The sequence below is a fragment of the Synchytrium microbalum genome (genome assembly GCF_006535985.1).
Source record: "Synchytrium microbalum strain JEL517 chromosome Unknown SmJEL517_scf0027, whole genome shotgun sequence".
NCBI lineage: Eukaryota > Fungi > Chytridiomycota > Chytridiomycetes > Synchytriales > Synchytriaceae > Synchytrium > Synchytrium microbalum.
In genome coordinates, this window is record NW_022158376.1 from 3,326 (window position 1) to 277,036 (window position 273,711).

Consider the following 273,711-nt stretch of genomic DNA (forward strand, 5'->3'; position numbering starts at 1 on the left):
GATCTTTTAGAGCGGTGGTGACGGTCTGGGAGGTCGAAGTCCCTTTGAGAAACAATGCATTCTTGACTCCTTCATGAATTTGAGGTTGTTTAGCGTCATAGATTCGCCTTCCTTTGGCTGTGCGAGGCTTCCTATCATGATATCAATGAGTTAGTATCGATATTATTACAGCTTTGAATGGCTTTACTTACGGTTGTTTGATCATCTTGTCTTTCAGCTGTTTTGGCACGATTCCAAAAAAAAAAAAAGTTGATGGAAAAGGGCGAAGGGAGCTTTCAACGGCAAAACGCCAGGTCAAGGACAGTGATTTTGATTCGGTATTATTCAGTTCCCTACAGTATGAGAGACGTTCTTTGATGCGTCTGTTAGCAAGCATCCGTCCCTGCCAAAAAGCTCTCTTATCACAATATGATATCAATATTGCTTGTAATTGTATAGTCTAATTGACGCGTAAATGAAACGTTTTGTAGCCGATACACGAGAAAGAACCCCATGAAGACTTGTTGCTCAATAATTGCAATTTCGTCTCGATTTCCAGCAACATCATCAAGCCACTGTAGAAAGAGCCAAGCATCGCTATGCTCTCCTGAATATTTATACTCTGCTTTGCTCGTAAGCCTCCTTCGTGTTGAGCTTTCGTCTCAGAGCTTCAAACCTTGTCACCGTACATCTGAAATTGGAGCAAGCTATGAAGAGTGGAGAGTTTACAAGTAAGTGTTCGTAATTATTGAGCAGTCTTCATTATTTTATTTGGTGAATACTTTATTTTCGAGTTTGGTTATACGGTGCATCACCCTCTGTTGTCAACATCAACATCCATAGTCCTTAGAGTGTTGGTCTCTTTTTGCTCGTTACTGATACCAACCCAAAATTCACATTCTCTAGATATTCTCGACATTCCTAAGAATCTGTCGAATAACTTCATATGGGATGTTTTCGATCAATTCAGGTGAAAGCTCGAGTTGGGGTTGTCTCGTGAGAATTGAGCAATGAAGGAACTCGTAAACAAACATATGTGAATGGAGGAACTCGTGATTGTGATCATTTGAACGGCCTCATAGTTGTCAATGTCAACGAACGATCAAGAACCTGACTTGTGATCGTGACCGTTCGTGAAATCAAAGTATTTATTGAAGCTGACCATTGCCCCTTATTAGTCAAATTCAAAAAGATACAAAGTCGACAATCAGGACTAACAAGAAGAAACGACAAATTATCATCTCTTCAACCAAGGAAACTGGACTCCGATGTGCGTAAGTTCGTACAAATAATATCCCCGATTGTTTTTGCTGCCGCTAACTTGCTAGCACTGACAAATTTGACTTGTTGTCGCCTAGACTCGCAGCATGCAAAAGGTGCTTGCTTATGAACGATGATGACGAGCCTATGCCCGAAGGCACTACAGTATTCCAATCGGATCATTGTACAGACTCATACCGTGTTGTTATTGACACAAGCGAATATGTTGGCAACAACAACACTATTAGTACTAGTAATGGCCATCATCACTATCATCCTCCACAGACCACTCCCACCACTAGTGGCAGCCATCATCATATTCAACCCAATCCTCGAGTATATTTCGACACATACGATACTACTGTTCAAGGCTCTGAAAAGAAGAATAATGTTGTTGTTGACAAGAAGTATTGGAGATTCAAGTCAAGTCCTAAACAATTGGCTTCCAATAAACATAGTAATACCCCGAGTACGAGCAAATCAACAGTCGGAACAGCAGCAGCAATGAATATGCCAACACCACCCAATACTCCCGAACCATCGAGTACGCCCGTACCTTCATCATCAAATACACCCGTATCCTCAAATAAGACTGATTCATCACCATCTCGACCTTCAACACCATCAACAGCAACACCGTCATCACAAGCAGATGATGACGATTGTATCGTTGTAAGTGTGAAGGAGGCATCAGCTCGTCCTACCGGCAATAATACATCACAACAAAGACGACCTTCGCCACCATTGTCTGTACGAATGGCTATTGCACGACGAATTGCTGCTGCTTCAGCATCGTCTGTTGAGCCAGTCTCAGTATCGGTTGAGGCACCAGTATTGATGGAATCAGCAGAAGCATCTGTATCGAAGGAATCAGCACCAGCAGTATCGTCGAAGGAATCAGTAGCAGCATTCAATGAAGCCTTGAATATCGGCACGTCATGTACTCGCGTGATATAAACTCGATCTCTACCAGAATGGCAAGATTGCGTATTGAGGAGAAAGGCAAGGAACCAGTTCGTTGCCCTTTGGAGGTGCCTTCTTCTAGTACTACTACTGCTGCTGATCGAGAAGTTACTTCCTCTGCTGATCGAGACATGCATGATGAATCATCAGATATCCTAAGGAAGTGAAGAAGTCTACATATCATGAAGAGGTGACTCCTTTCAAGGAAGTGCCTCAATGTGAGTCTCCAGTTGAATGTTTGATGCCTCAATCCTCTTCATCACAATCATCATCAGCAACATCGTCTCCATTTACGAATATGACGACTACAACAACAGCAGATTCCAAGACTGGTGTAGTCAAACGACCATACTTCTTGCGCAAGTGTGTTGTCAAGGACTTACCGTATGAGGTTGAATGTCATATTACTCGTGCTGTCAAGAAGTTGGGTGAGACTTGGGGTGATCATGTTGAGTTGGTTTTCAATCGATCCAAGAATGTGAGTTCACTAGATCGATTGGGAGGGGGGGGGGGCCTTTTTTTTGGTTTGGAGGTGAGCTGTGTGTGCTAACAAGTATCAAATATAGGGTGTTTTGGTGAAGGGTGACAAGGAAAATGTGGCAAAGTTGTTTGAGAAGCTGGCTTTGTATGAATATCAAGTTGTAATGCATGTGAGTCTTGGATTAAGAATTCCGGTGGAAATCGTTTTGCTGAGGAAGGAACTGACGACACTCTTTAAACATAGATGAAGAACGTGTAAAAAAAACAAAAAAATAATAATAATGGTAATTTGTAAGTAGGGTGCTGAAAAGTGACCGGTTTGCATTGTAAATATGTAATCGGAAGCTATAGCAATAAAAGATACGTGATCTCAGATGCATATCGAGCATCGACGTGATTTGACGCGATACGAATCAAATGGTATAGATCAAAAACGACTCTTTTAATGGTTGTGTTTGGAACTAACTCTAACGCTTTCAACGCTTCACCCTTCTTGAGACTAATCGTTTGTTAGTTAGAGACTTGTCTTGTAAACTGGAAGAGAACTTGGAGCGATATACATACACCAAGAGCTTTGGAGTGTGCCTCTTGTCATAAAGCTCTGGACAAAGTCTTTAATTTGCACAATCAACTTTTCTTGAGCCTTTCTGATTTGTGAGGAACTTGGTGAAGGAGAATGAGACTGAAGAGTCGTATTGATACTTGATTGATACTTGAAGAAGAAGTAATCTCCGTTCTGATCTGTGTTTGCTGTCAAACCTCAAACCCAAAGGTTGACATCACACAATCGAACATTTCTAGAGATAATAAGAGGCTTGGAAGCTAAATTCACCTAGGTAATTCTTTCGCTCTGATCCGTCGTATGCCCCTTGCGTACTGACATCACCCAGTCGCGCAGATGGAGTCTCCAACAAGCGACTATCTCTCTCCAGCACAACCTGACTGGCTCCCTTCTCCTACACAAAGCTTCGACTTATTCACCACAGTCATAGCCACGTTTACGGCCACTGCTTCACCTTCACCGACTCCAACGCCAGGCATGTCTTAACTAGGGGAATCTTGCACGTATTTCCCGTCAATTGCTAATGTAATATTGAATTTTTAGTACAAGAAGAGATCTCTTTGGCATGGGCGCTCTTGATTCTCATATCTCTACTGGTGGTGACGCTCCTGACTTCTTATTATCTGCAGATCAATCGTATTAGGATTATTCATGAGAGTGTTGTGTCGATCTTCCTTGGTACATTCCCAGTTCTGGGGTTACTCCTTTTTTCCCTTGCTTTGGCCAAGTGCTAAACCGAATGCCTTCTTTGCAGGAATTTTCGTCGGCCTCATCATTCGTTTTGGATCGCGTATGTTGACGTGAATTCTTCTCGTTGACGTTGACTTTTTGCTGACAGAAAGCCATCTTTCTTCTCGAATAGCTGCTATACAAGGCTTCGTGGCTTTTGATCATCGGTACTTTTTCAATTTGTTGCTACCTCCTATAATTTTGAATTCGGGGTATGACATGAAGAAGGTATGATTTCACAGCATAGCAGTGGCTGATTTTGTGGTAGACATTTCAAACAGTTTTCAATTTCTGATCCTTTGTTGTCTATCAGAAAAGCTTCTTTCGTTACATCGGATCGATCATGACATTTGCGTTATTGGGTACATTCATAAGCACTGTCATCATTGGGTGCGTCTCTTGCCTTCGGGATGCCATGACAACGTTCTGGGCTTGTTCTTTTCTCTCGCTCTGTTTCTCATGCATTTTCATTCATAGTACGCTGGTCTACTTCCTAGTTTTGGCTGGAATGCATCGATTAAAAATGACGATGATGGATTGCCTTGTATTTGGAGCTATCTTGTCGTCTACTGATCCTGTTGCTGTGTTGTCGCTCTTTCAACAGATGAAGGTATTGAAAAGTTCCTTTCCTCGTTTTTGTTGCCTATCTTGACCGCAAATTGTCTGTGTTAGGTTGATCCGAAGCTTTATGCCATTATCTTCGGAGAATCGATTTTGAATGATTCTGTTGCGATTGTCTTGTTTAGGTAACAAAAAAACTCACACCTCGTCAAGCATTCTTATCGCGCAAGGCTTTTCCGTACTCACACCTTATTTGTATAGCACACTGGGACAATTCACGGGCAAAGAATTCTCACTTGGAAATGTGGTTGCTGGAATAGTCACCTTCTTTGGTGTCTTTCTTGGATCGATATTGTGTGGAACTGTAGTATCACTCATTATTGCATTGATGTTGAAACACAGTCAGCTTTATGAGTTTCCTTCATTGGAATCTTGTCTTGTTATCATCATGGCGTATTCTTCGTATCTCTTGTCGAATGGGTTACAGTTTAGTGGGATTGTGTCATTGTTGTTTTGTGGGATTATTCTTAAACATTGTAAGAATTGTTCTGGTTTTGCTCGAGGTTTTTTTGGTCCGATTGTTTGGAGAATCATCTTCGACAAGTGGCACTTCTCAAACAACTGTGACTGATTTTGTCTCTTTCCATATACAGATGCTTATGATAACATGTCTGTTCGATCACGTCGAACTACGAAATACATGTTTCGAGTCTTGTCTCAGCTCTCTGAGAACTTTGTCTTTATCTACCGTAAGTATTGAATCCAGAGCCAATGTAATTTGATGCTATGATGCGTTACAGAGTTGTCGTCGACATTGGTGAAAATAGCCTCTTCTTTTTCTTTTTTAATTACCGATTCTATCTCCATTCTCAACTAGTCGGTGTAACACTGTTTACGAGTGACGACACACTATATTTACCAGGCCTAATAGTCTTCACTCTGGTCTTTATGGTCTTTGCTCGCTACGTCTCTGTAATCCCACTTGCAAACCTAATCAACATTATGAATCGTCGAATGTATCCAAACAAACCGGATCCCATCCCGAGAAACCATCAACTCATGTTATGGTGGGCAGGCTTGAGAGGTGCTATTGCCTTCGCTTTGTCATTCGATGTCTCGGGCCCCGCAGCACAAGCTATACGAACCACGACTCTAGTAGTATGTGTTATATCGGTCATTGTGTTGGGAGGTACTACGCCGAGAGTGATAGTAGAGTTGGGGATTCGGACTGGTGTTGATCGTAAGAAACGGTCTGAAAGGTCCTCTTCGTCGAATGGTGTATTATTAGGAGGTGACAGCGGCAACAACAATAGCAATATGGATGATTTCGATGACGAAGATGATACAGACTCGTCTGATGGAGATGATGCTCTAGATTGGACTGATGCTGATATAGCACCTGTCGGAGGTCGAAGGCATCCACAAGAAGCAGAATATGTGGATTTGAGTGATCATGTATTACCTGATGATGATATTGTATCTCCGAGATCCGATGATTTGCTTAATGGTGATGCTAGTGGTGGTGGTCGGAAAGGTCAACAGAATATGAATGGTAACGGACAACAGCAACGGCCGTTGCCTAGGTCAGGACAGTCGTCATCAAGCAACATTCTGCCATCAGCAGATGGTCGAATGAGTATCGGAAGCAGTATACATGCATTATTAGGACATCCATGGCTTGCACGAGATGAGGATTTCTCGCATTGGTTTATATCGTTTGATAATCAATGGTTAAAACCCATATTTACAAGAACCAGATGGAAGTGGGGACGAAGGTCTACTGCCTTGTCACCGCATTCTCCGAATCGTCACCATCATAGAGCTAGTAGGTTGGATGATCAGTTTGATAGTGCGACGTTTAGAGCGGATAATTCGACTGGCAGTTTTGGAGGTGGAGGCAATGGAAGGGTAAGAAATCTCGTCCTTTCGTCATTTCTCACTTTTGCGAACTGTATTCCCCCCTCTGTTTGACTACTCACATTTTCTGTACTCAGTCACCACCACCTTCAGCAGAACCATCTGCATCTGGAGCACCAACAAGAAAACAATCTAGATTCTCTCGCACAACAAACGACGGTAGAAGCAGCAGTAGCAGCAGGAATGAACATACGAAAGAAGAATCAGCACCCATCATTAGCTTTTTGACCCCTACTACTTCAGCACCACATACACCAATAGCAGATCAATCACTACAGCAAATGATACCTTTAACGCAAATGTCGAATGATGAATTGTCTCCAGCTATCATGCAAGGGTTTGAAACTTTTGGGGATGTACAGTCGTTTGATGATATACTGTTTGATAGTGGTCAAGACCTTTGAGGAATGGATGTTGAGTGAGACATCTTTTACTTAATGTATATAATTATCATATATTGACACGAGATATCGCCGCCATGTCATCATCATAAACATCTTTTTTGCTTTCCTCATATCACCAATATTACCACACTTTTGTATAGAAAAGAATACAATGTTATTACATTTGGCATCTACGAGAAGTGTGAGAACACGAAGCGCATTGATTGAGTAGCGTTGGCAAACGCGTGCATTGCGTATGGTTGACACTGCGCTACTTTTTTTCACTTGTCCACTGAGCCTTTGATCGCGGCAAACCACAGTTTGTGTCATTTGTAATTGATATATTTGGAGTTGAACTTTCTTTGTCATTCATTCTCTCGGGATCCTCGTACTACTTATTCTTGTTTGTTTGTTCTATAATGGTGTATAGCTTATAGTTTCCTAGCAGCCATCCAATTATCATCATGCTCCTCTGGATTTCCACCCAATTCGACTCTTAGACCATCATGTGGGTAGTCTCGATCCGTCTAAATAGTATAGGGAGGTGAGGAGAGAGTGTGTGTGTTAGGGAACAAACCATTATCACTCTTAAACCACTTGTGGCAACAGATCAAGATATACCAGCACTTACAAAGAGCATATGAGCCGAAGGATCATACCACGCGACACCAAAGGCCACCAACCCAATAAACCCAAATGCCTTCATCATACCCATAAACGGTACCCACCAATGGACTTCAGGTCCAATACCCAAGAAATCTGTATAATTATCGTGATCATACATGATTTCACCATACTCTCTCCGTCCCTGCTGATCCCAATACTTGTATGGATCTCTCAACTGGGTCCACTGCATGGGCACATCTCGTGGATAATCACCTATAGGATCCATTTCGCGATTCCCGAATTCGCTATACCACCATCGTGGAGGAGATGGCAGGTTTGATTGCTGTGCAGATAGCACGGATTGGTCGTATACGGGCCATTTGAGAGGAGGGATTATGGTGCCTAGACCTGTTTTTGGTTGGGCTAGGGGGATGTAGAGTGGGTGTTGGAAGAAGGGGAAGTCGGGAGATGATGTTGGGTGTGGAGGGAGAGTGGATTGTGATGCAGCGGGTGTGGCAGCCAAGTCTTTTTCAGTTGGCCATAAGTCAGAGGCAGGTTGTTTCAGTGGGTCTGGTAGGAATGGGTCTGCAGTTGGTAGAGGCCTACAGATAGGGTGATTAGATTTGAGCGATGATGAGTATTAATATGTAGTGGTGCTTCTTCCGCTCTGTCTTGTTAAACACCCTTTTTACCCCAAACGTGGTTGATGCCAGCGATGCACACAAAGCTCTTAATGAAATACAAGTAGAGCAATAATAGCAATGAAATGTACACATTAAAGACTCTATTCAACATTGCTCATGGCAGCCTTACCCGTATTGGTCCAGTTGAGCATCTCTCTTTGCATTTGATGATGCAAATCGGAGTGCGGAGAACTGAGCTGATGATGCACTCTTCTGCGAGAGTATTGGTCGCAGTAATCTCCACGTCGTAGCCATATCAATCGTGTATACGCTGTAGCCAGTACAGTCTCTCGCTATACGCAACAAAGTACAGAAACGATACTTCGGATTCTAGACAACAAAGTTTTCCTAAAAACCTATGTAAGCTACAAAAGCTTTGTATTGCTTACATATGCTTCACCCATTATCTCCATACATAGTTTGGAAGATATGGAAAAGCTTCAAAATCCTCAGATCAAATCGATGTGCGCCCATGACGTGACAAACACATGGGAAACCGTCGCAGAACACGTAACTATTGCATTTTACACATAATCTCATTGGTATTTGGGTCTTTTTGGAACAGAATTGTATTTTTCTGTGTGTCAGTTGGTGACAATTGTTATCTTATTAAACTGAAAAGAAGCACAGGTGACACGTCCTGTTGGTAGTGGAGAGTTGAGTCCCAGACAATTTGATTGATTTCCTGACTTCCTTGATTTTCCGAGACCATATTCCGAACTGTCAAGGTCAGTCGACGCGTAAGCAACCCTTCATTTTGTCAAAACACCTGAGGATCGAGCAGCATAAAACAAGGAGACAAGAGACTCGAGAAGAGAGACAGATACGGCAATGAGGATATCACTCACCAATGAATTCGGTGACTTGCACAATCTGGAAGTGGACTCTACTATTAGCGTATGTGGCTTTCTATAGCTGTTTAATGTTTTGTTAGATTTTAAATCACGCATTCATCATGTACCAAAATTCAACCCATATTCTATACATTAGATCCAGAATCTCAAAGCACTAGCCGAAGCAGAACTACGCATCCCAGCCAACGCACAAACCATTCTTCACAATGGGGTCGAATTGCTTGATGTATCGAAAACGCTGCAGGAATTGGGCGTTGCTCAGGATGACATCCTGTTTGTAAAGAGAGCTGGTACTGCTGCGGGTGGTGTCGGTGCTGCTGGAGGAAGGCCTGTTGGGTGTGTTGAATGCTGAGCACCTCCCTTGATCTCGAGAACCGTGACTAAATTACACCCCCCGCTCCTTATATACAGAGATCCTGCAGAGGCATTACGGCAACAGCTGCTATCGGATCCACGTGCGATGACACAATTGGCATCAGTTGGGTGTCGTTTGGTTGTATGATTGAATTGTTTTTGGCATCGTATTCACACCCAACACACACTGTAGAGAAATCCACAACTCGCAGCTGCAGCACTCGAAGATCCTGAACAATTCAGGAGAATGATCATGGATATTGAAAGGCAACGACGTGAATATGAGGAACGAGCTGCTGCTGAAATGGTATGCCAAAAAAAATTACACAGATCGCACTCCACCGTTGGAATCACTCCCCAATCGCAACTCATAATACCCTCCATATACTAGGCCGCACTAGACGACGACCCATTCAACCCAGAAGCGCAACGCCGAATAGAAGAAGCAATTCGTCAAAAGAATGTCGACGAGAACATGGAAGCTGCTATGGAATACAATCCTGAATCATTCGGTCGTGTCATCATGCTGTATATAAATACCGAAGTCAACTCGATACCTGTCAAAGCATTCGTGGATTCAGGTGCTCAGGCTACTATTATGAGTCCAGAGTGTGCGGAGAAGTGTAAAATATTGCATCTGTTGGATAAGAGGTTTGCTGGTAAGAGAGTTGATTTGGATATTCTAGCGGTTGGACTTGTGGTTGAGCTTGCGAGCTGTTTCGCATTCAATGTCCTTTTTTTAACATCATATTTTGACTTTTGTTTAGGTGTGGCTATTGGTGTTGGGCAAGCAAAGATCTTGGGTCGTGTACATGCAGCTCCATTCAAGATTGGAGGTCAGGTGTTGATGTGCTCCTTCACCATCATGGAGGTATATATGGCGATTTTTTGGTAGAGTGGGTCATCTTGACCGTGGTCATTCACTCAGCTTGTTCCAAATGATTCCTTTCTAATATCTCCTCTGTCTCAGGGAAAGGGTGTTGACTTACTCTTTGGTCTCGACATGCTGAAACGCCATCAAGCGTGTATAGACCTCAAGAAGAATGTCCTCGTCATCAACGAAGAAGACATTCCATTCCTATCCGAACACGAACTACCCGATAAAGCCAAATGGGAAACCTCAGGTTCTCCTATGGCAACATCACCAACACAACCATCCGGTCAGCCTCTCGGTGGACCTTCGTCATCATCATCCTCAGTACCACCATCGTCTCGACCACCTGCTCAAGCTGCTGGGAACGCTGCAGCAGCACGAGCTGCTGGTGTAGGAGGTGCCAATAATAGTAATAATCCAGCTGCAGCCAAATATCCCGAAGCTTCTATACAGTCGTTAGTTGATTTGGGCGCGACAAGGGCTGAAGCTATAGCTGCACTAGATGCTTCAGGAGGTAATCCGGATGTCGCTGCTAACATGTTTTTCGGATGAGCAGGTTGTCTTTGAAACAAGTTGGGTCGACATCCGGCTGCTGTTTGTTTGTAAAACTGTTAAATAAAAACATTACATCATCTTCATAAAACCAATGACTATCAACTTTGCCTCGAAAATACCCAAGATCTATTTTCTTTCCACCTTACATTCTAATAACGAAACAACTCTGTATGTTCATATACTACTTCCACCCTTACCACCACAAAAACAGTCCTCAAAACTAGACGTATGACATTATTGCTTGAGGAAATGACGAGCAGCTGCAGCACCACCAATAACCGCGATTGCAGTCAAGGTTAGTGCATTGTCACTTCCGTATCGACGGAGTGACGTGAATAGTGACGGAGGGTCTTGCTTAAAGTTGTTCCACTTGACGCGACGGGTGTCTAGCCAGTATTTTGTGATGCTACAAGTGCGAAATAGATAGATTGAGCGAGCGAATCATTCTGTGCGCACAAGATGAAGCTTTTGTGAAGTGTTTTCAGGATTTGACGGGTTGCAAGACGACAAAAAAATAGATCGAAAACCACATCGATAATCGCATACAGATTGCTTACAATGATGACCAATTGTTGGTGATCAGACCATCCTTTGTCTTGTACCAACTGTTACAGGATGATGAAGCCCATGCTGTTGTCTGGATGGACAAGGGAGAACGATGTCAGATGAGAAGTGTAGAAGAAGCAATTGTAAAACGGGTTGAAATAATGTCTTGAAAACCTCGTTTTTTCGCTTTTAATGCTCTCGCGGCAGTTTGGCAAAGAATGTTCAAATGATCACATACCTTCAAAGATTGCTGAAGTTTAGAGTAGAATTCGGTTTCTACTTCAGGTTTAACGTCAAAGTAGGTTGTTTCTTTCAGAGCGAGGGATTGAACCATTTGCATTATATCTAAGATACGCGCTTCTGGTTATATCGTCCGTCTCAAGCATTTACAAACAAGATGGGAAGACACGTACGGTTGACTTGACATTCAATCATGTAGATGATACTCGAATGACCTATCCAGAATTGAGCTTTGTCAGTCTCAAACCATCGACAATAAAAAAGGTTTCAGAGATTGTGGTCCATACCCAAATTAGTATTCGGTCCATAGCACATAAACATATTCGGGAAACCGCTCGTCGTAATGCCATAGTAACTCGAAGGCGCATTCTTCCACTTGTCGTCCAAGGAAACACCACCTGCACCAGTAATTTTTACTGGAAACAACAATCGCGTGGTTTCGAAGCCGGTAGCGAGGATGATTGCGTCTACTTTACGTGTGTTTCCTGATTCGGTAACTACAGAGTCGGACGTTACGGATGTGATCTTGTCGGTGATGAGAGAAACTTGTGGGAGTTGTAGTGATGGGTAGTAGTCGTCGGTGATGAGTACTCGTTTGCATCTGTTGACGGGAAATGCTTGTCAGCCCATGCGCGCAGAGGCACCAAAATCATGACGCAAGATCTAAATGTACCCAATAGGATAATCTGGAGTCAAAGTCTCTCGGAGCTTTGGATCCTTGACTTGATTCTTCAAGTGCGAAGTTGCCAATGCAGTCATAGCCTTGCTTATTGCACCTCCTGGTGTTGAGAAATTGAACCAGAATAGCTCGGTCTGCAGTGAATGGAAAGGAACGTCAATTAGCTGAGCGTATAGGTTGTGTGTTCCAAGTAGAGATCCATACGTTGTAATAAATGACGAATCGCCCTACAATCATGAACGCAAATAAGTCAATTGAGGAAGAATTCGAACAAGTGAAAGGAATTGCTTACACCACCATCGAAGCAACGGCACATATGAAAACAAGAATTTGGCGACCGCCGAGTAGGCAAAATCGTTACGTGGGATACACCAATTGGGAGTTCGTTGATAAACGTCGAGACTCTTGGTTTTGGGAGCGATTTGTGGTATGAACTGTACTGCCGACGCGCCGTTCCCGATTACGGCAATTGCTTTGCCAGAAACATCATACGATTCGTCCCACTGCGCACTGTGGAATATCTTGCCCTTCCATTCCGAGAGGCCTTTGATTTGTGCAAATGGATAGTATGGTCTAACGATTGAGAGGGTGAATTCAACTACTGCCAGGTCGATCACGTATCTATCCTACGCACCTGTTGAGTTGCCCAACACCCATAATGAGCACATTGAATTCAGCTTTTGTAACAACATCAGTTCCATTCTTCCTAATCCCTACAGTCCATAGCTTTGACACGTCATTCCAATGTGCTTCAACGACCTCAGTGTTAAATTGAATCTTGGGCGTTACGCCATACGTTTTGGCGACTTTGGCGAAGTATGCTTCGATTTCTGGTTGTGGAGAGAAGACTCGAGTCCAGTTTGGGTTTGGAATGAAACTGTATGAGTCTGTATGATAAAGTTGAATTCAGACAAATTGGTTTTCGTTGTCAGAATTGGAATTGTGGAGCAGAAACTCCACCTACATAGATGCGAGGGCACATCGCAAGCAGCTCCAGCTAGAAATGGTAGTAGGGTTTAGCTCACAAAGGCTCAAGAAAAGGCTTGTGACAAAACGAGTGCCATCACAGGCCCCCAGGTCAGAAGACGCCGATTTAAAGAGAGTATCTAATTTCATACGATATCTATTGTGGTTCCAAGTTCCACCGGCACCATTTCCGTAATCGTAAATCTGGTAGTCGACATTAGAGATATTTTGCAGTTTCAAAGCAGCGCAGAGACCAGAGCATCTAAAGGATGAATTAAGCGATCAGCTACTAGTTTTGGTCTCCAAATGATCAATTGTGGCTATTAACGATCAGATCGTTGCCTTAAAACACCAGCAAGAGCTCGAAAAAGATACAAACAACAATATTTCCAGACTGTCTGGCTTCTAACTCACCCAGCACCAACGATACAGACGGTTAGACCCATTCTGTTCTATGTATTAGTAGTATTTCTATGTGGAGATGTGTTGATTCTAATTGCCCACTCCTCGTGTTGATTTCTGGATAGCGGACTTTGTTTGCTTGGCTTGTTTCAATGACGAGACGAAAAAAAGGGAGATGCCATTAACCGCAAGCCAACGAATCGCTTCAAAGTACAAAATAAAATCACGTGTAATAGATGTTCATGTCAGATCGTGTATAGTGTACAGCATGTTGGCAATTTACATCTTTTTGTCGCGAACAAACTCGAGGACGAATTCGACGTGTTTAGTATGCGGAAACAAGTCAAACGGTTGAGTTCTTTCGATTCTGAATGGTTTTCCACGAATACGTCCACCAGTAGGTCGGCATAAACTAGTAAGATTGTGTAAATATGGTTGAGCAAAAAAAAACCTCGATTATCGTCGAATGTCTCGAATGGGACTTACTCAATCCAGTTTGGCATACTCTTTTCGGCATCACAAGCAACAAATACCACTCGATCAATCAATGCACATTCTCGTACAGCTGTGACGACTTTGGCGTGGACACCTGGTCGAGGTGGATCTGAACAAATAAACAAACAGTCAGAACAGATATGTTCATTCTTCAATTCACCAAAATTCACAATCACACACACGTACCCATAACAGCAATAACAGTAGATCCAGGAGGACAGTGCTGCTTGATAGTATTCTGAATAGCAGCCTCGACTCGATCAGCAACAAACACAGCGTTCGTAATTCCATTTGCTGCTGCATTCTTTTCAGCATCTTGGACTGCTGATGCTATAATCTCGATTCCTACAACACGAGTTACTTGGCTGGCCATCGTGATTCCAATTGTTCCAGTTCCACAACACAAGTCGAGGAGCGTGGTTGATGAATTTTCGGTTTGTATTGCATTGTCTAGTCGACACCATTCTCGGACTGTCGTGTAAAGGAGTTCGGCGGCTGGTGTATTTACTTGGAAGAAGGAGAATGGTGATATGCGAAACCTATGTTTGGATGAAATTTGGTGTCAAAAGAAAGGATGCCAAGAGTACCAAACAATTGATTTTACCTCAGATTGAGCATCTCTTCATGAATTTCGCCAGGCCCGATAACCACTTCAACTGGATTGTCATCTTTTATACCATTGAAAACACCATCAGTATCCTAATTGTGGCCAGAGCTATCAGAAAGCAAGCGCAAAACAAAACAAAACCGTGCAAAGTTCGGTGTACCTGAAAGATCAGCGTAGTAAGAGGAAACTCTCCTGCTTTGACACACTCTTCAAAGAAGGCTTTCATCTTGATCTTTTCCTTGTCGACTAGAACCGAGTCGGAGCCTTGAGAGTTGATTTGGACGAAAACCATGACTAACAAAACAGCCAGATATGAGCAAACGTGAATCGAGTCGAAGGGCGTGAAGAAGCAAACTCACCATCTCCAGAACGAGGTGTTCTGACTAGCAGCAGCCTCCAAAAGCCCTTTTTGGTTATACGGTCATACACAGCAAACTCAGATTGACGTATAAACCTCTATTCTCGGATTGAGTGTTAACCGCTCACTGTCTGAAAACTGTACTGACTCGCGTACCTGTGCGGCTGCAGCAATAGCTTTGGCGGTTGGTGGTATATGTTTGAGTTCACCGGGTTCCTATAAGACAAGGATGGAAGTTGAGCGACCAATAACGGCACTGAAGTAATGATCGCAGTCAGTTACCAGAACTTGAACCAATCCCTCCTTGTATAGCCCGACAAGGAACCCGACAACATCTTCACCTATTTTCATAGACATAAATTAAAGGACTTCTTGACCAACTTGATATGCTCTTGTACCTTCAAAGTTCGATCCCATTGAGAATTCGCACTTATTACGGTACCCGTTAATAACAGGTGACGGGACAATCGGTTCGACAGGACACGGCAGACCAGTAGGATCTCTACAAGAATAACATATGTAAATTGATTGCTCGTCATCAATCTATACAAGGCGTGTCTTTTTTGGGTGTCGTACGTTGCATTCTGTATCCAAGCAATCTCCTTTTTAGCAGCTGCAGATCCTTCAGCCAGTTTCATCAGCTCTTGCTTGAACTTCAGCAAAATGGCCTTCATGTCCTCTTCCTTTTCTTTGAGCTGATCTTCATATGATATTCTAGTTGAGCAAGTGTTAGGAGCGATCGTTGAGGAGTAAAAAACTGCGCACAGCTCGATCATACCTCCATAATGGCGTGGTTTGATCCGCGAGACGTTCTGCAGGTGTTCTAGTGTCTTCTTCTTGTTCGACATTCTTGACTGGTGCTTTTCCTTTGGCTTTAGGAGTTTTGACAGGCTGTACAAAAGGAGCGTCAAGTCAATATTGAGGCAGGGCATGATGTTGTCTTGTGCACTCACAGGTATCGAGGCAGCCAGTTTCTTGTTCTTGTACATGTGGCCGTTCAACTTTTGTATTGCCTTGTCACGTTCTTCAAAGGACTAAGCGATTATGGTGATCGTCAGCGTATGGAGAGCTGTGTGCAATAAAACAATCATGGACGGATCGCGTACATTGAAATCCAGATAAGCAGAATCCCAAGTTGGCTGCTTCTTGAATCTCGTAAATTTGACATCGACACCCTCAAACAGTTTGCGTAAATCAACACCTTTAATCAAAAAAAATCCAGATAAGCAGAAGTCGACTGTCGACACTCTCAAACGGTTTGCGTAAAATCCACACCATTCCAAGCCCTCAACAGATTCTCGAGTTTGATTTGTGGTCGTCGTCCAGACTGCGCAGTTGATACGGCATTTCCAGCTTCTTCGGATACATCCTGATCCATTGAAACTACTTCTGCATCTTCTTCCGATGCATCCATTTTCAGCTTCTTGTTGACTATTGATGGTGTTTGCTCGGTTGCTCTTTTCAATGGATTCATCACGCTAAAGAGAGCTCCTTGATGATAGATAAGTGATTTCGACGCCCTTGCTACAGTGTATGCTGGCCTAGATATCGCTAAACGGCCCAAAGGTCTAAAGCTCTGTTTTATGACAAACATGCAAAAAAAGAGGTTTTGGGAGTTTAGTCGACGTGATCAGAGGGCAATCGCTACAAAACGGCGCCAGATCACAGCTTTGTTACATCTCTACTACGTGAAGGTTCACGTAAAACACGTCCAAAAGGGCGATCGCATAGTGAGAAAACAAGGATCTTTGTTAGATACCTGATCCATTCTTCAAACGCAAAGCTGCTTTACGTTTCCCTTCATGTTCCGTTTTAAATTTTAAATTTTTATGATAATTGTACAAAAGCTTTGATATAATCCTTGTGGGATGGGTATTTTTCACTCAGCCGTCGTTCACTTGCGTCCATGGACCCAGAAGGTGTTCATTACACCTTTGCCCTTGACGTTCATGACATCAGGAGCAGAGATGTCAAGAGTCTAATAAAGCGTGATAAATGTTATTATCATATTTCAATTCATAGTACACACCTAGAGGCTCGACGAATCATGATACTTACAGGATCATGTTTAACCAAGTTGTAAGTAGATTCCGAAATGTGTACACACAACGGCTTGGATGTGGACTCCATACGAGAAGCAGTATTGACAGTATCACCGACCAAACACCAATGAGGATTCAAGTCACCCAAAACACCAGCAGTAACAGATCCAGAGTTGAGACCAATGCGGATTTGAACTCCTTCATCCAAGTTTCCGGCTTTGAAGGCCTTGGCCATGGCAATCAAATCAATGGCAAAGTTAACACCTTGTACGGCGTGACCTTATAAAAGAAGAGAATAGGGTGTTGAGGATACCTGATACTTTGAAGTCAAGTACAGCAAAGAGCATAGGAATTACCGTCACAACGTTTGGGACAACCAGTAACACCGAGGTAAGCATCTCCAATGGTTTCGACCTTGTAGACGTTCCATTTCTTAGCGACCACATCGTATTCACGCCAGAGAGCGTTGAGAATGTTAATCATTTCCTTAGCCTATAGTTTGTTGATGAGCGTGTGAGTGCATTTGAATATTTTATTGAGTATTACAAGTTCGGAACTTACAGAGGCCTTGTTTGACAATGAACCAAAGTTGGCAATATCCTAATGAGACGAAAGTGGGGTTGAGTGGGCTTTCATAAGATGATCACACCAAAAAAAATCCGAATTAAGCAGTATCTTACAGAGAAGAAGACAGTGACGCTTTGGAATTCCTCGGCTTCAGTTCCTTGACCATTCTTGATTTGTTCCAAAACGTTGGCGGGCATCATCTTCTCCAAGAGAGCATCAGAGTTATCCATTTGAGTTTCGAGTTCAGCAGCAGCGGCAGAGAGCTTGCCGACCCGTTCAGCGGCGGATGATTCTTGAGAGCTAGGTAAGAGCAAGAACCAAAAATTGATTAGTTGCTTTGATTACAGTAACAAAAGCAGACAAATTTCTTACGCATTGATGAGAATGAGGGAGAAGACAACCTTAGCAATCATGTCACAGCAGACGTACAAAAATTCACCAGTGGCAAAGTCGACGATGACATCTTTTTGCAAGTAGTAGACAACAGTGACTGCAATAAATGTTGTATGAGATTCGATCGGGTTTCGTAGGTGACGAAGCTTTCACTTTTTACTTACATCCCCACCATGCAGCCCAAACAGCGGTTTTAGCCCAGTACAAGGATTGCTTGTCCAATCGACAGTCAGTCTTTTCCTCAATAGCACGTTGGAACATGTCCATGATGTGGTCAATGACAGGGAGGTAGACCAAACAAGAAACGGTGTTCCAGAAGGCACCATATGGCTCAGGAGCAACAGCACCAATCCAACCAGTGACAACCATAGCGATATCCAGAGCAATACTGTTGGCCATTGGGTCGTATGCACAAGTGATTTGACGGTAAACCCACATCAAACAAGGAGTACAGAACATCCATTCTAAACTACGAGAAGTCAAGTATGGCACACCGTTTGGCATCATGACAGCAGGAGTCAACTTGTGGAATTGCAAAAAGTATGACATAAAGGCAATAAACTTGATTCCGACAAGTGAAATTGCCAACGATTTACGCTCAGGGTTGCGGGTACCGAGGTAGGTCAAGAAGGAGAAGCATATACCGAAAGCGTAGCCACCACAACAGTACTTGTGTAGTATAGTGGAAATGTGGTCATTTTCAAATATAGCTTGAGCTTTGGTTTTGTGTGCGCCAGAGAGCATGTATAGAGTAATGCAGCCAGTAATGGATCCCCAAACGAGGATGGAGTAAAATACCCAGGTAGCGACAAATGCATATCGATTGTTGTCGGCTCCTGCAAGAGCTTGACCTACTAGCGACACCTTTTCACCTTTTGCATTTTTACCAGTGCCGTCTAGTGCAAGGTACAACAAATTAGTCAGGGAGAACGCGTTCAAATAAGCCTCTTCATAAATTACGCGAAATGATTAAACCAATTTACCTCCAGTATTTCCATCAGCTGCAACGTGTCTCCCAACAGGACATTGGCATTCCTCACAGGTGTTTGAACCATCAGTCTTAACCGCGTATTCAGGGCAGCCCGTGCATGCACCGCACGTTCCACGCATGATGCCTTCCACGTCCTTCATTTTTGAGCTTTCCACAAAAGAGAGCAACTAGGTCAAAAAATGAAGATAATGCAAGAGTTTTCCTTCTTGCAACAGCAACAAACAATCAAACACGTAGAAAGCGAAATCCCTTGAATCCCCCCTCATGTTGCTGCTACCGTTGATTCAAGGCAGGACGAAGGTGATTTCCAGTGTCACTGTGCGGGTTTTTGTGGGTGAATCCAAGTAGACAAAGTTAGGGATGTTCGAGACTCATTTCAGGGTATACAGTGAATCGTCCGAAAAGGTTTTGAGCACTCTTGAATGACCCTCTTGTCAAGCCTCGTTCTGACTCATTGAGTTGTGTTTGATAGTACTGTTGGATACAACAGCTTGAGTTGATTTGCTGATTTTGTATTTGAAGAACGCAATTTTGACCAGCCAAATTTACAATATACGCGTAATTTGTATGTCAGCGTTGCAAACACGGGCAATCACGTCTTTATACCTTCATTTTCTTCACTTGCGTTAGTAATTAAAAAGTTGTTCAGCGAGTGAGGTTTACTTTATTCGGGTATCAAATTGGACTTCTCTTTTCATTTGCTTTTGATATTTGTTACATATTTAGGCAGCTTCTTGAGTAGCTGTCAAGACGACGAAAGTGAAGACGACCTTTGCAATCATGTCACAACAGACGTAAAGAGCTTCACCAGTAGCAAAGTCAACGAACTTGTCCTTTTGCAGGTAGTAGATGAGTGTGACTAGGTTGAAATAAGAACGAGTCAGTGATGAGCAAAGGACAAGACCGTGTGACGATGAATGGATACATACATCCCCACCAAGCAGCCCAAACAGCGTTTTGTGCAATTTTCAAGGATCTCTTGTCCATCTTGCATTCAGTCTTGCGTTCAATAGCACGTTGGAACATGTCCATGAGGTGATCAATAACTGGGAGGTAGACAAAGCAAGAAGTGGTATCCATCCAAGTACAAAAAGGCTCCTTCATGACGGCTCCCAACCATCCAGTGACAACCATAGCAACATCAAGGAAGAGACTGTTGTGCATGGGATCATAAGCACAGGTGACTTGTCTGTATACCCACATCAAACAGGGAGTACAGAACATCCATTCCATACTACGAGAAGTCAACCATGGTACACCAGTTGGCATCATAACAGCAGGAGTCAACTTGTTGTATTGTAAAACGTATGAGGAGAAGGCGATAAACTTGATTCCAAAGAGAGAGATGGACAAGGATTTTCGTTCGGGGTTGCTGCTGCCAATGTATGAAAAGAAGGAGAATATCATTCCAAGCGAGTATCCCATGCAGCAGATTTTGTGGATAATGGTCGAGTCAGTGTCGTTGACGAATTGCATGTGTGCCTTGGTCTTGTGTGCTCCCGACATGGTATACATGGTGATGACGGCAGTGATGGATGCCCATGCGAGGATGGAGTAGAAGACCCACCAAGCGACGAAAGCAAACTTGTTGTGGCCTTTTCCTAATAGAGCTTGGTCGACTACCGACAAATGTGCGAATGGAGGAGGTACTATTATAATTTGATGGTCAAGTTAGTTCATTGTTTTGTATCAAATATGATACAAAAGGAACAAAAACGTGAAAAGAAATTGAACAATCATCTCATGCACCGCAAATAACACGAAATTGCCACTTACATTCACCCTTTATAGTCTCATGTCGCGTCACAGAGCAACCACAATCATCGCATTGATTACCCTCGCTTTTGCGTGCGAATTCCATACATCCCTTGCATTGCAGACATGTGCCACGGGCGACACCTTGTGCGTCTTTCATAATTAAACTGCTTGTTACGTTTGAAACGTTCCAAAAAAGAAATGAGAAAGGATGGGGACCGTTCAGCAAAAAAAATCAATTGTCTGAAAGTAAGGAAATCCCCTTTGAATCCCCCCTCATGTTGGTCCAACGGTTGATTCGAGGAGGTGCGGATTCTATCAGGGCAATTTTGGGGGTGGTGTTAGTCAAGAGTATCAGTCCGATGGAAACGCTGGAATTACAGAGAACGAACTTTAAAGGTCTTTTATGTGTGCATTCACGTATCAGAAGGTGTGTTTTATTAATGACCCAGCATTCTATCTATTACTCGAGCTGAGATTCTTGATTCTTGTGGTGTTTCTCGCTGGAATAACGAGTGATGTGACATCCAAGGAAACAGATAAAAGAACTTTGAATTTGATAAATTTTCAGAGTTCTGGGATTCAGCGCTAGCTTACGCCTTGAGTTTGCTTCAATTTCTATTCAATATTCCTAGTTGCGTACTTTTGTTGACAACACATTTCACTCGTTCTGCGTTCAGTTAAGAGTCGATGCAAGCATGCGGTCCGCAAGATCACTTTGGGAGATACTCGATAATAAATTCTCGTCGCTAGCACGTTGTCTTTGATTCATATTCAAACAGCATCGTTGCAAAATTTATGCTTCTTTTACATTGCTTCAAGTTGTGTTTATTGGGGTATCATTTTTGTCTGATATTTGAGTGTTGATTTGTTTGTTTTACAGTTGATGTCAAGACACTTCGGGTATATTTTTTAAACACGTTCAGTGGTGGCCATCAAGACAGTGAAGGTAAACATAACCTTGGCGATCATGTCACAACAGAAGTATAAGGCTTCACCGGTAGCAAAGTCAACGAACTTGTCACGTTGCAAATAGTAGACGACAGTCACTATAAAAAAATCAATTGTTGAGTTAGAAGATGGGCAACAACCTTGGAGCGAACAACCACAACTTTGAGAAGTTCTACTTACTTCCCCACCAGGCGGTCCAGACAATCCACTTAGCCATATACAAGGATTGCTTGTCCAATCGGCAGTCAGTCTTGCGTTCAATAGCACGTTGGAACATGTCCATAAGGTGGTCAATAACTGGAAGGTAGACCAAACAAGAGACGGTGTTCATCCAAGTAGCGAAAGGTTCCTTCATGATGGCACCCAACCAACCAGTGACAACCATGATAATGTCGAGGGCAAGAGAGTTGTGCATAGGATCATAAGCACATGTAACTTGACGGTAGACCCACATCAAGGCAGGGGTACAGAACATCCATTCCATACTACGGGAAGTCAACCATGGGACACCGGATGGCATCATGACTGCGGGAGTCAATTTCTTCCATTGGAGGTAGTAGGTGGAGCAAGCGATGAACTTGATTCCAAAGAGAGCCAGAGACAAGGATCGTCGTTCAGCGTTGGCAGAGCCAATGTAGGAGAAGAAGGAGAAGGCCATTCCGAAGGTGTATCTGCAACAGAAGAAAGCTCGTGTTAGATGATAGGTTACTTCAAAAGGGTGTGGCGAGGGTGCAATGGCAAGGACACATACCCAATGAAAGTAAACTTGTTGAACATAGTCGAGCCCTCGTCGCGGTTGAAAAAGGTTTGAGCCTTTCCACGGTTGGCACCAGACAGTGTGTACATCGTGAGGAGAGCAGTGATGGCACCCCACAGGCAGACACTGTAGAAAACCCACCAAGCGACGAACTCGAATCGGTTTTCTCCTCTCCCTTGAAGAGCTTGGTCGACCATAGAGAGGTTTCCAGTTCGTCCACGAACTAAATAACAGCAATGAAACAAGGGTCAGTTAAGAGTTTTCTCGACTTGTCCATAGTTCTCATATGTTTCAAACAACCACCATAACGAAATAAACTAGACGTGAAATATATAGGCTTGCCTGATTCATCAATAGTCTTGTGACGCGTGACAGAGCATCCACATTCATCACATGAATTGGACTTCTCCTTCAGAGCGTACTCTGTGCACCCATTGCAGCTAAGGCAAGTGCCTCGTAAAACTCCTTCAACGTCCTTCATGGTTTGTGTTTGATATTAAGAGGTCCTAAGAAGAATGGTGTTTTTGAAATGTACGAAATTATTAAACGCGACACTCTTCGTTGCCATTGAAGTCCCCCCTCAAGTTTTCTGCAATCTTTGATTCGAGGATGTGCGGATACCTCCTCATGTCCTCACTGGTTTTCGTGATTGATGGTGGTCGGCACTCGAGGATTTTCGTTACTGACACAGGGCCGTCTCACAGCTGCACGGGAAATTCACGGATTCCTTACTGAATTTAGACGTTGGAGCATTCGAGACAAAGACGGCTCTGGGCATTCCTCGGAACGCGATCCTTGAAACATTGTTCCAGACTTGGTCCAGCAGTCGGCAGTCCTCAGTGGAATTACAGGGATCCACAATGACGTGCCTGAAAGTATCTAGACTTCATTGTCAAAATCCCTTTGGGTGTGACGCGCCGACTCTTGCTCTAGGTTTGGTTTTTGACTCATTCGAACAACGTGTGGGGTCTCGGTTGGAACAATAAGATATTGGATGCAGCAAGGATCAGGATATTTATGCACGCGACACGCGGGAGAGTCGAGGTATAAATACATCGAGCTACATTCCACCAAACTTTTGGTTTGTCAATTTGCGTCCATTCAACAATAAACTATGGAATGAGATTGAGCTTGTACGGTCACTTGGTGCCAGACAACCATGTACAAATATAAGAGATCTATACTGCTATTTTGACGTGAATTGGTACTTCAGGACCACATACATTATATTAGATCTAGACTCTCGCTTGAAGCGACGTCGAATGAGCTCCACAAACACAGAGCACCCTACTAGCATACACTGCTCATCGATGTCAAATAGTGGAAAATGGTGTGGATTGGCACGAAGGGTTTCAGTTGGGGCTGCACCAACAACGAAGAAATTCCCATGTTTGTGATGCAAGGAGAAGCTAAAATCTCCATACCATTACTACCTCCTTTGGATCCAAATATTATAGAAAGCTTCCAGTTAATACTATAAGAACCTTGTTGCCAAGCCCCACAGCAAGTCGCCAATACTAACAAGGTGTATTCTCTTCTCACCTACTGCTGCAGCCGCCTCCAGAACTAGCTTATGCTGATCTTTGCCAACGTTAACAGTGGGAGGAAAGGCGACCTTGTAGTCAACAGTAGATTTACAACAGTATGCTAGCGAGATCCCCATTTCAAAAAACACCTTTTGAGAAACCACGAAGCATGAGTCTGACAGCACAATCTCACCCTCTGTAATTTGTTCAATGCGAGTTTAAATCGTTTTTTGAATCTCAGAATCAGTGTAGCGTACAGTTCCAGCCGATTCGGCTGTGTCCTCACATTCTTTGCAGCATGTTTCGTCTGATCTTCTTGGACTGGTAAGCGGTCCATATCGGCGCGGAGCAATTGCAAAGATGATCAATCTTGCCACGTACAATGGTACCCACTCCAGTCTAAAGCAGATCGTTGAGAAAACTGCTGTCCCACGATGTCCTCTAGAAAACACATCTACCTTGACAAAACCCTCATGTGTTTCTAGGCCCTTCATCGCCTGAACTTGTTCAAAATCGAGGCAGCAGTCTCCGTCTCGCCATAACAGATCTCTGGGCGAGCTAAAACGTGCTAGGTGAGCCCACACGTTTTGCAACCCGAACAGATTATCATACCATGGCGAGGTCGGGCCAGTACTGACCATGTCAGGATAGTCAGGATAGTCCTACCCGAACCTCGGGGAGGACATTAGCTACCAGTTCAGCTCCTACAGCCATCGGTGCGTTTCAGTATTGAGAATTCTGGAGTGTGACAACGAATTGAGAGAGATGCATCCAGGGCACATCAACGAATTTACACGTAATAAGTTGATATTTACCTGTCACAGATTAGTACCGTGGTCTTTAATCTGCTGATCTTATCCTGGTTGCAGCCAATTATAGCAGACGTAGAAGGCAATCAAGAAAACACCATTTAACGCGTGTGGGAGAGAAGATCCTGGTAACTGGATTCCATGCATCGATATTTTACTTCGGCCGAACCAGTTCGTACTAAGCGAACAAGGGCGATCGGTCTAGTATGAACTTGCCGAGCGAGCGTGGGGTTGGTGGAGAAGTTGCGAAGGAAGGTGCTGAAAGCAGATGCCAATTAGAGCAAGGAACACTTCAAATCAATTTCCGACGTGTTTTGAAACCAGTTTCGTTGAGATTGTTCCACTCGAACGATGGGCGGCAGTCAACGCGACGTGAGGCGGCCCTACATAAGTTTGGGGTTTCTTCTTTCCGTTACACTTGTAAGGTACGAAAGGAAGACGCATAGAAAATGAACACTTTAATATTCTTGCTACGTCATCACTAACCGGTGCATCCATCTAACATAGGCAGGGCTTCTCTGTGAGAGCTTGCTGACAGTATTTTCTGTTTCCTTACAGTTATGAATCGTCAAGCCATCCTCTTGGTTATTGGAATATCTGTATTGGACTTTTTGACATTTTTCGACTTGACAATCATCTATGTTAGTCTGCCGCAGATTGCCACGGCATTCAATCGAGTCGACAAACTGTAAGTTGAAAAAGGCAACATCGCGCTTGTCAAAAGAGTTTGAATACTAACCGCAAGCGCATTTAGGTATTGGATTGGATGTAAATCAATGAAATTGAATGTCGAATTTCTGTTCTGGGATGATTCACTTTTTCTTTTGTCACAGCTGTGTACAATCTCGGTCTGGCCTGTAGTCTTCCAGTATATGTCGTCTCAGCCTTGCTCTTCATCAAAATTCACTTATAAATTTCTTTTTCAATAGATCTGCTCGGCACTGGCAACTCGAGTCAACTTACGAACAATGTTTACCATCGCGTGCTGTTCCTTTATAGCGTCAACTACGCTTGCTGGATTTGCTCAAAACCTCGCATGGCTGATTGCTGCTCGTGCATGGCAAGGCGAGCAATATCGTCGCAGAGGCTTCAGGGAATGAGGTTGTAACATTGTCATCAAAATAGGTCTTGCTGGTGGTTGGATTTTGGGCCTGGGATACATCGCACTGGGTGAAATGGTTCCCGCGCGTGAGCGGGGCAGTTATTTGGCTGGCAACATGGTCGCTGTTCTCGCAGGGACTTTAAGTATGTGTCGTGCGTTCATGTGTGTTGTCGTTTGCCCAAAACGAAAATCCTGACGACAATGACTTCGTTTCAGTTGGACCTATTGTCGGTGGCCTACTCAGTGATAATCTAACATGGAGGCTCTGTTTCTTTCTTACATTGATACCTGCCGTCGTGGCCTTTGTAGCCATCACGCTGGTGAAATTCCCTAAAAAGGAGGTTGTAAAACACGGAAGAGTTGATTTCATTGGACTGTTCTTTTTTGTCACAAGCTCTGTTCTCTTCTTGGTTGCGCTTGGAGTCAGTGCTGATACTGGAGAATGGAATGATCCACTTGTGATTGGAAGTCTGAGTGCAAGTGTCGTCGCTTTAATCATTTTTATACTAGTGGAGGTCTATCCGTAAGTTTTCGCCTATCGCCAAAAAGTATGATGTCATGTGAACTTAGGCGAGTATTTTGCTAGACCGATCAAAGGCACCGACTTGGTAGTGCCCATCGCCCTCTTTTCGTATCCCAACTTTACAGCTCTCTCTATTTCGACATTCTGTTGGGGCTTCGGGTAAGCTCTAGGTTTTGCACGGTGATTGTGATCTTTGATTTGACTGAATTTTTCCCAGATATTATGCAGCCCCAAATTTCATACCAGTATTTTTCACCATTGTGAATCACACTTCTTCGACAACCGCAGCTCTTCGCATGTTGGCAGTGATACTTCCTTGTGCGTATGCCAAATCCAAAATTTCCGCATTTTGCAACACTGTCTTCACGCTGACTGTCCCACTATGCCTTCGTTAGTGGACGTATCAGTCATAATAACCTCAATACTAATGTCCGTGACTGGTCGATTCACAGCCATGATCAAATTCATTGGAATTTTGATTCCTATCGGGACGTACCTCCTGAGTACCTGGGATGCTGCCACCCCGCTTAGTGAATTGATTGGATATCAAGTGGTTGCTGGACTGGGGATTGGTGCAGTGTACGTTCTTCTGGACCGCATTTGTTGTTTGGACTAGAGGTAGCTTACCCAACACATTTGAACACAGGATTGTGCCGTATACTATAGTTGCTCAAGCGACAGCACCACATTCTCAGATGATTGAGGCAACCAGTTTCGTTAACTTTTGTAGGACCTTTGGTGGAGCTATAGGTAGGTTGCTGGAGCGCTTGTCACGGTTTTATCTGATTGTTGACTGTTATTCATAGGTGTCGCGACGATGGGATCTGTGATAACCCAAACATGGAAGTCTGAAATCGCTAGAACACTTGGGGTAAGAGGCCCTCAAATAGTCCCAAAACAGCAACCCCTTTTTTGTTGTTCTCACACACGACTCACAATAGGCAGGCGTAGCCGACCGAATCAACCTCTACAATCTCGCAGTTATTGACAATCTAGATCCTCAAACTCTGGAACTTGTTATTGCCTCATTTGTAGAAGGTTGGAGACGAGGCTCATGGTTGGCGTTTGCTGTTGTAACATTTGGATGGTTGGTGTCCTTGACCGTCAAGCACATTAAACTAAGTGACGAACAGGAGGAGGAAGTTCTTCTTTATGACGAGAAGCACGTGTCCATTGAGCAGACGGAGAGGGAGAATCATATGGTACAGCCGTCTTCAAGACACCAGCTGTTGGCAGTTGTTGAGGACGATGTACCACAGTAAGAGACTCAGGTGGTGCGATGAAGCCTATAGAATATACCAAACTTCTTGATTGTATAGAATCTTGTACTGATACCTTAAATTGGATAAAGCACACCTAATTGACATTGAAGAGACGAGACTGAGGTATGAGACGGGTATTCTATTTAATTTTATAATGTTATATGTGCGGAGGCCCCATTTCGTGCTTCATATACATTTCAAAATCACTATTTAAACAGGATTATTACATCCGTGTAGTTTTTACTTACAGCAATATCTAATGGCGTCATGCCTTCCCCATTCACGACATTGGTAGCAGCGTTTCTCTCTATCAACAGTTTAGTAATCCCAATTACTTGCTGCTTGACAGCTTCATGAAGAGGAGTATCTCCATTTCCATTTACGATATTTGGATCAGCACCCAACTCCAACAACGTACTCACAGTTTGCGATGCCTTAATGGTAATAGCTAAGTGCAATGGCGTATTCCCACCCAAATCTACATCATTCAGTCCTACGCCATGAAACTTCAGCATTCGTACTATATCAGACTTGATGCGATCTCCTACTACTGGACTCCATGCTGCTAAATGCATGGCCGTCCTTTGAGTGGCATTAGTTATCTTGATGCTGACTTTTGATAAGAGCAGCATTCTAGCCACGTCTCGGACACCAAAGAAGCAGGCATCTAGGAGAGGCGTACCACCAATCTGACTTGGTAAATGATGGGGAGATACTTCCTCACTGTCACAGCCGTTTTCGAGTAGGTATTGGACTACTGGTGGATGTTTATGTATGGTGGCTACTGCAAGTAGGCTCCATTGGATTTTCAGCCATCGACCACCATACCACGTCAAATACGATGATTTCGATTCCTTATTCGCCCCGTTCGAGACAAGTCTCGACACAATCTCTAAATATCCATTACGACACGCCACATACAACGGAGATAAATCTGGGCTACCTATAGCGTCGGGCAGCTCTAGCCCGGGAGCAAACCATCCAAGCTCCATATCAGCTCCTAACTCTAAAAGGTAATACACTACATTTCTACTACCAAAGAAGGCAGCTGCAAACAAGGCTGTTCCGAAATTCGTGCTTTGATAATCTACTCGAGCTCCTCGTGCTATCAAGAGTCGAGCGACGTCAACACTATCACCGATAGCTGCATGGAGTAGAGGATGAGCCTGGTCCTTTCCCATTGGTTCAGGCAACAGTTTGCCTTCATCGAGAAGCCAAGTAACTATCTCGAGATGACCGTGTCTACATGCTACATCTAATGGTCGTACTGTAGCCTTGTATAAAAAGTTTATCGGTGCGTCCTCCGCTTCTATATCCAGAATGGCTCCTGCAGATACTAGTGACTTTACAATGCCAAATGATCCATTCTGACAGGCATAGTGCAGTGGCGTCCATCCAAGATGATCTTTGGCGTTGGGGTTGGCCTTGGCAGCCAAAAGCAAAGCTACGACTTGGTCAGCGCCATATTGACTAGCTATATGTAGTAAGCTTTTGCCAGAGTCTTTTGAGGTATTGGTATCGAGATCCAACGTGCTACTGTTCAGCATATCCTTGACATGGTTAGCATCATTTTTCCGTGTGGCAGTCATGATTTCATCCTAGCCAGTAAGAAACGATGGTAAATAACCAAAAGGGATACAACATAGGAGCGGATTGTTATACCATAAGCTTTTCTTCGGCTATGATGCGACGACGTGCTTGTTCAGCAGATAATACTTGTAAGGCAGCACCAGTAGCCACCTGCTCTGCCTTAGTACCAGTGGTAGCCTTGGCATCCATATCAGCTCCATATCTTAGAAACACTTTCAGCAAGTCCAACGAGTCTTGCTGAAACCCACATATGTATAATGGGGTTGTTCTAAGGTAGTCGTTGCTTCGACAGTCAATATCAGCTTCTCCGTATTCTAAGAGTGCCTCGCAGACTTGAGGCATGACTGCTACTGTAGCTTCAAACAGCATCGGCGATAAGAAATATCCAACTGCTTCAGCCTGTTTGAGGAGACGACCTCTACCACCGACTTGTAATATATATTTTACGGCATTGGGGAGACCTTTGACTACTGCTACTATAAGCATCGGTCGACCAAAGTTAGCAACTGTATCAGCAAGAGCTTGCTTCAAGTCATCTTTCATATCTTTTACTGCATTTAAATGATCAGCCCAATATTTATAAGCATAGCGTACGTAAGATGGAGTAAGTTGAAGAGCAGATCCCTTGAGGCGTTCGATCTGAGACTGTACAATTTCGAATTCTAGACTAGTTGGGAAGGCCGTCATACATTGTTTGGCCATCAAAGACTCGGCCTTGTCAAGATCTATATAGAAGGCAGCAGCGTCTCCAGTACATCGAGTCGGCGAGGTCAAAAAGTCAGCGACGGATTTATGCATTAATTGTACCGATGATTTCGATATCTGCAGGAGGGACTCGATTCGTGACAAGGTGATTATGACACGATCGATGGACATATCCAATAGAAAAGCGAGATCGTCTCGAGACAGCTGCTCCCTCAAGACAATCACAGACCCTATTAGCTGATTCTGCGTTTCGAGCGCTGAATTAGGACCTGTTAATTGATTTTGGTTGTCAAGCGATGATTCAGGGAAACGTTTTCTGGCTCCCACTAGAGCTCTAGTATAAATGCCATCCATCTTCTCATCTGAATCTCCTAAAACACGTCGTTCCAGCTCATACAAGGTCTGTATAGGATCATCACTATTCTCGACTTCTTCACAAGCCAAATATAGCCATATGAATAGCCCGTTAGCCATATCTGCAAGCCTATCTGCCAGAGTTATGACCTTTTCTGCATCCAGATATGGTTCCAGTTTTGACATTCGGGCAAGGGCATACAGTTTAATATCGTTGAGATTGTCTTCACTACCCAAAACAAGTGTGTGAGGTTTGTGTTTTATCAATTCTTTACGAATGTCTGGAAGTGGCCTGCTGGTGAGGAAGAATAGGATGTTTGAGGGCATGTTGGCCAACTGTCGAGCGATAGTTTTTAAGAACTCCTCTCGGACTGCAGATCCTTCAGTGGCGCATTCATCAAGAGCATCTAGTATAATAACGGCCTTTTCGCCACGATAGTGAGATAGTGGGTTTACTAACAAATATGAGATTATCAGCATTAGAAGCGTTCCCGCATCTAGAACGCAGACAGTGATATAAAAGTACAAATTCCACCGAGAAAAAGCAACAACATACCTATGAGCTGCTCGAATTGAAGCCCAATCGATGGTGTGTTTTGCAAAAAGTTTGGTTCAGCAGTAAGCAAATCCTTCAAAGCCTTTCTAACGTCCAAATCAAAGGTCGCTAAATGATATGCCCACGTAGCAATAAGGCGAAGAGGATCATTTCGGGCCATTTCATCGTGTTTACAAAAGAAATAGGCAGCCAGCTGATGATTTTGACGAAGTTCATCTGCAAAACAACCTGCTATGACAGACTTCCCTACTCCAGCTACTCCAGATAGCCAGTATACTTGGGAAGAAGAAGGATTTGCTACCCATTCACGAAGTGCCTTCAGTAACCAGCCTCGAGTTGATTCTAGACGTTTCTCCTTGAGTCTAAATATTGTTAATCTAAAATCAGGTGGTTGAAGCCATTGGTAAAGTTCAGCCAGACCATCAAGATTCTCTGCTGGCGAAGAAGGCGAGGCAGCGGGGATGTTACGAAGTGATGGTGAATGCTTCTGTGTTCCGGTTTGGCCTGGACCCATATACTGTAACAGATTCATTGGTACGACTCCCGCCATCCCTCTTTCGAAAGAATAACCTCGTCCCCACCCTAATGTGTAGAGAAGGTTTAAATCACACCACCATTACATTGAGGTATGCCACATAATAGAAGTGGCGATGTTTGCACAAGAATGTGACTCCTCACACCGACTACACGCACCATCGCCAAATGTACCAGTCACCAAAATAATATCTCCTATGTTCAAAATCAGCTCATCTGGCTCTCGTGGCACATAGGGTTCCTTGACCCGGTATTGCCCAAGGCTATTCCCGTGGGGTTTCTCGTATATATCTCGTTGATCATGTGCATCATACGATGGCTATGAGTTTATAAAAGAAGATTAGCAATGATCCCAAGCAGTTTTGAGAAAGAAGGGTAAAAGCGGCTCGAAACGGGTGCTCTTACAGGTGTGGCTGCCGACGGTGAAGGTCCATTAGTGGATGATGCAGTAGAGATAGTTGACTTGGGACTCGCAGCTATTGGTGTCGTCGAAGAGTTTGAAGATGAAGTTGAAGAGCTCACAATATTGCTGTGTTGTGATTCTAATGAGCTCACAACATGCGGATTATCGCCGCCGACAAAGAAGCTCGTTGCCATAAGAGCCTACAAAATGACGAATTCATAATAGATCAGCAAAGTGTGCGAAAGCATCCAGGCTGTGCAAAGCTTACAGAAACTGGCCGATCATTTTGGGTTGGTCCTGACACTCTCCTCGGAGATGGCCTGATAAAGGCACGAAGCAACCTCCTCTTTGGAGTATTACTCGTCATCCTCCGCTATACAATGCGATGACTGCCGTCGCAATCTTATTTGAGCCCCCCGTCCAAATCAAAGCTTTCGGTTCTTGGTTTTTGACAAGTGAGGAAATTAACAACCCCCACAAGAACAGTTCTGGATAGACTCGCTCCAAGTTAAAATTGATTCCCTTCTAGTTTCAAATAAAAAAATATGGCTCACTTTACGCCTCCATCGTCCTCTTTTGAAGTCCGACCACACGTGTGATTACACGCAACTTCATCATATCTAGGCCAACAAGTTAGTCTCTTGATCCGTCGCAACAATAACATCTGTGTGAATTAGCGCTTGGGGACTTCTTTAACGATTCATCTGTAGAGCTTTTAGAACAGTGCCAAGCAAACAAACGGAGATACACGACCAAACGGTTATTATATGGGGCTATGAAGACTTGACGCCGTGTATTGGATTACTTCGAACGGATCTAGACGCTCGCGGTGAGCAGAGATTGTCTCTCGGTCGTAGTGAAAGCATGGACTTGCAAGTTTTAGCAAGTGGCAACAACCGATGGTCTCCGTGATTGCACTTCTTACTCGCAACTATACGCATGGAGATGTACGATGTACGACGCTAGGATGAGCTTGTCACCCTTCCTTAAACGCAAGGGGTGGACTGAGTGTTGCAGTGCGGCCGAATTACGACGACTTGGGTTCGCTGGTACGGATGGTGATAGAAGATCAGAGAAGATGTACTTTTCCTTGGAGAGATTGAGGAGAGATAGATATAGGCAAACTTGCTGGTGACAACAGATAATTTGGTTGGAAATCCATCAGCAGTTCGAGTGTGTGATCTCTGCACCAAAACCATCGTTTTTGTTCTTGTTGGGCAATAAATTCATTCCGTGACTTCCAAGTATACGATAAATGATCCTACTCTGACGATTTTATAGTCAGTTCTGGGCTCCCGGCATGCGACGGCGTTTCTGCCAATCAACGGAAGTAAACCACATCAGGGTTTTGATCGTTGCTCGTGATGAAGGCCGGCGTTGCATCAAAAAAAGCGATGACACGTTCTTGCAGTCTAGCTTGTGGTTCTTGTTCTGCCGGAAAAACATTCCATAGGACCGACTGAAAGAGTCTCACCTATGTTTAGTTCAATCACAATAAGGTAACAGCAGAGAATCCAATCGAACAAACAGAGGGAAGGACGCCATCCCACGTACAGGCAAGTACACGATTCTTCTCATGATCTCTCTCTTGCGAAAGACGAGAAATGAGATAATGAGATTGGCTGCATTATGTTTGATGGGGAAATGAATTGTAATTGAGCGAGGAGGGAACATATCCAAACGCATGATTCAACAGTTCAGGTCCCTGTGAAAAATTCTACTTTTTCTCTCTTACATTCATTTATGATTAGCACCCCGAGTTCCGATGGGAACCATGTCGCTGCATCGAGCCAAACCATATTTTTTGCTTCTGTCAATTCTACTTTTGCTATCCAAACCCGTAGAAATGGTCAAACGAGAAGACTTCAAGGCCTGCGATCAGTCTGGATTCTGTCGTCGTCAACAGGCATACGCTTCTATAGCTGACACGTCAACATCACCATCCTTCACGTCCCCATATGAATTGATCCCATCCTCCGTACAAGTAGATCACGGTGCTGGAACCTTGAAAGCAGATGTAGTCGATACTGAACGAAATGTTCCATACGTCTTGCATGTCTCGCTCCTCAAAGACGCCACAGCGCGTGTAAAATTTGGAGAAGCCAATCCATTGTACCCTCGATTCGACATGCTCGATGCATTGACTCGAACTGGAATACAGGATGTACCGATATCTATTGCTAATTATACTAAATCCACGTCTGCTACGTCGCCTTTACGTATTCAACTGGGCGGTACTCCAAATAATCTGGAAGTGTTGCTTGTCATTCAACCGAAACCATTCAAGTTTGAATTCTTGATTGATGGTGATCCTGTCATGGCATTCAATGGTAGAGGCTATCTATACTATGAGCACTCTAGAAAGAAGGAGGATGATGCAAATCCACCTGCTGTCGTCGATCAAACTGGTGGAGAAACTGCTGCTACTCCCTCAGACTTGGACAAACTCAAGGAGGAATTAAAGAGGGATCTGTGGGAGGAGACGTACAAAACATTTGTGGACTCCAAACCTCACGGTATGCGTTTGCGAACTGGTTGTTCTGTTCAAACTTAATAGCAAAGGCTGAAAACTAAATTTCACATACTAGGACCACAATCAATTGGATTCGACGTCTCATTTCCTGGTTCTTCCCATGTATATGGTCTTTCAGAACATGGTTCTTCTTTCAATCTCAAGAGCACGAGGTATTTGCTCTTAATCTGGCCGCCGTTTTTTGTCATTTCAGTATCAAATTCTCACTCTTATCGAACTCCAAACAATTTCAGGGGTGAAGGAGCATCGTACTCTGAACCATACCGTCTATACAATTTGGATGTATTCGAGTATGAACTGGATGATCCCATGTCCTTGTATGGTGCTGTTCCCTTGATGATTGCTCACAAAAAGGGTCGCTCTGTTGGTATGTATTGGCAAAATTCTGCGGAAATGTGGATCGATATAGAGAGATCTGGCAAAGGAGTCTTGGTATGATATTAATGGGTTTATGAACTTTTTTTTGGCAGCGACATACCAAACAAAAAAATTCCTTAAATAGAGCAACCTGGCTTCATACATCCCATTCTCATCAACGTCATCCAACGTGCAAACAACCACCACTCACTGGATGGCAGAAAGTGGACAATTAGATGTCTTTTTCTTTTTGGGCCCAGACACCAAATCAGTATTACGTCAATATGCCACCATCACTGGATTTGCTCCCATGCCACAATCATTCGCTATTGGATACCACCAATGTCGATGGAATTATAATGATCAACGAGATGTGCTTGAAGTCGACGCCAACTTTGACAAATACGATATTCCTTATGATGTGATTTGGTTGGATATTGAACATACCGATGGTAAAAAGTACTTCACGTGGGATAAGGCAAAGTTTCCAACTCCTCTTGAGATGCAAAAGAGTTTGGCTGTTACTTCTCGAAAGGTAAACATGAAGTGACTTACCGTTGCGCTTTTTCTCTCTCGCTGCTCTCTGGATGCTAACAGTAAATTTAGTTGGTGACGATCGTAGATCCTCACTTGAAGAAGGATGATTCCTATCACATCTTGAAGGAAGCTCAAGATCGGGATATACTAGTCAAGAGCAAGGACAATGTCAACTATGAAGGGTGGTGCTGGCCAGGTATGTTTACATGTTTGTCCAATCCATACATCCTTCTTTTCTCACGGTCTTCAACACTCTTAGGAAACTCCGCTTGGATTGATTATGTCAATCCAGCAGGTAGAGCTTATTGGGCTAGTAAATTCGCTTTTGATCAATATGAAGGTACTTCAGAGACTTTGTATACATGGAATGATATGAATGAGGTACCCTCTCGTCCTCTTAAGTTCTCAACTCCCAAGTCTAGTATTTTTCTCACTGGGTTGTTCAATCGTAGCCATCTGTATTTAATGGACCTGAAGTTACCATGCACAAGGATGTCCTGCATTATAATGGATGGGAGCATCGTGATATTCACAATGCGTATGGTATGCTCATGGTGAGTATCCGGTTCTTTGATGATCTTGTTTTATCTCGATATCTGTTTAAATCCAATCAAAAATGCATGCTGAGCATCATCACTCTACAATTCAGGTCGGAGCAACATTCGAGGGACAAATGAAACGTACCAATGGTCGACTACGTGCCTTCGTCTTGTCTCGAGCCTTCTTCGGAGGGTCTCAAAAGTACGGAGCTATATGGACTGGTGATAATGATGCATCATGGGAACATCTTGCTGCATCAGTACCCATGTTGCTCAGTGCTGGTATTTCTGGAATGGCATTTGCTGGAGGTTTGTGATTTTTAAGGGCGAGAAAAAGAAAACTCGGTCGCTTTATGCATAGTTGTAAAACCTCTCGTCCATCACTGGTACTATCTCAATAACATATTCCTTTTATAGCTGACGTTGGAGGATTCTTCCGCAATCCAGAAGTCGATTTGTTGGAACGCTGGTATCAAATAGGAGCCTTCCAACCCTTCTTCCGAGCACACGCCCATATTGATACCAAGAGACGAGAACCATGGCTCTTTGGTGATGTAGTAACGGGTCGTATACGAGAAGTAATCCGCTCCCGATATCGATTATTGCCATTCTGGTATACTTTGTTCCAAGAATGGACGATCACCAACTTGCCTCCTATGAGACCTATGATGTTGGGATATCCAGATGATGAAGCCAGTTTTGGAATTGATGATCAATTTATGCTTGGAGATTCACTTGTCGTCAAGGGTATCTACACCAAGGATGCTAAGAGTGTTGATGTGTATCTTCCCAAACAGGATGTAAGAAGCAAAAACATGTATTCCAACGGATGATGAAGGTGACTTTTTCGTTTTACACAAAGCTCACGATTATCGACCTATAGGTATGGTATGATTACTTTACTTTTACCAAAGTAACTCCAACATCCCAATCACGATATGTGGCACCTACTGTACTGGAACATATTCCTGTGTTTATACGTGGTGGATCTATTATTCCTCGTCGTGATCGTGTCCGTCGTTCATCATCATTGATGAAGCGAGATCCGTTTACTTTGGTGATTGCTCTGGATGAGAAGGCAAGTGCTGACTTCGTTCGTTTAGGGGTTCCAACTTTTATTTGAACAAGAGTCCTTGAACGACACATATTTGCTAACAGCCTCCTTGTTATTACAATATCGCAGGGTGAAGCTACAGGCTCGTTGTATCTAGATGATGGCGAGACATTTGCCTTCCAAAAGGGCGAATTCATCCACACGACCTTCACATTTGGACACAACACATTGACTGCCGTAGTATCTCCCAAATCCGCCGCAGCACTACGATCTAGCAGTAACGCTGGTGCCTCAGGAGTATTTGAAGCACGGGTTGAACGATTGATTCTTGTTGGGGTTGGCAAGGACAAGATGAAGAGTGCACGTATCAATGGTAAAGAGTTGGGAGTTACTGTTGAAAAGCATGTATATGCATCGTCGTGGAAGATTGTAGTTAAAGATCCGGGAGCGGAGGGAGCTGTTATTGGCAAGTCTTGGAGTGTGGAGTTCTCGTAAAGACGGGAGTTTGGTGGTTTAGATTGTGTAGAATGTGAACGTGTTTAGAAGGGTGTAAATAGTTAAATATCTTGAATTCCATATCACAGTTGAAAGTGTGTTTCTAAGACGAGATTTTGTAGTGCGAAATTTCTGGCTTTGTCGCTTGTTACTTTTGTCCCATTAGTTGAAGTCTTTTGTTAAAACAAGGAGAGAAGGAGGCAACAGTTAGGGTGCTAGGTGCTAGTAGCCCATCGTTTCTACGTTTCAATTCGAGCATCGGTTCCAGTGTTCAGTTGGTGGCTCAGAAAAGCTTTGCGTCTTGGACTCAGTAGGACCACTGCATGGTAACTCTTTATAACCTTTTGTTTCCAAGTTCCAAGTCTTCATAATAGTACAAGCCGATGTAAGGCCTCAGTTTTTGTCTCAATCGCAAGGCTGAAACCTCAAACATGCAAATTTCAAGCATTTTGCTGTGGAAATAGGAAAGGCAAGTCCCCTCATGGACTCCGCGAGAGCAGATGAACCAGTTTTGGTGAGTCCAAGTCTCGCAGGTCTATATGTTGGATCAGTTGTAACAGAGATCGTATCATCAGAGAAGCTCGGAAAGCTCAGACACCATTACTCCTTTGCTGGCGGATCGCATCAAGAATTCATTAGAACAGGTATTGAAAGCGTTCTCTGCTTTCGAAAGTTAAAAGCTCAGTTCCTAACCGTTGTTGAGCACAGGTGAAACAATCCATCACGCTTGATCCACTTGAACTGCACACTGTGGGCCTTCTACTGTCAGTAAATGGTAGTCCCAGTATCGAAAAATTGCGCAAGGAGCACGCTTCAAACCGCAAGCTTCAAATCGTGAAGGAGAAATATGAAGACGCAGTCGACCTCCTACGGAATCCAATAACCAGATCAGAGAGAGGTGATCTGGAGACCCAAATGATTGACGTACTGGTCAACTATCCATGTATTCTTGACATCCAAATATCGGATACTGAATCTATCGATCAAACAATTCTGTTGTTGGTAACAATTTCCGTCGTTTACATTCGTGAGAAGGGAGAGCCTGAATTCTCCTTTCAATGAATAGGCCAGCGCGCTCACTAGTTTGGACTCACAGAAGATGCTTCTTAGAGTTCTGCTGGTTGCGGCTATTGAAATGGAAAAGTTCCCAGCACTCAACACCTTCTGTCGGGGCGAAAGGCACTTAGGACTCACTGTTGCACATGTTGTTACTCTATATCAGTCTGACGAAGACGCAAGAGAGCTGTTAAACCTTTTGGTAAAAGAATTGTTGGATTTAGGACGTTTCTGAAAGACTTAATGTCCTCTTGTATAGCATGACGCAACACCAGGGAACGCTGGGCGACAGCTAGTGTACTTGGGAGCAACTCGAGCTGAACCTCGTTCTTTACCATATCGAAATGAGTGGATTGAAGAAAGGCAGGCTCGAGGTTTGAATTTCAGAAAGGACGGTGCTCTGTATTACGGGTGAGGAATTTTGCGCTTAAAAGTTACGTGGGATTGCAAGTTTTTATTTCGGTTATTGAATGCAGGAATTCAGTGCTATCTTTTGCCGCCTGTCTAAGCAAAACTCAAGTCGTTGAGTACTTGACACAAGAGAGGGACGGTCCTATGCTGAATATCAATTGTCCAGACTCTTACGGTATGTCTCTGGATCACCGCAGCCGATGTGAGTTTACTTGTAAAGTCTCGTAGGAAACACAATCATGCATTTGCTTGCATTACGAGGTGACTGGAGTACATTTGAGCGGATCTTGCAACTCACCACACCAAACATGTTTTCAATGAGTGGGTACTGACTCTACCGAGTTGCCTGTTTTGAGTCCTTTTTAACGTGTCACTCATTGAATAGAGCCCGTTTCGAATCCTGTTGATTTGAGGCTGCTTAATGGAAGAATTGGAGACGAGTATCGCTTGACTCCGTTTCTATGTGCTGTCAACGCGAAGCAACATCAGTTTGTGCAAAGGCATGCTCAACGCTTCTCGTCGACCCCTCCACTGCAGGGGGTTGAGGCCACGTATTCTAGATTTTCCCCTTTACAGAGGATTACGTACGACATTGAGGTACGCATCTGGATGTATGTTTGCTTTGTGAAGACTTTCTTATGAACTGTTTAGGAGTTTGATCTTTGGCCAACACCACCGCAACCAGATGCATCTCGTCCAACCCATTCTGCAATTGAATTGGCCTTGCTAAATAGAGACAAAGAACTGGCAAGTATTTTTCATCATCGTTGCTTTGTTGAGACTCACAACTATGCCATTTTCTTGTCGCAGTTATCATTTCATTTATTCGAAGCGGTGTTGAGAGTAAAAGAGGACGCCTACCTTTGGCGTCGATTCAGGGTTTCGTTCTCCATGTCCAGTATTGTCGTCGTCATGATGACCACCGCAGTGTCTCTTTTACCAGGAAACCTGTCTAGTAGAATGAATTGGCTATCTTCATCGATTGGAATAGGGCGTCTAGTGATCGAATCGCTCGTGTGTCTCGCAGCGCTTGCAAAATTGTGCATGCAGACGACGGAGCTCCTATTCTTTTGCAAAGGCCACAACCTCATTCAGAAATTCAAGTCGTTCTTTTTCGGAATTGGCTTTATTCGTAGTAGGTGTATTAGAAAATGATATTAAACGTGTAATTGCAGATCGTTTGAAAATATCACGAAAACTTTTTGAAATTGCTTTGTTATCTTTAGATTGGATATCTTGTATATGGTGTCTTTTGATACTATTTTGTTTGCCTTGTCGCTTTATTGGCCCTCAGGGAGTCGAAGATACGTTAATAATTTGTGCTGTCAACTTTGGATGGCTGTATATCTTCACATACGCTCCTGGCGTTCGGAAGCAGTTCGGGTTGCTCTTTGCCGTCTTGGGGGTCTTTGCCAGTGAATATCTGGCGTCCTTTTTCACTCTCTGTGGGTAGCAGACTGGAAGATTTGGGATTCAACAGTAGAGGCTGACAGTCATTTTCGATTCTGTCTAGTTGTCGTCATGTATATGGGAGCTGGACTTTCTTTACACGTCGCTACTCTGGATCCAACGAATTCGCTTCCAGATATCAGCAACTTTTTCGACTCGCTTTTTTACGCGTTTCGTATAGTTTTGCAAATCGGGGATTATCAAACAGAAACCAGTAGTGCTACGCTTGGAAGACAGGCTGTAATCGTCTACATTGTATGGATTATGCTCTCTGTTATCCTGCTTCTTAACATTTTGATGTAAGAAATTTCAGTTCGTTTCGAATTGAACTTGTTCCCCAATGTCGTCTTTTTTTCCCTTTTAGAGCAATGCTTAATGCAGCGTAAGAACTCAGAAACCATGACAAAAGGCACTCTCAGCTGACTACCCAAACTTTGCTAGATATAATACCATCATGGGCGACGATCGAGAACAGGAAATCATTTTCAACTGGGCCGGCCTTCTCATACATCTCGACCAAGGATTTTTCAAACTAAAAAGTAATAGGCTTCTTTGGGGTCAATTGATGGACGCCCCAAAGAGAGCTGAATCGGACGAAAGATCTACCAAAATGAGCACCAACTCAGACGGAATCGAGGTTACAACACGATATGAATTCGAACGGTATTTCTCCCAGTGGCCCCTTACTGCTGTAGGCCCAGACGATATTGGTAGGCTTGCTGTCAGATGTTGCTCAACCAAAGTCAGTGCTTAAGCCATCTATTTGCAACAGGACATCTTGACAAACCCTGGAGAAACGAAGCGCGGCACCTTACGTACGAGGAACTTCCAAGTAATTCCTTCTCAGGAAACAGTCGTTCGTGGAACATCAACTATTACGGCATTGGATGGACAGGATCTGTGTCTGTGCCAATGTCGTTTGAAAATGAGAGGGGCCCACCACCACAGGAGAAATAGGGGGGTTTATAATATCAGATATCGGTACACTACTTATTTTTGTAACTAACTTGTCTTCAAAGTTTTCGTGTTTTGTGTTGGTTCGTTGAAGAAATGAGTTCCCAGACGAACGTGAATATTCTATTATTTTTTCATGAAGCAATGAATCAATGAAGATTGAAGTTCTGGGACGCGTTGGACGAGTTTGTGATCATTTGAGTCCCGATTTCTTGATTTACTTTTTTGAATGTATCGAGCAAGCAAGGGATTCCCATATTTACAAGTATCATCCATATTGAAAAGAAACATGGTAACGCTTTATCATATCTATTTTTTCATCTAGTCACTCTAGATACAACAGATATGCCCCAGAGCTAGCTCCATGCCCACTTTCTAACAAACTTTGTTCGAAATAGGGCGTAACAAAAGAGACCATTAAAGCTGGTGACGGAACTCACTTCCCTAAAAAGGCAAATATTTCCTTTTTTATTGGAGTTGTTGGTTACGTCGTGGTTGTCGATTTCACATTTTGCTGAACATTTTGAGTTTTCTTTACAGGGCGACCGAGTTTCCATTCATTGTTGAGTATCATCTACTGCCTTTCTCAAGCATCTCTGATGACCATTTATGTCTGCTTATATTTACTCCTCTTCCTACTTCATCTTTTCAATTAGACACTGGCACGGTAGGTTGTTTCTTATTGTCAACCGAAACGCTTGACTAATCCATCAACAACTAGCTCGACAACGGCAGCAAGTTTGATTCTTCTCGTGATCGAGGCTCGCCATTTACTTGCAAGATTGGTGTTGGTGAAGTCATTAAAGGTAAGGTTTTACTGCGACATGTTTCGGTTCGTCGGTATTCCATCTCACGTTGTTCAGTGTCTTCGCCTTTGTGATCTCTTAACCATTGTCATTCCCGTCTAATGTATGTTTCTCTGAATAGGTTGGGATGAAGGTACAAAATTGTGACATCAACAAGTGTCTCGTCATTATGTGATGTTTCTGAGCAGGATTGGATTCTATGCAACGAGCCAAACAATATTCACGTTTGCTACCTTGCGTTTCGCAACTGTCGGAAGTCTTACATTACAACAAAACCATTTAGGAGTTCCCCAACTTTCTCTTGGAGAACGGGCCAAATTGACCATCTCTTATGACTATGCTTATGGTGAACGTGGAATGCCTCCAATCGTAAGCTTTTATATGCCTTCGTTTTCGAGAGAGTCAATTCACTACGTTTGTGTGCTTTGCCTCCCGAAAAGTACTTGTTGGAACTAACACTTTGTTCCACGAACTATTGGTAGATCCCACCCAAGTCAAACTTGATGTAAGTCCGGATGGCAGTTGGTGCATGCTGATATGTTGATTGTATTCTCATACGTTTACTTGTGTTTAGATTCGATGTCGAATTGCTCAAGATTAACTGAGGATCACAAATTACAGATGCTTTTGAACGTTGAAAGTAACCTAAATAGTGTCGCTTTTCAGTAAAACCAAGAAATGTGTAAGACTTTGCAATGTTGTGATTGCCGTTATTTTCCCCCCGATGTGAATGCATTCGGCGTTGTTTCAAACTGCGGTCTATGATCTGCACATAAATACGCGTAAAATAATTGATACGCTCTCTTTGCGCTTTGGTCCAGGCTTTGGTTAAGTTTGGTTGTTCCTTGTCCTCACTTGTTCAAAATCGACGCGTCACTTGTGAGATTCCAAGCATCGGTGCAGAGAGATAAATCTAGGTTGATAGTAAAACAATATCAGGTGCTACTAGCTGTCTACCATCATATATAGTTGGCCTCTTGACACGATGACAATGGTTAGCAAAGTGCAGCCTTTGGGGATAAATTCCTACTACAAACAGCAAATTGAGGCGAGTGGTTGATGAAGCAGAGATTACTGTATCAATATGTATTCATTTTGATGGATTTTACTGTCTGTCTTTACCACAGTGTCATATGAACCACACTTGCATTATCGTCGACATTTAAACATTTCCGCTTAACATTCAGGAATTGGAATTGACAGTCAACCAAAAGACTCAAAACTTGCGACGATTAGAAGCACAACGTAATCAGCTGAATGCCAAAGTGAGATTATTACGTGAAGAATTACAGCTATTGCAAGAATCTGGCTCGTATGTCGGTGAAGTCGTCAAACTGATGGGCAAGAAGAAGGTCCTAGTCAAAGTACATCCAGAGGGAAAATATGTAGTGGATATTCATCAGGATATTGATATTGCGTTGCTGACTCCTACTGTACGGGTATCGCTCAAACATGATAATTATGAGTTATACAAGATACTGCCAAACAAGGTATGTGATGTGGTGTCATTGAGGAGTTGCTTTTTGATGAGCTGAATGACTATGGTTGATGAGTTGGTGATGTTTTGATGATCACCCTTGCATCATCAGTCACGAACACACATTGGTGCAATCAGGCCATACTCAATGCTCACCACCAAAAACATACCAGGTCGATCCATTGGTATCCTTGATGATGGTAGAAAAAGTGCCAGACTCGACCTACGAAATGGTGGGCGGTCTAGAACGTCAAATCAAAGAAATCAAAGAAGTCATTGAACTCCCCGTAAAACATCCTGAACTCTTTGAAGCACTGGGTATCGATCAACCCAAAGGTGTATTGCTATATGGTCCTCCAGGAACGGGTAAAACCTTGCTAGCACGCGCAGTAGCCCACCACACAGACTGTCGCTTTATACGAGTATCAGGATCCGAACTTGTCCAGAAATATATCGGTGAAGGATCACGTATGGTTCGCGAATTATTTGTCATGGCTCGTGAAGCTGCTCCATCAATCATCTTTATGGATGAAATCGACTCTATCGGATCTAGCCGTAGTGAATCTGGCGGTGGTGGTGATAGTGAAGTACAACGAACCATGCTTGAATTGTTAAACCAATTGGATGGATTTGAACCTACGCAGAATATTAAAGTGATCATGGCCACTAATCGTATTGATATATTGGACTCGGCATTACTACGACCGGGACGTATTGATCGTAAAATCGAGTTTCCACCACCAAATGAAATTGCTAGACTGGATATTTTAAAGATTCATTCTAGGAAGATGAACCTCACTCGTGGAATTGATTTGAGGAAGATTGCTGAGCAAATGACTGGTGCTAGTGGTGCTGAGGTTAAAGGCGTATGCACAGAAGCTGGAATGTATGCTCTGAGAGAACGTCGTGTTCATGTTACTCAAGAGGACTTTGAAATGGCTGTTGCCAAGGTAAACTTAAGCTGCTTGATGTGGAGATGACGATATTTGCATTTGGTGATTTCGAAAGCATGACGATGACGAGACGAGACAATAATAGTAAAGAAAAGAGGAGGCTGTGATGATTGATCATGCAATCCACAACGACCTGCTATCGCCTGTCACTGATATCTAACCATCTACGTCAATTTAGGTCATGAAGAAGGATTCTGACCAGAATATGTCCATTAAAAAACTGTGGGTTCTTACGCATTGGATTTTGTGCCATCAAACTCTAACAAAATCATCTTCATCTAGGTTCAAGTGATTGCTACAATGAAGAGTGGTTTTTATTGGTCTGGTTGGCAAGATTTTTCGATTAGAAGGTGTAGGACTATGAAAACACCTTGTAAAAATTGCACAAAAATAAAGGAATGGAGAGGTGATATGCAACGTAAGATGGTTTTTTGGCTGAAACGACTGTTCCAACAAGAAACAAAATCAAAGAATACTGTGGATTGAATTGGAAAGTTATGTACTATATTGCTTGATTTTGTGACCTCCTACACTATATATCAATACTCCTCGTATGTGCATCCCTATACTATACATTTTTTCTGATTTCTACTACTATGTTTGCCCTTGATTTCCTAACATTCAGTACCCTTTACGTAGAACACCCATCGATCAGACTCCATAGCAACTGCATCAAAGAATTTGGTGACAGCTCGGATATGAGACTTCGATCCACTCATATGCACAATATCAAATGCCTTGTCACTTGACTTTCCAACTGTAGTGATGGAGCATGGGTAGAGAAGAGTCTCGAGATCTGGAATCCAGACACCCTTGATTCTCTCAAACACATTTGCCTTCACCTGAATATTGTAGCAGCCGATTTTGATGCCAACCATTGGAGAAAAGTACATGTTGGCGAAAGTAATTCCTATGTGGAACTACCAAAACGATGAGATTCAGATTTCAAGTGTAATGCTTCAAGAATTGGCAAGAGATGAAAGTGACTAGAATGAGAGTTCTTTGTGGTAACTTACCATCTGGGTGGTACTATCGGGAACAGGTAATACGTCGAGAACTGCAGTTGGATTGCGAACACGAGCCTGCAAGAAGAATGGGTATGGACACATTGTTTTAGTCGAATCTGGGTGGTTGACAGCAAGAAATAAGACATGGCACGCTTACTTGTCCACGAACAGGTGTTGTCGCAGCAGATGATGAAGGTGTCGTAGATGTGGTTGTAGTAGTGCTGCTATCCGTAGTTGTAGACGTATCTGTGGCTGATGTATCAGATGTCGTTGCTGATGTCTAGATTTGGTTTCAGGCAACGTAACGATCGTCAGTCACGATCCAGAGTATGAAAGGAGTTGGCCGCGATTTTGCGTATTGATGCACAAAGGATGCTTACAGTTGATTTTGCTGGAGACACCTCTGGATTGGCGAGACCGAGAAGAAGGGCTTCAGTACCATCATCGAGCTTGACCAGGACGTTCTCATCGAAGCCAATGTTGGGTGTAATCAAGTCACAGCCCTCGAGCACTTTGATCAATACACGATCAGGACGTACTCGTTCTTGTAACATGACCAAGAGAAGTTTGAATAGTGCTTCATCTTTCACCATAACAGCCAAAGAGAAGTAGGCTGGATCTGGTGATTCTTCTGCAAATGGAATCATAAGAGGTCCGTTAGATACGAGCCTACAAAAGAACTATTTCTTTGACTGAATAAAAGAATGAGAACACACCATTCAAGAAAACGTATGATTCTGGGTTGGAGTGTCGGAATTTTGTCAACACGGCTCCGTATGCTTCAATGTAGTTGACGGTGCCAGCCTTGTTGAAACGAGGTATTTGTGCACCATATCTATATTCGACAATCATCAATCGATCAGTTGATGAATGAAAACACCCAAGAGATCGATCATTAAATAAACAATCATTTTGCTCTTACGCATCAAAGGAGGCAGCCCCCGATGACTTGGCTTTCTGATCTTCCTTGTCGATAGCTGCATGCTTTATAGCTAAGGCCATGTACGAAAGCTAAAGAGGGAATGTTGGTGAGCGACGATGAAATGGGTAGCTTCAAATGTTGATTACCAGCGTCATTTGGCGCGTACGGTATAAGCAAAACAATGCAGATGCCTTCATAGCACACTAAATACAGTGACTGACACCTCCAAAGCTCCGTGTATGTATAAATTCATGGAACATGTTGCACTTACGGCTTGTTCTTTATCGTTGTTGGGCAAAGGAATAATGGGAAGAGACGCCATGATTCCGATTCAAAGAGTTGATCTTCTTTTGAAGATTATTCTTCGTACAGCTGCTTTTGCTGCGAGGGTATTGTGTTTTGGACGAACGTTGGTGTTTTTGCAAACGATCGAGAAACTAAGCTCGTCTGTCTTACACACAAGTGAAGAGCAGGTTTTCCAGCGCGTCTTTCAACGTATAGATGATATCTAGAGTGAGATTTAAGGCTGCATACCAAAGGAATCCGCAACATCATACCTCTCCTCCACACACCACCGCAACTCTTCGATTCGATAGTGACTTTATCTGCAAATAGAATCTACCAAGTTCTGGCTATTAGAGCACGTAATTCACTGATATCACGTTTCCTATCGTTCATTTGTGTTTTTTCCACTGAAAAAAAAATCTAATGTTTCGGTATAGATTCGAGCCTGTGCGCTGACCAAGCCATAACAAAAAGAATAATGGCAAAACGATTCGGAAGCCAATTCTTTTTTCAGATGAGGCAAAATCACAAGTTGATAGTGGAATATTTTGTCAAGGGGGGGTCCCTCCGCTGAAAACATCTTACGCAACATGTCGAATTTTGTATTGGGTGTCTTGGCAGCCACTTTAGGGAACGTATGCATTGGAAGTGGACAAGTACTCCAAAAGTAAGCATTGATCGTGATCTATCTTGTTCATCCAAACATAAATCTTCAAAACATTTTGGATTGTTGATTTCTGTTCAATCCAATTCAATTGTTAGATATGCACTGAATAAGCTAGATGCTGAAACATCAAATCTACCAACTTCAATCAAGAGACCTCGTCGTAAACAGTCGTCGCCATCGACATCATCAACAAGTGATGAAGGTGTGGTGAAGAGAACGAGGTTTGGATCTCCATTGTGGTGGGCTGGAATGGCACTGTGCTGTACGTGTTGATTTGGATTGAAATATCTCTTTCTGTGGTTGGCCGACTGGGCTGCAAGATGCGTCCGATGTCGAATGAGGAATAGTCAACTTTTGGCTCGTAGACCAAATAACCCATGCCATTTTTCGCTGATTAGATTTTGGTGAAGCTGCTGGAAATATGACTGCCTTGTCATTAATCAGTGCTTCTATTGTCACTCCAGTGAGTAATATAATATCCTCGACTTTCTTTCCCTCCTCAAACACATGCATCTTACAATCGCTTCCAAAATAGCTCGGATGCATCGCAGTAATCGTAAATGCCCTACTCGGCAAATACGTTCTCGGCGAACAAATCACAAGTCGTCAACGCTCTGGATACATACTCGTCATCCTCGGTGTCTTTTTTATCCTCATAGCGTCTCCTAAAACCTCAAAGTCCTTGGGTGAAACGATACCTGAGGTGCTTGCTCAAGTGAACTCTCTGAGATTTACTATCGCTTTCGGAGCGTTGTGTCTGGTATCTGCGACCGTAATTTATGGTATTCTGGTGGTTAAGAAGGAGACGCTTGGAGGGTTTGTTGCTGTTTCAAGTATGTTTGGATGTTGTGTCGTTAATACGAGCAAGATATTGAGTACTCTTATTCGTAAGTGTCGTGCTGGTAACGCTGTTTATTTTCATGGGTACTAAATTCTGTGTTTTTTTGTTGCCTGGCAGGAGTTAGCGCCAATAGTGATGCCAAAGCTATTGAAGATGCAACCGTATCTGTCATTTCACTGGTACTGATATTGGTGGGAAGCATAGTCGTTCAGGTACTTCGCGTATGACCCATTGAACTGTTGCTCAGTTGGGTTTTAATTTTATCAACTCGATTATTAGGAGGTATTCAAACAACAGGCCATGACCAAATTCAATGTCAGTGTCTTCTTTCCGAATTTCTTCTCGGCATTCAACGCTCTCGTCGGTTTTACAAGTATAATACTGTTTCGAGAAGCCGAGACCACCGCCGCAGCAGCACGATTCCTCTTCATCTTTTCATGCGCTCTTGGGATTGTTTATATTGGGTCTGATCGTCTTCAAGTCACTGAAGATCCTAGAGGGAAATTGGAGGAGCGTGTTGATTGAGGTTGCTTCCAAGGTACTCGTCCAATAACAAATACGCCAATGTGTTTCTCATTGGTTGACGAAACGTCCTGGTTCCTAATAGGTTCTTGACTCCCCCAAACCTTTCTTATTGGAGTCTGATTGGTAAGAAACATTGAATTTTTCGGAGATTTTTGGATTGCTTGATTCACCACAAAACCCAAAAACGACCACTTGATTTACTATCTACATATCTAGGACGATACCAAACCTTTTCCCTCTTCCCCCTCTCTAAAAAACAAACCATGGCAGACGAAACCAATAAAGATACCCGATCGACCTCATCTAGGCGTAAACCCGATTTTTCAAAATCTGCCACAACACGACGTGCAGGAGGAGCATCCGCAACAGCAACAAACACCAAGAATGGTAAAAATCATCGTAAACAAGCAGCAGATTCGTCATCTGATTCCAAGAATAATGGAACAGCAATTGTTGATACTGAAATCAGTGGCTCGGCTGCCACATCCAGACCTACTACCAGCCATGACAAGAGAGATTCTATGAAGGATGAAGTTGTTGATGATGGCTGGGATACTGATTTAGAAGAATCTTCAAGCGAAGGTATTGGCTCACTGTCGTAGTGTTTTTTTGGCGGTTTCTGAAACTCGCAACCAACTTTTATAGATCTTCGAAAGGCCGGAAACAAATCAGATCCTTATATGGCAGCGTGTAAATCATTGGGTATTGTCCCATCCTCATATTTTGCAAACAAGTATAACTCGGGTAGTACCGAAATCCTGATGAGATACCATGGTATTGGACCTAAAGGAGCACAAGCTATTGCTGAAGTGCTGAAATTGACGAATTCTGTAATTATTAAATTGGATCTTGCTGTGAGTTTGTGTCATATGTGTTGGTTATGCAAGTTGCCATAGGCTAGTCTTACAGGTCCTTTTTGCTCTTCAATTTTTTCAAACAGGATAATCGATTAGGAGTAGGAGCAGCTCATTTAGGTCTAGCTCTCCAAATCAATCGAACATTATCGTATCTGGATGTTGCTGGCAACAATCTTGGTACCGAGGGATGTAGAGAGCTGGCTGACATGTTGCAGTATAATGTGACCATCAAGACTATGAATGTTGGAGGTATGATTACTGACTCCGTGTGGCTGTTTTTGGCATATGTGGGGTTCTCAAACCTTTTGTAACTAGGGAACCATATTGGCGATAAGGGAGCTCAGCTGTTTGCTTTGGGACTACGATCAAACAGTAGCTTGACTGCCCTTGATCTCAGTCGGAATGATATTGGAGATATAGGAGTTTTAGCGTGAGTGTTCTTTGTCTGTTATTACACCGAATCCCGCCTCTCAAATCCTGATATCTTAATTTTTTTGCCCCTCTATCACAGCATTGGACAAAGTCTATCAGCAAATGATGGATTGAAGGAGCTTAATATCTGTAAGTCCATCTTATTGATACACTTCGAAGTTCACAATGCTGACATACTCTCATCTCCAGCTTGGAACAATATCAGAATACCTGGGTTCAGCAGTTTCTTCAGCTCCATAAGGGTATACAAATATTGTATTGGGACATGTTTTTTGCCATTTCTCAAGTTCTTTTTTTGGTATTCGTTTAGGACAATGTCACATTAAGCCATCTACGCATTCATGTACGTTGTCGTACTAGCACGGTTCAATCTCATTGACTTTTCTTGGTTGCCTTAACTTGAAGCTCATAATTAATCAAAATCAACCTCTCCCACCTCGTAGCACAATGGCATAGGAGACTCAGTAGCACCATTAGCACTCTTCATGACCAAGTCACCAGCATTACAATTACTGGACTTGACCTTCACGCGACTATCTGACGCAGCCATATCATCGCTCGCACGTGCATTAGAAACATCTCAGGCATTAAAAGAGGTCGAGTTTTCAAATAATCCATTGACGGAACAAAGTGCACAAACAATCTTGAAGGCTCTGACGAACTCGAATAGCTTGAAGAAGATTGGTATCAAGGTACGTTAACAATGATTTACATTGCAAGTAGCGTAGCATTGGTTAATGTCCTTTTTTTTGACCTTGTCAGGAAATTCAAATGGTCGATGAAACAAGACACAAATTCGCCAGTTTACGTTCAGAAAAGTCCGTAGTAGTTGACATGTAGAAAACGTTAAGAATGATTGTATATTTATCTATTTAAACTTGCCATTCTCATATGTACACGTGATGTTTCAGAGGTTTCTGGTGCCTGGTTTCAAAGGAGCCTCCCAAATGGTATCCGCATTCATATACGCGTACACTCGTGCAGTATAGAGAGTGTCATTAAACAGAGGCAGCAGCAAATCATCAATGTCACCAGTTTGAGACAATTTGACCTTACTTGGTGTGTATCCGCTACAGGAGTGAAGGCGCCTTGTGCATCACGTTGGAACATGCAACTCGCCCAGACCGCTGTGGTACCCTCTGTGGTGGCCATTGTGCTTTACTACATGATTCAAGAGGTTGAGTTCGCAGGTGGTCTAGCAGGTGTTTGAAGGTTGCGATACATCGCGATATATCGATTGTGTCATACATATATCATAAATCATATAACGAATATCGATATATTGCCTGACAAGATTCATGTGCTTTGAACTTATTAGGCACGACCACTGCCAACACTTGTGGACGTGTTCATTATTCATTGCAGCTCAGTGTTGGTGTCTCAAAACTCGGTAAAACACCAGGCGCACAAGTTTGAGAGTTTACGCAAAGAAAGGTTCCTAGTATTTGACATTAGAACAAATTATATATTTGTCTATATAAACCAGCCATTCTTATATGTACAAGTCATGTTTGTTTCAACCAAGTAGACCATCCCACGCACGGAACATCTCCTTACTTGTACACATATTCACCCGACTCTTCAACAGGAATGTTATTGACTTGATATGATACTTTGAAGCGCATTCGTAATGAATCCTAACAATGCATACGAAATTTGTTAGAGAAAACGAAACGAGACACTTTTATCAAGTGTTGCCGTTCATATGTTCTGTTTTTCTGGTGCTCACCTTGGCGGAATTTACAACATTGATACTCTGAAACACTGCTCCAGTTCCCAATGGTGGAATTGTTGTTGATGAGACATTGTCCATTGTCAAGCTCATTGTCTGTTAGTTGAATTGGAAGGACGTCATCAGCAGAGGCAAAAAACTGGATTGTCGAACATTCGTCATTACCTTGGGAACAGCCAAAGCAAAAACCAACTGTGTGAATGGTACAGGTGTAGTATTCGTAAAACCAGCTTGTATCTGGTACCCACTGTCACTTGGCATTAGTCGTAATACGACTCGAAGACCGTTTTTGGCTAGTAAGACCACTGTTTGACAAGATGAAAACAAGAACGGATGAGCATGAGCTGTGGATGACAACAAACTTATCGACAAATCATGAACACAGCTAGCGTACCATCTTGAGAATCAAATGATTTTGATGATGATGTTGGTGGTGGTACAGGTGCTGCGGACTGAAACTCCAAAAATTCGTTGGAAGCTCTAGGTGGTTGGTTTGGTTGCTGCTGTGGTGTGATTGAATTTGTGTTCGCAGGAATAACAGGCATGGATGATGTTGATGGCTTAGATAATCCCAATCCTACAAGAAAACATGTGAGTGTTAGCCAAAGACAAACAAAAACTCGTGGACGAAAAACAGAGCTTGAAAAATCAGACGTGGAAGATCAAAATTTACCTAATGCATCAAACGGATCTTGTGTTGACGTGGATAAACCACCACCACTACTAGTACTCGTTATAGATAGATTTGCATTCGGTACAGTGGTTTGCCACAACGTTGCAGTAAACGGTTTGGTGGCACCAGCACTACCAGACATTATTGATGATGGCTGTTGTTGTTGCAATGACATGATTCCAGTCAAGTCACCCAATAATGATGCTCCAGCAGGTGCTTGCTGCTGTTGCCGTATACTTGAATTCATTACTGGCGTAGAAGCACCGCTGTGATTCGACTTTCCAAAATTGGCGAGGATGGCAGCATTGCTTTGTTGTGTATGTGGGAGTGATGATGGTGTGGTTAACGGTAATGATGAAGGTTGTTGATTTGGATTGTCCTGAAAGATAACGAGAAGGAAGAGTGAGTGCTGAAGCAAGGACAAAAAAATGACAAAGGTGATTCAATGCATTCAATGCTTACAGAAAAGCTCAACCCACTCAAATCGTCCAATAAGTTAGTGGGAGTTTTCGATGGTGAAACAGATTTCGACGGTGAGATAGAGCCACTACTACTAGCATACGTTGGTGGATTCGACAAGGATGACGAGCCTGTAGGTGTTTGTGTAGCAGGTGGCCCATCAAAGTCAATCAGACTGATGGGACCTGTTCGTGGTGATTCATTTGCTTGTGGATCCAGAAAGGCGCTGGTGGCAGCATGAGTTAGTCGATCTGTTTTCAACGCATGACCCAAGGCCCCCCGTCAGAAACTTTGATCACTTACAAACCAGGCAGATCTCTTGTAATAGGTTTTCCAGCCTTGTAGTCAGCATACTTGGTAATCACAGTATTAATTAAATCGTTCAATTCCAGTAGACGACCTAGTGCGTGAAAGGTATTGATGAATACATGGAGTGACTACTGTACGCTTTTTTTCGTGGGGTTTCTTACCAATTCTGCTGTCATCGTCTCCATCAGAAACCAATTTTTGGATTCTTGTTTGAGCTGTTTTGGCAGTTGCGTGTAATTCCTATACATAGTGGTTGAGATCACAGCGAAAAACGCCGAATTAAGAACATATCATTTACCTCTAAATTCGGGTCGTGAGTCTTTCTATCTTTCGGAGATTTCGAATTCAACACATCGTTCAAGACCATGGCACGATGTTCAATTCTATCCAGTTCTTCATTGACTTGTTTCTTGTAATCCGGACGCTTCTCCATATCCTACAAAGTTTTTGGAAAGTGAGTTGACGAGAAGTTCACGATACACCTCGAAACACAATTTACATACATATCCAGCCATGATTTTCATAAGATCATTCGCTTGCTCTAAAGCCGCAGGAGTTCCTAATCTCAACAATTCTTGCAATTTAGCACCTTGAGCAACTTTATCTTCTTCTTCCAGCTCTTCTTCAGTCTTGAGTTCTTCTTTCGGCGCCATAACATTAGCACTATCTTGCTGGAGCTGTGGAAACCTGTAGCCCTTGTACATGAGCAAGTTGTACATGTCATTAATGTTTTTAAAGTCTTCTTTATATCTCGAATGCCGGCAAAGAGTTGCATTCCACTGCTGTATGAGTTCTAGGATCCTGTATTGGACTGGCCCCACTCCTTGCAAAGGTCTTTCCGGAAATCGACGAACGAGCTCATTCAAAAAGTCCTTTGTCCCAACGATGAGGTGGAATGGGTAGCCACAGTTCTTGACGCATTGATCCAGCAGCTAGAAAATGCAGCAAACAGCGTCAGAAACTGCGAAAAGATGATCAATGACTACGAACTGTGCGAGACAGTGCAAAAGGATGATCAATGACCATGAACTGTGCGAGATAGACATTTACATTCAGAGCCAGAGAAGCACTGTTTGGATTCCGATCGTTGACCAGCTTGACGATGGCGAGGGCAGCTTGCCGTGGACTGTTCAGTAAAAGGTATTAGTTCAACGTGGATGTATTGACACGTCCACATAGACACATGGCCTATTTGGATACATTGGCAGCAATACAGCAATAAATGAGCATGAATAGACAAGCAAACACGTACAATCCTTTGGTAGCCCGTTGGTTTATTTGGTCGACGATTTCCATATTCAAAGCGAGATTTGGCTCATAGAACTCGGGATTACATGCGGACTCTGCATTGAAGCAATATTGAAGAAAGAGGTAGTCAGTTCATCATCAGAAGATGCAGTAAACAAGACTAAACAAAGTGATCAAATAGGTCATTCACAAGCACGTACGGATCATCATTTCCAGCTGGTTTGGCTGCTGTTGCTGAAACATGGCTGCCTGGTATTGGATTTGACGAGTCCAATGTGAGTATATACGTGCCTAGTCTATCTATTTGCGTAGTTTTTGATTCTTGATTTGACGGTGTGTCTTGACAACAACACAGTATACCAACATTGTAATTTTACAACCAAGGAGGAAAACGTAGATAATAACGCGTTATATAATTCTCTTCATTTAGGTATATCTGCTACCTGAACATCATGTCTTCTATCTCAGTCAAGCTGGACAATGAGGCCGCCATTGTTGGTGCCATCAAGAACGTAAGCGGGCAGCTGTTGGACGTGATGCTATCCATGCGCGAAGGTCGAAACGAAAGTGATCATGTCATACGAGTACTTGAATTGAGGTCCCGTGATATATATGCCCGGAATCACCTTCAGATCAGCTACACAACTGCAACATTTGCAACAGCTCTGATTCTAACTGAACTTTCCGTGTCTACAGGTCCGAGATGATGCCAACCCAGCACAATGGTGCATCATAGGCCACTTGAATGATGATGTAAACACAGTCACATTACAAGCTACCGGGAACGAAGGAGTCGACGAACTCAAGTCCAAGTTTGCTTCAAATCAAGTCCAATATGCTCTTATTAGAGTAACAACAACAGTGGATCTGTCAAAGGTAGTCAGATTTGTCTATATATACAATCTCGGTGCCGATGTGTCCTTCGTCAAACGGGGACGCATGGGAATAGTTAAAGGATCCGTGTCAAAGCTTTTCGAGCCATATCACGTCGACTTTGAAATCAACGAAGCTAGAGAAATATCCGAAAACATAGTCATTGAGAAAGTCAACCAGGCTGCAGGTGTCGCCAATAACGTGCGAGAAAAGAACTTTGTGGTTGGCAAGCAAGAACGTGGATTTACTGGAAGATCTGCTCACGTATCTCCCACCAAACCAACGGCGGAAGGTGCCTCTCTTTCCCCTGGAAATGATCAACAACAACGAACAAGCACGTCCGTATCTCCTACTGCTAGAACAAGCACCATATCCAAGTCAGCCAACAGCAGCAGTGCAACATCACCTACAAAACCACAGGCCGCTACTCAATCAGCCACTCTACAGATCGCTCCTGAACTCGTTGACGCCATTCGAGCAGTCCGTGATGATAAAGTTGAATGTAGATGGGTCGTGGCTTCGTACAAGGATGGAGATATTGCTAAACCAGTATCGCTTACTGCCAAGGCTGCTCAAGGTGAAGGTGTTGACGTCTTGAAAACACATTTCAAGCCTGATGCTATATCTTATGCTTACGTCAAAGTGGTAAGTTGAAGAATTCGCGTGTGGGTGAAGCAAACACAGACGACAACGCGACTAACTTAACATTGTTTAGATCGATGTCATTGAAGGAATCGCCACAATCAAGTTTGCTTTCATTACTTGGATTGGACCTGAAGTGTCTGGTAAGTTTCCTTCTCGTGTGCCTTGTTGCACGTTGGGAAATTAATGTCCTATGTTGGACGTTTTCGGTTGGACTCTTTTGTACTCTGCTAACTGAATATCCTAACTCAACTCTAGTTATGAAGAAAGCTAGAATTGGCGTTCACCAAGGTGCCATCAAGGAATACTTCAATCCATTCCATGTTGAGATCGTTTCGTCGGAATTAAGAGAGATCTCTGACAACAGCATCAACAACAAGGTCTCATCATTCTCTGGATCCAAGTCATTTGTACGTTAGTACGTTAGCTAGAGAAAGAAACAAGAATGTTTGGGAGTGAAATTCGTATGTAAAAATGCATCATCAAATATGAATATGTATGTAAATTGGTGAAAGGGAAAACAATGGAATGTTATAATTAAGTGAGATTCACGTGAATAACGCGTGGGCTGCGCTTGTTCTGCCTAGTCGAGTCGCAGTGTCGCTTGAGTTCCAAACATTGCATCAGAGCAACCGGAACCGACAGCGTAGTATTCAGGATATCAAAACATAGTAGTGATAATACTCTTCTCTGGGAAATCAGCAAGGCACTATGGAGGAACATTTATTATCTTTGAAAGTGATGCGACTGTCACGACCATCATTTGTGGCATCAAATCCATTATATTTTGAACCAGCAACCGATCCATTAACTGTAGCATTGGAAGCTGCAGCCTTGAATGACTTGACTCTGCTATCCTCCGACTCAGCATCATCATCGCCATCAACAACATCAACAACAGATCCATCAACGGTGAGGATTCGAGATGTCGCATCATCAGATCTATTAGCACTACCAGCCGCATTTGGAAATATACATCTAGGAGAAACATTTATATCTTACTTATGTGTCAACAATGAATCCCCAACTGCTGTACAAGATGTCGGGATCAAGGCCGAGCTTCAAACTGCATCCCAACGATTTACATTGGCAGATACAGTAGCTATAGCTGTTACTCAACCAAATGCTGCTATACAACCTGTAACGTCACCTGGTAGTACCATGTTTCCAACTAGGACGGGAGGTGCCTCACCGCCATCGTCACCTGGAGGAAACAACACATCCCCATCTAGAGTCTCGTTACTACCTACTCAGTCCGCCGAGTTTATTATACAGCACGAAATCAAGGAATTAGGTGTACATATCTTGGTCTGCTCGGTACATTACACTGCTGGCACTGAACGACGGTATTTTAGGAAATTTTATAAATTCCAGGTCTTGAATCCACTAGCTGTCAAAACGAAAGTCAATACGCTTCAAGATGGACGAGTGTTTTTGGAAGCTCAGGTACAGAATGTGTCGGCTGGTGTCATGTGTCTGGAGAGGATGAAGTTTGATCCGTCAGAGCTGTTTGAGTTTAAGGACTTGAATGGTGTTATACTAGCAGATAAGAGTAAAGGGGCTACGACGTCGAGTAATAGTAATAAAAATAGCACCACAAACACCACAAACACCGAACGAAAACGAGAACCAACGGCCACACCAGTAAACGAATCCCCAATGGTATTTCAGGATGCCCCATACTTGAACCCTCAAGACACCCGTCAATACCTATACATGCTAACCCCAAAAACCACAAACGACCCATTGGCCAGAACAACATCAACACTAGGCAAACTAGACATTATGTGGCGGACTCAAATGGGTCAAATAGGTCGCCTCCAAACATCCCAACTATCACGCAAAGTACCTCCCGTCGAACCATACGATATATCCGTAATCACTCTCCCAAACATGGTAAAATCCGAACAACCATTCACACTACATTGTCGAGTACGTAATAATCTTGCTGGTGAAACACTCAAACTGAGTGTCGCTGCTGTAAAGAGCAAGATGGGATCTGTGTTGTTGTGTGGGATTGCTGAAAAGATGGTTGGTGATGTGCCGCCGTTGGATTCAGTTGATTTTGAATTGTCGTTTTTTCCATTGTTGGCTGGTTTGCACAAGATAACGGGGTTGAGGATTAATGAGGCGAATTCTGGGACTGGAAGGGATGTTGATAGTTTGGCTGATATACTCGTGATATGAGGTACACCGATGAAAACGGTATGAGTCATGGGTGTATGGAAGAGAGTAATTTATATATAATGTAGAAAGCCGTCAACAATACAGATGTAAAATCCCTCAGACTGCTACAGCCTCCATTCACGTTTTGAGTGTGCAGACCAACAGACAAAGATCCTGAAAGATATCGACACAGGGCCGTCAGTAGGATTCCTTAGCAATTTAAGTATCGGGCAACGCGTACTCGTCTCATTCGTATTGCACTCCTCGTCCTCGCAAGTGTCAGTGTTGTTTCATATCAAACTAGCTCCAAACAGCTGCAGAAAACATACGATAGCTAGAAGTTATGTCGGAAGGTTTTAGCGTACGTATATGTCATCAATGATTTTCTCTTTGAGGGTTCATAATAACCCATTATTCACTTTCAAACAGCATGGAATATCAAAAAGTAGCATCCAAGCTGTGTCAGAAGAGGCCGAGAAGGCCCATCTAGCCAAAGAAGCTGCTAAAATCAAGGAATTCCTGACAATTGTCGATGATATGAATACTAGAGTTGGTCTCTTTTTGACACGTTGGATCAACATTTCATAAGCTCATCCCACGCTGCCGTCTTTATAATAGAGAGCTGCTCAAATATATGATCAAGGCTCTTTGGAATTAACGACACATGCCATTATCATGAATTCAGACTATTACACCGCATGGAACTATCGTCGTGAAATCCTAGTGTCGTGGTTTACAAGTCTGTAAGCTTGATGATCTTTATATGTTAAACCGAACAGCTGCCAATATGGTTGATTTAGAACGGACGATGAAAAGCAAACCAAATGTACTGCAGAGCTGCTTTTGACTCAAGAACTTGTACGTCATCAACCAAAATCGTATTGGTTGTGGAATCATCGACGATGGACTTTGAGCGTCATGCCTCGCCCAAACTGGGGTCGTGAATGTGATCTATTAGATGCCATGCTTAATCTGGATTCCAGAAACTGTAAGTGGTCGACGGTAAAACGTCAGCCCTGGAACGACATCGAACTCAAAATATGATCCTGTAGTTCACGGTTGGGATTATCGTCGATACGTAATGCAAGCTTCGGGAGGCATTCGCTCACCTCAAGAGGAATTCAAATACACGTCGAAAAAGATTGAGCAAAACTTTTCAAATTATTCAGCATGGCACTATCGCAGTAAACTCTTTCCGAATGCTTTTCCTGATGAAGCCGATAGAAACAAAGAGATTTCGAAAGGCAGGTTCATTAATAGTCACTCGGGGCCATATCACTAACGAAGCTTTGCAAATGCTAGATTTTGAAACTGTTCGAAGTGCTATATGGACAGAACCATCAGATCAAAGTGCATGGTTATATCAGCGATGGCTTCTCGGAAAAGGCAAGGACGAATGCTCTATCTGGTATGAGTTACGGTTGCTCACATTTGACTTTTAGCTCCCGAACCCGTCGAAATGAGTGGAATGTATTTCTTACGGACTCCCAAAGATCCTTCTATCGAATTATATGCCGTACTCGTATTTAATCAACCAGTCAAGGTATGGAGCAATTTTTGCGATCTCGGTCGGCCCTTTTTTGAGTAAGCTCATACCAAACCGATCTCCAGGTTCTGTCATCATCGGCTTTCAAACTGGTGATTGACGACGAAGAGATACCGATACCACCTAAGATGCCATACGAGTGTGTGCAACTCATCAAGCTCACACCGTCTGCTATTCAACACAAAGTGGGCCAACGGTCTGTTGATCTCTACGTACAAGCTGGATCTTTAGAGGGTAAACTTGGTATTAGGCTGGAACGAAACATTCATAGAACGGCTAAATTCAGTGGTATGTATTGCTTAACCCAAAGTTTGCATCTTCTACAACAACGGATATGTTCAATCATTTACTTACGGTATCTCTAGCCACAATACATTCTCGAGCTATCTCTGAAGTAGATAGCAATCTCAATGTGATGGAATTTGACGAAGTCATTGACGAAGATGGGGCTGTAACTGCCACAACTCAACTAGCAGACTCGAGTTTACCTCAGCCGCGAGAAGTATGGGAACGAGAGTATGCAAATCTGAAGGAGCTTTCTGAAATTGAGCCAACAAGCGACTGTAAGTTCATATGCTTTGTCGATCTCAACGATTTTTCTAGTTCTCACTTTCGTGGTTTTTAGGGTGTAAGTTGACAATCGTCTATATACTGGACGAGCTAGGTGATCGTGCTGATGACGCCATATCACTTTTGAATGAATTGATTCTATTGGATCCCCTGAGGCAGCACTACTTTGAAGACCTTCGTAAGAAAATAAAGCCTTCATCCAGTTTGTTCACGTATCTCTCCAACCATTCCGCATTCAGCGAGATAGCTCAGTTGGTTAGAGTGGTGGGCTCATAACCCACAGGTCGAAGGTTCGAAACCTTCTCTCGCTACTCTTGACCTTTTTTTCCCCTCGATTGACAATTTGGATGAAAACTGGAAAATGGTTGACTCATTTGAAACTCCAAAATTTAGGTTCCAAATTCATCTGGAGAAAGTTGACAGCCAACATCTCGAAACGAGTGAACAATGTTACATTGGCTGATTACTCGAGAGCTATACATGCTGCACACGTATCATACCCAAATCAGAAACTGACCACTATACCGCAACCGTACCTGTTGACACTCCAATCCACAATCAACCTTTCTCAAAACTCGTTAAGGTCGATGGCCTCTGCAAGAGCTTTTGCCTTTGTCAAGATTCTAGGTCTTGATGATAATGGTATTGAGCGTATAGAAGGACTCTCAGGTATGCCACTGTTGGATACCTTGTCTCTAAAACGAAACAAGATAAATAGGAGAGATGGGTTGTTGGGTCTCCGGGATGCTGTGAGATTGGACGAGCTGTATCTAGAAGGTAATGAGGTGGTATCTGAAGGGTTGCTCACGTACGTTAGGACTTTGGCAAAATGTATCCGAGTACTTGATAAAGAAGAAGTAAGGCCACAATAAATTTTCGAGTGTTTAAATAGAAGAATAAAACATTAGGATATCGCTTGGTTCGTCCGACTGCGAAATCCAAAGATCGGCCGTCACGCACTTGACCGCGTTTTCAAACAAGTCCAGCGGTTTGTAACATAGTTTGAACAAGTCTACAATACGGTCGACCGATAATATGTCGACACTATTTGGCAAGAAAAAGCCGTCTCTTAAACCGGGAGCGCCAATAGTAGTTGGCACGCCATCTGAAGTGGTGTCTTCCACAAAAATCTCAAATGGTGGCCTCAATGAGATCATGCCCTCTGAAGGAGAAGTTAATGCAGCCTTTGAAGGGTTCCTGGTACGTGGTACTGGTTTTGATCGCTATTTCAAGTTTAAATGATACTATGGTCGTGGACAGTTGGGTCAACATCAAACAAGTTGTTGAGAAAATGTGAATGGAAATTAAACGGCTGAACTGGCCGACGATGAAGCTAAAAGTGGTCAGATCAAGTAGAATAATCGAATTCATATGGATTTACAACGTTGAACGATCCGCTGCTGTGATGGGTCAGGCTAGAACTGACGAGAAAGAGGACTTTTTTTTTGATCGATCACCACGGTTAGATTGACCTGACCTCTCTTTATAGGCTGAAATGGCGCTACCAGAAGACAAACTCAGCGCCATGCGCTCAATGCCTCTTGACCGCAAATGGGTGCTCTTGCTTCAAGAAAAGAGTAAAAAGGCAAGCTTCTAAGTTCACTCTCTGGACACTCTGTAGACTCGAATCTGATATATGACGATTAAACTAGGGTACTGTCGATGGTGAAAAGTCAACGCCTAAGAAGTACGTAGAGGTCCTAAAGGGTAGTCTTCAAGCTAAAGAGTTGGCTCGAGAACTGCAATCCCTTGAAGTGGATTTGAGAGGAGAACCTATATCTTGGGTCAAAGAATTTGTAGCTGAACAAGGACTGCCACTATTATTGGATTTACAGAAAAAGTTGTTTACAAAGTCCAAGTAGGTTAGATCGTCACAAATTGATGCTGATCATAGCTGGTTTTGGCTCACGCACGTTTCCAGTCCATCAGCAGATGAAAAGGAAGCACAAAATCATTGTGTCCGTTCTCTCAAAGCTATGATGAATAACACGTACGGGTTGATCACGACGATGCAATACCCGGACGGTATCAATAATATCGCCCTCGCGCTGGCATCACCATCTCTAAAGGTCCAGACATTAGTACTTGAAGTTCTTGCAGCTGTTTGTTTTGTGACAAATGGACATGGCTTGATCCTCAAAAGCATGCATTACTACGCAGAGGTGATGAAACACAAGTATAGATTTCAGAAGTTGTTGCTCAATTTGGACGAAGACAGTACTGAAGTCAGTGACGAGAGTTATGCTTATCTTGAATGTCAGGTATATATGGCTTATTCGTCAGGTCGCCCGTTACGTCGCAAAAAAATTAACACTCATTTTTGAAAAGATTGGATGTCTTGCGCTCATCAACGCTATAGTGAATTCTCCTGAAGAATTAGATCAGCGGGTCATATTACGAAACGAGTTCATGGATCTAGGAATTCTTGATAAGCTACCTGTTAAGCATTTTTTCTAAATCCACCAATGTGTCAATCACCTAACATTTAACATCTGATGATCATGTAGGCTTTACGTTTGATTGACAATTCCAACGTCAGGACTCAGTTGCAGATCTTTGAAGATGAAGCTTCCGCTGATAATGAAGCGATCGCTGAAGCTCTGGATCTCCAAGAGGTCGACATGCAAGATCCTGAAGCTTTGTTTGATTCAATTAAAGCTCACATCAGCGATCCGGAAACCCATAAATGGTTTCTGAGAGTTTTACAACATCTCTTTGTCATGCCGTTGGATAAATATCGCGGGTGAGAAACAAACAAGATTTCCTTTCGAAGTCGATCACAAATAGCAACCTCAAACGCGTCGCTTTGATTAGACCCAAACACTGGCAACTGATTCAAATGGTGCTTACTCAAATCATGTTTCAACGACATGGTCTGGTTCCAGATATCCTTCGACTGAATCTCAATATGGAAAGTGTAGTCAATCAACTTGTCCGTCAAGATGAATATGATCGTGCCATTAAGAGTGTCAAGGAATCAGCATCACGAATCAATGAATGGGAAGCCAGAGTCACTCAATTGGAAGGCAAAGATGTTAAGAAGCTAAAGGTTGACGTGGCACCAGATTCTCAGAATAATGATGCACCTGCTTCTCCAGTCAAGACATCAGGAGCCAATTTAACTGTAGCCATCACAACCGAGGTACGATTTCGTCATTGCAGACTCGGATCAAAGGATATACGTTCAACTGTTTTTGTCAATTTCCAGGTTGCCAACGCACTTGGTCAAGCAACCATTGATCTGAGTGCAGCTCCACTTCCATCAGGTGTAAATATATCTCCAGAAGCTCGACAAGCTTTACAACAATATGTTGATCAAATTGTCAAGAAGGCCAAAGAGGTTCGTTTAGCTTGTTTGAATTTTTTTTGTTCATTCAAGGAACTGAAGCGAACCCTCCAAATATAGAGCTCACCATCTAGGGCTGCTCCTCCTATACCACCCAAGAGCGCAAAAGCACATGGTACTGCAGCATCAGTAAAGTCTTCAGACGACACACTTGCTACTCACGCTGAAATCGATGCTTCTGCTCCACCACCACCTCCCCCGCCAATGATGGATGGTGCACCGCCTCCTCCGCCTCCACCACCTGGAATTGGAGGTCCACCACCGCCTCCACCACCACCGGGAATGGGAGGTCCACCACCACCACCGCCGCCGCCTGGAATGGGAGGTCCACCACCACCCCCTGGTGCTACAGGTATATGTCCTTCATTCTAATGCTGCTTTCGTAATGCTAATCTCAACCATATCATCTAGCTGAAGCATCGCTTTTCCCACCAAAACCGAAACTACAACCACACACGAAAATGCGTCAACTGCAATGGTCCAAACTACCACCATCTCAAATCCAAAATACTTTCTGGCGTACTCTTGCTGAGAAACCGCAATCTGAAGACAGACTTCGTCGAGAAAAAATCGATCTAGACGAACTGGAAAAGATGTTTGCAGCAGCTGCTCCTGCAGCGTCTTCTTCTCTGGGCTCTGATGGTGCATTAAATTCTGCCAAGAGTGGTTCAAAGGAAGGTCTTGCTGGTAAAGAAAAGAAGGTGGTTACTTTATTGGATTCCAAGAGGTCAAATAATATCTGTGAGTAAACTTTTTCGTCTTTAAGTGTCTCATTCATCTAACTCTTTTGTCACGTAGCAATCATGCTTGGTCGTGTCAAGATGCCGTTTAAGGAAATCAGAGAATCACTCATCCACATGGAAGGTGAAAAGATTTCTGAGAACTTGATCAAGATGTTTTTGGCCTCTGTGCCTACTGCTGAAGAATCAGACATGATACGAGACTATGTTGGGCATGATGAGAGCAAACTCATTGAGTTGGGTAAAGCTGAACAATTCTTCTGGGAGGTACTGTAAAGCTCGGGTCAGGTTTTTTGTTGTACTTGTAACTAATGTCACACTTTCCTCAATAATCTCTAGATGCTCAAGGTTCCAAGATATGAAGAGCGTCTGAAGGCTCTCGTATTCAAGTTCAGATTTGGAGAAAGAACTTCTGAAGTCAAACCTCAAATCAACTGTATTCTGCAAGCTTCCAAGCAGATCAAGGAAAGCAAGAAATTTGCTAAAATATTGGAGGTATATGCATAGAGGATTTATGTGGGCTATAGAGTCGGCTTGCTGACGATATGGGATTTAGATTATTCTGGCTGTTGGAAATTGGATGAATGCTGATAGTTTCCGTGGTGCTGCCTTTGGGTTCTCTATCGACACTTTGCAGAAGGTAGAAGAACAGTGTTCAGGAATCTTACGTGCTGGAGGCTTGCTCTGACTTCTACTATCAATATATAGTTGGGAGACACTAAAGGTGCAAATGGCAAGAGCTTTCTGCACTACTTGACTCGCATCGTCGACAAGAAATTCCCAGAAGCCAAGGATCTTGCATCAGAACTCACTGGAATAGATCAAGCTTCAAAAAGTGCGTACCCACTTTTTTTGTTGGAAACCGGACAACATATGTTGGCTAACCGTAAACTCATAGCCTCCTTACAAGGTATCAATCAAGAAATCGGCGAGTTGCTCAAGGGCTTTGAAGATTTAGAACGACTAGCCAACAGCCAGGACAGTCTACCCAAAGAAGACAAGTTGAAAGAAGTCATCAAGGTCTCTATTTATCTGCTAAGTCCAAACATTTTTTTGGGTTTTCAAATTCTCACACCTATCGTGGCATCACAGAACTTTGTCACAGCAAACAAGCAGAGTATTGATGAGCTCAAAAAGCTGAAGACTGATATGGAAACTACATTCAAATCTGCACTGGAATTCTATGGAGAAGAGGCCAAGACTACACCAGAAGTATTTTTCGGCATGCTATCAACTTTTGTTCATAACCTTCAGGTATGTGGTGGGATGTTTTGGTAAGAAGTAAGAAGAGGCTAAGATACTCATCATTTTGACTACATCTATCAGAAAGCACAAAAGGAAAACGATGCTGCTGATGAGGCCTTGCGAAAAGGGGCACAGCGAGCGCCTGCATTTGGAGTAAGTGTAGTTTCTAAATTTGAAATAGCAATGTTGTTCTTTGAGACACTGACTGCTACTATTCTCCAGACTCACGAGAAGCAGTCTTCTCATGTTGACTTAACGACTCAGATTGAGCGTAAAGGGTAAGATTAACTTCCTTCAGTGGTTTAATTTAATGTGTCATTCCTAATGCCATTTCTTGTCAATCACAGAGTCATGGATGACTTGATAACGTCTCTTAAATCAGGAGATGCCTTCAGAAGAAATGAAAAGAGTCGGGCAGTCACACCTGGAAAGGAAGTGAAGGCAGCTACTGGGCTTGCTGTTCCTGGATATGCTCCTCCGGTCCCTCCTAGAATGGATGCAAAGGAATTATTACAGAAAGTGAAGAGAGATCCTGCATACTAAACAGAGACTATGTTATTTGAGCACAGATTAATACTACTTTAATTTAAGAGTTATGTTTGCTGGTTATTCAACGACTCTAGAATGAATTGATGCAATTCCTTCCCTTGAAAAAGAAGTCTAAAAAATGATAGAGGTTAAAATGACGAGTGACTTCGTGAGCAACAGAGGAATGGTGACCCCCGTGGGCTTACCACCTATGCCTTACAATACTGTCGTGTTTGCTATGCCCCTGCGCTCTGGCTCGTCCTTGCAAATTACTAATTTTTATTCCTTAAACACAGCACTCGAATGCCCATTCAGGAAATCCTCAGGAAGTACCGAATTGGGTAATGAAACTTCAGCCGTGCACTCCTCAACTCGTGCAGGTCCTTTTCAAGTGGTGAAACATCAACAACTTTCCAACGAATCGCTCAGGTGGGTTTCAGAGAAGAATGATTCAATTCATCATTCTCATTAGCCACTCGCTTCCGAGGCCTTCCAAGTAGATGCTCTGTGCTTGAAACATGTACCGTCTCGTGAATTGCAGCTAAGCTTTTGAGTTTGAGTGCGAGGAATCATCACTACATAGTTCTTCGTTGATGACATGATGCTCAACACCAACATACGCTTGTTATAAGCCTTGAAGAGTGGTAGCTTTGACAAACAAGCAATAAGCTGATTCCAATTGTGTGATGCTGATGTTGGTTCCAGTGGTGATTTCAATCCATCTATGGAGTGGAGACCCTCCAAAAACATGTCAGATGATTTAGGATATGGACGTATATAGCAGATGAAATGAAAATATTCTGCCTCGAGATGGTCCGCTTGAATGAGTTTCTCCTGACTCGATGCTCACAGCATGAACTCTGCCGTAGAGACCTGGAAGATACGGAGTCATCCTGGTATTAGTGATTCTGCTCTACACGAGGCTGCTAGGCTCTACACGTGTTGTTGTTCCTCTTTGGATCCAAGTCAGTTCAGCTCTTCGAACGAGGCAAAACGACGTGCTCTTTTTTGACCAAGAGAGAGTAGAACTTGACAGACGTGAGTCTCGCGTCAAGCAACGTTTTCCACTCTTTGCACGTTCCGAACAAAGCTGTGTCAACAGTCTAGAACTTTTTACACTCACACTCACATCTGATACATTTGCTGCATCCATAGCGCTTCTTGTTCTTTGCTTGTTACAACGGATACCAGTTCAACGAATACAATGTCCTAGCCCCACTTTGTTCCTGCTTGCAGAGCGTCAACATATAGACCCGTTCTAGTATTGACAACAATGTTCAATGTCCCATCAAGTGTCCAATGTGTAAGGTCATCTGGCTGAAGGGCAACAGGTAAGCAAATAGTCGCAATCACAGGGGGCGGAGCAATTAAGTCACCAATATCAACAATACACTCCAATTTTGATTAAATACAGAGGGCTTTGGTGGCATCAACTCAGTGCTAACGTTCATTTGGACGCAGAGGGAGATTCAGCAAAAGGAAGGCACCAAGATGACATTGTACTACCTCGTGGTAGCCGAGAAATTTGACCACTGTACATTGGTGGGATTGAACGCTGTCTGTTGGGCTTGGAAAAATGTCCTGTCTCCGAGTTAAGATTCTTGGAATTATCCACAGAAAGGGAGATACATTCATTTGCAGAAATAAATGGGCAGAATGTAGATAACTTTGAAGTGGCCATAGCAGGATTTTTCACGCTTTCCAAAGAAAATTCATTTTCCAAATTTCAAAAAGACGAGTGACTTTGTGAGCAACAGGGGTGTGGTGAAGCCCGAAGACTTACCACCCTAGCCTTACAATAATGTCGTGTTTGCTATGCCCCTGCGCTCTGGCTCGTCGTTGCAAATTACAAGGTTTTACCCCTTATGAAGCTCACTATGGGTGACTGAGCAAAATCTGACGAATGACAATAGGCCTGCTTCCATGGGAGAAGCGCTGGATCGAATCTTGAAAGCGACGAAATGAACAGTCGAGGTTTCTCTCGCTTGAGAATAAGAGATCGTGTAGATGCTTTCTTGGGCTGAAAATCATGTGTGTACTGCAAGAAACCACATCAAAGAAGTTGGCGTTTGTTGATGCGACCTCTGCTGATGAACAACGCCATGCGTCGGACTCATTGTCATAGGAAGGCCTGACTTTGAAAGGGTCTTTTTGCAATTCTGAACGTTTGTGTTGTAGTGATAATCATACCAGCAATCTTATTGCACCTTGACAGACCTTATTACAAGCAAATATGCAACAAGCAATACATTGACAGTGTACGAAAGCAAACTATATTTCTACTATGTTCTATATGATAACTGTCCAAAACCTGATTTATCCAAACACCACAACTATTCATTCGGATTCCATTCCGGCTCTTCAACATTCGTGACCAGCGATGCTCCATTCGCGCCTTGTTGTTGAGCATTATCATCGTCATCTTCATCTTGTGCCATCCTCATTCTATCTAAAGCAGTCAACAATCCACTCATAGCATCCGTAGGGTCAGCTAACTGTGGATCGTATCCGACTATAGCCTTATTGTCACGACAATAGTCGATGAGAGCCTTCCAATGCTTGTCACTCGACAAGACAACTGGGTTGCTGTGGACAAAACAAAGGATTAGAACGGATTCGAATAGTTCAAAACATCAGTCGTACTCTTTCCAGATCTTAAAAACTTACCCAATCACAACCAAAAGTGCTTTGGCACGAGTGATAGCGACATTAAATCGCTTTGGATTTCTCAAAAATCCAAGATTGTGCACCGAGTCATGCTCAAAGTATTTGGCTGAGGATCGTACTGTGCTAATGATGATGATACGCCGTTCTTGTCCTTGAAACTCTTCTACAGATGCCACTTTGATGGCGTCACCATGAGATGGCTGCAGTCTGTTACGAAGGCGTTGTACTTGGCGACGATATCTAATTGAGTTGATAATTACGATCAGCCAGAGGTACTTGCCAGACCATTTACACTCCAAGATACTTACGGTGTAATAACACCAATTTGGTCCGAGCTAATGCCATACGACCTCGGAGCACTTCTCAACTTGTCAACCCACTGATTAACCATGCTCACTTCATCAGGATTGTACCACGACGGAGAAGCAGCTTCCTGCATATCTACATTGATTGGATTAGAGGTGCAAATGACAGCAAAAACCCCCCACCAGATACACACCTTTGCCATTCACACCGACAAATACCAGCGGGAACTGGTTGCGATTAGGCAAAAATGGAAGAGTCGATAAACTTTCTCGCATCGCTACATCAGCAGCAGGTATCAAATCACTGTTATAAAACAGCTGGTTTGGCAACGTCAGTAAGGCCGGATGAGATCTATAGTTACGAACGAGCTTCGTGACCAGATGTGGGTTCTCGTATTGTGCATGAGAACCGTCTTGAGATTGCTTCGGTTTGTACACTGGAAGCTCGGTTAGACGTTCAAGGTACGAGCGGTGAAGACCAAACTGTTTTACGATATCACTTCTCAGGACTGGTCCCAATTGCATTGGATCTCCAGCAAGGACAATCTGCGAGCGTCCTGGAGTCGTATCCATCAGACCAGCAATACCAATCCAGAACTCTATAGTGTGAGATGATTCTGCGTAAATAACTACATACAACATTTGTAGATCAGCACAGACGACATACCTGGTTCAATACAATGTCCTGCCTCGTCAATGAAGAAATGAGTAAAATGACCCCGAGGAAGGCCCATCGAGTACAGCAACCCGCCAGAAACGGCTCTACACACGCGAATTTCAGCGATATGTTCTGAAAAATTCTCGCAAATAACAATGCTTTTACACACGTCACAACTACCACGGTGTACGCCATCATTTCTTGCTTGGTTGGGGTGTCAAAAATACCAGTGGACTCTGAGTACCGCGAGTACTCCATAACTTTTGCGGAGAGTTCGGCACGTTCTCGACGATACGCGTTCAGTCGGAACATCTACAGCGACAGAGAATTGTGAGATAGTGTCGTTATCAAAAAACCAGCTGAAGCGTACCATAGAGCGACTAAACATTCCAGAGATCCGTTCACAGATTTGATCCGCGGCAGAGTTACTAGATAAAGCAGCATAGTGAGTCAGCACTTTCACATTGACTGTTTCGAAGCAATAGTACCTTGGAGCAAAAGCGAGAATGTGCACTGAATCGCTCTTCCTGTTTTGATACGTTTGCATGATACTGACAAAAGTTGTGTGAGTCGACATATACAGGGCCAGAGGAATTCGTGACTTACCACTCTGTGAGAGTCCTAGTTTTGCCAGTTCCAGGAGGGCCGAAGATAACGTACTATTCAAGGATGTCGAAGGTGGGACTCCAAACCTTGCAGCGAAATGTCATCGCACTTACTGGCAAGTACGAGCATGAATTTTCCACCACATTTCGTACGGCGGCGGTTTGCTCTTCATTCAAACCACGCAGGCCACTTAAATCAGCCGGTTTTGCTGATGTTGCTCGAGGTGGTGCAATAGAAGGAAACAGCACTTCTCTCGGAAGGGTCTTCGTCAAATCAAGAGCTTGATGCTGACGTTTGATTGGAGTTCGATTGAACTGAAACATGATGTTAAATCTAAGGCAAAACGTAAGTTAGATTTTAACAATTTTCAAGCTCAACCGGCACGTAGCACTTACTTCCGTCCTCTGACGAACACCCGTTGACGGAATCTGTCGTGAAACGAGAGTAACACTTGCTCCTGCTCTACGCGATGTGTATAGCCTTCATAACGAGTTTCTGTGGGATCATCCGATGCCATTACAGTAACTTTGTCTCCATACATCACGGATGGTCTCTTTTCTGCCAATCCAGGTACTTTTTTTAAAAAAACGGTTGAGATTTAGTTCAGCTTCTTCTGACTTCAGGATGTTGCATTTCTATCTTACCCTTTAATTGATAAAGAGGCCCAGCTTCAATCAATTCAACACCATGCATATCATATTTGCGAATATCAACTTCCATTTGAAGTTCCTCCAACCAACACAGTGTGGCGAATGTGGCAGAATACTTGTCATATGATAGACTAAAGGTCATATTGTCGAGTTCTTTATATTCTCCCAGGTCAAACCTCCTTCTCATTTCTTTCGGAACATGATACTGAAGAAGCGGATTTTCAAAGGCTTGGAAGTTAGGTCTCGGCGGAGGTCGCCCGCGCAATGGTGGATTGTTGCTATCTGCGACGGGTCTGACAGCACGGAGTTTCCTTCTATTAGAAGAAATAGCAGCGGTAATAGGAGTTGTGGTGACTGATTCAGATGCTCGAGGTTCGTCTGCTGGAGTAATATAAGCACCGTCCTGTACATGCACATTTACATAACGGCAGATTACAAAAGTTCCGAACTCGAAACAGATGACCCCCAATAAGTAGCCTACATTACGAGGCTTTAAGGTCAACTCCAAAAAGGTCATCCTACGTGAGGATACGACTAGAGGATCAGACTGATCATCTCTTGACTTAACCGTTATAGTCAAATCATCACCCATTGGATTCAGGAAGTATGGGTGTTTCGTAAGAGTGACGTCGGGCCTTCCCCTATCCACTCGTATGGTAAATGTGATTTTGATGACTTCGTCAGACTGTTTTATAGTAAGCGCATCGTCTTCTAATCCAATAAAGCGTGGATCGTTCTCACTGAGCACTGACAACGCCTCCTGCGGTTGACCAATCTTTACACCATTCTTATCAGCTTCAAGTTCAGCCCTGGAGCTATTCAATATGACCAGATCTGTCCTTCGAATGCGTTGTCCTGGACGATGAAGAGTGCCGTTACGACTAGGACTGGAAGCTCCAGTTTCGTCTCCAGCTTGTGGGCCATATTGCTCCAAGTTGGTAAATACAAGCTTGTGTCTTGAGGTATGTTTGAATACTTTGAGCTGGTTCATGTGATGCACTGCGGAGCCAGGAGTTATCCCAATGGATTTACTAATATATGTTCTAAAGTATCGGAACTTCTCTTTGATTTCATCACCACTCTTTGGTCTGGCATCATGAGGTAGACGGGCGATATATGAAATGAAGCTACGTATCTAAGACCGAGAAATTTAAGAAGAACAAAAAAGACAGCGAAACCATGGTTTACGTACATATTGATCAGCTTCAGCCACGTATCTCGGCATACCGTTCGGATAGACACCATTTATACAGTGTGTATAGTCCTTGACACCTTCTGGGACGGCACTGCCGCTCAAGACATCACAAGGATTTACCGCTGGTGGTTCATTTGATGGTGCAGCTAATCCGTCCGTTGCCGTGGCCGCGGATTGTCTGTCTACAAAGGAGAAGGAGTTTGCTACTGGTGCTGATGCGGGAGGTGGTGTTGCCGTCGTATTGTATCGAGTCTGGCTTCGAGTTACACGATTAACAGGTGTCGAGCTTCGAGTTATAGGTATCGAGCTTTCAGAAGATGGTCTACTAGGCAATGAGAAGTTTATTGATGCTGCTGATGCAAATCCTCCTGGACTACTGCTGGTAATAGGAGGTGTGAAAGAAGCTGTACATCTAAACTCGTTCATGATTACGAGACCTTGCTGGACCAGCATGACAGCGTGCTGTGTGTTTGAAAAGCGAACTCTGGCATAAGAGCGTTCATGGGGCTATGGAGAAAGAAGAAGCGTATTGGGCCTCTAGCGTGATGGTGAAGTTACAAAACAAGGTCTCGGCAGTGCTTACGTTTTGAGCTCGAAGCACTAAACAGGACATTGGCTTCAGTCCAATCGCGTTAACAGCAGCCCAGACATGACTTCGCTGGATGTCGTATGGGATGTTTGTGATGTCTACAAACACATTGTCTTCTCGCTCTGGAGTTGATGCTGAGTTCATCACGGGAGTTCTCGACTGGATATCAGTTCTACGTATGAAAAATATTAGCTTTGAGATTAAAAAAAGCTGCGTTCGATAGACTTTCCAACTGCATCGTCAACCGCACAACTTGAAATGAGTTGCAAGATGTCTGACAAAACAACAAATCAAAGGAAAAGTAAGAAAATGGATTTGTTGCCACACACCAGGCAGCTTACGATGTGCCCTCGTAGTGAAAGCCTCCCGTCGTCTGTTTATTGGAAGTTGGTTTTGGTTCGTGTTCTTGAGTTGTTCGCTGGAATGAGAAGGGACGCGCAAATTTCTCGAGACGGCGAAAATACGTGTTAAATCACGCATTTAACTGGATTATGTTCCGGCTTGCAATTTCGACTTGCTGTGCTGCTTGCGAAACTTTCCCACAACATACTAGGTACATCGTTAAAGATGACGGGAGGTACAAGTCTCAGTAAGCGCAAGTATCCCGAGGATGTGACCAGTCAAAGATCGGGTCTACCAAAGAAACAGTTCTTCAGACAGAGGTATGTGCGTGCTCATTGTCCCCATTCAAAAAAAATGTTTGATCGACGCTGACTGGCAAAACTCACTTATTAGAGCCCATGTGAATCCATTCTCGGATTATGAACTGAGCTAGTAAGATCTCCAAATCTCTCCCAACTCTTTGTCAACGACTAGTCCAACAACATTGACACCGTTTTGTTAGTCCTAGCGCTCCTGAACAGTATGACTGGCATAGTTTCTATCCAGCCCACTTCCCAAAGAAGGAAGAAGAGTCTCAATCTGCTGGAGAAGCCAGCTCGAATCATGTCACTGGTCAGAAAGTAGTGGAATTCGCAGATATTGGTATTTGACATGCACTGCATTCTTTCTCGCCAAACCGCGCTCGAACTAACCCTTTATTCGCCAAATCAGGTTGTGGATATGGAGGCTTAATGATGTCCTTGTCGCCTCTCTTCCCAGATACTCTCATTCTCGGCATGGAGATCCGCGACAAGGTCGCAGAATACGTTGATCGGCGTGTACAGGCTCTACGAGAACAGAATATGGACAAGCAACGAGATGAGACTGGCTCATATCAGAATGTTGCAGTGCATCGTATGAATGCTATGAGGTTTCTGTCAAACTTTTTCAAGAAGGGACAGGTATGCAATGTCCGTCTGTCACTTGATAGAGAAATATGACTCACGCTTCCATTTGATTTTATAGTTGACAAAGATGTTCTTCCTCTTCCCTGATCCACACTTCAAGGCCAAAAAGCACAAACACCGCATCATCACTCCCCAACTACTCGCCGAATACGCATACACTCTCCGCATCGGCGGTCTCCTATACACATGCACAGACGTACGCGCACTACACGAATGGATGGTAAAACACATTGACGCACACCCACTTTTTGAACGAATCCCAAACAAGGATCTAGAAGGTGACCCATGCATTCCTTGTGTCATGAACGATACCGAAGAAGGTAAAAAAGTAGCTAGGAATAACGGAGACAAATTTTTGGCTGTGTATCGACGTATCGATGATGCTCAAGATCCAAATTGGAAGGGGTTTGCACCATTGTTTGATAAAGGTGACAAGAATGATAAGGAGGGAGGAAATGAGGAGGATAGTAATGATGATAATGATGGGGAAGGTGCTGAAGATAATGGTGGAGAGGCTGAGGAGGGAGGAGATAAAATGGTAGTAGACCGCAATGCAGAATAGAATCAAACAGTAAAGTCAAATAGATTATTGAGTATGTTTGAATCTTTGTCGGTATCGGTGCTGTGGTATCATCATGCTAATGCTGAAAGATTGGAAAACTCGTCGAATTTTACAAAAAAACGAGTGACTTTTCGAGCAACAGGGGGGTGGTGACCCCCTTGGGCTTGCCACCTATGCCTTCAATACTGTCGTGTTTGCTATGCCCCTGCGCCCTGGCTCGTCCTTACAAAATACCGGGGTTTACTCCTTAAAAGCTTCACCTTTCGTGACTGAACAAGATCTGACGAATGACAATAGAGCGGCTGTGACGGGAGAAGCGTGGGATCGAATCTTCAATGCTCCAAAATGAATATACGGGTCTCTTCTTGTCGTGAAGAGAGCGATCGTGTAGATATATTCCTGGGTCGAATGTCTCGTGTTATGCTGTCACAAACCTGTTGGATGTTTTCTGTATATTTCGCTTCCGCTATATATTCACGTGCTTGCCACTAAATATAACCGTAATACATGAGGTACAAGTTGATTGCTCACAAAAATCTAATGCTACTCGCGAAAAGTCTCGGTCGTTGAACTGGTATCTTTTGCTTTACATCCGTCGGCGGTACATCTACCATCTACCGACTTATACGTCTATACGAATTAATTACAAAGATAGCATTGAAAGCCATATTTACTACTGAGCATGAACAGAGACGAAACAGGCTCAAAGATACTAGGTTCTTTGCCTGTCACAACCGATACCAGTACAACGGGTAAAGCGTGGTGGCCTCAAGATAACCTGCTTGTGATCCATATGATTCATTTGTGGTAGTATCACGATCGGATACTGGCTCATCATTCGTCACCAGATCTAAAAAAGTCACAATGTAAGCCGATGATCGAATTCCCTATATGCGGAGCAAAATCAACCCACCTGGCGTCAAAACATGCCCACTATCCTTCAGTGGACTTGGAGAGGTATTCGCCCCAAGCATTTCTTTTACAGAACGATGTGAGATCGTCGACGTTTCTCCAACTTGGAGTTTTTGATCGATGTGGTTCATGTCAGCTAACGAGTACAGCAATAATATCAGTACCAGTTTCTAGACCTTATGAATGTTCAACATTTTTTCCAAGTTTCTTTACAGCAATCGGTCCTTGGCATTAACTTTTCAGCAACGCACATTTGGACGCAGAGGGAGATACAGAGAGATTGAAGACAACTACACTATCATACAGCTCGGGGTCTTGAGGCATTTCAGATAATCGAAAATACCTATAAGTTTGCCTATACCAGTTTCTGAATGGAATTTCGCTCATGTTGGAACTCGTGATAGTCAAAGCCTCATATATGTAAACAAGCAAAGCATTCCAAGCAGCACTGCCTCGTCGTACTCGGGAAGCATTGCGACCTTGTATCGGTGCGATGAAGTTGCACATTCAACAACTTTTAATGTTCATGGTACGTAAGTCTGGATCCTTTGTATATGCACAAAAAGGGATATGTACAGATTCATTTGTAAACAACAATTATAAACAAATTAATAATAAACAAACAGGATAGATGACCTCAAGTCTTTCTGCTCGTTGTGGTCCTACTTCCAGTACTTCTCGAATGCCTAATATGAGCAGCATTACCACTACTGCTGCTGCTACCATAACCAAGTCCAATATCTTTAAATCGATCATCAAAATCAAGTCCCGACTTGAAATTCTTGTCATGCTGGGATGACGGAGTCGACGAATAGTGATGACTTTCGGATCGATACTTTACATCATTACCGTTGAGTCTCAAATCATCGTGATCTAGATTACGGGGACGAGAGCTACTGGATGTTGTCGCGGGTGCTACTATGTTTGTAGACCTAGATGCTTGCCTATTCGATGAGGAAATTCTTGAAGGGGAAGAAGATCGAGCACCACGTGGGCGAAGTTCTTGTTCATACTGCTTTTTCAAGTCGTCCAACCTATTTGTTGTTCGCAAGAAGTATTAGCCAACTAAAGGCCTGCAAAAAAAAAGAATTTTATTGATTTGCAAACCTTGCTTGCCAGTCTTGCTCCATCCTCTCCTTCCTCTTCCTCCATTCATCTTCTAATCGATCAACACCACGTTGTTTACTGGCAGCGACATCATCTCTCATAGTTCGTAATGTTGAGACATATTGCTGCCTTGTCTGATTAAGAGCTTCACGATGCTCAGCTTCTAATCTAGCTTGGATCTCTGATACTGCTCGTTGGTGAGCTTGATTCAATTCGGAAGTCATGTTCTAATCGTCAAAAGTTGTGTGAGATGAAAAAACGTAACAGAGGCGCCTTCGTAGGAAGTAACTCACTTCAAGCTCAATAATCTTCTGCCGTAGACGAGTAACATCACCTTCAACATCCCTTCTAGCCTCTTCTCGGGCTTGCCTTCTACCCTCTTCACGGCCCTCGTGCCTACAAGCATCACGTTCCTGCTTGAAATCACCTCCCACTTTGTCGCGTAGTTGAGCTTCTACTTTGACATACTCTTCCTTCAGTCTCGTGACGGCTGTCTCGTAAGCTTTAGCACACCGTTCACGTATCTTCGTGGTAGTGCGCTCGGCTTCTTCTGATGCTAATTGTTTGGCTTCAGCTACATCTCGAAGCCGTCGATTCTCAGCCGAAGCTAGTAGTGCATCGGTCTCAGACTCGTGCTGCTTCGTCAAGCTGGACTTGAGACGACTGATCAAACTCGGGAAGGCGGTTTCCAATTCGTCAATGGTGGTTGGCTTTGGACTAGAGCTAGCAGCGGCCTGTTGGTTACTGGTAAGACTATGAAGCTGGAAACGTGCATCATCAGCCTTCTTCCTTAGCTCGGCAACAAGGGCTTCATATCTAGCCTTGATACTCTCAGCTTCCGCATTATGAGCATTCGTGACATCCTGTATAGATTTACGATGCCTTTCTTCGAGTTTAGCAGTAAGCTCACGGGCAGCTTCAGTCTGATCTCGTCGATCCTTATTCAGTGCATGAGCTAAATCACCCCGTGTCTGTAAGATGGCCTGTTCTGTTGATTCGACATATGCACGGCATCGATCAATAAGACGACGAGTTCGGTTTGTAACTAGAGTATCATTAAATCCCGTCGAAGATCTGATGGAAGCAGCGTTATCGGCACCAAAAAGGGTATCCAATTCACGATTTAAGAATGCTAAATCATTACTAGTGATGTCGGGCTGACTATCCACCTGTGTGGCTACTTCCAGAGAGACAGGACGTCTCATTACTGCATGTTCACGTTCAATCAAACGTTGTTCCATACTTCTAATCTCTTCTTCCTTTTGTTCTACCAGTCGTTTCGTACGTGCCAAGTCTGATTCGAGCCGCCTTCTTTCAGCTGCTCGTTCGTCCTTTTCATGTTCAATATCTTCTCTCAGACGTTGTTGCATTTCCTCTTTGTCTCGTTGCATTTCACGTCGAATCTCCTGCAATTGACGTTCTTTTTGAGACATGACCTCCTTTTTGACTTCTAGGATGTCCAATTCTTTTTCTCGTTCCATTGTTGCACGGATTGATGCTAGTTGAGAAGCACTAGCTTTGGAATGATGTAGATCCTGTTGCAGTTGCTCAATACGTTTCTGTAGAAGAGATCTGCGATCCTCCTCTGACCGCTATGAGCAAATGTTATGTCAATTTGTTTTGCAAGGAGTTTGAAGCTCCACAAGTAGACATACCTGCAAGGCTTGCAACATGCCTTCAAACTCTTTCCGAGTCTGTTGGGATGATGCCTCATGTTCCAGCGTTGATTTGGCTATAAAATTGTTAAACTTAGACATGAAAGTTTCACACCAAAAAATATAGAGTCTCATTCTTTAATGAGCAGCTTACTTTGGCTAGTTCTCAACTCCTCGTTGGCATTGAGCAATCTCTCATTCAAAGCCTTGAGACTCCTACACTCATTTCTCATCTCTTCCACCATCTGATCGAATTGTCCAGGTGTATCATGAGCGAACGACGATGACGCCGTTGTTGGTGCGTAATCAGATCTAGGAGTACTGGAATAGATATCTGCCGATTCGGTTTGAGTAGCTCCTGCTGCTGATATTATCGGTTGATGTTGATGTGCGAGAGCTCTTCTAGCTAGCATATACGGAGCTGGAGTAGGTGTATTTACGAGCTTGCCGTATAGCTGAGTCTGAAGCAGCGGATGCACATCCTCATAGTCATGGTTTATAGGTTGATGGTCGTTGATACCGTTGATTCCATTCGTTCCGTTTATATCATCGATACCATTCATACCACCTACGAGTCCACCTGGCGAGTCTTCGCTCATAACAGGAGAATCTCCGTGGTTCTGCTGGTCTTGTTCGTCCTGTTGTTGTAGTGGTGAATCGTATTCATCATCTTGGTATTGAGCCCATTCGAATGGGTTTGGGTGTGATGTTGGTAAATACGAGTTTGTAGCAGCATTATCATGATTGGCATCTATGCGGCCTGCGTCATCTATTTCTTGGTCACTAGCTATAGAGTCGTGATCGTTGGGATGTTTGCCGACAGTTCCATACTCTGTAAGTTCTAGATCTGTGAGACCTTCTAATCTAGAAAAGTTTCCCAAATGAGTATCATCGTCGTCTTCACCGTTTAGATCTTGTTCGTGATCCAAGACCCTGCTAGTGTTGTTGTCAATAGCCATATTTTGAATATTCTGGATTGCCCGTTCCACGTCACTAGCTCCATCATTAGGATCATTGTTTTTGTCGATATTAGGATTAGGACCTTCTGCATCATCCAATAGATCTAGTTCGTCCTGTCCAAAGACTAGATTTGACTTGTTTGATGTTGATTGATTCAGAGCAGTTCTAGAGTCAATATTTCTCCAATCCGACTGCAAAGCAGCGCCCACAGCAGTAAACTCCTCAGCATCTAGCTGATCTACCAAGTCCTGGAAGTCTCCATCCAGTAGTTCATCGCCAGTTGCATTGGTTGAAAATGAGGAATTGCGATGGTGTAAAAAGCTGGTGCTGCGCTTGCTACTACTATAGGGCGTCCTTAGACCTGTCAACATTGTCTGCTATCTTAGATTCAATTGAAGCCTGTGGAGAAGCTCTCTTGGTCACTTCACGAATCTTGTCACGAAGTTCGACAATTCGACCAGGTGAAATATAGAGAGATGGAGCCGAGACCTCGATCAACATCACCTACAAGGCAAAGAACGCCATTGCAACTACCCCCTTCACGCCCTTCTTCGTTGATTTTATCATCGCCATCTCCAACATCAGCTAAACATCAAGAGTCGCCAAGTGCCATTCTCGCAAAGGAGCTCACTACCATGTTTTCTAAAGATGAAAATATGGATCAAATCATCAAAGTCCAACAAGACACGTAAGTCTTATCGTTTGGGAGCTGTGACATTAAAGCAGGCCAAGCACGACTTTGGAACATCATCTTGCGCGACCGTTAACGTGTATTTCTTTTCTCACGTTTACATAGATTGGAGAGATTAAGAACTACCAATGATGCTCTTGATACATTCAACGAGTTTTCCGCAGCACGGTATCTTGTCGAGGCTAAAAGTGTAGAAGGATACACCAAGTTGCTACGTGAAATCAAGACTGACTTGGACTCTATATTCAGACGTGTTCGGTAACTGAACATGTCACATTATCGCAGTCTAAAGCTTCAAACGTTACTCACACTGTTCTTCCGCAGAGTTCTGAAAGCGACAGTGTCTGCAAGACATCCGAAAGAGTTTGCAAGAGCTGGTGGAACATTAATAGATGCAGGTGATGACGATGATTGATGTTGATTATACTATGAAAGTGTATATATTGTGTAGGATATGTGTGTTTGTTACGGTCTCAGCTCTAGTATAATACAATTGTCCAACAGCTCATGATACGGATATCCTTTATTACTGGCTTTAGACTGTGAATTTCTATGCAGACTTGTTCCTAAAGGCGTCTATGATACCCGGATCTATACTCGACGTGTTTATCGTATTGACAGTCGGCTGTACAGGAGCCGTTGCAGGTGCCGCTTCTGGTGATGACGACAAGGCAAACACTTTCTGTAATGATTGCTGAGACATTCGACGTGAATGCGACGATACCATAAACGTGTTCGTCTTATGTGATTGTTGCTCATCTTCCGGTGAATCGTGAATATGTGATGACTTTGATACGAGTTTAGTCTTGATTCCTTTTGTATGCATCGTGGTGTGTCTCAGCGGAAGCGACACTGCAACGTTCACCACGTGCAAAACGGTTGAATATGTAAATGTTGCTATTGCAATCATCAATAGTATCGGTAGTCCTATCGTCAGCATCACGGCAGATACAGCCCATGACTAGTTTTGAATGTATGTGTTAGTCTCGCAACAAGAAACATCAGTCAATTCCAATGCATCATCGACAAATCTCAAGTAGTTTATAGATTAGATAAGATCAGACTGCGAACTCACCACAAGAAGCAACGGTGTGAAGGACATACAGACGATCAAGAGCAGGACCGGCATCCAACCGTCCTTGGCTGCATGTGAGTGGGCCATCAATTCAAATTGTGAGAATTGGAGTTGCAAACGTTGGGGGTGAACTTTGCTGCAAAAATGCCTTTGCAAGTCATCTTTAGGACTCACAAGTACTTTATTTACAAGAAATTAACGTCTACTGCTACAATGACAAGTCTAAAAGGTCTAAAAATCATTCTCGGTGCAATGCCATTTGGCGAAGGAACTGGAGGTCGCATCACGTCTCCTACAGAGGTGGAACGAATAATCAACCTACTGTTCCAGCACGGTCATAACGAAATTGATACGGCCCGAATGTATACTGGAGGGAATAGCGAGAAATTGCTGGGCTCTTTGAATCTGTCACGGACGAAGTACAAAATAGCCACGAAAGCCTTTCCGTTTGAACCTGGGATGCATTCTAGGACTCAAATCCGAACTCAATTTGAGGCTAGTCTTACAGCTTTGAATATGACGCATGTCGATTCCTTCTATTTGCATGCGCCGGATCATGCAACACCTTTTGAGGATACCTTGGCCGAAGTGCAAGCATTCTACAACGAGGTACGTGTTTTATTGATAGAGAAACTGGTTTCGACCTCGTGTTTGCGATCTTTCTTGTAAACATCTCTGCAACCTTACACGGTGGATTCTGTTTCCATTCAGAACAAATTCACAGAGCTCGGAGTCTCAAATTATGCTGCTTGGGAGCTCACGCATCTTTGGCATATCGCCAAGCAGAACAATTACGTCTTACCAACGATTTGTCAGGTAAGTCCAAACAATTTCAACACATAGCTGTGACCTACTTGAATCGACCATTCTTAGGCAATGTACAATCCATTAACCAGATCCATCGAAGACGAACTGATACCAGCATGTCGAGCACTAAACATATCACTATACGCTTACAACCCGTTATGTGGAGGTCTCCTTACAGGAAAATACTCATACACATCTCCACCGTCTGAGGGGCGTTTTGGAGAACACGGACAAGGCGACATGTACAGATCTCGTTTCTGGAAACGAGAATACTTCGCAGCTATAGATATCGCCAAAGCAGCTTGTGACAAGGAGGGAATATCACTAGTGAACGCATCTCATCGGTGGCTGATGCATCATTCTCAGTTACGTGCTGGTGTCGATGGTATCGTCACTGCTGTATCGTCGTATGAGCAGGCAGTTAGTAATCTCAAGGATTATGAGGACGGGCCCCTGCCGTCGACGATTTGTGATGCTTTTGACGAGGGATGGCAACTCATCAAGGGTGTGTGTCCCACGTATTGGCGTAAACATACAGGGATGGAGGCTAAAGCTGGTGGTATTAAACTGTAACAGTAATGTCAGCAATCTGATGTGTCCACTTCGGATAGTTAAACAATGGTAACTTTTCATGAGGATTATTATGGTGTTTTTTGGCAAATCTGTTGTTGCAAAATTGGCGTACTATATCAGACTACAAGTGTCCTCCAGTGGTTTGTAAAGATCCAGGATTGGCATCAGGATCCGTATCTTTGCAACATCAGCATAACCACTACAGGACCTTCAATACCACTCACCACAGGACCTTCAATACCACTCATTGTCGCCAAAGAGCATATTAGTAATACACTAGTCTGTTCGGAAACACGAAGGACGTAGTCATCAGCGTGGTGATAGTGTGAACTACCACCACAGGACCTTCAATAACAACTCAGTGTCGCCAAAGAGCGCATTGGGAATACACCTGGCTGTTCATGAGAAACAAAATGGACGTATGTATCGGCGTAGTGATATTAAAGTAAACCACCACCACAGGACCGTCAATACCACTCCGTGTCGACAAGGAGTGTACTGGAACATCTCGCCATTCAATACAGAACAAAGCGACTTGGTGTATTGATGATCTCAGAGAGTTGGCATTCAACCATTCACATGAGACAGAAATTTATGCTAGCATTGGTCGTAGGGTCCTCGATGCACTATCGATATCACGCGTTTCCTTCGTGTCTTCGATGTTGATGAGGTCAAGAAGCTCGTGTTTAAGTGGAGGACGCCTGGTGAGTACATTCTGGTGGTTAATGCTATAAGCCAAGGAACATGTGCGGTCATGTTGAAAATGTTTGCATTTAGCCTCTTCTCATTTCATATGCCCACGTTAAGTTGAACGAGCTCTGATCATTCGAAATGCAGATCGTTTGGGTATAATATGGTCAGAGCATTTTTCATTGGTGATGGGTTTAAACACGAGAACTTGTAGGTATGCTGACAAAGGACTCAAGTTTGTTTGCGACTGCATTTGATGTCAAGAAACTGGGAGGTGTAAGTGCTGATTCGCTTTCAACAATATGTCAGAACCTAACGCCAAGCAATTTTTAGAACAATCCACCACAACCAGCCATACCAGAACATGAAGATGAAGACCAAGCTGCCCCAGCCGAAGAATTAGGTAGTGATGCTGCAGAAGAAATCTGTGATGGAAAAGAGTTTGGTATAGGTGCGGGTCATGTTTTGGGAGAGGGGGTTGAGTTTCATACTTTTGAGGATGATCCGGCTCCATTTGAAGAAATAGTCGCTCAGGCTCAGGACGGAGCTGGTGTCGTTGATGAAGCTGAACTTGAACCTTAAGATGGTGATCTGGAGGAGGACCCAGATCCTCTTGGTCTGTACTTCAACGTCAGTGATAATGACTAGGAAGTCAAAGTATCGTGTGTGGATATGTGGGTGTTGTGCGTTGGGTCGGCATTGTACGTATTTTGCTGCAAAATATAGTTATAAGAAGGCCTCTACCAAAATCATCCAATCTCAGGTTGTTCGCGATAATGTATCATCTGCATTTGTTTTTCGCCGGATTGGGTTCGCTATCATGAAGGGTGTGGGGCTGCAGCTGACAGCTCGCATGAGGAAGGGGGACGTGTTTTGAGGGTTGTAGTAGTACTTTAGATGTGCTTTCTTCTTTTCAGTTTAATAAATAATCTCTAGTTTCGTTAAAAAAATCATCTGATGTTTTGACTTGTACGGTTTCTTGAGAGCTGTTGATCTTAACAAACGCAAATCAATCTTGCTTGACACGTTTGGCTTCTTGCTTTGGACAAGACGGCGAATCCTGAGTCATTGAAAGTGCTGATTATTATTCCAGTCAGCTTGCACTATTCGCACGAGGCATGGCAACAGGTTGGACAAAATCTCACTTTGTCGTAAAACATCTTGTCTTCGGTTTCTTGTCTATTAAGATCAGGTATAACATTCTTAATGCTGGATTTTATAGATGCTACAGCTTCTCCTTTACTGCACAAGTTTACTGAAATCCTGAAAAGTCAAACATTTGGACTTGATGATTTCGATCGCATCTCTGGATTGGAGCTCACGGTCGAATGGATTAAACGAACTGGTTTCAGAAGGTACTTTCTTTTCACTGGACTCATCTTTCGATACCTTCCTTGAGGCTGATTTCGCGTCCACACTTAGCCCGATCGTCATTGACTCTCCAGAGGGCCTCGATATGATGATGCCAGAAACTAGTCTCAATGCTTCCCAAATCGCCGATCTGGTTGGCCGAGACGTCGTGGTTGAAGCTATGGAAGTCTCTTCTCAAAGCGAGATTCTGATGAATCTTGGTCAATGGGCCGTTTACTTTGACGCTCCAGTGAACAGAACTCGGATACTCAACGTAAGGCAGAGTTGCCGAGGCATTCGACCTATGCATCTCGCTAAATCGCAACCCCAATATAGCTCATCTCACTGGAAGTTTCAAAAACACGACTCGGAAATATGATCAAATTGCCTCGAATAGTTCGAGAAATCGATTGGATGGAGACGGTTTGGCCGTCTCATAAAAGGGAGACTAATTATCCAAAAGTTCAAAGATACTGCCTCATGAGTGTCAAGCACTCGTACACGGAGTAAGCCTAATCGCAAACATTTGCTCTATTTTCGAGAACACGGAAACTTGACACCAAAACAAACCAGCTTTCATATCGATTTTGGAGGCTCTTCTGTATATTATCATATATTGAGGGGTGAAAAGATATTCTTCTTTGTCGAGCCAACTCCAGCAAACCTGGAAGTCTATGAAAAGTGGTCTGTCAGTCCAAATCAGGCCGATACTTTCTTTCCTGATTTGGTAGACAAGTGTGTGAAGGTCCGTATCAAGGCTGGAAGCACGTAAGTTGTAGCAGTACTAGTTGACATCGCTTCTCCATCTGACTGGTGAAATCCATAGATTGATGATTCCAACAGGATGGATTCATGCTGTGTATACACCCGTCGATTCCATAGTTATTGGCGGAAACTTTCTACACGGCTTCAATATCGGTGGTCAGATTGAAGTCCGGAAAATAGAGCTCAGAACGGCCGTGCCAGTCAAATTCACCTTTCCATTCTTTGACAAGATGATGTGGTATGCGTCGCAAAAGTATGCCCCTATTCTTGAAGGTACGACGGCCTTTTTTGGTAAATCATTGCGTTTAGCATTCATGGTACTGACTTCATCAAATGTTCTGTAGGTGATGCACAAAAGTTATGTATATTTGAGCTGGACGGATTATGTCACTTAGCTGATTATCTAGAGCATCTTCTGGCCGTCATTGAATCGGACGAACCGTCGCATGTCAATGAACGGAAACGGTTGACTGCTGAGATTCCAGTCGCCATTCAATTGCGGAAGCCGTTTGTATATGTACAGGATATTCGTCGTATGGCCAGAGATGAATTGTCTCGACGAGCTGCAAGGACGTCGAGTTTGGGACATGATAATGTCGTTGAAATTGAGACGTCAAGTGTCTCGAATACAACGGCAACAGCGTCACCATCACGTAGTACTGGTACAGCGGTACCCGCATCAGCACTACAGATACCTAAATCGATAAAACTTCGTCTTTCTGCAATGAATCAACCATCTCCCCAAATCCAATCTAAGTCGGAGCCAGTCAAAGAGGACAAACCAAAGCTTCTACTTCGACTTCCGCCGCCTGGTGAAGCCGTCTCATACGAAGATCCAAACGACGTGGAGGACAATGATGCCGACGAGGACTTTACCGTCGACGTAAAAGACAAAGATTATTCTACTAGTGATGAGGAAGCTCTTCTTGAGGAGGTTAAGAGTAAGAGTGTTGCCAGCAAGTCTCACGGCAAGAAACGAAGGAGGAGCTCGGAGGCTAGTAGTGACAGTGACGACGATAGTGATGATCAGAAAAGGAAGACTGGGTCGAAAAAGTCTGTCGCTTCCAACAAGAACAGCAAAAGTACTAGTAGTAAAACTGAAGCAGTCAAGAAAGCCAAGAAACCTCATGTAATAAATAGTTTGAGCAAGAAGCTTGCAGCTCTGTCTAGGAAACGTAACTAATCTACAAATTATATAAGATACTTGTAAACACGGCATGATTTCGCATAAAGACATAGCATCCATGATACTAGTATTGTTATTATTTAAGTAAAAGTCACTGGACTTGGAAAACTACACTTTACATTTTACTACTACTGGACGTACTAGGCGTGGAGCTGCTGCTGCTTGGAGTTCCAATCTTCAATGTCAAAGTATCGACGAGCTTCGTCTCTGGACGCTCCATGTATCCTATTCCGTCGCCATTCCAGTTCTCATAAGATTTGGCCGTATCTACGACCCGTCTCGCAGCTTTGATGTATATATTCTGAATTCCGTTATCGTCTGATCCGTAGAGCTTTTCCTGGAAGGCAAAGACGCTTACGACTAGCGAAGAAAACGTACGTGGTTACTTACAAATAACGACTTATGTTGAAACCGCGCTGGTACTACCTTTTGCGACATGATCATCCTCAGTAGCTATAGCCAAATCGAATATACTCTTCCACTCATCACCCCTGCTAATCTTCATCTTGGGGCTCAGCTCCACATTGCTGACCCTAGATACATCAATTATAGGCCTCCCTTGAGTAACATAAAGGGCGATGACGATCTGGAAGTAGTTTTTCAAGAGCGCGATCTGGGATGATAAAACTAGGTGTGGAAGAATACACCTGACAGCATGTAGACCTGTCTGATAGTACAAAGCGTTAGGCTTCTCGTGGTGCAGAATGAGTTGGATATTTGACATACCACTCCATGAAGAAAGAAGAAATCCAGAAGATTCGGGTAGGGCGAGGAGCACACAAAAGCGTGCAAGACTAGCAGGGTCAGCTCGTGCAGCCTTGTAGCGATTATAGAGGGATGTATACTGCCGTTTACTGATGTAAAAGTCCATTTCTGGGCGTACAGAGAAAGCGCATATCCACGCTCTTGACCTAATATGCGAAACCGTTGCTGTATTGGTATTCTCATGACTGGGTGCCTTCCAAATATCTACGAGAAAGACAGCAGTTGAGTACACGTTTGCCGATTGTCAAAGTGGTTCGTCCGTATACTCACTCCAACGAAATCACCATCATCTCTCACTTGCATCAAGATCTGGTTTAGACTCAAGTGATTTTCGGCCTTTTCTCTGAGCGGATCCGGCAGATCTGAGAGCTTCGTATAGGATATGGCCAGATACGCTAGTCCTTCTGCCATCAGACTATCATTTAGGAATTCACAGGCAAATCCAAGATGTATCATTGGATGTAGGGCTGACCCAACTATACCGGGTATGAGTGCTGGGAAGTACTCTTCCAGTGTTGTCAACATGCCCTTGTCTGCGATTTCAGCTTGGAAGAATGCGAGATAGTCGGGATAATATGTTTTTTGGCCGAGTTTTAACATCCAGTTCTCTAAACTAATCCTTCGAGACCTCTTTAAAGCTGGTTCCATGTATCGAGCATGGTAATCGAATGCTGTTTTGAGTCGTTCTGGAGTTGCTCCAATCTTGTACAGGGCGTATATGTGATGACTTAGATGGTTGCTCATGGTTGATTTGTGCTACATCGTAGAAACAAATGTAATCGTTAGATGCTATAGTTGATTTGTGCAGCAGCTGCTAAAACAGTTTAACAGGTGGCCCAATTCGATGAGTTCAAAGACGGATTTCGAGCCAAAAAGTACTTTACACAATGATTACATTGGCCCTTACCTCTACATTGAACCGTTCGCAGTTCTGCTGAACCAGTGATTTTGCCATCTCCCATGATTCGACTTCTAACGGATGATTTGACTCGTATTGAGGAAACAAGCGTCGTTCATACAAGTCTGCAGCCATACTGGAGCCTGGGTTTCTTGGACTCTGCGACAATTGAAGCGTGTGTGGTGTTTTGAGCTTGCTAAAAGTTGCAGCTGCAGGAGAGAAACACGCCGTTGTGCTAGCAGTCGCTGAAAGCAAATGGGGCAATCTCGATGCGAAACTTAGTGAATTAGGCGATCGGCTGAATCGAATTCGACGGGAACTACTGTGTTGGACGCGACTTTCAACACTTTAGACTGCATCAGGTTTCCGTGACGTTGTCCACATCAGAGTTGGATCTATTGGGTTTCAACAGCAGCTAACTAGCGTTTTGGGACCACACCTTGACATGTCAGTGCTTGTGGTTCCTGATGTAGTCCTGCTTGATGTGTGATGTTCCACAACATACATTCAACACTCACTGGAGCCAGCAGCCGATTCAACTCGGAAATCCCACCATGTAAATCTTCAAATGAATTAATATTTCAATATACTTCCAATGCGTAGTGCGTTTAAGAGGTGGTTGTTTTACAATTTAGCTTTGTTGGGGTTAACAAACACCTCAGCTCTAGGTCCACTGTTGATGAACTGCCTAAAGGTCAGGCCTGATACCAGCCATTTCCCGTCATGCTTTTCAAATGCAAAGAGATATTTGCCTCGAATAATGTATTCTTGCGAGGCACCTTTCCTAAAGACAGGCCGTGGAACGTGAGTGTTTACAGCCTCAATTCAGTGGCAAACCACGAAACCACAAAGATCTCACCTCATGTGCGCAGCTACAAAGTACACGTCTGCACTTGCAGCTACGCGTTCTTCTTCTTCCGGGAACCAGATCATTACATTGCCATAAAGATGTTGGGTTGTCACGTTGCTATCTCCCAAGGATCGTGGATGAGACACTATTCTCGCATAGCCTTTAGGGTCCGTAGTCTGTATTGGCACGTTGAGCTCTGTGTAGTCTACCAAAATTCGTGGAGCAATGAGTGTTTGAAGCTTTTCCCAGTCCTTTGAGTCGTAGCTTCGTGAGAAATGTCCCAGTAGAATGTTAATTTCGGACATATCATCGTGTTTGCAGGCCATGACTGAGCAGTCAAATGCAGTTCCCTATATACAGCGAATGGTGTCCAATGTTTTGATCGCAAAGTGCTGATTTCGCAAGGTTTGGAAAACGCAGCAACAGGTTGACAAAGTTGGACGATATTTATAGCAATTGCACGTGTTTTCACACGAATTTCAACACGCCTTTGTCCTTTTAAAGCACTTCAAACACCCCACTCCCCGCTTACCTCTTGTTGCTCCTCCCACTGTCACTGACTCTCCTCTCGCCTTCACATACAAACAGCCTCGAACGACGGAATTGACGAGGCGTCCTCTTCATTGTAGCTCTCAACTGAAGGGCATCGAAGCTTTTGGCCAAGACTCTGCCTCAAGGTAGTGTACAGAGAGCTGCAACAACAACAACTTATACCTATTGATTTGATGACCCTGACTTTTTATTGTATTGAAATAGCGTAGCAAAGATTATACCCTGGAAAGATGGACGATCTACAAGCACTCTTCCCTCATCATGAGGAGGACCTCCTTCGCAGAGCATTGGCAGAACATCAAAATGATGCTGATCGAGCTTCAAATGCCATATTCGACGGAGATTATGATGATTACGGATATGCTGCTGGTGATGACGACAATCATAATGCTGACGGTGAAGATGAATTTGAAGATCCTAGATTCTTTGATCATGTCATCAAGAAAACAGCTCCAACACCACCCACAATAGCAGCACCAGCACCAACTTTTCCTCGACAAACTGTAAATGGCCGTGATATCATACTTCTAGACTCGCTTGTAATACCTGATAGACCCATTCTTGCTGCTCGAGGCCAACATACGATCATCACACCAGCAGGTGGTGCTGTGAGTGGAAATAATGCTCGCAACAACAGTACGCAATCAACTTCAGCTCGCAACAACAGTACAATATCTTCAACCGTAGATGATGATGGTGATGAAGTCATTCTAGAAGCAGAATCAGTCACTCCAGCAGACAAGGAACAGAACGCAAACGTTCAGGCCCTCAAGGAAATGTTTCAAGACGCTGATGAAGAGTGGCTTGAATCAACCTTGAAAGATTGTGATGGAAACGTATCTCAGGCTTTAGATGTTATCACAAAAGAAAATGGGAAATATCCGAAAAGGTCCGCTCAAGTCAAGAGGAAGAGAGACGAGGAAGAAGCTGCTGAGAATCAAGAGAAACGACGCCGAAAGAATTATGCCGATGTTGATCTCTCGTTCACCCCATCGACGGCCTATCTACAATCATGGTAATGCGAGTAGAGGTACTGCTAACTTAACCGAACGCTCATAATTTTTCCATTATCTAGTCGACTTCAATTGCAGACAGACTTCCCTAATGAGCTGGTACGTACCTTTTGCAGTTTCGGCTCTTCAAATGCACTATAGTTTGAGTCTAACGCATTTGCTTATCAGCACAAGGACATAGATGTTGCTCTTGGAAGGCACAATCATCAATATGCACCAACCTATCAAAATATTCAAGACCATGGCGCTGCAGCTAGAAGAGCCCCGCCCTCGAAACGAGATAAGAAGCAAAAGCGTCGCAGATATGATGAAGAGTTTGAAGAAGAGTTGGCTTGGGTTCTCACTCAAAAGACAAGTGGGCTTTCAATCTCTCTATCGCAAGGCAAGTTTAAGAGTCGATGTCCTTATAATTTACGCTCGTTTTATTGAACGTCAGTGACATGAATTACAAAATCCGTCTTTAACTAGCAACCACAGCTGATAACGAGCCTGAAGAAGACGAATCAGCAGACATTGAATGTGGATGTTGCTATGGAGATTTTTCAATGTCAAAGGTGAGAAATTGACGCTTAAAAAGGAATTCCGGCCTCTAATTCTTACCATGAACAATTCTGATTTAGATGACTCAATGCGAAGAAGCGCATCTGTTTTGTATGGATTGTGCTCGCACTTCATCTGAGAATAGGATTGGATTGAGTATGTGTCAGACTCTTTTCACGAGTAGAGAACCACTTTACACATTGCTCATATCCATTTCTGATTGTTAGGGCAATGTGAGATGAAGTGTCTTGACACGTCTGGCTGCACAGCCAAATTCCCCGAGTCTGAATTGAAGAGATTCCTGTCGCCCGCTGTCTATGAAGGCTATGAGAAGATGATTGCGGAGAAAGTTCTTCAAGACGTAAGACGAGTTTCTTCCCTTTGGTCGAATGTTGCAGCGATGTATTTGAGACCTTCGTTGATCTTCGAACTCAATAGGCGGATATTGAAGGTCTCGTCAAATGCCCCTTTTGTGATTATGCTATCGTTATGGAGCAGACTCCTGAAGAAGACAGCTTGTTCAGATGTCAAAATCTGACTGGGAAGAATGCATGTGGAGTCATCAGCTGTCGAAAGTGTCAAAAGCCCAATCACCTCCCCAAAACATGCAAAGAAGCCAAGTCTGATGATGTATTGGATGTCAAGCATGTTATTGAAGAGAAAATGACTGAAGCCTTGTTGCGAGTATGTCCCAGTTGCAAACGTGCTTGCTACAAGGTATTATGCAGCGTTGAGCTTTATAAAGAGGCCGTGTTTTCTTCGTTCTTTGTTTTCTGAAATACTCCAATCGTGTTCAGGAAGAAGGTTGCAACAAAATGACGTGAGTTTCACAAGCGTAATATCAGTATCGGGGAATACAAAGTTTGGCAAAAGTCACTACAGTCCTAACGACAAACTTTTTTAGTTGTCCATGTGGAAAGGCTTTCTGCTACGTGTGTGGGAAGGGGCCAATCGGTTATGAACATTTCGACCAAAGACACATTCAAGAAGGCCAGTCCAGCAGTACGTAAACCTGGGCTCTATCGTTATTTCCGTCGAAAGTATTGTAACGTTACGTCAGCTAAAGATACAAATATTGTTTGCTAGGTTCCAAAAAGTGTCCTCTACATGATGATTCAATGAAACGAAATGCAGAGAATGTCAAGAAGGCAGCGGAAGAAGCTCTAAAGGAGGTTGCAGAGGTAGGCGAACAAAATTGTGACCAAAAATGTGACGCGAATCGTGCCAGGCTCACAGACCTCTCGTGTTTGTAATGCTCTAGGAAAATCCGGAGATGGCGCCAGAAATCAAGGTCGATATCCCTGACATCCCAGAAGAAAGGAACGGGATACCTCAATGGCCATTCTATGGAGCAGCTCAGGGCGGTCTCGTACGACCAGCTGCTGGAGTGTTGGGTGGATTGGCAGCGTTGCCGGGTCAAATCATGATAGGAATGGGTTTCCAAGGTGCAGGAGTACCAGGTGTGTTACCAGGTGGTGGCGTTTATCCGCCCCCAATATTCTTTAATGATATCGCTCCCATACCTCCTCATCATCGTCGCCGACATCGTACCCTTACTGCCCGACTTGCTGAAGTGCCACCTCAGCCAATGCCAGCTCCACTCATATTTGGCGGTCCACCTCCTGCTGCTCAAATGCAAGCCCGGATTCAAGCAGCTCAACAACAACTTCAGATTCAACAACAACACCAGCTACAAGCTCAACAAATGATTCAACAACGAGCTGAACACCAATTACAACTAGCTCAACAACGAGCAGCCCAGCTACATCTACAAGCACAACAGAGACTCCAACACCAGCAACAACAGAGGTTGCAACAAGAACAACAGTGGCAAGTCGACGCTGCTCGACTCCAACGTCAGAATGTAAGCAGTGTCGTCTCTGTTGCATGAGCAATTCGTATGACTTGCTGCTAACACCCAAATTTTTATTCATTCCGTTCAAACAGGAGGAATTTGCCCGTATGCAACGAGAACATGGCGTCCAGATGGAGGTAAGTTAGTTTTGATCGTTGATCTTGAAATAATTACCTATGATTTCAGCAACTAGAACTTCATCACTTATACAGGAACAACGAGCTCTTCATGCTGAACGCCAGCGATCCGCCACAGCAAGAGCTGCTGTCGCCAAACTGGTAAAACGGGAGATGTAACTCGCAACATAATTATAAAAAGTATCCCTCATTGTACAAAGGATGAAGATGTATTAATAGCAGAAGAAAATAAAGACTACATTAGGTTGTAAACCAGCTCGTCTTGTTGGCCGTATTGTTGGTTGGACATCACGTTGCGAAACACAACTCACGTTCTAAATCAACATGTCTTTTAAGATCAGGATCAGAAAATATGCAGCGAGATTGTCTTTTCGCTTTCCAGCTCAGCAAGTCGTTCGCAACTTCCAAACTTTCCAAGACACTGAACATAGCAATGGCGTGGCAGAGACAGTTGGACACATGGGAAACAGGTGGTCGCAAGTCACTGTAAGTCATCGTCGACTGTTCTTATTCCTTTTTTGATTAAGCTTGTGCAGCTCTACCAAAAAGTACTCGAAGAAGCTGGTCAAGCCTCTTAAATTCAAGATTAACTAACAAGATCTCTGATTGACATAATTATTTATAGGCTTGAGACTGCTATAGAATACAGCGCATACGAACCATCTCCCGAAGTCGCTCGAGAAAATCATCTCGGAATTCTATCCATCATTCGTGACATATTTCGCGCTGTAGTAGAACGACGACTAGCTCCTACATCCGCAGCGTTCTTCCTCTCTGAATGGAATAAACAAGTCTCTCATGGCCAGGACAATGATAATAGTGGTGCTGGCTCTAGTACAGCTGCTAACCCTACAAGTACGAGTCTCGCAACATCGGGCAAAGGATTTGAGCTTGGAGAAGGATTGAGTATTGGATCTCTTGTTGTGGATGCGCTGGATACATTCCATGCTACCACGGACAAGTCTATGGCCCAGATGTACGGATTAATGGCCGAAAATAATGATGGTGACGAACGGCTGAGTGATGCTCCTAGAGTGAGGCTTGAAGAGTTTGCGAGGGCTATATTGGTAGGTTATTTGTAATGCGACCGGTCTTGCTTTTTCGGACTAGTCAGGTTCACTTGGCCGTAGTGTTCTGTCTTGCGGAATCTAACATCACGTCCTTTTTGTAGAAGGAGAACTTTGTCCCAATCGAAAAGTTCCTCTCAGTCCTGGAAGGAGACTTTATAGAGGCGCTCGCTGCGGACTTTGGTGTTCGAGTACCACCAAACCCTCCAGGATATTATGGCCTCTTTAGCAGACGCGCCGTCAAATACTCTACAATGACTTCTTATAAACAAACCAAATTCAATCTATTACGAGAAGAATCAGAAGGGTATGCCAAACTGATTACCGAATTGACGACAGATCTACCACCTCCAGTCGACTCATGGACTGCTGCATATATTGCACCCGGTGAATCATCGCCACGTGAACGTCGCATCAAAACACGAGTAGCCTCCATGCTAAAAAATATAAAGGCTATTATCGGATACTTTTATCTAGATCCAAATCGAGTACTGGATATCATACTCGATGTATTTGCTATGGATGTCAAGGACCAATGGGATTTCTTTCTGGAATTACTTCTGGCTAGTCCTTGGAAGAGGAGGACGCCGGTACCTGAACCGCCTAAGCAGCTGGAACCTCAAAAGACTGAAGAATCGGAGAAAAAGGATCCTGCTAAACCAGATAAAGGAAAAAACGATGCAAAGCAGCCTGAACGTGATCGTATTGCTCAAATTCTCGGGTTCAAGTTTCTGCATTACTCTGTAAGTCGATGGATGGACTTGGATGTACATACAATTACGTAGAATTTGTTGTTGGGTATTAGAGGAGCGGATACGTGGCAAGACCTGCAAGATGATAGTTATGATGGTGTATGGGCCGATGGTTGTATCAAGTTTGATGACGGGGCAATTTGATGTCACAAACACTCACATTTCTAATTTTTATATAGCACCCAGATACAGTGCAACAGACCATACGATCGCTATATCAAGTTGCTGCCTTGTTGATTAAATACAGGGTCATGGATTTCGCAGAGTTGTATCCGTATCTATCACCGGCTGATACAGACTTTCAACAAGAGCGACTCGCTTACCGTAAGGATTTGGAGAGTCGTCGAAATTCAAGATTCGAAAATGCTCAGGTATGAGAGAGAATCATCCTACGATTTCAAGCCCTGTATCTTTGTTCTCAACCCTTAATCATTTAAGGACAACGTACTGGCGCTGGCAGGTGGATTAGACGAGCGAACTAGTATAGTAGATACTGGAGCAGGTGGTGTCATTGTAACGGCAGAGAGAGTGACTGAAGAGGTAAGCGTCGACATGATGTGCAGAATTGCAGTCCAAACATGCTAAACTGATATACATTGTCTCGTACTATTTCTAGAGAGCCAGAGCTTTGAGACGAAATCAAAAGGCAAACTTAACAGAAATATTGCTGGGAATAGGAGCCCTCCAAGATGCAACCCGCGTGATGCATCGACTTCCAGATATGGCGGCCATCTTTCCTGATGTTGCTCAAAACTTTCTACGATGTCTACACGAGTATATCGAACCTTATTACCGACCTATATGTCCTATATTACTATCACAGACAAAGGTTCGATTCGTGCCAACGAAGGAATCTGTTGCCCTATTGCAGGCTCAGTTTCCAGCTGCAACAACAGAGACAAGGACATCACCTTTGGCAACCAATGTATTTGATACTCTCACACAGGGCAAGAAGCTGGTCGCACCCAAGTAAGTTGACTGTGAAGGCAGTTGATAGTCGCGTATTTTGTCACTGTGCTGGGTTTGACACTGTTCATCTTCATCAGGTGGCGATTCTTCTTTCCACATTGGAGGGACGAGATAAAGCCACATCCAGAAACTCCTAAATTTATTAAAGATCTTCGAGCCATGTTGACTTATATTGGACCGGGTTTGAACAAGGATTTGATGTTGGCTGTGAAGATTGCTAGGATGGGAATACACTACACCAAGGTCAGACTTACATAGCAATTGGTCGAAGGTCGAACTTATTCCAAACAGTTTACTGACATTTTTGGTTCCAAAGGATGATGCTCCACTAGAAATGAAGCAACAATGGTTGTATATACTCTCGCAACATCTTTTACCTGCATTGTCATTGAGCGATTCAAATCCAGCCTTCTCGTCTGAAATATGGAAATTGATGGCTAATTATCCGTATCAGGTATTTATCGAGTTGTCCTGCGTTGTTTATAGCATGGTTAATTGACACTCCTCTGAAATTAGATTCGTTGGAACTTGTATCAAGATTGGGATGAGAGAAGCCAGGATAATATTGTCTGTCCAGAATTATACAATGCAAGAACCATCTGTCTGAATGACATTCGATTCATCATGAAGTAAGGACACATTTCTCACCGGATACATCGCTTTACGTATCATCTTACTCATTATCTTGTTAAACTTAGGCGTTTGTCAGCTGAGAACATCAAAGTGTATGGCCGTGGTATTGGTAAAATCGTTCACTCTAATCCAACCACAGCCTTGAACTATCTCATACAACAAATATCTGGTGATAATATGGATAATTTCATCAATCTCGTATCCGATGCTTCACGATACTTGTCTGAACTGGACTTTGATGTATTGGCCTACACTCTCGTTCGACAATTGGGTGATAAAAGCTTGAAGAAAACCATTGAAGACGGTTTGACACCCACCACAAACTTTGCAGCCATTGCCAAGTTTGTGGGTACTGTGTATCGTAAACATCAGCAAACCGAATTAGCTGGTTTGCTGGCATATCTCAAGAATCGATTCGAGGAACCTGAATTATATGATATGCTCGTCTTGTCTGAAGTTGTAGGACAAATGAGTACATTACGATACATCGAGAATCCAACAGATAAAGGTCTGGAGGGTTTGGCTGGTGGTGAGGCCTTGAAACGAGAGTCATCTCAGCTCGAAAGACAATTCAAGAAGCATTCTGTACGATTGGCGTCAGCATTGAATGAATCGAAGCTGGCTGATCAGTTTGCAATCTTGCTTGCACAGCAATTACGGGATTTGCCTTTCATTGGAAGTGCATCGTCAACTGATTTGAAGACTGTTGCTGTCAAAGTCGATCAGGTGGGTTTGAGTACCAAGAAGTTTTTTTGTCTTTTGAAGCTCACTCATCATCTCTTTTCTTGCATAGATCAAGAAAGTCTTTTTGCAATATACAGAATTCTTCGCTACAAGTGCAGATGTTGAAGCCTATGCTAGAACATTTCCCTCACTGGAAGAACTGGTTGATAAATATGGGTTGGAAATGGATTATGCCTTCCATCTGATGAGACCGACACTTGCTCAACTTGTCAAGGTGATTCATAGAGCTCTCGGTGTTTTTCGACATGCTGCTTTAACAAGGTTGTTTTCTACATTTTAGAAAAATCCACATCCTGACGAAGTTGCCAGAGCTGCCGAAGTAATGGATGTAGATCAAGACACAGATCCAAACATACCGCCATGGCAGCCTGCCTTACTACCAACCATAGAAGCAGTCACTAGACTACTTCCAAAATCATTCACCGATGCACTCCCAGTACCATTTTTCGTCACCTTCTGGCAACTCTCCTTGTACGATATACATGTGCCAACCGAACGCTATGAAGACGAAATGAGAACACAACTCGGCAATTCCAAGAAATTGATGGCCGAAGCTTCTAGGCCTGATGTTGATAGTAAAGACCGCTCAAAAAAGACATCAGAAGCAAACAGAGCTTCTTCTGCTGCTGATGCGTTGAGGAAGGAACTCAAGATACATACTGAACATAACGCTGTTGTCAAGCAGAGGTTGGAACGTGAGAGGAAATACTGGCTTCCTGACTGTAAGTACTGGCTTGTTTGGCGCCCTTCTCTTTGTTCAAATGCTTATTTTGCCGGTGTCTTTCAAATCTAGATGAACGAATTAGAGCCACAGAACTCTTTTGCGAGCAATGCCTGCTTCCAAGAGCCATGATGTCTTATGCCGATGCAGAATATTGTGCCAAGTTTATATTCCTCTTGCACACTCTTCCAACTCGTAACTTTCCCACTGTTTTCGTTTTGGAAAGGGTAAGCCTTTAGATTCGTATGTGAGGTGAACAACTGTATGGATTTTGATGCTGTTTCTCCTTAGATGTTCAACGCTGGGGCACTTCGAGCGCTGCTTGCGTCAAGTACCGAGTTGGAAATACGATGTCTGGGTAAGCATCCTGCAGTGTTTAATCAAGCATATATTTGTCGGGGTTCAGTTTTTTGGTCGTCAGGCTCTTGATTTAACTATCTGATTATCTTAGCGGTCTTCTACAAACGGCTGTTACAAGTCTGTATGGGATGGATGCAAGACGCCACGTCGTATACCATTAAAGCATTAGGAGACGTCGGAAAAGGAGAAGGTAGACCTGGTTTTGTCCGCAAATGGACTGGAGAGGTTCTCCATAATCATGATGCGGTACCAAAGGAAAAGCTGGTTCCTTTAGAACAATATCGTCTAGCTGTGGGTAAATGGCATGTACGAATCTCCTTGGTAAGCCATTGCTCTGTGAATACTTTGTGTGCATGAAGTTCACAGAGCTAAGTCATCTCACCTTACTCTTCTCAATCAAACAGTCCATTACTGCAAGTTTGCAAACAGGCATATATGTACAGCAAAGAAATGCCTTGCTATTCGCCAATGGGCTAGTTGGCCTATTCCCAGCGTTCAATCAACAAGGAATCCCGTTGCTGGATGTTTTGAAAGAGTATGTAGCAGAAGAAGAAACTCCTGATCTCAAGCAGCTGGCCATAAGTTATCGAGGCAATATCTATAAAGAGAAGCACACTTGGAGAGGTAAAATTCCGATAGTGCCAGTGAAGCCACCAGCTGTAGTTGCTTTAAATAATGCAGTACCGATAATTGTTGAATCTATTCCAGATGGAATCTTGGAAGCAACGATGAACTCTGAACTACTAACAAGACGATCTACTTCAAGGACCAACAACGGCGTGGCTGATGTAGAGATTGTCTCAACCAAGCCAGGTCCGACACCCACGCTATCTTTAGTATTCCCAGGTTCATCAGCAGTCATACCAAATGAAACGGACGTGGACTCGATGGCACCACCAACTGTACCAGCAACCAACACCGTCCGTGGTAGACTAGAAGGTAGTAGCACCGCATTAGGGGCGACAGGAACGGCTAGCCCTAGACAAGAACCCCCAATGCTTCCTCCTGGAACTTCCAGTTTTGCTCGACCGGAAGGTACTCCAAGTGCCGCTACTCCGTCAGCGATGCCTAGGCCAGAAGTGAGACGTACTCCAGCATCCGATCTCCCACCTCGACCATCAAACTCTGCCTTGTCTTCACGGTACACTCGACCTCCTATTCAAGCCGAAGATAGTCCTATGAACAACGGTGACGGTAAACGACCATCTATGGAAGACAGCAGTAGTGGTGGGTCTACGCATCGTCGTGAATCGGATCATCCTGATGAGAAGTCTAGTACTGGTAGAACAGATTCACGAGATGCAACAGGCAAAGCAGATACAAGAGACCACAGACAAGAATCTTCCCGAGATCCTACTGGACGTGATGAACGCAATGCTGAACGAGAATCCGTGCATCATCGAGAACCGCCATCGTTCAATAACAATAATCGGGATCGTAATTATGACCGTGATGCGATGTCTCATCGTAGTGATACTCGAGGTGACCGTGAGCGAAGTATACGTTCACCTTCACCTGGTGGTAGTAAAAGTAGCACCATCAACAAACGAGATACTCGAGATACTCGACCACATGGCATCAATATTGAAGATGATCGAGATGGTACACGCCACAAAAGGTCTACTTCGCCAAAGCATCATCGTAATAGATCACCGTCTCCACGTCGAATAAATACTAGCACAACGAAAGACAAAGATGCCGCTCCCCCATCATCAACCAAACGGGATGTTTCAGATCGTCGTGAAAAGACATCACGATTCAGCACTGTAGATGATCGTGAAAAGACTCCCATATATTCACCTGGTGATTTCGACGTATCTAGTCCAACACGACGAGATGCTCGAGACACGAAGGACACTCAGTCTACAACAGGAGGTGAACGTAAAATGAATATCTCTGATAGGCTAGGTCCTCAGCCGAGGCCAGTCGAATCCGAGTCTATAACAACACCAACAGTACCGATAGCAGCAACACCACCAACAGCAACCGACAGTGCTAGTCGACGACGTGACGCTGAGCGAAAAGACAAAGATGCCTCATCAACATCTGATCGTAAGGAGGATCGCAAAGAGGATCGTAAAGATGATCGAAGGGATAAAGATGTCACGTTTGAACGTAAAGACGAACGACGGGATAAAGACTTGGATAGAAAAGACAAGGATGATGGCAGCAAGAGTCGCAAACGAGATGGAGACTCAGATCGTGGTCGTAAAGATCGAGAAAAGGATGAACGACGAGATCGTGGTGAATCCAAGGAAAGAGAACGTCGTAAGGAACGTGAAAAGGAACGTGAACGAGATCGTGGTACCAGTAGTACCGGTAAAGAACGTAAACGAGATCGGGATGGTAAGGATGACCGAGACACTGGTGTCAAGCGGAGCAGGAATGGTGATGGTGAGTGACGAATGGCTGCATTGTACACTTTTCACGTCCATTTTTTTGTCGGTGTGTCTGGACACAGATACGATCTGTATCAACCCTTCTGACCTCTGTTCTGTTTCAGATGGACCAGCTGATTCACCAGAGCCTTTTGCAGCTGCATCAGAGAGTATTCCAACTCCCAGCATTCCAGTTGCCGATGTACAACGTCAAAGCTTCTCGATCCTTGGATCTGGTACTCGAAACTCGTTGAAAAGAGCTGCAGAGGGTAAGGAAGTGCTGAAAAGCAAATTAAAAACTCAAGTTTGGTTGTTGATCAAGATGCGTTCTGTTTTATTTCACATAGAAGCCGCCTCTTCAACACGATTCTCACCCAATCCAATACAAACATCAGTCAATCCTGGCATTCCTGCGGGTGGAGCAACGTCTGCTACCACACCCACATTGCCGCCGCCACCACCAAATTCAGCTAAACGAGCACGTACAGAGATTCCTGATGCTGGAGAACGATGGGGAAACAGGAATAATGATTCAGACCGTCGTGGTGACCGTGATCGACGTGATGGTGATCGTAGACGACGTTATTGATGGGTGGTGAACATAAAAAAACATTCGAATAGGTTCCAAATAGCAACCAATTTATAGCAAAATCGCGTAAATCATTGTAAGCATAGACATGAATGGATGATTGCATATCCAAGTATGTTTTGCTCCTTGCTTTGACGAGCTTGGCGTGTTCCTGAATCAGAACGCCTGTAAACTAGATTCGTTCAACCAACATACATTTACGGCCGTCAGTATGAACAAGTTCAATGCGAACAAGAGCAAGGTGAATTTGAAGTTGGCGTCAGGCCGACTAAAGCTTCTCCGTCAAAAGAAGACTACGCTAAATGAGCAAATGAAGCGAGAGATTGCTGACTTGTTGGGCAAGAAGAAGGAAGAGAGTGCTCGTATCAAGGTAAGCTGTGTTTTAGATCACATCGGATCGTAGCAAATACTCTATATTCTCCTTCTCGGTCTATCTTACCGCGAAACCCCTCATCAAAACAAGAACTAAGACATTTCTTATTTGTAGGTTGAACATGTAATAAGGGAGGATTTCAACATGGAAGCTATGGAGATCTTGGAATTATATTGTGAATTGCTGCTTGCCCGTTTCGGATTGTTGGAAACGATGCAGTACGTTCAACGTGTTGATTAAGGATGTGGCGTCTTAAAACGAGTTTCTAACTTATTACCTTTGAACTGTCTAGACATTGTGATCCTGCTATTGCTGAAGCTGTAAATACAATCATATACGCTGCACCACGATCAGAAGTCAAGGAGTTGTATGAGGTGGGTAAAAATTCCCAATAAGTTTCGAATGCTGCTTTTTTAGGTCAACTAGAATTTTGAGTACTTTTCTCAATATTTCGCTCCATTCCTTTGTCTAGTTGAGAGACCAATTCGTCAAAAAGTATGGCAAGGACTTTGCTATGGCTGCACAAGAGAACAGGAATGATGTGGTCAACAACAGGGTATGAATACACGGGTCAGATCGGGTTTTTTTTGCTGATCGACTCAGTAACACATTCAAAACACTACTCAGATAATAGCCAAACTCAAAGTTCAAACGCCAGATCCTTTACTAGTCAACCAGTATTTGAAAGCTATAGCTGAGAGTTATCATGTTGAATGGGATGGAGATACAAGTAACTCGGATGCTCTCGTTGGGGTACGTTCTGACCGCAGGTTTTCGCTTCTCTTTTGTCCGCTTTCAAACAATTTCTTCCCACAGATTGATTCAGCATTACTGAATCCAGAATTGGGCAATGCTGAATCTGCATTCCAACATCCATATACCTTCCCACAACAATTCCCTCAACAGCAATTGAGACCTGGTGTCCAGTACGGTGGTCAACAACCACCACAGCAATTCCAGCAACAGCCGCAACAACAGCAACAGCAATATTTCATGCCTCCACCACCAGGAAACTACGGACCACCTGGGTTTCAACAACCAAGGGTTCCATCGCCCTTTGGGAATGATGGGTATTCGCAAGCTGGTATACCTGGACAACAACAGCAACCACAATATGTGGATCCTAGAATGCAGCCTGGGTCGTCCAATGTGAGTACCTGATTCTTCATGAAATCGATGTGTCTCCATTGTTTGTGGCTCATTCGTATCTCATGGTCTTCATTCTCCAGGCACCACCACGACCAGAGAGTCCCAGTGCAGGATTACCAAACTTCCCCAACATACCTACAAGTAAAGTTGGTGGAGATGGAAATGCAGGAGATGATTCTGGTGATTTGCCAGACTTTGATGAACTCACACGAAGTAATCATTATCATGCGTTAAGTGATACATGGTGTGTGTAACTGACGATTTTCTACTTTTATAGGATTTGAAGCTCTGAAGCGGAAAAAGTGATTGTATGTAAAACGAGTTCTGAAGTTGATGCAAATACAATGATATAATTAAAGAATCCAATGACTTCTAAGGCTATTGCAATTGAGTTTCTAAAGCCTGCCCAGTTTGGTTTGACAATAGCTAGAACAGCCCATGCAGTTTCGACCAAAAACCACCAGCTCGTGCGTATGCAAACCGATCTTCGTCTTCAAATATGACGGGATCTATGACCCCGACTTCGGAAAAGACGATTTTGACTGGAACTTCAGCCTCGTTGTCGTTGCCTGAAGTACTTCTCACCCAATACGGATTTGTTCGTTGACGGCGTTTGAGGCCTTTAACTTGCTCATACAAGAGCTTTCTCCTCGTGTGAGGTTCATCCGAATCCAAGATACCTTAAGGAAGTGTTTGAGACTCTCTGCCAACAAAAAACTTCAACTAAGACTAGAGCATACCAATATCGTCCAGCGTCATATCATAAATATTCTTCTTGCCCCTATTCATCCATCCGAAGAGAGTGTCCCATGCATGCATTCCCGATTCCAAGTCAAGTAACAGTAAACTCCAACCTGGACGAGAAAATTAAGGTAAGGTATTCTCAATGATATCTTTGAAGTCGGAAGTACTTACGCAAGTACCATCCCTGACTACCATCTTCTAGCACTCGAGAGTACGCAGAATTCAACAACGCAATCAACATGTTGATCAACAAAATTGATGACATGGCGGCCCAGTACAAGTACTACAGACGCATGTATGTTAGTTAATTTGAAGACTTGCGGTTGATAAAACTGCAAAATTACGATTAGTTGAGCCTATGGACGTAAGCATTGTTAGTTAACTTGAAGCAATTGTGATGAAGTACAAAATACACAATCACCATCCAAGGCAAGACCGCATCGCTCATTTCAGAGAAATCACCAAGTTGAAGAGTAATCCTGGTTGTGAGGGAGAAGGATGAGAAACGAAAGAAAAAAGTCGACAACAGAAATACATCAGATCATATAAACAGTTATAGTCCTCACCGAATGGCATAAACAAACTGAGCAGCTGCACGATCGAATCCACCGCCCGCCCCTGGATTAGAGTTCAGCCTGACGACGTGAAGTGATAGGGCAGACCCAATATAAAATACTGCGTACAAGAGGAGCCAGAAGACAAAGTTCTTAGCGACGACGTCTTGTAAGGTAACAACGAGTGGTCCAAATCGACGGTGCACTGCTGCGAATCCGAACAGCAAGTATAACCATCCAATAACAACACAAAATATCAGCAGAACATCTTCTCCTCGGGCCTTTGCAGAGATTCTGAATGGAATACATAGCAGGATGGCACTGCACCAAAACAATTGGATTGTGTCTATTCAGCAAAATAGTGTCAGCAGGGTCCAAATAGCAGTTCATACATTTCTCTCCGATGAGAAAACCAGGATTCACGTACTTCTTGCACCACTCCACCCTCTGAAATACTGCCATGTTTTGCTTGCCGCTGCCATAAGACCATGTTTATGTGTTGGCTTTGTTACAAGCTCAACGAATTCCGTCACCATCTGGATACTAGCACAAATCACTACAATCAGTTCAAGGGCGAACCGGAAACCTCCTCTGACTGTCGTAAACCACTCGACGCTACGTGCGGCTCCGTCTACTGGCAAAAGTACTAATGAAAATGAGAAGAGTATCATGACCATGAGGGTCAGCAGTAGTCGTGTTCTGAATATCTTCCAGAGATAGACTTCCCACTTGACTAGAAGCAGCATTTGGAACAAGTGGTGCGATAGCTTTTTGATAGTTTTTGTAAGTATTTTGAGTTGCCAATTGCGAACAACACAAACATACCATTTCCTTGTCCGAGTTCTCAGCAGCAAGGTCTATGGCCGAATGTGTCGGCTTTTGATACGCAAAGTGATGATGCTTCCTACTTCTCTTATTCTTAACTTCATAAAACCCATCCTTCTTGTCCACATTTGGAAAATTGGCATTGGCTCGCTTCATCTCAATCTCTTTTTTCAGCTGATCAAGATATAGATTCCCGTCCATGACTTCCGATATCACACTCTTGTTGTCTATCTCATTGTCTTTTAGTTTATCTGACAGCTTCTCTCGTAAGGCGTCTACCTCGGCCTCCAGCCGATCAATTGAGTCTCGTTCTTCTAATTCCGACCTGACACGATTTATAATATCTTTGGTTGGGTCGTCGTCGAACAATCCACTATCGGCACGTCGTTGCACATCGTGCTGCAGCTTCAGTAGTCTCTCTTGTATGTGTCTAGAATTGGATTTCTTTGGTCCACCGTGATCTTTCGGTGCTGGGTTGGTTGGCCAGAGTGCAAAGTCCTGAATGTGGAAACGGTTTAGACGCAATTCGGTCCACTTAAACTGCAAGACTGGACGCACCTGAATGTCATAGATATAGGCACTAACGTGCCCAAACGTCCAAAAGTGCTCACGATGATGCTCGATATACTTGTATACAAAATCATGATTGCCCCGCTCGACAGCAACCAGAAACGGATTCAGTCGACGCGATGAGCCCACCCAGCCGTTGAGCATACAATCGTTCGGGTAATGGAACTCGTCACCGTGGTCGCCTATATGAAGCACCTTTCTGTACATGTCAAACATGTTCCAATACGCCAACATGTGCAAGGTGGTGTTGCCGTAGGAATCTTGGGCGTCTAAGTCAAGATTTGGATATCCTGGTTTCTAAACGGAGGTGAAAATGTTGGTAGCGTTCCTTCAAATAACTTTTTTATTGAGCACGTACTTGACAACACAGGTATTTCACTAACTCAAATTTTCCAGCCAGAGCAGCAAAACACAAGACCGAATCACTGAAAGATTGAGGTCAGCTATGAACTGTAGGAATTGTGTCAAGCATACGCACCCCATATACGCATTCCCGGTATCTTGTCTGAAAAACGTTCCTTGCGCAAGTCGTCGCATTTGGTAATATAGGTCTTGCTTTGAGTATTCTTCAGGCTTTCGAGTCCAGCCTAACACGGCACCCTTTTCGTACTACAACAGAATTGGTCAATAGGAGGTCTCTTCTCAGCACATACATCCTTCACCTACCAATAATGCTAAAAGTTCAATGGCGTCCTTCTCAGGCGCATTACTGGCGATCAGGTGGGCCGCGGTTTCACCAAGATACCTATACTCTACGACTGGTCCTTCACCATAAAATCGGTCGATGAACGCCTTGCAAGCTTTTGAAAACAAGGGCGCGTTAGTTCTTTTTGCCTGTATTCAATTTTGGTTCACTTACAAAAGCCTGGCAGAATGCCCGCCCGTTCGACAGCTGTGGCCTTGTTTATCAGATACCTAGCACACAACAGATGCTGTGGCGTTGCTTGTAAGCATGCCGTATGAAGCAAGCTCTCGTGCTGTGTCCCTGACTCGTTCAGTAAAGAGGGATAGCGCTCAACCATGGCCCTGTTTAGCATCTGGTTTGAGAATCACTTCCTGCCAAATCAACTTAAAGAGAGCATTCTTACATCAATTTGAATACGTCCCCGTCGTTGACTGCCTTCCAAATCAACGATATTTGGTACTCCTTGTACTGCAAAGGGGCAGGCACCTCGTCTAGCTGAATATTGTTCATGTATTGAAGCTCTGCCAGTATTGTCCTGATCTTGACATCTTTCTCGTAGGGATTCTTCCTTGTAGGTGTGAATGGTCTAGTGTTGCGGAAGAGTCAAAGGACATGTTAGAAAAATTATTTTGAAGATCAAATTTTTGGTTCAAACCTGAAGATTGGTGCTTGATATAGTCGTTCTTTGTGTTTTCTTTGTCTGAGGACTGATCGAAAGTCGTCAATGGACGGGTCATCGTTCTATAGCAATGTAATAGAGTTAGATCACAGTGACCACACTTAAACGGGGTATATGGTTAGAGATATGAAACCATTCATATAACGTATATGATTAGATCAGAATGAAAACGTTCGGCAAAATCAGCCCCTGGGTGTTGTAATGTGCTGTGCAAAGGGGTGACATTTACCTCCACTGGAGGGGGTGGTTTGGCAAAACGTTGAAAGACAAGAGATGAAGCTCTCGTTCTTGGAGATCCAGGAGTCGAAGATTGTGCAGATTGTGCCCGACTGGCCGTTGGAGTTCGTTGTGGGGTATTTCCAGCCACAAAGGTGGTTGTGGTAGTGGTAAACTCTTGCATCTCTTGAGTTTCAGTGACTCGCAAGAGGCGATCGGTGGAAGTTCGGTTAGCCATGCCGAAGGAGGTGAGGCTTTCACCGCTTTGGTGTGTGATGCGCTGTGGGTGCTGCTGGTCAAATAAAGTTGCGAGTTTTGACAAAATGACAGCTAGAAAGAGGCATTCTTTCAACAATCGGTCGCTTAGATTAAGGATTATATAATGACTTCAACGCTTGATTTAAAGCCATTTCTGACTGTACTTTTCACCATAAACCGCTAGATCATTACATTTGGGTATACCGTTACTGCACGCATTTTAAACCTTTTGGGTCATTGTCCCCCTTTCACCAGCAACCAGCCGAACTTTAGCCTGCCAAAACCTCTGTGATAAACAGACAAATCAGTATCGTCGCATATTTACAACAACAAAACTTCTCCAAACTCACCGTTGCTATACGCTTAGCCTGTCGAACATCTGTGGTAGCCTTCTCCACCGCCTTGACCTTGGACCCACGAGTACCAACTCGTTGCAATTCTGCATTGACCTGGTCCATTTCTTCTTTGATCTCTTTTTCCATAGTGGATGCATTCATGTCTTCAAACCACGAGCTGTTGGCACTTGCATAGTGGCAGGATATGGCTTTACGGAAGCCGGTTGTCTATGATGGGATTGAAATCAGTACAAGCAGCAGTTGGGTATCGAGATGATACAACAAGACCTTGTTAGCTCCAGAACCGTGAATCAACACGGGGTGGAAGAAGATCGTGTCTCCAGGTTCCATTTCAGCATACACCTGCAGAAACACATCAGCTTTTGTGTACCGTTGTGACTTTGGCAACAGATATTTCCAAACTACTCACTCGTGTGACTTCTTCAGGCTTTATTCCTTTCACTCCCAAGTACTGATGATTCACTCCTCCTTCCGCACTCCAATCTGGATAATCGTGGTCTAATAGGCTGCCTTTGTGGCTGCCAGGTATAACCACAAGACACCCGTTTTCACGGGTTATTTTTTCCATTGCTGTCCACTACGATGATTGCCCGTTTTGTTGAGTATTGTGGTAGAATACTCTGGTTGTAACTGAACTTACAGAACAGACGGTTCGATCAGCAGGGCCCCTGTGGTGGTTGCAAATCTCGTCAGTGGGTTTTATTGTTCAGAGTTGCATACAGACAGAGCCGTAACAAGAGGGGTAAACGAAAATTCAATGCCATACCAAGGAAAGTACCACAGGTCTTGATGTAGAGGGTGTCTTCCAGTTGCCCCAACACCCGGTGCTAAAGTAAATCAATACAATCAGCAACACGGCCAAATCTTCTTTCACAACAAGACAACTTTCACCCACGTTTATTCACTAGCATCGTATGAACAGCCTAATACGAATCGTTAGAACCTCTTTGATCGATGCGTTCGTAACCACACCCAAAGACACAACACAAACCCCAAGCACACTAACCATAATATTCGGCCCACTAAAAGCCTCCACATATCTCAGCACCTCCGGTGTCTTGCAGTACCCAAACAGCACCGGCTCGTCCTGAAACCCCTGCATTTTCGTTATAGCGTGTTCACCCCACGAGTTCTTACCACCAGGCTGCCTCACAAGCGAGATATCCCTCATCATTAACAAATTCTTGGGAGCGTCCACTTTTCGATCACATAGCTCCACGAATCGCTATGTTTATTCGGGCGGAACGAATGTTAGTAGAGATGTAGATTCCCACGATGTGCTTGATCATCACGTACAGTCTTGTATGCTTGCAGGTCAGACTCTGGAACGAGTTTTTTGATGATTATGTAGCCGTTTTCTTCATAGAATTCTCGCTGTGCGAGTGTGAGGACCTTGTCAGCGTACTTGTCGACTGTGTAAAGGAATCGTTGGGATGAGGTTGGAGCTAAATGTTCGATTGTTTGGGCGATTCTGACTTGTGCTGTGCCAGACATTGTTGATTAAGCGTCTCGAGATCGAGAACTAGGTGGACTATGGTGTTGTTGATCCAAAACGTGACAAGAATCCAAAACGTGACAAGATGCTGAAACTTGTTAGCAAGTCACACATGCATCTGTCAAGGGTGTTTTGGAGGGGACAAGCGTCAGATCCAGCTAATCTTGTATGCCGATGAGACGGTCTATGCGCGTAAGCAGCGACCGCATAAGATTGACATGGTGTTTTTTTCAGAGAACGGTTATATTTAAAAGAACTGAATTTCGAAACAAATTGATCTGCTGCCGAATGCAGTCGTTCTGATTTTCTGTCCTCGATAGCAACTAATGGACTCATCAAAGCCCGAGCGAATGAAATTACTTTGACAAGACTTGAGCCTCGCACGATGACAACCTCAACGCTCAAAGCATTCAAAATTCAGTAGGATTTCAAGCACCTTCTAGCTTGACTAGAAATGCTTCGCCTTTGTTATACAGTTGATGAGGATAGACGCAGACGAAGCAAATCGGCAGCATCTGAAAAGGTCAAAGTAACGGCGCCCAAACAACTCCTCGCTAAGGTAACTACTACCACTCATGGACCCAGCAAGGATCAAAAGTAGATTAACGTTTGGAGCATACACGTATTGCCAACTTTCGAAGTTATGGAATGTTGGTGATACTATCTAATTAATTATTCAACTTCTACACGTTTTCTTAGCCAGAGCCTATGAATGTACCAGCTTCTATATTGCCATCCTTGAAAGATCATATGAAGCTTGCTAATTACAATCACGAAGGAGTCGAAATCAGTCCGTTCGATGGCACTCACAATTATTGAACTGTGTCTCCACACATGGGATACAGTACGAACGCTGAGCACAAAAGTGAACGATTCAAGATTAGGCGTGCTAATTGGCAGTGAAGAAAAGCTGGAAGCTTTCCTGGCCCTTATTCAGAAATTTGGAAACCTGTGGATTGACATTTTTTGCATTCACCAGCACAGTGATGTTGATAAGGAAGCACAAGTTAGCATCATGAATAAAATATATGAAGGTGCCTCCAAATGCTATATGGTCTTGGAGCCTGCCACTATTGAAACCCTGCATAAACTGATGGAACTGGTCCAAGAAATTAGTGAATACCTGGCTACAGTGGTGGATCTTCGTATAGACACACCGATAGTTTAAGCTGAATTAGTCGAGGGCACATGCATGGAATATCAAAAGACGTTGCACAACCTGGTTGATCAGATCAAGTCTACCGTGTATTTTGGTCGCGTGTGGACCTTCCAAGAGGCCTTTCTCTCTCTCGAAACGTGGTATATATTGCCGTTGGAACCGACACGACATTGGAAAGACGACACATAAACCGCGTCATTGATGAATTGCAAGTTAAGGTGTCATCCTTGGAGGAAGAATCTGTCGCCAATATAAAGCCTATTGCAACCCCAATTTCAATGGAGCAGGTACTCAATACGGGGCCTATGATAGACCCTTACTTAATGGAACAGATAGTCGTGGCTGTTCAAATAGACTTTAGAAGGCTGTTAGCGGGGATGCATGAGGATTTAGATGTGGTTATGGCTCTCATTGGAAACGACTACTTATCGGACGATATTTCGATTAGGACTGTTGACGTGACAGATGCCTCCAAAATGAGTAAGGAGTGTTCCTTGAAGCAGGATTTAATATTTGGAGCAATCAAGCTGGTATTTCCCCACATAAACCTCCCATATATTTCCTCCAAGCGTCTTGATAACGGTGAACCGGACCCAAACGATCTGAAGCCCTTCGAAGTAGCTGTGGAGCTTATGATGCGTAAACTTATAGAAGGAGGCCACTTGATAATCAACTACCAGTCTTCGCCTTCCACAGGAAGATCCTGGTTTGACTCTAGTCTCCAAACCAAGCAGCCAAAGTGGTCGGAACTTTATCACTATCTACACCTTCGCCAAACTAAAACAGAAGACTTTGTCAAGTATGAGACTGTGTCTACCGAGTACCCTAGAAAGCATATGATGTCTGTGATCTTGAGAGGTCAGACTTTTGATCAATATGGAGGTGATTTTAGTGAATATGGGTATACGGCTATTTGGCATCAGAAGAGAAACAATGGTAGTGAGCCTTCGACAATATTCACGAGTGATGTGTCTATCTGGCCAGACAATCTGGATATCTACCGTGCCAATTCACATGCATTTATAGCTATTGAGACGACAGGAGCCTCAAACGACGCTGTGCTATTGCATACAAACGCAGGACTCTTAGTAGTGCACAAACCAAATGAAGACAATGTGACTCGTATTTTCCAAGAGCCTGTCAATCTGTATCTTATATGCTATTTCGATGAACAGGAGCTTAGCGACGAGCCAGTTGATTACAGGTACTACATCAGTCCCAACACAACATTGCAGGGAGTTGTAGAGATCGTATGAGGACTCTTGGCGCTTTTGCTCAATTGGTAAATATACAGCTCGAAGATTCACTTTGGATCGAACCCACAAATGACTTTTCCTTTTCTTTGCGAGGTCAAAGTGCTCTGGGAGTTGTTGGGTGTAGCCAGTGATATAGCACTAGCCAATGTTTGGAATCATCGCTAATATATTTTAGAAACATTATGTGCTTAATCTTACATCTTTAAACTTGACTTCGCCGTATCAAATATATCATAAAATAGATCCCCAACGTTTGTTTTTATTACAGAAAGACTTGTATGAAAATGTTCACATCTAATAAGGACATTATTTACAGAGGATCCACATATCTAATCCAAAATCAGAGTTAGAAACAAATTTGGATTGTGCCAAATACTAAGAAGCTACCCACGTTTGTGGAAAGACACCACGTTTAGTACCATCCAACGACTCTCCGTAACTCCAACCATTACCATACTCCCAAGCAACAACACGTATCGTTTCACCCGCTACAAGAGCCATCTGTCCCTCACCAGTAGCATCATAATCAGCTAAAGCGACAGCCATGTCTTGTCCATCACTGGGAGGTTGAAGTTCATATTCCTGTTCTTCAGCAGCTGGTTCAGCATCTTGTACGGGAGATGGGTTGGCAGCATAATCATCAAGCAGATTAGACGGTGATTCGATTTGCTCGTACTGCTGCTGCTGTCGTTGCGATACACTAAGTCGAGGTTGCTCTTGTTGCTGACTGAAACTAGATTGTCGTTCTACTGCTTGTTGAGCAATACTAATTCGTCCAGTGATAGATGGACCAACACTGGTTCGTTGACCGACAAGAGATGTTCGTTGATTGACAATGCTGTTTCGAGTTGGTGAAGTATCGGCCATGTCTGACGAGTTGCCCAACGTAGACATGTCATCACTATGGACACTAGCAGCGTCACCTGACTTTGTTGGTGATGGAGTTGCTGATGATTTAGCCTTGATTTTAATAGTTCCCCCACCAGTTATCTTCTTTGATGGACTGCCTGGAGCAGAAGTTGGAGATGGTTCCTCAACAGGTTCGTTCGGGGACAATCCTGAGGGTTTACGAGACGCAGGTTGACTATTGGAGCTGGATACTGGTCTGAGCATGGCGGAGCGTTGTGAAGAAGGTTGATCTAGAAGGTATATAGAGTATGTGTGAGAAATGCGAACCAAACGTTGAATTGTCCTCGGTCAATACCTCTAGGTGGGCTAGTGTCTGTAGCGGACTCAGAGCCTTCAGTCGCTACAACATCAGCAGATGGAACACGATTCGCCAGTTTTCCTTTGAGTTGGGACTGCCATTCAGGTACACCCGAACGAGTTGGCGAAGTATCCTTGGATGGAATATTGACTTGAAATGATCAATGTTAATTCACTATTCTGTAACTATGGTCATACATATTTGAAAATCGTACCTGGCTTGGAATCACCACGAGATTGCAAACGCATCTTGAGTTGGTCTTGGAAGTTGCCACCACCTGTAATAGTTGCTCCTGCAGATCCAGGTGAATTCGACTTGTCTGGTGATACGGCTAAAACCACGAATATGATTAGATTGACTGTTTCCTAGGACAAAACAATCGTCCAGCAAACATTTCGAATACCATTGTCGCTTCGTTTCTTGAGTTTGACACCACCAGAGAGAAGACCTTTTAATTCATCTTGAATGGATACAGCACTTCCAGACTGAGGTGTTGAAGGACTGTTGCTGGCCGAGGGTATTTCCAAGCTTGCACCATCTTCTCACAAGGAGTTAGAATCTGAATCAGAAATATCACAACTTCAACTACATACCTGAAGGCTTGTTCGCACGTTTCTTGAGTGCATTCCGTAACGCGTCTTGTAATTCATTACCACTTCCAGCGTCTATTGACATACGTGAATAATGATGCACCTGCACCAACGTATTTAATCACTCATACCATCAGAAGCACCTTCAGAATAAGATGCAGCCTTTATCGGACCTCCGAACGATGGAGGAGGAGGTGGAGGTGGACCACCCATTCCTGGAGGTGGCGGCGGAGGTGGAGCGAATGGAGCAGAATCTCTGTCAGGTTCCTGCGGCGGCGGTGGTGGTGGCGGAGGAGGAGCTCCAAAGACATTGTTTCCACTCATTTCAGCTTGTGATCCATGTCGAGACAAGGATGATGTAACTGTGGGAATAGGAGGAGGTACAGGAGCGCCGGTTGTTCTGGCCTGTTTATTTCTCAGTGCATTTCCTAATGCTCGAGACAGAGAGGACGAACTACCGAAATCGTCAACTGATGGTTGCTGTCGAGACGAAGCCATACCTATTTTGGAGATCAAGGTTTGTCGTCTTAGAATGAAGTCTGTTTTGTTGCGAACATGATTTGAAAATGTACCACTTTGGATGCTTGGAGCAGGAGGAGGAGGAACGACATCTCCAGCTTCCTCTTGTTCAACTAACAGAAACGAGCGGTGAGTGTCGCGGACTTCAACAACTTATATTCTATTGTTGGACATACCTGCAGCTATGGATCTGGACGACACACTTAATGGCATAGTTGACGACATACTCTTCGGCAAAGTTGCCTGTGGTTGAGTAGGAGGAGGTGGTGGCATAGGTCCACCGCCTTGAGTTCCTAGCAATTGCTTAGCTCTAATGGTACCAGCTAGATGTGCTAAACTTCCAGTGCTTCCAACAGGAGCAATGCCTTCCTCTGCGAAGAAAAGATCACAGAGAAAAAGAAATTTAGAAAACGAATGGCGAGATGTCCAGCAACAAGAAAATTCTCACCTTTGGCTGCAGGTCGTCCCCGAACCGTGCCCGTGGCCAAGAACGTCGACAGATTATCTGGAGGAGGTGGTGGAGGCAAAGCAATAGCTGATTTTTTCAGAATTTATGTGAGAATTTTGTCAGAGACAGCAACAAACGAGATATCCCACCAGCATTGCCCTTTGCACGAACAGATGCAGTCGCTTCCAAAACTGGTGGTGGTGGAATAGCACCTCGAATGGTTCCCATACCCATAGGAGAAGGTCTACCGGGCGATGTGTTTGATCCTGTAGGAGATACATCGGAAAGGGAGGATGGGCGTTCGAGTGTTGGTGGTGCCATTGCGGGTATTCGTTGGAATCCACGGGTGGTTGCTGATGCTGGTGAGCTGGAGTTTGGTGTGCCGGGAGATAAGGAAGGATTTGAAGTGGCAGCCAATACAGTATCTTTGGCTAATGTTGTTCCACTGTTCATTCGTTGTAAACCACCAAATCCGAATGGCTGCAGTTGTGTTCCGATTGAATCGAGTGCATGGAGGTTTATTACTGGTGTTGCTTGCCGAGGTACGTAAGCTGCAGCTAGATGTACAAGTAGGGTTAGTCGAACGAAAGATGATCATACACACGATAGAGACAGTACCTTCAACTTTGGCAGTTTTGGCCTTGCGAGTAGTAGTAGTCGTTTGATAATTGTATTGTCCCAATGCCTTTCTTCCAATAGCTTCTTGAGCCATATCAAATCTCTATGAAGACATGGAGAATCAGTAAGGGGTAGCTTTGCCATGATGAACGACAATAGCAAACAACACATCCCAACCCCAATAGAGTAGATCTTGATAGATCCAAGTGTACCTGAGTAGATTCTTCCATTTCTACGACAGATCTGCCCAGTTCCGCATTCATAGAGTCCATGCATTCTTGCAATGTCGCGCCCGCCACTGACAATTGGTATGCCAGAGCCGACAATCCCTTGAGAGCATACTGCGAGGTGCTACTGAGTGCTTCATCGTAAGCACGTCTGTCTTGATTGAGAACGGTGGATTCGTCGTGAGAGTACTGCTCACAATGGAGGGCAATATCGCCCAAATTCTTGTATGATTTTGCGAGTGGAGCAACTGCTGCTGGCAGGATGTTGTCAAAGTACTCTTGTAACCTGACTGGTGGTGCTGGAGTCTGCATCGCCATACTATCGATCGACCGTCGTAAGTTCTCCTTGTCCTCCGCTTATTCCTCGTGTTGTCAAATTATGAGCGTTTGAACGATGATTTGAATTGTTTGCAGATTACTAGAAAATAGGTCGCAGAGGATGATTAAATTGAATTATATCATGTACCAATGTCGTTTGAACGTTTGAAAACGCGTAATCGTGACTAACTGATTTCTGATGATTCTACATTTGAACTTTTGGCGTTTGGCGCTTCGAGATACGCTTTCAAGGCACCGTGACGCGACATTGCGTATTGCTGTATCTTCCATTCGTTATATGAGCATCTGAGCCCATACATCTGACCTGTCTTGTGATGCTGATTGATCATTGACATTTTCTGCAAGGAGCGAGCACATGTCAGATTAAAACCAGTTTTTTGTAATAATAGGAGCCGTTGAATCAACAATGGAGAAGCCTATAATACCTCATATTCGCACGGAATCTCTTCCCTCTACTGATCATCACAATCCGCTACAACTCAACGACGAGCAAAACTCTCCCCCGCCGATCAGTCCCATCTCTCCCTCTGCATCCATACTATTTAGACGACCATTTAGAAGCAGGATACTCTTCAAAGCTGGCCACAGGCTCTTTAAGAGAACAAAGTCTCATGAGCACTTGGCATCACATTCACATGCACACACCAAGAGGACATATTTGTCCAAGGGAATCAGAAGATTCCTGATCTGGACTGGAATACTCAGCTTTGTTAACTGGCGGTACTGGACAGGTGCCGTTAATCAGCCCTTGGTCTGCAACATTGTTGGAATGCGTTGGTAAGCGTCATGTATTTGGTAATCCTGGAATGCTACATACAGGATTTAGAAGCTGCCGTTGTTGCTTGTTCAGCTGTTACCATTTTTGCTGTTTCTGCTGCTATTGACAATTTGATCTACTGTCATCGCATGTCATCCTACAATTGCTAATTTCAATATAATCTTAGTCCTACTTGGCCTATTGGAGGTGTTATCAAGGAAGGATTCGAGAGTGTTGGTGAAGCATTTTGGCAGAACTTTCAGGATGGTTATGAAGTGGGTGCCAGTTTTGTCGCTTATGGTATGTGGTTTTGACCGCTAGTCGGCTATCTTTCTTCGTTGAACCAAGTTTTTGACAGACTTCCTCTCAATTCCTAGTTGGAGAAGAACCTGTGGTTGACTTGTTTGGAGGTTACCACTCGCGTCTCTTCAAGAGAAAATATACCAACGAATCTCTTCAGATCGTATTCTCATCGTCCAAAGCCGTAGAAGGAATTGCTATAGCTTATCTAGTAGATCGAGGAAAGCTAGATTATAATGAACGCATCGCTGCATATTGGCCTGAATTCGCCCAAGGGAACAAGGAAAACGTCACTTTAGCTCATCTTTTAGGTCATAGAGCAGGTGTCACTTACCTTGACAACGACAACCAGCCTACTCTCCAGGAAATATCTGATCTAGATCAAATGGCCGAACTACTAGCTCGTCAACCTCATAATTTCAACGGAAGTGTGGTGCAAGGCTACCAAGCTGTCACCAGAGGTTGGTATCTCAATGAAATTGCCAGACGAGTAGATGGTAGAACGTTAGGTCAGATCATTAGGCAAGATATAATGCCAGGACTCGATGTCGAATTCTATCTTGGTCTGCCACAAGACAAAGAAAATCGAGTATCGCCCATCATGGGTTATCCAGCTCTACGAACTATGGCCAAACTCTTGCTGCCGTCTCGATTCCAAACCGAACCACTGCCACCAACAGTTCGTCGAGCTCTCTTTGACTCGAGCAGTATCAGTTATAAAGCTACCCGTGGCAGCTCACCTAAACAGATTCGACCATGGCCGCATTCTCATAACCGTAGAGAAGTGTGGGCTTCGGAAGGTCCGTCATATGGCGGAATCACGAACGCGAAAAGTCTGGCCCGTCTGGCTGCGGTTATGGCTAATGGAGGTAGTTTTGATGGGTTTACACTGATTAAAAACCACTCCACAATGAGGTCTACCGAGATACCATTGCCTCGACTGCCTGATGTTGTATTGCACCGTAACTTGACTTTTGCTACTGGAGGTTGGGCTCTTGATGTGCGTTTTCCTGAAGCTGAAGACATTGGATGGGTAAGCTTTTCGTTTTGAAGTTTTTCACAGTGCCTTGTCGACGAGTACTCACTCTTATTTCTTCATTCTGTTTCATCTCATTCGGACAATAGTCAGGGTAAGAAGCTTGTCTTGTTTCCATGTCATACGTATACATTTGCCATCTGTTCTTCCGTCGTCCAGTACTCACTCCATTTCACTCTTTAGATGGGCAGGTGCGGGTGGAAGTATGATTTGGTGGAATCAAGAACGTCGTATTGCCTTTAGCTATGTCATGAACTCTGCCGAGTTTGGAACTACTGGCGACAAACGCTCTCATCGTCTAATTTCCGAGCTAGTCAAATGTCTCAAAAACATATCTGATGGTAGAAAGGCTGGTGGACAACTGAAAGATTGGGATGAATTCGAATTTGGAAAGCGGCCTGTCAAGGTTGCGCCCGTGGTGCCGCTTGAAGATGCTTCCCTTGACAAGATGCCTGTGGACGTGCTCAAGGAACTCTGATACATAAATATATAGAACAACTACAAAGATATCCTCATACTATGAAATCACTGCAACAAACAAACTGTAATTTTCTTGTCAATGAACAAATAGAAATACCGATTACTTAACCTCGACGTGTCTATATCCAGTTTGGGACGCGTTTCACGTAAGGGGTCTGCATTCTGTAGCCTGTCGCCTATGTCTTCAGCCATTAAACATTTGATTTGCAACTCCCCACTCGCACTTCTTCGCAAGCTTGAAGACTTTCAAGACGCGTGCTTGAACAGAAAAAACAAGGATGAATAATCAGACGTCCAACTTCCTATCAGTGGACTTTAAGAAAACAGAAAGTGTCCCCGTCTCGTCGTCTTTAAGGAACTACATTGCCCAGGCAAGTAGAGACGGCAACGATATTGACAGTTTGATCATCGACGACAATGCTCTATTCACTTTGACAAGTAGTAAAGAAGTACTTTTAAGATGAAGCCCTCCTCTATCTTGCTTCCCTGAATACTTTGCAATGCTACAAATCAGCCCTCATTAATTCGACTTTTGCAATCTAACAGGCATACAGTGAAGATCCTGAAGTTTATCTCGACGATTTTCGCTCCCTGGATAATTTAAGAAATGAGATTATAACACTAGAGTCTCACTCGGCCTCCTTGGCTAGACTACAAAAGTGTGTTTGCTCGTATTTCTGTTTTTGAGGACAAGCTTACGTACGCAGCCTTGTTACTATAGATATTATGGTCAAATCATCTATTTGGGCGCAAAGTTTCCCATCAACGAGAACTCGGTGAGTTGTTTCTTAGCACTCTTTGTCATAGCGAAAATATCTAACAATTCATATCTGTCTCATTGATCAGATTCGAATATGCTTTCCGTGGTATTGTGTCTTTGGGAAGGAACGCAGATCAAGTATGTGTGCTTTCTCGCGTCTCAGACTCTATGGCCGTATGAATGTTTTTAAGCCTCTTTACTTTCATAGTCTCGTCATTCAGTTTATCATACGAACGAGCTTGCATTCTCTTCAATATGGGATCCCTGTATTCTCAATTGGGATTGGCAGAGTCAAGGCAAACGTCAGAAGGGCTGAAGAGGAGTGGTAAGGTTGCAGCTGCTATGTGCAAAATGTGTGACCATCGTTGAACGTTGTTTTGTGCTCACAGCTTTTCTTTATTCATAGCATTATATTACCAAAGTGCAGCTGGCGTATTCAAAGCCATTCAAGATCAAATCGCAAATGGAGAGCTCAAAGTTCCATTTTGCCCTGATTTCCAAAACACTACTCTTACTGCTTTGATGAACTTGATGCTCGCTCAAGCACAAGAGTCGTTTTGGCAGAAGGCTGTTGGAGGTAAACTAAACTTAAGGTTTGCTGTGCAGATGCAGTAATTGACGCAACTTCATACCTCTTTTCTTGCCTATAACAGACAAAAAAACAGATGCCACAATAGCCAAATTAGCAGCCAAAGTCTCTGATTTCTATGACGCAGCTCACTTCTCTGCAGTCGCATCAGCCGTGTTCTCACAACAGTGGATTATACATGTGCAAGTCAAATCACTGCACTTTAATGCCGCAGCTCAATTCAGAAGAGGATGTGAAGCATTAGCTGCTGGTAAATATGGAGAAGAGATTGCGAGGTTACAAATTGCTGAAGGACATGTCAAGAAGGCCATGGAATATCAGAAGCAAATGGCTCCTGCAGTGTTGAATGATCTCAAGGTATTTCTTTAGGAGCACATGTCTTTCGCGTAGAATCTTTTGCTGACGAATACACATACTTAGGGCCTTGCTGCTGTACTGCAAAGCAATCTACAAAGAGCCGAAAAGGATAACAATATTATATACCTCGATATCATACCCAAAACTGATGCTCTAGCTGCAATAGCACGTGCCGAAATGGTAGCTCCAACGTCTCCTCCGGATTTGGGTAGTATGAGTGAAGTTGTTGGGCAGCCATTCTTTGCCAAGGTTTGTAATATTTGAACTCGATACAAGATTCGGCCAATTTTCTTGATTCCCCTGTCTGACGTACTTGTTGATGTAGCTCGTGCCATTCGCAGTGCACCAAGCGGTATCATTATATTCAAGCCAAAAGGAGAATCTTGTCAATGGTGAAGCAGATAGAGCAAAGGAAGCAACTGCTACATGCCACAGGTATTAACGCCCTGTACGATCTGGGTTCTTTTTCCCTCATATACTCAACCGTATGCGAACATAGCACATTGCAATCACTCAATCTGCCTGGCGCTATTGAGGCTTTGGAACAGCCAATAGGTATACCACCTGCTGTTTTGCAACGCTCAGAAGAGGTTCGAAAAAGCGGTGGTGTATCAGGGTTACAGTCAACTTATGAGACAGTGCTAGCACTATCTGTCGCAGATGTCGCGTTGCTAGACGAGGTATGTTAATTGAAAATATGTTTGTTGAAGTTATCTTCGTTGATTTGCCTGGTCAGATCCACTTTTTGCATCTCAAAATCCCATTTACACGTCTCACTCTACTCTTTTGTTTTCTTCAGGCTATGAAAGCGCTCGATAATGAAGCCAAAGAAGACGATGAAGCTCGTCACCAATTTGGAAAAGATCGCTGGACACGAACACCTTCCAGAGATTTGACAGGCAATCTCCGAGACACAGCTCGCTTATACCGTGAAAAGCTCGACATGGCTCGCAAATCAGACATGGTTGTCAGAACCAAGATTGACAACAATTTTGCAGTCATGACCTCCTTGTCATCATCGCGAGATGAGCTAGAAGCTGCCATACCTTCTAGCAAAGTATCGACGACGGTAGCTTTAACAGATCCAACAGTCAAGGAAGTTAAAGCTCTCTTGGCTCAATTGAATGATATTATAAAGAGGAGGGCTGTGTTGGTTGAGGATATCAAGAAACTTTCCAAGGATGATGATGTTGGTGAGTAAAAGAATATTGTGATTGAGAAAAGTTGGAAATCAAGTAGATGTCTAATGCCAAAATTGTATTGTAGCTCCCAAACTCATGGAAGCTACTAGCAAACAAGAGCAAGTAGACAATGAAGCATTGTTCGCTCAACAGCTGAAAAAGTATGACCCACTAGTGTCACAGATAAAACAGTCTATACTAGAGCAAACCAAGCTATTGGAAGATGTCAGAGTAAGTTCAAAGCATGTAGAAAAAAATCACTTGGATCAGATGATCACTAACACACAAATGTTAGGTTGCTCACAAACGATTCATGGATTCCAGACAAACAAATGACATGATAAAGCAACGTGAAAGTGCCTTGAATAATTTAGAGGCTGCTTATCGAACATTCAAAGAGATTTCTGGCAATTTGCAAGAAGGAATCAAGGTATGATGAAAAAACAGACGTTTGTGAGTTTCCAAAACATGACTTCGCTGAAATCTTTTTATTTCTAGTTCTATACAGATATACAACTAGCATTGACAAGATTCAAGGACAACTGCACAGACTTCGTTTATGCTAGGAGCCTTGATCGCAGAGATAACCTGACCGCCATACAAAATGCTATAGCTGGTTTATCAGTATCATCCACATCAGACCAGCATCCTCTACCTCTACCACCGCGACCAGGAACGAGTAGTAGTAGTGGTAGCAGTGGAAATAGAACCCCGCCAGGTGGTCATCAACCTGGCGTTTGGCAACCAGGTACAGCATTGAATTATGGTACTTCGTCTCCTGCACCTCAGCCAGGAGTCTGGCAGCCTGGTTCAGCATTGAATTACGGCCCGCCTAGTGCACCACCATATCAGCCACAACAAAACCTGCCTGGTGGGTTCTCATACTCGAATAATCCACCACGACCTGGTCAATACTCGCCTTATAACCCATAGAAATTCTCACACACTTTGTTATTTGCTGCTTCTTTGAAGATAAATTCATATACAGGTCTTGTAACTTTAAAGGTGTGTCAATGCGAAGATGTTTAGTGCAATGTGTTACAGGTAGTATTATATTAAGTTCAGTCCATCTTCATATCCACGTAGCACCGAAGTAACATTCACACCAATATGTTCAATATTATAACCCCCTTCCATCACAAACAGACATTTTTTTACATTGCTTGCTGCCAAACACTGTCCAATCTTAAAGTACCCTTCTGTAGTCAAAAAGAAGCCTCCTATCGGATCTTCTTTAAACGTATCAACACCCAAGGAGACAACAATCACATCCGGATTGTCTAACCGTGACAGCACTGTTTTAAGTGCTTCTACATACTCTGGATCTTGAGATCCTAACGGCAGTGGATGGTTTATGTTGTATCCTTCGCCGTCACCTTCTCCTGTCTCTGATGATGCGCCCCAGTAATATGGATAGTCGGGAAGGCCATGGATGGAGATGTAGAGTGGATTCTTCCTGGTGTAGAAGATGTCTTGCGTGCCGTTCCCGTGGTGGTAGTCAATGTCTATTATTGCGACCTAGTGATGGTGTACCATTAGAGAAGTGGTTCAAGTTCCAAGCAAAGCAAGGAAATCATTTACTTTCTGCTTGTACTGTGTAATTAGGTATTCGACAACAACTGCCACATTGTTGAAAAAGCAGTATCCCGCACAAATGTCTGGATGAGCGTGATGACCTGAAACAATAAAAAAATTCTAGTTAGCAAGCAGTATTCAATATTAGCTATAGCATTATCACCTGGAGGCCTCGTCAAAGCGAAAACAGCTGAATCACCCTCCGTCATAAGTATATCAGCAGCTGTTAATGCAACCTGACATGCCTGATATGCTGCCACTGGCGTCCCTTCAACGATGACTGTCTGCAGGTCAGCACAAAAATAGCCAAACTGGCCAAGCGTTCCTCCGTATACAGTCGGATTAACAGCACTTATAGAACTGATGGTTTTCTGCCGCCGCAGATTCCCAAATTCTCTGACAGCGCTTCCATCTGGGAATACACCGTCTGGATTGCCTTTGAGCTTTAGCCACTAACGTTGGAAGATGTGTCAGTATGAATGTCTGTAGGCTCTGCAAACCATTTCAACCCAAAGCACCAACGTCATGATAAGCTCTCTTGATATACTCGATATATTCCGCCTTGTGGACTTGCTCTATAGGAGTCCAGCCGTGGTCTAAAGGTGAGAACACCTTCCACTGAAGCTGCTTGACATGTTTCAGGATGGCTTCGATTCGTGCTGGAGTCTCCTGGTATGGAAGGAAATGTCCAAAAGAAAACTCATGTTTCGGGCTATGCAGACTGTGAGATTCCGTATAAACGGTCTTCATTTGACCAGTTGGGACGATGAGAATCGTCAAGTGTGATGTTTGGATTGGTTATGACGATCCAGTAAGCCTATACGAGCAGATTTCGTTAGAGATGGCGATGTAATCATAATTGAAATGTGTATGCCATCTGCAATTGCTGGTTCTGATTATGCTCGAGACACGGATTTCTACTTAATGACCAACCTGATTGGCATTAGTAGCGTGGATGCTGTGATGCTGTATAGGATAAATAATCAGCACGTCCAATGTTTCGATATTCTCTGTCCAGTCCAAAGGAAACAAGTAAAAAGTGTCTAGTAATGTTGAATTGCGTTTATTGAAGTTAACGAGAAGAAAGTCAAGAGACGTGCAGACATCAAACAATTATCAGAAGAGGTTCTAAAGATATCATATTTTTGCAAGCTGTTGAATGTTGTGCTATCTACACATTCTACATTTGAGTGATGGTCCTCTCTTACTATAGCTAGTCAATCGAGTTGTGTGCTTATGTCCGAGCCTATGTCCTCAAAAACACTGATGGCACTACCAACAACAATCACACCTAGTCCCAACACAGTTATCAACAAGCAGGAGGAGGCATACCTCATACGACATGGATGCATACATGGCCAACATATTCCAGTCATTGCCAGTCAGATCCATCTGCTGGTCGGGCTTGTTTCAAGCATATTCTTCGAAACAAGCGCCAAGTGAAAGTTGGCCTTTGCTGAAAAACGGTATGTATTCTTGTGACTGTAGCTTGAAATGGACTCTAACCGATACTAATATCATGCATCCACTACATAGGCTTCTCCTCCTCTCCATCAAGAACCTGTCATGGCCTGGATCTCCCAACATCAACCTGACGCCTTCAAGTTTCAACTTCGACCACGAACAATCCAAGAGACAAAGGTATCGAGTCTAGTATCGAATTACAATCATTTGCTGTGTTATGAATCTGCATTCGCCCTGTTTAGCATGCTCCTTTCAATATTTTCTTTCACATCGAATGCTAACATTCCTCAAATCGTCTGCTAGATTACCTCCTGCCATCACCACTCCCATGTTGTTTTGATGAGCCTTCTGGAAGAAACTGGTTTTGCTAGATGCTACTGGCTCTCTCACTGGGCTCCTTGGCAACCTGGAGCAAAGGTCCTTTGTCTTGACATCTCTCGTGATCAAAGACACTGAGATCATCAATACACCGAGTCATATTGTTCTATACGGAATGATGAGGTGTTCCAATACACTCTCTGGTCACTCACTGAGTCGTATTGACGGTCCCGTGGTGGTAGTTTACTATCTTCGCGCTGACATAGTATGCCCGGTACGTTCTTGAACGGAACGGCATGCTTTCAACACATTCTTTCCTACTATCAAGCTCTTCAACCCAAGTGGTACATCGAAGTGGTACATTGACGTGAGTTATTTTAGTATACTCTTGATCCACCAAGGGAAGTTACTGATTGAGCTGCGATATCTTTGGACCTTGATGTAGATATTGCCAATCTCCAGCTGGATCTTCATCAAACACGCAGAGACTTAAAATGGACAGTTGTCGTAGTCTGATATGTACCCAACTTTACAATGATAGAAACGCAAATAAAAACACATAGCAATTTACCTCGAGAGGTGTCTTTATTTCGAACATCCAAACCTGAAATGATGTCTTTAGGCACACATCAAATCGTGATCATTACTAAAGCAGTTTAATACCACTGACTTCAACCTCCATCTCGGTTTGTGTTCTCTACTTTGTAGGATAACCGCCACTGAGGAGTTGCCATCCCGCTTCAAAGACATCGCAAACCGTAGACAGCAATGGCCCATCTCAAAACCTTTCATATTCCCAACCTCTTGTTCATACGACGATACATCAGTGAACTGATGTATCAGCCACCGATCAGAAGCATTAACCAGTAATATTTCTTCCTGTCACAAAGCAGCTTTGGAGACATATGCAGCCACAAAGTATTCTCGATTCCACAAACGAGATCTGTACATATCTCCTTGTCCATGCTCTCCAAGCCAGCCCTCGGATGGTGGAGATGTGTGTGAGTGTCTTCGTTGCAACGAAATGAAATGAATCCAAAGGACTCGTATTTACAGCTAACAGACCAGCTTTGATCGCATATTTCTTTCCCGGTTCAAATGGAAAGGCCTTTGTAGCAACTTCGTACTTGCGCAGTGAAAGATCCAATGAGCCCAACTGTTTCTCGCTATTTCCGCCAGCACAGCCAGCACACATTCGGAGAGCATCGATTTCGTTACGGCAGTGTTGAAATAGTAAGTTGAGTATTAGATCAACGTCGGTATTAGACGTGATGCCACTCCAACTGATCAACGTCGGTATGAGACGTGACCTCCAACTCCTTTTCGCAACACTTTGGTTGGAAATGTCGACATAACAGTAGGTGGCAGATTTTATACATGTACGCTATCTGAATTTGTTGCTTGCCCAACTGTCAACGTTTGTTTGCGTCCGTCAATGATTTCTTAGGAAACTTTGAAATTAATATGTCGGTCGCCATAGTTTCAGGAGCATCTAAGGGAATAGGAGCTAGCTTGGCAAGACAGTTATTGGCAAGGACGAATTTTCACGTCGTGGCTACTTGCAGGGATGTTGGTGTTGCTCAACAGAATCTTGGAAATGAAAATTCAAACAGGTTGACCATTTTACCTTGTGATGTTACTCGGGAAGAAGATATCGCCAGTGTCGCCAGTACGGTCGGCAAAACATTCGGTCCTGGATCTGTTCGTTTGGTGGTCAATTCAGCTGGGTTTGTCTTGCATCAGAAACGCGATATTTTGTAAGATACTGTCATTCACGTGGTTTATTCCACTCTACTAGGTATCTGAATCCAGAAAAGAGTTATAAAGCTCTTGAAGAACAGAATATCATGAAGCACTTCATGATCAACACTTTCAGTGTCATGTACATGGCCAAGCATATTACTCCACTTCTTGCTTCCGTGTCAAAAGAATCGGCTACATGGTCAAGGTCAATTTTTGGGTCGATCAGCGCTCGAACTGGAAGTATAGCTGATAATAAGCTCGGGGGATGGTATTCTTGTAAGCTCAGATCGTGATTTTACAGTTTTGACGAGAGTGTTTTATAACACGATGGAATTTTAGATCGAGCAAGCAAAGCAGCTCAAAATCAAATTACAAAAACTTTGGCCGCTGAACTGGGTAGACGTGGAGTCATAACTGTTGCTTTACATCCTGGTACGGTCGACACTGATTTGAGCAGGCCGTTTGTGAAGGGTACCCACATGTCCCCTGATCAAGCTGCTGAGCTCATGTTCAATACCATTGAATCTCTCAGGGTATGAGCTGCATAATGTCGTCAACATGTTATGAACGCTGCGCTGATCAGTGCTAATACACGCCATGTATAGGAGGCGGATAATGGGACCTTCTTGGATCAAGATCGTAAGGTCATTCCCTGGTAATATAATTTTAGTTGAATGTAGTTGCACCGCAAATACACATAGCATTTCATATCTGCGTCGCTTTGTCTTCTACTGCAAAACCAACAGATCATGAAGTCGCTGAAAGCTCTCTTTGGCGATAAGAAGCACCTCGCAGAAAAGGCAGATCGGAGTGCTAAAACTGGCAAGTCAGCTCTTTATTTGCTCGTTCTTCGCTTCGAAGTGTCAAACTTGCTCAAATCTTGACATTTTTAAGGAGTTCTTGCTCTATCAGGGCTCAAACTGAAAGAATGGCCTTCGGTCATATCAAATCTTGATCCAAAACTCCTGAAATCAATCCTCGACCTGTCCAGCAATCTACTAGAAACGTTGTAAGTTTCAATGACATCTGAGGTGGTGTTTTGGGATGCCTTGGATCACACTTACAATGATGATGGACGGCCCGTCCAAGAACCGAAATCATGACTATTAATGAATTTGCAATTGCTCTGGGAGGAGGTTTCTAACCAATTCCCTCAAAGGCCTCCTGACATTGGCAGGTTTAACTCGCTTAAGACTTTAACGTTGGCAAACAATCTACTATCGACGCTTCCCGACGAAATATGGTCTTTGACAGCACTACAGACTCTGGATCTTCATAGTAATCGTTTGAGAGCCCTCTCTCCCTTAATCGTACAGCTATCAAATCTCAAGACGCTGGACGTCTCAAAGAATCAGCTAGCTTCGATACCACTAGAACTGGCAGGGAACAAAAAACTCGTCACCCTCGATGCTTCCTACAACAAGCTCAAAGAGCTTCCAATTACACTGGGAGGTTTGCCTGATTTGGAAGAGATTAATGTATCAAATAATCAGATTGCTGAGCTTCCTCGAGAGTTGGGCCTGGCCTCTAAGCTCAAAGCATTACGTATTGCAAACAACTCTCTGGTGGTGTTTCCCGATATCTTGCAAAACACTTCGCTGACATGGATTGAGGTCGAGGGGAATCCTTGCTTCACCAAGTTTTCTGAATTGGCTGGCTATGAACAGGTAATTACTTTCATTGGAGGTTGCTGTTTTGGTGTCACTAACGACCAACTATCTTAACAGTATGTGGCTCGTCGTAAAGGACGAATCGACCAATTCATAAAGACGTGAACGCCGTGATACTTGACTATTTTTGCCATAAACTGACCTCCTCCATAACACTGAATGTGTTTCTCTAAGATATTGCGCCTGTAATAAATCATCATTCTGACGCTGAACCGTTCAAGAATATGTGGTACCCACATGTCCCCTGATCAAGCTGCTGAGCTCATGTTCAATACCATTGAATCTCTCAAGGTATGAGCTGCATAAGGTCGTCAACATGTTATGAACGTTGCGCTGATCAGGGCTAATACACACCACATATAAGAGGCGGAAAATGGGACTTTCTTGGATCAAGATCGTAAGGTCATTCCCTGGTAATACAATTGTAGTTGAATATTGTTGCACCACAAATACACAAAGCATTTCATAGCTGCGTCGCTTTGTCTTCTACTGCAAAACCAACAGATCATGAAGTGGCTGAAAGCTCTCTTTGGCGATAAGAAGCACCTCGCAGAAAAGGCAGAAAAGGCAGATCGGAGTGCTGAAACTGGCAAGTCAGCTCTTTATTTGCTCGTTCTTCGCTTCGAAGTGTTATGTCAAACTTGCTCAAATCTTGACCTCTTTAGGAGTTGTTGCTCTATCAGGGCTCAAATTGAAAGAATGGCCTTTGGTCATATCAAACCTTGATCCAAACATCCTGAAAATCCTCGACCTGTCCAGCAATCTACTAGAAACATTGTAAGTTTTAATGACATCTGAGGCTGTGTTTTGGGAAGCTTTGGATCACACTGACAATTATGATGAACGGCCCTTCCAAGTCCCGAAATCATGACTATTAATGAATGTCCAATTGCTCTGGGAGGAGGTTTCTAACCTATTCCCTCAAAGGCCTCCTGACATTGGCAGGTTTAACTCGCTTAAGACTTTAACGTTGGCAAACAATCTACTATCGACGCTTCCCGACGAAATATGGTCTTTGACAGCACTACAGACTCTGGATCTTCATAATAATCGTTTGCAAGCCCTCTCTTTCTTCATCGTACAGCTATGGTATCTCAAGACACTGGACGTCTCAAATAATCAGCTAGCTTCGATACCACTAGAGCTGGGATGGAACAGAAAACTCGTCACCCTCGATGCTTCCTACAACAAGCTCAAAGAGCTTCCATTTACACTGGGAAATTTGCCTGATTTGGAAGAGATTAATGTATCAAATAATCAGGTTGCTGAGTTTCCTCGAGTGCTGGGCCTGCCACCTAGGCTCAAAATATTACGTATTGCAAACAACTCTCTGGTGGTGTTTCCCGATATCTTGCAAAACTCTTCGCTGACATGGATTGAGGTCGAGGGGAATCCTTGCTTCACCAAATTTTCTGCAATGGCTGGCTATGAACAGGTAATTTGTTTCATTGGAGGTTGATGTTTTGGTGTCACTAACGACCAACTATCTTAACAGTATGTGGCTCGTCGTAAAGGACGAATCGACCAATTTATAAAGACGTGAACGCCGTGATACTTGACTATTTTTGCCATAAACTGACCTCCTCCATAACACTGAATGTGTTTCTCTAAGATATCGCGACTGTAATAAACCATCATTCTGACGCTGAACCGTTCAAGAATATGTGTCAGATCGAACCTACAATCGCTCAGATATCACACTCCGCGTCACACGTTGGAATCGTCTTGCGAGGAAAAACTGGAAATGCACTGAACATCTTCATGAAATACGTGAATGACTGAAAAAGGCAAGCCCATTCTATATTTGCACTGTTTCAACTGACTAGTACTATGACTGGTACTATAACTGGTAACTAAACTACTATTAATGATCAACTGAAATACTGTTTCCATGAGGCGGTTGCGTGTGCAGCGAGATGAATTATTGAGTATATGAGGTCTTTGTTGTAGCCCGATACTTGCACATCCGTTCTCATATTTGGTTCAATATCAACCTCATGGCATTGGAGAACTTGAGGCCACTGACACCGGCCAAGCTGACACTAGACGAAGAATCCTCTCCAGCGTCCCACCTAGGATATAAGGTACGTTAGTCCTTACAAATCGGTCTGGAGTTTGGACGAAATCTTGCTTTGCTGCTCTCGCAAGCACACGTACATTCCAACCCCAGCAAATGAGGAGCTGAGCGCCTTGGAGTAGGCCAATAGTGGTTTGAGGACATCGGGCGAGGCATAATTAGCAGCCGATGCGGTGGTAGCAGGGACCAAAACTATTAGTTTGACGGGCCAGCTCACGCTCGCAACATAACTGTCAACCCATAAAGCGAAATTGTACGAATTTCCAATAACTTTGTTTGTCACGGATGGCCAGTACGAAACACCACAATAGCTAAACAAAAAATTGAAATCAATATCGTCAATCGAACGCGCAGTGAGTGAAGGACGTACTTATTGTAGAACTGAATTCCAACAATGTCGATCTTGACGGTTGGATCGGACAGCAGGGTTCCGGTTCCAGGACCCACCCAGGCGTCAGGGTAAACGCATTGAGGAGCTGCAGAGATGTAATACTTTTTGCTGGTATCGAAGTTCATATAGGTTCGTAGTGTGGATCCAACCAGAGCAAAGCCGGAAGCTGTGTTTTTCAATGAGCTCTTAGCTAAGGTACAAACAAGAAATGAAAATAGGCCTTACATGAACCTTGCTCAATATCAAAGTCGATTCCATCAAGCACAACACCTGTTCCAAAAGGTCGGTAATTGCTATATGGTGCAGATGTACCACCCAGATACAGATTCCACACGGCTGTTGCCAAAGCTACAGCTGACCCACTGGCAAAGTCGAAAGTCCCGGTGGCTCCTCCAAGAGACAAGAATACTTTTTTGCCAAGTCTCTGGCACGTTTGGATTTCAGTGCCTAAACTGGGACAGTTTAGATATTTTGTGGATCCATAGGTAGAGCCGCAATGACCAGCTAAATCAAGAAGCGGCATTTGACTCGCAGTTCCTGGCTATTTATAATAGAATGGTCAGCAAAACTATCGAAAGTTTAGCGGAATGTGCAAGCTTACCAGGACTCCGCTGGGCCAAATGTACGCAAAGGATATTATGAGAATATCAGCCTGTGTGTTTGGATTTCCAAGCGAGGGATCACAGTAATAAACCAAGCTTTTTTCTTTAGTGAGGGTGTTTTGACCTATATTGAATCATGAGCATCTGATGGAACAACTTGCGATTTCTGCCAAGACCTGATAAACTTACCCCAGTACAGACTTATGACCTTTCCTTGAGACAGTTTTTGGTCAAACGTCTATAGATGTCAATGTGAGTGAAATCATTTCTGATCTTTCGAAATAATATACATGTACCAAAGTGCTAGAAGAACTAGGAGCGGGGCTAGGAGCTGCACTTGGAGCTGCACTACGAGCTACACTAGCAGCTGCACTGGGAGCGACACTACGAGCGATGCTTGCAACTGGACTTGGAGCACCACTGGCTCCCACGACCGGAGCTTTCGTTGCTGATGGCAAACTTGAAGGGACTACATTTGGCGATGTGGCACCATTGCAAATACCGTATCCTGTGAGACAGTTTGTCGCCGCGCAATAGGCATCCGAAGTTCCACAATATCCGTACTACGTTAGATAATTTGTTCAGGATTGTAAAACGTCACTTCAAAGCAATGCGAAAAAGAGCTTACTATACTGCAGCAGTAACCGACAGGGCATTGTGTTCCTGCGCTGGGACCACAAGAGTAATTAATTGAAATCGGTAAACTTGGAGTAGGTGATTGCGCTGGAGCTGGTGTTGTAGGACTTCGGGCTACAGTGGTAGAGATTTTTGGAGAAGCAGAAACAGCTTTGGAGGTGGCCGAGGCTTGTACAGAGGTCTATTATTCATGGGGTTTTTAGTTTCATAAATCGACAGGAGATGAATGGAGAAATACCGTACCAATACAGCTACTTTGGTTGTAGATGATGCAACTGGGGTATTGGTAGTTGTAGACGGCGATGACAACACTACTTGGGATGTGACCGAGGCTTGTACAGAGGTCTATTTTTCAAGGTTTTCTTAGTCTGATATAGTCGAAATCGAGCGAAGGCAAACCGTACCGCTACAGCTACTGTGGTCATAGAGGATACAACCTGGGTATTGGTAGTTGTCGACGTCGATGATGCTGTAGAAGGCGATGATGTAACTACTTTGGTTGTCGACGTGACGATTGGGGTATTGGTGGATGTCGATTTGGTGGTGAACGATGGTATAGCTGATTTTGTGGTAGTGAAGGAAGCCGCAGAGGTCGCTGTACTGCTTGTGCCCGCCACAGCCGGCTGGAAAAATATTTCATGTTTAGTATGGAATTAAACCATAAAATATGCAGTTCCGCTGAATGTACTTACCGAAGCAACACCGCAAATACCATACAATGGTTGGCAGCTTGATACAGCACAATAAGCACTCGATTTCCCACACCATCCGGCCTAATGCAAACGCGTCAGCATCGAAAAGGAAATTGTGTTGTGAGATCGATTGCTTACGGTACTACAACAGTAATCAGTTGGACATCGGGTGCCCGCAGTTAAACCACAAGCATAATCGACAGAGACGGGCAGCGAAGTATCCATGGGCGGAAGCACAGATTTGCTCGAGGTCGGCGAGGTAGCTGATTGAACACTACTACAATTTCCAAATTGTGGTTGGCATCCTGTCGAACAGTACTATAAAATAATTCTCGTTAGATCCAAAAATCGTAAGGAACATCTTTATACTCACAGCAGTGGTTGTCCCACACCAATTCGCCGAGCTGCAACAGTATCCTGCGGCACATTGGAGTCCCACTGCAGTCCCACATTTTCCAGTTGTACTAACAGGGAGTCTCTTTGACAGTTTAGGCTGCTCTCGCACAAAGGGCTCGGGACACGTTGACAAGAATGAATTTCTAAGGTAGTACGGGTGAGATAGAGCATGACGACAAAACAAGTGGACAACAAACTTACTGGATATACGTGTCAGCAGAATCAGGGCAGTTCAATAACGTTATCTAAAATTTGAGACAAAATTTGATTTTACGATCAATTTTATCACCAATACGTTTGGAAAAAATTGCTAACCTGCTTGATGTATCCTGATTGTAGCAGACTCAGTGGTATCTCGTAATCTAAGGATCAATATAAGATTTAGAAGCGGCCTTTGAACGCCACAAATTTCGGTAAAGACTTGCCAAAGGAAGAATCTGTGCCCTCCACTGCTCGTGCGAAATGTTTTGTCCCTAGGTACAACCCTGGTTAAGAAAATGTCCAGATAGCTTGATTCCGATAGTAAAGGCCTACCATGTACGATTTCCTGAGATGGCTCATTACAATCAGCTATCCCTCCTGTCACTGCCAAGTCAAAGTCCACTGCCACACGGTGATTTAATCGAAACGTGAGTGCGATTGGAGTGGAGGTGTTTGAAGGGAGGCATTCGTCAAATTTCACGGTCCAAACTATGAAAAATTAGGTTTAAAATTGGATTTCAGCTTTAAAATGGAGCGACCGCATGGTAACAAACCTTTAGAACTGTTTGTTCAATTCAACAAGAAAAAAGGTTATTGAGTTCAACGTAACGGTTCGATCGGCTGTAAAAACTGCGCTGAGGACTTACCTAGAACTCTGTGAATCATCTAGAAAGTAATGACCAGCAAAACGTTAGCGACAAGAAGGATAACGATTAAATCGATCTGCACTAACCAGTCGTTGCGACCAAGAGCTGCAAAGGCTTGTACGGTTCACATGTCTGAGCAATGACGGCAGATACCACTGATGCCAGAATCCAGCTCTTTATCAGCAGTGCCATGGCCTTGATTTATGAATTGCTCTTCACTTGCAAGACTAGCCAAGAAAATTAAATAGGCACACCCGTCCGATCTGTCGGATTATGGACTATGAAGGTTGGGAGACAAATTTGCGGGGTTTCCTTTTTGGTGATGGTGGTTCTTCTCTTCTTCCTAACAATAGCCCAACACAACAAACGACACTAGGTTTTCTGAACTAAACCGTCGCGTAAGGTCGCGTATCATGTTTCTTGGACCCAGCTCTTGGCAGGAACTCTAAGATCCGTTCTAAAGCTTCCGACCAATTTCCGAAATCCTGAAACCCAACACTTTCTGGAACTTTGTGACGTTATCTCGGCCATCTGCGACGAAAGAAGCAGTATCAATACTTTGGAATGACGGTTTAGCGATTATAGATGAGGTGTTTATGATATACTAGCAGTTACAAAGAACGAATGAAAACCCCCCAAACAAAAGATACAACCACTCTTCCCAACCCCACACTATAGCTTTAAGACATGTCTTAAATCGACACAGTCACAGATATTGTTGAATGTTGTCTACGGACCAACTTTATTCCCAAATCCAGAGACCTAGAGAAAAACGGCGTTTCAGCAAACTTGCGACTGAAGGGACAAGGATCAGTTCAAATAGTCTATTTCGTACCATTTTCGTCCTATATTCGAGCTCCGATATAGATTCTTTCCAGAGGTGGGGGTATAGGATGGATTCGAGAGTGGAGCCTTTTTCAGAACAGTGGATTCATCAGATGACCAATTCTGAGCATCATTGAGCTCCATACGAGCCAATTTCTTCACAAGCGGTTGCTACAATGATATAAAATTAGATGCAAACCTTATTTTAGAGCGACCGATACAACTTCTTACCAGCAGTTCCTCCACTTCTAGAATGACTGGCCTCAGAATCAAAAGATACTCATCAGCAGGCCTCCTCAAGTTCTTCAACAGCTTGTAGCCCTTTGAAACTTTTATGCGAGCAGTCTGAGTTATGTTCAGCTCTCTGGCACTATTCCTCTCGAGATACAGTGCTTGAATTGTATAAAGCCCGACGGCGAGAATGTATTTCTGAGCTATAGGATCAGATTCATACAATCTAGACATCAACAAGCGTTAGAATCTTTTACATTTCGAGACAAAATGGTGTTGAAGGGCTGGTACCTGAAGTCGTCGTCCAACTTTGAAGCAGCTAATAGGAACTCCAAATGCTCCTCTGTACAGGCTTCCTGAGTGAGTTGTCGAAAGGCTTGAAGCAAACTTGGACTACGGAGTATAATTTGGGTATCGAGCTGTCCAGCAGAAGCTGCGTTCCTCAAGGAATGGTTGACCTTCCTCTCTGCTTCAATCCAACATTCATCAAAGACACCTGCTGCTGTACCAAAGCTGTTTTCATCAGTTCCAATTGTAGATGGAAGGCTCAATACTGTTGTAGGCTCCATTCGATATTCGATATTCGATCTTGTCTTGAGTCCTTTGGAATGTGGCAGAGTACGAGCTGAGTGGCGTTCCAAAGGAAAACTGATGTGATTGGTACGCCAAAAGGAAGTTCTTGCAGTAAACGAAAGAGTGAAGTAGAAATCACATGAATGGGAATATTTCGGAAGACTTTCTCTTACGTTCCACTTTATTCTTCTTGTAGGGCGTATGAGCACTTTTGCATTGCGGCAACAAGAACAAACATTCTATTCTTGCTTACAATAGAACTTCATCCTTGCTTACAAACAATATAAATGCTATATTTACTAAGTTTGCCATGCAAACATGCTATTACTGGGTGCAATACCCATATTAGAGAGCATAGCCTGAGCGTGTCTCACTGTAGATGACGGGATTATTGGTACATTCATTACTTCTTGCTTTCCATGACTGGAAAGGTCCAACACTTCGCCATCTACCGCATCGCCACCGTCTGGCGTATCGTGCAACACCGACACAATTAATGATGCACCCGCGCCTTCACTTACAAAAGGCAGTTTCTATCAATTCAAAACCAGTCAGTTACTGCACTAAGGGTGTGATAGGCAAAAAGATGCACGACAAACCTTGACAAAGTTTTTCAAGGCAGCACTTTTCGGCCTTCCAAACGACCACATTGTCTCAGTCATTCGATACACGACTTTGGCATATCGTGGTTGTACTCGGACAATGAATCCAAAGTAATCTAAATGCATGAGGACATATAAACGACAATGATTGTGTGAAGAAACTGAGATCCATACATACCCGCTATAGTCGCAATCTCTGCTTCGTAGACTTCTGCCAAGTTTGCGGTAACTCGTTGAAGCAAATCGTCCGCATTAGCGGGATCAGGATTCTCTGGCGACTCAACATAGGCTTCCAAGTTTCTTATAGTTGCGGTAAAGTCGAATGGCTTCTTTGTAGTCAGCACCTGGGCGAGCAAAGCAGCAACAATCCTCGAATGGCCCGGCTCTGACCCATCGTCTTCAAGCAGTCGTCCAAACAAGAATGTAACGCTATAAAGCAACGTATAGAGCATGGCGATTGAAGGGTGTTGATCCACTATATAGTCAGGGAGCAGACACCATCCACGTAACAAGAGTTCGAATGCCTTCACTTGAGTCTCTGAGGACGCTGCAAACAGGCTTGGCAGTAGAAGCTGCTGCAGTCCAGGAAACCCACTCTTTACTCTGTCGTAGGAATCTAAGAAGCTTTCATCAAGGGCACTTGGTGCTAAAGCTCTGGATTCCCCCTGATTCGTCATGTAGAGAATGCAATTATCCATGGCTCTGCTGACTAGATCAGGAAACACATCCACAGGAAAGTTGATTATACTATCGGAGTTCTTTGAGGTCAGGAGGTAAAAAATGACAAAAGCGACGATAAAGATTTATTGCTCACCAGAGAGAATCCCAAAACAGGTGTGGATGCTGATGCAACACACCATTACGTCCATATTGTATGATTAATGTCTGATGTAGTGTGAGTATGCTCGCCAAAACCTGTCTGCTTCCAAGCTGAGTTTGTCGTTGACCTTCAGACATGTACGACCACGACTCTTTCGTGTTTCCTCGCAAATCTACTTCTATGCTTCCAATGACTGAAACGTGATCTAAAAGTCTCGATTCCAAAGCATCCAAAGAATTCACGGCTGGTGGTGGCGCTAATGATATCAGCATATTGTATAGTTCCACGCCCCTCATCGTCTGGTCTGCAGGCTATGTGAATAGGCGAGAAGAGTTAATACGATGAAAGTAATACTGAGGGATAGTTGATTCCATACCAAATATCCTTCTGACGCCCAGTGTAGCGTTTCACGAGCCATGGCTTCTCTCAGGCCAGGAGATTCAGGCTCGAACGTAGCCAATAGCAAGTCCAATAGTTCTTGCACGGTGATTTCATTACCCCCGCTCTCAGCATCCGCACTAGTTGTGTGAGTGTCAAAGACGAAGGCCAATTGATCTATACAAAACAAATACAAAACAAAGCTTCACCTGAGATGCAGAGGGTCAGGCCACTTGACACGAACGACAGCACCTTCCATCAAAACCAGCAACTTTGAAGCCCCTTTGGCTAGTGTATCATACGTATCATCATTCATCGCGCCAGCGCGTGTGATGAAACTAACGTATCCTTCCACTAGATTACCAAGCAAAAAAGTTGCAGCCGAGGTCGTAGATAAAGTATCAGGCAAGTGTAAAATTACATAATTAAGCAAGATGGGCTGCTGTGCCACAGTGGCTGCGAAATCCTGAATCAGAAGCTCCGATATACATACAATGGCGGATTTACAAGTGACCACATAATCGTTGCCGGCTAGAGATGTCTTATGAGGAAATAAAGAGGTATGGAGATACGTAACCAAGTTCTTCACTACAGCTGCGCTATGTGGCGCTTTCAGATTTTCGTTGTGTTCTTTAGCTTTAGACCATGGAAACGCCCGATGACTGAGGTAATGAGACAGTTCCGCTGCTACAAGCTTTGGACGGTGCATCAGTAGACGGCCTAGTAAGTTCAGAGCTGTCTCTCGAGTAGGTCCATCAAAAGAGAGCACATGTACTAATATATCCAATAGCAGCACGGTTGACCGTTCACCTCCTTCATGACCAGCTGCCAATTCTTCCCATAATACCTCACTACGGGACATCTGAGGAGATAAAAACGCCGTCTCCAATAAGAACCGAAGCAACTCTTCATATTTCCCTTCTCCTGGTGCTGATTCAGATAGGTCCACCTGATGAAGCCAAGGCGCTAGCAAATCTAATATCCAGCTCCCTGGTGGTATTAAAGTCAGCATTACGTGTTCTGGAGTTCCTTTAGACTGTGACCGTGAGCAACGCACAGCTTCCCAAGTGAAGCCAGCGACATGGCTAGAAAACAATGCGGCAGCACGACGATTGATAGCTACAATTTTTGGTTTGAGTGTGTGTCCTATAGAAGTAGCCATCCACCCATTCAAAGATGCAAAAGCTGCTGACATCTCTTCATCCATCGGCGATGCTCCAAAGAGTCGGACTAGCTCTAGCACAAATAAAAAGGCCCGATTACGGATACTGCGCGAGGCATTCATCATTGAATACAAGCCGAAAAAGAGGATGCTTCCCAAGTGTCGTTTTATCTGGGCTTCAAGTTCAGGTGTCAGATTAGGATATATGAGATGTGATTCCTCAGGCTTCAGAGGCAGAGCGTGCTGTAAACTTATATAATCTCGAAGACTAGCACTTCGTGATTCAGCATCAAGAGACATAAACATCTGTGACTCTCGATGTGGCCGGGGGAGTATTAAATCAAAAATAGCATCAGCAAATGCTCCTGGTGGTGCTGCTCGACCTGAGTATGCTTGCACCATCACGACACCTATTACGTGATCCAAGTTGTATAAAAGCGTCGGTCCAAAGACACGTCGACCTTCGCTCTCCATTCTAACTAGGGCCTGTAGATTTTCTCTTGGCAAAGCACGTCCTTCATATACATCAGCATAATCTAGCAAAGATTCCACGGCAACTCCTATATAAGGTCGTATCTGGCCGGTTTTATTACTTGTTGGCGCTGTGGTGTCATGTAAAGTAGATGACCATAAAAGTAGATGTCTAAAAGTCTGATTTCTTATAGCAGGCGGCCAGAGTTCAGACAAGTTGGCCGGTCCCGACAACAACGTTTCCGACAGTCTGTCTACTATTACACAATGATTACAAGTCATCCGAAGTTTCATAGTACTGACAGCAACCTCAGCACCGGATCCAAGTATAGTTTCTATAGTCGAGAGCACTTCTGATAGCACAGCTACAATGGGTGTAGGGACGACAGAAGGCTCTCGAGCCAAGATGGTAAAGTCTGGTGACTGGCATATGTATCGAAGCATATTAACAAAATTCGCCAGGTTCCGTAGTGTAGAAGGCGGTCCCCGAGGTGCTATTCCTGATCGATTTGGGCTAGATTTCGCTGAAGATGGCTGAGATCCTACAGTCTCGCTCTCTTTAAATGTCGACCAGGTATCGAAGACCACCACCTGCAATATAGCTGGATGTGTGTAATAGGATGCTCGCGCTATACTATTCGCTTCCCACTCTTTCTCAGAGCATAAAATCTAAGGCAATTTCTAATTTAATTCCACCCACAACAGAAATCGGATTAAAAGCAACATACCGGTGCAAGCAGGCGAAGATAGAGATTGAGCAGTGTATCCTGCACCTGCTGAGTGGCTCCAGAGGGAAACTCATGCTCGCTCTTCAACGGTATACCACCAAAAGCAAAGAGCAGTATGGCAAATGATGAATACAACTCTACACTGTCTTCAGCTGGATCTCCCTGTGGTGGATTGAGCATTGGGATGGCAATAGTCCTCACAAACTTGGCCGTATGTCGTAGGGCCTTCGATCTTCCTAACCTAGCAAACTGTCTAGCTAATTCACCCAAAAAGGCCCGATATAGACTCATATATTCGGAACTAGCGACGTCCGAAAACGTTGGTGGTGTTGGATTGGATGCGGTTTGTACTAGATGTGTCACTTCCAAATCTCGTTCCAGGAATGAATACAATGCTCTTCGGGCTATAGAGATCTCTGTCCGTACTAGCACAGAGTAGAGTGGCATTTCTACAGTTTGGTCTGTTTGATCTAACCCAGGCTGCAAACGGCCTGTTATTTTGAGGAAGTCTCCCAAACATTGTATCGAGCATTTCCGTATCCTTGGATCCGTATGTGCTAGCAACACTATCACCGCAGCGTCCAATTTACATGATACTCTATACGATGCATCAGGATCAGAAATCACGTTTGATTCTTTGGACCAGCCCGAGATCAAGTGTTGCAGATGCAGAATGATTGTCAACAGAGAAACCTCGTCCTGGTGTTCGGTGCTCTTAATACAATTTATGAAACCGTTGATCACGCTAATTTTAATAAATAATGATCGGTTGTTAGCCATGTTTTCATTTCCTAAAATTTCATCAGTTGCTTGCCTCAGTCTCAATGTTGGATTTCGAACAAAAACTCGTTGGATGGAATAAGAGGCCTCCCATGCTATTTCTTCTTGATTACTCATTAGATACACTCCAACAAACCATTCGCCTCCTATTATCGAAGGAGCTGGGATAAGCGGGACCTAAAATAATTGGAAATGTTGATGAAAAAAATTCGGCAACTAACATAGCTTTAACTCACCAAGCGAAGAACTTCTCGAAACACACGCAGCGTTAACCCTATCTCAGGCCTAATACTGTGCCGTGGCGACTTGAGTTTAGGGCTCGGTCTGGCCAACATTGAAACGGGCGTTCCCAGCCGCTCTCCGACATCAGCACTCTGTCCGTAAGCACGCGACCATGTCTTTATACAGGCCGCAACATGATCATTAGCTTTCTGCTGTGCCACATATACTTCATCTGGAATCATGGCGATACTATTTCTCGGCGACGAGGCAGCTGAGGAGTTACGAGACCTCTCTAAAGTCACAACTCGATCCAACGTAGCGACTCGTTCCAAAGTTGAATCAGGCCGTGACATGTCCGATGCTGCAAATAGAGGAATACGATTCAAGGTGCTAGAGAGTGCATCATGGTCAATGGCATCACCAGCCATAGACATGGTAACAGATCCTGTATATTCGGAATGATACGATGCACGCACATTCTGTGCTTCCCGATCCGGTACATCAGAGTATATCGACATGACATCGTCTTGAATTTGTGAGGACGTGTCGGACATTACTACGTTCGATTCAGAGATACTACCCATCCCTCTGGAACGTCCAGATCCAAAGGGCACGGGCTCGAATACATTTTGAGACTTTCCTAGAGCCGCTATACCAGCTTGGAAATCACATTGATGTAATATCTGAGATAATAGGTTTTCAAATTCATACGGCAAGTCTGTTACTACCGCATCGAAATCACGGTCGCCTCTTGCCTGAGCTGCAGCTCCGAATGATGATTCTGGATCTAATATAATTCGAAGGGCTTTCACTCCTATATACTGGGATTCCAAGTCCTGAGAAACCTTGTTCTCCATCAAAGATTGGATGACTCTAAATGCGATTGCCAAGCTGCAAAAAGGAAGGGACCGTCAATATTGTGCGATATACACGTAAGACTGGCAAACACCACTCACTTTTGCACACCCATTTGCACAGTAAGGTCCACACAAACATCCAAATTCTCCACTCCAAACGTTCTCGTTCTCTTGAAAAACAGCGCATCAGCCATATCCTTCAGCCGTCGATTTATCACCTCAGCGGGCTCTTCTCCCAACGGTCTCGTCATAAACATGAATGACGCAGACTGCGAAAACGTCCTTGCAATCCTCTGTCGTGCTTGATCTTTCGTATCTGTATAAAACCTTCCTCTAAGAAGCTGCAAGACACATTCATACACGAATGGTCTAAACATGTCTGGTTTTCGTTTAGATTGTGGATTTACGGTGGTAGCGATAATCAAGTCCTTCAAGACAAAATTGTCTATATGGGAGCGAAAGAATTCATACGGGCTGTTGACTAGTATGGCCACAATCAGTCGGAAGGAGCAACGTCTGACTTGCTCATCTACAGCCCATCTCCTTGCTCTCTTATAAAGCTCGTATATCTCGTCCACTAGCATCACTTCCCAAGGCTGTCGTGGCTTTCCACCAGCACTTGTGTAATCCAGCGGTCTGATGATATACTCGAGTGCCTGTATCGCTGCCACTCGTACCACAGTTTTTTTTGTCCTATCTATCTGATTCGACAATTCTCTTATGAGCTGAAACAGCTGTTCGGCTTGTTGTTGATTCACAGGCTATTGTGTATGACAGAATCAGGAATCCAAAAAAAGTGAATTGGCTTTTGATTAATTTTCACCTTGGTTGAAAGATACCGAGTAGCAGCTAAAACCAACACAATCTCTTCTGACAAGGCTTTCCGCGTCGGATCCAACACACCGAAAATGGTTGATACTATACCGTGTCTTTCGACTGAAGAAACGTCTCCAATGAGAATAGACCATCTGAGCATCATCTGCTCCATAAATCGACCTTCAGTTGAAGCCGCCCGTCTAATTCAAGGTGGTGAGCGAATTGGCAAAAAAAGACAGTTTTCTTGTTTGAATCGTACTTTGAAACAGTCTGTCCAGCCAGCCGAATATTATAAAATGCATGCTTTAGAAGCATATGATTCGTCTCCTTCTTGAACGGCCTGGTCAACGCAGAGTGTTCCGTCACGACTATCAGGCAATCCAAAACGCCAAGTAGAACAACACTCTTGACAAGTTCGACGTGACTGGCATTACTTTGTACGGTTGGTGGCAGCTTTTTGAGGAAGAAATCAAATCCATACGGTGATTTCTGAAGGCCTGGCATATCAAGCGGCAGTATAATAAGGAAGGCCTTCATGAGGCTTTCGAGATACGCAGGTGGTACTAATCGAAGCAGCGAGAGCATCGACTGATGGAATGGCTCGTTTAAAGGGTAATTAAAATTTGTGGAAGCCTACGCAAAACAAAGTTGGTCTTCACACTCAACATGCAAAACTGTGCGAGTTTCCTATACCTTGCGAACACTCTGAGAGCCACCACTTTTCAGCAGATTTCCAAGAGATTCTGCGAGAGAATTCTGCCACTGTGTCATGTGGTTGGTAAGGACGTCTGCGTTCAACTTGTGCTCCAAGGTTGCGACTTGTACACGCAACGCCTGTAATTTGGCAGATGTCTGCTCGGCCAGTATGAAATTCTCATTTGCAACCTAGTTCATATGTAGATTCGTGATCTTGGCACGTCAAAGCATCCCATTCTCAATTGCAAACATACCGCTGTTTGCTTGATGGAGTGTAAAGACGCCAACGAGTCACGGAGCTTTTGTAAATAGACCTATGAGTATTGGTGGGTGTCAGTTTGGTCTTCAAATTGGTTGCGGGTGTTTGACATGTCCGACAGATATTTGCAAAATTCATTCATTCAAGATCACATGCTACGGAATTGTGTCGCGAATTCTCGTTTTTCAGCATGTCAGAAATCCATTTCAATCAACCTTGACTTGCTTCCAAAGAAAACTGTGCAGTTCACAACACACAAATGTTTGGATTTTGAATTGTTTCGAATGTGTTAAAATCTCACCGAATCTGGATCAACTTGTGACGACCCCGTCGAGACATTACTGTGAGAGCCACGTGGGAATGTTGAAGTTCGGTCCATAGCTTGCTAGCTTCCAGTGAGATCGTTCCGATAAAAGTGCCCCGAGTTTCTTTCAGGATTTCGTACCGTTCTAACTAGGACTTTGAGGTAATAAATAGTGGAGAATTTCCAAGAACTACGTCTGGTTCCCAAGCATATCTTGATCCTTGTCTTTCTAGAGTTTGTCGTTGCTGCGGTCGACTCAGTGGCAGAGTTGAGTTAATCTAAAACAAGACCATCGACCCTTCGAAACCTCGAGAGATGACAGCAAAATGTAGGAGACTCGTGTCTACGTATTCGTGCAATTCGTGCGAGCAGCAATCCGCGGGTCCATGTTCGCCAAAATGTACGAAGAGGCTTAAGATTAATGGCGATGTATTCTACAACTGTTTCACAGTTTTGTATGTTAGACCTATTTACATGTTCGTTGAGAGACTCTGTTTCAATCGTCCTCTGATGATTCCTCTTCCTCCTCTTCTTCTTCATCTGAGGTAACGGCTTTTGGTGCCGAGTTTGATGTCGATGAAGTAGTAGAGGTTTTAGCCAGTTCATCCGTCAAGAGCTATAGATTCCAAGAGTCAGTACCTAGTATCAAAACGATGCACGTAATTATCAAAATTACAAACAGCCTTCACCTGATTCAGCTTGGTTTGCAATTCACGAACTGAAGAAACAAGCTCTGTGAGGCTTTCAGAGTTACTTATAGCCACAGATACACTCTGAACGACTCCATCTGGACCTGAAAATGTAGCAACGTTGCTACTCATTGCTGATACGTAGCTAGAACGACACAGAACTAACGAAATGTGTGTGTTTTGGAACTAGTGGACTGTACTTGGTATATCAACGTTACAAAATGGAATAATCAAATCAACAATAATAACTACACTGTCTGGTATCTAAACTAATAAAATTACATGGTGGTTGGTTGTCGCGAGAGGTCTCCGTCAGTGTAATCGTCGAGGTTGATTTCTTCGATGGCGTTGAGAGGTATCATGCCTTCTTGTCCAGTTGTTGCGTTCAATGCACGACACCACCTGTTTTTACAAGAAGTCTCGTCAGTCATTATTGGTCTCTTTCAGTGTCAAATCATGGACGTCTTCAAAATCGACATACCCATCACTGAATGTCTCGAAAACCTCCACATGATCCCCCAAATTCAGCGAGATCTCATCCTTTTGCTCTCTATAATACGGCGCATTCACAATCCATATAGTTCGTGATTCAGATCTTGTATTTTCTGGGTTCCAAATATTCCCTGATCCACTATTGGGTCCAATGATTTCAGGCTGAGGATTACGTGATTTAAATACCGACCAAAACGGAAATCTATGTATCGATGATGACAATTTCTTGTGCTTCTTCATGGCTGCAGGGATTGACCAAGTGGGTTTGTGTTGATCCTGTTTAGATTCCCGGTCCTCATTCAGTGAAGATGCTGGTTTGTCGGCTTGGTCTACTTTTCTTCGTCCACAGCAGCACAACGTTTTCCTGTTTCGGTATATCATTATGATGATTCCACATATTAGAATCAATCCTGCGATGGTGGCAATCACCTAAAATTGGTGTGGTCGTATAGTTGAGTACATGGCACTTGGGCAAGAATGATTCCATCAAGTACCGATCAATGAAAGTGTTACTTACAATACCAGCGATAGCACCGGCAGACAAACTATGATCGGCTGCAGGAGGACACTTCAATGAATCATCAGAACAGGTAGTGCCCTTTCCACAGAAATGGATGCCGTCATTGCAACACGTTGCACCTCTAATCACACATACACAAGATGGATCAGTTCAATCCACAACCCGTTCAGCGTCTGTGCGAATAGACGTACTCTGGAACACACTTGTTTGCGTTGGTGGAACAAGCAGTCCAACCAACCGGACAAGGAGCAACGCTTTACGTTCATTTAGGTTGCATGTTAGAGCAAGATATTTCACATCCGGTGGAGATTAATGCAGGTCTCACCTTGTCGTTGAGGTATTGCACGTCTGAGCGACCAGATCACAGATAGTGCTTGGTGGACAATAATGGAGATTATCACCTATAAAAATCGTGATATTTTAATGAGTTTGCAAGATAATTATGTATGCAGAAAAACATCCAAAAGTCAGAGTCCATTGCAATCTCTAACATGTTTAGATAGTTCTCTAATGTCCTAGCAAAACATGCATACGTACTGCAGCAACTGCCCCCGATTGCCATGCAGCCGTTCCCACATTTCTCTTGAGTGGCTGGACACTGTGCATTAATGAGAGTTATCCAGATCACAATAAATGCTAAAACCAATACGGGAAATCTCATTCTTGGGAGTTTCCCTTGGCGTTCCTACATAGATCCGATAGTTTGAAGTTAGTTCCTAGATGTAAAATGTAAGTTCCGTTGCTCCTTTTTGCTCACCTTTGCGGCGAACTGTATGGTCAAAGAATAGGTTTTAGATTTCCCAAAAAGCCGAAAAAGTATGATGGGGAAAGCGACAAGGAGAAACTGTCATTATCGCCTGTCTAGACGTGAAATCTGTACTAAAATAGCGTGTAGTCACGAAAATTTACGTGATTAGGCGTTCAAAAAGCAACTATTATATCATCACGATGTATTTTCCGAAAACGACCAATGTTCTAAAAGGACTACACATTAATTTGATACAGATTAATAGCTATGTTGTTCTAGTATCAGTGCAACTACTGGTAACTGTTATGCCCATTAACATCTAGCGAAGACGTGCGTGTGATTGTTGATGATCTGGGCATAGACCCATTGGAGACTTGAAGAGGCGCGAAGGTAATGCAATCCACGGGGAAGAATCCCTCTTGGTTCGTTGTGATATTTATCTAAACATTGTATTGTGGTGGTTGTTAGTCATGTTTTGACTGTAACTTCCCACAGTGCAGGGACATTATGCGACCACTCACCCCACGAGCCCATCCATCGCCGTACGTTTCATAAACCTGCACAGATTGACCCACGTCGACAGTAATTTCGTCTGGTTGGACCTTATTATAAGCCAGTCTGACTTTCAATACATCGACTCCATTAGGTGCTGGAGTTTCTGCTTGATTTCGTAATCTTTCATACGCACTGGCACCTGCTACACCTGCGACGGCGCCTCCAGCGACTGCGGCACCTGTCACGGGAAGATTTAATGGAGCTGCTGGTGCATACGACTTTGGAGGTGCTGGAGGTGCTGCTGGAGGTGCTGCTGAAGCCATTTCAGCATCAGCGCGTCCCTATAAACGTAAAAAAGAGTGAGCTGGTGTGACTTGTGAGGGAAGAAAGGTGTGGTTAAATGTGACCGATTGAGTCTCCACCGTCCAAATCAATTTCACCGTCACCAACTAAGGCTACCTTCGGACCAGCGCTTTGACACTTACACTGGCAGTAGTAGGTCCATATATACCAGAATCGAATCTTCGAGCACGCGATCTTCTACCCAAGTAAACGAGACTTCCTACTATGATGGCAGCAATGATAATTACACCAGCTATTCCTCCTACAATAGCCCCAATTGGCACGCTAGATCCACCAGAGGCGGCTGATTCTGCAGTGGGTGTACTGGATGCTGATGACGAGGCAGATGAAGTGGGTTTCTGTGAAGACGAAGGAGTAGCGCCTAACGATGGAGATGCTTGGGCTACTGTAGGCGAAGCAGCAGCAGCAGCCGACGGGCCTGACGATGGACCAGTTACGCAACCTAAATAAATCGTCAGGACACGACCTTTGTTCAGACAGCATTTCAACCAGCATACCAGCCACGGGATCGCAAGAAGATCCTGCTCCACATATTTGATTGCCATCTGGGGTTCGGAAAGTGGGTTAGTTAGTTTAGATATGAGTCTGATGTCCACGGGTTTGGATAATGGGTTGGCTAGTCTAAGATATGACTCTGATGTCCAACAATGTTGGGTGGTTTTCCACATGATGTTGGACTTTGGAACCATGCAGAGTGGCCGAGTGAGCAGGGCCTTGAGTCAGTAGATAAACAAACTTACTACAACATATGCTTCCGGCACCAATCGTTGTTCCTCCACAAGTAGTTTGGGCCTGTGATAAAGAGATCAATGCCGAGAGACAGAACGCAAAGATTGCTGTAGATGTCCTCATTGTTGGAGCGGTGAGGGTTGATTCTTCTTATATGCGGTTTCCGTACACTCGAAAGCTATGTTGAAATGGTTTGTTGAGCGGTACTTGGCCGTTCTTCGAGAAACTCCTTATTTGTGGATGTGTTTGTGATTTTTAGAAAGCACAAAAAGCCATTCGCACGCCAAGACCCCTTTTCAGGAAACCAAGCGTCTTGGAGCATCTTTCGAGCATCATTCACGCCCATTTTTGCTTGATTGTCGCGTAAGAGACCTTCGCTCACCTTCAATTTAAAGTTTTTCCCACCAAAACGACACCCATTCAGCAGCAATTGATCTGGACAGTTCCAGAATGGATTTCGCAGGACAAAGGCCATCAATATCTCCATCTGATGAAAAGTGCGTCGCTTAGAACCTTTGTTTGGTCCAGTTTCACACTCAAGTTTTGGATCTTTGGAGTATTGACGCGTTTGACGCTTAGGATGTATCGCCTCGTTATAATGCAACAGCCACGTATTGGAAGGACTTGTGGTCACGTTGATAAGGGTGAAATTCTCTTTTTCAAGTCTGACAATTTTAGTTCCAAGGTGCTAAAATCCCGTCTTCACAATTAGGCGACCGACGAGTCATTGATCCACCACCCATACTGCAACGTAAGTGCCTTCGACTCCTGCATTTAAAATCAATCAAACTGAGCTTCAACAATTCACAAACAGTACACATCGAAAACCGTCACACTGGTCGTCCTTATCAAGCATTTCTTGAACCCTCGTCATTCATTCTCTACGCCAGCATTGGAACGCCAGAAGAATTCAGACGTGGCAGCCCAATGCAAAACAAGTATGCAGCGGGATCCCTAGCTGCCAATTTGATGCGACTCAAAGATCCAGACAATGTCGAAGGTGCATTTTTCGTCTTTCCTCAATTGGGAGTGAAGGTCGAAGGGACTTTCCAAATACGATTCAACTTGTTTGAGATTGATGGGTGCGGTGGTTTACATGGATTTATGATTATTGGTTTACATGGTGAGCTAACAATGTTGCCCGCAACACTGTAGATCTATGGTGCTCCCTCGAGCTCAGATCTTCTCGGATCCCTTCATCGTTTACAGCCCTAGGCAGTTCCCTGGTCCATTCGGTATGCTTGATCTTGTTTGCAACAGTATAAAACCAAGTACTGAAACTCTTCGGCATCCTTGTAGAATCGACCTTTTTGAGCCGAACATTTGCTGACCAAGGAGTCAAGATCCGTGTCAGAAACGATACAAGGCAAGCTGCAGAATAATTGTCAAGGTTGAAGTTACTGACATAATCCCTCCAATAGATCCAAACGACAGAAGATGCTGTCACCAAGTGACGACTTGTATGACGAACCATTCATGTCTCAAACACCACAAATGGGAGCTCCACCACATGTCATGACTTATCCAATTGTGCAAAACGCTTCACGTTATTCGTATGAAACGTATCAGTAAAAGGTCAAATGACTTGTAATTCTCGATAACACTATCTAAACCTTGTAATTGTATGTTCAAAGCTCTCATATTAAAGGACTTGCTTTATGGTTTTGGACCACTTAGGTTGGCCACTAATCTATGTGATGATGTGGCACTAGAGTAAGGAATAAGAGCTGTCTTTGACCGCGATGAAAGGGCCTCGTCACTAGGCAACTGGGTCCTTGACCTTCTTTTGACGTTACTCTGCTTCAGCCTGTCTCAGCCAGCTACGGCCCTTGTCCTCTTTTCGGGGCCACATCTCAACGGTTGGGAGCAAGGCACGATTCCGAAACATTCAACAATCATTTTCAAGTCAATACCATGGCACGTTTTCGTATGTATGGCATCCTCCTAGCGCTCGCTATATGTAGCCCGGCTGCATTTGCTCAAAAGTATGTATTCGTGAAGCTTTGGAGTGTACTCTGAAAATACCAAAAACTAACTATTTTTTTGGCCTCACTCTGACGAAAAAGATGTGGTGCGCTGAATGGAGGTAGCTCTTGTAGTAAATCTTCCTCAGGATATGATTGCTGCAGCCAGTACGTGTAATTCCTCTTGAAACACTTGTTCAGAGAATTTGTTTTCGTGATTGTGGTTGCTGGCCCAGGCCCACCACCAAAAGCGAACACGTCAAACACTTTGATTTCAACAAGAGCAACGAGGTTGGGGTATTAAAGCAATTATTATTCTATAGATACGGGTGGTGTGGAGTAAGTGGGGGCCGAATCTGTGCCGTTCGTAGGGAGCCGATTTAATGCCTTTTCAATTCTAGCACGGTGACGGAACCTCTGGGGACGAGTGGTGCGGTTCAGGTAAATAATTCATAACCCAAAGCGACTGAGATCATGGTATACTAAACGTGGATCCTTTCGTCAGGTTGCCAGGCCGGATACGGAAACTGTGCTGTAAGTTCGAATCAGGGTGTTTGGTAAGGGATTGCAAGAAGCTAACACTCTCCAACAATTCTCAGAGCGGTGCATCCAAATTAGCTGCAGCAGTAACGACAACATCATCTTCAGCGTACAGAGCAGACGGACAGTGTGGTGCGAGTGTGGGAGCTCCCTGTGACCCAAATTCAGCGACACCTTGCTGTTCGTAAGTGCCTCTGAGTTTTGGATGTTTTTATCATAGCGATCGGTCACTCTAACACGTTTCAAATAGTCAATATGGTTACTGGTATGTTTGTGGATCCATTGGAGTACATTCTTGCTTGTTTTCTCTCATCCTTGATTGTTTGTTGGACGAATTCGAGTAAAATGACCTTAATCATACTCTAGTGGTAACGGTGACAACTGGTGTGCTGCCGGCTGTCAATCTGCCTTTGGAAGTTGCACGTCCACTTCTAAAGTCACAACTTCGACATCAACCTCCTCGTCGTCTGGAACGACAACATCAGCAAACGGAATTTTGAGCCTCCCAGTCACAACTACCGGACAATGTGGACCATCGTCCCAACTTATCTGTGACGTAGGAAGTGGCATACCTTGCTGCTCTCAATACGGATGGTACACAAAAAAAAGCCTATTGGGACGTAGTATCGCTTGCATCGGTGCTAACCGTTCTGACTACGTAGGTGTGGTCAAGGATCTTCATGGTGTGATTCTGGTTGCCAGGCTGGTTATGGTACCTGTACATCTACCTCGTCATCATCTGCTGCCGCCCAATCGCCGGCTGCTGTAGCTGCTCCATCTGCAGCGCCAACCTCTGTTGTGCCGACTACGAGTTCTGGGACTTCAAGCGGTTTGCCCATCCGATATGATGGTCAATGGTATGTTTTAAGAATTGTGAACCGCACTCGCAGAAGTTTGTTAATCGGTTTCGATGAATCTTTTTAGTGGTTCTACTATTCAAGCAACTTGTGATCCCCAAGGCGCTACTCCGTGTTGTTCGCAATACGGCTGGTGTAAGTATCGTGATCAAATGAAAAACAGCAGAAGTGGCCCGTACTAAGACCTTTATTCACACTTTCAGGCGGTGCAACTACCCAACATTGTGACACTGGTTGTCAATCCGGATTTGGTACTTGTGGTACTGGTAACGTGAAGACCACTACGTCAAGCTCCTCCTCATCGTCGTCATCTACCACATCCAACAACATTGTGACCAGCTCCAGCTCTGGTGGATGTAATACCGCCTCAAACAAGCTCACATCAGATTTTAATACTCGATTGGCAAGCGGTACTGCGATCGTCGGCTACTGGGGCCAAGATTCGTACAGTGGAACAAATCCGTCATCCGGAATTGGTCAAAAGGCATTGAGTACGTTTTCCGTAGTGTGTGGATGTGGTTTCCAGGGCGTAGAATTGATATTGTGTTCTTTACTAGATTACTACTGTGATCCAGCATTGGGTGGCCAAAACACAGAGTTTGACGTCTTACAAGTTTCATTCTTGGACGTCTTCCCACAAGTCAATGTGAAATATGTAAGTTTTCCGCCTTGCGCATGCCCTTCGTGTAGTCAAATTCATTTCTGACACCTGTTTACTCATTGCTTAGGGTGGTCAAAACTATTGGTTCCCAGATATATCTCTTGCCAGCTTCCCATGCACCAACTCTGGACCAGGAGGACTTACCCAATGCCCGTCACTCGGTGCTCAAATCGCAAGATGCCAATCTCTGGGCAAGAAGATCTTGCTGTCTATCGGTGGCGGTGCCTCATCTATATCATTGAGCGGCCAACCAGGATTCTCAACCACTGTAAACACTGTCGCGGGTACAGCGGCTCCCGCATCAAGTTCCTCTGATGCGGCAGGAGCTCTAGCAGTGGCCATCTGGAACTTGTTCTTGGGAGGTAATCAACAGCCGTATGCAAGTTACAGACCGTTCGGATCTGTTTCAATGGACGGCATTGACCTGGACATTGAAGTAAGAAATTTCTTCCTCGACAGTGCGAGTAATGATATCTTACAATGTTTATCGTCATCGTAGACAAACCAAGCATCCGGTTGGGGTTCATTCGCAACTAAACTACGAGCCTTAATGAAAACCGATACCTCTAAACAGTACTATATATCCGCTGCTCCTCAATGCCCATACCCTGACGCCTCAGATGGTCCAGGACCTGGCACAGCTCTTAGCACTGGAGTTGTTGACTTCATTGGAGTGAGTTACCTTTCATTGAAAAAAAAACGGAAAATTCCAAGCACTAGTACTTAAACCATTTCAATGCATTTCCCAGATTCAATTCTACAACAACTATTGCGGTCTCTCCAGCTTTGTTCCTGGACAGTCATACCAACCATCATTCAACTACCAAACATGGGCCAACTGGGCAAACTCCATAAGCAACCCTCCAAGACTTGTAATCTTGGTGCCGGCCTCTAAGGCAGCAGCACCCTCAGGAGGATATGCAGCTCCTTCTGTCTTGGCTTCAGCTGTTGCATATAGTAAAGCATTAGGCCACTTTGGTGGCGTCGGAATGTGGGATGTTACCCAAGATGCTCAGAACTCGGTGTCTTACAGTACATGTGTCAGTGTAAGTACATGTCTTACAGTACATTTGTCCTCACTTTCATGGTTTGCAATTGTGCAAGTAGCTTACAGACTCCCTCCGTTTTTATAGAACAAGCCTTTCTCTAGTGCAATGCGGGCCATTGTCGGAAGTGTATAAAGCAAAAAGCAAAAATCTACAGTAGACGTCGAGACAGTTTAAAGAACTATACCATGTACAAATAACTCCTTTTTTGGAAATACCTCACATTTGTTAGTAAAAGAAATTTGGTTCAGATCTTTCCGTGCAGTAGTACTAGCTAGTCGTATTCCAAGATGGTCTCTCAAACATTGGTCGATTCTGGCTTTGGAACCTCTAGGTGAACATGAATATCGAGCTGTTGAGAGCTTGCGCAAAGTTTTGGTGGACGCTTTGATCCGCAAAGGTATGAAAGTTGATAAAAGAGATACGTCCTTATATGAAGCCCAGGGCCACCGTAGTCCCCACAACGCGAGTTTCCACCAGAATGACCACCACGATTGTCTCGGTCAGTTGTATAAGGTCGTGCTGAGTTTCGATCATTGATATAAGGTCGTCCTTGGCCTCGACCGTTGCCAAAGTTTTGTCGAGGGCCTCGACCAGACATGATGAATGTTTGGTCCAGTGAGATTAGGGTAGTAATTATAGGATTCTATATGTAGTTTGGTGTACGAGGAGGACGGGTAATGTACTAAGGGATGTCGATGAAAATAAAATTTTGGTGTGTCAATGAAAGATTGGTCGTTTGTCGAGTGATGAGAAATTGTGGCGTGACTTTTCAGCTCATATAGTGGTGGTGCGGCTTTGTCTACTTCATTTAATTGGTGAAGTTTTGTTGGTTTTTTGTTGCTGGATTTCTTGAACCAAGACTTTTCGACGTCCAAGACCTTCACAGTCATGTTAGATCGACCATGCTGAAATACACAATCAGATAGAGCTCAAATATAATATCTTAGTCCTTACTCAGCAAAAAAAGACGTATCGTCGAAACATTGAACAACACAAAGTTCATTACCATCAATTCCTTTACCATGTAGTATCATGTGTTGAATGAGAAAAAATATATACAATCAACCCCAACAATCATGGAGAGGCGTCAAGCTTTCTCTTTTCATTTCTTCAAGACCTTGTCCAGCTCTTGGTTCTGCAACCAGTCCAGCGTGACATTATCCAGATGATTATCGAAATCGTATAATTTATCGTATGCGGATGATTGAATCAATTTGGGTAATGATTCTGGGTATTCGGTCTTCCATAGGGTCCTATGGAGAGAGTGTGAGGTGTCGTTTTCGCGAGCGTAAACTTTCGATTGAATGAATGGTGAAGGTGTAATTACGTGTCTAGAGCCGTCCAAGAGCCAGCGTGGAATGTATAAGGCTGGGATAAGACGTGTAAGTCAAGAGCAAAAAGGAGAACACCTTGAACTTGCTAAGACAAACCTCTATAGCGACTTCCGTTTCACCTAGCTTGGAATTGTCCACCTATCCACACAACGTGAAGCAAATTAGATTAAAGAAGGATCTGCTGTTCAGGAAACGATTCTTCAAACGGTTCTGCTGATCAAACACACAACACCCTCTCTCCTCTATGATCAAACAACATACCACCATCAATACACCATGGCCCTTCAAGTTCTCTTGTATCTTAGTCGCCAATTTATGAATTGGTTCAGGTATGGATGTATCCGAGTGAGATTCGTTGGCAACATAACATCCAACGATTTGACGACTGGTTTGGTTGCAGTATTCTTGAATCTGTGTTATTGAAAAGAAATAGAAAATCAGTAAGGACCCTAGTAAGTATTAATAAGATGTAATCTACTTGACGAATATCGATCCTCTGATGAAGTCTTGCACAAACATAAAAAAGCACCAAATGTGGAAGCTTTAAGTACTTCAAGCCAAGTCGAATCACGTACATGTTGCAATGCAGCCAGAGTCATTGGTTCCAGATACACGCCGGTGCCGTGAAATAACGGTATTGCGTCCTCTATATGTAGAGTGCTAGCATCTTTGTCAACAGTTCCAATAACAATTCCATTCACAGCGAATATCGGGTATTTGGCAGCGTGGAGAACTATTTTGGCATATGCATGCGCTTGCAGAACACATTTCTCTTTCGTCATGCTTGGCGTCTATAGGTATAGCTGTTAAAATGTGTTGGATCAAACGGACCAAGTTTTTTGGATGCTTAAGTTCAAGCTGTTGAAACGCGCAAGTCGCATCAAAGACACAGAGCTGGATTTTGTATTGAGGTTTATTGATTTGTGATTTCTTGGAAGTGTGTTGCTTTTCTAACTATATGTTTAAATACTTGAACGTGCTAATGTGTTTTATGTATAGATCCCCATGAATTTGTACACCACCCAAGATTCGTACACCTGCTTTTCAACAAAAATACCTATATTTAAGGTGTTTGTTAGTAATCTAGTAAAGTACGGATATCAAAGTCATTCAAATACCCACATGGTTTTTCGAACACCAGGCAAAATCTCCTTCATCGGAGCTTGAGGTGCACCAGCAGAGCCTTCAGAGGAGCCTCCATCATAATCTGGGAGAAGCATGCGAGCTCGCGCGGCAGCCAAGTGTGCGTACATCACGGGAGCAACCAAAGAGACTGAACGGTTGCTATTGAACAAGAACAAGAGTTGATCTTTAGCGTCAAGAACATACTTTTACTCATACAACATGGACCTACCAGCGTGCGTAGAGATGTGAGAGTCGGAAAGTTAACCCTTGGAGAGAGTCAGCATCCAACTATGCACGGGAAAGACGGAATATGAGATTTGAGATTTACAAAGTCGCCAAACTTCATCGCAAACAGTCTTACATCATGTTCATCGAAGAGGACTCGGTAGTGTGCAGGTCGAGAAGTGCCTTTGATTCCATCACTGCCGAATTGATAGTAGTCTAAGTATTTGCAGGAACATATTAGTGACCTTTCCTTTCGAAGAAAAGATAGTACCACAATTTACATACCATGCGCAAATGGATGGACGACTGTGTAAATGTAGAAGGTTAGTCAAAGGCAAGTTCCAAGTGAGCATGAATATTAATACTTACCCGAACTGTCGACAGTGGTACCAGGAGGACAGTTGCCATTTCGAGGTGAGGCATCTCGCTCCTCCACAGGTACAAACCTATTAGATGAACCAAGTTTCGTAGGAATATGTGAAAGCACAAACTATTTGCTGCTATACCATACCTTGCATGATGTCGTTTGGTAACCACAATGAACTATGATGAAGGACGTGAGTGTCAGAGAATTGTATGCTAGTAATTTGTTGGACAAAATGTTTCTTACTGTCAAAGTACCCTCGACCCTAATGTCTTGGAATACTTGCTTGATATCACGAACTTCAGACATCATAATTTCAAGGTATTGGCCTTCAGAGACACCATCACGGAAGAAGACTATCTTTTGAGGATAGACTCCGTTCCTGACCTTGAAGTTTTCGAAAAGCTCTCTTACTCCTTTCTTCATGGCTCCAATGACTTCGACACGAGTGGTTTGTGAGCTGATGGCACTGTTGTATACACAGAATCTAAAACAGAAGGTTTCATTCAAGTGAGTCCCAAGTTCTTGAAGGCAACGTATGGTTTTAAAGAATTCCATCCAATCGTTTGTTCTGCGTACCGATTGTCCATGGATCCAACAACCGCAGCAATAGACGGTACAGTGCTGCCTGGCTTTGGATGAGTGACATCTGCACCCATGAACACTGTTTAAATGTAAAAGGGTTAGTAACAAAGGTTAAGTTCCAAGCAAGGACTAATGTTAATACTTGTAGGCTTCCTCATGACGAAATCTGGCAATTCAGCACGAGCAGGATCAAGGGCGGTGTTGATGCCACCAAGTTTGGCATTGATCTTGAGCGTGACGTTGTCGACGTACATATCAAGACCACGATCTTTGGTCAAGTTGGGAAGTGCAACACATTGTGTCATCACTCCCAATGTGGTTTCAGCCACACGCTTGATGTCGGGATACAACTAGATAGAAAATAAAGTGAATTGTAAGTGAATTGTGAAACGTTTAAAAAATATGTCAGGTAGTAGTAGTTACAGGATTGTTCTTGCGTGCAAGAATGCAAATGATGAGCTGAGGTCGTTGCTTTGGGGCATTGTTTATAGCAACTTTTCCAGCTTCAAGGAGCATCTTTTGTATGTCTCCACCAAATCGCGTACCATCGATGATACCAGGTTGCTGGTTGAGTACCGTCAACCCCTTGTTGTTGAGCATTTGGGAGAGGACACCACGGAAGTTCTCGACAGCTCGACGTTCAAAGTCACGGAGTTGGGTGTCGACTGTTACTATGGACCAATATTTGAGCTGTACGGTGGATGGATGGAAGAAGCCTTGGGATAATAGTGAAATCATCATGAGTCATCCAGCTCGCAAGTCATTATCAAAAGAAGAGCAATGCGTACCTTGACTTTGCCAGGCACCGTTCCTAGGCTGGACCACTCGACCACCAGCAGTTGTCAAACTGGGAGGGGGAAGTATTCTGCCTTGGACTTGTAGAAGGCGCTTCTCGACTTGTAAACCCCAGTCGAGCATAAAATCGTTGAATTCTTTGTTGTGGATAGTACTAAAATGTGGAAGGTACGGATTCGTCAGACGTGATTTTCTCCGTGCAACTGCGAAAGGATGGCATATACTTACGTTTCTCCCTTGATGATGCGTTGAAAACGATCCATTGGAGATTTGGCAGTTTCCTTGATCATCTCGGCCAATTGCTCTGGCTTGAGAAGTCCGGTGTGTCGTTGTCCAGACCTAAGAATGGAGAAATGCATCAATTCGTCGCTCGTTCAAAGAATAGAGAAATAGAGCAAGCACTCACTTGACTTTCAAGAGCTCCATTGGAAGATACTTTGGAGTTTTTCCTCCAGCAATGACACAAGGCAAGTCCGGGAATTGCAATCGGATACCATACATCTATCGTTTAGAAGCGTCAAGTTAGTTATGAAAAGTCATAAAAAGGAAGTTTAGTAAATCAACTTACTCGGTAGTAGTATTGCACAATGGATTCTGGAGAACTATCTTCATCATTACCATTTTGAGGAACCTTTCGTTGAGCAGCCGAGATGCTATCGACACCAACGATACGATATCTCACATCGTTGATTCCACCTCGGTAGGTTGTTTGAGCCTTGACGCCCTTCAAGAAGCTGGTCAAGCTCTTGGTTTGCCTTTGGCTGAGCTGATGCCAAATAGCCATGAGACTTTGGTGATGGAAGAAGTGACTGGCAACGTTATATACAGTGTCTAAAATGTAATGTCAAATAGATATGAGTCTTGACGAAATTACAAAACTTGCGAAACAAGCGAACAAGTTGAAATCAACCAGTACATACCGACTTCATAAAATGCAGTGGCAGACACGTCCAGGTTCAAGAGCAAGGATTGATATCCAGCTCGAACTGATTGGAACCATCCAAGATGAACCATAAGTCCATCTATTTTTCGGAAAGAGTTAGTTTCGAGTGAGTAAAAGCAAAAAACACCAATCCAAACTTGCCTTTGATGGGTCTGCCATCTGGATCGTCTTTGAGATAGTATGAACTTCGACCAACAGTGTTGAAGAGCTGAGCTGGTTGGTGCTTGATCAAGACTTCAAGGACCTGTTGGCAAAGGAAGAAGATAACTTTTAGAATACTGCTTTACAAGAAAATGTTAGGCTTTTCATCTTACATTACCTGGAATGCTGCCCGAGGAAGGTCTGGTTGCCCACCAACGTCACTGTACGTCAAGTATGAATTCAACAAGCTGGGAGGTGAATGTGAGATTCATGTAAAATTGAAGATAAAACAGTTGAATAATAAAACAAATTGAGAACTATATAAACTTGAATCTTCGTTGTACCTCAAGTCTACTATAGTAGTAGGTTGAACCTTGACGCTCCAGGTCTTCAATCTATTTTGGAAGAGATTTGTCTAATTAGGAAGAGACTTTTACTATTAACTTTGTCCAGCAGCACGTACCGAGTGTCTTGAGGCCAGGGGAATCGCGTGTCTTCATGCCAAGGGACTTGGACTTCGAACTCTTGTTGAGTGTTGAACGGGAGTGCTTCCAAGGCAAACATGATCTTGGAGCCATCGAATATGATGCGTTTTATAACGTGTTGGAGATTGTTGTTTCCAGGAAAGGAGGCTGCATAGTTCCTTTTCCAAGCTTCAATGATATGACGTTTGACAGTTACATTGCTGGTTGGGAATATGTCCTACAAGAAGATTTCAGAGTATTTATTAGTATTTTAATAATATTTTGTGGTCTTGCTTAGAGTGTACGGTGGTTTTTCAAACCTTTTCTAGAATGTTTTATGTCTGCGATGTTGCTGCACTTACTACGTCATATTGTGCAATCTTGATGCCACGATACTCGATTGGGAAGAAATTGGAGTGAAGACGAATCATGCGCCCCTTGGTACCATAGCCAGGTCGAAGTACTTGTTGACCTCCTTTGGTTGGTTTTGTGATTGGTTGTGGGACTGGAGCAGCGACGCTTGGAAGTTGGCCGCCGAGCATGATGATGTATGTAGTGGGTTGCCTATCTATATGTTTTGGTTATTGTTGTTGCTGTTTGATGTGTTTGGATGCAGATGTGGGGTTTTGTAAGATGCGCAGTTCAGTCACGGACCATCAGTCATTGACGAAAAAGAACGCTACCCGTGATATAATTTAAACCCTCGCTCGCTATGAGTCCAGTAACCTTCTGTGACGCGTGAGATACCTCAACTTCTTTGCTTCTTTATTTGGATGAAATTCTATGACGGATCTATGTAAATGCTGAGCTGATCAGTTTTATAAGCCAATGTATTTCAATTTGACATAGATCTCAATGACAATCTTTAGTTTGTATGCATCAAGAGACACCACTGCTGTGATTCCATTTCATAAAGGATACTTCTATGAAGCAGACAATTCGTGTCATCCCTTGCTCGCTGATAGAAAGGCGTCAACTTTTGGTCAGTGTCCAAAATCTGCCAAAGCCCATGCAGGCTTTTGACTGTATCACGGACTACAGACGTGCTTTTTGAGCTCATTAATGGTGCTGATTCATATGCTTCTCAAGCCCTAATACGGTTGTGGTGGCCAGAGGTCTTGCTTTAAGAAATCAAACGACCACTTTGGAGGAGCATCCTGTTGGAAAAATCAATCCATCGCTTTATATGCTAAATATCACGCCACGATGTTCATATCATCCTTCAAACAAGGACAATTCCACAAATCCAAAACTTTAACCACTCGACAACATCGTCTACGCAATATCCGTCTCACCAAACCGAAACGACATTTATATAAACCATACTCAAACATCCACTCTCAACTCTCTCTGGTCCAGGCCACCCTGTCGGGTAGAGACTATCCTCTACAAAACAACTTTGAATGTTCGAGGTCAAGGAGGACTTATGTCAATGATCGAAATTCAGGAAGGTCATATGTAAACGGAGATAATCGTGGTGGCTATTCTGGTGGAAACTCTCGTCGCAGTGATTATGGTGGGCAACGAGCCTACGATACTATACCTTCCGCTGATTCTGGAGTCAAGCATCAAGGTCCTCTCCCAGTCATCCTTGCTCCTGAAGTACCTCGAATCAACCGTATAACCATCCAAATTGACCTACGTTACGTCCACATTATGGAACTCTTGGTCGCAAGATCGTTGTCACTACCAACTCTATGAAGCTGACATTCCCATCCACCAAAGTCCAACAATATGACCTTGGAATTTATGGTCTTTGTGGTTTAGTTATGCTCTTCAAATTCTTGCAGTCGTCCTATTTTTCCTTGAGCATGTACTGAATTCAATCCATTTAATATTGGAAATCACTCAAACCTCTACCGCCTTGACCTTCCGTTGGGTCATTTGTATACTCTCGCTGGTATGTAGAAAGCAAAAAGAGTGTTTTTTTTTGATACACTCGCGTTAATTACAAGTAAAATCTTTCTCTTGCACTAGCAACAAATCCATCTCTCTAGTCGCTCCTGTGCAATACGCACACCTTGCTGCTGCACGAGGTCGATGCTATGCTCCTGATCCCTCCAATTCATCAATGTCTCATGAATTCTGATGGATCCAACCATGGTCAATTACCTTTGCTTGAAGTTGCAAAAGGCTTGAAGCAACACATGTATTTCAGCTAAAGGAGCGTTGTGGGGTTTGCTATATTTGCTAGCTTGGAGGTGGTTTAGCTTATAGCTCATAATATTGTATTGCTTTGCACTTTCTTGTATAGCACTATAGCACCAATAAATGCACAAACTAGCATAGAACAAATGGTTTGACTTTGATGTTTCGGCATACGGTGGAAAGGCAGCTGTGAAATGATGCTTGGTGCTCATCAAGTGTAATTAAGTCATTTGACCTCATTTGTTCTTGCGCTCACACACTCCACAACATCAAAGCATACTTCTTCAACTTGGGATATATTTTGTTTGGGGTATTCTTTACAACTTAACTACACAAAATGTCCCTTCATAATCTCGTCAAACCTCCTTCTTTGTCCAAGAACTCTAAACTTCCCTCTCATGTGAAATACATGGTGGATTTGACTGTGTCCAATACCGCGCGCAAAGGAACTTCAGCTCCTTCTGCACCTTCGGAGGATACAGATTGGGAGCCCATGTCGGGAGCGTAGCATCTCGCACTGAGAAGTGGTAGAGGAAAAGTGGTAAGTTCCGAAACTACACTGGAAAATACAAAAAACAAACCAGAAACCGATGCATGGATGGGTCTTACCGAGCAGCTACAAGATGGGCATACATAACAGGAGCAACCAACGAGATGGAGCGGTTGCAACGAGCGTAAAGATGGGTTAATCGGAAGGTGAAAGCTTGTAGGGAATCGGCGTCAAACTAGATATTCGAAAAGAAACTTGGTCCAGATTTCAAATGACTGACAAAACAGGGTAGAAGCTGCATATTTACTTTGTGCTCATCGAACAACACGGTATAGTGGGCCGGTCGCGAAGTACCCAACAATCCTTGACTTCCGAACTGATAGTAGTCTAAATTTGGAAAGTTGTTTATGTAAAATCAAAACGAGATAATGAAAATCAAGCGACTCAAACATACCGAAAGCAAAAGGATGCACTACTGACGTATCAACGGTAGTTCCTGGCAAGCAGTTACCGTTCCTGCGATCACCGTCGCCTCGATTTACGGGTACGAATCTAATAAAGGATGCAAAACTTTAGGCCGTCTGCTTTTCCATCAATAAATTTCAATTTTTTTTTACCGAGCATGGTGCTTCTTCGTTACGACAATGAATGTCAAGGTCAATCCTTGAATGCCACATTCCTGAGCAGCAGTCTTGATTGCTCTGACTTCGTTAAGCACAACTTCTGTGAATTGGCCTTCCGAGACACCATCTCGAAAGAAGACGACACGTTGAGGGTATAGGTTCGAGCGATTTCGGAAGGTCTGGAAGAGTTCTTTAACGGCTTCTTTCATGTCGGAAATTACTTCGACACGAGCGCCTTGGGAGCGTATAGCAGCATTGTAAAAGCAGAACCTATAGACTTTCATGTGAGCACTGTGTTCATCATTCTGACGTATGAGTACTTGAGCATACTTTTGGTCCATGCTTCCGACGACAGCAGCAATGGACCTGCCTTGTGAGCCAGGCCTTGGATGAGTAACGTCGGCTCCCATTAACATTGTAGGAATATTACTGGCAAATGCCGTTAGCTCTCCACGTCCAGGATCCAAGAAGGTGTTGATACCACCAAGTTTAGCATTAACTTTGAGGGTGACATTGTCACAATACATTTCGATGCCACGATCCTTGGTCAAGTTGGGTAATGCGACACATTGTGTCATTACACCAAGAGCAGTTTCGGCAATTCTCTTGATTTCCGGATAGCCCTTTATAAGTCACGTAAAACACCTCGTTATCATTGAAAATCGGAATGGAAAGACAATGAAAACACAACTTACGACAAAGTTCTTCTTCGGCAAAACGACGATAATCAGTTGAGGAGCCACCTTTTGGGCGCCAGCAATAGCTGCCTTTCCTGCTTCCAAAATAGCAGCGTGATAGTTTTGTCCCTTCGCCTGTAATATCGGTGGTTCCTTATTGCTGACCGCCATGCCTTTCTTTAAAAGGGTATCAACCAAAACTCTCGTAAAGTTCTCAACAGCCCGGTACTCGTAGTCTCGTGGTGATTCCAAAATCAAGATCGACCAATACTTCAAGGACCAACCAGTATTGCCAGCACCAGCTGGTACTGCAAATGTTCCAGCTTGCCAAGAACCTTCTCGAGGCGAAATTTGTCCACGTTGGCCTGCACCAACTGTAAGATTGGGTGTTTCAATAACTCGCCCTTCAATTTGGAGCATCTTGTCTTCAATCTGAAGACCCCATTCTTTCAAGAAGCTAGCGACCTTTGGATTTGCGTGGAGAGCACTAAAGTTTACAGAAGTCAATAACATAGCTGAGATCCAACAATCTAAACATGACGAAACACACCGATCTCCGTCAACAATGCGACGCAAACGATCGTCAGGAGTAGTAGACGTAACTTTGACTAAATGAAGAATAAAGGGGATGAGTAAATGTATTCCAAGAATCAAAATGGCTGGCTCATATGTGCTTACTCATCTCTGCGAGCTGCTCCGGCTTCAATTGACCTATTGATAAACCATTGTTTTGGCAAATTTGAACGTAATATTTGAAATGATACTGTGAAACACGAAAATACCAAGATGGCGCTGCCCAGGACGGACTGACAACAATTCCATTGGCAAATAGACTGTGCGCTTGCTACCAGCTGTAACACAAGGCACATCTGGATATCGCAATGTGATATTGTGAACCTAAATAGAGTCATGAGATTTAATGTCAAGCATTCAACCTGCGATTTTGCGACAAGACTATAAAAACTTACTCGAAGATAATACTGAGCGACGGTTTCATTTGGAGGGTGGTCGGTTTCTTCGGCAGTGTATGGTACACGTCGCTGAGCAGCAGATTGTGTATCAAGACCTGTAATCCTGTACCTTTTGCGATTTCCGGCAGGTTGATAGTTGAGTTCTGCAGTGACATAACGCAAGAACTTGCTGACGTCTTTCACTTGATTGGGACGCGCATTACGCCAGAAGGGCATGATAGACTGCTGTCCACAAAAGTGGGCGACCACATTTGCCACGGTATCTATACCAAGCGGATGCAGAAATATGTAGGCTTCAAGAATGCAACTTCGCGAAGCATGGCATATCAACCAGAACAGCGAAACTGATAACATACCAACTTCATAGAAAGCGGTAGCAGAGACGTCCAAGTTCAACAAGAGCTGAGTGAATCCAGGTCGAATGGACTGAAACCATCCAAGGTGGACAAAGAGTCCGTCTAAGAAACGAATTCAAAATGATCAAGCTTTGAAAGAACATATGATCAATTCTGTAAAACCAACCTCGAATGGAACTTCCAACACTCTCTTTCAAATAGTACGACGAGCGTCCGACAGTGTTAAAAAGCAAAGCAGGGACGTGTCGAATCAAAATTTCGAGCACCTTCATTAGAAATGCGTATTAGAGAAGTCGCTATAGTGAAGGACTAAATCATGAAGATGCTCACTTGAATAGCGTTTCGAGGAAGTTCAGGCTGTGGTCCACTTCCATAATAATTCAAGTACGAGTCCAAAGTTGACATATCCACTTTGGTGGTAGTCTGCATCTTCAAAGCATAGGTTCGTTTACTGTTTGAAGATATTCGTATTAGTTTAACATCGTTACTGGAACATACCGGACATCCTCGGTTTGACTCCAAAGGCATGTAACGCTTACCGCGTATCTTCTGGACCGTCAGCAGCCTCAACCGAGAATTCCTGAGATTGGAAAGGCAGGGGCCTCATGGAGTAGAAATTCTTCTCGCCGTCGAAGATGATATGCTTTACAACGTTAACCATCTGACCAGTCAGCGTGGCAGCATATTGTTCCTTCCACGCTTCAAATACGACGCGCTTTACGTGCTTGGGTGCAGAAGGAGTAATCGCCTACATGATGAAAAGACATTTAGCTCGACAGCACAAAGAAAAAAGCCTTGTCGCCTTACGTACAAAGTCATATTGAAATACTTCAAAGTTCGGGTACTTCATGCGAAAGAAGTTGGCAAACAAGGGGACTTTGCGACCTCTAGCACCATAGTTTGGACGAACGGGCATTTCACCAACATTAGTAATAATGCCTCGTCGCGAAATCTGGGCTGGCACAGCAATAGCGACTGCAGGAATTGGGCTACAATTTTACACCAGTCAATATACATATAACTTCGACGCAACAAATTCAAAAGTTGAGAAAACATACCCCTGGTGAAGGGGACCAGCCAGAGTTGCTTGAGAGGAGAATGAGCTGCCTCTTCCTCCATAGTCACCACGACCTATTATTCACAGTGTAAAATGTAGCACATTAGTGTAAAAGATAAGTGTGTAACGGCAGGTGTTTAATGTTGGCGAAACAGCCATGTACGCTACCTCGACCACTATAGCCTCTGTCACTACCGCCTCGACTATCGCCATAGCCTCCTCTTCCTCCTCGACCTCTTCCTCCGCGATCGCCCATGTTGGGCAAGACGTTCAAATTCTTGTTTGTAGTCGCAAAATTATAGGCCTTTTATATCAACGTCTTTTGGCTGTTGAATGATTTATTCTGCAGCTGGAAAGCTATTGCTCCTCGTTGTTCATTATGCTTTTCCTGGAAAACATGCAAACAAGCAAGTGAGAATGTAAAGTGCCCACACGTCAACGAGGCAACCCATTCTGGAGAAAATCGACGGATCAATGTACTCCAGCAATCCTGATGCATTATTTGGTATGCTCGCGGTGGATCTTGGACGTGATTTTTTGTCGTCGTGTTGTATGGAGGCAACTTGCTTTCAGCCAAGTTACAAAGTACCTTCTGGAACCATGGAAACAATACAAGACTCGCATTTCATTACAGTATCGCCGCGCTTGACTTAGCCATCATGTGTCCCAGTAGCAACTTCGTTTCAGTTCTGCTGCTGTTGTTGCACGAACTGCAAGATCACATCAAAAGCTGCTTTCAATGATTTCATACAAGTTTCAGCATATCTTGTCTCCTCCACAAACTTTCCGTTCATATTACAACTTCAAGCCCAATGCTGCTCCAGCACAAGACCATTCAGCGGGGGGTATTTTTTGTATTTCTCCAATTTTATAAATTTACTACTACTAATACTATGTGCATAAACAAGTTTTGCCAAAGTCCATCAACACCTTCATTGCAAAACCAAAGAGTCCCAAAAAAAGTTCAAACAAAAAACATTGTACCCTTCACACTGTCCAAAACGGCTCGAAGGGGGATTTCGGCACCTTCTGCACCTTCAGATGACACAGATTGAGCTCCGACGTCCGGAACATAGCATCGAGCACTGTTGAGATGTTCAAAGAATGGAGTGTCAGAGACTTTTCCTTGGAAGGACAAACACTCTTGGTATTACCGTTGGGCAACCAGATGAGCGTACATGACAGGTGCAACCAACGAGACGGATCGGTTGCAACGTCCATACAAGTGGGTGAGACGGAATGTGAAGGCTTGAAGAGTATCAGCGTCAAGCTGCGTTGAGAAGTGTGTTTAGATTTCTCAAATAAAAACACGCATATCAATGCAACTAAAGTTCCTTACTTTGTGTTCATCAGACAAGACAGTGTAATGCGCAGGACGTGAAGTTCCCAAAAGGCCTTGACCGCCGTATTGGTAGAAGTCTAGTTTTTTAGTGGACTGTGAGATCAAGCCAAATGCACATCAAATGAATCAACCTGACATACCGAAAGAGAATGGATGTACGACCGTCGTGTCTACAGTGGTGCCTGGGAGACAGTTGCCATTCTTTCGATCACCATCGTTTTTATTAACAGGAACAAAACTATATGTTGATCAGAAAGTGTCTTAGTATCGTTCTCTCCATAGATGGTATTTCATGAAAGTCAAATGCGAATACCTTACCGAGCGTGATGCCTTTTTGTGACGACAATAAAACTCAAGGTCAACTTTCCCATTCCAAGTTCTGCAGCAGCAGTCCTAATGGCTTGGACCTCATTCAGCACGACTTCAGTAAACTGTCCTTCCGACACTCCATCTCGGAAATACTAGGCAAGAATGCTCAAAATATTATGATGATACATTGGTCCATGCTTAGGCTGTAACTTACGACTACACGAGAAGGGAAGACTCTTGACCTGTTGAAAAAAGCTTGGAAAAGTTCCTTGACAGCTTCTTTCATGTCAGAGATGATCTCTACACGAGTCGTCTGAGAGCGAATAGCTGCCTGGTAGTAACAGTATCTAATCGTAGAAACCGATGTAGCGCGTGAGCAGCTTTTGTCCTCTTTCCTTGAAAAGCAACACGAAAGCAATACCTCTGGTCCATGCTTCCAACGACAGCAGCGATTGATCTTCCTTGACTGCCAGGCCTTGGATGAGTGATATCTAGGGACAATCCGATGAGAAACATAATGAAGACCACCTGGAATTTCGATTGATTGTGTTACCTGCTCCAATCAACTATTCGAAGATATTCATGTTAGTTTAATATCGTTCTTGGAACTTATCGTCGTGACTCCAACAACAAATAAAGCTTACCATAGTTGGAACTCGTTGGTGAAGTTGAACAAACGAGGTCAACTCTCTTTCAGGATCCAAGTAGCTGTTGATACCTCCAAGCTTGATATTGACTTTGAGTGAGACATTTTCACAATACATGTCAATGCCACGATCTTTCATCAAGTTGGGGAGAGCGACGCATTGAGTCATTACACCCAAATCGGTTTCTGCGACCTTTTTGATTTCCGAATAACCCTGAAAAAGTAAATACTTATACTTCAGTGTCTGAATTTCAGAAGTGAAACCATCAAATCCAAAAAACAGCAGAAACACTTACAAAGTAGTTCTTTGCTGGCAACACAACGACAATCAACTGAGGACGGGCATTTGGATTGGACGTGATTGCGGCCTTTCCAGCTTGCAATATAAGACCATGGACGTTTGGGACATTTCCTCCATTTGCCTGTATAATTTGCGGTTCACGATTTCCAACAACCATTCCTTTTTTTGTCAAGACGTCAACCAATATCCTTCGAACATTCTCAATAGCTCGAAGTTCATGGCTTTGAGGACGTTCGAGTACCAAGATCGACCAATACGTGAGAGACCATCCTTGAATGCTCGATCCAGCTGGTACTGCAAAGGTGTTGGCATGCCAACTACCTTCACGTGGTGTGACTTGGTTTCGCCCGATTGTGAGAGCAGGTGTTTCAAGAATACGACCCTCAATTTGAAGCATCTTATCGTCAATTTGAAGGCCCCATTCTTTCAGGAAGGCAGCGATTTTGGAATCTGCGTGTAGTGCACTAGAATCGGAGATCAGTAAGATCAATCACATACTTTGTAACGTAAGGTTTTGTCATGAAACATTAGGAAATTACATACCGATCACCATCAACGATTCGGCGTAATCGGTCATCAGGAGTAGTAGAAGTGACCTTGACTATAGGAAGCAATACATCATTAGATATCATTCAAACAATGAAAAAGACTAGTTCGATGCTATACTTACTCATTTCAGCAAGTTGCGAAGGCTTTAATTGACCTTTTGGTAAACAATTGTTTTTGCACATTGATTTGAATCCTAAGACCGCGAATTGATTTACCTAAATGACGTTGCCCAGCACAGACAGTCAACAACTCCATTGGCAAATACACTGTTCGTTTGGTACCAGCAGTAACACAAGGTACATCAGGGTGATGAAGTGTGATATTGTGCACCTATATGATTGATGAAGTTTCTTTAGCACGATGACTAGAAGTCCATCAAAAAGAAATTCAATCGCCTCACTCGAAGATAGTACTGAGCGACCGTTTCGTTTGGAGGATGGCCTGAAGGATCATCATCCGAATAGGGTACACGGCGTTGGCCAGCGGGTTGAGTATCAATACCAGTAATCCTGTACTTTCTTCGACTTCCAGCTGGTTGATAATTCAGCTCTGCGGTAACATAACGCAAGAACTTTCCAGCATCCTTGATCGCATTGGGTCGTCTTTCAAACTGGTGCCAAACGGCGATTGACTGTCCTCCTAAGAAGTGTGCCACGACGTTTGCCACGGTATCTATCAAAATAAATCAGCAGGTGAGCGATTTGTTTCTGAAGGATATAGACTCGCGATCAAATGAGGTTGAACCAAAAAATATCGACCAAGTTGACCAGGCTCACCGACTTCATAGAAAGCAGTAGCTGAGACATCCAGATTCAACAATAGTTGAGTAAAGCCAGGACGAATCGACTGGAACCATCCCAAGTGAACAAACAATCCATCTGAGAAAAGAATATTTGGTAAGCCTCAATTCATGAACACATAGATGCCGTTGATCAAAAATGACCTCCAATGGGCCTCCCAGGAGTTGTCTTCATATAGTATGATGACCGACCGACAGTAGTGAACTGCAGGGCAGGTACATGACGGATCAGGATTTCCAAAACCTAGATTCCGGGTTCAATTTATAAGCCAAAATCAATGTAATCATTGATATCTCGGATACTCACTTGGATGGCCGTTCGAGAAAGCTCAGGCTGTATTCCAGTTCCATCATAATTCAAGAACTCTTCCAAAGTGTCCAAGTTCACTCGAGTGGTAGACTGCATCTTAAGTGCATACGTGCGTCGACTGTTTAAATAAATTTGCATGATTAGCTCAAGATCATTTCGTTCATACTATCCAAAAAAAACCCGAAGCAAGAAATGCTTACCGAATATCTTCAGGACCATCAGCAGCCTCCACAGTAAACTCGTGTTGTGAGAAGGGCAATAGTCGCATCGAGTAAAAGTTCTTCTCGCCATCAAAAATGATGTGATTGATGACGTTGCGCATGGTGCCATTCAAGGTAGCAGAATACTGTTCCTTCCATGCTTCAAAGACCATACGTTTCACATGCTTCGGTGCAGCAGGAGTGATGGCCTAGAGTGTACAGATGTTATGAGCACACGAGCAAAGCGTAGGATCATAAACGTTCAGTTCCGTCACTCACGAAGTCATATACGAATACTTCGAAATGAGGAAACTTCATACGAAAGAAGTTTGCAAATAGTTGGATTTTGCGACCACGAGTTCCATAATTTGGCCTTATCGCCAGCTGACCGATCGTAGAGGTAAGGTGTCCACGCTGAATTTGAGGCGGTACGTTCACTTGGACAGCAGGAATAGCACCAGCGTGAAGAGGAGGACCGATCATCTGAGTCGATGGACCATAGTAGCCTTGACCGCCTCGAGAAATTCCTCCATAGTCGCCTCGACCTATTGCTATATCAAATATTATCAATGGCAGTAAGTTTGTTTTGAGCGTACGCTGAGATGTCAAATCAAAAACAAACGTAACATGTTTGACAAACCCATACCTCGTCCCCGAGGAAACCCACCACGATCACCGCCTCGCCCACGACCTTCATCACCTCCTCGACCACGATCGCCACCACCTCCACGCCCACGGCCATATCCGCGGTCATATCCACCTCGCCCATATCCACGATCACCCATTCTGTTTGGTCTTACTCGATGCGTTCCAAGAGCTTGTTTCGATTATTATTGATGCCTTTATCTGTATTGGGTCTCTACAGAGTTGCTACTTGTCTTGAAGAGGCTCTTTGTGGGTTATTGGTGTGTATGTTGCGAATTGCGTAGTCGTTGGAATTCCTGAAAAAAAAAGGCTAAAATTCAGTTCGAGTTGCAGTGGAAGCGCTGTACGTGACCAGGAATTCAACTAATTTTTTCCCATCATTTGGCAAGTGTTTCAAGCGTCAAATACGTCAAAACCACTGACTTTAGCTCGACTTTTGATATTTGAAAGTTCGGAAATTTGTTAAACTAACAAAACAGACAAAATGTTAAAAGAGACGTGATTATAGGTGTATTGAATGCAATATGAGACCATTTTCAATACAATCGAGATCATTTTCAATACCGGCAATTGCCCAACGCGACAGTTTGTTTAGGTTAAGATGCCAGCACGTCAACCCCACATCAAACAGCACGAGGCGACTTGTAAAGAGTGCAGCAACAAGATGTTTCGATCGATACCATAACGGTCATAACCAGTAGCTGGCGTGATTTATCTCTTGTGGATCTTGACCACAATTCCATTCAAAGACCTCAGTACCAGTAACGGAAAGGGCTTTGGTGCCGGGCACTCATCATCAACCGAGAATCGGTACTTGCGAAGCAAGCTAAAGTGAATGAGCCGGTTAGATTTTGTGAATATTATGTATGATACCATTTTGTTCTACACGACAACGTACCTAGCGACGACTACTTTCTCTTCGTTCAGCGCAAATTGCTGTCCTATACAGTTTCGTGGACCTATAAAAAGGATTGGGTATAAGATTTCCATAATAGATTATCAAAAACAATCTGCTTCAAATACGAAACGCCAAAGCTGACAGTTAAGACTCAACTGCTGCAAACGGGACGAAGGAATACGGATCCCGACCACGCTGGCCATCAGCACTAATCATCAAAGCTTCATGTTAAAGGCCGCTAAAGTTGAAACACCAACACCGTCAAATCGTTTCACTTTTACCTAAACCGTTCCGGATCATAGACTTCTGGATGAGGCCAGTGTGACTCCTGCCGATGCACGGAAAAGATTCCCAAATCCACATTAGATCCTTTAGGAATTCGATAAGTCTTGCCCTCATAATCTATATGCATATCTGCGGTCGAGCGTCTTGCTATTCCGGGTACTGGTGGATAGAGTCTCATTGACTCCTTAATACATTGAGTCAGGTATGGGAATGATTGCAAGTCGACGTGCGATAGACGATTATTCGGAGTTGCTGAAAATACAGTTTTCACTTCTTGGTAGGCTCGTTCCTGATATTCGGGGTGAGAGGCGAGAGAATACAAGATGAAGCTGATTCCAGCCGTCGTGGTATCATGACCTTCGAATAAGAAGGTGTTGGCCTATAAAAGAAGTAGGTTTGATTTTGTGGTAGCTCGAAAGTCACCCAAACTCCATTCTCGTTTTCATACCTCGTCTTCAACGTCCTTCTGCGACAATGGCTTCCCATTATCATCTCTGGCTAATAGAAGTATATCTAAAAAGTCCTTGTGCCTTCGTCCCGCAACCACATCCTCCAACCCATTCAGTTTCAGAGCCGTTTGCCGAATGCTTATAATATCACGAGCAGTCTTGTGCATAAGTCGTAATGCTCTTTTCTGCCGTTGGCCATCAAGAGTACAATACCAAATGACATTGAAGATGGTCAGAGGGTTCTCGGCTCGTTTGGCCAGCAATTCAGACCAGAGATAAATGGCTTTTATATACTCAGATTCCTTATCTTGGGCGCCAGATTCGTACGAAAAGGCACATCTGAGTATAATGTCCAGAGCAAGTAGCGAAATATCGTGAAACAATTCTACGGTTCCATTCGTCTCTGCAGTAGCCTCCCACTTTTGAATCAAGACGTCTGCGCATTGCTGATATGTTTCGACATACGGCTGGAGTATCTCATAGTGAAAAGCTACGCAAGAATGATTGGATTGTGTGAGAATTGGGAGTTTAGGGAGCAAGAAGCACAAAGAAAAACCTGGAGTCAATAGACGACGTCTCGTCTTCCACAGAGCCCCTTCCGATGTCAGCAACCCAAGACCCAACCACTCCTTCAGGTAATCGTAAACGAACGACTTTGGATCTGCGACCCGAAAGCCTTCCTTGATCGTTTCAGCTTTACATAAGCTGAATAACAAAAAGGACAACAATTTAGCAATCTAGCAAATCTATCCTGTTTTTGTCGTAGAGATCAATCAAAATACCTAATATTCGGGATTGGTCCGGTCCACGTTCTCCGGATTCCACCAAATCTTTTGCCGGCATACAGTGTTCCTTCGAGCTCAGTCTCAGGACCACCGTAGTTAGATTTTTGAAGTTCTCCAAAGACGTCATTATACTAGTAGGATTGAAGAGAGTAGTTTAATGAATATCTGTACGAATCAATATAAGTGCAAATGAATACTATCAAAAACAGGCAGGCTTGAAAACTTACGACCTGCCCCGGAATTCCGTCAATTTCCTTCATATACGCAGAACGGTTCCTCCAAAACACAAGGAATGAATAGATTCCATAGCTAATTAGACTAATGGCCAGGGCACCAGCTACTTGTGATGCTTTAGATTGAGTTCCCATCCTTGTCTCCAAGAAAACGACCCAAGTTTGTAAGGTTTGTCGCGTTTCAATCAACCAAAGGGGGCAGAAGAGCGATTTCCTGGCTTTATATTATGTACACGTAGTCAGAAAGCACCGACCGTGTAGCAAAACTGTCCGTGTTTGGTGAATCTTGTTGTGTCAAACACAAGCCGCTCTTTCAGATCATTGCACGCATATAAAGAATTTATCTCGTGATTTTCCAGGTGATTTTCGTGAATGCCACGAATGGAAGCCGTGAAGCCGTCAACCGCAAACGAGTAAAGACGTGGTCGATGAACGCCTGCTAGTATTGCTAATGTGGTGCAACACTGCGATATACCGAATGCTTACAACCACATAGACTATATTCGGCTCTCTCTCTTCAATACAAATGGAAATGAGTTCTAGCACTATCCAACATGCTGCAAAATTCGAAAGCCGTCAACAAAACTAAGCCGAGAGATAGCGACTGTGAGTGCAATGGTTTATCTCTTGTGGAGCTTGACTACAATCCCATTAATCGACCTCAGCACAAGCAATGGGAATGGTTTTGGTGCGGGATACTCATCGTCAACAGAGAATCGATACTTTAGAAGCAAGCTAGAATTGAGGAATTGATGAGACTAGAGTTCAGGTTCAAGACAACGTAGATGCAATCTTACCTAGCTACTACGACCTTCTCCTCGTTCAGAGCAAATTGCTGTCCGATGCAGTTACGTGGACCTTTGAAGGACGTTGAATGTTACAACCTTCAAGAAGCAAGTTGCAATTCTCAACTAGGATTGAAATATACCACTGCAGCGCCGGTATTGCAGCATATTTTCTGCCGTGCGGGTTTCCGCCTTCTTCGCCACTCTCTCTACTACTCAAATATCATATTTGCGGCAATTTTGGGCGTGCTGCCTTTTTTCGTGGGCCCATTCGTTGAGGATGGCAGCAATCTTGGGATCTGCAGGTAGCGTATTTGAATTGGATTTGAGTGAGTTTCAATGTGATATTCAGTATTGCCATAATAAATTTGTAGGCATTAGCGCCTTAATATCGCGTCTATCTGCAAGTTGGTATTGCGATGAGTCGCAATTTAAAATCATTAGCAAGATTCCCTACTTTGGCTGGCCAACAACCTTAAGCACCTCCAAACACGCACTTCATCACTATATAACTTACGCGAGTCGCGACAGATATGACGCAAGGTATTATCGTGTCGTTTTCTATGTAATCCAAAGCATACTAACATCATTACTGTCTCAAAATCAGTTGGAAATGCGGCTCCAATTGGTTTGAAAGAAAAGGGTAAGAAAAACGAATGATAGTTTACTCCTAACAATATCTACACAAACATGGCCAACGTAGTGGCCGACTTCATTAACTATCATTTACATCTCATGACAAGACATGGACGGACCAACATCTGGCTTAGAGCAGTGAACCCAGAACCTGAGGTGTACTTTATCGTTCGGTCGAATAGAGTGTTTGAGAATGATGAGAGTTACAAATTCTGGATATATGTCGATCAGATACTATCGGGTTGTGGTATCGAAGTTGGTGTTGGCGAAAAAAAATCATGGGATGCCGGACAACGGCGCGGTGGATGGGACTTATATATGGAATTGCACAACTAGCGCCTAGTTTCACTAGTTGCTTTGTATTTTAGTATACATTTGATTTATAAATGTGATTTGTATGCCTAATCTTTATTCAAGCACTCGATGGCATCGTATAACCAACTCAAGTTCTCCATACTCTCATCAATAGCGTGAGTCAGAGTGCTTGGCTTATTTGTTGTCTTGTCAATTATATCCTAATACTGTATCTGGATCGGCAGCTTTGATTGCATTGTGACATAATTCATCACGAATGAAACGAAACGGCTTCGTATTGTATATCCAAGTTGTTTGTGCCCACTGGAGATGGAAATGAAAGTTCAGAAACTTGAGGTTCCACAATTTTCACGCGAGTTTTCCCAGGTGTTTTTGTAGCGTTGGACACCTTGGATACGCGTAAATTGTTATCTATTGGATGAACTCTTGATTTACCTCCTTTGTTGTAGATTCTGGACAAATTTGTTTAAACCGACGCACGCAGCGTCTCCTCTCTTTTGCACTCTCAGTCTCTTCCAACCTGAGACCGTTTGCCAAATTCTCTAGATTCCACGATGAGGAACTGTTCTACTACGCTTCCCTCAGACGCTGCTATCGCCGAACTGAAATCTCACCTGAACAGTGCTGGAAACTGTGCGGCATCTGTGCAACTTCCTGGAGAACCAGAGTATGAAGCAAATCAGAAAGATGTATGACGAGATTTAATCTTTATATCTTTGCATATTTGTCCTAAATCTTTTGATTATAGGTCTGGAATTCGGATGTAACTGCTCGTCCTCTCGCCTTCATTCAATGCACCAACACCCATGATGTCTCAATTGCTGTCAAATGTGAGTGCTATGAGACAGCTTTGACTCTAGACAGTGATCTTTCCAACCTAACTGTTCCTCTAATCTTCTACAGTCTGTGCAAAACACAATCTCGATGTAACAGTTGCTGCTGGTCGTCACGGCATTCGTTGCGTGAGGTCTATGAGAAGCAACACAGTGACATGGGACAAACTGACACAATTTCATTGTCAACTAGATGAAGGACGGCGCAGTTTGTATCGACTTGTCCAAGATGCGTCAAGTTTTTGTGGATCCGGTCGCAAAGTGTGTAATCTGCAAACATTCGTACGTCTTGACATGCTCATTGAATTGAAATTGTTTGTTTAGAACTGCTACTGTAATGGCAGGAGCTCGCAATGGAGATTTGGATCATGCTAATTCGCAGTATAATTTGGTCACTACCGCTGGAACGAATTCTGGTATATAGTGTCGTTTCGGTTTGTTTATTTTTCATTTACTGACGTTTGTTGTATTAGATACTGGTACTTTGCTCGTTACTCTCACAATCCTTATTTGTCAATCAATTGCTACTCACCGTTGCCCAATATTCATTCTGTAGGTGTTGGAGGCTTGATCTTAGGGTACGAGCGTTGCATTTCGAATATACTCGTTGCTTTTACTCAACTCTCGTTTTCTCTTCCAGTGGTGGTTGGGGATGGCTTGCGCGCTCGTTTGGCCTCTCCATAGACAATCTGCTTTCAGCAGAGTTTGTCTTGGCCGATGGCTCAGTCAAGATTGCTTCTCGCGACATCAATCCGGATCTCTTCTTCGGTATTCGAGGCGCAGGGCACACTTTTGGAGTCTGCACACGTAAGTCCGTCTACATTGATATGTCGAACTCATTGACTGAAATGCTTTTCCGCACTGCTAGGTATGACTATACGCTTGTATCCCCTCCGCACCGTGATTGCTGGCCCAATCTTGTATTCGATCGAGGACGCGGAAGCCCTGTTAAACAAATGGCTACCAGCATCTCAAAACGCTCCAAGGAATCTTGTTGTTGGAGCCATGTTACGACCAGACGGCCAAGGAAGCGCTATGGCTGGTGTCTTTCCCGCATACTTTGGCGATTCGGAAGAGGACGGAAAGAAACTATTGCAACCTATGCGAAACCTTTTGCCAGGGAAAAAGCCGTTGGCTGATATGGTTGCGGTTAGCCAGTATCGAGAATTCCAGCGGGCAGGTGATGCAACGCATCCACGTGGACGAGGATATTACCAAGTATGTTTACATCGTTTCTTTAAATATCTCTTCTATAAATGTAACACTTTCACATTGTTAGAAATCGTTCTTGGCTAAAGATCTGACTCCAGAAGCCTTGAAACTGTGTGCTGACTGGATAAAGAAGGCCCCCTGGAAGGAAGGTCGCTATTGCGACATTGTGCTGTTGCCTTTCGATGGTGCCATCCGAGTATGTAACTCTTGCGGCATTGTAGCGTTGGTTGTCCTGCATTCCAAACCAGTCACGTTGAATACAGGATACACCATCGGATGCTTGTGCTCTAGTTCACCGCAATGCTGATTATTGGGTGCTGATTATGGGTGGTTTTGACTCTCCGGACTATCGTGATGACGTCTCAACTTGGGTTAATGGGTATTATGAATCCATGCAAAAGTGTAAGAATGTGTGCATTTCTTGTCTGTTCCACAATTATTATAGCTTCATTGCGTACTTCAAATTTAACAAGGCTTTTCAACGCAGGGTCTATTGGAGATGTCATCAACACGCCAGGAGCAGCAACAATGAACGATGTATCCAAGACCATTATGGCTCATTGGGATCGTCTTGCTGAGATCAAGGCGAAATATGACCCGTTGGTGAGTATTGAATGTTTGAAATGGGTTCGTTGGGGCATCGTCATTAAGTCTCGTTTTCTGTAGGACATGTTTTGCAATGTCCCGTCCTGGATTCCACCTAAAAAATCTCCTAGATTGTAAATTCATCATGAAGTCTGGTTTTTCTGTGGTGTATAGTCAAGTTTGGAGTCAAAGTCGTGTCTAAAGTCTGCTTTTCCAAAGCTCAAGTGTTATTCTGTCTTTCATTAAATACAAATTTTTATATATTACAACTCGAGCCGCATGGGCATTGCCCATGTATAGAATCAAGCAGCTATAGTATATTCTGCGGCAAAGTATTGGTCTGCCTTCTTTTCAATGTGCCTGTTTTTGGATGTAGAATCAGCAACTGTAAGTTAACGGAACCAAGTTGAAGTGCTTACGCCAGCAAGTCAGACAGTTGAGCCTTCAGTATCTCCATGGTTTCAGAGTCTATAGATGTTTCGGCGAGTAGAGTGGGCAGGTTGACAAACAATCGTAGTAAATGTTCAGCTCCATCTGGATGGCAATGATGTTTTGTGAGTGAGGATTATCCAATATGATTTTTTAATGAATTCCAACAACAAGGAGGTGCCATTGATCCCTGTAACCAAAAGCTGCCGAACATACATATGGAAGAAGCCTCCTGATCCGACAATTTCTTTGTGATTTTCGCATGATATTTGCGTTCACTCGGGTATAGTAATTGAGTAGCCAGTCCTTTATCAAAGTAGAGCCTTACACCATTGATGGCTTCAGCGAGGAGTTCGGGGTCGATTTTGATTGTCGGTTTTGACTTTGTGTAAGCTTCGAGGATGTCATCTACGGTATGCTTTGCAGGGAGAGCCATGACCTAGTGTATGAAATGAGTGTATTTATGAGACATCGTTCGGTAGAATGAGTCTGACATTGACATTTGTGATGGCAATCCGATTTTTGGAGAATGTGTTGATGTACCTTGCGATGCGAATGGATGTGGTCATAATCAGTAGCGAGTCGTACTTTGAGGGAATTTGGAATGGCGATTTTAATATGTGATTGCTATGTAACATGAATGTTTTAGGGACTCAGTTTAGAAAGTCAAAACATTGCACCAATGATGGCTAACTAGCCAGCTTCTTACTCGAACAGTGACATGATCGTCAGTTTTGCGGCGATCCGTGCCAAAGTTTCCAGCGATCTCGACCGTAGGTGTACCTTTGCGTTGCCTGCTCATTGTAGGTGGATGCCTTGGCGAACAAATAGTGTATAATAATAGATTGAAGCAAGCATCACGTAAGAGTACGTAGAATGTAGCTGATTCTATTATGTAAGAAATACAAATATTAAGTCTTATTAGCTGGGCTCCAAGCTAGGCTTTGCAGCGGATAACAACTCACACGTTCCTTCTCTCCCTTTACTCCCTTTGAACTGCCGACTCGAATTAGTGCAGCGATATCGAACGACAAGAATGCGTCGCCCTTGAAGAAGCGACATTCATTCATCACCATGGCTTACGCTGAAGACTACAGTCCCACTCAGAGACTCATCCTTGTCGGTAAGCTGTCTCAACAAGTCTAATGTTTAGATGCTAGAATGCTGGTCTACTGTCATCAGACACTTCTCATGATGCTAATCTGCATTCATTCCTCAACCCAGTCTTGGCCGTATTCTCTGCCCTCACTACTGCTGGCGTCGTATTTGGGTATGTGCCAATTCTTCACATCTACAGTTTATTTTGGCAAACACTCAATGCTCACACACACAAACAGTTTCCAAGCACTACGCCCTATTCTTATCGAAAATGGCGTATACGATCATCTATGTGCCGCTGATGAGGAAAAGGTACATCGGTCAACTCGATATCATTACTCACTCCCAACTCACGTGTTCACTCACTTCATCATCCAACCAGCCATGTACCGCTCAAATTCTAAGATTCAATCTTATGTTTGCCATCGCCTCAACTGGCACAAATGTATGACAACGACCCTCGTATTCGAAGAAAGAGTCAAGTCACTCATACATCCAAACACACACTACTCGCTCTAGGTCTTTGCACTCCCGATTGGTCATTTCTTGGATTATTTCGGTCCACGTTTAGCTATCCTCGTCGGTTCCTTCCTGTTTCTAATCGGAGGTGTCTTGTTTGGCATATCCAGTCCTACTTTTGACTTTTACATTGTCGGGTATGTGCACCCTGTTTAGTTGCTGCCATTCGTCGCATTTGATCATGGTTTACCCCTACTCAATCATCCTAGATATGCCTTCTTGGCTGTTGGAGGCCCATTCATGTACATTTCGGTAATCATCTGAATGCAAGTTTGTATTTTTTTGCAGGGTCTCAAACCATTTCCAAATCGCTCATAGTGTATGCATCTGTCACAAGCATTCCCAGCTCGAGCGGGTCTCATCATGGCAGCATTGACTGGCTCATTCGATGCTTCCTCTTTAATCTACCTCATCTTTAGTGTGAGTTGCATTCACAGCATTTTCGATCGACTAAACACTGCAACCTACTCGCTTTGAAACCTGCCAAATTGCGAACTTTTTCTCATTGGACCTCTAAATCTCAAACCATTTATAGTGGATATATTATGCACTAGGCTCAACGATACCCATTCAACGCTTCTTTATCTTTTATTCCATCGTCCCCATCGCAATTGGAATCACAATGAACTGTTTAATGCCAACAACGTCCTTTACTCCACGCCCCTTAACACCGCTGGGTGATGACGACAATGTAGAGGATGAAACGAGACCCCTTATTGACCGGACAGAGGCTTCTGGTAAAGATACTACCACGGCTCTAGTCTTCAAACAACTCAGGAGTGCCGAGTTTATTGGAATTGCTAGTTTGACTTGCATTTATATGCTCAAGATGAACTTTTTTATTGGAAGTTTGGAAGAACAGTTGTTGGATAAGCCTGGTGCCATACAAAACCCAAAACTTGGTATGTTTAATTTGAGATTAAAGGGTTTTTGTGGTGGATTAAGCAAAAAAAGATTAGTTTCAACAAATGATTGGACCTGAGCAGACCCACCAATCTAAAACTCACGCTGGATTTTATCTGTGTAGTGGATTCCATCTTGAATTTGTTCAATGTGGCGTTACCTGCTGGGGGTATACGTAAGTACATTTTGCTTGTTCATTCGACCTTGCTGTTGTTTGATCAGTGCGTCGAGACTAATTATCATGCTAATCACCCTATTTCTTCTCTCAGTGGCCATTCCATTCATTGGATTGTTACTCGATAACTACACGCCAAGTACAGTGATATTCGTCTTGACAGGCCTTGGTCTGAGTTTTGGAATACTAGGGTATGCAGCTGAAATTATCGATATTTTTTTCGCACGACGTTGCAGACTGACGACTCTTTTTTTCTCTTCGTCTCAGCATAATACCAAATCTGCAACTACAATATGTCACCGCCTTGTTCTTTACTCTTTTGAGGCCGCTAGTTTATACCACTGGCAATGATTACTGTGGTAAAACGTAAGTGTTTGAAAAAATTGAATGCGAGTTGGAAATTAGCAAAATCACCCCCGTTGAATATGTATGCTATCTTGAAGTGTTCACGACCGTTTTTCATAGGTTTGGATTTGTAACTTTTGGCCGAGTATACGGAACCATGAACTTGGCAGCAGGTGGCTTCAATCTGATACAAGTAAGCAATAAACGACATATATTCTGCCTATTTTGTTGAGTCTTCCATGGATGGTGTGTTATCACGTCGAATTTCTAACACATTCTTTCTCCTGTTCCATTTTCACAGTATCTGTTATCATATATTGCTCTTAATTTCATGCATGGGCAGTATTGGGGAGTGAATCTAGTAGTAACGATACTACAAGTATCTATGATTGCCTTTCCCATATACTTGCTCTATCGTCCTACTCCTCAAAATCGCTGGGAGGTCGATTATGAGCCCATACCCTCCTCTGCCAACGGCAATGGCATTCACCATGCGTGATTTTGCCTTTTTAAGTTGTATTCGATGCAAAAGAGAAGATTTTTTTGGTCTTGTTGAAGCGTCATGCATACTCACTTAAACACACACAAAAAAAATTCAAAGAATTTCTAGAGACTTTAACGAAATATAAACCAAAAACGTGTACAAATTATATTGTATTGTGGTGTTTACTTATTATTGGCTGTTGCGAATGGATTCTGTAGCGAAGAAATATAGGTTTGGCAGGTTTATATGATTTGTTTTATTTAATCATTGCTTTACAAGTGATTGTGCATTATGTATCAGATCTTGAATTGTGAGTGTTTTGTATGATTGTAAAGGCTCGAGTGTAGATGTTGGTCCGTATGCGATAGATACAGGATGAGTAGGGTCCAAATATGAGAGTTCAAAGCAATAGTCTGTGACGCATTTACCGTCTAGATATACTTTGATGTCTGCCTAGTTTTTATGAGAGATGAGTTTGTTTTGACAGTAGGAGTCTTTTAAAGGTTGGAAAAAAACCGGAAGGGTACAGATTCTCCAGTGTGTGTTTCAACAAAACACCTCAAACAACTTTACAGGTACATACCATAGTATTTGGTAAATCCTTCACATTCCTTCCAATAACACGTCCATCAAACCAAACACCATCCCGCTTCCTAAACTCAATCCTACTCAAATCCAAACCAAGTCCCATTCCTTTAGCCTTCGTATAACTCTCTTTCAAAGCCCAATGGCAATGGAACAGGTGCAAGTGATGCCAATCTGCATCCTCTTTTGTTATTCCAGTAAGTGGAGCTTCAATAACACTCCATTCAAACGGCGTAAAGATTCCACGTAACGAGTCAAAGAATTCTGGAATGTTGGAAGCGCCGGATGGGAATTCTACTTTGGTAATATCTATTCCTATTTCTGGGTATGTTGTTGAAGCGGATAGTGTTACGTATGATCCGTGGTGTGAGATGTTGAATGACCATGTTGGGAGTGTTGGTGAGATCTAACAGAAGGAAGGTTGATTTAATTCCGAGATTAATACCTTTGGAGTCATAGTACAACCAGGTATCTGTACCAGAGTCGGTTTCCCAGCGTCACTCCTCTGAATGAGAATCTCCTTCCAGGTAATGTTTGATGTTGCTGTTGCCACAGCTTGTCGGAGTAGCAATCGGCCAATGCTAGCACGTCTAGCGTCAATTTTGTACATGAATTTGCGGATTCGAATGCATTCTTCAGGTTCAATATATGTTAGAATGGTCTCGAATTCCTAATTTAAGATGTGAGTTTTGAGGCACAGTTTTGCGATTTATTCCATGAAACTTGCCTTTTCAGACGGAGTCCACGTGTCGATATTGAAGCACCATCTAAGGATCATTGAAGCGCGGGTTAGAACTGCTCGTAAATTTGATACAGTGAGTCTGACTTGGTTTGTGAAATGTGCTTAAACAGAGAGTGACGATACATGAGGGTGAATCGAAGACGGACCACGTCTGAGAGCTGGCTTGCATCTTGCACGCCTTGCACGCAACTACGTGAACCCAGCTCCAAACGCGATTCTTTCAAGATTGGAGACTTTGAAACATGACTTTTGAACAAACCACCAAAGTTGAACCCGATCACGTAGCCTTTCAAGTACTACTACTTGCTGAACACGACGGCATCTTTTTAACTGTCGTTTAAAAACGTGTTTATGTCGTCTATTTGTCGTTTCTCACACCTTATGGTCGATTACTTCCCAACATCAACGCTTCAAACTTCACAAAACAACGTCGACATATAAACCTCATACTCCCTTACCTTCACTACTACATAAAGAGAATCAAAGCATGCTTGGCACCGGCATCCAGGTGGTGCTTGCCAAGAGTCCAAACCCAATTCACAAACAACCAGCATCGCAAGATTCAACTCTCGGCCAAGCTGTTCAATGCCCAAATTATGGCACACAAGGTCGTAAAGTATCTCTGTACTCCAATTTCTTTGTCATTGATTATCCAAAGATCAAAGTGTGGCAATATGGTCTGGTCAGTATACGTTCGACGACGCGTACATTTGACTTATGCTGAAATTGCTTACAATGTATTTTGAAGACGATTCAATAGTTGATCAACAGACAGACACTGTGTTGATAACATACAATGTGGGAGATGGTGTCAAAATTGTCGATCTGGGCCACATCAGTAGCACTTGCAGCACTAGGACCATTATTGTTGCATACAGTGCTAGTATTGATATTGTCTTCCTTTGAAGAATCGACAGCCCCCGTGGCACGTAAACAGAGAATTGATGATGCTCTTTTATATACAGCAATTGCTAAGTACATACAAAACACAAGTAACTACTGAAACCCTGACTTTTCAAGAATACCAGGCTGGACTCTTCATCGTAACAGGAGTACTAGGTTCACTGGACTGGTGACGAGCCATAGACTCACGCATCAACTTGATCAAAGTTTCCAAAGTCTTCCTCTTTGCCTTTTCTGCAGGTGTGCCTTGGAAGGTACCAAATACTGTATTGCTTTCACCACGAATCCTTTTTGTGATAAGGATGTGTGAGATGTGCTGTTGTGCCGGAAAAAAGAAGAAGAAGGGAAACAGTACAAGGCTCACTTTTCGAGTAAGACGACAGCATTCGATGTCCTCATCCTAGGATACACTTGTTCTCGTACTCCTGAAACCAGATATGGCTCATAGTTGTCGACGCGTAAGAATGATAGAGTCTACCAGATAAAATCATAGAGGTTAGCTTTGATCAGTCTAAAACAAAAAAAAAGACTCTGATTATGTCCCACGGATTCATACCTGAATCAACTCTTCAAACGCATCGGCCAGATTAGGCATACCCAAGCCCAACACAAACCGTTTCAGAAAGTTGACGTCCACAGCAAATCCCGAAATAAAATTCACATTCAGTTTCTTGACACCTGGATTCAACATGAGTTGCTAGAATGTGAGAAGAAGTGGTTAGAGACACCATGACTAAGTCGGAACTTTTTTTGGCATATGTCGTGTAATCAAAGGGACTTGCCATGAGTGCTTCAGCCAAATCTAAAAAAAAATAGAATCGTCAACAAATGCTGAATTACGCACGGATAAGTGTCTTGCTCAAGTAGGAACCTACGTGTAAATGTCTCCAGATACACCAAAGCCTGGACATCAGGAGGTAAATTTGTGACGGTAGAAGCAATGACGGTGGTGGTGATATCAGCCACGTCTGACAAATATGAGCTAGGTTGAGCTGGAGCATGTGCTGGAGTCCTGAGAGCAAAACGCAAATTGATAATGGTCAGCAAAAAACACGACTGCTATGGACTCAAATGTATCACACGGAAACTTGCCATTCATAATCGGCCAACTCTAACAACTGATCAATCTTGATATTAATCAACTCTGTTATCCTAGTTTCAGCTGCCTTCTTGGAATTCCTGAATGCTTGTTGAGCTTGTAGCACCACTCGACCACCTCTATGTGCCGACCTTTTTTTAAATGTGGAATGATTCGATTAGATTGCGTCAACAAGTCATCAAAATCCAGCATCAATTCATATTTCTGGACTAGTCGTTTGATACCTCCTCTCTTGAAGCAAGATTTCAAATTGCGGACAAGCCATCTCCCAATAATCCAAATTCACTCTTATTTGGACGGCAGCAGAAAGATTATTCGAGCTCAGCTGTCGTAACAAAGCCCCATTCACGTGCTGAATAAGCAGACTCTCCAAAGACTAGAAAATCAAATGGTATCAGACATGTAACGAACGACATTTTCTCCTGTACGAGGTATCAGAATGATCTCACTTTTTTTAGCAAGTCATCCATCTCGCCATACTGTGTAGAAAATCCTTCAGCGAAACGGTAGAATCCAGTGATGAAGGCCTGTATTCGTTCACAGCATTGAGGAAAGCCTCGTGAGAATGGAACAATTCTTGGGAATCTACAATTGTTGTTTTCGAGGTCAGCATCACTAATGCAAAAAGCGCGATATGCTTGTGACAAATACCTCTGGTTTTGTTTCTGAATATCTTCACGTAGCGTAAAGGCCTTGTTGACTTGCTCATACTCGTCATAATTGTTGATTGTCAGTGGTGAATACTCGTCTGAGTCAATCAGCTACGTCCGGAGGGTTGAGTTATCATCTCGAAATTTGAATATGGATGCCAATTATATGCAGGTTCTTGTTTTGGGAGCATACCTCAGAAACACTTTCACTACACTTGGTCTTCATCATTTCCGAATATCGATCAAACAGTGATATGATCAAGTCCGTCAATTTCGATACAGAGTATCCATAATTCTAATTCCAAAACTTTCATGATGAGAAAAGCAAATCGCAAGAAAACGAGCAGAAGCCTCCTTGCCTACCTCAAGGGCCTGTATGAATATCGTCAATCGAATCTTGATTGTCAAAAACAATTCAGGATTTTCACAATCCTGTAACGAGTCTCGAATGACTGTTTTGATCTTTTCCATGGCTGTTTCCCACAATGCCTCAACCTGCGTAGAGAAAGTGATTGTAAGTACAGAGAAAGCTAAAAAAAGCAACTTTAATATATGACAAATTAATTCAAGCACATACACTCCCTCTCGATCTGAAATTCTCTGTAGTATTCATGACTATAGCTTCAATGACGAAAAAGCCAATGACATCCTGCAAGTAGGTTTCAAATCCAGCCAAATCATCATTTTTGAGCGAGAATGGTGTTGAGATGGTCAGGTTGGCTTGTAACTATACAGGCATTCACGGGAGAATAGTTATGGTGGTTTGTTTCGAATGCCCAGAGTTTTTGGGAAACAGGGACGTACCCTTCGACTGTCTTCATAATTTCTCTTGAAATCATTCCTTTTTCCAAGTGCATCATAGATGTGCAAACAGGAATGCAACGGTTTGAAATCCAATTTGACGTGTTTGTTGTCCAGTATGTTTGCTATGAACAAAAGATTAGACTGTTAATCAAGAAAAATTGTTATTCATAAAGCCAGCAAACCAAAAAAGTTCAAATCCTAATATGTCAAGGTTTGGAAGCACCAGGCCAACACTTTGAGACAAAAAATAATGCTACATCCTCGTCCACAATTGACCATGATCCATTCGACCGAAATATTGGACTGCAATCTCCCAAAGAATTTGCCCAATCGAATACTGACACTCACTTTCACCATCATCAACAGCCAGCATTTCAGCACTCACAACCTTGTCTCTTATATCTTTGGCGGCAGGCAGTGTCTCTGAGGGTGATTTCCTCATTCGATTTCGAACTTGAGAGACAGCAGTTAATTCGAGACACAGTTTTCCAATCTTGCGCGTTGATTCTCTGACACTAGAACATGGATTAGGTGTTGGTTGAATAATGTGATCAAAATCGTTCAACTAGTTGTAGGCATATATATACGGGCTTCATTTGGCTCATGTCCACGCATTAAAAAGGTGCTTACTTGATTAGCCAATCCTTCATATCTTTTGATATTTCCTCCTTGATGTTTTCACGTAAGTTCGGTATACATTCCACTATATAGTGAAGAGCGAATATGTCAGCGAAGAAAGGAAATCTTTGCAAGGTACGCAATCACTCACACATATGCTTTGCAAACTCATGCTGTCTCGATGTCCTCAAATGTGTTGATTGTAATTCGTCAAGCAACTAGAAAGAAAAAGCTCACGTGTCAGCCGAACGAGAAAAAAATAATGTTTTCAAGCGTATAATAATCGTTTTCAAATGCCAATTCCTTCAAAGCTTAACTCGTAGAGCCGCATAAAACTTTCGATTATCAATATGGAGGTTGATTTTGTTTGCGATTTCCAAGACAAACATGGATTTCTGGAATGATTCGATTGTGGTTTCTACATTGAGCATTCTTCGTCTGTAGTCAATGACTTCACGTTTCTACATAGAAAAGAGGGGGTAATTACATGGGGTGGAGTGTATTGTTGGTGATGAGCTGGCCAAGTGCGAACAATGATTGACCACAACCAACAGCAACACATCCAATTCTGGAGTACCAACCTTTTCAATCATCTTTCCACCAGCGACCTGCAACTCTTGGTTGAGTTCGAGTATCTTGTTCTTGAGTTCGACAGCGCCCGCCCGGACTTTGAGTAGCTGGTCTACAGACTGTACAAATTCCTGGTAGTGAAAGTTACACATTCGTTCAATTTCGCCTTCCTTGCGATGCATGAACAGGTTGAGTTGGTCTGTGAATGCCTCTTGTTTTCCAGACTGGAAGATTTGCTTGATCTAGAGCGTATCGGGTTAGATCCAGTGTGTGGAATGAATTGGTGTATGATGAAGAATGGAATCCAAGTTTCAATTGTTGATCAGCAATAAGGAGTAAACATTGCTACATGACATACAATGTACGAGATGGTGTCAAAGTTGTCGATCTGGGCCACGTTGGTAGCACTTGCAGAGGTAGGCCCATTATTGTTACTAGTACTAGTGTTTAAATTGTTCTCCTTTGACGAGTCGATAGCACTTGTATTGTTTGTAGGTGGTGATGGGTTGTTGTTTGCAGATGTGGATGTGGCATCGTTGAGGACGGCCAGTTGCTGGACGAGCTGAGTCAGATGGAGGACCTCTTCCTTGTAGATGGACTCTGACAGATTATTGGCGCTGCTCTTGCTCTTGATCATCATAAGTTGGTAGTTGCTGCGTGATGGTAGATCCAGCCAGTTCAAATGAAGATATTTGAAAACGAAATAGCTGTATGAAATTGAATGATCTATGCGAGGATCTATGCGGTCAGATTCTACCTTGATTTTCGTATGTGGAAATGTTCAAACTCCAAACATTATGGTCGCGTTGCTTCTTTTCGTGATATTCCTGATTCCTTAGACATTCCAACACAGTAGATTTGCTTTTGACACGTATATAAATATGATGTAAAGCTTAATCTACGTGACATATAGACAATGTTAGTTTCTTCGGCTCGCTCTCTCAAATCATAGATTCAAGGTTTCCAGGCAGCGTGCAAAAGAAGGACAAAGCCAGCTGATAAGAGGCCCACCCATATCCAGGTAGCCATTGATCAAACTCATTCCTGCCTTCATCCTTGTTTCGACTGCCTCTGATAATCCACCACTAACATCCAAACTCGCGATAGATTCAACTTTGCGTTTCTTACATCTATAGTAGGCAGGCAGTGACTACATGTCGGGACTCAAACCAAACCGTCTTAAATTCAAGGGGGAAGCTCCTGTGGGGTATGCACCACTATCTATATCATGGTGTGCATCGCAAACATTCTCACACATTTTACCGATGTAGCATCAAGAAAAAGAGAAAGGCAGACAACCCTGATCATCCAAAGTCATCATCTTCAAGCTCTAGTAAACCACCCCCATCATCAGACAAAGCAGCTGATCCAAATGCTGCTTGGATACTCGCAGAAACAGAAGACGATCTACTCGGCCCCATATTCATCATATCATCCACCACAACTCCCCCTTCCGTAATCACATCCAACGCCAAATTCCAGACCCACTTGTCAATGCTGGAACAACAGGACGACGATACCAAGGATATAACACTGCAATCATCCACCCCATACGACGTATCCCAAGTGTTCGTATGCAACAAGGTAGCAGGCTCTTCAAAAATAACCCTCAAATCCGCATATGGACGCTATCTCGCGGCAGATAAATTCGGGATTGTATCGAGTGAGTCGGAGGCTGCGGGACAACAAGAGGAATGGGAGGTGCTGTTACGCCCTGATGGAATTGCATTCAAGTCATTCTATGGAACATACCTGTCGGCCGAATACGATAAACTGGAACAGGATATACTGGATGAGGAAGATGATGAGCACGTGGATGTCAAGACAAAGAAACAATCACTAGTCAAGAAGAGTACTAGTAAGAAAAAGCAGGGAGTCGTTAGATGTGATGTAGATGCTGTAGGGTTTCGTGAAGTTTGGAAGGTCAAGGTACTAATACCATTGTCAAGTCAATCTACATGGCTATGTATTTACTAATATTTTTGGTTTCAAGGTACAAGCTGCTGAACGGTCAAAGAGAAGGAAGACTAAAGAGGATGATGTCAAGAAAGATTTGGCTGCTTCTGAAGCTGAAGACATGTAAGTTGGTGACGAGACTCGAATGGTCTTTCATACGTTTTCACAACATGTTTGTTTTTGGCTTGTATATACATACTCACACAAACTACCTGATCTAGGAAACGATTCCAATCATGGAATAAGCATCGTCCAGGTGTCGTCTCTGACGTTGGGCTGCTAAAACAGGCTGAACGAGAGGGTAATCTTCACGAAGTCCTTGTCATGAGGCGAGAAAAGCTTAAAAGTGACAAGTTTTGCAAGTGATGTGCTATTTTAGCTGGATTATATATTTTCGCATTTTCATAATCGCCGGTTTTGTAAAAATACTTGAAAGAACATTTTGCAATTAAGGTATTCAGTGAGACACTTCCAACCTTTATTTGAAATTATTGTTTTATACGTATGATATGAAATCGCAGCGTGGCCTTGTTTGCATGTACTGATATGAAATCACAGCTTGGCATCAAGCAACCTCGTCAGCTTTGCCACAAACACGTCATTCTCCTGTTCAGTACCCACCGTAACCCTCAAACACCCTTCACATCCATACTCGCTTCCTCTAAACCTCACAACAACACCCTCCACTTCCGCCAGCGTCTTGTACAGCTTCAACGCAACCTCATTACTAGGCAGGCCCGTACTTGCATCCAGCATTTCAGCAAGTACGAAATTGCCATGATTGGCACCGAGTACTCTGCCAACCCGTGGCAGCGATGATAATTGGGTAATGAGTCTGGTTCTGGTGTTTATGAGGGTTGAGACTGATTTCTTCATTCGTGATACGCCGTCTGGAGATAGTGCTGCTCGGGCCATTACGGATGTTAGTGTGGATATCGAGTACGGGGCTTTGGTCTTGTTGAATATGGATGCTATTTCGGGTGATGAGATGGATAGGCCCAACCTAGAGTGGGTGTAGTGTAAGTATGTGGTGGGTGGATGTGGTTGAGGGAATGTGTGTCCAAGATAGAGGCACGGATGTGTGCAAGAAATCGAATTTATCAAAGCCTTCCCTCATGCTGATTCTTTTTGTATTTTTCACGTTTACGTACCTTATGCCAGCCAGCCCAAACGACTTTGATAATGTCTGCGTGACGACCAGATTGGGATACTGGTGGACCCAAGATACGAAACTACCCCATTCTTCATCTTCTTGTTCTACGAAATCTATGTATGCTTCATCGACCATGACGATACCCTTGTATGGTGTGTAGTCGAGTATTTGTTGAATGTCTGATTTTTTCAATAGTGTTCCGGTTGGATTTCCGGGTGAGCAGAGTATCAGAAGTGTTATTGATGGGTCTGCTGTTATTGTATCTAGGATCTAGTGGGTCAAGGAGTGTGAGTTGCTTGTGCTGCATACATGTCGTATATTTCTTTGTATTTTTTGTCACAAATCTACAGCCCACTTTCAAACATTGCTAATACACTTACACACCAACTAATCATTCACACATTGACCCACACATACCTTGGGAACATCCAGTTGGAAGGCACCGTCCTTGACATTCAGGTTGACCTTGACAACCTGCACATCATTAGTTTGAGCAGCGACCGAGTACATTCCATACGTAGGGGGACAGATGAGAACCTTTTGAGCAGCAGGCTTACAGAAGACTCGTATAGCCAAATCAATGCACTCGTCGGATCCCACCCCCAGAAATATGTTTGAGTGGTGAACATTGCGTAGCTTGGATATGAGATCCTTTACATCTTGTTGATGGGGATCAGGATAGCGTTCTAGATGGGTGTCCGAGTAGGAAGGAGAGGCGATGGCGTTTGTGACTATGGGTTGGAGTGTGGTTGATGAAGGAGGGAGTGAAGGGCCAAGAGCGTTTTCGTTTGCATCGAGGAGTATTCCGTCCGAGTAGTCGTCTCTTGCGGCTCTGTATGGTTGGAGAGCCCATATGTTTGGCCTATATGATGGTACAGTGTGTTAGCTTGGAGCTTTCGAGCAGCAAAAAAATGTAGAAGATGACGGTTTGAGTAGGATGCACTAGATCAAGCGAAAGGGGTATCAGAATACATGCCTGACAACAGTCTGTAATGAAAAGTCGGATCTCTTCATTGTATGAACGTCCCTCGTGTGCTCTTCAAGTTTGGTGCACGATTGTCGGGAATTGAAAAAGCGAGTGTGAGCCATCGAGAATGATACATTGCATTTGATGACTAGAACTGTTTGTCAAAAATAGGATATGCGGTTGATCGCGCAAATGAGACTTGAAGTTGGAGTTGTTTTAGAGCCTACACGAAGGAGATCAAAGAATCCATCACGCACGCTTTTCAGAACTGCGCTCTCGTGGAATAGCTAACTGTTGACAGCCATGGTGGTTGAATATGTGTATATAATGAGATTTTGCAAGCTTCGAACGTCTACCACTTTCCGTTCAAGCGTTGCATGTTGCGGTCTTTGTCCAACAAATCTAGACCGAAATCAAACAATTTCTGCGAATACAACACCCGGACAGCCGTCAGCAGCCTTGTTGGGATACAAGAGTATAAAAGTGGTAAGCTTCAAGAATGCATGTCCGCCATGCAATCGGAACGTCCGATTGTTCTTGTCAATCACTCTTGTCGGGTTACAATCACTCAGTCCCGAAACCAACCGTCTTGCTCAATTGATGCGGCTTCTTCTTAAAAGCTAACTGCATACCAGTCTTGCACTATAGAATACATTACTACAGCTACTTGCTTCCTATCTGTCCCCCTTACCTGACATACATCATCATTGGGGCATCAACCATCTTGACTCGACTTTGAACAAGGACGGACTCCGCTACAATCGCATGGCTTCCTCTGCTGCCATACCTACAATAGCAAGGCCTAAGCTGGTCGTTGTCGGCGATGGCGCTTGTGGAAAGACTTGTCTGCTCATTGTCTTTTCACAGGGCGTATTCCCAGAGGTAGGCAGATCAGCACAACTTCATTCCTCTCTTACTGTCACTGTTTTGACCTTGAACTTTTCAAAATCGCCCTTACAGGAATACGCCCCAACAGTGTTTGAAAACTATGTCAAGGTACCCATAGCGACACTGATATTTCCCCTGGACAACCTTGTTTCCTTTGCAAACTGCAACCATTCAATACATAACCGCATCCTCGTACAATCTACACAGGAAGGCTTCAGAATAGACGGAAAACCCATGGACGTTGCCCTTTGGGATACGGCCGGCCAAGAAGACTACGACAGACTACGCACCCTCTCGTACCCCGGTTCAAACATTGTTCTCATTTGCTTTTCTGTCGACGAGCCCGTATCACTATCAAGCATTCCGACCAAATGGGTCCCTGAAGTTAGGCATTACTGTCCGGGCCTGCCATATGTCCTCGTGGCTTGCAAAACGGATTTGAGGAATAATACTGAAACCATAACGAGGTTAAAGGGTCGTGGGTTGTCTCCTATTACCGCTGATCAGGCAAGAACTTGTTGGGGGGTGGATAATGTTGAATTGAAATATTATAGTCTAGCAGTTGCAGCTGATAGATCGGTCGCAATCGCTCTGTATTAACTCTTAATTCTTATAGGGCTATGATGTAGCTCGTAAAGTTGGAGCTGCTGGTTACCTAGAATGCTCTGCTCGCTTAAATGTCGGTGTAGATCAAGTATTTGAACAATCTGTAAAGACGGCGCTGCTGGCTGCAAAGAGTCAAGCTTCGAGATCTGTAAAAAGGACATCCAGTGGCGGTAAAGCTGGAGCTAAAAGAAGTCGTGATTGCATTATTATATAGCTAGTGAGGATTTGATTACTCAAACCAACAAAAAGGAGGGAGGGAAATGGAGACTATTTTAATGAGCTGGTGATGGAGGGTATTGCCCGGGGCTTCCCTATTTTATTGATGTTTTTTGGGACTGGATCTTCGTTTGTTGGTGGGTGCAAAACTTTTGGTACAATAGAAAATAATAATAATAAAGAACAGTAGATACAAATGATGGCAATGCTGTCTGCGGGGAGTGGTTAATGTTAATGTGGTTATTATATGTTACATTGCTGACGTCGAGGTTCACGACTCAACGTTCGTATGAGGATATACAAACTTCAATCAGCCACCCGAGTAAGCACCTCTGACAAGTACATCAGACTAGACACTCCAACAAACACAGCTCCGGCTATTGGGCCTGGCTTCCTGCTTGTAAGCGCTTGCCTTAGAAACAAGGATTCATAGCATATACCCCACGCTACAGCAGTTGACTGTCCATTATTTACATCCTGAGTCAATACATATCTATCGTGGTTGAGACCCAATTAATCGGTGATGAATTGAACATCAAAATTGTAGGTGTCTGCTTACCCACATCCGCCAAAGAGAAAGGTAAAACCAGCTGAAGCTAGTAGATTCGGATACCCTGATGCACCTCGTAAAACTCGTAATGTCGATATCGCACCTATTGTAAAGCAATAACAGTCAATTGACACGGTTTTATCTGAGTTTCCAAAAAAGAGCTTGAAACTTTGGTGTTTTTACAGATAGCAGAGCTTGCTAGAGCTGGGTATGGCGATGATCCAAGTGGTAGCAAAGCAGGGAGACCTCGTTTTTGAAGCTCGTTGGATATGGATGATGTTGTTTGCATTTTTGCTAATGATAACTCCTTTTTCTGTTTGCAGACGTGTCAAGCGAAGGTAGAAGATAAAGCAACGAAGATTATTGAATATTTCGACTGCATATCACGTAAATGGCATTTACTAAATGCAGTACTGATACTGATCTTGACCCGGATGTGACGTGTTGAAACTTTGTGTTCCAACCAAAAACGTGAGGTTCTAATAGTAGCAATGGACTCCTCAAGGGCACATAGCCGTATCTCAAAGACTCTCGCTCATTTCCAGCCTCATAAAAATAATGGCCATGACGCGGTTAGCTCTACTTCGAATCTGTGTGCTGCTGGCAAACGTTTAACAAGTATGTACGCAAAATCACATTCCACACCCTGCAATGAACACTTCTCAAACATTCTCATTAACCCAACTCCGGGTTCTTCATTAGAATTATCTCGATCATGTGCAGGAATGGTTGCCATTGTAACTGGAGCTGCATCAGGAATGGGGAAGGCTACAGCTGAACTATTTGCTGATGAGGGCATCTTCGTTGCATGTGTAGACTTGCATACTGATCAAATCCAGAAAGTTGTTGATGGAATTAACGAGGTTCATCCAAATCGAGCTATTGCTTTCACACTGGATGTGCGAGACAAGGATGGTTTGAAGAAGCTTGTGGAGGATGTCGTGTCGGCATGGCATAGATTGGATATTATCATTAACAAGTTAGTGGCTGGTTGCCTGGCAATATCTCTGAAGATCTTGCGTCAAACTCATGTATTATTGTACTTTGTAGTGCCGGTGTTGGGATTCCAGGTGGTGCTCAGTCTGCCGAGGACAAGTTCTTGCATTCGTGGAATACAACCATGGATGTCAACTTGAATGCTCACATCTTCCTGTAAGCATCCTTGTCGTTTACGACATTCGCCCTTTAAGACACTGAGATGTTTGAAACTAGGATCCGCGCTGCACTACCACACTTATTAAAGTCACCAAGTGCTAGAGTCGTCAACATCGCATCTACAGAAGCATTCGTTGGAACCGGAAATCTTGCAGCCTGTACGTGTGCGCACTTTTGCATCATCAGCCGTACAAAAACTGACACAAGTACATGGTAGACACGGCATCAAAACACGGTGTTGTCGGACTGACAAAATCCCTGGCTGCTGAATTGGGATCCAAGGGAAATATAACATTCAACGCTATCTGTCCTGGACCGATACACACCGGCCTGACACAATTCCTGGAAACTGACGAGAAGGAACGATATGCGAGACGAAGAGTTCCAATTGGGAGGTTTGGACACCCTGAAGAGGTCGCTCATGCCACGCTGAGTTTGTGCCTGCCTGCAGCAAGCTATATCAATGGAACTACGCTCGTCGTGGATGGTGGAATGATAATCAGGCATGCGTTTGATAGACAGGACCGGTAATGTTACTTCCAGTAGATAAACAAGTGCGTAACAATAAATTCAATAAATTCTAACGCGTCAAAATACTTGAAATGGCTAAACTAGTTGAAGCTTGTTACAAACATCCAAAACGTGAGCATGATTCGTGTTTCTATTTTAAGTGCCGCGATTCTTAAATAAACTTTCTGCACTTTGGCAAAACTTGAAATCACATTGTGAAAGCAATAAGGATACTGTCTAGCACTTGTCCCCTTTCTGTCGGCCAGAACTTATCGAGGTCAACCGTCAGAACACTGCAATTCAAAAAACCTCAACACCTCGCTGACTTTTGAACAAACAGCGAAACGTCGACGACGAAAAAACGTTTTGACTCCTATATATAAAATATTCGTAGCAAACGAAATTCGGAGGAAAGCAATATTTCAACTCCAGACACGTCCAAGGAAATGGCAAGCATGTTAAAACAACTCCTACTCTTGTCGGTTTTGCTTACAGTCGTATACGGAGAAGTATGCAAGAAGGATACAGAATGTGCAGCTGCTGGCAAGGCTGACATCTGTTGTGGTGCTAGTCGACAAGTACGTAACATCATGCATGTATTTTGGTCATGATCATTTTTGATGTCATTTCTAATATTATTGTGAATCATTACTGATTTCTTCATTATGAATCACTTTTAGGACGCATTTTGTATGAGCAAGAAAGACTGGAACTGCTGTACTTGTAAGTTTCTCAGACCGAACAACACCCATGTGTCAATTTTGATCATTTTTTCTTTTCTGAGTATAGATGAGAATTTCTCATGGAAATGCGCACATGACTCCTCTTGTGACTACAAAAACCCTGGAAAATGCACTACTCCATCACCAGCTCCATCGCCAATGCACTCACCAATTGGATGTACTGCCAAGTCTTGTGGATCAAAGTCGTGTTGTGGAGGAGCAGAACCTGCTGGATTTTGTTACGATAGCAAGTCTTACATATGCTGCACAAGTAAGTAACCTGGACCTGTTACACATCTTTGATATTGCCACGTGTCTCTGACCACAGACACCCTTCGTTTTCAATAATTATAGGGCTCAATGGAGCGTGGAAGTGTCCCGCCTCTAGCCAATGCGATTACATGCAAGTCGGTCATTGTATATCACCATCCCCAAAGGCATGATGTCGCTTGTAAAATTATAGATTATGGGTCTTTACTGTTTTCTTTGGCATATTGAGGCTCCTGGAGAGTAAATGACTAGAATTGCATTGTGCATCAATATAATATACACATCAGCATGAAATGCTGGAGAGTTTGAAAATGTCTGTCGAATGTGCGGACAGAGATGTCAACCACCACAGAGCTTCAACCTTTTTCAATCACATACTTGATTCAACCGATAACGAGCCGATTCCCAGTGAAACTGAGTGAAGATTGTCGAGAGGATTTGATGTAATTCTATTTCGTACTATTATACAAATGCGAGCATCAGGTGTGACATTTCTTCATGTGAATTTTCGTTTCCTGTCAGTGCTGCTGGCACTAGCCATGCTAGGTGCAGGCGACGATACATTACTCGATCTGACTGGAGGTGTGTTTCTCCTTGCAGAGGGTGCCAGACTTGCCAACCTACTAGTTCCTCTTGCTCCAACAACACTGCTTGTTTCCAGTAAACCACCATGCAACACTATCGAGTCTAGAAGATGCTGCGAAGCAACCAATTCGTCATGCATAAGATGTGGATTATGGATAGCGGCAACGGTTGGATCATCATCTTCGTCCTCTGTAGCCAGACTCTCTATAGCTCCTGCTTCTTCCTCGAGTGATGGCTTGTTGTTGCTGGTGGTGTTTGCTTTTCCGAGTTTTTCAAGAATTTCTACATCAGAGTTCCACATGTGACCTCGAGAAGGTATGAACGCCGATTCAGGTAGTATTGACGAGAAGCATTCAGAGAGTGCTTGTAGACTTGATGACTATTGTATGATGAATAAAGGCAATGAGCGCGTGTTGGTGTATTTGGGATGAGATATGGCGATGCGAATGAAACAGAAGCTTCAAACAAGCCTTTTTTGAAGGATGTTCTCACCACTCTGTTGGCAATCAACGTGTGTATGTCAGGAGCTTGGTAGATTGTATTGTCGACGATATAATAGACAGCTACCAAATCATCTAAGTATTGGATTGAGTTAGCACATGATTGCCTCAGACATAACAGAGTATAGGATAGAGCCCAGATACTATGCAGATAACGCGACGCATCCGTACCTGTAGTTTCATTAACTCGATTCCACTTGCCAATGACCCACAAGCCGACATCAGCGACGTGATCGAGTATATCGTATACAGTTCCAGTGAGAGCCTTGACATTCAGCTGGGAAGCCTCGAGCGGATTGTATCGAGTTTGCATGACAATATTTTCGTTGATGGAGTCGCGTGAATAGAATTGCGATTCGGCAAAGTAGGCCAGCACATTGTCGTGAGTTAGCTGACCATACTATAATAAAAACCAAGAGGAATACGATATTGTTAGATTTCAATACCATTTCAACATTTAACACGTTAATTGCCAGTAAGACAAACATTCTCGAACTTTGGGTAGTCAAGCTCTTACATATTTGAGAAAGTTTGGATTGATGAAGGACACATCTGTCAAGTCATCTTCAGGTACTTGAGCTATGTTATCGAGCTGGCCACTCTGATTATTCATTTTCCTTGCATTCTTGCTGCTTTTGTGTGTTTTGTTGTTTGGTCGAGTAAAGAAGCAGTTCATAGTCACTTGTTGCATTACTGCATTCAAGTTACAGTATTATACGTGAGATAACGGCTACTTATCCAACCGCGGAATCTCGTCGTCCTTTGTGAAAGCTGTTGAACATAAAACATTTGAAGCTCACGCCTTTTCCTTGTTAAATTGTAAATTAGGCCTTGGCAGAGATAGCTGTAATTTCAACTAGATTCGATCGGTAACTGCATCATGTAAGTCCTCTCTTCCTTTGCGATTGTTTTCAGTTTTGGCCAAATCTTAAATCGATTTTTATCTAGGGCCCATCGTATGTCGTATGGAAATAGAAATAAGCCTTATCAGGGGCTCGACTGGCAGCAATATGAAAGCGTATTACTTGATGAGCAACCTCCTGGCTCCAACAATTATACTCATCCAGCATCTGCAACAAACCAGACAAGTGCATCATCCTCCGGTCATCAACAGCCAGTATCGCAGCAGCATCAACAACGGGCTATAGTGGATAATACTCCTCCACGCAGGCAACTCAGCCCTGTCGGGTTTCGTATACGAGGAGCAGCTTCTGGACCCAGACATGTACCCTCTGAACCCAGAAACACCAGCGATGAGCCTCCTCCACAGCCAATAGCATCCGCCACTGGTAAGAGGAAGAAGAAAAAGAAGCAGAAATACATAAATCATCAAAACCCGAATTTTATTCCAGTGCTCGATCTCACCAAGTCGGACGATGAAATGTCTATAGACAGCGTATCATCAGGGGAGCCGATGCTTTCTATTAGATCAAACAACAAGAATAATGATTATAACAACAGCAGTCATCAAAGAGAATTCGTCCCGCCGCCACCTCCTCCATCACCACCATTCATTCCGCCACCGCCACCACCATCATATAATCAGCAATCGCAGTCATCACGATGGCCAAATAATGTAGGATCTTCATCAGCCAACAATGGCGGATTTGTAGAATCGCATCAGCAGGAATGGACAGGACATGGACACGGTGCTCATTCGCAGAGAGGATTGAATCGGAACTCTGGACAGCAGCAACCATATCATAACAACCACATCAACAACAGCAACCATAACGCCAGCAGCAGCAACCAGCAACAGCAAGCACTTCATGTGTATCCAACCTCTGCACCCATGAAACCTATATCAATCACACCGCCACCCCCAACACCAATACTGGGCCCAAAGCCGTGGGAATATGATCCATCTCAAATAGCAAGCACAGCTCCACCACCAGGCGAACGAATGTATACATTCCCACTGCCCGATAACAATAAGAAGAAATACATACCACCATGGACGGTTACTTCGCTAGGTAAAGAATTAGATGCAACCATTCATGAATTAGCTTCAAAAATGGAATTGCACACCGTCTATCCTCCCAAGTATACATCGTTTGTCGCTACAGCCACGTTTTTAAGGATGCCTTCTAAATATACTGACGACAAGAAGGATAAAAGGAAGGAGTCTATTGGTGCTGTCGGTGGTAGTAGCAGTAGTAAGAGGCTGCCTCCACCTCCATCAAAAAGGCCATCATCATCGGCAACCGATAAAAAGAATCGGCAATCGACTGGTGCCAGCAACAGCAGTAGTGTAAAGCCAAGTATAGTAACTGCGAATAGTACAGGTGTAAAGGTAGCACCAGCATTGGCCAAAGTCTTGTCTGAAGATCCAAGTCCCCAAATGTCTCCACTGACTGATAGTGAGCCTGCTACAACAGTTGGTGAAGATAAGAAACGAAAGAGGAGTGATGATGCTGATAGGGACATGATTTAGGAAACATAGTGTACAGCAGGGTCATTAATAAATTCGCATGTCAGAAACCCCATCTTTCTAAATACAATTTGTTCAAAAGAGAAATTACTAATACTTTACAAGCTTATGTATGAACATCTTATGTGCGACAAAATGAGGTCTGGCTGTTTATAAAGATTCATCTACTGAAGGCATGCAAACGGATTGGACTTCGAATATGTCTGAGGTGATGCTGGCCTCTTTGTCTGTTGTGGATTCTGGAGTCAATTCAAACTATATGGTTACGGGTTTGTCAGAAACTTCCTTTACGCTTCAAATTGTAGAGCACATATATATACTCACTTGGACGATTTGATAGCACAACGCTTCAGATAGTTGATTCAACCTCGCACCTCGATTGTCACCATCCTTGTCATCCGCCATCAACCAATTCAGAGACATTTTCTTGCCTGGGCATGCCAACTCGACTAGTTCATCAAATATGGCCTGATCCATTTTGACTCGAATCAATCCACCTGCGTCCAACTGAAGATGCACTAGTTTACTGTTACTATTATTACTAGGAATGCTGGCTACGAAACCCGTACAGTCTTCTTCAAATAAAATGTAAGATGAATCAAGTGTCCCATTGTCGAGTATGACGACTCGACATGACGAAAAGGGCGTTATGTACGCCTGTTTGCGTATCGTAGTGGAATCCTTGACTCGTGGTGACAATGTCGCTTGGTTTAATACAGTCACAGGTCTTCGATCAGGACTTGTGCTCTTTCGTAATCCCGATGGTCTAGTAGGTCGATGGAGATACAAAGGTGGTAACCCAGGCAGACGTGGAAGTGCAGCACCGTCTGATTTACTATTCGTACTTTCATCAAGTGTGGTGATTATTGGTTGCTGTTGTTGATATGTAGTGCCATATGCTGTGGGGCGAGCGAGAGCCGAGCGACCTTGATTCACGAGACTCTCTATATCTTCAACACTGAGAGATGGTCTTGGATCAGCAAAAAACTAACAAACTTAAATTGGGAACTATAGAGATACCTGCTAATCCAGGACAAAAGCTCATCGAACTTAGTTCTCAGGACGCCTTGAGAAGCAGAAAGTTTGATCTCTGTATCCTCTTTGGTTCTGAAAATGAAGGCTCCATCCTGGTATTCTTCAAATTCTAGATTCATGAAAGCAATAGGTGTCTTGGGCTAAATGAGAGATTTTGAGCACCAAGAAGCATGAAAAAACCAAGTGACCTGATCATAGACTTACGAGAAACGATGCTCTTGGCAATGACTGAATGTCCATTGAAAATGTCCGAACCACCACTATACCACCGGATGGATCTGTACATACAAGCCGCTGGGTAACCCTATCATAGGTCCCTTGCAAATGAACTGGTTCATCTACGGCTAAAAGTGACGTAAAAGGCTTGTCAGATTCTCTTAAAGGGCACAAATATAATTTTCGTAAAGAACAAGTTTACCAATAATGACTGCGAGCAAGTCAGCCTCTTCAAACTTTTCCAAACAATCTAGCTCTTGACATTTCACCCATCGTCGAGGCTGATACAGCGTACGGTGCCATTCTCCTTCCGAGAACGGCATTTCTTTGGCCATCAGTTTCTTTGACACTCGTAACGGAACGGACAGCATACTGCCACCACGATACCGATTTGGGTTGACAGCCTTCTCTTTACCTGCCGAGACACCAAATATCTGTCATTTTCAATTGAAAAGTGTAAATGAAAAAAATAAGCAAGAATACGGCTATGTGAACTCATCGAATGGAGCTTACTCGGAGACGTCTGCCCTCTGTCAAAGACGACAAAGCACTGTTATCAGGATTCCATATAGTTAGGAACGTCTCTCGAACATGCTCTAATCCAGCATTCTCGGGTGGATAGTCACAAATTCGGAACTTCACTGACTTGGAAACATCGCGAGGCTTGATTCGTTCCTGAAAAGATGAAGAATCGGAGCTTTTGCTTTAATGACGGGCTTTGTTGCAAAGCTCATCCTAGTTTTCAAACACTCTTACCCTCATCTCGTCCTGCATCCGTGACATCAGATTAGAGTTCTTGAATTCTTGTTTTTGACGAACATGGTCTTGAAGGCGTTCACGTTGCGAGCTGGTCAACAATTGCATGAACGACTGCTGATCAGTATGTAGTCGCATGCAATCATACAAGTCTTCCGCGTTTTCGATGTGCTTCAAATCACCTAAAGAAGAGCGCGTGGTTAAAATGAGAGCAACCAAAACTGAGATACTATGGCACTCGTCTCACCAGGAAGCTTTGAAAACCTGGGCGGTGTGGGGTTATCTCCGAACTTTCTTGGATCCATTTCAGATTCCATGACAAGTGCTGAATACGTTCGTTGCATCAGATTCTAAACAAGGAACGGTAGTGTTAACACAAAACGACGTGCAGTAGAAAATCATGTCGTATTACTTGCCTCATAGTCCTTTACTGCCAAAGATTCTTCTCGTTCAGACCTTGTTATACGTACAGTATCGCTCTTCTTTTCAATAAAACGAGCAGGAAACCGTCTCATGATGATGACATCAATACAAGGGACATCACCACCTTCAGGTATAAGGCACTTCAAAGCCATTGGATCTACTCTCTTTGCTTGGAATCCAAGTTTAGCGTCCCACCGAGCCAGACGAGTTGAGTTGACCTGAAGTTGAAGAACAGTACTGCTTGTAACTTCTAGAGCCGGACACGGTTCTGGTGGACCCAAGAGCTAGCCGGTAGAGGTGAGCAAAACAAAGAAAATGTAAATCGATGCAATTGAAGAATCCGCAATTCACCTTGGCGCTAGAAATACGCAATTTCAATCCAACATAAATCTTGCCTTGACGAAGCAAGGTATCCAAAGTAGAATCCAGACAAGCTCTGATCGAATACCATCCATCTGTGAGCTCGATACATGTACTTGCACCTACATTGAAAAGGTATTAAGGGCTAGGCCGAAAGAATTGGAAAATGACGTCGTCATCTACCTTCAGAGTAAATAGCAGAGACGCATAAAACCATCAATTGAGACGGCGAAGAGTCCCTTTCAATAATCAGTTTGAGAGCAGACCGATGCGCAAGATTGATTTCTCGTTCGTATCTAATGGCCAAGGAAAGAATGAGATTGCCTTACATTTCATCACAGTCTTGAAGGTTTTAATCTCACCTATAACAAAGCTGGTCAACTACAGAAGACGGCTTCCACAAGTCCTGCAGCAGATCAGGCTTTGACCGAATCATACAGGCAAACTTCCAGACAATCCATTTATAGTGATTCGAAATCCATTCTTCGCTTGCTAGGGTTGTGTCTGCACCAGCATCAATCAAGGCCTTTCTGGCTTCAACATTAGCCCAATTCTGATTGAAGGCATAGGTAGAGGCTGACAGAACTGAGCAAGCAATGACATCGATAGGCCTATCCACCAACGTGTGAGAATGATCCCTCGAATGCATTTACTGGCATCAACTTACACATTCCGTGCCATCAAGTCATCAAAGTCATAGCTCTGTTCACGTCCAATCGCTTCTCTCAAGGTTTGTCGCGAAGCAGGAGCTAGCACAAAAATATGATTTGCTCGGCGTTTGATAAGTAAGAAAGACATTGCTTTATCAAAACTCACCAGTCAAATCGAACAAAGTTGTGAGATTCTTCTTGTTACTTTCGTTCGGATCTGCGTTCTCACTGCTGACCGAGTTCTCTACAAATCGTCGTCGACCACCGCCGCGACGAGGTCCAACAATGCCCTTTTGTAGACCAGCTGGCGTCATTGGAGACTTGAATGGTGCTCTTCCTCGAGCAACCCCTACGGGCGTGACAGGTGCACTACGACTGTTGCCTTTACTAGGTGCACTACTACTTGCTGCACCTGGAGCAGCATTTAGCAATGAAGTTCGAGGCAGTCCAGATGGTACGGCCAAGGCTCCACCTCCTTTGATCTGCGGCGGATGGAATCCAACCACCTCGGAGCGTATGCTTTTACTTATGGCAGTTTCTATATTCGTTTCACTGGTCGTGATAGAGTCTGCATCATACAATGCTTTTGCTCGGTCCCGAGCTGCATCGGATATTGGTAGTGGTGCATCGGATATTGGTAGTGGTGCACCTTTGGCTGTTGCGAACCCACCAAAGTGGTTGACTTCTATTGCACTTTCTACATTCGATTGATTGGAATTGATAGAACCTGCGTCATATAATGCTTTTGCTCGGTCACGAGCTGCATCGGATATGGGCAGTGGTGCACCTTTAGCTGTTGCAAACCCACCAAAAGGGTTGACTTCTACTGCATTTTCTAAATTAGTTTCCTTGGTAGTGATGGAGTCTGCATCATATAATGCTTTTGCTTGGTCAAGAGCTGCATCTGATATGGGCAGTGGTGCACCATTAGCCGTTGCGAAACCACCAAACTGTTTGACGTCTATTGAGTGTTCCACAGTCCTTTCATTGGTACTGATACAGTATGCATCATATAAAGCTTTCGCTCGGGCAAGAGCTGCATTTGATATGGCCAGTGGTGCACCTTTGGCTGTTGCGAAACCACCAAAATGCTTGACTCCTATTTTCTCAGCCTTACGTGCTAAATCTGCATCTGCGGCTGTAGGTGCTCCAGCTCCAGTTGAGAAGCCTCGAAGGAAAGGCGGGATGTCCACTGCTGGAGCAGATTCATCCTCTGAATCCTTGCTTACACCACCAAACTCTATAGCGGGCAATTCAATGTCTAATAGATTGTCGTCAAATATATCGATCTCGTAATGATTTACTTCCTCATCTTTGACGTCATTTTCAGTTGCATGCACTAGTGCCATAGCTCGTTTATGGGCAGTTTCCAATACTGGCGGTGATTGCTTGCAGTTTGCAGTTCGAGAACCAACAAACCGCATTGGAAGCTGAGGTACAGCAAAGCCACTATTATTATCGAATGCTAACTTGTTTAAACTCAAGCGAGCCTGTTGTTGTTCTTCATGATCAGTGATTTCAGACATAACATTAGAAGCAGCTAGTTGATTTTCTGCATCAACGAAATCTTGTTCGACTATCTGATCATGAGCGAAAAACGCCTCTTCTGAGGCTGTTGTTATTTGAAGCTCAACTGTTGTTTCCATTCCATCTTTAACAGCGGGTTCTACGACAGCTGGCCCTACTATATCCAGTTCTTCAGCTCCTTCGTCTTCTATACGAGCTGGCCACTTAGCTCGCTGAGACAGCTGAGCTTGGCGATTATTCATTTGCAACTGTTGCTGAGATGCAAAATTCGACTGGGATCGATTAGGATGTAGCTGAGATCGAGTATGATGTTGAGACAAGATCGACTTGTCATCATCAAACATAGATCTAGAGGCACTACCTGTATTACGATTGGTCTTGACAGACTGTGATGATAAAGGTAAATACGTGTCGGATACTCCTGGAGGTTTTGCAATCTCCTTTAACGAGACACCACCAGGAAAACCTGAATATATTCCTCCTGTCTTGAACATTTCAGAAGCTTTGGCTAGTGCATCCTCTGAAATATTGATGGTCTTTTGAGATGCCGTCATGAAGTATGGTACATCACTATTAATATTAGGGGCGGGAAGTGCAGCTGCGGTGGTGGGAGCTACAGCTGCGGGCAGAGTGGCTGTGTGTTCTGGATTTCGAAACTTCTGAGTCAAGTCATGAATCATTAGTTCTTGTGTGGGTGAGAAGTCTTCGAATTGATTTGAGCTTGACGACTCAGATCTCTTCTGAGAATCAATATGTCGTTGCAAGTCAATCAAAGGCTCAACTCGGTCGAGAGAGGCGAGAGGTTGATTATCATATACAGCATTCTCAGTAGCATTTACAGACTGACCGTCATCATTATTTACAGAGAGGTTACCAGCTCCTCCCATAATTGAAGGCAGTCCGTTACGAGTTGGCTTGTGGCCGACCACAACAGAGACGACATCATCATTATGTAGTTTATCAGAATTACCCTTATTGTCAGACTGACCATTGGAGACTATTATTTGGTCGTCCATTTTGGCCGATTTGCTGTAGTTTTCGTCTACAGTGTCGCTATCATCCTTCATCTTGCGTTTAAGGCTTGATGGTGATACAGAGCCGTCTCCATCAGCTGATACGACTGCAGTAGTTTTCATGGACTCTTCGTTCATAACAGGTTCTGCGTACTTGGCTCGTGCAGCCCGTTTTTTCTCCTTTGGCATTTTGGGAGTCTTTTCATACACAGATGACGTTGGTGGCTTGACGACTTCTACTGGTTTGGTGGATAGTTGACTACGTGTCGCCAACCTCTTAGGTGGTCGAGGAACCTGATCGACCCCATCTGATGGGATCCGGGGTGTAGCTTCTATATTAGATCGACTACTAGTACCAGCAACAGGACCTTGTATTATTGGTGGCGGTAGTGGAGGTGGCATAGCTGGTTGTTTATCGGTGAGTGGCCTAGATTTACTGAACAGATCTTCCCTGAAAAAGAAGTCGTCCGTCTCATCACGACTCGTTATGACATCGTTTGCATTACTGTGCAGAATGTCTGTATTGTCCGACATGGCTTTGAATCGTTTAGTGAGTTCTGACTGTCGTGGCGAATTTCTGTGCGATGGAGATTGGAGGGATTGTGTATCTGACAATTTGACTCCGTATGGTGATGATTTGCGGACTGTTTCGAATAAAGTAGGTGACGACCCGGCATCGGCATCACCGTACTCATCATCTACTAGTAGCGGTCTCTTTGGACTAGGGCGTGCTACAACGAGTTCAGTCTAGTGTAGACGCAATATGTTGAGTTGAGTTATCATGGACAAAAGCGAAATAAATTGGTGAATTACCACAAGTCCTTTTATGGCAGTGTCTTGCAACCCTGCATCTTCAACTATAGCAGTTACAGACGGTCCACCATCACGATGCATGGGTGGCATACTCATACCAGTGGGATGCGAAGGTATTGAACGCCACACTTGGGGCGGAGGCATGGTTCTGGCCGACGAAAACTTAAAAGGAGTGTTTAAAGCCGAGTTGACCAAGGCAAATCCACTTTGCAGACTGATATTCCTTCCATTCCCTGCTCTTAATGCTTCCATGACTGCACCAGGAGTCTTTTTAGGGACATTGCCTGGCGGCGCAGGCGTTTCCAATTGTTGAGACCACTCATCCAGAGATATTCCATCTAGCGGATCCTGCTGCTGAGCTATGGGAGTCACCGGTCGAGCAGTCACTGCTCCCTCCCGTTGCAAAAAGCCGTATACTGGAGAGTTTGGTTTTGTGGTCGAGAAGAGGGAGAATCGAAGACCCCTACTAGGTGGCAGAGCACCATGAGATCCGAATGGAAGTCGCTTCTCAACACCAAAGGGTGTTTCACGTAATGGCGATGAATCTGGATTAGGATTATACAGTGACATGACGGCCGAGTCAATCACACCATTACTACTTCCAGTCGTGTCTGTGATATCATTACTCGTAGTGTCAATGTCTTCCATACCAGTAGCATTACTGAGTCTTCGTTGTGGTGTTTCTTGGCTCTCAAACAAATATTCGAGCTGCATTGGTTGCACAACTGGCAAGTTTGGCGGTATAAGTGGTGACGTGTCTAGAGTTGGTGCCATTAACTGAGCAATATTCTCATTCTGTTGATATGGACTCTTCTCAGCCAGCCAAACTGGGTTGTGAGAAGGCTGTTGATTTGTGTGGACGCTACTACTTGTTGAAACAGCTCTAGCCGCTTCTGCAAGTGGAGTGTTTATGCTATTTGAGCGTTGTTGGACTGGTTGACTCTCTTCCACCTTAGCCTATTAAATTTGTTTTGAGTGTTAAACGTGAGGGGTTTGGTCGTAAAGCTTCTTTTAGGTAAAGACCTGATCCTGTGGCTGATCTGTATCGTTCTCGTCCTCTTCTACATCATCTTCAACAGTAGACGACTCCATAGGAGTCAACCGACTACTGTTACGAGATGCAGCACCGTCAGCACCTTGTTCGTCATCCGACATAATAGGATCATCATCATCGATGGGATGATCTTGTTTCAAAGGCTCTTTGCTGCGTACGATGAGCTTTGGTAAAGACGTAGAGTTGGGAGGCGTTGACTTGGTTGCTTTTCTCTGATTCCTCATTTCTGTCTAATGGTGCTTGGAATGTTTGCAATTTGCATCCCAAGAACGTGATCGTAAAGAAAATACGTACTTGTAATCCAATAAATTGATAAATAAATAAAGGCTGGACTGATATATCTTCACAGATTCAAGCGAGGATCTACTACAGCAAAAGTAACAGTTAGGACTGCGTGTTTGTCAGTTTGAAGAAGAAGGCAAGGCAGACATGAGAAGTTCGAATCGGTCATTATATACGTATTGTACTTACACATTGGAACGGGAGCGCTCCTCAAAGCCAACACCACCATTCTTCGTCAAGCTTGAAATTTGAAATCCGTGGTTGCAGAAAGAGCTAACGTTCAAACTTCTTCGCAACAGCAAAACTCTCACCGCGGAAGAGCGACCGTACGCGGTCGAGCATTTCAATATTCTCAACGTGTACATCGGATACAATATCGTTCAAAGCTCTCGATTCAGTACTTTATTTTACACGGAGGCAGACAAAACTAACTATCAAACTGAACAAACCAAGAATTATGATGATGATGATGACGATGCGGCAGATCCTACTTTTACTCGTCCCTCAGAGTCCACAAAGGCATGTAAGCCTGTCGGTTTCAGCACTTCCTGATCAACGACTTGCTGAGCTTTAAGTGACGCCACAACCTGTTGATTTTCTGTATTCTTCTCTAGCAAATTCCGAATGGCCAGTATAGTATACTCTCTTAGCCCTAAAACATTGTATTTAGCAAATTTAGCCAAGGTTTCTTGTTTGCTATGCACAGTACCGACAAGAGCTCAAGCACGGAAATCATGCCCAAAGCAAGGACTGGGTATACTCACAAGGATTGGCATCATCAATATGAGCTTGAGACAGTATTAACGGTATTCCACCCAGTCTCCTAATCTCGTCTTGCACCTCCCGACACTCGTAGCAGAGATTGCCCAGTACACCGACAATGTTCACTTTGAATCTATACAAGCCCTGGTTGAGAGCCGTCAAACCATACGTATTCGAAGAGGGTGCCTGCGTCTGTCTAGGCAGATATTCGTCGGCAATCTTGAGCAACGTAAGGACAGATTCTACCAATCCCTTCAACATGAGTCGTGATTTATCTTCACTCCTCAATACCAGAGTCAATCTACTCATGATTCGTAATAATAGACCGAGACCGTCCCGATCGGGTATGTTTGGTTCATGGCATCGTGCGGTTGATGAAGCATCTGACTGCGGAGGCATTGGTGCCATTAATACCGGTGCTCGATCTAATAATTTGTTTATCACTTTGGCTAGGAATGACATGGTATCGAAGGAGATCGGAAGGGTGGTGGTATCATCATTGACTTTGGTTTCTATATACTCGTCCAACACTTTCAAAAAGGTGACATGCACCGGATCTAATAGCGTTGGACTTGGTCCAGGTCCTTTCATACGACTTATACTATCCATTATATCCCGAGTTAAGCCCAACTTGATCATATTATTGAAGACGAGGATGCTAAGAGTTGAATTTCGACCAGTCAGTCCAGAGTTGATAGCAACGCTGACACCCAGCGAAACGAGATGTCCGTGTACGTACATGCTATCCAACAGCCCGGGATCGGCAACAGGTTTCAAGGACAACGTCAACATTTCCAACATCATTCTAGTCAACTCTTGCCCCAGCTTGGTATTAGTCAAATACTGACTACGGGCAGCATCGTTAACGGTACAGTTGAAGATCCACATAACAATCAATTTAGACAGTTTCGTGTCCTTGATTTTTAGTAATTGCCTAAAAAGGGTGCTTTTGTCAGCGTCATGCCGGAGGAGACAATTTGTAAGCCATGAAAACTTACTTGACTAGATCCGACTCCTTGAATATGAATGGCCACAGTTGATTGCAGACATTGGAATTACAAGTCATCATGTTGGCGAGAGTTTGGAAACCGTAATGCACACAAGCCAAAACGTGTGGTTTGAGGTTCTGGCATGGGGATGTTGTCGATATCAACCAGCTACATAAATATGTGCTGATTTCTTCGATGGGTATATAAATTCGATATTGGCTAGTATTTGAACGTGTGTGAGTCCAGTTTCGACAAATAAAGCGCTATATACCGAAAGTAGTTCCCATTGACAACACACACCATGATGAATTCTGGTTGTATGGAACTGAGGCACACAAGTTTCTAACAAGCTTAAAATGGGCACCCGTTATGGCAATGATGAGACAGGACTTGTGCCGGCATTCGACACCAGCTTGGCCCAAACCATTGAAGATGGAAAACAGTTCGTTGCGGATCGTTATCAGCATCTTACTAAGACTAGGCCATATATCGGTTCGGCCCAGTATAGCTCTATTTGTGCACAGCGTAGAGTAATGACAGGAAAATAGTTAGCGATCAATACATTTGACAACTGTTTTGACTTGTTTTGACAATCTGGAATTGGAGAGTCCCAAAGAACCAGCGAGATGTCATACCTCTGTTCAGGGTCTTTGCAAATGGCCGAAGCAACAGATTCGACGGTTTCGACGACATGAGTCAATTCTTCTTTAAATAAGTGAGGATTTGATGAGGCCATGCCCTTTGCAGCACAGTAGCGTTCCCAGGCGAGGGAGAGCATTCTAATGTGTTCATTCTCTTCGGGCAGATCCATATCAATGTCGCCTGAACTCTCTTGACATGCTTCACAGCAATCGTCTTCGTCATGGAGTTGGTTTGACGACGATGTCATTTTTGTTTCTTGAAGTGTCATGGTATTATAAATGGAAAGCAAGGAAGGAGCAGGATAGCGTTCAAACGCTGGGTCGGCTTCGAGGCATGTTATTGGTTGCTAGTAATGGGTTTTTACTAATCTTTCCTCAATTTGTCATCTTGATCGAATTGGAATTTGATAGTAAATCGGGTTCGCTTTCTTGGCACACACAGGTTAACAAAGAGTTGCGGGCGGTCAAAACGTGTCTAGGACACGTAACATGAAATACCGTCGGCAACCAGCACGACATAACAATTCCTTGCGCATAGCGGTTCGCGAAAACAGGTCCAAAAAATTGCGACTCAGAGCTACAATAAACTGTAACTTGGCTATATATAGGTATCTACAAAGAACTAGATATTATGTCGTGAACTATGATGTCAAACACCGTGGCAAGCTTTCGAGGGGTTTGCGTATTTTTGCTTCGTTTAGGCTCCTGAATTCTTACAGAGGGATTCCATACGTGTCTGGACGACGGCCGATGATGCTTTTGGTGTGGTAAACTACCATGTTCTCGTAGCCTACATAGCAACTTGGCTGCTTGTAGTGTTTCTTGATGTTCCATCAACCCCTTCAGATTACTCTTGGTCGTCACTCGTGACATTTCAGAAGCATTCCATTTTTCATGGAGATCAGCTGTTCGAGACCGTATGGTGCTTAGGAAGTCGTTGATGTTGGTAATATCGTTCATTTCCGGGACATCCAGCCCTTGTGGCAAGGACTTGCTCAGTGGGGGTGCCGGTAAGAGTGCTGTAAGGGACCGTGTGATATTCGTAGACTCCAGGAAGGTGTTGCTTGTCCTTCGTGTATTGTTTGGAAGCTTGGTCGACCTGGTAACCAAGTCATGTAGCGACGATAATGTGGAGATAGAAGCCATCCCTGCCTTGTATGCATCTGTCATCTACAGCGGGAGGGTGAGCTTTCATAGGTCGACAATCAGAAACAAACCCAAGGGCTCACGTTAGTAAATGGTTGTTTCGGAACGTCGTTAACCTGTTCCTTGACTTGATCAGAGTGTATTCGATGTACACAATGTGGACATAGAGTAGCTCGGAATTTTGAGTGACGTCTCAGAGCTTTATAAGCTTTGCCACGGCTCTGTGATTGTGAGGGAAATCCTTGATTTTTGACCCAAACCACGAGTTGATGTTCAGAACGAAGGTTCAACGCACCAAAAGCAGCAAATTCCATTAGAAAATGGCACTCTCCACCGTGGCTGGGTGAAGGCTATTGTCGAGAATTCATTCTCGGTGACGGAATTGTTTTGTTGACCTTCTGTAAGCAGAGGAGCAATGAACACTTGCAATCACGACGTCAAGGACAATCTCACGGTGAAGATAACATCTTCTCATTTCAGCATAACTTTGCTAGAACGACCGATAGAGGAATACCTCGGTTTGGGATGAATTGTTTCTGCGAATAAAAGGGCGAACGTCACACACATAGAGCTTCATTGCAACACCTAGTTTATCAACTGAAAGTTCCTACATCATTAAAAAAGAGTCAACTTGTGTTCTCAATAATGCCTACCCCTCTCACCATCGATGAGGCCAACAGAGCCGTCTTCGAAAACCCCGAAAGTCCATTCTACATGGTCGATGGTCTGCATCCACACTTCAAGACCCCAGTGAAGAAGTTCAAGGTAAACCCCTTTAAATGCTGGTTTGATCGCTCTCAGTCAGGTGCTAATCTGACTTTATCATCTAGAATGCCCCTCAAAATGGTACCGAGCTATGGAAAAACATGGCTACTGTACGTACACCCACAAAGTTCATGGCTGGCACGTTGAAGCGATATTTTCAAATCCTCACTGTTCTTGCATTCCCTAGAGCTTCCCAAACAATGAGTTCGTGTTGTACTATGACCATGTCAACAAGGAGGAAATTCGAATGACCTTTAGCGACGTTGATGCAATGGTCAAGAAACTCGCTGCTGCATTGGTACAACACTATGGAATCAAGCGTGGTGAACGTGTTGGTCTCGCAATGCGTAATCATCCTGTAAGTTTGTCTCCCAGAATCCCAAGATCTCGCACATCCTCATGTGTCTTACACCATTCTTACCTAATCAGCTGTGGTATGCATTCCATTGGGCCAGTGTTGTCGCAGGAGGCTGTTCTGTACCAGTAAACTCTTGGTTGACTGGTGAAGAAATGGCTTGGTGTGTGCAGGACTCTGGCTGTAAAGTTATCTTGGTCGACCAAGACCGATACGAGCGTCTCTTGCCCAACTTGAAGGAATTACAAGCCCAAGGCCTCGAAGCTGTAATCTTTGCTGGAAAGGGAAAGGCTCCAGCTGGAACGGTCTCCATCAACGATCTATTGGACGCTTACGGCTCAACAAGGGAATACCCTCAAATCACTCCTCCTCTGCACGAAAACGACAATATGATTATCATGTATTCGTCTGGTACAACTGGTCGTCCCAAAGGTGTTATAACTCATCACGGAATGTGGTGCTTTACAACAATGGCTGGATTAGCTGGTGGAATGCTTGCTTTGTTACGGCAAGGCCTGGACATGCCTGACCCAGCCACGGTACCTCTTCCAAGGTAGCTAACCACATTGAACCAGCATTGGGACTTTCGAAACTCACTTTTCTCCCCTTCCTAGTATACTTGCACCTGTGCCCTTGTTCCATCTTACCGCATACGCATTCACATTGGGGGTTCAGCTACGTGGAGGCAAAGGTACGACGATTTTCACTGATCGCAACAATACCGGTTTCTGAACCATAATCTCTGCATAGGTGTTTTGATGTACAAGTGGTTAGTACACAGTCTGAGAAATTGTCGTGGCATTGCCTCCATCTGAAAGCATCGATTTTCGTCGTCTAGGGATCCTTCCGCTGCTCTTGAATTGATGGAAAAGGAAAAGTAAGATGCGCAACCATGCTAGTCATATTACAATTCTAACCAATTTATTTAATTCTCAGATTGACAGCCTTTGTCGGTGTTCCATCTATGGTTTGGCAGCTCATGGAAGAGCCAACATTCTCGAAACGTGACCTTTCTGCAATGACTGGTTTGTCATTTGGTGGCGGCCCATCATCACCAGAAATGTTACAACAGACCAAGCAAAAGTTCCCAGTTTCCACCTTCAAAGGAAACTCTTACGGAGGTAAATTTTCGAAATCGTAACTCAAATTTGCACATCCCTTAACACAGTCCTTATCGACGTCTTCCTAGCCACCGAATGTCACGGCATTGCTACTAACGTTTTGGAAGGTTACGAGAAGAAACCAGAATCAGTTGGTGTACCCCCATACTATGTTGAAGTAAAAATCACGAATGCTGAGGGAACAAAGATCATGCCACGTGGAACACCTGGAGAGATTTGGACCAAGAGCTGTTCAGTTTCGAAAGGATACTGGCGTAATGAGAAGGCTACCAACGAAGCCTTCCAAAATGGATTTTACAAGACAGGAGATGTTGGACGAGTGGATGAAGACGGTTACCTATTCTTGATGTCTCGTTCCAAGGACATGGTGAGTAACTGGACCTTAGTTTGTTAGGGTTCTAAATTGGCATCATCGTAACTCCTCGTCTGTAGATAATAAGAGGTGGAGAGAACATCTACTGTGTCGAAATTGAAAACGCATTGGCTCAACATGAAGCCGTCATTGAAGCCACTGTCTTCGGTGTTGAACATCGTATTATGGGTATGTTCTTTCTGTTGGCCAGAATTTCATTTATCATGCAGCTGAAAATATTTCTTCTGCACTTACTAGGTGAAGAAGTCTATGCTGCTGCTCAGATCCGTCCAGAGTTTGTCGGCAAAGTTACTTCAGAGTCCTTGAGAGAGTTCTTGAAGGCAAAGATTGCGGGATACAAGGTACTGACTTTCTCTCAGTGTTCAACAAGAATTTTTCAACTAAAATACTATTTTGAACAGGTCCCCGTTTACATTGACTTACGTACTGAAATATTAACTCAAGGCCACACCAACAAGGTTCTTAAACGTGCAGTCAAGGAAGAAGTAATGGCCAAGTTGAAGGCTACTGGAGAACAAGCTCGTTTGTAAGACAAGTAAATGGCCTTTGAAGAGGAATTGAATTTGAGCCATTGTCACACTGAATGTCTTAAAATCTCTTAATAAACGTAAACTGGTGCATTCGAACTTGATTTGGCATGAAGGTTGTGTGGGAAGGAGAAATGCTGCAGTTGTATTTTTGAAAGTTGAACGAGGCTTGTATGTGAAAGGGGTCCATTGTCTTGGCGAAACAGAGCCGATAATGTCCATTGTTTATCGACACATGAGGTCATAATTCAAAAATGTTTCATTGTGTTCATCAAAGTCTTGTCTAGGTAGGTCGGCCCAAAGTAAAACTTTTCCATCGTGGTGCTTCCTGTCTGAGCTTGTGACTTGATCGACCTAAGGAATCCCAAAAATCAGAGTTCTGGAAGACACAATCCAATAGACAACTGCAAAGTAAAGAAATGTCGAGATACTATATCTGCACATAGAAGATGGTTTTCTTACCAAAAACATCCTGGAACGAAGAAAATAACGGTTAGTCAAATGATTCACTCCATGTTAAAATGTTAGCTGCCCAATGTCTTTGGGAATCAACAATATGGTTGTCTTACCAGAAATGTCCTGGAAGAAAGAGAATAAGGGTTAGTCAAATCATTCACTCCATTTCGAAATGCTTCTTGCCCAATGTGTTTTGGGAATCAACGCAACCCGTTTTTCACTCACCATTGTTACATGCAGTCAAGCATGATGAGCAGGGCTGAGTGACATGATAACCTACCACATTTCCACTAAAAGAAAATCGGTTAATTTACTAAGAATCTGCATGTTACCGGTGACACGGAATTTAATTCCAAACAGCATACCACTGCAAGCATGCAACATCTCGTATTCTACAATGGCAGTTTCTAGTAGTGTAGTCCTCACAAACCAGTTGCACTCCTATTGAAGAGCAGCCGGTGAGAATGGAACTGTTTTCAACTAGCATCTCTGGACCGACGCAGTGTTGAATTCCAAAGAAACCAAGCTTCCAGAAGAAATCGTAATCAGCATACCACATGGAGGAGCATCAGTTGAAAATAATTCTACATTGGTGTCGGCCAGCAAAATAGCTTTGAACAATCATGAGAGAGTGTTAAACAAAATCCAAGAATCATCAAACCAACTTGAAATGAAGAAAGTTCAGACAGACTGTAAGCTCACCTTTCATCCCACGCTTGCACAGTTCGAATTCACAACCATGACAGGCAAGATTACACACTGATTTACTTCTGAAAGCCGGCCGAACGTTCGATGGAGCATTCCCACTAGTTGCCAAACTGCTTCTCCGTTCTGGAGGTCTTTGTAGATGCAATTGAGTAGCCGATTCTTGCAATTGCGAGGCGTGTTGAATCCTGATGAGGGCTTCACGTTCGAGAGGCGAAAAGGCAGAAGATTGTCGAGTTGTTGCAGAATTCGAGGGATTGTGGGGCGATGAGGCAGCTATTGAAGTGATGCGAAACAAAGCTCTGGCTGCATTTGTTGAGGTAGGTTGTTGGTTTTGGACTCGAGCAGCGACATTTGGATTCAACCAACGCAGGTTGCCAAGTTCCGTGAGTGGCTCTTGCTGTAAGATGGTGATGCTTCTGGTTGTGTCGTTGTTTAATGGTGGTGGAGACATTCTGCTTCTCGATTTGTTGTTCTAATATCATCGAAGCGAAAAGTGTGAATTTCCATGATTTTTCGGACGCAATACGAGATTTAACGTTCACACCTGAAATTTGATGAATAGAGGACGCGTAGAATGTTAGAATGATCCAAAATACAGTAAAACTTTTTTTGCTGAAGCTTGCGCGTTTCGTAGTCGTGTCGCCTCCTGATTTTGCCGGAAATATTGACGCAATTCTCGGTGGAGTTATGAATCAGCAATAAACCAATAGGAGATATTTCTGAAAAATATGCTTTATTGTTATTAAAAAGCTGGTGAAGTGTTTGGCTCTATTCTATAGTTCTAAAGTGTCCACTAGTGTGAAGTGTTCAGTTCTATAATTCTAAAGTGTCTATAATAATGTCTAGTGGGAGTGTTTTTCTTATAGCTTTCCACTTAAGTTCTATGGCTGCTGTGGCTATTGTTACTACTCCGGGCACCAAAAACCTTGCTAGCCAACCGACTCAACCAAGTTTGTTTCGGCACGAGTGTTTCATTGTCACTTTGCACACGAGTAAGTAGTTTTGTTTTCAAATGATGATCGCTGACGGGTCGTGGCGCGATAATGGGAGACAATTTTCGGGGATTTGTGGCGGACAACTTGTTGATTGGATTTCGAGAAACACCAACATTTCGTTGCGGTGAACGTTCCGAAAACATGACTTTCTGTAAGATCTCTGCTTCTTCTTGTGGGGATTTGCCCAAAACGGCGGTAATCAGTTGGGGAGGTATGGTATTTTGTGAATTCAAATTGTGACGTGGGCTGATGATGTTGGGGGATACCCAAGGGTGTTCGAGAATGTCGTCCATGGTAATTCGTTGGTCAGGGTCTCTTTGTAACATGCGTGAGATCAGGTCAATAAGGTCTGATGATGTGTGATCTGGGAAAGAAATTTCGCTGTGTTTCACTGAAGCAGAGAGTTCGGCAAATGATTGTCCAGCAAATGGTAACGTGCCACATGACATTCCATATAAACAGACCTATAGCAAGACGCATTAGTCAATGTTAACGGTCAGAATCAATGCTCGCTCAAGTCAAAGCTTACTCCCAACGACCAAATATCGATTTCAGGACCTGATATAGTAACAGATACAGTCAGCGAATAAAATCACGAATTCTTGTACAAGGACATCACTGTATGCAATTTCTTTGTACTTACCTTGATAGAATGAGTTGGCAAATATCTCTGGAGAAGCATAGCTTGGACTTCCACAATTATTTTGTATGAGACGATTCCCAGTCTTGTCGTAAAACGTAGCAAACCCAAAGTCCAAAACTGTGGCAAGACCTGTTGCTGCGTTGTATCTGATGTTTTCAAGTTTAATGTCTCGATGGATGACACTGTTTCTGTGGGCAAAGTCTAGGCGAAATGAAAGAGGTTTCAGCAATCGAATCCAAAATATCATGAATGCCTGAGTAACGCAGAATCCTACCTATTGCAGAAAGGACTTGTCGAAAGATGTGTCGAGCACGTTTTGGCTTAATATAACCACAATTTCGGATGACATCAACCAAGTCCTGACCTGGGAGGTGCTCAAATAGTGCGTAGATGTGGTGCTCGCCCAATACGGCTGAGAACATGCGAGATATATTTGGATGGTCGAGTAACATGGATATTGAGGCTTCCCTGATGTTGAATAACTCCTTCTTCCACAATTTGTCTACGTCAGCGGGCTGAATGGGACAGTCAGAAGTTTCTAGTCTAGGTCTCTTGATGCTCTTGATCACACAGACGTGGTGGGAAGTTGTGTGCGTGGCGAGCCGAACCTTTGCAGAAGCACCCTATGAGGTCGGGAAGAAGAATCATAGATTAGCAGGAGTGGCATAGAATGGAAATAGGATGTGATATGTGATGAGATGACGATGCCGTGAGTGCAGAGTGCAATATTGTGCAAAAGTGTAAAATGTACGCAAATCAATACCTGGCCAATAACCTTGCCCAGCTCATAAGTTCCGTGCCTAGTATTGAGGTGAGTGCGTGCTACAGCAGCAGTAGATGGCTGCATGGAGGTTGAAGTGGTCATAATGAGAGATGATTGTTGACTGTGCAAATGCAATGTGTGATAGAATTGAGCTAGATCCAGAGCGAGAAAGTTAAGGATGGTAAGCTGTAATATAAAACTTAAGGATGCCGAGTTGCACTATGAGGTGATGCTGTCGGTAAATAAATTGTATATGATTCTAAGGTGCGTTTTTTTCCTATGCGCTTGACAACAAGCAGAGTAAGCACAGCAGCAGCGAGCAGCACCGCAGTAGGGCCTATACTGTACCTCGAATTATAACAGTCGAACATGAATCGAGCTGTGGCCAACAAAATACAGCATTCTGATGGAGGTGGAATTACTATTCTACAAGTAATATCGCATTTGAGGTTTTCGTCTCGAACGCAACTCGAAGAATACGCGTATACGTCGTGATCCAAACAAGGCAATCGGGCAGCCGACGCGTTTTCACTGTAGCTAGTTCTTTCCTTTGCTTGATTTTCTACTACAAGCAGGCAACAACCAGCGAAACTAGAAGCAGCCGTCTATCACAACATGTACAGAGTCAAAGTAGGCCATCGGGTCTTTGAGTTGACTCGAGACTCGATAGAATCTGATGCTCCAAACCACTTCACGTGCGTCAACCTATTGGCGAAACAATCTTGCTTTTAGAGCTTGATCGCTTTGACAGAACTGACTGACTCTTCTCATATACTTGCAGGGCTGCATTGCTGGGCTCATTCGTAGAAGCTCGATCGGAGCAGCCTCTCTTCTTTGACAGAGATCCAGAGCTGTTTGAGGTGTGGAAACTTTGGTTTTGGTTTTGTTCAAGATCACTGCCTTGCCCGTCTGCCACTAAAGTTGCTTTGATTTTATCACTATTCCTGCCATTACTTGCTCACTACCACCTTATCTCGTCCCCTAGTTCATCGTTCGTCATCTGAGAGGCTATACTCTGGTGCCAGTCTTAGAATCTCCGATACCTTCAATGTCACTAGAAGCTTACAAGGCAAATCTACTCGCTGATGCTCAATACTTTGGGTAAACGATGATCAAGACTGTCATCAACCTCAATTGTTTCGAGGTTTGACAGATATGACCCCGATTAAACTATCCTACGTATTTCTTCCAACAGGCTCGCTGCACTAATAGAACTCCTAGATCCATCGCCACAACCTGATGATCCTGGGCCACCGCTATCGCAAACAATATGGAACCCTTTGAAGCAACGGAATGAGCTGCTTCTACCTCTACGAAATATAGATCCCCTTAGACTTCGATTTAGCGATTCCGTCATGTTCAACGACGTATTTATCTCTCTCTCTCTGTCTCTCTCTGTGTCTCTAAACTCATCATTCTGTTTACTTTAGGAAAATGATTCACCTGTCGTAGCTAGGTTTGTGGCAAAAGAAGTACTGTGTAGACTGAGTTTAGCTCAATATGCACCTCCGAATATAAGCACTACCTTTACGCATGTACTGTTTACCTACTCTCATGAAAAGGAAAAGGAAGCCATTGGTACGAAATTTTTTGTTGTCGAAATCTATGTCTGTTACTAACAATGATTGCACTCCAACTACATAAGTTTCTATCGCGCAAGGATTCCAGCAAGACGATATAGGCTCGTCAAACCTTTTGGATGCTTGCTTCGATATTGACGGATTGAGATTCACAGGCAAAGATACCACAGAATGTGAAGGGATTCTCGACCACAAAGCAAACCAAATCCCACCGGAAGAATTTGACCGGCTCAAGCGCTTGCGATGGTGAGTGTGCGGCGTTTTGCAACCTGTTAGCGCTCGAACAACATATTATGGTGCACTTCATATTCATTGATTAAAAATCATATTTTTTCGTAGGCTGATTACTCGCGGCAACAGGACTATTTCTCTCTTCCTGGATGAAATGCTATTCACAGTAATGAGCGTCGTGTTTGTATGATTTCCGAGAAACGATGTTGAGACATTTTTGTATTTAATAGGTAGAACGAGCTGCAGATTCACCCTGTATGTTCATCCTGTCAGCAAGAGGCATTAGGCAAGGTACGGTAGGAACGTGGTATAGTCTCATTTTCTAGGATGATCTAACTTTTGGCTTTTCTTGGAATTGCAGAAGAGTATGGCTGGCGCACTATTACAGCAACTGCAACATAATACAACACATTCCGTTTGCAAGAAGACCTAAATTATTATTGATGGAAAATAATATAGATATTTTATGCTGAGACTATGATTCGGGTTGAGCTTGACGACTCGGGACTTGAGCTGGTGGTGTATATTGAAGTTCATGATCAAGCCATTTCTTGGCAGATTCGAGCATATCTTGAATGGTTGCCGCACTAGTCCCACTGGATCCACGAGCTATTAGACGGGCACAAGTGTTCATGGTGTTGATGGAAAACCCTGTGTAGACTCGGCCAACTTGTGCAATCTGTTTATACTCTATTCCCGGTATGGGACATGGTTCAGAAGGTACTCTAGTCAAAGTTCCAACATGCAAAGGAATTAGCAAGTCTCCACAAGGAATCTGATCTTGTCTTGCTCGACATAGCCTGCGTGAGGGTAATCCAAGAGACGACCGAAATTCGTATTCGGCAAACCAACCAATAGGCTGTGATTCGGATACGTCAATTAATGGCCCGATTGAGCCTCCAGGTCTTCTTGCTGCAATTTCACATAGTACGAAATCATTATCAACTTCGAATAGTTCCAAGTGAAACATCAGATGGGAAGGGCATGGTAGATTGTCCAGGACACGTTGAGTTATCTCGACTAGGCGACTATGTCTGGCATCGGTTGTTGGAATGAGGACATTTCCGTAGGCATTCCCAGTTGTGAATTGCAAGTTGGTTGAAATATAGCAGAAAGGCCATACGTTTACAATCTTGGAGTCGCTTGCGTAACCATTGACGTGATACATTTTGGCGCCCTGGAGTACGTTTTTGGGGTATAAGTACTTCAATCGATTGCTTCCCAATATATGTGCATCACTTACTTCCAAGAACTTTTCGACGATCATATCACCACTATAGTCCATACAACGGCCTTCTTCATCAATACGGCCATAGAATCGATTAATGAAATAGTCTTCCATGTCGGCTCTATTCCTCAAAACGTCCACTCCAGCGGAAGCTGATCCCAACGTTGGTTTCACAATGACAGGAAATCCATGCTCGTTTACGAATTGCATCACATTTGCTGGTGAGAATACTTTAGCGAAAGGAGGTACGATAATGGTAGAGGATAAATGTCTTTTCATAGCTTCCTTGTCTCGAAATAGCAACGCATCTTTAGCAACGAGGCCACCTTGTGAATTGAGACCAAGCAACGCTCTCAAATGAGAAGCTCGTAAAATTAAGTCCTCTTGTTTGGTGTATATAATATCGATTGGTAGGTGTTTATGAATGGCTTCGGCCGCTAGTTCCTGCGGAAGAAAATAATAGTGAGCAGAAATCCCATTGTCGAATGAGACCTTCGACATACCATTGCTCCATTAGAACCAATATGATCAATTTCGACCGTCCGAAAACATTTTGATTTGTCGTCTTCCGAAACTCCGCACTTGGATGTAATTATTGATAGTCGGGTATCATCAAGTTCATCAATATACGCCGAATAGCTAGACTTGTTGTTAATGGATGGCCCTCCGTTATCATCGATTATCAAGACATGCATGGTTCACTTCCAATACTACAGAATATTTTCGAGAGGTCCTTTTATCAAAACCCGAGCGACCGCTGTCGGGTATAATTGAAAAAATTCAAGCAACCGCTGAGGTGCCTCTACCGCCTTGATGGTGGATGCCTGCCTATTTCCAGTCCAAGATCCGATCGGAATGACTATTTTATATTCCCCAAATGTTCAACGGTCAACTTTGGCTTGCTTGAAACAAATGCTCTATCTCCTTTGAACGGCGGCCAAACCATATAGCAAACAAGTGAAGGAATGAGGGTGTGCTGCCAATTATAGCAACATTGGCAGGAAATACCCTTGTTGTTTCTCGTGAGCGATCGGAAAATTTTCACACAACCCCTGTCGTGAGTCTTCCAATTATCCACATCATATACTTGCGTCGAGTGTTGTTCCAGTTACATAAATGGATCCGGATGACAAGCCTACTGTTTCCTTATCAACAACTATGCAAGTGCTTGCTTCTCATCAAGGTAAAACCACGAAATGAACGCTTATCCGTATTGATGAAAAAATTGACGCAATTCGTGTTTAGTCGCTCAATTAACTACAAATCACAATACCGGTGATATAATCGTTTCAAGACCAATGGAAGATGATAGACTTGGTATACCTGACCCCGTCGTCTTGAATGTACATCAACGTCATGATGACAGTGACGAAGAAAACGATGAAAATGAAAACGACGAATCAAGCCCACGTCTTCCACGATTAACAGTTGGATGCGAAGCCTGTCATCCACCTGGCTCTACCAATTCACTCAATAACATCATTGGCTCTGACGGTCTGGCAAGAACCTCCGGCAGCAGATCACGAACAGGCATGGGATCCACGCGCGCTATGCATACACCTGGGACTCGTCGCAACTCGTCCCTATTTGGCTCAACGATCTTGGGCTCGATTTTTAACAATGGTAGCAGACGAAATAGTCGTGCCTCCGCTCAGGACCATCATTATTCCGAAGAATCGATCAAAGCTGACGCCCCTTCAAATGATGTTCTCCATCTTCCAGCTATTATGCTGTCTGATGATCAAAAGAAAGCTCCACTTGCGCTTGATGGAGACAGCTTAGCGGCATTGCCAAGTTTAAACATGTCATCACAACCACCGACTATTAATGTAACAGAAGAATCAACTTCGAGCATTCAAGTTGTGGTACCGAACCATCTATCACCACAAAACAACATTCAAGCCAACAGTGCTCGCATATCACCTCAACCGTCACCATCTGTCATTTCCTACGGTCCCTCACCATCACTAACTTCTGCTTATGGACAATCAGAAACCATAAAGCGACCTAATCGAAAAGTCAGTGTAAAAGCCATCATGTCGCACTCTGCAGCAGCAAACCAAAAGAACAAGGCCAATATGGGGGTAATCGATTGAATCAATTTGTACCTACACATTGACCAAGAACTAACATTATCAATCTTGGAAAAGCCCAAAGCGCTCTCTATAGGTGGTGCACTTTGCATACCTCCGGCACCTCGTCTATCAGATAAAATGGACTGGAAGACGTTTTCTATGTTGAGTCTTGGTGCTCTAGGAATTGTTTACGGTGATATTGGTGTCGGGCCCCTCTTTGTGCTCAAGGCCATCTTCAAGGATACGGCCGTTGGGCTCGATGACTTTAGTACCGCAGATCCCGTTACGCAACAGTACTTTGTATTGGGTGCTCTGAGTTTCATTTTCTGGACCATCACCATTGTTTGCAGTGTCAAGTACATTTTCTTTGTTCTCAAAGGTATGTCTTCAGCAAATCGCCTGGTCCAGTATTGAATAATGTGATGCTGATTCTCAAAAATTAGCCGACAAGAATGGTGAAGGAGGTGTTTTTGCGCTGCTGTCTCTCCTTCCTTTTGATTCACCGGATTCGATACTACATTGTTACAAAAGTCACATATTTGTGCTTGGTATCATTGCTTCAGCATTCCTTCTTGGTGACGGGGTGAGAATTAGGTTGTTGTGTCTGCTTTTAGTACTACAGAAGCATGCTCATATATTTTTGTTTCTCTAGTTCATAGCTCCAGCCATCAGTGTCTTGTCAGCATTCGAAGGAATACATTTCTATGCACCGTAAGGATGGTATAAGTAGCTCACGTCACGATCGTTTCCTCATCCGTTTTCTATTAAATATTAGGAACAATCCTACAATTGCTTCAGCTGTCGTGCCATTAGCTTGTGTCGTATTGGTTCTTTTGCTCTTCTCGCAGCGTTATGGAACTGCCAAGGCACTCAAATTCTATGGTCCAGTGATGGTCTTGTGGTTTTTGAGTATCGGCACTATTGGACTCTACAATGTGATTCAAGCTCCTTGGATTTTTGCAGCTTTGAGCCCTCACTACATGGTGATCTTCTTTATGAAATTTGGAATTAAAGGATTTTACATTCTGTCGCAAGTGTAAGTGTCCCAATTGAATCAACTCGCACTCAAAACATCACGAAATTCTCACAATTGAACATTTGCAGTGTCTTGGCCGTGACAGGAGTTGAAGCCATGTATGCAGATTTAGGTCACTTCAAAACTCGTCCCATTCGATTCTCCTTTTTGGGTTTGGTCTATCCTGCTCTCATACTGAATTACTTTGGGTAATGTAGCCTCAACCGACTTGTTGGAATTCTGAAAGTCAATACCTGAGTACGATTTGTGGTGGCTAACATCTTTCAAATCTTCTGAACAATAGGCAAGGAGCCTTCTTGCTGGGAAATGCTGGAATCATCGACTCGGATTCCTTCAATCCCTTCTTTAATTCTGTTCCTCGGTAAGAACCGATTCAATACTGGACTATCTGTACAATACGTTAACTCAATGCATAACCATTTAGGGGTGTTGAATGGCCGATGTTGATTTTGGCGACTTTAGCAGGTTTGTTTGAGATGCCGCATGTGTTTACTCTTTGCATACTCAAATTCGTTCTACCAATAGCTATAATCGCTTCGCAAGCTACAATTTCTGGTTGCTTTACTCTGATTGATCAGGCTGTAAGAAATGCAACCAATTTGGTAAAACCTTGGTGAAAACGACAAACTAACCCGATTATCGAACATTAGATCTCTCTCAATGTCTTTCCCAATGTCAAATCAATTCACACTAGTGAAACGAGTGCTGGTTCTGTTTATATCCCTAGCTTCTGTTATCTCCTTATGGGTGGCTGTGTTGCACTGATTGCCTCCTTCCAACATTCTGAATCTTTGGCAGACATTTACGGAATTGCTGTCAGCGCTTCCATGACTCTGACTGGAGTTTTCTATGTGATGGTACTCAAGTTTACTTGGAAGCAGCCAACGTGGAAAATACTCGTGTTTTGTGGAGTCTTCTGTACCACCGATTTGGTCTTGTTGGCATCTTGCCTTCGAAAGATTTCATACGGAGGTTGGATTTCGGTCACCATTAGTCTTGTGCTCTTTGCTACAATGAATGGTATGTTAATGCTTTTGTATGTTGTCGTTGAGCACGGATTTCATCTCCTTTTCGACAAATAGTTTGGTACACAACTACTCATCAAATCAATGAGTACCTGCAAGAAAGATTGATAGCAATGTCCGATCTAAGATTACATGCTCGAAGCATTCCAAGAACAGAAGGAACCATTGTCTTCGTGGCCAACTCTGATGAAGAAGTACCACACGTTCTGACTCTGCTGGCCGTTCGAATGAATGCTCTACCGGAGAACATCATCTGCCTTTCTGCAGTCTGTTCCACCTCACCTTTTGTTGCTGAAGAAGAACGAACAATTTTCCGAACTGTTGATTCTGCTATTGGGCTGTATCGAATTGTTTTGTCTTATGGTATGTCAGCTGCGTATAGTCACGCTATTCGAGATTGCACAATACAATACTCACCTCCGAATGCAATAGGGTACGCGGAACGTTCCATTGACACGCTTGGAGCTGTAAACAAGTACAAGAAGCGGATCTTGAAAAAAGACAATCCAAATGAAGATATCACGTTCGTCTTGGGTCGTGAAAGAATTCAATCGCACCCGGACGCAGGTTGGCTGAAACGACTACGTTTCTGGATCTTTGATTTCCTCGAGCGAAACACTGAGAGCAAAATATCGCTGTATCACTTGCCGAATGCGGATACAATGGAGGTGAGTACGAAGTGACATGTACATTTAAATCATCTGACACGATCGTTGCTGATAGATCGAGTCACGTATCGTTCTGGGAGAAAAGCCCGAAATGCATCACGACCCAGAGGATTTCAAGTTAGCAACCACTTAGAACTGCATAGTTCTTAACAAAAAATGCGATATACGCTCATTCACTTGCACAGAATAGAGCATTAGTCTGAACTAGAGTTTTTTGGCAGTAATACCATAATGTTTAGAATAAGAGCAATATCTAAGCTCCCGTACAATAAGCTCCCCATAACTGTGAAAAGCGCTGCTTGCAATCATCATCAAAGTTTGTTTTGCTTGAACTTTCAACGTGGACTGCAGACATGGAGGCCGTCCACAAAAAGATCGATAAATGCCTTCAAACAGTTGCTACAATCAAGGTAGGCGCTCTTTTGATAGTCCTTTCTTATGCTGTTGGTCGTGATTCTCACTGACATTGCAATTTGGGGGTTGGATGTAGGAGCCTACGTACTGTAATGAAGACTCCTGATACATGGAACCGAACAATACGAAATTGGAATAGCAAATTCGATACAGATGGAAATTACTTTGTGCTTTATGCCATTTTAGGTGAGTTTATTAGTCGTGATTTCTTCATCCTAGCTAAAGCTTCGTATCCATAGGAATCAACACTGCTGTGTTTTCGGCATGGTGGTATGCAAATGGCGTCTACAAGACATATGGAGATACATCGGTGATGCAATTCATGACTCGGAACTTCTTATGCGGGTATGCGGCGTTCAAAAAACTGTATGAAATTGCCAGTACTTACTCTCTCCGTCTTGCTAGATGGAAGAATATAGATGATGGTCGAATATGGACAATGCTGACATGGTGTGTGCCGCTTTGTCAATGTTCCATCAAACTTGCACGATGCAAATAACGATTTGTTGTTCCGTAGCAATTTCTCCCACAATGAGCCATGGCACTTTATATTGAACTCGTTTGTCTTGTATTCTTTTGGACAAGCTGTGATTGATATTGTCGGGGGGCGTGCTTTTGCACTGATATATCTCGGAGCAGGCCTAACGTCCAGTCTATTCACCATGGGATTGAGAAACCGTAACGAACAATTCGTATCTCATGGCGCGTCAGGCTCAGTAACAGCCTGCACCCTCGTGTATGCTCTGACGTATCCGTGGAGTACAGGTAATTCGTTCATTGGCCTATCGCATTCATGATGTCTGCAATTCTTTCCGCATTGTTTGGCGCTTTTTGGACGCGGATTCGACCAAACTGTAAATGCATTGCAAATTACTCACACGGGTTTTTACCAATTTATAGTATATCTGCTTTTCGTGCCCGTCCCAGCAATTATTGCTATTGGAGGCTTCGTTCTATATGATCTCTACAGGACCAGCACCAAGACTGGCGGCCGAGTAGACACCGCCGCTCATTTAGGCGGTGCAGCCTTTGGGTTGGGCTATTACTGGATGCGTGTACGCCCTGCGCTTCGTCGTTTTAGATGATGCTGTAATGATTTCAAGAAATATGTTTCGAATTTGACACCTCTAGATAACTCGTATCGGATCCTCCTAACAAAAAAGAAAGCCTATATCTATAAAATATTGTAAACAAGTCTCGTAACATACGTCTTCGCAAAAAGGGAAAACGTCGTCCACCACCTTTTACTTTTACATCAGTTTCACAATCAGGAAGTTCTACGATCGCAACCATGCAGTTTTTGCGGCAGCTAGTCACGACAGCAGGCAGTCTGGTCAGCAGAACGATGCCATCTCTGCCTCAATCTAGCCCTTTTCCATTGATGTGAGAGCTGTGCTGGTTTTTTTGTTGTTGCAATTGTTGTCAAGCTTACAACCATATCCTTTGAACTAGGACGAGGCATCCAAGGTAGCTTGTACATTATTCATTCATGCAAATGTTGCCTTTGCTGATTCAAAGTATGTAATATTCATCGCAGGATACCGATACCATCACCGTTTGCAGGTCCATTGCATGTTAGGTTCTTCCCTACTTATGGTGATGAATACCAGCCATCGACACTGAAGAGGAAGAGACGATATGGCTTCCTGAAACGAGTCAAGACGTATGCTGGAAGAATCGTGCTCAGACGCAGAATGCTCAAAGGACGAAGGCATATGGCTCATTGATACCAAACTATAACTGTATAACTGTAGGGGAAATCTCTCACAGATCTACCGTCATTCCCATGTAAATAATTTTAATCTGAATTATAATTACATTTTCCTACCGATCTGTCCAAAACAACCCACTCAGCCTGCAACTTACGTTAACAGGCAAACTTGTCATTCGCCCACAAGACGTCCAGAGTTGACATATCTGTGATTGTTGATTGTTGGATTGTGCACGAGATTAGTGCTGTAGCTCTAGCGTTCGTTTGCGTGAGATGGGGCTGATGCGTCATATTATCCCTCTTTGTAATCCGACCTTTTGGGTCCATTTGTAGTCCATCCTACCGTTCGAATTTAAAGCAGAATCTGGTTGGAGACAGGTCATATAGGTATACGAAGGAGGCGAGGGGCTGACTACGCGGAACAGTATCTTAGCTGGTGGAACTGCATTTTTAGATGAATAATGACAAGCAAATTGAGGAACTGTCGACAACAACAGATCCTAAGGGCAATCTCGCAAATCTTAAGCACGACAACGCCACACTAGACGATCCAATCCAAATCCATATTGATCCTCGTCAGGACCAAAGCCTGCCACTGACTAACGGCTCCGTGGATTCTGTTAGATCGGCATCCTCACTAGTATTTTTTGACGTGGCTAGAGACTCTTGGGTTAAAAAACAGGATGGACGTGCGCTACAACTCGTTGATGGACCATTATACGAAGATCCATCTGAATTCCACCAACCAGCCCCACCACTACCTTCCACCTCACATGATAATTCTCCACCATCTTATAACTCTAGTAAACGTCAATACGAAGACACGTCTGATCTTCCATCTTCACTACCGAAACGGTCTAGGCATCAATCTTTGATCGAAGGCTCCTTACAAACAGGTTATATACCACAACCGACATCATCTACATACACCCCGTCACTGCCACCCTTACCCATGACTCAACATTATAATAATAATCCATATGAGCTACCGGCTCCACAAGCACCAATGCCAGCTCCAATGCCAATACAACCTCCTGCTTCGAGCAGCACTAGTAACAGTAGGGCAGACAGTAGAGTCTTTTCGGACTTGCCACTCTCGGTTGAACGTGATCCACTAACGTAAGCTGAAGAATTAGCGTTTGAGCTGCTGTCATTTCCTACTTGAAAAGACTTTCAAAAGACTTTGCGTCAGTGGGTTGTTCTCTGCTACTCGCTGACTCTGCGTATTCATTAGTGGTATTGAATACATGTCCTTCAAGTATACTGAACGTGGAGTCAAGTCACTATTCAGAATTCGAATAGACATAGAGTCCGTTAATGTGAATCGTATACCAGAAGAGTTTCGCATCTCAAACGCTGTTTATCCAAGGTATTCAAATGTGAAGACTTTTGAAGTTTGACCTATCTTTGACACACCGGATTTATAGGGCGAACGTACCACGACAACAGTACACGGGATTGCGGTTTGAATATGAGGCAAGAAATACAAAGTTTCAAAGTTTTTTTATTTAGTCTTGACGTTTTGGTCATTACTTAGAGTGGAGCCAATGCCATTGGATTCGCCCTCGCGTATCTGAACAGAGAAGTGCTGGAAGGTCGTCGTGGATTACTCCAACGTGCAGTAGACTCTTTTCGTAACCGCGATCCAAGCCAGAGAAGTAGAAGGGCTAGAAGACGAGAACGGATCGCAGCAGAACAAGCGACTGTCCCATCACCGCCAGAACAGAACGAACCATTTATAAATCCACAATATGCACCTTCTCCTCATGCACAACCGTATTATAATCATCAGGCTCCTCAGCCCACAACAATAGCACTGCCTCATCCGCATCATCAACAACAGCCGCAGCAGCATGATCAGCCATCACCACAAGATCAGCAGCAGTATCCGCCATACAGGAGATATTCCTAGCTCGTCAAACCAAAAAAAGCAGTGACTAGTAAATAAAAAACCATAGAATACAATTGTATTTAGAGCATTAACAATGGGTCCAACGTTGCAAGTCATAAAATCATCGTGAAATGAACACGTGTTAGGCGATTCGCCTTTCCTTGCGTATTTCCACATGCTTCAACTCTATTTGCTGCAATATCCCGTGACGACAAGAATCCAAACAATTGTTTGCAGTGAGACCTCGAAAGCTTAGGAAGGAAGAGCGTTATCTTGTCTTCGCATGCAATGATGAGAACCAGGCTGTCGCAACTCGTAATAAAGCCGCCATTCTGTTGGTCGAGGGCGTTTGGTGATGATGCTTTTCAGTCGCAAACAACAAGAGGTGGAAGCATTCCAAGACCAAAGCAAATATATGATAGGCTTTCAGGAAATGAACCGGTCGTAGGCTTAGATGGCGCTACTGTAGCCCAAGCTTATCATCGACATCATCAGCAATCACACACACAACTGCACGAAGATGAAACACACCACAAGCGCTCCTCTGGACGAACTCTTGTTCCTAAAATGGTATAGGAATTCTGTATCAATTGAATTTACTGTGTTTCGATCCGGTTGTTTGATGCTGTTGCTTACTTGCACTGCTCTTTAAATTTCACAGATCCGCAGTCAGTTGGACGAATTCGTTATTGGACAAGACAAACTAAAGAAGGCATTATCTGTAGCTGTGAGTATTTGCTCTTCCTTCTTTGTGAAGCAAAAGTTCAGCACCCATGTCTGACCAAACACCACCTCAACGTTAGATCTTCAATCACTATATTCGGATCGATAATAATCTGTCGAGCCATTCAGATCACGATGGCAGTGAATTGAGGACTTCTGAATCACGATCTTCGTTTCATGGTCGTCCAGCAAGACGCAACAACAGGAAGCAGTCTGAAGATGAAGGAATTGTCATGGAAAAATCAAACATATTGATTATAGGACCTACAGGAAGTGGTATGCTGATCATGCTCATGTTAGCTTCACCAGAAGGTCAAATCCTCACGGAGTTGTCCATTGTTTTTAGGTAAAACGCTGATTGCTAAAACCACTGCCCAACTCTTGGACGTTCCCTTCTCAATGAACGAAGCTACTGGATATACGCAGTCTGGTTATGTTGGCGCTGATGTAGAAGAATGTATTACTAGGCTGCTACAGAATGCAGACTTTGATGTTGCCAGTGCAGAACGAGGAATCGTATACATTGACGAAGTAGACAAGATAGCACGAAGAATTGATTCCAATCCGAATCAGAGGGACGTTACCGGCCAAGGAGTACAGGAGGGATTGTTGAGAATGCTGGGTAAGGTGATATTATTCAGGAACCGAATCGTGAAGCAATAACTGTGTCGCCGATTGAGAGAAAAATCTAAATTAGACGTCGTTTTCTTTGAAATAGAGGGAACGGTGGTCAATGTCACAGTAAAACCAGGGCAAGGAAAGAGAAATTCAGCACAAGGCGGTGAAGTCTATTCAGTAGACACGTCAAACATCCTCTTCATTTGCTCAGGTGCTTTCGTTGGTATGTGTGTTTCTGGTTTATAATGTGCTCCTCCATGTACAAACATCCAATGGGCTTTCTTTCGAAAAACATAGGATTAGAAAAGATCGTCAAGGATCGAACCTCATCTAAAGGGTCAATTGGCTTTGGTGCCCCACTGACATCTTCCGAATCTGCCAACGACCTGGAAACCGAAAACATATTAGAAGGCGTGGAGCCTGAAGATTTGATCAAGTTTGGCTATATTCCAGAGTAAGGGACTGCTCAATCCCTTTTTGCATTTGCTACACAACCATATACTTAACAAGCCACTCCTTTTTTTGGCGAGTAGGTTTGTTGGTCGGCTACCAGTAGTTGCAGCTGCATCCCAACTAACTATAGATCAATTAATCTCAGTTTTGACCCAGCCACGCAATGCTTTGGTTCGTCAGTATGAAGAAATATTTAAACGAGCTGGGGTAAGTGCTGGTTTCCCCTATGTTTGCTTTACACAGGTAACTTTGGAGCATGCAGAGAGTTAACTGACATTTTTATTCTGCTTCTGCTACATCACATAGATGGAATTGCGCTTTCACATGAGTGCACTTCGAGCTATTGCGGAACTAGCTGTTAAGAAAAGGACGGGCGCACGAGGTCTAAGGCGCATAATGGAGAGCGTTCTTCAAGAAGCCCTATACGAATATCCAGGTAAAATGCATGTTTGGGTATGTTTACTTGATCTAGCGGAATCAGTTTTCCAACACAAAGGACAATTTGCTAGGCACCGATGTAAAGTATCTCCTCGTAGACGAACAAACCATCTCAGATCCAGCACACAATATGAAGACCTGGACCAGTATTCAGTCTAGTGAAGCTCAGTCAAGCTTACTAGAAGCCTTCCAATCGCCCAACTCTAGTAGAGGAAGTAGAGGGAAGATCCCCTCCAAACCATCAACTGTGCCAGAGATTCCTCTGGAAGGCTTCGATTCTACATATTAGATTAGATAGTAGTTTTCAAACTCTATTCCTTCCCTGTAACTAATAGAAACCGACATTTGCGCTTGTAAACAATCAGAAGAAACTCGTATTTTAAACAGACAGAGCAAGCTCACGTTTTCCGTGCGTATGCGAGTTCATTTAAAAGTCCTATCTTGGTTTACAAACAGTAAATATACAAATATATCACTTTTTACCACCTCTATACGATCCACGACCTCTTCCTGACTGTGCGATCGACGTCTGTTCAACCTTCTGAGATGAGGTATGTTTTGGCGATGGGACCTCATTTGACGAGGGACCTGAAGGAGTAGACATTGTTTGCGATTTGATTGTGTATGAGTCCTTTACCCCACCACCACCATTTTTCGATAGGACATTGGACGAGACTGGAGTAGCTGATGGTCCATTACTACTGCTCAACGTATCACTGCTCGATGGCACCTTCTTGTTGTACGTGACGGACAATTTGCTTGGGCCTACTTTTACAGCATCACTCGTCGAGTGCGATGGAGGCAGATTCTTGCTCTTCTTTTTAGGGACCTAGAGCGAAGAAAATAAATTTAGTATGTTCATGAGACCATATGTAATTATGCTACAACGTTACCTCCTTCTTTGCTTTCTCGGTCAAAGATGATGGGATATCCATATTTTCAACTTCTTTCCTATCTACAGTTGCACCCAATGCGGGAGAAACAGTCTTGGCTCCAATAATAGGTGTTGCTGATGGTGCAACGACCTCTTTTACGGCTTCTTTTGCGACATCATTCAAAGAGGATGGCCTAGCACTTTGATGAGAAGGTCCTTTCACACTACGATGAGTCGTTTGCTCATTCTGGCGAGGAACATTATTATCAACAGGCAGCTCGACAATCTGAGAATTCGAAGTGATGGATCGCTGAGGAATTGAAGGAATTGACGGAGGCTTGTTGGATGGCTCTACATCATTACGCCCTAGCTCGTCTCGTCCTCGTGGAATACTATCTATCATCGGCTTCTCGTCTCTTCGAGCAGCATACGAGATTGGAGGTGGGGGCACTGATTGAACCAATGGTGGATTTCCCCATTGAGCTACATTTATAGCATTTACAGAAGCTGGCAACGATGTGCGTGGCGCATATGTATACATAGGAGGTTGTTGTTGTTGAGGCGGGCGACTTTGCTGGACTATATTATATGGAGTACGAACAGACCCAACGAAACCGGGAGGTTCAGCTGCTCCTCTGCCCACTGCATACCGACTCATATCAACTACCTGAACCTTGTCACGATCTACGGTGATTGGAGGTCCATACGGCCTTGGAAATTGCGTTCCATATGGAGACGGTCCTGAATTTATCGGTTGATGTATTACATTCGGTGGCGCAGATTGACTATTTACCATTGGCGACGAGTAGGCAGTAGAATTTGCCACAATCTGTGGATTGACTTGGACGTATGCAGCTACTGTAGGTCTGACCACAGCTTGGGTTGGCCAAACAGCTGTTGATGCTGTTGGTATATATGGGATATTACGGGTTGGAATGTACGGACGACCATTTTGGTCTCGTATTCCTTCAGGAGGACGATACGGTGGTGCCATTGACTGGATTTGTTGCGAAACGTCTGACGACAGATGAGATCTAACGGCTGGCTGCGTGGGTATTTGTTGTTGCGGCTGCTGTTGTTGCTGTTGAGGGGGCCTCTGAATATTGAGTTGGTTGTAAGAAGGTCGGTAATCCTGACTCACTGCTACATTTTTCAATGCATTCTGAGAGGGTACCATACCTAGTGTAGAAAGAAGGAACTAATCAATAATGAACAAAACGGAAACAGTTCGAAGAGAGCACAGCATGGAAAATCGCTATGGCTTCACCATCAGCCTTTGAGGTTCTATCTTCTGCGAAAAGACTGGAACTTACTCTGAGAGCTCATTTGTCGTGTAGCAGACTCCTTTATCTCTTCTACGTTACTAGTTTGTATGACTTTGGGCGATGGCACAGCAGCAAGAGTTTCGGGCTTCTGCGGATCCAGTGCTCTACCTTGGGACTCTCCTTCCTTTACGCTGTCTGACTTCTTGGTCTCTGGAGCATCATGCTCTTTCGACTTCCAAGCCTGCAAAATTGCTTGACCACCTGTTCCTGGCGGTTTGTTCAAACCAGCAGGCTCATGCTTGATACTGATGTTCTCGAACATACCACTTTGACCGTGCTTCTGATTATCTCTAGGACCAGATTTGTCACTGCGAGGCAGAGCTTCCGTTACATGTTCACTATACCGAGACTGGCCATTATTTGGCTGATTGCTATGAGAAGCTGGGCTTTTAATCGAAGGTTGACTACTCGGAGATTGACTACTACTATTGGGTTGCTGACTGACACTTGGAGGAGCTGTTGCACGCCAATTACTCGGAAGGTGGTTGGTGGTTGGATTTCGGCTACTAGTGCCTTGTCTATTGTCCGGGTGGCTTGTTTCGGGCGAAGTGGTCGGCTTTACACTATCTTGTAGCCCTTTGACGCGTTCCATAAACGTGTCCAGATCTTTGAGCTTATCTACCAATGGATGAGGCTGATTCGATATAGGTTGCTTCACCGTGCTATGGGATTCGAACGACGGTGACTTTCGATCAGCCGATATGATTGGTGCTGATACAGAAGTACTAGCACTATTATCTAAATGGTTCTGATTGTGCGGTAATCCCCTCTTTTGTACAGCACCCGGTTTCTCGGATCTTGTTGGTCCAGACTGCCTTTTGGATTCACTAGCTGCTTCCGCCAACCACTGCTGACGATGCTTTTCAGCTGTCGCCTGGTTATTTGCTGTTATCAATTCTATGCTACGTTTGTTATTACCATCAGAAACAACTCTTCTTGGGTCCGATTGAGCCATTGATGGTTGCCTTGTCTGAGTCGTTGTTTGCTTCGTATGGGCCACAGACGACGACGGCACAGACACAGAAGTCACTAGTGGCACAACAGGAATGATGGGGGATTCGTGCTTTAATATCTGCACCACTGTTTCTGCTTCCTTCTCGGTCTGTTTCTCCTTACCCAATATCGATTCTGGAGATACACCAACGCGTACAGGCGGTTGATAAATCGATGTTATGCTTGACGTTGGCTTTATATTAACCTGAGCTGGTGTATGGATTTCAGATGATGATGGAGAAGTCGTCTTATTTTCACTACCATGTTGGCCTCCAGACCATTTCTTTACATTTATAGCATCGTTATTGGCAGGGGTTTGGCGTGCCGTAGAAGCAGTGTTGTCGTCTTGCTTTGCTGATGATGGCGGTGGTGGACGACGAACCTGAATCCGCACCGACAACCCTCCAATTTCCTGATGCACGATGTGTGACAAGGGCTGACTACTATGACTACGTGACTGGTTCTCTATGTCAGAAGGTTTATCTACATTTGGTGGAGGTTGCGTTACTGGTTTTATTTCTGGTTCGTGCTCGACTGGTAGTTCGGACCGCGATGATGGTGGTGACCTTTGCAACAACTGCGGCGGATGCTTTGCAAGGAATCTATTACGTTCGTCCTGGTCTTGACGGTCAGCAGATGGTGGATTATTATAAGACGAGAATGGCTGAGCGGTATTATGATGTTGATGAGATTGTTGATGAGGCATTTGTTGCTGCATGTGCAAGGTATCCCGTTGACGCCATCCACGACCTTCAACGTCAGGTTGCTTGTGACGCGGGTCTGAGAGATTATCTTGATATCCTTGTATTGGATTACGACTATCTCTAGATGACACTGGTTTCCAAGCTGATTGACTCGGAGGTGGTGCACGTTCGAAAGCAGGTACTGAGTTTTCTCCTCGATCTATTCGTGGCGCACCTTGTCTCTGTTCATAAGGAGCTATATTACCTATATTCGAGGTGCTTCCTTGTGACGGTGAATCTGCTGATTGTTGAGGCTTGTGAGACATTTGTGCAGCGTTTAACGCGTCTTCAGGCCCGTTCAGGCTACCATCTTCTTCAAATACTGGTGGATGAGAAAAATCCATCTCCTCATCACCTGCATCTGCCCATGTCGAATCCAATTCTTCGCTTGATCTATTGGGGGGATTTTAAGCATTTAACAACGAAATAAAGTTAAGCCACAGAGGTACACTACGTACAGTTCTTGGTGATTTCCAGCCACTTTCCTCCGTTCTTGGTGTGCAACTACAAAAAAAACAGGTCAGATAGGGGAAAGCGTACCAATCTATTGGTCTGTACCAACCAGAAGTGTTGTCCTAAAAAGGAGGAATTTGAGAATTGGTATGTGAGAAGAAGATTCAATTTGGCATCAACAGAAGTTTACATGAGCATGAGTAGATTTAGATTTAGCAGATTCAGCAGCAGTTGGAAAGTCAGAGTTGGAGGCATTTGAGGATGGCTGAGGAGTTGCCCATCCTTTCGACATTGAAGCTTTCGACATTTCGGAGAAGCCTGATGGATTACTAGATTGAATGCCTGCGTTTAGATTTGGGACCCAACCAGCAGATGGCCTGGGTGGATGAGCGACCGGTTCTGATTTTGCATATTCCGAACGAATGCTAGGTAGATCTACGTATTTGGGAGTAGGCACCAGCGATGACAGTAATCTCGTTCCGCGACCTCTTCCGAGGGACTGTAACCCGCTACGTGGTGGCACTAGTAATTTGAAAATGATATGTGGTGTGAGATAAAGTAGTAGGAGTGCGTTCGAATGGGGGAGCTATCGTTGCGTTCCACCTACCAACTTTTGAGGTTGAAGGTGGGGTACCTTTAAAGGCTTTATTTAAATTGGCAGTCGAATATTTTGCACCGGAAGCACCAGGCAGTGGCCGTGTTACATTATCAGGTTGTTGCGATTGGCTTCTGTCCATCACAGTTATCATCAGAGAGGATATTCAGTGAGGCAAGATGATGGGAAATGAATGATACACGATATATACAGGTGTGGCTAGTTTGGTTGAAAAACAGAAATGTTAGTTTCGTGAAGCAAAGTTGTGATGTGCATGTTTTGATTTCAGATGTGATTGGCGAGCCAGCCCAGTTTTCAATTGGAGCTTTTCACACTGTGTTGCTAATAAATCATCTCCAACCATGAATGTCTTGACAGCAATCCAAGTCTTGACAGTGTTCGACAAGAGCACAATCCAAAATGTTAAAAGTCCTCAAGAAACGACGAAAGCAACGGCCATTTTAGCATTAAAGGATCTGTGTTTTGTAGATGCTTACGAATTTAGATAATGCCAGTTTCCACCGTCAATCCCTCCTTGGCTTTTTGAAAACTTTTAAAAATCTAGAAACTAGAAAAGCTGATCGTCTTGCTGATCCACTCTGAAAGAAACCAATTTTGATGTTCTTATATTTACATCCATACATCCATATTTCAACGATCAAGACCGAAGATCGAGTCAACCGTGAAAAACACGAACGCTCAACTGGACCTGCATTCAGGGACCGTTCTATTCAAATCGGTTCCTAGCTATTACGAAGCTATTTATCTATTTATATGTTACCTGGTTTCGGTTTTGCGGGACGTTTGTAAGCCATATAAACACCACAACTTGCCCAAGTTTCAGACAACACGGAGCTGCTTCGCCTGTGTAATCTTTTCCTCCAAAGGCAACCATTGAAAGAATCCACAGTTCGTCCCAACCTTGATTCCTTTCGACTAGGTTTTGAAAAGAAAAGGGTCAAAAATGTTAACAGGCGCTTTGCTGAGCTTGAAGCAAAAAACTGACTTCATTGCCAGCACAAGGACACTGGGGTTGATGTAATGTTTGGTTTAGTAAGGTGATCGGTTCACATCGCCTTGGTGAACTAAATTTTGTTACCTGATAAAAATATTTGCCTAGCGAATAGTCCTTTTTCATTACAGGTTTCAAGTCACATGGGTTATCACAAAGACACCTCGGAGTGTCTGCTATTGTGTAATCACTTCGATAGTGTCTGAATGTGAGATTGATTCGGGCGGATCCAGAAATATCATTCCAAGTGAGAGACACCGCCTTTTGAGATGGCACGGAGTGCTTGAACATTTCTTGACCTAAAGAGCAAGAAGAGTTCGAAAGTCCTTTGATGTGACGCTTTTGTAGTAAACTTACATGGGGGAAACATAATGAGCAGTGAATTGTGAGGCAGGACAATATCAAGAGTTTGAGCAGGAGCACCAGGTTCAGAGGTGATTTTTCTTACTAAAAAACCAATCAATTATAAGCACCACCACCTTTCTCGCGAATTCGTCAACAGCACCACTTCAACAAGACAAAGAGGTACCTCGAAACACTCGCGTTGCGCCAAGAGTAACACTAGCAATGGTTGGCATTGGACCAATCTGGGTTAACCTGTCAGCATGAAACCTTTCAGAACAGGATGTGTTAGAACTTGACATGAAATGATTTAGCATGCGCAACTTTGTACCCGACATTCTGGGTTTCATCTGTATAACAATTTGCAACGAGAGCATTTGACCTCCAGCGACAAGGTATTTCGCCCGGGAATCTAGTCCGTTGAGATAATCTTTCGTTCACAGTAGCATCGACAAGCTCTCGAGCTTCTTCCTATAAATGGGGTAAACATTGTGAATAAAGTTCTGATACCATTCAAGTCAGGATCTTTCAAATTGTAATTGCGACGTCGCTTTCTATTTACCATATCTTCTGTCATGAGTCGTGAGTCTGGAGCAGCCTTTCCACCATATATTACTGAGTCGATAGATAAAGACCCAGAACCAGATACGTAAAACGACGACAAGTGCTCGCTCACGACGGGTTTCTCGTTTATAACAAATTCGTGCCTGTCCCAACTCTTTGCCTCAGCTAGACTGGATTTAAGTAACCGGTTGGCCAGTTCTTTATTCAAGTAGTCTAGCACAAGTTCACAGCATGCCAGATATGATTTAACTTCGTCTGGCTGCTTCAATATCTTAACCGGAAGTTTGCTATTCATAATGACCCTGTCTTCATTCCATTTCAGTATGTCGAATGCATTCGTTTTGAACGCATCTGTGCTATCGTCTGATGGTTCGAATGCATTCTTCTTGACTAGACTGTCGGTAGATTGTCTCGTGCTATGTTCTAAAATGGTAAGATCCGTACCAGCTAGATCCGTCCTAGCACGTTTTATTGTTGGCAGTGACTGTTTGTGGGTACGGTCAAATGTGTTGGATTCTCGTGCTGATGTAGAGGGAGAAGCACGAACAAGGAAGGATTCAATCGACGTGTTCTTTCTCTTGGTGCTAGATCCTGTTGATTTGATGACGTCGGTGCCTGATACTAGACTTTCAATACAAGCTTCCAAATTTGAGTTCGATCTTCCCAGAGCTTGGAGCAGTTCGTCTGGGTTCTTTTGGTCGAAAATGCTAATGAGAGTCGCTAATTTGTAGTCTACGTCGTCCATTGCTGTGATCTTCGTCTCCCTGTCTTGTAATCGCAGATAAGTCATCAAACTGAGGACTCCTTTTTGAAATATGTCGTTTCAAAACATATGAGGAGTTACAAGCTACCGTCTCATTATCGTATTTATGTTCATTACATCACTACACACTCGTACTATCATGAACCTTCGCCACCCCATTTATTTTCAGGTGAAAACCAGCAGTAGATATTTGAAGTCCTATCTCAACTTAACGTCTATAAATCTCTTTATAGCACTCCAATATCTACTGGAGTCTGTGAGTGCGTGTTTTACATGGGGCGAGTCCCTGTCATATCGTTCCTGGTGCACTTCGACACCATTTGCTGTTATCTCTTGAATATGGGATACAACATCCTGCGCCTGAATAAGCTCGTCTCCATCGCTGTATATAAACAGCCTCGGACCTGCAAGGTATTTTGGCTTACTGAGCGAATCTATAGCCTCCAATGTCCATTGCTTTTTCCGAGTAAATAGAGGCCGAAGAGCACGCATTGTTGAGACTAGTATGTAGGCAATCCACCAGCATAGTGCTTTCAAAATGGTCGATTTTAATTTCAAACTCATAGTTATTACTGTGGCAGCATCTTTTGCGACTATGGAATTGTACCGTGTAAGATTTCGATGGAAGTAAGAGGAAGCAGAACCTAATTACTTGGCCTTCCAGGGCAGCTATCGAATATCGACCTCTCCACCTGCAGCTTTCTATTGCCTAGTGTCTGTGTCAGCGAGTAGAGCGAGATACATCCACCATTTGAGAATACGTGTAGTATCGCTGAGTTGCTTCCACCATCTAACAGTCCTAGCTCATCCAAAAGTGGTAATATTGGCTGCATTTGCAGTTTCATAGCTTCATAGCCATGAAGCAACAATTTCATTTCCGACGTTACCACCAGCACAGTGTAGTTTCTCTCTAGCCAAAACGGCAAATATTTGGAGATATGATATAAGGTTCCATCAGTCCAGCCAAATACGATGACCGTGCTGGCTCCAATTGCTGCTGCTGAGTTTGTTGAAGTTGATCGATAGACTTTCCAGATGCCCAAACTTTGGGGTTCCGGGAGACCAGCATTTGTCCTGTTGACCAGAGTCATTTGATTTACTATTTTTAAACGAATATTGGACTCTTAATCAATCAATAAACACATATTCCATCTTTTTGTCAGAACGAGTGATTGCAGACAAAAGCACTATGCAATCGCTCAGCAAATGAGTGATCAAAATTGTGGCCCGCCACGATTCAGTACTTGCCTTGCGATTCCGCAATCTCTGCTCTCTTGGAAACGGACAATCCCAAGATCGAGAATGGATGTAGAGAAATGCTGACGTGATGCACTTTGCTGGATGGATCGCACTGTGGCATTGGAGCGAAGAAACAAAGAATGCTTATTGTATTCAAGAGCAAAGATATACAATGGTGGATCAGTCTGGACTTATTTGCTGCTCTACTTGCTTGCGGCAGGGACAGGTACAGGTACAGCAGCAGATTGTGTAGGAGGTTGAGCTTGATCTTCACGATCACGAACGACCAAGACTATTGAGGGAGAGTGGTTAAAAACGTAATCCTAGTAGCTCTGGAATCCAAAGACACAACTTTCCTGCACAACCGACATGGTGAACCAAATAATCAGAGACAGATCCCAAGAATGTACGCTTGATGGCTCCAAGACCACGGCTATTTCAACAAAAGTGCTTCTTGTCAGATTGATATGGCGCAGTTTACCCGAGATTTCAGTTCTCACCTGCCAACCACCAAAACATCCGCGTTGAGCTCTTGTACCTTTTTCAGAGGAAGTTGATGACAACGACTCTTTGATGAGTATGCAGACATAAATAAAAAGGGTCTTCTCAAGAATACCTTGCGTGTGATTTCGTCACGTGGATCACCCCTCATTGCAATTGCCTTGCATGCGATCTGGCATTCCAAATCGAAAAAATCAATCTAACAATAGGGTTTCTTATGATTGGGAAGAACTTACGTTGCTTTTCTTGAGCTTTGCTCCATATTGTTGTAAGAGAGCGTGAGAGGCAGCCCTGTTCTGTCAATGGGCGTAAGAGCGGCGTTAGGATGCAATACCAAGGCCCAACAAGGGGCGTTTTCGAAAAATTGCTTACTGCTTCTTCCATTTGAGTCAGGTATTCTAGAATGTTGAGAAACAAATAAGAACGTTAGAAGAGTTGGCAGACGACGATTCCAAACGAACCGCTTTCGATGTTGCTGGCATAAGTATTGGGAATACCGGTGAAGTCCATATAGGCAGCACCTGCAGGAGAGACCGTATTAGTACATTAACATCTAAGTCAGATGTATGGGTAATTCTAGCAATGACGGCCTACCATAGGGACCTGGTGATTGAAAAGGAAGAAGGTCAATACGACGATGATGGAAGAGTACTGCCACAAAGATGGGGTGGAAACCCGTCGAGGATGACGAAAGACTTAGAGTGGGAGATCTGCCATGTCTTGATAATTGCACTGACACGCAAAAGTTTGATTACTTACCCGGAACAGTAGCGACGCTGAAAGACTTTGAGTTGGCGATCTGTAATGTCTTGATAATTGCAACGATAGGCACAAATAGGATGACTTACCTCCTTACAGAAATGAGGACGACCAAATCGGAATCAGACTTGACAAAGTTCTGTTTTGAATAGAGGATATGAGCGACATGTCCAAACGAAGCTCCAATATTGACGGTTTCAAATAATAAGTTTACTTCGCAGGCCCAGTTGAAAGCATGATCAGAGAAAGGAGACGAGTCCAAAGCAATCACAACTGTGCGTGTGATGACATGGTCTTCTTTCGTGTGTTGAGCAACTTCATGATCACCGGAGGCAGCAGGAGCTGGAGCAGCATCAGTCGCAGCAGCTGGAGCAGCAGTAGTTGCAACAGCAGGAGTAGAAGCGGTAGTGGCCATCTGTGTTGGTTGATGTTGTATTTAGTTAGTTGATGGACAAACCTTGGGTAGAAGACATGTAACAAAGGACAGACGAGCAACGCACACAACACAGAGCATAATTCAAGCGACTTACTTTGATTTTTTGGTGTCTTTTGAAGAGTTTGGGTAAGGTGAATGTAAACTTTGTTCGAGATGCTTCGGTTTCTGATTTCTGATGTTGACTCACAACCAAAGCCAAAAACTGCAGCAAAAACAGTCACCTAGTATTTTTGTGCACTAAAACATATACACGATACATAGCAGACTATCGTAAACCATTCACGCGTGGCTTCCGTGGAAGTCAATGCATTCGAGGTTTTTTGTGGACAGCTAAATCTGATGAAACTATTGCGACATTTTGTTCACGCAGCCATTCAATACATTCTTCACGGGTCCCATTCTCATGTTCCAGTTGCCATTCAATCACGCGCTCAAGAGCTTCGGCAATTTGAGGACTTGGTCGAAGATTCAGCAAACTACTCACTTCTCGACCCTGTAAACACGTTAATGAATAAGTGGATCCCACGACGTGGAATCCATGAACACACTTTGAGTCAAACAATGCAACAGCGCTAAGCAAGAACTCACATCAATAATTGGCTTTAGTGAATACACGTCCAACAGTCCAAGATCTTGAACTCGCAAGAAGAGACTCTGATAGTCTTCAAGCAGTAATTGTGTTGCATTTGTATCATCGAGTCCTGGGACAAAGGCGTCTGAGCTCGTTTGCCTTCCATCAAAGGTGCAAAAGCGAACATACCATGGGATTGCTTGATTGTTTGAATAACCAGCGATGTCAATGCCAATAATGGCCAATTTGACAAAAGAGGTTTGGCACCGAGGGATCGAATGGCAAAGCCTACAATTTCGTAATTGATTCAGCTGGTCTTGTCTCGAAATGCGCAAACCACGCAAACCGCTCACCAAGAGACTTGCGAGTGAAAGGTTGTTTCTTGTTTTCAAGTGCGGTATCGTGAAAATTTTCAGCTCGTCCCAATAATGCAGCAACCATGTCCACATCGTGCATACTCAGCTAAATAAACAAGGAGAATAATCAATCTCAATACGCAACCGAATGAAAATAGTGTTGAAAACCCCATAATATCACTTTGAGAGAATTCAACACTAAGTGCTTGCAAAGTGGTGCAGACGTCTTCTTGTCTGGAAATGTTTGCCCATGTGATGGAATGACAGCAGCTGACAGAAACATGAGCCGCCTCTCTGCTCCATTTAACGGAAATAAACCATTTGGTAAAAGCGCCTGGCAATTATTCATCATCCTAAACGTATTATACCAATATCAAAACACTAGAAGTCATAATTCGATATTGTCCACAACCGCAACAAGACTTACCATTGCATCTTGGTCATGGAGACCACTGCTTGATTCGCATCAAGGGGGACAGACTTGGGACTGTCTGGTTTGGAAAATACTAGTTCGTACATTCCAAACTCTCTCATCAATTCAACAGCTCTCACAGGATGAGGCCCTTTGAGCATCTTGTCTACCTCTACACCAACCCTCTCTCGACTAATTTTACTCATGAATGCGTCCTGTGGGTGAATTAATGTTGGTAAGAACGGCCTTCATTCTGAAGGGACACCATAGTTACGCGAACGGATTGATGGCGAACACAAGGAGGGATGTCCTCGTGCACCACATAATTGAAGCGACTAGCAAATCGTATGACTCGTAGTATTCGTAATGGGTCGTCCATGAAGGTTTGCATTGGCTCTAGCGGTGTTCGCACCATTCCATCTTTTAGATCTGGCAGTCCCTATCAAGACGATCGTGTTGAGTATAAATGTGATAGGTGTGCAGAATGGTTTGCAGGTTTGACATGCCATTTGGGTTGGATCTTCAACTTTTCGTGTATGGACATTGTAAAACAAGGCATTGATGGTAATGTCACGCCGTAGAGCATCCTCCAACGGTGTACCAAATTTCTATTGGAGTACAAAAAGATTCTGTTTAAAGAACGCCATAGCTTCTAACAAAAGGTTCTGGCCTTGCAAGCAAGCAGTAATTACCATTGTTGGTATCCTCGAGTCAGCCGAGTACTCTTCACTTCGTAAATTGACGAAATCAATAGACATTCCAAATATTTTGGTATTCGCAGTTTCTAAATGTTTTGATTTATCTGGATTTGCTGCAATTTTGGCAATGTGAAGCCCAGTTTCGGCTCCTGATGCCTTCAAATGAGCTTCAACAGCCAGAGCAAAGTCGTAGCCCGTCATGGTATCGATAGCTACATCCACATCATCGCATTCTATTTCCAGCAACTATAAGGACGAAGCGTGTTACTTGATGCTGAATACAACTTTGAAACTTGACAAACTTCAAAATGTTGCCGACCTTGTCACGAACCCATCCTCCAGCAAAGCGGAGAACAATAGCAGAAGCATCAGCATTGTTATTTTTGGTCTTGATTCCAAGTGCTACTTGATCCAGCAGAGTACATATCTTCTCCTCCACATCCGAAAGCGTGATCTCCATTCTTGGTCGTGGCCGTGTCGAGTATCCAAGAAAGCAGGGATTACGAAGTTTCAAGACGAGTTTTGGAGCTCGACGGATCACAACTTTGATCATTCACCTGCTGAGCGATTGCCTAGTGTTTTCGCCTTCAATCGTTGGTTTGCAAAAGCGATGGAATGTATGTCACCGACTGATCAAACCGTTTACTTACGACACCGGTTCTCTATTGTTCATAGTGCAATAGAAGAGCTCCAATCGACAAGACAGCCACGTGTCTTCCAGAACCGCAAATCTGACTCTGCGAAGCATAAGAATTCCAACTCGCAATTCGTTTTCAGATCGTCAAGCAATAACGTGCATGAGTTTTAAACTGGAAGCTACTGCTCAAACTACAATCTTTACATAGGACCTTTTACATATCTTGGACACACCACTTTAATACATCTATATGGCCATACCACCAGCTGCGTTGGCCAAATCAGGATTGTACTTCACAATCCATGGATGTTGCAGCACTTGATCAAGAGCTAACCGATGTCCTGGATCATACCGTAAAAGCTGCAATACAAATAGGAGATTGAGCATTCCTTCGAAGTTGCTCAGAGAAGACTACTACACACTCACATTCGTAATCAGATCCTTGGCTTCGGGACTCACAGAGTCGGGGATTTTTAGATCTACAGCAGCAATCCTTTTATAGGTCGCTTTATATGATGACACCTCCTCGAAAGGTGGTACTCCAACTAGAAATTCATAGCACAACACACCCAGAGACCATAAATCGACCTTTTCATTGTGATCACGACCTTCTACCATTTCTGGAGGGAGATAATCCAGAGTACCGCACAACGTCGTACGTCTACAAAATTCTGTTAGATTCTAGTTTATTGGAGAATCGGGAACGTAAATCGTGCAGACTTGCCTTGTATTTGGAGCATGCACAGACCAACCAAAGTCAGCAATCTTGACCTTTTGCTCCATGTTTCGGTCTCGTCCAATCAGTAGATTTTCTACATTAGCGGTTATGGTGTTGAAAATATGCTTTGCGTCTACAAGCAGAACCCAAAAGCTATGATTTCTACCAACCTGGTTTGATGTCACGATGAATAACATGTTTACTGTGTAAATATCCAAGTGCATCAGCGATTTGCGCTATGTACTAGTTGAAAATCCTGATCAGTTTATCGGTTATAAGAATGACGTTAGGAATTCATATAGTTACGTACCTTCGAAGCAATGTCTTCACTGAACTTGCTCAGCTTTCGCAGGTGCTTATACATTTCTCCTTCTTGAGCAAACTCTAGGATCAGATATACTCTTTTCGCATCATAAAAATACCCATACAGGCGGAGAATGTTTGGATGTCTAAAGGACAACAGAGAGCAAGATGCGAAGAGTTAGTTGACCGAATAAAATCCCGAGGCTTCAATGTGATTACCGAAGGTGACTTTGAATTTCAATCTCTCGGCGTAGTTGCTTTTCCACTTTGGCATTAGCCAATTCCGTCTTGAACAAGACTTTTAATGCCACGATATAGCCAGACTGGCGCTCTTTAGCTAAGTAGACACGACCAAATTTACCCTTGCCCAACGCCCTTCCTACATCAAAGTCACGTAAAGACCATCTACGATCGTTCGTTGAAGATCTAAAAAGAGATGAAATTTAGCGTTGTCCTTCAAACCGATTGACATATGGCATTTCTGTTAAGAATCTTACGAGTCTGTCGCTGATTGGGCTGAAGCAGTTTGAGGAGGAGGAGGAGCAACAGAATTACTTGCGACAGAGGGTTCGGCAGCTTCGGCAGCTTGCAATCTGACTTGATCTGCTTCATTCCAGCGCACCATCTTGTTGGGACTAGACGTAGCTTGCGGAGCACCTACAAGACCACCGATAGTAGTTCTATCTGTATGCACTTGATCCATTGCCCGCTGCGGGACAGTCATCTTTGGTGGTGGTATTGTAGTCTGGTTCGGTGAGGTAGATGATGGTCCTACCATGGGTTGTCGCAGATTGTGTGTTGTTGTGTTGGTTGGAGGAAGAGTTCGCGAAGATGGTATTGGTTTCTTTGATATAGCCAGCGACGATGTTGAGGGCATAGCAACAGTAGAAGTCGCGATAGTAGAGTTTGTGTTTGATGTGCCCAGTGCAAACGATGTGGTTGCTGTTGCTGTTATTGTGGGTGCAGCAGTTCTCTTGAGCAAGGGAACCCGTTGAGCAGGTGCTGGCTTGATTGAGCGAGCCGCAAGGGCCTATTATGAAGTATAAGAATTAATGTGCATTGTGTCTCGTTCATAGTACCGATGACCTGTATTCAAATCACCCCAAAATTCAAATGCGATGTGTAAATGTCCAATTTGAGTTTTGATAGTTCTTGTGCAGCAATGGGTAGATCTGGTGATTGAAAATACCTTTAAAGGGCCGTTTATCATGGCAGCATTCTCTTTGCCATTAATTGATACATTCTTCATCTGGGATTCCAATGTTCTCATTTCTGAGCGATTTGTCGATGCCATTACTTAACAGCAACTTGCTTTCAGCCCGATCTTTGCTCTAATGTTTATAAATTAGAAGCTGATCGTCTTTCCGAAATCCACCTCACGAGAGTTGAAAGTGTGGCCTCTGCGCTTTTGTTGGGCGATTGCTTGATGAACAGTATAAACGTATACACAGGAGAGGCGAGAACACCAACACAAGAAATCGTGATTATGTACATATATTGCTCTGAATGATTTACACCTATACTGTCTAGAAATCACGATGAGGCACGCCAAAACTCTTATTACATCAAGCCCAAGCGGTCTAGAGTTCCCAATGACTGAGGTACCAATTATTTCAAGCCCAGCTTGTCTAGAAATCCCAATGAACACCGTGAAACTTGCTGAAAGTTTGTTTCAAACCCACCCATGCCGCCGTCATCTATGGAGAAACCAGTGTTAGACCAGGACACTTGAGACACATTCAGTTTGGTCCATTCAACCACATGCAACAACACCAGACCCTACTAGTGGGCCAAACAGATTTCATACGCACATGGATCTTTTATAATTCGCATTCCCTTAGGATCAAAGTCACCAAATAATTGCATCTTTGCCTTGGCCGCTTCAGGTTTGATTGAATTCAGATTTGAATAGTTAGACTGTAATTGAGGGAAAGGTTAGCATTTGATAAACATGCAAGCAGAGTTAATATGATGTGATGACATGCAAAAGCAAAACCATATTATTTGATGGCATGTAAAACATTTGACTTGATGAAGCAAAACAGTGTTGAATATGAGATATACCTGATCCATGCACAGTATCCAATCGAAAAGAAGAAAGTCCTTTGCAGAAACTTGGCGGCCAATGTGGTTGACTGCGACTCCATGTTTGTTGCAGGTAGAAACAGAGCGTTCATCTGGCAATTCCCCCACCTAGAACATTTCAGGAGATAAGATGTCGTAGTTCGATGCTAGGCTGATGATGAATGTAAGGCTCACATGGTAAGACGCGGTTCCTGCGGAATCAATTTCAAAGGCATCAGACAAACCCTTTGATGCGACAATGTGAGCAAAGGTAGCTTCAGCCATGGGCGATCTGCAAATGTTGCCTAACAGGAATCGAAACGTTAGTCCCAATGTAATCAGCAACAAACACGTTTAGTGAGCGTGGAAATTTATTCTGCGTTAACAGGTTGATCCCACATATTGGTGAAGCTGGAATCATTCAAATACTCATTGCAACTGACCGAGGCACACGAAAAGCACTTTGATCTTCTTGTCGTCGTCCATTTCCGTCGTGTGTTGATACTTGCGTGATTATAATATGTGAACGAGGGGTTTGACAGGGAGCTCCATTGACCTTAACTTCCACTTTCCAAAACCACAACACAAGGAAGCAGCCATGAGGTGAGTTTTAAGAAGGAGAGGACCATATTCGCCGCTTCCATGTCGTTCCTGGACGTTGCATCGCCCTTCTTTGCTTCCTTTTACTTATGACACTTGGATGGATGCCTTCGATGTCTTGACAAGCACTTCCTGCAATTCAACCAAACAGACAGGAATTAACACAATACATCCCATACAACTAGTTCCAAAGTCCAGGCTAGTGCTGTCCGTGACTCCATCCGTAATCTCGTCACCTACTCAAAGGAAGGCAAACCCAGAAAATTCGTAGAAACTGTAGAATTGCAAATCGGTCTCAAGAACTATGATCCTCAACGTGACAAGCGTTTCTCGGGTACCGTCAGGTAATTATTGATGCTGTCGATACATCGTCATTCAATTGATACCTCACGATGATGTTGCAATGAGACACACAACTCATGCTCAACCTCTTTTAGATTGCCCAACATCCCAAAGCCCAGAATGACCATCTGTATCTTGGCTGATGCTGCTCACATCGATCAAGCAAAGGCTATTGGATTGGACTTTATGTCCGTTGACGACTTGAAAAAGCTCAACAAGAACAAGAAGCTCATCAAGAAGCTGGGTAGGTATTGCTATTCTGGTGCTCCTTGTTACTACTTACAATACAAGACAATCCCATTCTAATCAAACCTCGTCTCTATCGCACTAGCCAAGAAATACGATGCTTTCTTGGCCTCCGAAGCCTTGATCAAACAAATCCCTCGTTTGTTGGGTCCTGGTTTGTCAAAGGCTGGTAAATTCCCTACTCCCGTCAACCACGCTGAAAACTTGGCTGAAAAAGTCGCTGAAATGAAGGCTACCATCAAATTCCAACTCAAAAAAGTATTATGCTTGGGTGTTGCTGTCGGTCACGTGCAAATGTCAGAAGATGAATTGGTAAACAACACCATGTTGAGTATCAACTTCTTGGTCTCTCTCCTCAAGAAGAATTGGCAAAACGTCCGTAGTTTGTTTGTAAAATCTTCCATGGGCAAACCACAACGTCTGTATTAAGCAACTCTATACATATATTATCGATTCAGCGGTAAACCAAAGTGACAACAACTGTATCTATTCCGATGGATACAGGTGGGTGAATCATTGAGTAAAACTCAGTTGGGAGCTGTTTTAAATATATATTGCTTACAAGGAACAACATGGTGTCTGTTTTACAATGATTGTTTGCTAATGACTTCGATCTATCGAGAAAAGTGAGCGAATTTCCATCATGTGTTATAATTGAAAGTAAACGTTCAGCTACCTGCAGGAGGCCAGTGTTGAGCGTTCTGAAGGGCACGAGCTGAGCCTTCTCTATAGACAGCGCACGATCTTGCGCCAGCACCAGTGCTCCTGAAGAAGGTCTTGTCGATTTCTCACGATACTCGACATACAAGGAGAAGGTACGATCTAGGTGCAACAAATTAACAAAGTCTGAGTGCCAGCAATGCAATTACAACGCAACGTGCCTTTTTGGATTGGAGTTGGTTTTTTATCAGCATCAGCCATCAATGTTGAACACAGACTCATAAATTCCGCTTCTAGATCGGAGGCAGTCCATGACCTAAGTATGCCGTAAGGTGTGGTTTAGCAAATACTCATCAAAACCAGATAAATGATTTACGGTACATGACAGATTTCTCGTTCAGGACCACCAGAGGCGTTAACTGGAAGCTGAATAGTTCGAGGGGTCCAAGTTGATTTTGAATCATCAGATGGATGGCCGATAGCAAACCCTGACCAAACACATGAGAGTATTGTTGAGCGACAGCGACAATTGTCACAACAGGATCAATTATAATTCATACATTTTCAAGATCATGTTTGATTCCCTGACAAAAGTCAGAAATGTAGAGATTCACGTTTGGCATCCGACTTTGAGGTATGGCAATTCCATAAATGGAGACTCTCTCAAACAGTTCTATTTGGGCAAAGAGTATAAGCGAACTGAAGATGAATACTGCGTACTGGGTCATTTGATCACCTCTTGGATAGACATGGCGAGTGTGAAGGATGATGTGGGTGCAAACTTCGACCAATTCCACAAAGCAGTCTTGTTGAAGATGGGAGTAAGCAGCGAAAGCACTCAAGATTGCAAACCGATCTCGTACCAGTGAATGCTACGTGTTGCGTAGTTAGTAGGTGACTGAAATGTTGAATGTGATTTCACGATTACCTTTCCAAGTCAATGCCATGTTGCGAGCGTGACTACAACGAAATTAAATTCCCACAATCATAAAAGTTCTTGGTCCATTCATCATATAATACATCAATGATTGCTTCCAAAAAAAGTCAAAACGTCAAGCAAGAATGAGCAGAGGACGAGGAGCTCCTAGAGGAGCACCTAGAGGTGGCCGTGGATTTGGAAATGCAGGACGAGGCGGATTTAATCGCTTTGAGCCTCAAGGACCGCCGGATTATGTTGTTGGCAAGGCTTGAAGCGTTTTTTCTTTGAACAGCTATAATGAAGCAACAAGCTGACATACATCCCATTCTTTGACTCAGAAATGGGCAAATTCATCCATGCTTGCGAGGGTGAAATGGTCTGCAAAAGCTCAAATCCAAAGGTGTGTTTTTTTTTCGTGTGATTTGACTGAATGCATGTCAAGCTCAGCAAATAACAGTCAACACGCAATTTCGTACAATGATCGAATTATCTGCTTTAATTGGATCATTCTCATTCGTTTCTTTACAAAGATACCGTACTTCAACGCTCCCATCTACCTCGAAAACAAGACCCAGATAGGCAAAGTCGACGAAATCCTCGGCCCCATAACAGAAGTTCACTTTACTGTCAAGCTACAAGAGGGTATGCAAGCTGCAAGCTTCAAAGCCCAAGATGCTGTATACATTGCTCCAGACAAACTGCTCCCACTGGAACGTTTCCTGCCAAAACCAAAGGCTACTGGCAACAGAGGTGAAACCTAGGATCTGATGCATATTCGTGCTGATTTTACTGTGCACTCGCTATACATGCTTACACTTTGCTCCTCTTGCATCTAGTTGACAAACAAACTGGACGACAAGGTACGACACGCAAAGCTTGAACTAGACAGCGTTCGCTAGTTGTCTTACATATCAGAAATCATCTATCTATAGGCCAAGTGCCAAAACGTGGTGGTGGCGGAGGTGGATTTGGCCGAGGTGCTCCAAGAGGTTTGTCCCATGAGAACCACTGAATACTACTGTCTCTCCATGCAAACTCATGAAATTCGTTGAAATCAGGAGGCCGTGGTGGGTTCGCACCTCGTGGCAGAGGAGGCTTTGCTCCACGCGGTTTCAGCTCGGATAGAGGTAGTAACCTGGCGCTTCACGACAGTGTGATGATCGTATCTCTAAATCACATTCTAAAAACAATAGGAGGACGTGGTGGTTTTGGCGGAAGAGGTGGCGGTGGAGCAGGAAGAGGTCAATTTTCGCCAAGAGGCAGGGGAGGTCGAGGTAAATTCTCAATCTGTTTTGCGTACCCCACACTCGTTGAAGACCTGACGGAGATTCATCCTCATCATTAGGTGGCTTCTAGGACTCTTATTTTCTTTAGTTTGCATTACAATAAAACGTTCTTCACCAAATTCTGGCTCTGAAAGACTGCTCTTTCTTGCCGACTGCACTTTTGCTGCTCTTTCAATCGCGACTTCCATCGTTTATTCGCTAGAATCAGGAATTCCTTCATCCTATATGATATAGCATTATGTCAGAACGAAAAACGCGAAGCAGCCCTTCGCCTGTGTGAAATTTTTTCAAAGATATCCTTCACTTTTGTCCAAAACATCGAGCAAACCGAAAGAAGAACGCATCAAACGTTGAATACTACTCAAGACCCATCTCTGATATATAACCATAGATAGACAGGTGATAGATAATGCCACGAGCTCCGTCACAACTAAACTGGTCATTTGCCTTTACCAAAAGCAAATGGGAACCGTCATATTGGAGACGACTACCATTACCTATAAGACCATATGCCAAGGCAATACCTCTATTCGCTCATGGCAAGAAGGTGACTTTTGGAGACTTGATCACTGAAAAGGGCAACATAACAAAAACCATCAAATTCCCAAACATTGCTACTCGATACCTGTATTCGCGAGTGCTAGACTTGAATATATTCATGCGGATATCCACAGAAGCACTCAGGATGGTAGATAAACGAGGTGGATTCGATGAGTATGTCATATCGACAAAGGATGAACTTATTGGGGACGAGGTTGGACTCATGTATAAGAGACTCATCACCAAACACTATAAAGAATCTCTAGGCAAGATGAGGCAGCAGGAGGACTCTATATTGTTACAGTCAAAGAATGAAGGACTGAAAGAGCAGTTAGATAACGCTAGATTGGTGTTGGATACACGTAGTGCGCTGAATCCGAAAATCGCAAAGATAATCAGGAGGACACAGTCTAGCAGCACTCTACCACTATGGCCACAGATACCAGCATATGCTCTACAGGCTGCCAAATCTGTATTGGAACGCAACAGATCTAAAAAGTATTAGTAGCGTCGGCAGTAAATGTATATCAGGTAGACAACCTCATATAGTTGGAAGCAGGTAAACAATAAGATTGAGTGTATATTACATAGTATTACAAGAAACAACATCAAACAATCTCAAAGTACAAGGTGTTTCCTTTCGTTCCTCCTCCTCCCGACATTGTCCCATAAACCGTTATAGGCACTATACACTCAAACACTTCTGTATCTACACGATTACGTGCCTGAGAATGCCTAAATGCCTCGGGTCCTGGTGTCTTGACAAGCTGTTCAAAATCACCCTCGCCCTTCTTTTTGGCAACGTTGGCTATTATAAAAACTAGACGTAATGACCAAGACACTGATACGACAGACGTAGCAAAGTCGGGTGCAGCAGTTAACGGAATAGCCAACTGTATTCCAAGTCTCTTGGAATTGGTTGCATTCACATGAGATTCTGCAACACTTTTTCGAATCGTACCTCCTCCATCCGCTGACCTACGTAGCGAAAATTCTTGGTCTGCTGCTTCTATAGTTTCTAGATATAAAGATACTTGATAACATGGGACTGCAGAGGAAGCAAACGACAAGACACCCATAATGGATTCACCAAGACGATATCGATTCCGCAGTAGGTGCAGATGAGCAATATAATGCGTGTCTCTACATATTTGATATGATACTCTGCCTGCTGCCTGACAAACATATAAAATATGAGCCATTGACGGTGTCTCGGTCTCGAGATTGTCCTGAGAAGCAGACTTGAGCGGCCGTAATTTTCCTAGAAATTTAAAATACACGTGAGAACACTCAGTCATTGCTGCGAGACACTGCTCTCTTACTCGTTGTTTTGACTTGTCGACGAGATTCTTCAAATTCATCTATTATTGTCGCTTCATCCTTGGTCTTGACCACAGGAGTCAGCAAGTCGAATAGCGACCTCACTCCATCCTCTACATGTTTCAGAATTGTAAATACTTAACAGACGTGAATGCTTAACACACGTGAATGGCAATATTGGGGCAACTACCTTCAACACTTCCAAAAAGACGGAATGGCAATTGTATAATCTGATTACGCCGTCCACCACCAAATCTTTGTATTCCAACCAGAAGCTTGTAAGATATGCGAATCAGTTTTCCACGATGTGATGGTGGTAGACTTGATGGAAGTTTGATTTCATATCGGTCTATTACCAAACCAACGTTTTGTCAATTTCCCCAACTTGAATTATTTGCTGACAAACTTACACGTTCGGCTTTCTCCAGAGGCCAGAGACAAATTAGCAAATAAAATGGAAGGTGGAGTAGTATATAGTGGTAGACTCTTGTCTGTTGAAATTCAAACAAAATTATAAGCAACTACATAAGGGTTACAAGTGACCTAAATAAATATTATTTAAGACGTAGACACGTACCAGTCTTGGCACCAGTTGGCCGTGAATTATTATCTGGTCCCAAAGGAGGAAATAACGACCCACCACCACCTGGACCACTCGAGAACCCATTCACTGGTCTATACATGATCTGCTTTTTGAGTTCATCGAAAGCTGATAATTTTACAGTTGATCCATCTAATGTAAATGATCCCGACATTTGTGCAAATCCGAGCGTAATTTCTTCCACTTGACTTGACGTTGGAGGATGCAGGGCGGTTGACGATTGTTGATATACATGTCCAGGAAGTGATGATGCTAGCGAGTCCGTTGACGTTCTAGTAGTCAACGACGGTCGATGCTGTCTATTTGGCGATACGGTAGCCTCGGATAAATGGTCTTCTACAGGGAGAGCACCATTTTCTATGACCGTTTTGGATGGTGTTGTAGGTGTTGGAGATGCAATTATACTATTATGTCCGCTGGTTTCGGATACGACTGTCCTTAAATATAGACGTTCACCTCCATGTTTGTCACTACGATTATTAGGATTACTAGCACTGTGATCAACGACCGAGTCAGCGACTTGGGAAGGAAATGGTAGTGACGGTGGTTGGGAAGGTCGTCTCGGTAGTAATGGAGTAAACGGTTGAGAGTATTCGGGGAGATAGCCTTCAAATGGTTCAGCAACGTTGTAAAGCCTTTTACGCTGATCAACCTCATCAAACTGCGAGACACTATGTGATATACTTCCATTAGGTGCATGGAGACTATTTCTAGCGGTACCATTGCTCGTAGAATGGGCTACTGTGTTCTCCTTTTCGTAGACTTCCGTGCCATTGCGGTTTGAGAACTCTGTAGGTCGTGTTTGCACCATAGCAGCAGGGGATCCAGGCAGCATTCCAGCTGTAGTATTCAGAGAAGACATTTGAATTGTTGTGCGGTTTTCATCATGTTTACTGTCTGTGTTTTGTTTGTCCAAAATATTTAATGTTGGCTTTTCGACAGTCGAGGATGAGGCTTGCGTAGCTTCTGGAATAGATGACAAGTCTCCAAAATGCACCAGACTAGCGGTTCTCTTTGGCAGACTGGCAATGCTATTATTTCTACTTGCACCACTAGTAGAACTTACAACAGAAGATACGTTTGAGAATGTCAAGCTACAAGTAAAGGCCTCTCCTGCAAAAAAGACTCCCTCCTTTGGGAAATTAACTGTCAACAATACTACCATTCTTTGCAATATTCCGTTGGTTTGAAACTCATCGCATCGCGTTTTGATGATTTGTGAGTTGTGGCAGATCGCAGTAGCAAAACTCGTTAACGTTTCGGACCATCTCGCGTATCTTGAGAGTCTCTTGTTATCAGTCAGTTCTTCCGATCGCTTAACGCGTCTAACTCAACCTGGTTATTGCTGATGAGCTCCATAATGTATTTACAGTCTACATGCCGACCATCGTGTATATGACAGTATACAAGCCCGACTTCTTTCAAATGCATAACGAGCCTAGATCAGCATAAGAGCCATGCCATGGCAATCTGTACCAGGACGACAATAAAGAGGAATTGAATTCGTCGCCTTCTGGCGTCCATTTGCACCGTATGAGTAGATTCAGGCTGGACGATATAACGTAGGCTTCGAAGCTATTTTGCGAAACATATCAGAAAAATAATCAATCAACTCAGGTATTGCGCCAAACGTGCATACCATGAAAAATCCAAATGAAATCATGACATAGGCAAAGATGGCATAGACCACCCAATACGGTGCCAACAATCTAGCACCTTCCACAAAAATGAGACTATAAAATAAGAGAGCGAGAGAGCGAACAAAGTCAGCCTGACTAGTTCACGAAAACAATAAAATAAATCACAACTTACCCAACGAATTGATAGCCGCAATAGGCAACCAAGTCCAACCATGGCACATCTCCTACTACATTTAACAGATAGCACCCAAACTTGACAAATAAGACCTCAAGGACGACGACGAATAAGGCTGTAGTTGAGGTGATTCCTAATACTTCGGGATGAAATCTAAGGGAGAATGACACAAGTTATAAATGCAATCCAAGCAGACATGAGACTCTTGCCGTGCATACTTGTCTTGCTGTCCGGCCCACATTCCGACGAGTAGGATGTAGGTGACAAAGGACATGACAGGAATATAGAGATCAGGAGCATTTAGATCTTCACGAGGAGACTTGTAACCTTCCAGTTGGCCATCTTGTTCAGATCTCTTTACCAGTCTAGTCCATGACTATTTGACATAAAAGTGTCCAAAAACACATGGATGATGGCGAATCAACTGGCCATGCTTTACCTTGTGTCGATAGGGGAAGAGTAGCAACAGTAGCTTTGTAGCAACATATGCGTTATTGACGTTAAAGTAGTATTTGAGAGTGGGTATGTTAATCCATCGATTGATCTGATTTAATAGGTGGCAGGAGGGGTGAGTGAGCGATACAGCAACGGATGTAATGTTTAAAGACATGACACAAGACAATAATGTATGAACGATCAGACATCAAGACTGTGCCTACATTGTTTTGCATGATTTCATGACCCTGTTTGAGAGCTTGACTTCCGAACTGCAGGCCCAGTTGGCCAGCAGCACTTCCCTGCAATTCCTGCCATGGATCACTAGCCCATACTCCTTGTTGCTGTTGTTGTAACTGCTGGGTAGGCATGATGCCAACAGTTGGGTTGTTTGAGTATGGCATTTGTTGTGGGAGTTGTTGTGGTATACCAGCAGCAGCAGGTCGATATGAGAGATTAGTAGAAATAGGAGGATTGTAGGCATTTACAGATTGTGGAAGTGGGGCAAAGGAGGGAATCTTTTGAGCCCCCAATGAATTTGATGTTGAATGTTGGGCGTGCTGTGGAGCTGGCGCATGGAGTGGAGGTGCGTATTGCTGGAGTGGAGGCTGTTGATGTTGACTAGGTACAGCAGCGTACTGTCCATAAGTCGGGGGTCTCTGTTGACCTGGTCGCGGCTGCATCTACGAGCACAATATTGTTAAGTGCTTTATCAAAACGAACTCGGATATACAATCAGCTTACACGTTCACAGGAATCGACTGAGTTCTGTCTCTGGCTGCTTGACTCGACTCTTCCTTCGCGTCCAAGTTGATTGTTGGAAAGTGTGAGAATTAGACACAGCAAGATTCAGTGAGAATCGGCAATGGCCGACAAGAGAGTCATTGTCACTTGTAAGTCGCGTACTCTTCATTTATTTTGCTACTTTCGTATTTTCAATATCTACTTGTCCTCATCATCATCCTCCAAACATTAGATTGTGACGATGCCCAAATATGGACTCACTTGTCTGAAGAATTGTCAAACAGGTTGCCACTCAGAAACATGTCCTGGCAAGGAATCCCTTCCAGAAATACCACAATCTCCTCGGCGACATCGGCCATCTCCACATCTTCACCACTACCCAGTCCATTATCTGACAGGCCTCCTACCACGCTTGCTGCTAGTAACTCTAATCTCCATCACCCCTCTTCTTCCGCCCCCGATCGCGATAAAATGTCCGCTTCGAGACCTATAGACATGCTGGATATTGAGCTCAAGAAATTCTCCCAGGACGTATTCCCGAAAGAAGGTCCAATCACTCTCAATCCTTCCACCATATTCTGCCATATGTATCTTGTTAGCTGTGAAGACGCCGAACTATACAAGGCTACCGTAAAGAAACAAATCCAAGATTGGGTAAACCTAGTCACATCCAAAAGAAACCAGGAATATATGATTGTCTACCTGCCTGGTCCAAGTGAAAAAAGAAGCTCGAGATTCCTCACTGTAGGAAGCTCGGTCTTTGACAAGATTAAGGCCGACTTCAACACGAAACGTGATCGAGTCGCTCAGCTAAAACTCTTCCAGCCGGGCCTATCCGATCTAGAAATATGGGGCGACTTCTTCAACAAGATGAAGGAAACCATTCTTGCTGGTTTTACGCTGCAACTAGTACAGCGCGATGAAGATACTAAACGCCTGGAAACACAACGGCACTTGCCTGGTTGGAATTACAATCAATACTTTATACTCAAGGTACTTAAATTATGCGATATCTACTCATTTTTTGCTGCTTAATTTCCTTCTTAAATTCTTCCTCTCATTTTAGGAATCTCTGTCAAATATGTTTGAAGTCATGACGATTTACGATGCTGCTTTACAATGCTATGATGAACTAGAAGCACTCTTTACCCAAATGCAGAGTGGCAAGTGGTTGACAAAATAATCACTCTTAGATTTAATACTCGTGCACCAACTCCTACCTAATCGTTCTGTGAAAACTCTAGATCAAGGTGCCGCATGGTTCAAAGCATTTGGCGGTACTGATATCGGCGACGATTCAGAAGACATCTTCAATCTCAAAAGAAAACCTTATCGTGACCTCATCCTACAAACTAATTGTACCATATTCGACTTTCGCATTTATCTATTCGGACGACAGTGTCAAATGCTCGTCAAACTCAACATGCCTACGGAAATATGCCAACGGGCAAAAGTATTCATCTCTATGTTTTCCCGGACTCTACGAGAATATCAGGTAATTAGAATACTTTTGCTAGAAAATCAAACTTGATTCATGCTACCTCACGATTGAAACATTCTTCACAGACATCACTTATTCCCCACTTTGCTGAAGTATGGATATACTCCACTTGTTTGCATATTGTATCGCACTGTGAAGAAGTGCTCGCTGTTGCTAAACAGAATTCTGTTGCTCTGGATTTATACGAGGCCGCAAAGGCTGATTTACTACATTATGCATGGTGTCAAGTGAGTGTATACGTCCCTTGTTGTAGCCAAAAAATACATCGTTAAACTGAGATTGATGTCCAATAGCTGGACTCTCTTGGTGGATTAGCTGGTCTGATTGCACCTCATACCCTCTCAAGTCCAGCAAGCGCTTCAAAGGCTGGCGCTGCTTCTCTATCCGTAACGGATATCACAAACGAAGAATTGAAGAGCGCTTTACAGTCTGAGCAACTCTTTGACGATCTCTATCTGGTACTTGATTACAATTGTTTCATTTTGGTGCAACGAAAATCAGGCGCAATATACTCACACTTTTGTATAGAACTTGTCGGCTCGCGCTGCCAAATGCTTCGAGTTGGGTCATCGGCCACGGCAGAGCATGATGCTACACAACGACGCAGCCAATTTACACTTGTAAAATCAATGGGTGATATTTGATACTCCTATTTAAATGATTTCTAACCCTGATCCATTACTTAGCCACCGTAAACGATATCTCGAAGCCTCAAAGGAATGGGAGTCTATAGTGTTCAAATATTCTGCGGCGGGATGGGTGTCGATAGATACCATTCTTTTGGAAAAATTATCAACGTGTCAAGAAGAATTAGGTCAAAAGACTCAACTAGTGCAGTCCTGTCTACACATTCTGTCTCATCCTTCAGCAATATCAACTGAAAAGTTATCCTCCTTTGTCAACAAACTACAGAAAGTCTCAAAGGAAATGGACGGACGTAAGTTTCTGGTTGAGCTTGTTTTTGTTGTTATTGAACGAGAAATGAGCGAAGTCAACTGCTGGACTGTAGGATAGCAGATATGTCAAAGAACCAACAGGTAACCCGCTTTCTTTTTCTAGCTATATTGAGAGACAGCGACACGCTTTTCCAGGTTTCTGTGATGGGCCTGGTAGTAAAAGTAGGAGATGAAGACGGGCTGAATGTTGAAATCAATATTCATTCTACGCTCCCCAAGGTTTGCATTGTGCTGAATGTGTTGTTTGACTTTTGGTCGACTGAATGATTTTTACAGGAAGTTTTGCTGGACAAGGCGTCTCTATGCATGGTCGGTGGTGAAATGAATGAAGATGTTATTCTTACGAGACTGGATGTCTTGATAAAACCTGGCTCTAATGTGATTCGAGTGTCCTCAGAGGTACTTCAGCGTATTTGTGATGGTGCTCCCTCCTGCCTCAATAATTGATATTGTTGATCATAGAAAACTAGCGTTCCTGGTTCTTATGCAGTGGAAAATGTCAAGTTGAATATTGGTCAGGTCACATTTTCCTACAATTTGCTCAAAGACAATCGCAAGCATGTCTTCAAAATTCTTGAGCACGCTACGTCGTTACGACTTACTGTATCTCTACCTGATCAATGTAAGTTTTGTCGTTCTGTAGTCATTTTCAAATTCGCTAGCAAAAAACTCAATAAAACTCATTAAAACACGTCATAGTGGTGTACGGCGAGCCCGTTAGTGTCGTCCAAATGAGAATTTATTCTCGTCAGACTGCCTTCGAATCTGGAACCATCACTTGCTCATCATTGTCTGGGCTCCTCATCCTCCCACCAAAATCCGTCACCTTTCGTATTTTTTCAGCTCTTGGTATGAATGGTACTTTATAATTTCTTCGTTAGTCTCCTCATGGGTGCCGACTGACTATTTGTTTTACAAACAGATGATCGTCATAGTGACCCAGTACGAGAGCAAACGAGGGAAACTATCGATGGGCGCATTCAAGTACCTAGCTGTGGAGAAAACGACGTGATTGAGTTTCTAGTGCCATTCTCAATCCCGCCACCATCTCAAATGACATCTCCTATTGGACGAGTTGATCCTCGAACCAACGAGTTGGAACACTTGATCAAAATTACAATGCCCTACACCACATCAGACTCTCGTCGCCGAATATATTCCGCAGTGGAAAGGGTTAAAATGGGAATTCCATTTCTCATTGGGCACAGTGTCATGGAGAGTGAAAAGGGGTTAGTCGACACTCGTTTGAACTTAAACCGCGTGAATTCGTGATACTGACCATACTGGGCAAATCAGGCTGCATGTTTCTGTCGGTGCAGTAGGAGGAAGAGAAATTCCTACACGGCTTGTCTCGTCTCAAATGGTGGCTCCTCCCTCGTTCTCAGTCAAGGAATATTTTACAGCCTCGAACCAGGTACACCAAGCAGCAATTTAAAAATGGTCCATATTTCCAATAACCATTGATTTGACGTGTATAATTTGTAGAATCTATTTCAAGACCAGCAGTATTCATTTGCCTACCATCTTCAGCAGGCGGAAGGCAAGTCTTTGCGGTTCAAAATATTGTGGTTTATAAAAGAATATGCTAATTTTTGACCACGACTAGATTCCCGTGGTCAAAGCAAAGATGACCTTATAAGTTTGCAATTTATTGTACAGTATTATGGATTGCAAGAAGGCAAGTCAATCTTCATGGTTTTTGGTACTCGCATCGTTTTCTCACATTATACCAACACATAGAGGTCGAAGCCTTTATAATTAGCCAGCTCGAGAATTACCTGCATAACCACTCAGCTGCTCAGTACATTGGGTTCTTGACTCAGTACTTGCGGGACAGAGTATTGCACAGACTAGATTATGCAAGTTATGCCATTCTAGATAGCATGCCATTTGTAGAATATGATAAAGCAGGACTGGCAATGTCGTTAAGCTCGGAGGATGCTGATGTTCGTGAGAAATTGTTGGATTTGGTGGATGACTTTCAAGAGTCCCATAGAACCATTGACATGGCTGCTGTCAGAGATTCAGTCAAGATGCTACCGAAAACGATAATCTACAACGTTTATTTGCCATCTTCTCAGGTGATTGTCGTTGTCCTTCAAATTTTCGGACAATAGGACTAGATTCTACCTATATTAGATTCTACTCACTGCGGATCTTGGACTCTGTGGCTCTCAAACCAATTTTGTCATTGGAGATATTATACCATGCAAGTTGACTATCTCAGAATCGAGATGGCCAGCTGGCACTTCTCTCCAAGCTATAGAGGTAGTTTGTGAAGCTGTAGTCCAAAATGATTTGTGGATGTTTTCAGGAAAAAAGAGACGAATTCTGACACTTGAGGTAAAAGGCTAAATAGTCTGTTGCTCCGGAGTACAGAATTCGCTGACTTTTTGACGATCTCAAATAGCAAGGAAAGGGCTTCACGAGTATGATTAGCCTTATACCATTAAAGAATGGCATGCTCCCCTTGCCAACCTTTCAAATCTCGCCTTTCCGTGTAAATGGCGAGCCTGTCAATTATGATACCCCTCCAATAGCCCAGATACATTTTTTCGGAGCTCGACAAGTATCTGTGATTCCCCCGTCTTCGTCACAACAGATATTCGTCAGTGACGAACCATCATTTGTCAAGGGAAGCGTCCAAAGCTGGAAGTTTCTGAGTTGATTATTATATATTGTAAATGTACTATAGCTCGCATTCAATGCTTTCTTCTGTGTTCGGACCGGCATTCAAGACGCTGCCTTTCTGTTGTCGCTCCTGCCATATGTAAGACGAATTTTTCAATTAGCTCCGAATTAATTTGCCGAACTTTGTTAGGCTGTGTCGTTTACAACTTTCAAACGGCGAAGGCTCGACAAACACATCTAAACTTTTGCAAATCAATTCGGCCCACAACCGTAGTTTCGGTTTTGTTTCTTTTATTGGTATGTGAAGCATATGGAGGACATGATCGTGAACGTTCGCCGATGCTATATCGCTCATGTTCCGAACTTCTAGTTAAAAAACGTGCAATTCATATCTCATTTGTTCTGAGCATTACACTCGTACAATCAATGTTTAGATTTAAAACAAAAGTTTGAGCGTTCTGTGACGTGTGTTCACCTCATTTGTAGGAAGGTCGAGTTTCTTTCTCCTTTCTAGATGCTACAGGTAAGCTCGTTAGTCAAGACTTCCGTCAAGATGATTAGCAGAGTCTAACCGATTGAAACCAAGCGAGTCAGTTCTCCTCCGAATCTTACAAGTATAGTTGGAATGAGAGCGTAACAGCGTCTCGAGTACTAATACGTAGGGATTCAAACTTCCTTCAATAAACTCAAAGATGCAACCGTGAAAGACAACAAGAAGCGTCACTACCTTCAGTCGAAACCACGGCTCGAAGGGCACTGAGGAGTGGGAGACACCTCCTAACGAGTGAGTAACATTTGATCAGCAAAATTGATGAATACTTGCTGGTACAAGAGATCAACCACGAACAGCGAAATTCCGAATCCATGTTGCCCGTAGATAAGCCCAGTGAAAGGGCCAGAGACAACAAAGAGCTTGAAACTGGCTTTTCTCGAAAGGCATCACTGAAGAACGGCATCGAAAACAACAGCGGACCCGACTTGAGCACGATTCAAGACGAGCCATGTCATGATGCAGCACAATATAGGTGAGACGATCTTTTTCAGATCTCTTAAATGTCAAAATGGGTAGATTTGATAACTTTGATGCTTGGAAACAATGACTAAATGCTGAACTCGAATTGTTAATGTCGTCGGTCTAGCCCGATGGCGGGACGTAATCCAAGAAAGGAGGATGAAAATCAAACTGGTATGATTTCCAAGTAGACTACCATTGTTTAAAGCTCCTTAATATGTAGACTTGTTTGATGGCCAACTTGTGTTTGAGACTTCCAACAAACACTGAAAATGGAGCTGTTCATATATATCAGTCTCGTGTATACTAAATACTAAACAAACTGCAGCAGGTACCAATACAACTTTCGAGCAGCGAGACAGGTTAATGAGCGAAGGCGATTCAGCCAGCTTTGAACCGCACAAAACCAACCATCACGTAGAGCGTGGTTGGTAATTTCTGTTTAAACACGCTTTTAATGCCATTTGCTGTTTGAATTAAGTGTCTCCCCACATTGTATTTCTCGATTTCTCCCTGGGATTTCTCCCACATGTCTCGCCTATAAAAACAGAATCCCACAACGCCTTCATTCGTAGCAACATACCCAACGAAGATGAAGCACAGACCAAGGACGACGGTCATGCACTTTACAAGGCTCTCTGATTTTGTAGGCTCTTGTCCCCTTCTCTCTTAATCCACCTGATATGCGCCACATTGATGCTCACATTTTGTCCACTTTGGAACTCTAGATCTGTGAGGACTGGGGCAGCCAGAAGGTATGTATTCGATGGATGCACTCATTGTATGTGCATTGCTTGCCTTTCTTCGCCATGTTTGTATGGTTTTTGACCGTCATCTCCAAGTTGCCTATTGGCATCAAACTGACCGAAAACAATAACTCGTCCGTTTCGAAATAGACCAAGTGCACCAAAGTGTTTCTCTCACTCTATTGGGATACAGGACGCTAATTACATCAGGTGAGACACGTTTCAGGCGAGTCAAGGAGGAGCTCATTCCAAGACATCTCCTACACGCACTCTCGTCCACATTTTTGGTTTTATCTCAACCAAAATGTTAAAACACTCAACACAAGATGATGCTCGTTTCAGGGAGTATCGGTCTTGCTGTTGGTGGGACTTTAAGCATCATTTCTTGGATGCGAGGGTAATGTTTGCGCTGACATTGACCTTTTCCTTAATTGGAGGGTTGATGAAGGTATCGACGCTTCAGTTGGCAAACTAGTGGAATCAGAGTGATGTTATGGCGTGGCTCCTTGCTTTTACTGTTATTGTTGCTTAGAACTCCTCGATCCCTCACTCTGTGCTTTTCCTTTTGTTTAGACATGCTCATACGTATCTGGATTCACGGTGCCGACTCTCCTTTGGACTCAACGGGACGACATCAGGTGATACTCGTTTCAGCCGAGACGAGGAGGTATCCACTCCAAGACATCTCCTACACGCACTCTCGTCCACAATTTTGGTTTTATCTCAACCAAAATGTTAAAACACTCGACACAAGATGATGTTCGTTCCAGGGAGCATCGGTCTTGCTGTTGGTGGGACTTTAAGCATCATTTCTTGGATGCGAGGGTAATGTTTGCGCCGACATTGACCCTTTTCCTTAATACGGAGGGTTGATGAAGGTATCGACGCTTCAGTTGGCAAACTAGTGGAATGAAAGTGATGCTTTGGAGTGGCTCCCTTCGTTTGCTGAGTTGGACTTTTCGAAGCCTCACTCTGTTCCTCGTTTCCCTAGGCATGCTCACAACCGCACTCTTGCTATATGCATTCAAGCTGCTGATTCTCTCTTTGGACTCAATAAGAGTCACGACATCAGGAGAGACTCGTTTGAACCGAGTCTGAGGACAATTGAACAGATCCCTTACACTCTTATGAAAGAAGATAATGGCAGGAAGTCGGCGGACGATTTCTGAGGGCCACAAAGTGGGGTAGACGCCCTTGACGTGCATCATTCATTTCTCTTTCAGTATACAGCTCTTCGCAGAAATAGAACTACTATACAACCAAATTCAAACCAGGCTCACACCACATTCTACCAGTTGTTTGCGTTCGAACGTTGCTCAGGCAGGCATCTATTGAGACCAACCACTATCTCTTCCAAATCCTTGTGGAACAACCATATCGACTGCAATGTCAGCAAATATAGATACTGATGATCATTCCTCAGACATTTGGATGTTATAAGATTATGCGTCCCATTCACGAAACAATACCTAATGTATATAGCAAGTTCTCCTTCGGATATGCTGGTAGTTTTAGCTGATCCAGTACCAAACCCCAACCTTGAGCATAGTCCTTGTAGTCCACGTTGTTTCAGAACATGATGTCCTGACGGCAATAAGCACCAATTCACCAAGATGTCAGAAACATTCTTACAAAAGGGCCTGCAATCGGCAAGCTACTCCAGAAGACAGCAGCCTAATAGACTTGACCTGGAATGACAAGAATACGTTAGATATGTATGTAAAGCATGCGACAGACGCCGTCGCCCCTCCTCCCCGTTGAAAACTGTGCACGGAAGATGCTTGTTTCGATGTTTGGAATTTGTCTGCGTGCGGTCGCCATTTTCTTTGCGAGATTTTTGCCACCAGCTGCTGCCAGCTCAGCTCTGCAATTCATCTTCGTCCTTCCACGGCCATGAGGGTGTCTGGATCTATTCAGAACGCCCACCTTGGCAATGCCTTGTCCGTTTGCAGGAAACACTCCAGCACGTCCCAAACAGACCCAGAGAGCAAGAGGTAAGCCTACCCATCGAGTTATCGCGCTTCATTGTCTAAATTTTTGCACTCTATGCGTCGAGTTGACCCCTGATTACTTTGAAACGTCTACTAAGGCGAAACCGGGCAAACAAACCACTTAAATGGGATGACCCAGAAAGACTTGATTAGAGGACCAAGATCGATTTTGCTTGTCATCATAGTAGCTTTGGCCTGGACGCGCTTCCTGTACTGCCAACACTGCCCCGTAATCACACAGCATCAACATCAACCGTCCTCAACAACACCACACGAGAATCCCAATCTAGACTCGTCTGACGTAGCCAACTTACTGCCTGACATACCAGAACTACCGGACAAGAATGACGGTAGCTCTAGGATACTGCACAGAGTGCGTCTCGACGTTTTGTGAATTTGGATTTTCCTAAAAGCTCAAGTCCCTCTTGTCTTTCCAGTCGTGGAAGAATGCAGACATTCCAACTGTTATGCAAAAGTGGACAAGAACGTGTAGTTCTCTCCATACATCCTGGTATACCCTTGAACTGAACCCAATGCATGGTACTTGATCTGAACTGGGTTTTGTAATTTCTACCTAGGACACACATTCTGTGGACTGATGCTATGAATAGAGCGCTAATAGCTACTCATTATTCATGGTTCTTGGAAACTTATGACTCGTTTGAACGCAATATCATGCGTGCAGATTCTGTGCGAGTCTTTTACCTTCACAGATATGGAGGCGTGTACATGGACTTGGATTTCGAGGTATTTCGTTTAATGTTGAAGTCCTTAACTGACGCCTCCCTCCGCCTAATGATTTACACGTGTCGTTTTTCTCCCAAACATAGTGCCTGAGACCGTTGGATCCTCTGTTAAGGCTCAAACACGCCTTGCTAGGCTACCTATCCGAAGATTATGAATACGAACACAACATACCGAATGCTTGGATGGCTTCTCAGCCAAATCACGAATTTTGGTTGTTTGCCGCACGTTTAATGATGTTTAACAGATACAATCCCGAAATCGACAAGAACTCTGCAGAGACGATGACTGGTCCGGTAATGCTCTACACTGCTTATCACAAGTGGATGGCTCGGTATCGAAACACATCAGATCCAACTCACAAAGTAGAGGTTCTTCCATCTTGTAAGCTCTACATTGTTGGAGAAGTCCTGCCCACTAGATCGTAAAGCTAACATGGTTGCACATAGCCTTGATCTATCCATTTGATTGGCACACACCGTCGCCTGCTGAAAAGTTCTGTTGGGCAAGAGCTCAAAGTTTTGATCAAGAAGAATGTAAAAAGGAGCTGGATGTAGTCGGCAAAAAGTCCTATGTCATGACCTACTGGAGCCACAGTTGGGAGAAGCTGAAGCCGTGAACCGGTTGTAAATCATTGTATCATTGTAATCATTGTACCAAAGGACAGCAAAATAGCTCAATTCGCATATGCACACACTCTTGCAAGCACACATATGCTGGAGAACAGAATTGTACGCAGGGTTTAACTTAGTATGTTATTTCTGAAAACAGCGAAGATTAACTTATTGTGTTTCGTTCTTACTGAAACCGGAGGAATGCAGTTTTATGATGGCGAGTCATAGTGTGGGATGAAGACGTGTTCCGAAAGCTTGACCGTTGCTGCCATAGCGATATCGCGTATACCGTTGTTAAGACGTGGAGGATCTATATTTCGGAGGTGTGGGAGCGTTGAGTAACACGAGAAGATGTTGAGGATATGCTGTAAGCTCCCTTCGTCTCTTACGTCTATTTCGCTCCAATTTTCACAAAATTCAAAGGGTCAGAAATGCGAAAGTTCTTACCATGGAACTCAATAAGCAGTACATCCATCACCTTCCATGCCTCCACTTCAAGCATACGAGGCAAGACGTTATATTCAGCTTTCTCAATGTCCATCTTGACCAGAACATAGTCTCGAGGCTTGAAATTCTTCATTATCCATGTGGAGATATCTATTGCCGAGATGACCACTGACGGACGATTGGAATCTTCGTCCAAAATAGAACTAATATAAAGCGAGGAGTGTCATCAATCTGCCTTTGCCGAAAGTACAAAATAGAGCTCTAGCTTTCTACCTTCCCCTAAAAACATGACAGAGATGTTAGTAAATTGTAGAGCTTGACTAGAAAGAGTCATTAGGTTACCAAAAGTCGTGCTCAACAGTAGTAGTATCCAAGTGTAGCGTTATAGACCCATCGACCGCAGCGACGGCAGTTTCGGGAAAAACAGTGACATTGATTCCTTTTGCATTGTATTCAACAGAAGCATTCTTCAATGCTGGTGTGAAAAGAGGATTGGCCTAACATAAAAATCAGCGACTATTCAATAGGTTTGCAGCCACACAAGTCACGCGCACCTCAAACAAGTAGATCTCGCAAGTCTCATGAGTTGCCCAGAATCTGCGTAATAAGCATGTAAGATTTAGTCAGTGGCTTACGATGACTGTCAATGATCAAGCATAGAGACAAACGACAATACGATACTTACGGCACTGGGAAGTCGTATTTGAATTTTGCATCTGGCTCCTTCAAGAAGACCTTTAATGTATCTGCTCGATTTGCTCCTGTGAACAGCCATGATGATTTAATCAATGAAGATTGAATTTCACGAAAACAAGCAGATCACGTACCAAGATCCAAGAATACACAGCGTCTCGGCACGCTATCAGATTCCTCTTGTTGATCTACGTCTGCAGCAGGTTGATCAGACTGGAACTTGCAGGGAACTGTTGTTGTTGTTGTTGTTTCTGATGAATCCAAGATGTTTGATGGGCGAAACGTATCAAGCAAGAGAAACACTGAAATTGCCATAGTAAACAATAGCACTAGTATGATTTGCTTGGAAGAGAGGGGTATGTTTGCAGTCATTTTGTCTGTCGCGGTTGTTCTTGTTGACTGTGATTGAATGATGAACGTCGAATGATGAACGCAAAAGCTGGGATGATGAACCACGGTACTGAACGCAGCAGAGAACGCTGAAAGATTTAAAGCACATAAACCGACACTGACGGTGTACGAGAAGAGGAATTATTCCAGTTTTCAAAAATCACTTATAAAATTTGGTTTTTTAGAGCTTGTTGGCACCGGCCAAACGCTGTTCGAGCTGTGCCTTTTTCTTGGCGTCATATCCAAACATGAATTGAGCGACACGACGCATTTGGATCTAGACGAACGTTTTAAGTGTGAGATTTTCGGTTCCGAGACTTTTACAGGACAAGAACCATCAAATTCAATTACTTCTTCTGATCCTTCAGTGATCCTGTATCGTCGATGGTGACGGAAGATGTGTTCTATTACAAAAAAGGTGAGTTGCGAAGTTAATTTTCGTAGGAAGAAGTGACACGTCATCACCCACCAAAAGGCTTGTGTCGAGAGTAACCAATACCACCGTGGATTTGCATAGCGCGATCAGCAGCCTAACACCAAGTAAACAGAAGTAAGTACGACGCTATTAATCGCAAAAGCAAACATGTAACTTTGCTTACCTCGCACACCAAACGGTTGGCCTTGTAGTTACCTAGAGATGAAAGGCATGTTAGTTCGTTCCGGATGCCTGGAGTATAGATAGTTCAAGAACTTACACATGGCAACCTTGTCACTGAGCAATTCAGCGACGTGGGGCTTAGGCATGCCGTCCATGTCAGCAGCAGTCTTTCGAATCAACAGACGAAGCATAGCACATTCGGTCTGGAGTTCGACCAAGGGCCATTGAATGGCTTGGTTGACAGACAATGGCTTTCCGAATCTGGTAGAAGCAAAAATTACGTCAAGGTCGTTTAGATTGCAAGAAACAAACAGAAACATTGCACAAACAACTTACGGTCGTCGTTGTTTAGAGTACTTGATACTTTCATCAATACAGTATTGAGCCGCACCAAGAGAACTAGCGGCTTGACGGATACGGTTTTCGTGGACAAATAGTTGAGCCAAAGCCAAACCATTGTTGAAGTCGCCCAAGTAGGCATCGGCGGGTACCCAAACGTCAGTTAGAGAGATACGGGGATGGTCAGTGGGCATGTTGAAAGTCCACAAGTACTCCTCAATCTTGAAACCAGGAGCGTTGGTTGGGACGATGAAGCAAGTGATACCAAATGCATCACCATCTTTGCCGGATGTACGGGCAAAGACAAAGTCGTGGGTGGCAACGTGGAGACCTAACAATGAGAATTGTTAATAATGAATACAAAGTGAGAAAAATGGTCTTTGACTCAAATAACGTTTGGCTACAAAATGCAGGACAAAACAACATACCAGTGTTCCACATCTTTGCACCGTTGATGCGCCAACCGTTTCCATCCTTAACACCTCGAGTTTCCATCCAGGTAGCATCCGATCCGTGAGAAGGTTCGGTCAAACCGAAGGCGATGCGAATGTCTCCATTCAAAACACCAGGCATCAAGGTCTTCTTTTGTTCTGCAGTACCAAAGTCTCGGAGCATCAGTGCAGTCTATGAGAGCGGATCAAGAGTTAGATAAGAGGGAAGTCAAGACGATGTGCGAAACAGACGGTCTAACAAAACACAGCGACGTACGGGGATGTTTCCAACAATGGAAGCCTCGTTTTGCAAGTCGTTGTGGAGACCTAATCCCTTGTGAGCCAAGTATTCTCGAATAATAGCCTAGTCGACAAGAACGGAAATCAGTCACAACGGTACTAGGACAAACAAGGTTGCGTTGATGGCTCACCATGGCCAAGTTTGAACCGTTTTTACCACCGAATTCGGCAGGTAAACCAAAACGCCAGTGACCAGCCTTGTCAGCCCTGACTTTCATCTATGGGAGAATCGAATCGACAAATACGTCAGCGTCATACATACATATTCGACAATGGAACAATGGTCGGTGGAATGGCAAACGAACCTCATGGAGCAAGACTTCCCACTCATGTCTGGGAAGGCCACCGTTCTCAAAGTCAGTTCTGGCCCACTCTCTACGGTGGTCGAAGAAACGTTCGTTGTCGTTGGACGCCTGTAACGGCTTTATCTCTTTTTCGATGAATTCGTCAAGTACGCCCAGGTAGGCCTTGATATCTTTGGGAACATCTCCCGGTGAATCGGATGACTTGAAGTAATCGCCCATTGCCTTACGTTTATTGTGGTGTAAGTGTGAAAAGGAATCGTTTTCGCTTTAACAGTTCACGCTAGTGACACAAAAAAAAGGAGGATTTATTTAGCATAGTTGTAAGGAGCAGGAGGCGAGTGCCTTGCTACTCCTGGGTACCATGTAACCACAACGAAGATAATACAAATTGGAATTGGTGTGGTATCAATTTGGTGTAATATCAATGGTATTTTTTATTGCAACCAAGAAACGACAACTACCTTATAATATGGTGCTTACAACTTGGTGACTGAAGGGGCTTTCCATTCATAAGCGAGATGACTGCGTTGGTAACCATGCTTAGAGATGAAGCTATCCAAGGACTCTGGGCCACGACTACCGTGAGCATACTTTTCAGGCTTTATGTTATCCTTTTCAATACGATGAAGCAATGGCGTAAAGATCTTCCAAGCTGCATCCAACTCGTCATCTCGGACAAAGTTGGAGCGGTCTCCCTTCATAGCGTCTAAAATCAAGGATTCATATGCCTCTGGAATTCGATGTTCATTGAAGCGACGTTTGTAGGACAAGTCCAACTCCGAGATGACGGCTGCTTTGGACAAGCCAGGTTGCTTGTTCATAAACTTCATATATACTGCTTCGTCGGGCTGGACTCGGAGTACCAATTCATTACGAGCCACATCGACACCATAGATATTTCCAGGAACATCGGCGAATTGTATACGTATTTCAGCCTTACGTTCGTTCAAAGCTATCAGAAAGCAATTAGTGTGCCTCTGTGAAATTGACTTGTATCCATTGCGATCCAGAAAGGCAAAGAATCCTTACCCTTTCCACACTTCATGATGAATGGCACTCCATCCCAGCGCTCGTTGTGAATATAAAAGACGGCAGCAGCAAATGTTGGACAGTTGGAGCCCTTTGGTACGGTTGGATCTTCCAAATAGCCTTCTTCTTTACCGTCTAGACTTTTGGTATATTGGCCGAGTAGCACGTCATCCATTGTAAGTGGTGCGATGCAGCGCAAGACCTTGACCTATTTGGAACTTCCGAGTGAGAAAGAGATCTTTTGTCTTGCCGATCGAAAGGACGTTGACTACCTTTTCATCACGGACATCTTCAGCATCTAAAGATACAGGCTTTTCCATTCCAATGATAGATAGGATTTGCAGCAAGTGGTTTTGCATCACCTAGTGAACAAAACAGATTCCAGTCAGTGCCCTTACGCTGATAGAACAGACAGAAACGATGGATTGTAAACTCACATCTCGTATTATACCAAACTCATCAAAGTAGCCACCTCTGCCTTCAGTACCAATATCTTCTTTGAAGGTGATTTGTACATTGTGAATATAGAAGCGATTCCAAACTGCTCCAAAAAAGATGTTTGCAAATCTAACAAGACCAGAGTGTCACTACACTGTATGAAGGTGCGGGGTAAAGTAAATTTTGCTGTACCGAAGAATCATGATATTCTTGACCATCTCCTTGCCGAGGTAGTGATCGATGCGATAAATCTGGGATTGGGTTGGTCAATGATAAACCAATACTGTCGTTGATATGGATTCCAAAAGTATACACTTTTTTTACCTCATCTTCCTTCCAGTATTGAGCAAGAGACTTGCTGAGCGCTTTTGAGGTTTCAAAGTCTCGACCAAAAGGTTTTTCGACAATCAACTGATTTTGACCCTTCGAAGTATGGAGGAATTTGCTGATTCCTTTACTAGCATCAGCAAACACGTTGGGAGGGAGAGCCAAGTAGAAAAGACGGTTTCGCTTTCCAGAGACAGCGACTTCAACCGAGTCCACAAATTTAGCTAGCTTTTCATAGTCCGCATCAACGTCATATTTGCCCGATACGTATGTACACCGATTGATGAACCCCTCGAGGTCGTCACCAGGTTGAACTTTAATTTTGCTGGAAACACGTTTGCGGAAGTCATCTAGTTCAATAGCAGATCTTGCATAGCCTACGATCTGCAAGTTCTTGGGTAGAAAGTGGTTTTTGTATAGGCCTATCAAGAAATTGACGCTGATTAATATCACTGTCTTTCCAGCAGCATTAATACGTCTCTCGATCAATAAATATCCATGACCGTCATGAAACAGAAGAAATTGCTCATTAACAGTACTTGGAGATATTCGTACCATAAAGTGCAGGGTATGTTTTCTTGAAAGCAAGATCGCCTTCGAATAAGTAGAATCAGTTAAATGTGTTTAATGTAAGTAGGTAAACGAATGTTTCATAGCCTCATCGCATCTTTCATGGCTTACCTATATCGTAACGTGGTGGGTTTGTGCAGTTGCGAAAGTTGATGTCGTCAGCAATCATTCGATTCAGTTCATGGAAATAGCACCAAGCTCTCACCTGAGGCACCAAATACTAGTCAAATACAAGATGAATTAGTTCATAGTATTCGGCGATGCGTTTGAAACTAGGCC

General features: G+C 43.6%; 71 protein-coding genes across 71 annotated transcripts in view; 35 read left to right on the forward strand and 36 right to left on the reverse strand.

Moving 5' to 3' along the window:
* The window catches only part of SmJEL517_g04183 (uncharacterized protein), a gene marked incomplete at both ends in the record, with an annotated part of 1,309 nt that extends 1,104 nt beyond the window's left edge, over window positions 1–205 (reverse strand). Inside the window, 2 exons of the mRNA XM_031170111.1 lie at window positions 1–131; window positions 192–205. The exon at window positions 1–131 is cut by the window's left edge and continues 2 nt beyond it. Of these exons, the coding sequence (XP_031023835.1) occupies window positions 1–131; window positions 192–205 (145 nt within the window). The remainder of the gene's footprint in view (window positions 132–191) is intronic.
* Window positions 206–3,580: 3,375 nt separating this feature from the next.
* SmJEL517_g04184 (uncharacterized protein) lies at window positions 3,581–6,855 on the forward strand (the record flags this gene model as incomplete). The annotated part of the gene is made up of 11 exons (XM_031170112.1): window positions 3,581–3,723; window positions 3,788–3,880; window positions 3,973–4,034; window positions 4,107–4,201; window positions 4,287–4,363; window positions 4,451–4,583; window positions 4,646–4,719; window positions 4,796–5,070; window positions 5,188–5,283; window positions 5,412–6,442; window positions 6,529–6,855. 11 exons carry the CDS (start codon window positions 3,581–3,583, stop codon window positions 6,853–6,855), a joined length of 2,406 nt encoding a protein of 801 aa, XP_031023838.1.
* A 410-nt stretch (window positions 6,856–7,265) lies between these two features.
* SmJEL517_g04185 (uncharacterized protein) lies at window positions 7,266–8,378 on the reverse strand (the record flags this gene model as incomplete). Its single annotated transcript, XM_031170113.1, has 3 exons — window positions 7,266–7,361; window positions 7,466–8,042; window positions 8,254–8,378. The coding sequence occupies 3 exons, from the start codon at window positions 8,376–8,378 to the stop codon at window positions 7,266–7,268; spliced, it is 798 nt and encodes a 265-aa protein (XP_031023839.1).
* Window positions 8,379–8,954: 576 nt separating this feature from the next.
* On the forward strand, window positions 8,955–10,757 carry SmJEL517_g04186 (uncharacterized protein; the record flags this gene model as incomplete). The annotated part of the gene is made up of 7 exons (XM_031170114.1): window positions 8,955–9,020; window positions 9,114–9,313; window positions 9,389–9,455; window positions 9,525–9,638; window positions 9,723–9,990; window positions 10,099–10,202; window positions 10,302–10,757. The coding sequence occupies 7 exons, from the start codon at window positions 8,955–8,957 to the stop codon at window positions 10,755–10,757; spliced, it is 1,275 nt and encodes a 424-aa protein (XP_031023836.1).
* Window positions 10,758–13,872: 3,115 nt separating this feature from the next.
* On the reverse strand, window positions 13,873–16,527 carry SmJEL517_g04187 (uncharacterized protein; the record flags this gene model as incomplete). The annotated part of the gene is made up of 14 exons (XM_031170115.1): window positions 13,873–14,005; window positions 14,080–14,197; window positions 14,275–14,627; window positions 14,693–14,787; window positions 14,856–14,989; window positions 15,055–15,151; window positions 15,210–15,269; window positions 15,336–15,394; window positions 15,452–15,555; window positions 15,630–15,767; window positions 15,832–15,944; window positions 16,007–16,087; window positions 16,160–16,254; window positions 16,329–16,527. The coding sequence occupies 14 exons, from the start codon at window positions 16,525–16,527 to the stop codon at window positions 13,873–13,875; spliced, it is 1,779 nt and encodes a 592-aa protein (XP_031023837.1).
* A 420-nt stretch (window positions 16,528–16,947) lies between these two features.
* SmJEL517_g04188 (uncharacterized protein) lies at window positions 16,948–19,186 on the reverse strand (the record flags this gene model as incomplete). Its single annotated transcript, XM_031170116.1, has 8 exons — window positions 16,948–17,031; window positions 17,112–17,374; window positions 17,452–17,587; window positions 17,657–17,695; window positions 17,776–17,962; window positions 18,035–18,152; window positions 18,220–18,951; window positions 19,039–19,186. The coding sequence occupies 8 exons, from the start codon at window positions 19,184–19,186 to the stop codon at window positions 16,948–16,950; spliced, it is 1,707 nt and encodes a 568-aa protein (XP_031023840.1).
* Window positions 19,187–19,768: 582 nt separating this feature from the next.
* On the reverse strand, window positions 19,769–20,961 carry SmJEL517_g04189 (uncharacterized protein; the record flags this gene model as incomplete). Its single annotated transcript, XM_031170117.1, has 3 exons — window positions 19,769–19,905; window positions 19,976–20,695; window positions 20,823–20,961. 3 exons carry the CDS (start codon window positions 20,959–20,961, stop codon window positions 19,769–19,771), a joined length of 996 nt encoding a protein of 331 aa, XP_031023841.1.
* A 752-nt stretch (window positions 20,962–21,713) lies between these two features.
* SmJEL517_g04190 (uncharacterized protein) lies at window positions 21,714–23,287 on the reverse strand (the record flags this gene model as incomplete). The annotated part of the gene is made up of 4 exons (XM_031170118.1): window positions 21,714–21,850; window positions 21,933–22,423; window positions 22,504–22,732; window positions 23,242–23,287. 4 exons carry the CDS (start codon window positions 23,285–23,287, stop codon window positions 21,714–21,716), a joined length of 903 nt encoding a protein of 300 aa, XP_031023880.1.
* A 4,538-nt stretch (window positions 23,288–27,825) lies between these two features.
* Window positions 27,826–32,240, reverse strand: SmJEL517_g04191 (uncharacterized protein; the record flags this gene model as incomplete). Its single annotated transcript, XM_031170119.1, has 7 exons — window positions 27,826–27,870; window positions 27,980–29,329; window positions 29,394–30,835; window positions 30,937–31,518; window positions 31,630–31,789; window positions 31,876–32,073; window positions 32,142–32,240. The coding sequence occupies 7 exons, from the start codon at window positions 32,238–32,240 to the stop codon at window positions 27,826–27,828; spliced, it is 3,876 nt and encodes a 1,291-aa protein (XP_031023879.1).
* A 1,479-nt stretch (window positions 32,241–33,719) lies between these two features.
* SmJEL517_g04192 (uncharacterized protein) lies at window positions 33,720–37,388 on the forward strand (the record flags this gene model as incomplete). Its single annotated transcript, XM_031170120.1, has 11 exons — window positions 33,720–34,389; window positions 34,462–34,558; window positions 34,640–34,838; window positions 34,909–35,298; window positions 35,370–35,496; window positions 35,560–35,681; window positions 35,753–35,854; window positions 35,950–36,148; window positions 36,257–36,639; window positions 36,723–36,932; window positions 37,023–37,388. 11 exons carry the CDS (start codon window positions 33,720–33,722, stop codon window positions 37,386–37,388), a joined length of 2,865 nt encoding a protein of 954 aa, XP_031023882.1.
* Window positions 37,389–37,869: 481 nt separating this feature from the next.
* Window positions 37,870–44,786, forward strand: SmJEL517_g04193 (uncharacterized protein; the record flags this gene model as incomplete). Its single annotated transcript, XM_031170121.1, has 19 exons — window positions 37,870–37,902; window positions 37,964–38,032; window positions 38,097–38,390; window positions 38,455–38,646; window positions 38,704–38,855; window positions 38,921–39,030; window positions 39,241–39,452; window positions 40,150–40,300; window positions 40,369–40,603; window positions 40,669–40,686; window positions 40,746–41,014; window positions 41,915–41,925; window positions 41,980–42,064; window positions 42,186–42,197; window positions 42,348–42,433; window positions 43,252–43,554; window positions 43,715–44,491; window positions 44,673–44,716; window positions 44,777–44,786. The coding sequence occupies 19 exons, from the start codon at window positions 37,870–37,872 to the stop codon at window positions 44,784–44,786; spliced, it is 3,063 nt and encodes a 1,020-aa protein (XP_031023881.1).
* Window positions 44,787–47,298: 2,512 nt separating this feature from the next.
* On the forward strand, window positions 47,299–48,741 carry SmJEL517_g04194 (uncharacterized protein; the record flags this gene model as incomplete). Its single annotated transcript, XM_031170122.1, has 6 exons — window positions 47,299–47,375; window positions 47,471–47,637; window positions 47,774–47,838; window positions 47,911–48,262; window positions 48,334–48,428; window positions 48,496–48,741. The coding sequence occupies 6 exons, from the start codon at window positions 47,299–47,301 to the stop codon at window positions 48,739–48,741; spliced, it is 1,002 nt and encodes a 333-aa protein (XP_031023876.1).
* A 263-nt stretch (window positions 48,742–49,004) lies between these two features.
* Window positions 49,005–50,870, forward strand: SmJEL517_g04195 (uncharacterized protein; the record flags this gene model as incomplete). The annotated part of the gene is made up of 9 exons (XM_031170123.1): window positions 49,005–49,323; window positions 49,387–49,595; window positions 49,682–49,847; window positions 49,914–50,028; window positions 50,110–50,159; window positions 50,220–50,272; window positions 50,341–50,373; window positions 50,474–50,722; window positions 50,793–50,870. 9 exons carry the CDS (start codon window positions 49,005–49,007, stop codon window positions 50,868–50,870), a joined length of 1,272 nt encoding a protein of 423 aa, XP_031023875.1.
* A 713-nt stretch (window positions 50,871–51,583) lies between these two features.
* Window positions 51,584–54,694, reverse strand: SmJEL517_g04196 (uncharacterized protein; the record flags this gene model as incomplete). The annotated part of the gene is made up of 13 exons (XM_031170124.1): window positions 51,584–51,667; window positions 51,760–51,858; window positions 51,928–52,067; window positions 52,157–52,339; window positions 52,436–52,814; window positions 52,898–53,120; window positions 53,198–53,294; window positions 53,365–53,443; window positions 53,502–53,639; window positions 53,707–54,135; window positions 54,194–54,329; window positions 54,456–54,546; window positions 54,652–54,694. 13 exons carry the CDS (start codon window positions 54,692–54,694, stop codon window positions 51,584–51,586), a joined length of 2,121 nt encoding a protein of 706 aa, XP_031023878.1.
* Window positions 54,695–54,903: 209 nt separating this feature from the next.
* SmJEL517_g04197 (uncharacterized protein) lies at window positions 54,904–56,385 on the forward strand (the record flags this gene model as incomplete). Its single annotated transcript, XM_031170125.1, has 4 exons — window positions 54,904–54,963; window positions 55,148–55,969; window positions 56,040–56,109; window positions 56,225–56,385. The coding sequence occupies 4 exons, from the start codon at window positions 54,904–54,906 to the stop codon at window positions 56,383–56,385; spliced, it is 1,113 nt and encodes a 370-aa protein (XP_031023877.1).
* A 292-nt stretch (window positions 56,386–56,677) lies between these two features.
* SmJEL517_g04198 (uncharacterized protein) lies at window positions 56,678–58,153 on the forward strand (the record flags this gene model as incomplete). Its single annotated transcript, XM_031170126.1, has 1 exon — window positions 56,678–58,153. The coding sequence occupies one exon, from the start codon at window positions 56,678–56,680 to the stop codon at window positions 58,151–58,153; it is 1,476 nt and encodes a 491-aa protein (XP_031023884.1).
* A 322-nt stretch (window positions 58,154–58,475) lies between these two features.
* SmJEL517_g04199 (uncharacterized protein) lies at window positions 58,476–66,122 on the forward strand (the record flags this gene model as incomplete). Its single annotated transcript, XM_031170127.1, has 30 exons — window positions 58,476–58,493; window positions 58,562–58,681; window positions 58,751–58,875; window positions 58,933–59,120; window positions 59,185–59,316; window positions 59,575–59,675; window positions 59,744–59,966; window positions 60,044–60,241; window positions 60,304–60,426; window positions 60,642–61,025; window positions 61,066–61,105; window positions 61,250–61,448; window positions 61,738–61,803; window positions 61,901–62,106; window positions 62,170–62,509; window positions 62,577–62,687; window positions 62,756–62,991; window positions 63,063–63,390; window positions 63,457–63,588; window positions 63,655–63,946; window positions 64,006–64,335; window positions 64,393–64,601; window positions 64,674–64,829; window positions 64,891–64,974; window positions 65,043–65,169; window positions 65,233–65,354; window positions 65,427–65,588; window positions 65,661–65,732; window positions 65,802–65,857; window positions 65,927–66,122. 30 exons carry the CDS (start codon window positions 58,476–58,478, stop codon window positions 66,120–66,122), a joined length of 5,076 nt encoding a protein of 1,691 aa, XP_031023883.1.
* Window positions 66,123–68,440: 2,318 nt separating this feature from the next.
* On the reverse strand, window positions 68,441–72,921 carry SmJEL517_g04200 (uncharacterized protein; the record flags this gene model as incomplete). Its single annotated transcript, XM_031170128.1, has 13 exons — window positions 68,441–68,693; window positions 68,775–69,014; window positions 69,083–69,215; window positions 69,274–69,678; window positions 69,747–69,841; window positions 69,907–70,049; window positions 70,108–70,288; window positions 70,344–70,396; window positions 70,457–70,676; window positions 70,739–70,916; window positions 70,988–72,128; window positions 72,186–72,695; window positions 72,772–72,921. 13 exons carry the CDS (start codon window positions 72,919–72,921, stop codon window positions 68,441–68,443), a joined length of 3,702 nt encoding a protein of 1,233 aa, XP_031023853.1.
* A 423-nt stretch (window positions 72,922–73,344) lies between these two features.
* Window positions 73,345–74,628, forward strand: SmJEL517_g04201 (uncharacterized protein; the record flags this gene model as incomplete). Its single annotated transcript, XM_031170129.1, has 5 exons — window positions 73,345–73,439; window positions 73,513–73,551; window positions 73,622–73,761; window positions 73,831–74,060; window positions 74,125–74,628. The coding sequence occupies 5 exons, from the start codon at window positions 73,345–73,347 to the stop codon at window positions 74,626–74,628; spliced, it is 1,008 nt and encodes a 335-aa protein (XP_031023852.1).
* Window positions 74,629–76,177: 1,549 nt separating this feature from the next.
* Window positions 76,178–79,633, reverse strand: SmJEL517_g04202 (uncharacterized protein; the record flags this gene model as incomplete). Its single annotated transcript, XM_031170130.1, has 5 exons — window positions 76,178–76,574; window positions 76,648–76,874; window positions 76,941–78,239; window positions 78,303–78,379; window positions 78,457–79,633. The coding sequence occupies 5 exons, from the start codon at window positions 79,631–79,633 to the stop codon at window positions 76,178–76,180; spliced, it is 3,177 nt and encodes a 1,058-aa protein (XP_031023855.1).
* A 105-nt stretch (window positions 79,634–79,738) lies between these two features.
* Window positions 79,739–80,368, forward strand: SmJEL517_g04203 (uncharacterized protein; the record flags this gene model as incomplete). Its single annotated transcript, XM_031170131.1, has 3 exons — window positions 79,739–79,950; window positions 80,059–80,211; window positions 80,278–80,368. The coding sequence occupies 3 exons, from the start codon at window positions 79,739–79,741 to the stop codon at window positions 80,366–80,368; spliced, it is 456 nt and encodes a 151-aa protein (XP_031023854.1).
* An 804-nt stretch (window positions 80,369–81,172) lies between these two features.
* On the forward strand, window positions 81,173–82,408 carry SmJEL517_g04204 (uncharacterized protein; the record flags this gene model as incomplete). The annotated part of the gene is made up of 3 exons (XM_031170132.1): window positions 81,173–81,637; window positions 81,740–81,844; window positions 81,902–82,408. The coding sequence occupies 3 exons, from the start codon at window positions 81,173–81,175 to the stop codon at window positions 82,406–82,408; spliced, it is 1,077 nt and encodes a 358-aa protein (XP_031023857.1).
* Window positions 82,409–84,304: 1,896 nt separating this feature from the next.
* On the forward strand, window positions 84,305–86,396 carry SmJEL517_g04205 (uncharacterized protein; the record flags this gene model as incomplete). The annotated part of the gene is made up of 6 exons (XM_031170133.1): window positions 84,305–84,453; window positions 84,521–84,722; window positions 84,785–84,954; window positions 85,022–85,216; window positions 85,275–85,486; window positions 85,558–86,396. The coding sequence occupies 6 exons, from the start codon at window positions 84,305–84,307 to the stop codon at window positions 86,394–86,396; spliced, it is 1,767 nt and encodes a 588-aa protein (XP_031023856.1).
* A 3,298-nt stretch (window positions 86,397–89,694) lies between these two features.
* Window positions 89,695–93,260, forward strand: SmJEL517_g04206 (uncharacterized protein; the record flags this gene model as incomplete). Its single annotated transcript, XM_031170134.1, has 14 exons — window positions 89,695–90,479; window positions 90,540–90,576; window positions 90,646–90,832; window positions 90,946–91,031; window positions 91,098–91,173; window positions 91,245–91,378; window positions 91,456–91,701; window positions 91,815–91,821; window positions 91,922–92,023; window positions 92,104–92,198; window positions 92,279–92,881; window positions 92,965–93,009; window positions 93,085–93,150; window positions 93,210–93,260. 14 exons carry the CDS (start codon window positions 89,695–89,697, stop codon window positions 93,258–93,260), a joined length of 2,520 nt encoding a protein of 839 aa, XP_031023859.1.
* A 182-nt stretch (window positions 93,261–93,442) lies between these two features.
* SmJEL517_g04207 (uncharacterized protein) lies at window positions 93,443–101,222 on the forward strand (the record flags this gene model as incomplete). Its single annotated transcript, XM_031170135.1, has 19 exons — window positions 93,443–93,495; window positions 93,635–94,076; window positions 94,181–94,819; window positions 94,862–94,927; window positions 95,008–95,199; window positions 95,267–95,368; window positions 95,445–95,797; window positions 95,875–96,040; window positions 96,114–96,251; window positions 96,314–96,426; window positions 96,496–97,156; window positions 97,224–97,388; window positions 97,455–97,896; window positions 97,968–98,122; window positions 98,187–98,253; window positions 98,347–98,576; window positions 98,660–100,649; window positions 100,759–100,902; window positions 100,981–101,222. The coding sequence occupies 19 exons, from the start codon at window positions 93,443–93,445 to the stop codon at window positions 101,220–101,222; spliced, it is 6,360 nt and encodes a 2,119-aa protein (XP_031023858.1).
* Window positions 101,223–101,433: 211 nt separating this feature from the next.
* SmJEL517_g04208 (uncharacterized protein) lies at window positions 101,434–103,050 on the forward strand (the record flags this gene model as incomplete). Its single annotated transcript, XM_031170136.1, has 8 exons — window positions 101,434–101,592; window positions 101,710–101,813; window positions 101,888–101,969; window positions 102,068–102,151; window positions 102,223–102,348; window positions 102,412–102,744; window positions 102,825–102,957; window positions 103,022–103,050. 8 exons carry the CDS (start codon window positions 101,434–101,436, stop codon window positions 103,048–103,050), a joined length of 1,050 nt encoding a protein of 349 aa, XP_031023861.1.
* Window positions 103,051–111,851: 8,801 nt separating this feature from the next.
* Window positions 111,852–115,468, reverse strand: SmJEL517_g04209 (uncharacterized protein; the record flags this gene model as incomplete). Its single annotated transcript, XM_031170137.1, has 13 exons — window positions 111,852–111,870; window positions 111,933–112,680; window positions 112,746–112,898; window positions 112,963–113,079; window positions 113,152–113,286; window positions 113,342–113,413; window positions 113,470–113,838; window positions 113,911–113,970; window positions 114,034–114,228; window positions 114,306–114,392; window positions 114,455–114,862; window positions 114,924–115,026; window positions 115,136–115,468. The coding sequence occupies 13 exons, from the start codon at window positions 115,466–115,468 to the stop codon at window positions 111,852–111,854; spliced, it is 2,799 nt and encodes a 932-aa protein (XP_031023860.1).
* A 427-nt stretch (window positions 115,469–115,895) lies between these two features.
* Window positions 115,896–118,060, forward strand: SmJEL517_g04210 (uncharacterized protein; the record flags this gene model as incomplete). The annotated part of the gene is made up of 5 exons (XM_031170138.1): window positions 115,896–116,266; window positions 116,434–116,546; window positions 116,624–117,579; window positions 117,676–117,707; window positions 117,766–118,060. 5 exons carry the CDS (start codon window positions 115,896–115,898, stop codon window positions 118,058–118,060), a joined length of 1,767 nt encoding a protein of 588 aa, XP_031023903.1.
* A 280-nt stretch (window positions 118,061–118,340) lies between these two features.
* On the forward strand, window positions 118,341–121,882 carry SmJEL517_g04211 (uncharacterized protein; the record flags this gene model as incomplete). The annotated part of the gene is made up of 14 exons (XM_031170139.1): window positions 118,341–118,511; window positions 118,609–118,721; window positions 118,784–118,838; window positions 118,909–118,960; window positions 119,031–119,147; window positions 119,229–119,399; window positions 119,476–119,768; window positions 119,832–120,017; window positions 120,094–120,203; window positions 120,268–120,448; window positions 120,568–120,961; window positions 121,035–121,180; window positions 121,245–121,379; window positions 121,448–121,882. 14 exons carry the CDS (start codon window positions 118,341–118,343, stop codon window positions 121,880–121,882), a joined length of 2,559 nt encoding a protein of 852 aa, XP_031023904.1.
* Window positions 121,883–121,999: 117 nt separating this feature from the next.
* Window positions 122,000–123,916, reverse strand: SmJEL517_g04212 (uncharacterized protein; the record flags this gene model as incomplete). Its single annotated transcript, XM_031170140.1, has 6 exons — window positions 122,000–122,467; window positions 122,531–122,625; window positions 122,688–122,808; window positions 122,860–122,976; window positions 123,047–123,193; window positions 123,857–123,916. 6 exons carry the CDS (start codon window positions 123,914–123,916, stop codon window positions 122,000–122,002), a joined length of 1,008 nt encoding a protein of 335 aa, XP_031023901.1.
* A 1,854-nt stretch (window positions 123,917–125,770) lies between these two features.
* On the forward strand, window positions 125,771–129,262 carry SmJEL517_g04213 (uncharacterized protein; the record flags this gene model as incomplete). The annotated part of the gene is made up of 12 exons (XM_031170141.1): window positions 125,771–126,033; window positions 126,105–126,325; window positions 126,389–126,582; window positions 126,655–126,688; window positions 126,944–127,058; window positions 127,209–127,716; window positions 127,777–127,820; window positions 127,941–128,010; window positions 128,224–128,296; window positions 128,385–128,496; window positions 128,647–129,154; window positions 129,215–129,262. The coding sequence occupies 12 exons, from the start codon at window positions 125,771–125,773 to the stop codon at window positions 129,260–129,262; spliced, it is 2,190 nt and encodes a 729-aa protein (XP_031023902.1).
* Window positions 129,263–129,691: 429 nt separating this feature from the next.
* Window positions 129,692–133,553, reverse strand: SmJEL517_g04214 (chitinase; the record flags this gene model as incomplete). Its single annotated transcript, XM_031170142.1, has 19 exons — window positions 129,692–129,791; window positions 129,877–130,107; window positions 130,167–130,353; window positions 130,413–130,728; window positions 130,789–130,913; window positions 130,979–131,027; window positions 131,086–131,352; window positions 131,418–131,606; window positions 131,669–131,770; window positions 131,830–132,048; window positions 132,118–132,198; window positions 132,256–132,435; window positions 132,491–132,656; window positions 132,715–132,758; window positions 132,829–132,875; window positions 133,048–133,203; window positions 133,269–133,276; window positions 133,362–133,380; window positions 133,448–133,553. 19 exons carry the CDS (start codon window positions 133,551–133,553, stop codon window positions 129,692–129,694), a joined length of 2,592 nt encoding a protein of 863 aa, XP_031023899.1.
* Window positions 133,554–134,053: 500 nt separating this feature from the next.
* Window positions 134,054–143,160, reverse strand: SmJEL517_g04215 (uncharacterized protein; the record flags this gene model as incomplete). Its single annotated transcript, XM_031170143.1, has 18 exons — window positions 134,054–134,123; window positions 134,197–134,357; window positions 134,418–134,643; window positions 134,709–135,042; window positions 135,319–135,523; window positions 135,590–135,708; window positions 135,771–136,339; window positions 136,407–136,723; window positions 136,789–136,930; window positions 137,000–139,092; window positions 139,152–140,108; window positions 140,168–141,044; window positions 141,110–141,771; window positions 141,834–142,026; window positions 142,086–142,459; window positions 142,520–142,711; window positions 142,777–142,836; window positions 143,083–143,160. The coding sequence occupies 18 exons, from the start codon at window positions 143,158–143,160 to the stop codon at window positions 134,054–134,056; spliced, it is 7,629 nt and encodes a 2,542-aa protein (XP_031023900.1).
* A 4,411-nt stretch (window positions 143,161–147,571) lies between these two features.
* On the forward strand, window positions 147,572–148,693 carry SmJEL517_g04216 (uncharacterized protein; the record flags this gene model as incomplete). The annotated part of the gene is made up of 7 exons (XM_031170144.1): window positions 147,572–147,618; window positions 147,701–147,765; window positions 147,834–147,872; window positions 147,936–148,203; window positions 148,277–148,356; window positions 148,421–148,470; window positions 148,556–148,693. The coding sequence occupies 7 exons, from the start codon at window positions 147,572–147,574 to the stop codon at window positions 148,691–148,693; spliced, it is 687 nt and encodes a 228-aa protein (XP_031023897.1).
* A 4,601-nt stretch (window positions 148,694–153,294) lies between these two features.
* SmJEL517_g04217 (uncharacterized protein) lies at window positions 153,295–158,710 on the reverse strand (the record flags this gene model as incomplete). Its single annotated transcript, XM_031170145.1, has 25 exons — window positions 153,295–153,445; window positions 153,520–153,560; window positions 153,623–153,664; window positions 153,788–153,937; window positions 154,102–154,317; window positions 154,645–154,810; window positions 154,881–154,939; window positions 155,013–155,092; window positions 155,162–155,182; window positions 155,246–155,322; window positions 155,388–155,419; window positions 155,487–155,727; window positions 155,820–155,904; window positions 155,968–156,175; window positions 156,249–156,541; window positions 156,614–156,774; window positions 156,849–156,959; window positions 157,027–157,121; window positions 157,189–157,451; window positions 157,541–157,642; window positions 157,750–157,807; window positions 157,883–157,952; window positions 158,049–158,099; window positions 158,168–158,406; window positions 158,531–158,710. 25 exons carry the CDS (start codon window positions 158,708–158,710, stop codon window positions 153,295–153,297), a joined length of 3,192 nt encoding a protein of 1,063 aa, XP_031023898.1.
* Window positions 158,711–160,712: 2,002 nt separating this feature from the next.
* SmJEL517_g04218 (uncharacterized protein) lies at window positions 160,713–164,746 on the reverse strand (the record flags this gene model as incomplete). Its single annotated transcript, XM_031170146.1, has 18 exons — window positions 160,713–160,833; window positions 160,926–161,041; window positions 161,114–161,193; window positions 161,261–161,358; window positions 161,424–161,699; window positions 161,760–162,052; window positions 162,125–162,593; window positions 162,657–162,714; window positions 162,785–162,817; window positions 162,889–163,003; window positions 163,075–163,340; window positions 163,434–163,535; window positions 163,600–163,699; window positions 163,764–163,884; window positions 163,973–164,181; window positions 164,245–164,422; window positions 164,492–164,564; window positions 164,659–164,746. The coding sequence occupies 18 exons, from the start codon at window positions 164,744–164,746 to the stop codon at window positions 160,713–160,715; spliced, it is 2,796 nt and encodes a 931-aa protein (XP_031023895.1).
* Window positions 164,747–165,454: 708 nt separating this feature from the next.
* On the reverse strand, window positions 165,455–169,731 carry SmJEL517_g04219 (uncharacterized protein; the record flags this gene model as incomplete). The annotated part of the gene is made up of 20 exons (XM_031170147.1): window positions 165,455–165,575; window positions 165,645–165,760; window positions 165,830–165,909; window positions 165,973–166,070; window positions 166,151–166,293; window positions 166,356–166,488; window positions 166,563–166,632; window positions 166,695–166,707; window positions 166,786–167,001; window positions 167,084–167,552; window positions 167,632–167,689; window positions 167,759–167,791; window positions 167,853–167,967; window positions 168,038–168,309; window positions 168,414–168,515; window positions 168,581–168,680; window positions 168,744–168,864; window positions 168,947–169,155; window positions 169,226–169,497; window positions 169,593–169,731. 20 exons carry the CDS (start codon window positions 169,729–169,731, stop codon window positions 165,455–165,457), a joined length of 2,880 nt encoding a protein of 959 aa, XP_031023896.1.
* An 8,379-nt stretch (window positions 169,732–178,110) lies between these two features.
* SmJEL517_g04220 (uncharacterized protein) lies at window positions 178,111–180,575 on the forward strand (the record flags this gene model as incomplete). The annotated part of the gene is made up of 13 exons (XM_031170148.1): window positions 178,111–178,159; window positions 178,219–178,306; window positions 178,374–178,446; window positions 178,517–178,579; window positions 178,654–178,790; window positions 178,863–178,905; window positions 178,972–179,073; window positions 179,189–179,555; window positions 179,681–179,731; window positions 179,826–179,922; window positions 179,999–180,097; window positions 180,197–180,269; window positions 180,378–180,575. The coding sequence occupies 13 exons, from the start codon at window positions 178,111–178,113 to the stop codon at window positions 180,573–180,575; spliced, it is 1,440 nt and encodes a 479-aa protein (XP_031023849.1).
* Window positions 180,576–180,742: 167 nt separating this feature from the next.
* Window positions 180,743–187,168, reverse strand: SmJEL517_g04221 (holo-[acyl-carrier-protein] synthase; the record flags this gene model as incomplete). The annotated part of the gene is made up of 24 exons (XM_031170149.1): window positions 180,743–180,772; window positions 180,837–181,013; window positions 181,144–181,551; window positions 181,624–181,815; window positions 182,683–182,858; window positions 182,923–183,077; window positions 183,155–183,264; window positions 183,347–183,487; window positions 183,525–183,592; window positions 183,666–183,802; window positions 183,871–184,020; window positions 184,114–184,265; window positions 184,339–184,474; window positions 184,541–184,650; window positions 184,733–184,834; window positions 184,903–185,034; window positions 185,117–185,266; window positions 185,344–185,465; window positions 185,692–185,858; window positions 185,974–186,046; window positions 186,113–186,179; window positions 186,279–186,422; window positions 186,543–186,773; window positions 186,890–187,168. 24 exons carry the CDS (start codon window positions 187,166–187,168, stop codon window positions 180,743–180,745), a joined length of 3,609 nt encoding a protein of 1,202 aa, XP_031023848.1.
* Window positions 187,169–187,685: 517 nt separating this feature from the next.
* SmJEL517_g04222 (uncharacterized protein) lies at window positions 187,686–188,853 on the forward strand (the record flags this gene model as incomplete). The annotated part of the gene is made up of 4 exons (XM_031170150.1): window positions 187,686–187,738; window positions 187,803–188,460; window positions 188,525–188,610; window positions 188,709–188,853. The coding sequence occupies 4 exons, from the start codon at window positions 187,686–187,688 to the stop codon at window positions 188,851–188,853; spliced, it is 942 nt and encodes a 313-aa protein (XP_031023847.1).
* A 186-nt stretch (window positions 188,854–189,039) lies between these two features.
* HIS5 (histidinol-phosphate transaminase) lies at window positions 189,040–191,330 on the reverse strand (the record flags this gene model as incomplete). Its single annotated transcript, XM_031170151.1, has 4 exons — window positions 189,040–189,490; window positions 189,639–189,910; window positions 190,058–190,502; window positions 191,299–191,330. 4 exons carry the CDS (start codon window positions 191,328–191,330, stop codon window positions 189,040–189,042), a joined length of 1,200 nt encoding a protein of 399 aa, XP_031023846.1.
* A 42-nt stretch (window positions 191,331–191,372) lies between these two features.
* Window positions 191,373–192,315, forward strand: SmJEL517_g04224 (uncharacterized protein; the record flags this gene model as incomplete). The annotated part of the gene is made up of 4 exons (XM_031170152.1): window positions 191,373–191,489; window positions 191,568–191,603; window positions 191,703–192,029; window positions 192,112–192,315. The coding sequence occupies 4 exons, from the start codon at window positions 191,373–191,375 to the stop codon at window positions 192,313–192,315; spliced, it is 684 nt and encodes a 227-aa protein (XP_031023845.1).
* Window positions 192,316–192,623: 308 nt separating this feature from the next.
* On the reverse strand, window positions 192,624–193,156 carry SmJEL517_g04225 (uncharacterized protein; the record flags this gene model as incomplete). Its single annotated transcript, XM_031170153.1, has 3 exons — window positions 192,624–192,810; window positions 192,877–192,970; window positions 193,051–193,156. The coding sequence occupies 3 exons, from the start codon at window positions 193,154–193,156 to the stop codon at window positions 192,624–192,626; spliced, it is 387 nt and encodes a 128-aa protein (XP_031023844.1).
* Window positions 193,157–193,358: 202 nt separating this feature from the next.
* Window positions 193,359–194,553, forward strand: SmJEL517_g04226 (uncharacterized protein; the record flags this gene model as incomplete). The annotated part of the gene is made up of 5 exons (XM_031170154.1): window positions 193,359–193,485; window positions 193,570–193,846; window positions 193,918–194,019; window positions 194,080–194,180; window positions 194,240–194,553. 5 exons carry the CDS (start codon window positions 193,359–193,361, stop codon window positions 194,551–194,553), a joined length of 921 nt encoding a protein of 306 aa, XP_031023843.1.
* A 1,467-nt stretch (window positions 194,554–196,020) lies between these two features.
* On the reverse strand, window positions 196,021–197,222 carry SmJEL517_g04227 (uncharacterized protein; the record flags this gene model as incomplete). The annotated part of the gene is made up of 4 exons (XM_031170155.1): window positions 196,021–196,488; window positions 196,602–196,684; window positions 196,781–197,009; window positions 197,127–197,222. The coding sequence occupies 4 exons, from the start codon at window positions 197,220–197,222 to the stop codon at window positions 196,021–196,023; spliced, it is 876 nt and encodes a 291-aa protein (XP_031023842.1).
* Window positions 197,223–199,190: 1,968 nt separating this feature from the next.
* On the reverse strand, window positions 199,191–207,111 carry SmJEL517_g04228 (uncharacterized protein; the record flags this gene model as incomplete). The annotated part of the gene is made up of 16 exons (XM_031170156.1): window positions 199,191–199,295; window positions 199,365–199,998; window positions 200,061–200,215; window positions 200,280–200,419; window positions 200,494–200,725; window positions 200,805–200,966; window positions 201,048–201,229; window positions 201,295–201,397; window positions 201,479–201,754; window positions 201,822–201,952; window positions 202,014–202,126; window positions 202,193–202,441; window positions 202,498–202,579; window positions 202,647–205,767; window positions 205,834–206,790; window positions 206,857–207,111. 16 exons carry the CDS (start codon window positions 207,109–207,111, stop codon window positions 199,191–199,193), a joined length of 6,897 nt encoding a protein of 2,298 aa, XP_031023851.1.
* A 513-nt stretch (window positions 207,112–207,624) lies between these two features.
* SmJEL517_g04229 (uncharacterized protein) lies at window positions 207,625–210,707 on the reverse strand (the record flags this gene model as incomplete). Its single annotated transcript, XM_031170157.1, has 7 exons — window positions 207,625–207,821; window positions 207,934–208,589; window positions 208,671–208,865; window positions 208,930–209,139; window positions 209,221–209,430; window positions 209,556–209,908; window positions 210,279–210,707. The coding sequence occupies 7 exons, from the start codon at window positions 210,705–210,707 to the stop codon at window positions 207,625–207,627; spliced, it is 2,250 nt and encodes a 749-aa protein (XP_031023850.1).
* Window positions 210,708–211,352: 645 nt separating this feature from the next.
* SmJEL517_g04230 (uncharacterized protein) lies at window positions 211,353–213,851 on the forward strand (the record flags this gene model as incomplete). Its single annotated transcript, XM_031170158.1, has 12 exons — window positions 211,353–211,472; window positions 211,538–211,582; window positions 211,660–211,830; window positions 211,902–212,380; window positions 212,442–212,518; window positions 212,578–212,596; window positions 212,666–212,704; window positions 212,764–212,948; window positions 212,996–213,315; window positions 213,381–213,489; window positions 213,559–213,662; window positions 213,723–213,851. The coding sequence occupies 12 exons, from the start codon at window positions 211,353–211,355 to the stop codon at window positions 213,849–213,851; spliced, it is 1,797 nt and encodes a 598-aa protein (XP_031023889.1).
* Window positions 213,852–214,219: 368 nt separating this feature from the next.
* Window positions 214,220–215,463, reverse strand: SmJEL517_g04231 (uncharacterized protein; the record flags this gene model as incomplete). Its single annotated transcript, XM_031170159.1, has 6 exons — window positions 214,220–214,252; window positions 214,311–214,320; window positions 214,418–214,427; window positions 214,530–214,580; window positions 214,670–214,745; window positions 215,065–215,463. The coding sequence occupies 6 exons, from the start codon at window positions 215,461–215,463 to the stop codon at window positions 214,220–214,222; spliced, it is 579 nt and encodes a 192-aa protein (XP_031023890.1).
* A 423-nt stretch (window positions 215,464–215,886) lies between these two features.
* Window positions 215,887–217,515, reverse strand: SmJEL517_g04232 (uncharacterized protein; the record flags this gene model as incomplete). The annotated part of the gene is made up of 5 exons (XM_031170160.1): window positions 215,887–216,471; window positions 216,537–216,565; window positions 216,651–216,851; window positions 216,925–217,273; window positions 217,414–217,515. 5 exons carry the CDS (start codon window positions 217,513–217,515, stop codon window positions 215,887–215,889), a joined length of 1,266 nt encoding a protein of 421 aa, XP_031023891.1.
* A 513-nt stretch (window positions 217,516–218,028) lies between these two features.
* On the forward strand, window positions 218,029–219,626 carry SmJEL517_g04233 (uncharacterized protein; the record flags this gene model as incomplete). The annotated part of the gene is made up of 9 exons (XM_031170161.1): window positions 218,029–218,108; window positions 218,195–218,273; window positions 218,399–218,514; window positions 218,609–218,780; window positions 218,844–218,991; window positions 219,074–219,239; window positions 219,333–219,390; window positions 219,455–219,515; window positions 219,586–219,626. The coding sequence occupies 9 exons, from the start codon at window positions 218,029–218,031 to the stop codon at window positions 219,624–219,626; spliced, it is 921 nt and encodes a 306-aa protein (XP_031023892.1).
* Window positions 219,627–219,699: 73 nt separating this feature from the next.
* SmJEL517_g04234 (uncharacterized protein) lies at window positions 219,700–221,147 on the reverse strand (the record flags this gene model as incomplete). Its single annotated transcript, XM_031170162.1, has 3 exons — window positions 219,700–220,401; window positions 220,468–220,896; window positions 220,956–221,147. 3 exons carry the CDS (start codon window positions 221,145–221,147, stop codon window positions 219,700–219,702), a joined length of 1,323 nt encoding a protein of 440 aa, XP_031023885.1.
* A 421-nt stretch (window positions 221,148–221,568) lies between these two features.
* On the forward strand, window positions 221,569–225,389 carry SmJEL517_g04235 (uncharacterized protein; the record flags this gene model as incomplete). The annotated part of the gene is made up of 14 exons (XM_031170163.1): window positions 221,569–221,635; window positions 221,698–222,536; window positions 222,603–222,906; window positions 222,971–223,110; window positions 223,180–223,238; window positions 223,303–223,563; window positions 223,632–223,751; window positions 223,847–223,924; window positions 223,988–224,028; window positions 224,089–224,144; window positions 224,214–224,583; window positions 224,646–224,951; window positions 225,021–225,256; window positions 225,312–225,389. The coding sequence occupies 14 exons, from the start codon at window positions 221,569–221,571 to the stop codon at window positions 225,387–225,389; spliced, it is 2,955 nt and encodes a 984-aa protein (XP_031023886.1).
* Window positions 225,390–225,762: 373 nt separating this feature from the next.
* On the forward strand, window positions 225,763–226,755 carry SmJEL517_g04236 (uncharacterized protein; the record flags this gene model as incomplete). The annotated part of the gene is made up of 5 exons (XM_031170164.1): window positions 225,763–225,856; window positions 225,910–226,015; window positions 226,076–226,120; window positions 226,188–226,435; window positions 226,571–226,755. 5 exons carry the CDS (start codon window positions 225,763–225,765, stop codon window positions 226,753–226,755), a joined length of 678 nt encoding a protein of 225 aa, XP_031023887.1.
* A 260-nt stretch (window positions 226,756–227,015) lies between these two features.
* SmJEL517_g04237 (uncharacterized protein) lies at window positions 227,016–227,397 on the forward strand (the record flags this gene model as incomplete). Its single annotated transcript, XM_031170165.1, has 3 exons — window positions 227,016–227,053; window positions 227,123–227,137; window positions 227,208–227,397. The coding sequence occupies 3 exons, from the start codon at window positions 227,016–227,018 to the stop codon at window positions 227,395–227,397; spliced, it is 243 nt and encodes an 80-aa protein (XP_031023888.1).
* A 2,166-nt stretch (window positions 227,398–229,563) lies between these two features.
* On the forward strand, window positions 229,564–231,793 carry SmJEL517_g04238 (uncharacterized protein; the record flags this gene model as incomplete). The annotated part of the gene is made up of 9 exons (XM_031170166.1): window positions 229,564–229,842; window positions 229,934–229,999; window positions 230,076–230,271; window positions 230,342–230,617; window positions 230,714–230,836; window positions 230,911–231,067; window positions 231,147–231,273; window positions 231,373–231,502; window positions 231,576–231,793. 9 exons carry the CDS (start codon window positions 229,564–229,566, stop codon window positions 231,791–231,793), a joined length of 1,572 nt encoding a protein of 523 aa, XP_031023893.1.
* Window positions 231,794–237,327: 5,534 nt separating this feature from the next.
* Window positions 237,328–239,150, reverse strand: SmJEL517_g04239 (uncharacterized protein; the record flags this gene model as incomplete). Its single annotated transcript, XM_031170167.1, has 6 exons — window positions 237,328–237,423; window positions 237,587–237,798; window positions 237,857–237,946; window positions 238,029–238,111; window positions 238,173–238,312; window positions 238,404–239,150. The coding sequence occupies 6 exons, from the start codon at window positions 239,148–239,150 to the stop codon at window positions 237,328–237,330; spliced, it is 1,368 nt and encodes a 455-aa protein (XP_031023894.1).
* Window positions 239,151–240,610: 1,460 nt separating this feature from the next.
* On the reverse strand, window positions 240,611–242,082 carry SmJEL517_g04240 (uncharacterized protein; the record flags this gene model as incomplete). Its single annotated transcript, XM_031170168.1, has 10 exons — window positions 240,611–240,699; window positions 240,773–240,840; window positions 240,908–240,945; window positions 241,024–241,080; window positions 241,145–241,204; window positions 241,281–241,306; window positions 241,370–241,429; window positions 241,503–241,511; window positions 241,668–241,684; window positions 241,757–242,082. The coding sequence occupies 10 exons, from the start codon at window positions 242,080–242,082 to the stop codon at window positions 240,611–240,613; spliced, it is 750 nt and encodes a 249-aa protein (XP_031023870.1).
* A 322-nt stretch (window positions 242,083–242,404) lies between these two features.
* SmJEL517_g04241 (uncharacterized protein) lies at window positions 242,405–244,600 on the reverse strand (the record flags this gene model as incomplete). Its single annotated transcript, XM_031170169.1, has 10 exons — window positions 242,405–242,596; window positions 242,692–242,804; window positions 242,864–242,962; window positions 243,028–243,136; window positions 243,212–243,383; window positions 243,458–243,657; window positions 243,738–243,881; window positions 243,970–244,050; window positions 244,135–244,386; window positions 244,460–244,600. The coding sequence occupies 10 exons, from the start codon at window positions 244,598–244,600 to the stop codon at window positions 242,405–242,407; spliced, it is 1,503 nt and encodes a 500-aa protein (XP_031023869.1).
* A 423-nt stretch (window positions 244,601–245,023) lies between these two features.
* Window positions 245,024–247,092, reverse strand: SmJEL517_g04242 (uncharacterized protein; the record flags this gene model as incomplete). Its single annotated transcript, XM_031170170.1, has 8 exons — window positions 245,024–245,137; window positions 245,204–245,448; window positions 245,530–245,589; window positions 245,666–245,738; window positions 245,806–245,944; window positions 246,018–246,224; window positions 246,296–246,828; window positions 246,988–247,092. The coding sequence occupies 8 exons, from the start codon at window positions 247,090–247,092 to the stop codon at window positions 245,024–245,026; spliced, it is 1,476 nt and encodes a 491-aa protein (XP_031023872.1).
* A 1,368-nt stretch (window positions 247,093–248,460) lies between these two features.
* SmJEL517_g04243 (uncharacterized protein) lies at window positions 248,461–249,479 on the forward strand (the record flags this gene model as incomplete). The annotated part of the gene is made up of 4 exons (XM_031170171.1): window positions 248,461–248,465; window positions 248,648–248,806; window positions 248,900–249,048; window positions 249,136–249,479. The coding sequence occupies 4 exons, from the start codon at window positions 248,461–248,463 to the stop codon at window positions 249,477–249,479; spliced, it is 657 nt and encodes a 218-aa protein (XP_031023871.1).
* A 155-nt stretch (window positions 249,480–249,634) lies between these two features.
* SmJEL517_g04244 (uncharacterized protein) lies at window positions 249,635–250,657 on the reverse strand (the record flags this gene model as incomplete). Its single annotated transcript, XM_031170172.1, has 5 exons — window positions 249,635–249,664; window positions 249,727–249,872; window positions 249,920–250,026; window positions 250,087–250,198; window positions 250,639–250,657. The coding sequence occupies 5 exons, from the start codon at window positions 250,655–250,657 to the stop codon at window positions 249,635–249,637; spliced, it is 414 nt and encodes a 137-aa protein (XP_031023866.1).
* Window positions 250,658–250,772: 115 nt separating this feature from the next.
* SmJEL517_g04245 (uncharacterized protein) lies at window positions 250,773–251,985 on the forward strand (the record flags this gene model as incomplete). The annotated part of the gene is made up of 8 exons (XM_031170173.1): window positions 250,773–250,886; window positions 250,968–250,997; window positions 251,160–251,379; window positions 251,466–251,489; window positions 251,562–251,618; window positions 251,688–251,756; window positions 251,823–251,903; window positions 251,975–251,985. The coding sequence occupies 8 exons, from the start codon at window positions 250,773–250,775 to the stop codon at window positions 251,983–251,985; spliced, it is 606 nt and encodes a 201-aa protein (XP_031023865.1).
* Window positions 251,986–252,324: 339 nt separating this feature from the next.
* Window positions 252,325–252,960, forward strand: SmJEL517_g04246 (uncharacterized protein; the record flags this gene model as incomplete). Its single annotated transcript, XM_031170174.1, has 1 exon — window positions 252,325–252,960. The coding sequence occupies one exon, from the start codon at window positions 252,325–252,327 to the stop codon at window positions 252,958–252,960; it is 636 nt and encodes a 211-aa protein (XP_031023868.1).
* Window positions 252,961–253,063: 103 nt separating this feature from the next.
* SmJEL517_g04247 (uncharacterized protein) lies at window positions 253,064–255,541 on the reverse strand (the record flags this gene model as incomplete). The annotated part of the gene is made up of 5 exons (XM_031170175.1): window positions 253,064–253,716; window positions 253,778–253,888; window positions 253,966–254,124; window positions 254,186–254,266; window positions 254,353–255,541. The coding sequence occupies 5 exons, from the start codon at window positions 255,539–255,541 to the stop codon at window positions 253,064–253,066; spliced, it is 2,193 nt and encodes a 730-aa protein (XP_031023867.1).
* Window positions 255,542–255,819: 278 nt separating this feature from the next.
* SmJEL517_g04248 (uncharacterized protein) lies at window positions 255,820–257,309 on the reverse strand (the record flags this gene model as incomplete). Its single annotated transcript, XM_031170176.1, has 6 exons — window positions 255,820–255,951; window positions 256,016–256,109; window positions 256,189–256,344; window positions 256,410–256,567; window positions 256,631–256,735; window positions 256,851–257,309. The coding sequence occupies 6 exons, from the start codon at window positions 257,307–257,309 to the stop codon at window positions 255,820–255,822; spliced, it is 1,104 nt and encodes a 367-aa protein (XP_031023874.1).
* A 182-nt stretch (window positions 257,310–257,491) lies between these two features.
* SmJEL517_g04249 (uncharacterized protein) lies at window positions 257,492–262,495 on the forward strand (the record flags this gene model as incomplete). Its single annotated transcript, XM_031170177.1, has 17 exons — window positions 257,492–257,519; window positions 257,603–258,363; window positions 258,437–258,530; window positions 258,615–258,865; window positions 258,937–259,098; window positions 259,165–259,329; window positions 259,400–259,491; window positions 259,558–259,808; window positions 259,931–260,046; window positions 260,104–260,226; window positions 260,290–260,449; window positions 260,527–260,676; window positions 260,750–261,056; window positions 261,124–261,241; window positions 261,570–261,908; window positions 261,967–262,170; window positions 262,238–262,495. The coding sequence occupies 17 exons, from the start codon at window positions 257,492–257,494 to the stop codon at window positions 262,493–262,495; spliced, it is 3,579 nt and encodes a 1,192-aa protein (XP_031023873.1).
* Window positions 262,496–266,337: 3,842 nt separating this feature from the next.
* SmJEL517_g04250 (uncharacterized protein) lies at window positions 266,338–267,570 on the forward strand (the record flags this gene model as incomplete). Its single annotated transcript, XM_031170178.1, has 5 exons — window positions 266,338–266,580; window positions 266,645–266,718; window positions 266,786–266,954; window positions 267,038–267,335; window positions 267,401–267,570. The coding sequence occupies 5 exons, from the start codon at window positions 266,338–266,340 to the stop codon at window positions 267,568–267,570; spliced, it is 954 nt and encodes a 317-aa protein (XP_031023907.1).
* A 204-nt stretch (window positions 267,571–267,774) lies between these two features.
* On the reverse strand, window positions 267,775–269,077 carry SmJEL517_g04251 (uncharacterized protein; the record flags this gene model as incomplete). Its single annotated transcript, XM_031170179.1, has 7 exons — window positions 267,775–267,875; window positions 268,013–268,215; window positions 268,286–268,291; window positions 268,355–268,509; window positions 268,567–268,609; window positions 268,698–268,773; window positions 268,840–269,077. The coding sequence occupies 7 exons, from the start codon at window positions 269,075–269,077 to the stop codon at window positions 267,775–267,777; spliced, it is 822 nt and encodes a 273-aa protein (XP_031023908.1).
* Window positions 269,078–269,276: 199 nt separating this feature from the next.
* Window positions 269,277–271,287, reverse strand: SmJEL517_g04252 (uncharacterized protein; the record flags this gene model as incomplete). The annotated part of the gene is made up of 10 exons (XM_031170180.1): window positions 269,277–269,372; window positions 269,447–269,499; window positions 269,565–269,625; window positions 269,695–269,726; window positions 269,791–269,954; window positions 270,030–270,363; window positions 270,461–270,656; window positions 270,741–270,827; window positions 270,895–270,981; window positions 271,069–271,287. The coding sequence occupies 10 exons, from the start codon at window positions 271,285–271,287 to the stop codon at window positions 269,277–269,279; spliced, it is 1,329 nt and encodes a 442-aa protein (XP_031023905.1).
* Window positions 271,288–271,544: 257 nt separating this feature from the next.
* ZWF1 (glucose-6-phosphate dehydrogenase (NADP+)) overlaps window positions 271,545–273,711 on the reverse strand; it is a gene marked incomplete at both ends in the record, with an annotated part of 2,305 nt that continues 138 nt past the window's right edge. The window contains 6 exons of the mRNA XM_031170181.1: window positions 271,545–272,020; window positions 272,098–272,305; window positions 272,370–272,459; window positions 272,535–272,664; window positions 272,728–272,786; window positions 272,860–273,284. Coding sequence (XP_031023906.1) covers window positions 271,545–272,020; window positions 272,098–272,305; window positions 272,370–272,459; window positions 272,535–272,664; window positions 272,728–272,786; window positions 272,860–273,284 — 1,388 coding nt within the window. The remainder of the gene's footprint in view (window positions 272,021–272,097; window positions 272,306–272,369; window positions 272,460–272,534; window positions 272,665–272,727; window positions 272,787–272,859; window positions 273,285–273,711) is intronic.